At 49.6% G+C, this 280,412-nt stretch overlaps 3 protein-coding genes across 9 annotated transcripts; 1 reads left to right on the forward strand and 2 right to left on the reverse strand.

The window, feature by feature from the left end:
- Positions 1–28,548: 28,548 nt before the first annotated feature.
- On the forward strand, positions 28,549–129,838 carry NEURL1B (neuralized E3 ubiquitin protein ligase 1B). Of its 2 annotated transcripts, none has more exons than XM_052772009.1 (5): positions 28,549–28,700; positions 119,735–120,295; positions 123,219–123,926; positions 124,892–125,017; positions 125,847–129,838. In XM_052772009.1, the coding sequence occupies exons 1-5, from the start codon at positions 28,640–28,642 to the stop codon at positions 126,089–126,091; spliced, it is 1,701 nt and encodes a 566-aa protein (XP_052627969.1). In that variant the 5' UTR covers positions 28,549–28,639; the 3' UTR covers positions 126,092–129,838. The 2 variants fall into 2 exon arrangements, with proteins under 2 accessions (XP_052627969.1, XP_052627970.1); XM_052772010.1 differs by lacking the exon at positions 28,549–28,700 and adding an exon at positions 93,784–93,900.
- A 3,392-nt stretch (positions 129,839–133,230) lies between these two features.
- On the reverse strand, positions 133,231–212,742 carry SH3PXD2B (SH3 and PX domains 2B). 5 transcript variants are annotated; one of them, XM_052816483.1, is made up of 15 exons: positions 212,554–212,742; positions 199,609–199,689; positions 178,686–178,761; positions 166,828–166,904; positions 162,490–162,581; positions 151,891–151,916; positions 151,484–151,519; positions 144,896–145,030; positions 143,276–143,380; positions 142,477–142,560; positions 141,073–141,190; positions 139,556–139,782; positions 138,930–138,979; positions 138,325–138,450; positions 133,231–137,402 (listed from the first exon to the last, which is right to left on the reverse strand). In XM_052816483.1, the coding sequence occupies exons 1-15, from the start codon at positions 212,623–212,625 to the stop codon at positions 135,906–135,908; spliced, it is 2,802 nt and encodes a 933-aa protein (XP_052672443.1). In that variant the 5' UTR covers positions 212,626–212,742; the 3' UTR covers positions 133,231–135,905. The 5 variants fall into 5 exon arrangements, with proteins under 5 accessions (XP_052672443.1, XP_052672444.1, XP_052672445.1 ...); XM_052816484.1 differs by lacking the exon at positions 151,484–151,519; XM_052816485.1 differs by lacking the exon at positions 142,477–142,560.
- Positions 212,743–219,522: 6,780 nt separating this feature from the next.
- On the reverse strand, positions 219,523–272,057 carry STK10 (serine/threonine kinase 10). 2 transcript variants are annotated; one of them, XM_052816647.1, is made up of 19 exons: positions 271,784–272,057; positions 258,789–258,953; positions 241,064–241,112; positions 238,577–238,726; positions 237,106–237,178; positions 236,180–236,374; positions 235,033–235,114; positions 233,798–233,932; positions 232,457–232,993; positions 228,563–228,693; positions 226,734–226,857; positions 225,270–225,449; positions 224,936–225,028; positions 224,647–224,776; positions 224,112–224,236; positions 223,395–223,583; positions 222,953–223,078; positions 222,565–222,678; positions 219,523–222,449 (listed from the first exon to the last, which is right to left on the reverse strand). In XM_052816647.1, exons 1-19 carry the CDS (start codon positions 271,937–271,939, stop codon positions 222,309–222,311), a joined length of 2,895 nt encoding a protein of 964 aa, XP_052672607.1. In that variant the 5' UTR covers positions 271,940–272,057; the 3' UTR covers positions 219,523–222,308. The 2 variants fall into 2 exon arrangements, with proteins under 2 accessions (XP_052672607.1, XP_052672608.1); XM_052816648.1 differs by lacking the exons at positions 241,064–241,112; positions 271,784–272,057 and having other exon boundaries at positions 258,789–258,901.
- Positions 272,058–280,412: the final 8,355 nt, after the last annotated feature.

Here is a 280,412-nt window from a genome sequence, read left to right on the forward strand (position 1 = left end):
GGAATCAAACTGCTGCAGATGCTTTGAACATTTTGGGGGGGGAGCTATATTAGTTTTTTGCTTGTGATTTCACTGGCAATCCAGGAAGTTCGCAGCTGATGGGGAATGTCTTGGCTGCTGAACCTGGAGTGGGATGGGGGGATTCAAGTAGAGCTTTCTTATTTCATCTTTATGGTAGTGACTCACTTGACACTTGACTTTATTCTTTAATAGTGACTTTTTAACATGAAACTTTGCAGATGGAGAAGTGATGCTAACAGAGCAAGGTCATTTTGCTCAGCCCAGGATTTGATAGTCCTTAGTCCTTGCCAGGTTTCTGTGCCAGCCTTTCCCCAACTTCACTTCTGATCCTGTTCCCAGTGAAAGCAATAGAAATACTATCTCATGAGAGGGTGTTTCTGGTTATCGGGTTCTCTCTAGATCAAGGTACAGAGCATGCCTGTTGTTGATCTCCTCTACCTGAAGAGGACATCCTTCTAGCACTGGCTAAAGCTGACATGGCATTTGGCTGCTGGCGTTGTGCTTGGCGTAATGCCTGGCGTGTTTCCTCCAGGTGGAGGAGGTGGTGGCTGAGAGTACCTCATGGCCTCACTGGAGAACATGACCTTGAACAAGGTCGTCTGCATTTCTGTGCCTCCACGTTTTCCAGCTATTAGTGGGGATACTGTTGACATTGCCAGTGTTTTCTAAAGTGTATTGAAAGTGCTCTGAGATCTGCTGAGAAATAATGTATGCAGGTATATTTATGGTATTTTGGTTCAGAGGGACTGCTAGCGCTCAGCCTCGCCTCTAGCTTGATGCAAACCATAGTTTCACAGAGCTTTTCCTATCTGGCTTCCATGTTATGCAGTATTTCTTCTTGACTCGAAGTTTTGGTAGGGAGAGAGGTATCTGTGGGGTGAGAGGGATGCCACAGACATTTTTCCAAGGTCCCGAGCTGTCGGAAAGATAGTGTAGACAAAAAGGTGGTGTTGCAAAACTAGCACTGGGTGTTTTTTGCATTTAAATAGCTTTAAAAATTATCTCTATAGGGCTAGCATCGTCACTGCTGTCACCAAATCCACAGAGTGCAGGACTGGGCCCAACATCTGATTCAATTCCTGATGAATCACTGTTTCCACTACTTGTTTTTCATAATTGCTTTTGCTAATCCTCAGCTGCATTTGCATTTGCTTAGTGCTCACCATCCCCTTCATCCATGGGTACAAGTCATGAGGTGTCAACATCCTGCTTGTGTCCCTTGTGATGCTTGGTGGAGCTGCAAACACAGGAGAAGATGATCTTTGGCTGGTGTAAATTATCTAAGCTGTGCTGATATAAGTGAATCTATAGCAACTTTCACCAGCTGCAGAAATGCCTGCAGGATATTTCATTTTTGCTGGCTGGAACAGCAGAAAGCTGGTGGGGGAAATGGCCTTATTCAAACATACCTGACATAAGTAAGACACACAGCTGAGCAATTCTCTGCTCCTTTGTTTTAGTCTGTTAAGGTTTAGCAAAAAAAAAAAAAAATCATATTTTGGGCTTCTATGCTTATTCCTGTATAGAGTCAGGTGTTTTACAAGCTCTGTACATCACTTGGACATACAGCAGCCTGTTAAACTGGTACCCCAAGACAGATGCTCCCTGGCAGCACATAGGGACATACTTCTGATAAAAAGGATTGCCAGGTTAAATAAAGTTTAGCTACTTAAAAGATGAAAAGTTTCCCTGCATATAACCAGAAACAGAGTTCAGATCTGTAATTCTTACTTATTCTGGCACTGATTCCACTTGAGTTCCTTGCAGTTGGTTAAGGGATGGGAAGACAGAGGGTTTGTTTAGATTCTGCTGCATTAACCCGATGGTGCTGTGTCTGAACAGTAAATGCTGCAGGAAGAAAAAGGCACCCAAGTCAAACTTTGTCATCATAATGAAAGGAAATGATCCCTTTTGAACTTAAGCTGAATTTGCAAAATGTCCTCACCCCAATGTGTGTCACTGAAACCCTTCAAAATGGGGTCAGTTATAAACAACTTCATTTCATTCAACTCTCCACAGAATAGGAGGAGAGTGGGGGCCAGGAAAATTTATTGAATGGAAAAGGATGAGATCTTTTTAAAAAGAAAAAGAAAGAAATTGCTCCTTCCCAGCTTCTCAGAAGGAATTGCAGACAATGGAGGTGAATGTAAAACCCAAGATGCAAAATCATCTCCGGCAATTAACAACCCTGCATAGGCTGCTGAGTTCCCGCAGCCATCCTGCCTTGGGACGTGCTGCCGGCTAGCACCAGGCACATCATTTCTCCTCCGTGCTCTGCAGCTGCATATATGTGTGTGTGTTTCTTCCCCTGCTTTCCTTCATTCAGTAGAAGTGTTGCCAGTGGGCAAACACTAATCCATCCTGACAGCTCTGCCCATCTTCCTGCTTTGGTCTGGCATCCAGCAAACAGCTTGATTAAGGTCCCTGGGGCTTTATTAGTGCAGCTTGTTGCCTGCAAATTAATCAACAGGTTGCATGTGTTTAACTCTTTGCTGGAGCTGGCTGGGAAATGTTCTACATTGCTGTGGGCATTGAATCAAGTCTTTTGAACCGGCTTTTAAATACGGTGCAGCAGAAATAGCCCAAAGCGGTGTTAAAGTCTTGATTTCTTGGGGCAGGAGGTGAAGCGATCCCGTGGGCTCTGCAGGTGCTGCTAATCCAGCTTCCGATCTCTAATAGCAATTTTAGACTTCCACTTTATTTCTCTTGGCCATTCACCCACCCCCTGTAAAATATCCATTATTGATGCAGAGGACAGCCAGATGAAACCTGTACTTTGCTTAATTATCCATAAGAAGTCAGATACTCTCTGGGCCTCTCCAAAGTGGAAGTTTATGCAGGAATGGGACCTCCTTGCTGTTTTGAGGTTTGTTCTGGAGCATGTGCAAAAGTTGCCTGTATGTTGTATTTTGTAGTGTTATCTTTCAGACTTTGGGCTTGTACTGGTCTCACCATACTAGGATTAGGAAAAAATAACTATGTAGTTGCTGTGGTTTACACTTGAGCTTTGATGAGCAGAAGATTCAGGGAGAACACACTGAGTTTTCAGGTGGCTGTACAGATACCAGGGTGGAGATGACTGATGTTGTATGGGTATAATGGGTTGGATATTCCCTTATTTCAAAGTTCACAGGATTTCTAGCTTCTTGCTTGCATGTATATGGGGACAACCAGCTCTTTATCTCCATTCTCCATTTCTATGCATGACCTCTCATCTCCCAGTTGCTGCTGGCCCAGTCAGTGCATCATATCAGTGTGCACGTTCATGCCTGTTAGCACTGCCTGTCTCCGATGGACAGGACGGATACTGACCGTGCTCCTACACGGCGTGAGCCCCGCGGGGGGGGGGGGGAAGCGGCACTCTGCACATGGAATTACATTCGATCTGATCTGGACTTCACCCCACAATGAACAATGGTGAGAACAGCCTGAGCCACGTAGCTCGTATTGATTATTTTTAGCAACAATCAAAGATAAAAGAAGAATGTGCCTATATGGCAGTTGTCTCCCATCTCAGCAGGAGGAGAGCAGCCAGCAGAGGGAGAGCTGCCCAGGCCTGTTGCTCTGTGCACATTCCCCCAGGAAGGATGGATTCTCTGCAGTTTGCTCCAGTTGGAGAAGAGCAGTGTGCGGTGGGGAATTTGCCAACCCTCTGTCTTCAGCAGCTGGCCAACATCTGTCTTCTGGATGATGTAAAAGTTCTTACAACTTGATAATAATTTTCATGCCTGTTTTACCAGAAGGTTTTAAAGCATCTTAGTCCTTGATTTGACTTTGTTGCATCCAGGTGAGAGCAGTTTTGTTGCTCTCTGTGTGCCAGTGAGGGGGTGGGAGGCACAGAGAGCAGATGTGGACTGCCCCAAGAGTCTGCGGATGGTGGCTATCCCTTTACCTTTGCTGTGAGCTCCTTTCTGACCCCTTCATGAGCTGCTGATGCTCCTGGTGCTGTCTCACAGCTGAGAACTCTTGCCTGCCCAGGACACAGCCCTTTGCCTAGGGTCACAGGTGGTCTGTGCACTTCCACTGTAGGGCTTTGCCTCCTGCCACCTTCTCTCTTCTTCTCTGACTGACCTTGGGCTCTCTTGCAGGGAGCTGACTGCTCAATGCAGATGCTGATCCTTCAGCCGTACTTCCATGCTGGCGATGGCAATTCTGTGATAGCCAGAGGTGATAAAGGCAAAGCTGCTTCCTGGGATCGAGCTGGGGAGTTGAAGACTTGTGACTTAGTGCTTTGTGCATTTCTGGCCTCTAGACCCATCCATACCCTGTGACTGCAGCAGGGCTTGTAATAGCAGCAGAAAACCAAAAAGTTAAACACCTCTGTTTTGTTCCTTTGCCCATGGTCTGGCTCTTCACTGCTTGCAATAACCAGTTAAGGTAACCCATGTGGGGTGTGAAGGGCTGTTGATCAAAGAGGCGATGGTTCCTGCCTCAGAGCGATGCAAATGAATTTGCAAAGCCTGGGGACGTGGAGAGTGAGGCTCCAGGTTTGGATCCTCAGCATCTGTGGGTGAAGCAGCTTGTGGGGAGCAAGAGGCAAGCTTGTAGGTACCTGTACCGCCAGTAAGAGCTCCCTGGCAGGAGGCTGAAACACCTGCAGGTGCCATGTGTCTGAGCAGGAGATCTCCCATGCTGCTGCCTAAGGACCTTTCCAGGTATCAGCAAAAAAGCATTTCTCTGAAATTGTTTTCTCTGCCCTTTAAAATGCTGTAACAGTTAACATGCTCTTATGAGGAGGTTCTTTGCAGCAGGCAGATGGAAGAGTGGCATTTCTGAAAGGAGATTTTAAGCCAAATGACTTCTGGCCACTACAGTCTTGAGGATCTAGGGAGTCTTGGGAGAGTATTGAGAGAGCAGGTAGCAGCAGAGCTGAAAAAAGTTGCCTTGTGCAGGAGTCTTGTTGGCACAGTTCAGATGATCTTGCTGAGCCTGGCCTTTGCATCAGAGGCACAGCAGCCGATTCCCCAGTCTCCCATCAGTGAAGACTTTCCCTATAGGACAAAGATGAGATTCCGCCTCTGTCCATCCCCCAGGATATTCACGTTTCTCTGTTGATGAAGGCACACAAGCTCAATCTCTTACCTCCATCCCCCTCTGCCAGCAGGGAACAACAAAAAGAAAACTACAAACCTGTAAGCTGTGGGGTTTGGGAGGGAGAAAGGGAGAAACGCATCAGCTCAGTGTTCTGCATCGTGCCAAAGCCGGTGCAGCCAGCTGGGACACATCCCTGCATCTGAGGTCTGTCACATCCCCAGCCGCTCCTGTTGTAGTAACTGCTGGCCTTTGCACGGCATCGTGACAGCGTGGTGGCAGCTGTGACGCATCGATCAGCCATGCCTGCTGCCGAGCATGCGTTCCCGTTGCCAGGCAAAGAGGGGTGACCTTTTTGGGGAGGAGGAGGAGGAGAAGATGGTGGGGAGAGCGATGGGTGGGTGGGAGGCAGTGGCAGCCCTGGATGGGGCTCCCGGGCTGTGCTGCGCGGGGGTTCGGGTCAGGGCTGGGGGTTTGGATGCACGGAGCGAAGCTGACAGTCCTTCCTCGCTTTGCTTGATTTCGTGGGTGCAGAAAGCCCCATCTCTGCCTGCCTACTTGGATCGAGATGAAGCTTTCCCTGGTGGGGCCTGCCATCTCTGTGGGATGCGATGCCCGAACTACGGGAGGAAGTATCAGGATGGTGCTTGGTAAAATGCTATTTATGGGCTCCTCCAGATCTGACTGTATTGCCGTTGGTGTAGGAACTTTCAGGGCACTACAACCTCCCTCCACCCTGCTCAGCCTGACGTGAGCCCCTGAGCAGTGGTCACCAGCAGTGGGGGTTTGGGTCTTGTGCCCTGCACCGTGACTTGTGCATAAAATTGTCATATTGGCTTTACTGCGTGGGTTTTCTTGTGACTCCGGGACCTGGACAGTGCTCTGCTCTGTGTGTGCCAATTCTGGAGTAAAAACCTCGGGTGGCTTCTCTGGAAAAGAAAATCTTTTCCAGGTGTTCGAGGTCAGCATGACTGGGGAAACAATTATGAGCCTCTAAGTCCGGATTGGTACGAATGGCACCATCAATCCACTGAGACGGAGCCCTGTGTGAAGGGGTGAGGTGGAACAGTACCAGACATAACCTGAAATGACTTAACAAGCTGCTGAAGTTTTTAAATGTATGTGTCTTTTTTTTTTTTTTTTTAAATTTAAATTTCCTCTGACATTTCATAGGCTTCATCACTCAACGTGAAGCCAAGATCCATGTGAGTGTGTGCGGTAGGATTGTTTTTAAATTTTATTTTAAATACAGATGTCTGGAATAACTTTTTTGCACACACTGTAGGAGTGTAAAGGTTTCTAAGCAACATCATTTCATGCTGTTTGCATTAGAGAATGTAAAACAGGGTTCCTTTTTTTAAAAGTCTCTGCAGTGCAGGCATAATTACAGGATCCCATTATGCAGCATTGTGTCTACGGTGAAGCCTGCCCTAATGGAATATTCTGCCCTGTGCTGAAGTCTTACCTGCTTTTTACCAAGACACTTAAGGACTTAATTAGCGTCATTATAGAATACCACCCCCTTCCTCAGCCCTGTGCGTGAAGGGATAATGATCTGTCCAAGCTAGTGCATTCGCTCCCCATGGCTAACAGCACCACATGAAGGGAGTGTTTCATAGCTCGATGCTGCTATCTTGAAGTGAACATGGGGTGTTGGAAATGAAAGCATTTCCCAGGAGCAATAAATATACTCTGTGTTTACTTGGCCTGGTCTTAGCCATTGAGCTGGGGTGGCGTTTGTCACCGGGAGATCCCCGTGGAGATCCTCAGAGTAATGCCTCATCACGTGCTGCCCTGGCTACCTCATCTGCCCGGCTGCGGCACAGAGCAGTGCCAGGCAGCCTTTGCGCTCAGTCCTGCAGGTGTGTGCCACAGGGCACCCACGTGCACTCCATTCTTCAAAAGAGTCCCCAGAAAGAGCAGGAGCCGTGTGGATGCAGCAAGCCCAGGTCTCTCCTTCCCGTGATGTCCATGTGGATGTGCTGCACGTGGGCAGCATCTTCCATTTACCTGCATCATATGTCCATATGTGCACGGATGTGTGTGTATGCAGTTCCTGCCTGCTAACCTTGCTAGATAGGAGGTGTTGGCATTGCAGATGTGTTCGACGGGTTGGAGTGACAGGAGGCGGTGGGCTTGAGGGCACACCGCTTCGGTGCCGAGGGAAGCTGGAGAGGATCATGCTGCTGCTATATGATGCAGCTACAAAGCTTCTGTCAGCTGGATGGTTGTTTTTGATCCCTAATGCTTCTATGGTAAACAACATTTGTGCTGAGCTGCCCAATGGAGTTTTATAAACATCTGGGGGCTTTTTGCATTTTACAAGATGAAGAGTGTTGGCTTTTGTACCTGAGACGGGGCCAAAGAAGTTTTTATTGCTGGTTAGGTAACTTATCTGGCACGTTGTGCTAGGAGCTCTAGACATTATTAATGAGGTGTGTGTGTGCTATGGTGCATATGTTATTTCATGTAACGACTGTTGCTGCTGCGCCCTGTGCAAGGATGTAGCCGTAACGTTTTCCTCCAGGTGTACAACTCTCAGCCCCCTTCATCTCTTGTGTCCATCCCGTGCTGTCCTTTCTACCCTACCTGCTTCAGGTTAGTGCTCCCCCAGCAAGTTTTCTCTGGAGTTTTACTAACATCTTGCAGGGAGGAATATTTACCCGTAACCTCTGCTCTTTGTACTTCTCAGTGTCGGTGGGAAGGAGCACTATGACAGTGGTTAGGGGGTTGGGAGCTGGTCTTGTGCGATGTGGTACTTCTGAGCTTGTAGCTCAGCTGCTTTCAGAGGAGCTCCTTGAAGGCTTGTGACCCCATCTCTTGTGGCATGTAAAGACAAGAAAGAAGGGTCTGTGATGCTGATGGATTTCCTCTGTTTCTCTTGACTCAGAGTCCCGAACATCACCCGCTTGCTCCCTCGCCTCAGCAAATGATGTCTGGCCTGAGCTGATGCAAGGAAGTCACCCATGCTGGTGAGCAACCTTCAAAGCCCAGAGCTGCTCCTGAGTCTTATCATCTCCTTTTCTGCTTTGCTTATCCAGGATGACTCTCCTGCATTGTTCACTCCTAGTGAGGACTGCTGCAGTGATACAGTGCATGTTATTTTTTACAAAAGCCATTTGGCTGCCTCTTCCAGCCTCTGCCCCGAGAAGCCATGTGTCATCCCTGCTCAGATAGCCAGGGACGCATCCTCAGGCCTCCCACCCTGCCGCACGCAGCAGTGCTTGACATAGCATGCCCGGCACTGGAAGGCGCAGGCAGTCCTGGGCCCCCAGCAAAAAGCCCATCCAAGCTACAGCTGTCCTTTGTGCTTTCCAGTGAGATGGCTGGAGGTCTCGGGCAGTGCTCATTCCGTTTTGCTTCATAAACGCTGCAAATGGTGCCAGATGAGGCTTTATAGGATCACATCCTCTGCCCTATGCTCTGTGTATTTTAAACAAACCTGGGAGGGGGTCTGGGCTGGATCCTTGTTTGTTCTTGAAGGAATTGATGCGGGCTTCAGAGTCCTGATCCATCCATCTTCCATATGGAGATAAAAAGTTTTGGCTGAACACTGCTAAATGTGTCGTCATCTATCACAGTGGAGGCGGGATTGTGTCAAGGAAAAATAATCCACCATCAGGCTCAAAAGAAGAAGGGAAAAAAAAAAAAAGAAGAAAGAAATAAGATTTCCAGTGAAATGCATTGCTTTTAAAAATCCAGTTCACTCTTTGCCAAGTCATTGTTTGATTTTAGACTTGTTTCAGATGAAAGCAACCTTTAAAGGTTACTTTTATCCCTCTTTAATGAGCTATAGAAATGAACCTGGTCTGCTACAGGGCAGAGGCCAGGGGATGGGACTGTGTGGGGACCTGATGCATCCCGTTTGGAGCGGCTGTGTGAGCTGTACCACCAGCTCCCTGGCTGCCAATTTCTGTAGCCAGCAGCTTTCAGCAAGAAAAATGAAAGAGGATCATTGATGTGTATCTCTCTCTTTGCTGCGGTGGAAATTATATATGCTGCAGCGTGTGTGGGAGACAGAATATACGTTGCTGTGTGTATTGTTCTGAAGCATTCTGGACCGTAGGGTTTGCACCCTGGGGGCCAGGTTTTCCTAAACCCCTCCTGTGCCGGGCGCTGAGCTCTCTTTGGAGATGTGTCCCAGTGAGAGCTCTTGGGAATCGGACCCCTGCAGTGAGCGTTACCCATCTGTGGCCCTGGCCCCCATCCTGCCCACGTGAGCAAGGGGAGACCTGTGCTCCCTCCCCAGGTGAAGCACCAGATGCTGGAGCCCCGTGCTGCCCCTTCTTTCCTTTGCATTGCCCAGATGCATTTAGGTGACAGTGAGGGTGTCTCCGCACCTCTGCAATGATGGACGGTCCCAGCCCTGACCAGCAGGAGAGTGTCTGACTTGTTACAAGGGCTCAGCTTTAGGGCAACATGAGGGAGAGGTGGGGAGGGTGGGCATGCGGCAAAGCTGCTTTGCAGTCCATGGGTGAGCTGTGAGAGGCATAAGTGGGGGTCCCTCAGCTCCACACAGCAACGTGGCTGTGTGAGCTAATGGGCTAAATGGGGACAGATGAGGATAGCAGCAGAGTCTCTAAACAAGACTCATCACCATGTATCTGTGGATTGAGCTCTTCCTCTTCCCACCTAACCACAGGTAATCCTTTCCACCCAGGCATCATGCCTGAGTGCCTCCAGAGTCCCCCAGCCCAGCTGGGAAACCTCCCAAACTGTGGCACAGCCCTTCCAGTCCGAGGGCTGCTGCATTTTCTCACTCTGCTTCCAATGGCTGTGCTATTAAAACATTTCTCTCATTTTTCTTCTGGTGTGTGTCATGTTGCTTGACGCTTTTAGGGGAGACCTGGCTGATGCAGAAAGAGTAGTGACAGGGGGTAGATGAGTGGTGCCACGTATAGAAAACCCAATGCATTTGTGCTTCGGTGTCTTGGCGTGGATGTGGTATTCTGGGACATGCAGCTTTGGATAAGCCACATCTGCACCAGCGCTGAAGGCAGCTGCAAAGGGCTTGGTGCTGGATGAAGATGCTGTCTGTGCTCTAAGGGGGGTGATTTTCATGTCCCCACTGGTTGGGATGCCAGCAGCAGTTTGCAGTCAGCTTGGAGCTCTGCCTCTGGAGAGGTTGTGCACTACTCCGGCTCCTCATGGAGGTGATGCTCAGGGACTGGGTGGCCTCCCTGAGCCCAGGCAGCAAGTCTGTGCAAGGTGGTGGTTATTTCTAGGTCTCTTGATTTCCAGCCCACGCTCCCTTTGGGATGTTTACAACTGCTTGGTGTGGCTTGGGTAGGTTTTGAACATGAGCAGGTAGCTGACTGTGCTGCTGCTGCTTGTGATCACAGCGTTCCCGGGAGCTGAGGGCCTGCTGGGTATTCGGGGAAGCGGAGAGGAGGTCGCCAGCTGCTCAATTCTTGCTCAACAGACTCCTGTGTCCCAAGAGGCTTGAGGCGATGAGGCAGCTGTATGCACAGACATGGTTTCGCCTCTTCTTTTCTGCATGCACATTGCTGTCCCTCGGCATGATCTGGGCTTCCTCCACTTATACTCAAGTTGTAGGTTTTAAAATGCCTCCCTGTGCGGCTCTTGCAGAAGCTGGAATTGGCTGCGGCTGCACGTGCACCCTCTGCACCTTCTGGTGCCTCCTGTGTTGGGCAGAGGCAGCGGCTGAAGGGTGATTCAGTCCCTATGTTGGTTGCCCTGAGGTGTGGGTTTTTTTGTGGTGGTGGTTGTTTTTTTTGTTTGTTTTGGGTTTTTTCATTTTTCATTTTTGTCCTGCAGCAACTCATGTGTTGTGGCTGTGGGGTCTCTGTGGGTGAGATTTGGGAAAATTAAGCCTTTCTCTCACTCCTGAGTGCCTGGCAGGTTATCTCCATGCTTTGTTAAAGGGACAGCACTTTGGGCAGCATTTGCTTGGCCAGTGGGTTGCCCCAGGCCAGCAGGGGACATGGGACAAGTGGTCTGATAGGCCAAGTGACAAGAGGGTAATTGAGGGAAGCACAAACCGTGGTCGAGTTGCACAAAACTCTATCCTAGAGCAAGGATGGAAATGAGAGAAGAAACAGGCTGGGGCCAATATGGGCAGTTAATGGCAGAGCTGCTGTGGCCTATGGGTGGTCTTGGCATTTCCAGATGTGTGCATTTCCAGACGTAACCTTGCAGAGTCACAGGTCCCCTGGTGCCATAAGCTGGTGCTGGGACAAGGGCCTCCCCATCAGTAGATCTGCCATGTTTTCTGGTGTTATTTATTGTCCTTTCCTCAGGTGGATGAGTCTTGGTGGGACAGGGAAGAGTAAAATGTGGTGCAAGATACTAGAGCCTCTCAGCAGAGGGTTTTTGATGTGGCTGCAGTGCCCAAACTGCTGGCCTCAGTGATGCTCTCCTATAGGCTTTTTTCCTGAATCCCCTTTCCCAGCAGAAATCAACTCCGTCCTCCTTATCAGACCCATTTTTCTGAGAGCGGGTTGAGGGCTGAGTTTGTTGTATTTGCTGCTGTTGTGCAAAGGCTGATGGGTTCTTACCTCCACAGCAGGACCAGTCAGCCAGGGATGCTCCGCACGAGCAGGATGTGGCGGCTTGGAGAGGGGCTGTCTACTGGGGAGCCGCCAGCGTAGAAGGCGCTCTGGGGAAAGTCCCTCTGAACCAGAACTGAGGATGCTGCTGTTTTCTACAGAAGTGTCAGAAGGCCACTGGAGGCAGTGGGCAATGGAGAACAACTTTCCTATGGGAAAGTAAAGACTTGTTCCATTTTTAACCCTTGCTAATTGAGTCCAGGGTGAAATGTGACCCCAGGTTACATAGTTGTAATGCCTTCTCTGTGCGCTGGACTCTGGGCCCTCAGGAGGGGGAAGGAGTAGTGGTTTGCTGGTTTTGGCCCAGCTCCATGAAGAAGCGCATTTTTTACCAGCTGTAAATAAGGAAAATTGAGAGGCAGGAAGCGGACATCTCCTTAACAGACGTTGGAGCTGACAGCCCTGTGCGTTGCCTCAGGGATGCCCACCCGGGACAGGGAGTGTGGCTCAGGCAGAAGAAAGCACAGGAGAGTGGCAGGGGAGTTTGGGGTCCCTGGTGGGGCCACGAGGTGGGAGCATGTCCGCTTGGGAGCCTCTGTCCTGGGAAACATGTGAACTGGCCCTGGACTGCCGTGGCAGGAAGGAAGACAGCCCAGATAGGCAATCGTTTTTGGCAGGGGTCTCCCCTCCCTCCTCAGCACAGGTATAATGAACTTTCCATGCTTTGCTCTCTGCAGATATTCATGGATGGAGTTGTTCCACAGAGGCAGGGAAGTAACACTAATCCTCTGCAATTAGCAGGAGCTGGGCTGCATGCTGGTGCCATTACAAACCATCCTTGTGAATCTGGGAGCCCCGCAGGCATCCCCAGTGTCTGGGGAAGGGCTGGAAGTCACACCCAGCACGGGCACCTCATAGCAGCAGCCTGCATGGGAGACACGTTCTCCTGGGAGACTGGGATCTCCTCCTGCTACCTCTTGCCTCTTATTTCCAGGAGGCTTTGTAATCTGATGGTTTCACTAAGACAACAGTGATAAATAATGTATTTGAGCTTTGTCATTAAAGATAGACGGCTGTAGCCTAAAGGTGACTTGTGGGGTAACTTGTGCCTGCTGTTCTGCTTTGTTATGAAACCTGAAAGTTACTATGGTTTGTTGTGTGGTGTTTTTTTGTTTTGTTTTTTTTTTTTAAGTACTGCTGCTTTTTTCTCCACGTTTACTTTTTTTTCAACCTTGTAAATATTAAATGTGCCATGTCAGGTTGGCTTTGTTGCAGCCTCTTAGGAAGAACTGCCTGTTGGGAACTTTCTCTGCCTTGAGGATGTCAACAGATCATTTCTCCTCCATGAGGAAAAACAATGAACATGAGTGTAAAGTGAAAACTTAGGGGGTGGGGAAAGTGAAGCAGAGAGTTAGCAGCAGTCAGCAGTTGCTCTGGACTTGCTTCTTCAAATATCCTTATACTAAATTCCCTGTTGTCTGCAGAGACTTCAAGGAAAAAGGGCAGGGTAGACAAGACCAGAGTTTTTGGTGATAAATATTCCAGATGTCCTCAGGCCATCAGGAGGGAGCAGGCCAGCTGCTGGTAAGGGTCCAGATGTTGCCTTTGGGAATGGATCTCCCATGGGAGCTGGCTGGCTGTGAGCTCTCTAAGGTGCCTTCCCCTTCTGTCTGTATGGGGCAACTTTTATGAGTCTCATCCCCAAAGATGGCATGAGATTAATCTCTGGGGCTACCCGGGAACATGGGATGAGGAAGAAGAAATGGCAAGAGATCAGTGGAAAGCCCAAAGGATCCTCAGCTCTGTGCACGGGTCTCCCTCCAGACACAGGACACGGCGCAGGTGGGCGAGGACTAGACAAGAAGTGTGTGGGTTTGGCTGCCATCCCCGATGTCTCTGTGGGCAGCTGAGCAGGCTTTTTCTTGGAGGTTTTGTCATCGCTGGAGATCCACACCAGGAAGCTGCAGAGCCTGGATGAGACAGGCTGGCTTTGGTCCCTCCTGGTGGCTCACAGACTTCAGAGCAGCATGGGCTGTGTGGAGGCACATCAGCTGTCTCTCAAACTGCCAAGGCTGCTCCGAGATGCAGCGCTTTTGAGCTACAGATCATCAAAATGATGGTGCTGAGAGGGCTGGAAGGGGACGAGGGAGCGTGTCGCAGCAGGGTGGCTGGAGTGGTGCAGGGGCAGTGCTGGAGATGGAGAAGACAGGCTGGAAGGGAGCGTGGCATGTAGTCCAGGGCACAGCCATGACAAAAGGGGGTGGTGGGGGGGTGCAACGAGTGGCAAAAGCTCCATCACCTGCGGGCAAGTGCCTGGGAAGTGTCACATCACTGTGTGGTAATGCTGCCAGCGTAGGTCATGTTGCAGTGTGCAGAGCTTCCCTGAAAATGGGGAGCCATCCCTTTTGTTCTTGAAGACAAAGGATCTCTCTCTGGATCTCTTCCAGAACGTAATGCTGTGGCGTGGAACAAGAAATTCTGTTAACCCTACTTCCCTCTCGGCCTGGTAAACAGGAGGCGCCGAGCAATCCACTCGCCTCTTCCGCCTCTCGGAAATCCTGGGAAATAAATGTTTTGCTGCTAGTGCAAAACAATTAAAAATGGGGATTTGTGCTTTCTTGCTGGATGTGCTTTTTCCCACCTCCTTGATTAATCTTGGATGCAGATGCTAGTTGTTAGCTGTGCAGCTCAGGATTTGCTGCGCATTGCCAGGACTTGACCGGTGCGTCTTGTAGCAACAAAAGCAGATGAAACATCTGGTTGGAAAAAAAACAAAAAACAAAACGTGGTACTTCCCGCCAGTTTGGCTGGGAGGGAGGAAGGGACAGGCGGGTGGAGAGGGCGCAAACAAGATAGTGTTCAGGGTGGAAAAATGTGATCTGGATTCTCCATAACAAACTTGTCTGTTCTCCCAGAGGCTCTCCAAGCCAGCGTGAATGGGATTTTTGCAATGACTGGAAAGTCCAAGCCTCCCAGTCCCTGAGGATGATGAGGGGCAGTTTGCAGAGAGGCACGGGTGGGTGGGAACGTCCTCCCCAAATTCTCTTGGGAAGTGTTGATGAGGGCCACTGCTGTTATAGCTGATTGACTGCTGCTGAGCAGGGAAAAAATGGTGATGTCAGATGAAGGCCATCAACCAGGCGGGGGGACGGGGGCGTGCGATGCTGTGACACCGTGCCATGTTGGGGATATTAATTCTCAATTAACTGTTACTGCTGAAAAGCTGTATTGTTCCTCAGGGAGGGACACATGCTGATCTACATCATCCTCGTTATTCCAGCTGGCGGTCTCCCGGCAGTCACTGGGAACAGACTCCGTTGGCGCTGTCGCTGGTGGCGATGGCATAACATCTGCTGGGGGGTCCTGGGTGGCCTTGTGGCAGTGGCAGCCCTGTGCTGACCTCGCCTGATGTGTCGGGTGGGCACAGAACAGCCTAGGCATGGCTGAGCAACCTCCACTACCAGCCTGTGTGTGGGTTGAGCGTGTTTGCCTTGTCTCGTTTTGGGCTGAGAAGAGCATGTTCAGGGCAATGCGAGGTGATGTGGTTTTTCAGGCAGCATCTGGGTATGGGGGAATTGAAATGGATGATCCTAGTGCCCCGCTGGGGAAAGGGATGCTCTAGTAAATGAGCGAGTGGGATCCCTGGGGGCTAACAAAGTGCTGTGGACACCAGTGGATGGGTCAGCAGGGACAGATGTACTGGGGGGTGACAGGAGCCAGGGAGCTGGTGGGATAATGGCATGTTCAGGCTTGGGAAAGACTGCTGCAAAAGTGAAGTTCACTTTGTCTAGAAATTCATTTTCAGTCTCTGCCCGATGGAGCCTGTGACCACCCTTAGCTTCACTGGACAGAATGGGGTGGTTTCTGTAGGACCCTTTTCCTCTCTTCCCAACAACAAGCGTGGCTGGTGTTGCAGAGTGGTTGCATTATTACACCGTCTTCAGAGTTTGACAAGTCATCTTGCAAAATGTGAAATAAGTTGCTATTTGCCAAAAGGGGTTGTGGAAAAGGGACTTAACCCAGAAGAAGAGGTCTGGTTTCCAGAGCAGTCAGCTTTGAGTAGACAGCATGCACATCTTCATGTAAAGGGTGGCAAAGTTAAGCTTTTCTCTGTAGACATCAAAGGTAAACGTCATTTTAAGGCAGGAAAAAAACCAAGACAGAACAGGGAGGTAAGGCCCTTACTTATGACCACAAGCAAATTGGTGTGGAGCTATTAAAAGGGCGACTGGTTCCTGGCAGGCACCTTCACGCATGGGTCCCTTGAGTATCCTGCCTGCCCCAGGCTGAGCTGCTGGTGTCTGGGAAGGGGATGAAAGAGCAGCAAAGAGTTGACTGCTGAAAATTTCTTCCTGATGCTGGGAAGGACAATCAGTTCTTCCTCAGGGTGTATCACGCTCCGGTGCTAAGCAGCTAATCCTGCCGACTGTGGCTGTCCCCGATAAGCTATCCAGCCAGCTCTGATTAGTTTCCAGCAACTTCATTAGAAAAATAACGTTAGAAGCAATTGGAAGTCAATTATGTTTTATGTGACTAATGTTGTTAATTATTATTACTTTTGTTAGTTTGCCTAATCCACCAAGATTCTCCCATTAATAGATGTTACTAATTTGTACCTACAGTGCACTGACTTCCACCAGTAGATTTCAGAGCATTTCCCCAAACTGTCCTCTGTTTTGTATTTACTGTGGATTAACATTTTATTTAAAGTTAATTATTGTGAGCTGTAAGTTTCCACAGTGTCCTATAAACATCAAGCAAGCTTTGCAGTCTGGGTTATTTTTACAATGTGTCAGGCAAAGAAACACAGGATAACAGTTTGGGAATGCTGGAAGACATGATTGAAAATCAAACCTGGCAGATAAGTGATTTGGAGTAGCATACCCCTTTCTGTGCAGGAGGTAAGAATTGTGCTGGGTATGGATGGAGAAAAAAGAGGGTCAGAGAGAACCTGAATTACTTGCCCACAGACACAGAGTGGTCTCTGATTCCTCTCCATGCTCTGGTGTAAGATGGAGCCATAGCTTAGGAACCAGTTTTTTAGCACAAGGAGTTTTTGCATAGCTGCAGAACAGTTTAGGGACCATTAAGACTGTAGGCTGGATGTGGAAGAAAATCCTTTGATCTAAGGTTTTTCATGCTTCCTTTTTTGTTCTCCTTTTTTTCCCTTTGGTTTTTCTTTTTCTCCCTTTATGAGCAACAGCACTGGGGCAATCCAAGAGATCCCCTTGTGCTATGCCGGACGCGGATCCCCTTGCGTGTGCCGGCTGGCAGGGCTCGGAGTGGAGCAGCCGGGCTCCCCGGCACTGCTGGCTGGCAAACGGGCCTTTTTGTTGTGTGGTTGCTAGCTGTGCCCCTTGCAACGCTCGGCACTGCTGGGTGGGATGGTTTGAACGCAGCCCGTAAAGAACCTTGTTTAAAAATGGATTGAGGGCTCCAGGCAATCTCTGTAACTTCAACATGTGTTCAGGCAAACTGTGTGCATAATTCAGCACATTTAGTTGTGTTAACAAAGCTCCTTGCCAGCGAGCGGAGTGTTTGTTTGGAGATGGCATTGTGATCCCTGTCTATCTGTGCAAGGATTATTTTCATTCCTAAAAAAATAACAAACCACAAAACTATGGAATTTATATAGAAGCAGCAGTAGGAGGTCAAGGGTTGCCTGAGCACAGCATCAGGGGCTCTGCTTGTTGTGTTTGGCTTTGAGAGAGATTCCCAGTGTGATTTTTGGGGCAGTAGTTGATCCCCATCTGTTTGAGCTTCCTTCTTTGATGGAGTAACAATACGTGTCTGTGCTGCAAGGCAGACCACTCAGTCAGCCTGGTGCAGGATTGTACTGGGGTGGGGATTGCCAGTGGTAGGGATGGCACAAGAAGGGCCCACCTTGTCCAAAATGCTCTGGGGCACTGGATGGTCAGTAATTTTTTTTAAAGCACAGTTCTATCATTGGCTATTTTGTTAGTAAAGATATTGCTTAGTTTTGTGCAGATGAATTAGTTCTGTACAGCTGAGAGCAGACTTACTGCGTCCTTTGCACTGCAACTGATTTACTGTGTGTCTTTGGTCAGGTCACTCAGCTTCCTGCTCTGCTGCAGTCTTCCACCTCAAATTGGCACAATGTTAATTTATTTCTCAGTTTTAATTTTGAGTGCAACTTTAATGGAAATGTTAATTGACAGCGAGTACTTCAGAGTATTATTTGGGAAAATGTTCTCAAGTTTTCCATGTGGTTATCAGATAGTGACTGTAAAAAAACCCTAGTGCTCTACTAGATCTAAACTAACAAAGGTCGTAACAGTGGTTAGTGAGAATAAAAGTGCTTTGCAGTTGGTTAATGTTACATGTGGTTATTTATGGGTAGCTTTCTGACCTGTCTTGTGAGAAATATCATAAACTTTGTGATTAGTTACTGGGAGAAAGCCACTGTTGGGACATGTTAATGTTGCAGTTTCTCTGCCTGAGGGGTTGTGCCCTGCAGCCCTCCCTGGCTCTGCTTGTGGGGCTGGGCATCAGTGCCACAAAAGTTGCACTAGCAAAATAACAAAGAAAAATCCCTTTTTATTTATGTCTTATTTTTCTTAACACCTTCCTGTTGAGGATGGGAAGCTGATGGGAAGCTCTTGCAGCGACCTTTGGGGAGTGTGCCTGGCACTGATGGAACCAGAGTACAACACATAGGCACTGAGCAAACACCCAGGCAGATTTTCAGGCAGGGCTGTTGACACCTGATCAGCACTTCAGACACATCCCTTGTGCTGTCCTTGCAGTTATCTACTGCTTTGGAAAGCTACACCTGATGCATTGCTTAGGGGCCTCCCTTACGTTTACTTGCCAGCTCTTTTGCAGTGGCAGAGGAAGGATACTTGCTCTGTTATGGGATTGCCCCTTTTCTGCCTCCCACTTCCAGTGCAAGCTTAGATGGATCACTTATTTCTGCTCTGCTTTGGTTTCCCATCTCAAAAATGGGAATAAAGCAGTTGCCAGCTTTGTACACTTAAATTCAGGTATCAGCCCCATAGACGTGTCTTAGACAAGGAGGTGTGGATGAAATGAAGTCTCTCCTCTTTTGCCCTGCAACCGACTGGTTCCGCAGGAATGGCCCGTCCAGAGCATGGAGCTGATGTGACAAGGTTTTTGGGAGGTTATGTGGTGACAGCAAGGTGGGATGACTGTTACGAACTGGTCAGAGTGGCTGGTTATTTTGGAGAGGGCAGCCCAAGAGGATGCCTCCTGGCTATGTTCTCACCACAGCCCTGTACACTGGTGACCAGCATGGGAACACAGGGCAACTCAGCCTTGCTTTTTTTCTTAAGAAGAAAACGTTTGCTGGAAAGCATTGTGTTGGGTGCAGATGTTTTGTGTCTCTCATCCATCGAGGTCAGTTGGAGTTCTACCAACATGAGTGACGTGTGTGTAGAAGAGGCCAAAATCTTCCCGTAGACGAGTGCTGTGGGACTTGTCCGTGCATTCTGGAAGACGGTAGCTTGGCTCTGACAGCATCGCAGCACAAATAGGGCCTGAGGCTGAACTGGTGACATTGGTGCAAATTCAGGGTAAGAAGGTCTTGTGTAACATCACTGGTCCCCATGCCAGGCTGGCCCAGTCTCCATGGAAAGTTGGAGATGACTCATTTCCCCTGTGAATTTGTGAGCTCCTGTCTCTCCTCCCTTTGGGCATCTTGCTGCTAGCACTGGTCTTCCAACCCGCCTGCATGATGCTCTTTGCTCGCTAGTTCTATTTATAGGGAATTTAATAAGATATCAATTAAAGAAATGAAAACAAACTGAAGACGTCTGTCAGTGGAAAATCTGGAGTGAGGCAAGGTTATTGGTAGCAGTTGTTTAAAATCTTGTCAGCTCTTTTTATAGACAGTCCCTGTTGCTGTGGGACAGCTGAGCTGGACCCATGTGCCCGAGCAGCTGGTGGCAGCCCCTGCGTGGGACCCTGCCCCCCTCCCGGGACCATCATATTGGGCGGCTCATGCCTCCCGTGCTCATTATAAAGCGGAGAGATGCTGATGAGAGAAGCGGACTTGAGGGAGTCCCTCTTTGTAAAGAACATGCTGGATAGACACTGCTAATTAGCTCTCGTGATTTAATGTTTTCCTGTTTGCATACCGTGTGTTGGGGGGATATGGTATTTATGGTCCTGTGGGGAGGATGTGAGCTGGCATGGAGAGAGGAGATTTCTGTTCCTTCAGAGCTTTATGATCCTCTTTCCTCTTGAAAACTCCAGCTGTGGGGAGACCAGGAAATTGGAGATTTGTTTCTGACTGAGTGAATTAGCGTCTGTCTCTCTCAAATCTGTTTCTCTGTAAGGTTTGCTGCACCCCGAGTATTACATTGGCTTGCTGCCTCGCACCTCTGCAGCATCAGCATTGGGAGAGCCTCCCGCTGCAGTAAGAGGCCATCCCAAAGAGTCGGTGGTCTCGAAGTCCATCTGGGGTCTCTGGTGTGTTCAGCTCTCCCATGGTTTCAAAAGGGTGGGAGTGAACATGCAGAAATCCTCTGGGCAGGGCCCCTCCAGGCTAGGATCTCCTCTCCTGACCCCATGGGCACCAGGGTCGGTGTGCTGAGCACCAAGGGTGTGCCAGCACTGCCTGCATGCTCCCGGCATCCCTGTGCCCTTCTTCCAAAGTTACCTGGAAGCAAATTATTTCTCTTTTAAAGTTTGAGCTGCTTCTGCTCTGTGTTCCCAACCTGGTGATGTTATCCCTTGTCTGGTGTTATCTCTGGGGAGACTGTTATGTACAAAGCGAGGACTTAATTGTCTTTGCCTAGGTGAAGTCTTAGCCCCACTTGTCCCTGCTGTTACTGTCACTTCTTTCTGATCTTTTCTGCTCCTGCTGCTGCATTCATCAGCCCCTGCCGTGGCCACCTCTGCTCCAGCTGCCTCTTATTTGTCAGGTACTTCCTTTCTCCTGCACTTCACCCCCCCAAAAGTTACCACACAGAACAAACCATGTCCTCCAACCTTATTAAAAACATAGGGGATATGTATGTGCATAGCTCCAGGGGTCTGTTTGATACTGTTTGATCAACTGAGAGCAAGAGGAAGGAAAGTGCTGAGTTGAGGGAATTCAAAAGGCGCTGTTAAAAAAAGATGTCCAAAAACACAAGCATGATCTCATGCAACATAGGCATTGTGATCTGGGAACTACAAAGGCCTGAGTCTTTGTGTCTGGGCAAACAAAGGAACAGAAATAGCAACCCAGAAATATTAGTTCATTGTCAAAAATGATCCTCACTCGCTGGCCATATGATTTATATGGAACAGAAACCGGGGCAGCTCTGCTTTGCTGCTTTAGGCAAGTGAAGAAGAGGGAAAGACCAGTGAAAATCTGTGTGCTAGGCTTAGGTCTGGATGCTTCTGTAGCATCAGAGAAAAAGCACTGCTGTGGTCTCTAAGTCACCAGAGTGACTTCTTCATGTCTATGTTAGAAAATCAGCCTTCAACTCATGCTGTGGCTGAAATGCATCTGGTGCCACTGCCACTTCTAATTTAGGAATATCACTTGGAGATTATCAAATAAGCAATACTTTGATCCTGCCTTGGCATTTGCACACCCAGCAGCATCCTGGGGGCTTGCTCTGGGTGTCCTTTTGCCAGCTGTCTTCCATTACCATTTCTGTCAAGGAAAACAAGCCCAAGACCATCCATGGAAAAAGAGCTGTGAAGGAGAACCAGGACCAACTGGATTCACAAAAGGCCCTTGGGTAAAGGGAGCTGGGGGTGGGGGAGAAGGAAGCGTGTTTCAGAGGTTGGTGTCAGTCTGGTTTATTTTCTATTTAGACTGTCCCAGTCTATCCCAATCCCTGTACATCCTCTGGTACACTGCTGTCTGTTAACTACCTTGGACCAGCCCTGTAATGGGCCCTGGCAAGCCGAGGACATCAAGGGTGAGGAGCTGTTAAAAATGTGAGGTTAAAACAAAAAAAGGTAGAACTGGCACTATGCTTGTGGATCAGCATGAGACCCTGCTCCACTGAACCATCTTCCTTTTGTCTTGCTATTTTCTGTGGAATATCTTTTTTTGTTTGTTTTTCCTCAGAATCCCCCCCCCCTTTTTTTTTTTTTTAATTTTTATTTGGATGCCTGTGTCTGCAGATCAAACAACATACTTCCATCATTACAAGTCAGTGAGTCACAAGAGCCATAATGACTCTATCTTAAAAATAACCCCAAAGCCCTAGTGCAATTGCTGTGCAGGCTGGGATGTGTTCTTGCATTCCCCTGGGAAAGTCGGAGGCAGACTGAGGAGGAGACCCAGGGAGAGATGGTTATTCTCATGAATAAGCTTTGATGACTTTTCATATCTGCTTTTTGTCCTCTTTGCAGCTCAGCTTTATGCTCTGATGTGAGCTCTGTGAAATGGATGTTTCCTTTCAACCCTCCTCCACTTCTACTCCTTTTGCCTTTGTCTCCTCTTCCCCTGCCCCCCCATGTCCTTTATTTTTTGGGGGCTTTGGGGAGGTTTAGAAAGATCTCATCTCTTAATAAAACTGTGCCCGCTCAGCTACTTTGGTATCAGTGCGAAACAAATAATGTTTCAAATGCTCAGCTCTTTTCTCTCCTAGGCAATGGGAGGGAGTGGAAGAGGAGAGGCAGGGTTATTTCCTGATGATGCTCTATTGACAAATGGTTTTGCATCAGGCTTGAACCCGGTCCATTGATAAATGTGCAGACTCCCAGCTTTGAGCATTTGGGGCAATGGAGTGCTAACCTGCAGGATGTCGTATTCCCTGGCCCAGCGTGGGGACACCTGAGTCTCTGCCTTAGGGTTCAGCAGAGGAGATGCAGAGCGTGCTGAGCGGCTGGGGTGCTTGCCCCACCTGCAGGGCTGGTGCAATTCAAGGGTGCTCCTGACAGGAGTAGAAACGCAGGCGCTGGTGCAGCTCAGTCTTGGGGTCACTCCCTTAACCTCTTGTGACATTGTTCTCCCTGTTTGCAAAATGGGGAATAATGCCTCTCCCTTCCTAAAAATTGCTTGGTTGTTTAGTTCTTTTGGATGTCTGGACACATGGCACCCTTAGATCTCCTAACAAAAGAGGCTCCAGTGCTGTGGGAGTAGCTTTTCCTTAAGTGCCTTTTCCTAAGGCAGAACAGTAAACCACATTCCTGTTTATCCCCAGTCTGGGAATGGGTAACAGTGGTGCAGGAGAGAACCAGCAGCCCCTGTCCATGGGTAGGGGTGAGCAGTGGTCAGACCTGCACCAAGTGCCTCTGTTGTTGGTGTGCCATGTGCCCTTTCATTCAAAGACTGCTCCTATCATTGCTGACAGGGATTTGTCATCAATTAAATGGGGAACTGGAGCACCTAGCTGAGCACCTGTGCCCCATTTTTCCTACCTGTAAAACAGCTGCAGTACAACCTCTCTTGAGACATAATCCATCAATTATATCCATGACTTGTTTTGAGCTGCTGATCCATCAATGCCCTTTTGCGACCCCAGGAGTGACCCCACTCGGACAAAGACCATGCGGGGTGAAGTGGCACATACCATCACCCGCATATCTCAAGGGACACACATTGGTGGCCTCAGCTTTATCTTCTGTGTCAGTGTCATTGGACGAGGGTGGAGTTGGCAAGTGGCTATCCCAGAATAATCCAGCAATAATAAGCTTAAGCATGAGATGAGGCTCACTTAGAGATGCAGGGAAGTCCAGACACATTTAATGAGTGACACAGACATAACAGGTCACAAGTAAGGTGTTCTTTCATTTTATTTTTTTGTGATATTTAATATACTAAAAATGGGGAATGGAACTGCCCTTACTTAGCCTTTTCTTGGTTTTCCTGTTTGTTTCCACTCTTTTACTGTTCAGGGCAGAAAGCATGACTCTTCCAGTGGCTTAGTTTCAAGTTACCTTCTCTTAATATCTCCCTGTCTTCTGCTGTATTTCCTGCAGCTCTTCATGGCGACTCCCCAAAACCTCACTGCACAGCCACACAACTGGCAGGTAGTTCTTTCCCTCTGGTAAGTGATGGGAAAAACACTTGTTGGAAAGATGTGTTGCAGGTAGTTGGAGGGTGTTCATACCCTTGCATGCAGCTATATCTTTGAAGAAAAAAATCCTGGACCCTCAGTCCAGAGCACCCTCAAAGCCTCTCGAAGATTTGATGTCTTTCCAGAAATATCAATTCTTTTAATTCAAAAGAAAAAGCTGGCTCCCTGAGCTCGGCTGCTCTATCTGCTCCGGCTACGGGCTTTCCACCAGCTCCTCAAGTATGTTGTGATCGTCACCTGCACTCTGTCTGCTCTCGGCTCTGGGCTTTGGCCCAAGAGAGCTATACATCATATTCAATTGTGTCATATTGTACCGGCTGCTTTTGGGAGGAACAAGACTGCTGAACTCATTTTGCCTCTGACCTGAGCAGATACAAATGGAGGTCTCCAAATGGGCAGCCAAAGGGCTGTGCTAAGCACTGGTGCTCCACCTCACTGAGATCTGCCTTTTCTAGGCAAAACCTTAGACCCCTGAGGTGAGAGCTGGACCTTCGCTCCTTCCCCACATGCTGTACAAGGCAGTGAGCTCACCCAGTCTACATCCCAAGTGGAGTTTCTTATCAGCTGCCCACTCCAGACCGAGGGGTTGGTTGATACTGAGCTGGTGCTGGGAATGCATGGTCGGAAGTCGCTAATTGTTTAATGCATGATGTTATCACTGTTCTAGTAATAGCAGTGGTGCAAAACTAAGTGAAAGCTCCAGCTCTCCTTGCTATCGCTTTCCCAGGAACTCCTAATCTCCTCAATGCTGCGTTGTCCTTTCCATTGCTTTTTCTGGGGGAGCTACTGTACTGACTCCAGCTGCTTACCCGCGTACGTGAGGTCTGGACCCTTTCCTTCCTGAGATATTTCTTCCTTAACATTTAGAAAAGCAAATTGCCTCTATAAAATATGCACTGAAAAAGAAGAGCCGCTCACTGCCATCAAGAACCATGCTGCTTCCCCCCTCAACAGAATACTCCTCCTACTTGAAAATAAATAATTGTTGAGAAACTGTGATTCTTGAAGTGGGTCTCTGCAATGGCATATTTTGTCCAGCTGGGTCATCAGCCAGCAAGGGCTTTGTGCAGTTGGGCTTCTCAAAATTAATTCTGCTAAGGATAATAGGAGTTGGGCATCCTTCTCTGTTTCTTGCACACTAGTGTTAGGCATGTGATGTCTCTTAAGATAAGTTTCTCTGAGTAGTTATAAATTATTAGCAGCTGTAGCTAATTAATCTCAAGCATTTACTGGTGAGATTGTCTAGCACACATAAGAAGAATGAATACTTTTATTTTACTTGGCCATTTTTTTACAGTTTACAATCTAGATCTGCTAGTTACTTAGTATGTGAACTTGGGCAAGTCATGTATCCCTTGCAACTGAATGTCTTTCACAGAACGCTAATTCTGGTAGCTCTTACCAGCTTTTGTGGACCACTCTGAAATTGTATGAGATTAAAAACATAAATAAGCTACTAACTCGCCTTGGCGTAATTCCGTAAGTAGTGTATCTATTGATATGGATACTAGCTACAGATAAAAGTATCATTCTGTCTTGGTGGTGATATTATTGGGATGAGGTTTTAATCCAAAACTATGAAGACAGATGAGACTTTTTCAGAGGAGTATCTTCTCTTGGATCATTCACTGGCCTTGGAGCTCTAGATATTGAAAGTCTGTTTGTGACGTGGGTTTTATTTATTTCTTTAACTGCTAGTTAAATATTGAGAGGAACCAGAATACTGCCCTCAGAAGTGTCTCAGGAGCCTATATCTACATTGAAAATAAATAGGGTTCAAATACCTAAATTACTTAAATTATTTTGATTGGGGGGGTGTGCTGGTGGTGGTACCATTTTAAGTTGTATGCTGTGTAGTAGCAGGAGAATGTACTGTGATCAGCCTCAGAGTCAGCCACACTCCCTGTTCTACCTACGTATGCTAAATGTATAGAGATCATGTCTTACCAGTGGGCGGCTGGCATTCTGGATAAGGACCTGCCTCTGAGTCAGCTCTAATGGATTTAATTCTCCTGCTCAAGCAATAGTGGTTTACACTTCTAAAGTGAAAAGCCCTTCTGGGTTGTGTTGCTCTAGATAAAGTATTACATGCTGTACAAACCCATAGTATACTTCATAGACTGATTTAAAAACCATGTTACGCTCTCAGCTTTAATGTGCTAAAGAACAGCCAGGACCTTGACAGCTTGCTAAATAGGAGTAGTGATTTGGAACTGTTATTTGCAGAGTGTATGTGTCTGGCTGAACAGCCCAAATTGTAGCCTCTGTGAGAGTAGTTGCAATTAATTACATATTGCTGCAAGATTCTGGCCTGGATTCCTGCCTCAGTCCCAAATAGGAAGCAAGCACAAAACTGACAGGGTGGTACGAAGCAAAACAGAAAATTAAGAGAGGATGAAAAGCCTTGCTGGTGATTAGTTGGGCAGGGCGGAGGGAGAGAGAAGGGAGGGGAGATGAGTATTTGCTAGCGATGCCTGGCCTGAGAAAAGATGCTGGTACCTATTGTAGGGCATGGCTTAGGACATGACCGTCTGTGCGGTCATGTCCTGAGACCAGGAGCTGTCAAGCAGGAACCCAGCTTTTGCCTTGGCTGCACAGCTGCGCAAAACGGTGGGATTAGAGCAGCAATGCACACGTACTTTCTCTTTTCCTTACTTTGGTAGACTGATCACATTTTAGCTGCGGCATCTCTGTAATTCTCATTACTGGAATAAGCAATATAGAGCTTGACTGTCCCGGACGGTGGTTGGGTTGGTCATTGTGGTTTGCCTAGTGTGGGTTTTATGGAGCTGCTGGAGTGCCACGTGCATACAGAAAAGCAAACTGTGAAGAAATGCTTTCAGTTTGAAGTACTACTCTGAGGACCAAAAGCTCTGAGACTGCAGCCGAAGTAATCTAGTTATTAATTATGATGCTCATTTTTGGGGACATGTAGTCTTTTGCTCACTTGGAGCTGAATAGGCCTGCACAGACTTATTTCTGCAGGACGTTAATTTATAAAAGTACATGACTGGACTAGCAAACAGTTGCCAATCTGTAGGACTTTCTTGACCCACTGAAATTAATAGCAGTAGTCCCACTGCCTCTCTGAGCAGAGGCTGTAAAGAAGCAGTATTGCTGCTGGAGTAGGATACGAGGCAGACACAATGTTTGTGGAACACTGCAGCCACCTCTGGATAAGTTTGGTTTGGGTTTTGGTTTTTTTTTTATGTCTGCCTTATTCACTATTTTGCTTTTCCTTTTGAGTTTCTTTGCATTACTGCTTATCTGCCTGATAAGTATGTCTGTGTAAATTAGAGAAAAATGGGTTATGCTTTTAAGTATCTCAATTAAGATTGTTGTTTTAAAAAAACAAATTTTCTCAAAATATTCTTCACTGACATGATAGTAACACCTAAACTTGTTCTTAAAAGCTGATGTCTAAAGAATCTTGTTGTGCTTAACAGTTGACATGTAGATGTCTTTCTGAACACATATGGCCTCAGCTAATTAACCTTCACAGCACCACTGAGACCTGTAAAGAAGGTCATGCTGTGAGCAGCAGCAAGTTAGGTGAACTGCCTCAGGTCAGAGGGAATTGGTGTTGGAGCTGGGATTGGATCCAGTCCTCCTGAGGCAGTATGAAGTCTGGTTCTTGAGGAATGTCTCTAAGTACATCTGGAAAGTTGGTTTGTATTTAAAAAAAAAAAAAAAAAAAAAAAAAGCTATTCATAGCACAGCCATTGCAGAAACAGCATCTATTTGTTCAGTGTTAAGAATAAGAAGTTTCTTAATGGTCTGATGGAAAGGCTGCCTGGAATTCTCCTTGTAGCTGGAATCCTTTAATCGTTCTTGCAAACCTCTCTTTTGTGGTGGATATGTATTTGTACTGGGAAATTGAATTAGAGCTTCTTACTTCTAGACAGCTCCAGTGAGACTTGGGTAACCTCAACTGAAACGCCACTGGGTAACTGCAGGGTTGCCTATGTGAAATATCTCTGCTCTTCCCTGGTCCTAACGAAAAGAATCTTGCTAGCCTCCTGGCCGATACCCTCAACAAAATAACACAGGACGCAGGGTGAAAGTCTGGCTTGGTTGCTGTCAGTATGAAATTTTGGGGTCCTTATAGCCTCGTGAGGAAAAACACTGTAATGAGGAAACCTTCATTTCCAAGGTTGCTGTGTCAGATGTTCTCTAGCACTGAAAAACACCTGCATCTCCTGTTCCCTATTAATTACTAGAGATGTTCAGCTGACACAGTATGGGGATGAATTCTCTCCTGTGGTGATGGCTTAAAGCTGGTTCACTCCAGAACTGCTGTGTGGTTCATAACTTGCTTCTCTATTCCTGCCTACTGACATGTGCCAAGCCTTGTGTCATCCAGTGAGCAAAGACCATGGTCATGGAGGCTGATGGTGCTTGCCTTAGATCCTGGCTTCTGTGTTTTTTTGTGAATTAGTGGAACTTGCTTGTGGGGAAAAAAAAAAAAAAAGCCTCCATTTCCCCACTTGTAAAATGAAAGTTCTGCTCCTCTAAATTTCATAGTACTTGCCAAATGTTTTTAGACAAACAGATGAAAAGGAGTTTAGAAGAGGGATCTCAAGGGATATGAATTAGCTATCAGTAGACCTTCAAGTGGAGTTAATGAGATGGAGAATTAATAACCCCATGGGTGGGTCAAGCTACACTAACTATGTACCTCTTTGCATAATTGATGATCCCCCCAGTGCAGCGATCCGCTTGCCAGTGTCCTGGCTCGGGTTATGAATACTCAGTCACCTGGCGTAGCTGTAATTAATCCCTTTGTGCCCATACGGTAGGCAGGTGCTGCAGCTTTCCACTGGGGATTTGATCTCATTCTTGCTCCTGGTGTTGGGTTTCCCTGTGGGAGGCTGAGATGCGAAGGCAGGAGTACTGCCTGCTTAGACCCCAGGAAGGTGCTTCAGTGTCCGAGAGCTGAAACCAGAGCCAGGACCTGCTGCCGGGGTCTGCTGCTCCTTGGAGAGTGGGTGTGAGAGCGCTGGGGGCTTTCTCGGCTTCTGTGATGGAAGCAGCCCTCTGGCAATAAGCGACTGAGGAAGGTGTCTGGGCATGTACGGCACGATGTCTCTGAGGAACGAAGCAAACAGAGGGAAGTACAGCAGCTGGCAAGGTAGGAATGCCAAATCTGCCCTAAAACTCTGTAATTAACACATCCAGGTTTTGGCACAGTGGTTATCTGCTGTGTTGGGAGTACGTGCAATCCATGTGAAAGAAGGTACAGAACAGTTAGATAACAATTACAAAAAGGTACTTAAAACCCCTGGCATCTTTTCTCATGGTAACTGTAAGGCCTTCATGTTCTGGACAAATTTTAGTGGCTTTTTTTGAGTCTGGAGAGAAAAACTGCATAGTTTCTCCTGCTTTTACAGCTTTCTCCATTTGCAGTTGGCCTGTGTGCTGCTAAAGCAGCTGATGCCTTCTGCTCCAGTAGCAACTGCCTTGTGCTGGGGGGTAAAAACAATCCTCCCAGAGCATTAAAATCTTCTGTGATGAAAGGGGCTAGACAGACTGTACAAGTCACTCTTTATGTTCCAGATAGGACATGCTGCACCTGAAGCTGAGTAATGAATCTGAATTAAATTCCTCCTGGTAGGCTGATGCACCTCAACTGGCTGCAGTGGAGCTGCCTAGGTTTACCCGAGCTGGCAACGTGGCTCTCTGTTGATTTGGGTCGCTTTATTTCTAGACCCTCCTTTGTAAGTACTATCAGTCCTTGGGGCAAAACCTGCACTTTCTCCCACTGGTTGGGCTGGCGAGGTTGGAGCAGGCAACTTTTGGCTTCTGCAGAAAGCCTGGGCTGCCTCCGCCTGCTCTCGTCCCCCGGTGCTGTTTGGGGCTCTGGCTGCGCTGCAAGTTGTGGAAAGGTCTAGCTCTGAGCGGGATGCTTTCTGGACCAGGGCCAGCTTCTTAAGCTGAGTCTGCTTCCTAGCAAATGAGGTGGTATTTTGTCAGACTGTGGCCTCTGGGCCCAGCTACTTGCTCTTCAACTTCTCCAGCATGCTCTGGGCTCCTGCAAGGAAATTCCTAATACTTAGATTTAGATTTTGTGTTAGTAAGTACAATTTAAAAAAGACAAGCCCAGCTTGTCTTTGCAATGTGTCGATTACTCCATGCTTTATTAGAACCAAGAGAATTTTCCTGTAGTATTTCCTGGTCAGGTCAGATATTTGTATTTCTGAGAGGTTCAGGGCTGTCTGGTTTTGCCATGTATCGCCCAAAATGCATCCAAAGCCTGCAGGCACCTACTCTAACGGTGTGTCTTGTTGTCACTTAGGATGTGTGTACATGCAGTTAAGGGTGCAGCCTCCCCATACCTGGGGATGGAGCAGGGAGGCAAATGCAGGAGGCTACTCGTGTCCCATTTCTTCACACTGTCATCTCCATTTGTGTTTTGTTGAAGGCTCTTTGGAGACACTTGGGAATGAATTGACTGTGATTGATTTCAGCAATTCTCGTATCCCTCCCTCCTGCATCCTGCTGCAGAAGAGCCTTATTGGCTTTCAGGTGATGGACATGGTAAAAAACTTGAAGAGAATGCAGCAGGGCCATGGTTCATTGGTTAGGGCACTTAACCTTCATGGTTTATACTGAGTTTTGTGTTAAGACATAGCAACTATAAAAGAAACAAGCATTGGTCCAGTGCCTTGTCATGTGCTGTGTTAAAGGAGATAGACACGTGTGGTTTCTGAAATTCTCTGCCTTCCAGGCCATTAAAATGTGACTCATAAAGCAGTCAAACTTCCCCCCCCCCACTGTTCCTAGATCAAGAGAAACCATGTGCAATTCTGCTGTGACGGCAAGCGTGTCCTTTCTGGAGCTCTTTTGTAGGCTTCTGTCTGCAAAAGAGCATAAAAGAAATCCCTTTCAAATTTGGGACAGTAAGCTCTGTTAAGAAAGCTCAAATTCTGAAGAAAAAAACATGCTGCTTCCGTCAGCTGAGTGCTTTCATCTGCCCCTGAATCACCAGCAAAAGTGTGTCCTTCAAATTGTTAACAAGGTCTTGCACCTGTCTCCATACGCACAACTGTAATTTGCAGGAATTTCCTTCTGACTCCGACTGGTGACCTTCTCCAAAAGCTCTCTTCACCTTGGTTGCTTTTGAGGAGTAGCCTAGATATGTCCAATCTCTTTGAAAGCAGAAGTCCTTTTAGGAGCACCTGCCCAAGGACATGTTTTCCAGAATTAATTCTTGCAGCTCTTCTGTAGCTGACGGTGGTTTCCACTGTAGCGGCAGGGGGGAGAAGGCACAGAGACGGCAGATGCGTTGGGCATCATGTGCCAAAGCCCAGGCTGAGGGCACAGCTCCGTCTGCTTCAGAAGGGTTCATGGTGTGCACGTACACAGAACCAGTGCTTGGGTTTTAGACCGCGTGCTTACAAAAGCAGCTCTTCTAACAATGCAATGATACACTTGGAGGCAGGCCAGCTGTCTGCATTTTGGAGAGAAGTTCAAGGCACTCTTCTCACTGCGTACCTCCCACAGCACGCCCAAAGCCTGCAGGCACCTGCTCCAACCATACGCCTTGTTGTTGTGGGTATGGGCTTAGGTAACAGCACAGCTTCTGTTCCTTTCAGGAAGAAACAGGGACATGAATACAGGAGGCCACGTGTGTCTAATTTATTCATTCTGTCATCTCCCTGGGTTCTCTTTATTCCCTTCTTGTTTTGTTGAAAGCTGTTTGGAGACACTTGGGAACAAGTCAGTAAGAGCACAGTACATGCCATGCACTTGCTGATTATCTTGGATGCAGGATAAACATAATGTCTCCAACTATATTTATTTCTTTGGTGAATTCGTTATCTGGTTGCAGCCAGCAGGGGCTGAGCCCAATGAAATGCAACATGCAATGATATAGGGTAGGCTGTGAATATAAAACCTTTGGTTGCCCACCCAGGCATCACATTTTTTCTTATTTTCCACTTTTTTTTTGTTGTTGTTCTTTTCTGTCCCCAGAATAGTGATCAGCTGGAGACCAGAGTTTTCTACCCACTGCTTTTCTTGGAGGAGTTGTGTTGGTATAGTGGATGCTGCCTGCGATAACCCCTCCTCCAAAATATGGAGTATTTAAAATAGCCAAATTTGGAGTTTCTCGTTCGTTTCCCCTCCCAGTCTTTATTCAGGAAAAAAGTGACATGTGGGTGAATCTCAAAGGGCACTGTCCGGGAACCTCTGTCTCAAGTCGAAGTGAGCTGGAGGAAAAGTGGCAGGAGTTGTGCAGAGCATGGGCCATTTGGGCCTCAGGTCACACGCTTGCCTCGATCATTTCTTATTTCAGGGGCTTGACCTTTCCACCTCGAAGGCGGAGGTGTTCACGGTGTCTGTGCGCGTCACAGGCATGTGGCATGCTCTGCTCCTTCTGCACAAACTAGACCTGCTGCTGGTACACACGCCATCCCTCAGCCAGACAGCCTGCTGCCGTCAGCCAGCGGGATTGCTCAGCCAGCCACATTTATTGCCCAAGAACTCAGGTGATTTTGCTCAGTGATGCAGGTGGGAATTCCCTCCCCCCTTTTAAGGTTTATACGGTTTTTTGTTTGATTTTTTTTTTTGCCCTTTTTTGATAGTTTTTGACACTTTTGAGAGAAGCCAGTGTTAACACTGTGAAAAGAATTTAACCACCGACCAAAAAGCATGAGAAAAATCTCAAGGAATCAGAGGAGACTTGTTTTCATTTAAGTTAGCAAATTCTGTAAAGAATGAGCAAGAAAATGTCATCTGAGCAGTTGTCATTTCTTTATAAGAAACAGCCTGGGCTCCGTGTGCGGGGCCATACTGTGGGGTGTGCATGAGGGATATGTGTTTTCTGGGGGGGCTCAGCACCAAGGAGCTGAGTTCCCCAGGTCTGAGGCAGAGGTGACCCTGGGAGCAGGCTGAGTCTCACTCTCATGGGATGCTGGTTCATCCCCTGCTCCACCAGCCAACGTGGTCTCCTGTGGTCCATGCACCTCTTAATCTTCTATTCCAGAAATCAGGATGGTTTTAGTTGTTTTCCCCCAATTTTGTTTTAGAAAGAGTGAAATCTCTACTAACCTGCCAACCACAACAAACAGCGGAGTATCCTGTCGCCTGCAAGTCTACCCATCAACCCTTCTCTGGTCAGGGTTTATCTGTGAGGTTGGAGCCCGGCCTGAGGTTTGGTTAATTTTGCATTTACAATTTAGAATACTATAATAAACAAGCAAATAACAGCCTTTTTCCCAGACACACACGTACACATGTACGCATATACATGTGGAGCAATGCTTAATTCTTGCCATCCGCGGGCCTAGGGGCTGTTTATATACAGCATTGCATGTTTATATATGGAGTTCATCTCCTCAAGTGAAGACAGATTAAGCAGCGGGGTGAATACACCAGTTATGTGAACTATGGGATTTCCAACCTCGAAATACTGCCAAGACCAAGCCAGACAAATTGGTAGCACAGCAGTGTTTCTCATTAATGTACATGGAAAGTTGTGCCTTGCTGATAATGCATAACAGTATCCTGTTGGGAGGTTTGGGAACCCATCTGGGAGCAGCTATCAGAGCTGTATTCAAGGCTGGGCTGAGTCTTCTTGCTTTCCTCTGTGTTTTCTCCTCTTAGAACCTTGCAGGGGATAAAAAAAGTGCAACTCCCCTGCATCGACATCCTGAAGTCTGTGGGAATATTACTAAGTGAGTGGTATGGTTTGCTGAATAGAAATAAGATTATTATAGCCTCCCTTCCCTCCCCGCAGCCATTCCATGCTGTATGTGGTGTACTGGGTAAGTGGTTGTGGTTCTCATCCTCCATCCCAGAACTAATTATTTCAAACTTGAAAATAAGATTACCTGCCATAATTGTATGTGGTGTTTTTTGTTGATGCAGATGCACAGATTTGTGGGTTGGCTTCTCTTGTATTCTGCACAGAGCGCTCTCCTATTCTCCCCCAGTCTCTGCACTTCTAACACTTCATCTTCTCCCAGAGACAGCAGAAAAGAGCGACAGGCTTGTGGTGATGCTGGGCTGATCTGGGAGTCAGTTGCTGATTCTGCTGGGAACTTCTGGGGAAGCACTGGACAAAAGAAAAGAACCGTGTTCTCACTCCTAACCAATTTTTTTCCTTTTTTTTTTTTTTCCAAGATAGGGAGGGGGGAAAAAAGTGCATTCTTGGTCCAAATACTTGTTTATGGAAGACTCTGGAGCAGAGGGTGTGTCTCCAATGTCTGGCACAAAAGGTTAGTCACCGGCAACCAAAAAACAAGAGAGCCCACTTGGTCTCATTGTTCAGGGACCAGTGTCAGACGGGTAAAGAAAAATCCCAGCAAACCCCAGCAGTCCCTGGTGGGCTGGACTAGGAGGTGCCCTGGTATTTGCCCTTGGAAAGTGCTTTGTGTCTTCAAATTGGGACTTGGACTTCAGACTTGCTCTCCTTTGCTGCTTGTGATGTGCACCTCCAGGATGCCGTGGGGTTTGCCCTTATTTAAAACACAGCTGCTATTTTTGGCAAGTGCGCACGTGTGTCTCTGTGTATTGGAGTTGTGGGGAAAAGCTCTGATAAGGCACACAATTGTACTGCAGCTGGTACGGTAGAGGGGATTTTGTCTGCTGCTGGCCAGACAGCGTGGCTGGTTCCAGTGGCATTTGCATTGGGACCTTCTTGCCTTTCTTTGTGTTGGAGGAGGAAGCTGGCAAAGGGCTCGCATTGTTCAGAGTTGGAGAACAACAACTCCTGGCTTGGGTGGGTCCTGGCTGGGGCTTTTGATTTGCTCCGTCATGATGGACTGATAGGAATAGTGCATTAGTCTGTCTTGCAGGATGATTAGAAACCAGCAAACCTCTCCTTTCCTGACACAGGCTGTGTTTGAGCTATGGGTTAGGCATCTCTGCTTCAGATGAGCAACCCCTTTCTTTTACCTGGCTGAAAGCACCTGGCCGCTACCTGCAGAAGTGGCACAATCGTATGTCTTACGAAGTGATAACACCAAAAGTTTCTGCATATTTTGAGCCATTTTGCATCCCAGTAACAGCTTTCTTGCTGCCCTTTAGTGACTGATCTATTCACAGATTGTCATTAGGATCAATGTGGGAGCAGTTATGGTTCTTGGGGAGCTAAAAAGCTGTAGCTGGCATTATTTTCTCCTTCCCTGACAGCATTTCCTGAGGGGGGTTATGTTGCTTCAGGATGTGAATAATATGGGTCAGCCTGTCCCAAAATCAGTCTGAATTCCTTCTAGTAACTGTCATATCTACAGCTGCCACGTTGTGCCTGACTGCTGAAATGACAGAGAAGAGATATCTGTGATTCATGGAAGAGAATAAGAAAAGCAATTAAAGTTAAGAGCTTGGACTTGGCATAGAGATACCACAGAAATGTCCAGGAATGAGTAAATATAGCTTTGACCCTGAAAGGAGATTAATCTGCATTGAAAGACTTTGCGCTACAGGGCAGCTTGGATTCAGAACAGTGTCTGGAGATGGATGCCCATTTGCTGCAGATCTTCAGTGGTCCTGTTTCCACTGCACAGCAATGACTGTCCAATGTCTGTCCATCACTGCTTGCGCAGAATGGCCCAGGATGAGTCCAGGAGTGTTGTCCACCTAGTTGGAGTAAATCTGGGGGAATATTTATGTGCCAGCGACTGATTCTCAGTCATTTGGAGAGCTGTGCCTCACTACCATTTCACTATCTGCTCTCTGATTTTTTGGGGGGGGGGGGGGGTGTTCTGTTTTTGTTGGGGGTTTTTTGGTTTTTGTTTTTCTTTTAAACATGCATATCCCTATCTCTCCCAAATCCTGTTGAGTTACCTCTGGTTCTCATCAGCAGCTGCCTATGAGTCTCTGTGCCAGTCTTTATGGGTTCCCTGAGGGTTTGTTAGGTGAAGGTACAGTATACAGTGTTCTGCTGTAGTCTTGCCTGAAAGCTTTGCAAAGCAGGGTCACATGAAGCTGGGAAGCTAGAGGCAGGCTTGGGCAACACAAGCTTCCTGAAAGGGGAAGGCATGATTTATGTTGTATGTAAAAACTTCATGGTGCTCTATGCAGGCAGAAGAATTGCCTTACCACTGGTGGGTATCCTCCTCTACAGGGAAGACAGCAGTTACTTTACTAAGCAAAACTATTAGGGTATAAAAGCATACTATGACCACAATTCTGTTTCTACTGAACTGTGTCTGGGTATTTTATGTTCCTTGATGTTGAAGTCTGGCTGGGCTAGCAGCTTCCACTCGCAAAAAATGACCCAGAGTGCTTTCAGTAACATTGGTGCAACCGGAATGTGTTTTTACGGTTATGGATCCACGAAGGCTGGGCTGCACTGACTGACAGAGTGAGCAGTGCTGACTGCCCTATGCTTGGAGCGGGTGTGTAAAAGTGCTCCAACTTGGCAAGAAAGTCCTCTTGGCCATTTAGTACTTTTTCCTTTAAAAAGGCACAGTTCTTATCTTGTGAAAATATAGAGATTTCTCCATAAAGACAGAATTTCCCTAGTTAAACATCCTGGCTCATCTGCTCTAAGAAACATCCTCCCTTCGTTACTTGGGTTTATTTGCCAGATTTTTATAATTATTAAATAGAACATGAAACAGTGAAAATAACACTTTATGAGATTGGTTCGACTTTATAAAGATCTTAATTCTGTGAAAGCACCCTTCTGACTTGCCATCCTCTGTCAGGAGTTGCATAGCAACTACCTGCCCTTTTAGGTCCTGTCTTGAACCGAATATTTTTTGTGGAGAAGATGAACTTGACTTAAAAATAGATATTTTGCCCCTATTGAGTCATTTTTCACTGGATAAATATGTAGTTGGAGTATGACTAAACTTTTCACAAATTTGATGTGACAATGGACATTTCTTGACATTTCTAAAGTGTTCTGGTTTGGGACAGCTGGACTAAAACTAAGTGTTGGACTGAGTGATGTTCACCTCTCAACCAGAGGTTTGAAGACTTGCCCATGGCATGGAGGACAATGCATTTTTGCGGTTTACTATTTTGCCCAAAGGATGTTCCCTTGCCCCTCAGAGTAAAAGCTGCTTTGACAGGGATCCCATGGGAGGGGATCCTGTGAAGGGTTCCACCTGGTGTGAAACATGTATGTGTTTGTATGGGACCATATCTCAGGTGAGCTCTTTAACCACTGGGTTGGGAGATACAAGAGAAACTTCTCCTGCAGCTGTTCTGGAGGAGTCTGATCCTTTGGAGTCTAATCCTTTGCTTGCTTTTGCCAGAGTTCCCCAAGTGTTTTGCTCAGGGACAAACAAAACATTATATCTGAGCCAGATTAACAGTTCACATTTTTCAGTCCAGTAAGGAGGAGAAAATAAAATACTTTTGGGTCCCTCTGAAATTACACTGCTTAAAAATTGGTTCTCTCCCTGCACAGCCCTATTTTAAAATACATTGACAGAGTAGGAAAGACCAAGGGAAAAAGAGGCCTCATGGTCAAGCTCCTTGTAACCTGAGGATACTTCACAACCCTGTTACATCTCCTTTTGGAGAGTTGCTGTTTCCACTTGGTGTAGGAGAGGTGGGGGGTGGAGGCTATCTTCTGAATTTTCAGGGATGCCAGTGGAAGGAGGCAGCAGGGATGGAAGAATTAAGAGGAGGCTGATGAGAATCACTTGGCTAAATGACAGCTAATGTGGGGGAGCTAAAAACTTCTCACAGATGCTCATGGCAAAGGCTAGCACCTGATGTGAGTTATACTAGAGCAGTTTTTCTCAACTTTTTTTAAAAGTTTGGCTCTTCTGCCTTTGTGTGACCTCCTGAGTTAGCACCTCAGGTCCTCCAGGATGGGAAAGAAATAGCTGCAGTGATGGGCTGTGGGTGTAAATACTCAGTCCCCTGCTCTGAAGGAGCTGAGTTGTGGCTGACAGCGAAGGCAGTTCACACATCCCTAATTGGTGTGATCACTTGTAGCTTTCAAGCACAGCTGCTTCTCCTCCCAAACCCAAAGGAGCTGCGGTGCTACCAGCAGCATGGTCCTACAGTGCTCCCCTTCTGCTGCCCCAGGCCTGCCAGGAGGAGCATGATATGCGTGTGCTTCCATCCTTGCTCTCCTGGATCCATACCCATATTGAGGAGAAGGGAATGGTTGTTGAGAACTGTAGTGGGGTAAAATGGGATGAACTATTCCTGCCACAGGAGATCTAAAGTGCTTGACCTAAGGAAGGTGTTGGGTGTTCCCATGCTTTACACGCTTGTGATGAGAACAGGCAAAGTCCCTAGAGAACAGCCCACTGTTTGTGGAGAAGACATTCCTGTCTCCAAGTTGTGTGAGCAGTGATAGGGAGGGATATCGTCCCTGACTGAGCACTGCATTGCTTCACTTGGCCGTCTCTTCTTGCAAAACATGACGGGTGGTATTCGCTGAGGCTGTGCGAGACCCAGAGTTGTTCATCCCATGGTGGCTCCTCTGTACTGTCTGCGAATAAAGCAGAAAGGTGAAATCTCTGCATGAGTTCCTCTTGTAATGGTGTGGATTTTACACGCTCAAGACAGCTCAGCCATGGCTCTTATTTTTGCCCATAAGCCTCTCTCCATCTCACTTTCTGCAAATTGTATAAATATCCGTTCATCACAGGACCTTCACATTGTTTGTGCAAATATGTTTATATGTAGTTATGTCTGTTTTCTCTCGTGGGATTTCTCTGTGAAATCCATTTGGTAAGTGAGTCTTTCATCCCCTAAGGCCCTGCAAATTTCTTGTGCAACCTCTGTCTTTGTGTTTTGCATTATGCCTTTTTTTTCTTTTTAGGCTAAACAGATAACCTTGAGACCCAGTGTGATTTTCTTTCTCTGTTAGTCCTTTTACAAGATCACGGGACTCTGTGAAATATGTATTCTTCAGTGATTATGAAGAAAAATAAAAATTCCAAGTATCCCTGAGGAGGGGAAATAAAGGCAGCAGCAGGGATTTGTTAACATTTAGGCAGAATCAGCCAAGAGACTGACACTGTCCAGATGGAAAGACCCACTTCCTGGCTGTAAAGATAACTCACTAAAGGAAACATTAGCTGTGGCTGGATTGGCGATGAGAAACACAACCACTGCCAAGAACTCACCCCAAGCCCAGTGGGAGCTGCCTCTTTTTCTTCTCCTTGTGCTAAGGGTTCAAGTTTACTTAGTTGGGAAATATGCCTAGCATTTCCTGAAGAGAAATGGTGGCCCGCTAGGTAAAGCGCTCATGCGGACTTGCAAGAGGTGGGCTAGTTTCTTGCTGTGCAAGAGACTGTGGATGACCATGGGCAAGCGGTGTAGGTCTAGGTTTGCTAAGGTGTAAGTGCCCAGCTCCCTGCTGGAATTGCTGGTACTGGTCCACTAAGTCCTGTATCGCTCACTGGCTGGGAACTGCTGGCGGTGCCCAGGATATTGGAGACAGTAAGAGCATGTCATGGAAACCCCTGTGCCCGGTATCTACACAGGGTGCTGGAGCCTACTCATCCTGAGCAGCTTTTTGGTAGCTCAGCTTGGTGATGCCCAAAAGTGCAGCAACGTAGGTGTCAGATTTTATAATTGTGTCTCTCTGCAGCAGGTATTTCAGAACTTCCTTAGGAGGATGCTGTTTAGCAAAAGGGTGAGGTAGTTGTGAACAAAAGAGCAAAGGTTTTTAGGTTTGGGTGGGGGGTTATATATAACAGAGTGTTTGCTTGGTTAACCCACTCTGAGCCTACTTCACAGTGGGAATAGCTGAACTGGCTGCGCTAATGCTTCAGTTGCAGCCATCAGGCAGAGGATCTGATGAGATTATATTTGTCTGTGTAGTTTTCTTTCTCTAAGGTATTCAATAGCCTTTTAAGCTACAAAATTAACTGAGCAAATTGAATACAAGGCCATAGATCGAGAACTATTGGCTTCTAATTTAATGTGGAGGTGAACACAAGATATATTGCAGTGTGTATTTAACTCTCCAAATTTAGACCACCTGACTATGACATCCATGGCACATTAATTCGCTTACTCAAAATGACTGAATTCATCACAGTCCTGATGCTTGGTTCCAGCTCGTGGGTGTGCCTCAGACTGTAGGTGTTTCACAGCTTTTTCTTTGTTGCCATGGCAGGGATAAATACTTTAATGCACTTGGGTTTGGGTGTTTGAGATTTTCCTGGATGTCAAATTGAACCTAATGCGTAGGACAAATGTAACCTAATGTGTAGGATAAATTTAAGACCTGTTTGGTGGGGGTTTGGTTTTTGGGTTTTTTTGGGTTTGTTTTTGTTTGGGGTTTTTTTTTTGTTGGGTTTTTTTTTTTTTGGTGAAGTTGGGTGCTTTGTTCCACCTGGGAACCTCCCTTTGTTAACTGGGCATGGCAGTTTTCTCTGACTGAGTACTAGAAGTTAAATCTTGAAAATATCCTCTATGTGGGATCTATTTTGGTTTGGATTTTTATAGAAGTTTATGAATTTTATTTTTTCTCTCTAACAGATCTGGATTCAAACGCTTCTTTATCATCTTGGCTTTACAGGCAAAATGATGTAAACAGTGGCACTGAGCATGTAGCTTCTCTGGGAAAACTAAAAGCCTGAGTGAGTGTTTGCAGGGGAATAAGGATATATTCTTTTCTTTAGGATGAGGTTTTTTTGGAGTAGTTTGCCTGTTTCTGAATGTTACAAAAGCAATACAAAGAAACAACCTTCTGAAGCCACCATGTATCTGAAATGGAATTCCCAACCATCCTTCCCACCAAAGTAGTGATTGCTTACCACAAAGCACTTCAGGCAGATGCTCCACACAAGGTTTGGCTTTTCCAGCCTTGGCTGAGGCTGGGGCTGTATCAGAAGAGCAGGGCTATCTGTCAAGTCCTTTCAAAGCTTCTCCTTGAACCAGACCTTCTCTCTTTTTTGGGTCAGGTCACCCAATCTTCTGTCACTTTCTCACAACTTGAAAGAAGTCCAGCAATTCTGCTTTTCTATTTATGAATTTTTCTATTGTCCTGTCAAAGCTGGTTAGGATCTGGCATGTCATGAGTTCACTGTTATCTTCTGGTCCCCTTGTTAAGGACATAATTTGTCATGTTGAGGTCTGGAACGGGTCCATGTTGCACTTGCTAGTGCTTGGTCATCCTTTGTAGCACACAGGGCAGAGCTGGTACAGTCCTGCAGTGGGAAGAGCAGCTTTAGTGTGGGCTGGGGATTTTTTTGCTACTTAAATATTAGATTTTCTCTCTCGTGTGTGTGTTTTTTTTTTTTTTCTTTTTTTTTCTTCCCTCTCTATCTGACATGCCAGAGAGTTTGTGTAAGCAGCTCATAAAGTTGATATCGTCCAGGAAGAACCTGGGCTCCCACCAATTTTGAGATTGCAGGGGAAAATAGCATTCGTTTCTTGAAAAGGATACTTCTGCCTCACAGAAATAACTGTGCAATGTGGGTCAGTGCGACATGACTGGCAGTCCTCCTAGGAAGGAATAAAACAAAAAATGTTACAAGTCAACACTGAGGTATTTTGTCCAAGTGCCAGGAAAAAGGAACAGGGGAAAAGCAATGGCAGAGAATATTGCAGATCAGAACCGAGAGAGAGATGAGAGCTGCTATGGGGATGTGGGTGAGAGGATGGATAGCTGATGTTTCATGTCGGAGGAAACCTAGCAGGGAGGTGGAGGGAGAGGAGTGACTGGTCAAAGTGACAGGCTGAGGACAACACTGCGGTGGTGTTGTGGTTGCACATCAATGGGGCCAGGGCTCGGTTTGCCCAGGGTGGGAAGGGGGAGGCAGTGGGGCTGGACTGCTCCTTAAGCGATAGCACTGCTCTGCTGGGCTTTACTGGAGAGATGGAGACACACATGACTGATTTACAATGCAAAAGCTATACAAACTCAAGTGGCGTGTAAAACTGAGTCTGCGCTGGGAGGAGAAAATGTCAAACTTGCTAACAGAAAGCCAGTCTGAGAGGGTTTTGCAGGGCCTTTGTGGGGAGTCCACAGGGCAGGTGGGTGCTAGGACTGGCTGGTGGATGTGCTGAGTTTTAGTACTGGTTGTGTGTGAGCTGGGAAGGATGCTTGTTAGTAAAAAGCAGAGCTGTATCTATTAGATGGGGCTTCGCTGACAGCAGCAAAACATTTATTAACTCTCTTCAGCGACTTTAATTTGCTGTGTTACATAGCTGACCTTCCACAAACAATCCATAGGCATCAAGCACCCTACAAAGAGCATGCCTGTGTCTTCAGGGGAGTTCATGCTTGGCTGCAGCCACAAGAAAACCTTGCATTCTAGTTTGTTTATTGCTAGATTCCCAGTGGTGCTAGCCCTGGGATTTCAGCATCAGGCTGGGATGCAAAGGTCTCTTTCCTTCCCAGGGCAGAGGCTTCTAGTGCTACCACCTCTGAGATGCCAGGGTTACTGGGATATCTGGGAATCATCTCTGAGGCTGTGGAGGAGTGCACAGGGGCACACACCTCTCTCTGTCAGTGCCCCAGAGCTGTAACTCACAGGTCTGCCCATAAAATGTTTGTGTTTGCAATGGGCTTCCTGGGGTTGTTCTGGGTTTGATATCAGCTGGAGAGGAAAGGAGAGACGGGAGCCGGTCTGCGTGGGGCTGCTCTGTGCCAGTGTGTCCATGTATTTTGCTGTGCCTATGGTGTGTGTGAAGGGTGTGAGAGCATTTGGGGATGTCCTGCAATAGGAAGGGTAGTGGGCTGAAAAGAGGGAGAAAACTGGAGGCTGGGGTGGGGGAGAGAGCAGAGGAAGCTGAGGAGGAGGTTCTGGCTGTGGCCTAGAGCCCCAGGGCTGACTACAGCCTGGCCAGCAAACTTGTGCCCTGGACAGGCTCGTGGCTCTATCTGTAGGCAGATCAATCTGCTATCATATCACTTGTCCCTTGTCCTTAGCTGCTTCAAACCTTGGCTGCTCCCTGCCCACCACGTGCAGTCCATGCCATGTGTCCTCATCTCCCCTTCTTCTGCCCCTTCAGGCCACTGAAGGCATGACACTAGGACTGCTTATGAGTAAGGAAGGACTTGTGAGAGTTGCTTGTGCATATGCCCCTGTGGCATTAAGACGAGCTTCCATGAGACAACTTGAAAGCCTTTCACCTGCCACTTAAACAGGGGACCCTTGGTACTTCACGCTTGCTTTCAAACATCAGCTCAGCAAAAGACAGGAGGTGGTTCCTTGACAGGAGGTGGAATGACAGTGTTTGCTGGAACCTTTCAGCTGAGCAACCTTTGCTGGGGTTTGGAGCAGAGCATGTGGACAGCCCCACTGGCTCCCTGTTGCAGCAGATCCATTTTCCAAGAGCATCCAGCTCAAGCCAAGGGAGTTCCCTCGACTGCCTGGTCTTCACTGAGGGAGCTGTACTCATGGCTTTCGGGCTGGGTCTGAGCTTGTGCCAGTTGGCACTTTTCAGCTCCAAACTGTTATGATTTTCTCCAGATGGTGTGTGTGAGCTGCCATGCCCCCAGTTAGCCAGTTGCTCAGCTCACGATCTTGCTCCTGGCATTTCATATGCAACCATTCACAAAGTTGCCTGTGGAGTATGAGAGAAGGAGATGTTGGGCTTTTGTGTACTTCAAAAAGTCTGTGTTCCTGCCGACTTCAGATTTTAATCACTTCCCAAAGAATGCGTTGAGGGCAGAATAAAAAAAGAGGTTTTTTGCCCCAAAGAGTTTGCAGCTGAAATGGAAGCATTCAGCTGAAAGGGTGGAGCCTGGAAAAACTAATGGTAAAGTGTTGGTGATCTCAAGTTCAGATTTCAATGCCCTGTTTTTTGTTTAGACTTGGTTTCTCTGCTTTCCCTCATGTGTTTTCCTAATGCCTTCTGAAGGGGAAAAGGATGTTTGTGAGGAATGTTTGGAGGAAAGAGCTGGGAGAAGTTGGAGGAGCAACATGCAATGCCAGGGAAGGGACTGACAACCATGGCCTGGGATGCAAGGAGCTGGTGGGTGCCACCAGGGAAAGAAGCAGAAAGGTGAAAAACACTTTGAGGAAGGGAATTTGCTGCCTCTGGTGACTCACTGTCCTGATTCTGCTTCTGCAGCATCCACCTTTTGTGTGCTCTCTGTAATCTCTTCTGTTCATCTGCCACCTCCTCCTCACCATCGCTCCTGGGAAAACCACTGGGTCCCTCTCAACACGAAGCTCCTCTTAGGAGCACTTAATTATCTCTTAAGGTTAGAAGCTCTTGTTGCAGCAGAGAAATAGTCCATTGGAAAATGCTTGGCTTGCAGTGAACTGTGGGATCCTACTAGCTAAACTGGGCCTGAGTAGATGACATGGGTCATATACCATGTACCATGTATGCAGAAAATTAGGATGAGCTGTCAGTGGGGAGGAAGACATGGGTAATCATTTTTTACTCAAGGAGCCAAAAATAGTCTTGCCTTCATGCCTGGATCTGAGGATAGTAAGTGCCTCTAGAAACACTGCGCATGCACGAATGCTCTTGGATATTTAGGCTTGCCAGGCTTCCCATGCTGACAGGGAAAATGGATGCATCAAGTACATAAAATTTCTCAGGAAGTAAAGTTATCCCTTTGGGTCTTACCAGCACTGTCCTTTGCAAAGCTAATCCCATACTAGTGGATATATTAGTGGTTTTGCTGGACCTGGAGAGATTGGCCCTTCCTCACTGGGTCCTACAGCTTGTGGTTTGCATGGCTTGTGGTTTGTGCTGTGCCTCCCTCTGTGGAAGCAGCCGGGCGGTCCAGGTTTCACGCAGGCTCATGCAGGTCCTACAGAAGAGCTCCTTTGGGGTGTGGGTGATGTGTTGCGCTTTCTCTCATTTTGTTTATGTGCTGATAAGCTCAGTGTAAGCAGTAGATCAAGACGCACAATCTATTTATGGTTTCAACTGAGATCTTCCCATGCCTGAAAGGCAATCTGCCTGACTTAGCATTCCCAAGATGCTGCCAAGCACAGCAAAGCACAGAGGAAGTGCCTCTTGCCTGCATAAACAGAAGGCCGGCAGAAAAGAAAGCCAGGCTAATGCTTTACGAGGCATTTCAGTGCTGAGGCTCTAGTTGTGTTTGGCCTAGAAGCAATGCTACAGTCCCATAAATCAGTTGTTTTCCTCTAGTGAATGCAAGAGTTGGGATTGAACCCTACAGCATGCTGCATGCTTTGTGTTTAAGGTGACTGGGGAAAGAGTAGAGGCACTGACCCTTGTACCCTTCTTTGCAGTGTATAAAGGAAGTGTGAAAATGTGCATGTTTTTTAAAGCTTTTCTTCCCTGTTTGTTTTTCCTGACTAGGGAAGAAACTGGTATGGTTGTACTCCTGATTCTCTGCACTCTGATGAGGAGAATGTCAGAAGCGAACCAGAATATTTTCATTGAAAAGGGCAAAGAAAAAGATTGAATATGAAATCTCTTTAGCCTGACTATCTGTCTTGAAGTTAAGCGAGGAAAGCATCCCCTGCTCTCTTCCACCTTCCTTCTGTGCGTGCGTGTTAAAGGTACTTTCTTCTCCTCATTGCGGAGTCTCCTGTTGTTCATCTCATCCCCATTGATTCTTTCTGGATGTCCAAGAAATTTTCTGGCAATACTGAGGAGATGAGACATGACAGCCAAAGGGAAGGTCCCCGACCTCTCCCTTGTGCTGATACACTGCACAGGTAACATGGTGTCAGCAGTGTGATCTGGCCTGCAACATCTCTCCCCTCTGCAGCTTGTGTTTCAAGGATGTGAACTCAGCCTCGCAGAAGATTTGCAGACACACAAGTCTCTAAGGAGAAAATACAGTGGGCGGATTTTTTTAAAAGGGCTAGGATTAATCTGACAACCTCTGCAGCTATCGATAGAGAGATGTCTGATAAAGCTGCTTGTTGTGGGGCGTAGGCAGAGGAGAAGGGATTTTTACCCCCAAGTGTATCATAAAAGTTGCAGTAAAGCCTCTCGTGTTCTGATGGCTTTGTTGAAGGACTCTCTCCCTCCAGTGGGGACCATGTGTTCATTAGTATATGTAAGTAATTGAGTATGTGCTGGGCTATACCAGCACAGCCAGAACCGTGATGAAGATGATTTCTTGTATACTAGGAGGGGATTTCTTGCTCACCTCTCTCTCATCTGTGTTAGAACAAACTGGCTTCCGAACTTCTGTTCATGCTTCATCTTATCTGCATTCAAATAGTACATGCACTCCTTTGGCAGCACATCTGTTAGCTAGCTGACCTCTTGTGAGACTTCCTCTCCTCCTGTCTAATCCTTGATTTAATGTTCTTTTTGGTCACCTTTGCTACCTACCTCTGTCCCCTGTTCTAATTCTTCTCCTTATTGAAACGTTGCAACTCAAGGGCTAAGTTTTTACACACAGTCCTTCATTTCCGTAGGTGCAGCCTGTAGAGGATGTGGGGTTTATGCCCATGATGTGCACCAACAGTTCAGGCATCTTGAGGGTGTGTGTGTGGCCTGCAGTTAGTCAGATTTGAAAAGGAGGACGGGATATTTTAAATAGCTTCATCTAAAATCGATACCCATCTGTCTCTGTGGCAGCAGTCTCAAATAATATTTCCAGGCAGGTGAGGAAAGCTGCCTGATGTGGAATTTGAGCGTGATCGTGACTGACATGGATTTTGGGGCTGTTCCAAGGAGAAGACGTAAGTAAATCCTCTGGCAGCTCAACAGCAGAGTGGCTTAGTGCCTGGGTAAAAGATTGCAAGAGGTGAGATCTCAAGAATAATAAAGCACCAGAAAGACTCCGTAGCAATGAGATGCATCTGTGGAATATGTGCCAGACTTCAAAAATCAGCCTCCCACATGTAACTGAGCCCAGGGCTGACAGTGCTCTGAGCAGTTGGCCCAATAAGTGGAGTATGCCCCAAAACAAGCCATGCAAACCATCCAAGTGGCTTTCTGGTGCTGCCAGTACCCCCCAAGCAGGAGGGACATCATGGCCACGCAGTATGTTTAGAGGTCGCAGCGTCCCTGGGGAAGAGTGGAAGGATGCCCAGGAGGCATTACCCGTTTTGCAAGCGTGCCGTGGAGCCTGTGGTCTTCCCTGCTTTTATACAAAAATTATTCAAAATCTCAGATGGTAAATAGAGAGGCACCTGATTCAAACGGTTGATTGTCTTTTTCTGAACGGTTTTGTTTCCGCGCTGGTAGTTTTTCAGTCAGGCAGAATAAGAATGTAAAGAGGAAATTACTGTCAAACAGACCTTTCTAAATTGCTGTCAGTGGCAGGAGATGAGCCAAAGAGATCCTGTTCTTGTCAGCCTCATTCGAGTAACGTGCTGTCCTCATTCAAGGAGAGCCCTCGTCTTTTTTAGCTGTGTGTAGGTTGAACCAAATAGTAAGTCATGTAAAATGATTGATTTGCTTTACTGCAAATGATTGAAATGTGGCAAAGTGGCAGGAAAAGTAGCATGCACTGCTTGAAATGGATGAATAATGTAAGGGGGAAATAGTTTGCTTGTGAATTGTAGCCCCTGATTTTCAGCTGAAGTTCCAGGTCTCCATCACACACTGGCCTGGCTTTGTAATGAACAGGGAGAGGAGGTGACCACAGCCACGAAGCCTGTGCAGAGGCAGCGTTAGGGATGCATGCGTTGTGCCGGCTGGCTGACTGATCACCTCTCCTCACTGTACCTTTTGCTGCACGTTTGCTATGGATGTGAGCAGCTCTGCAGCTGGGACCACAGCCTGGATTAAACACCATGGCAGGAGGTTGTCGATTAACAAAGTGCGGGTGAATGAGGTTTCAGTCTTTCATCTTCTCTTACACCAAGTTTTTGGTGTCATTTTCCGGGGGCTGATGGGCTCCCTTTCCTTTTTTTTTCTCCCCCACAAAGGTTGCTCTTGCACCTCTCTGTTTCTTGCTGTCAGTCCGGTATTAGAAGCAAAATAATAGCCAGCCTGAATCCTCAGGATGGCGAATGACTGGGCTGCTGGCCTCCTGTCCCAGCAGCCGGGACAGGACCACAACGCAGGATGGGATCTCAGGACTGAAGAGCACTGGCCCAGATTCAGATGCCCTAATTTCCACCTTTGTCTCTGTCTGATGTTTGCTATTGGCAGATGCTGCTGAAAGCTGTGGGTCTTCCCACGGACCACACTAGGCTGGGAAATTAGGCAGAATTTAGGTCAGCTGAACCTGGGCCAAACTCTGTCTAACTATTCATTTGATATGGCTCATCCCTTTGAGGATGCATCTTCCTGCCTGAGAACATGGCATCTGCTTCCTGGTGGGGGTAAGAGAACAGGCGCTTCTTGGTCAGCAGATTTTCTCCAGCTGGATGCATAAACAGTCTCTGTCCTGGCCTAGGGGACACAAAGGCACAAACTGGGAGCAGCGAGCCAAGAGATGTGTATGGGCACAAAGAGAATTGGGTGAGACGATGTATCAGCAATGATCTCTGCTTGTTCCCAAGTGACAGTCTTGGAGTCTTTTCTGTCCTCAACTTTTTCAATGGTAATTATACTTCAGAAAAATAATCCTCAGACGTTTCCTCATGCTCTCATTTGGGGTACATAAGATGCTTTGTGAAGGTGGGGATCATCATCTCCATTTGCAGGTAGCAAAACTGAGGCCTTCAACTCTTACAGTTCAACCAGGCAACATCGATGCTGCCACAGACCCCTGCTCCCACAGAGACAGTTCTTGTACACTTGCCCAGGTCCATGCACAGCTCACTTTTCTGGGCTGGAAACAGTTAAATTGTATAGCTTCTGAGGAGAAAAATACGTGCCTGAGGTCTGCAGACCTCATTGGAAAAAGTTTGGTTTAATTTTAGCACAGTGTGCTGTAGGCAGGTCCTGAGGTTATGGTCCGGGATTTCCAGGGATTAAGTAAAGTAGGGCACAAATTACCTGGGTCATGGAAGGTCACCTACTGCTATAGACTTGTTTCACATCCCTCTCTGCTCCACTCCCATTAGAGCTGGTGTCCTGAAGCTGTGGGAACATAGGACACTCTGTGTCAGCCCACCACCCAAGACAGAAACCCATTTCCCCAAAATAGTTTGGAAAAGTAAAAAAATTGACTTTTTTCATTGAGTTTCACTGAAACAGTGGAGGAAAAGTTTGGGAAGGGCGTCTGTTGTGGTGCTGGCTCTTGGTGTGAGCTTGCTGTATCCAACCATATCTGCTGAGAAGGCCAAGCTGTTTCAAGAATCATAGAATCGTAGAATAGTTTGGGTTGGAACGGGCCTTTAAAGCTCATCTATTCAACCTCCCCTACAACGAGCAGGGACATTTTCAACTAGATCAGTTGCTCAGAGCCCCATCCAGCCTGGCCTTGAATGTTTCCTGGGATGGGGCATCTACCACCTTTCTGGGCAACCTGTTCCAGTGTTTCACCACCCTCATTGTCAAAAATTTCTTCCTTATATCTAGGCTGAATCTACCCTCTTTTATTTTAAAACCATTATCCCTTGTCCTATCACAACTGGCCCTATGAAAAAGTCTGTCCTTACGTTTCTCATCTTTCATACTGTTCTGTTGAATGCAACTTCTTGCTGCTGCAGTGTTCATCACCACTCAGCAGAGAGGAGATGACACCCAGCCCTTCAGGTGCCTGTTCACATGGAATTGGCTTTTTGTCCAACTCCAGCTCTCAGCAACAACCTCCCTTGTCTCAGAGCTCACCCTTCACGGAGGCTTGTTTGTGTCCCTCAGCTCTCACCCAGCCTTCAGCCCCTTTAGGAAGATGCTCTCAAAACACTGTGGCTCAATTGCTTAAATGCATTTTTGTATTCTGCAGAGCCTGGATCTGACACAAGGCCAGAGGCTTACATTGTAGGGTCTTGTCCACATTGCAGTATGTAGCTGTGCTGCTAGCAATATAGCAGCAGCAGGCAACTTGTGGCATGCTGCCTGTATGAATATTTACTTAGTTTCTTGGCTGGGTTTTGGACTGAGGTCCAACCTGCTACAGCTCCACTCTTATCAATACCCTCTCCGATCAGTATAAAGCTAGCTCAGACATGGCTCCATGAGCTGCAGTTGTGCTGCTGGTTGACTGCTCTGCAGCTGTCCCCGTGAGCGAGTTGTGTGCTGGCTTGGAAGGATTTCCCCGAACACTTAAACAAATGGGGATGTCATTAGGACAGAGCAGCAGACAAGGAGGGGATGTTGGACAGGCCAGCTGGAGTGTGTGAAGGCAAATGGAGTAGATGGGAGGGAAGAGAGGCCTGGAAGATGGCTATGTTTGTCTAGACAGTGTCTGTATTTTTTTTTTTTATTATTTCTTTTTTTTTTCCTCCCAAAGCCTAGCCCATATTCGACATTACAAATTAAAGTGCGTTCTCTGGGTTGTCAGTGCAGCCTTGGCTCCCACCCTGATCTCACGGGGCACCCCTGAGGAGAAAGCCTGTCAGGTGGCACTGGGAGAATTCTCCCTGCTCCTCCCTCGCCTTTGGTGAGGCTCAAGAGGAGAGGATTTGGGCTGAGTCCTGCTTGGGAAGAGGCTAAAGGGCTGTCAACCCCTAAACCCAAGATACACAGTCACTTGTAGTTCAGCTGTGGAGACAAAGTGCTTTCACGGCTTTTCTTTCTCTCCTTCTCTTTGGTTTCCATCCTTTCTTTGCAGGCTTTCCCTGCCCTTGTGGCTCTGTCCTGCAGCAACGCATCACCTGAATCCAGCCTGTGTCTTTCAGCTGTGGTTCCCGAGTGCCATCAGGGACCCGGGCGAACAGCCCCCCATGCTCTGGGGCAGGAGGGCAGGGGCGTCTGGAGCAGCCCCTTGCAGCCTGGCCCCAGCCGGGACGGGCAGCCCCTCCTGGGGCTGGACCGAGCACCGCGGCCAGGCAGGGCTGCAGCCACCATAGAGCTGGTACCTGTCAGAGACGGCAGCCCCGGGGGTAGGGGGACTGTTTGTTTTCGAAAATAATTACGCACCTTCCATGGGATGAGGAACGTGTTTCACTTCGGCTGCCTTGCAGAGCTGACACTGGGCTGTGTTGGCTTGACAGCTCTCAGTCATAGTGGTTAGATGTGCCAATTAGCAAATTTCGTCAAGGGTTTTGAGACTGGTTGTGAGGACTGTGTTGGCAAAGGTAATCCTGTTTAGTTGCCCAAAACTCAACCTCCTCCTGTCTGTGCCAGCTTGGAAGGTACTGGGGCAGCACCCCCACTAACACCCCCAGCAGCCTGAAATACTTGGGTGTATGCTTTTACTTGGCTCCTCTTCTGCAGCTTAAGAAGCCAGTCTGTGTGTCTCATTTTTTTGTCTGTATCATTTTCTCTTGTTTTTCCACTGTCTTTTGCACTTGCAGAGAGCACAATTCAGTGCTTTTCAGAAGGGGGAAAAAAAAAAAAATCGCATTTCTGAGATGCGATATTTCTTGATCCACCCCTCAGCAAAACCTCTCCAGAATTGTCCAAAGCCTTGCTGTACTCTTGTCTAGGATAGATTTTCGCTCAACAAGAGAGCATTCCTCATAATTGAATCACTTTAATGCTTAATTAGAAAAATTCTATGTTTCCTTGGGGAAGAGTGAAATGTACTGTAACTGAGGGCAGGCCAGGCACGCTGTGCTTCATCAGCCCTGCATGGCATCCCTGTGGAAATGCAGTGCAGGAGAGCAGAGCTCTCCAGAGATGCAGGCTGTTTTTTGCTTTTTTTGCCCTCTGTTCTCTGGAGCAGGACAGGACACTGGGGAGCTTATGCTGAATTTGGGTATCTATGAGGTAGTGGCTGGATTGTAGTGAGGTGCCTTGCAGCCCACGGGATCTCCCTTCCTTGGTTTTCCTGGTTTGAGCAAGAGGTAGATTTTCATTTTAGAACATCGCTTTTATTCTGTCAGGCTCATGAGAAAGCTCCTTACACTAAGTGTGTGTAAAATAATTGAGCACTGAATAAAGAACAACAAAAACTAATTTCCTTGGTTAACATACTTGCCCTAGAGTAAACAAACTAAATGCTAATCACTATGGTACTTTCAGGTCCTTTCCACAAGTAGTGGCTCAGGCCAGCATGTATAGTGTCCTTTTCCAAAAAACCACACTTCTTACAGGAATAATCATGCTGCAAACTTGTGCTGATTCATTTTCTTTTTCCTGAGTTACCAGCTCTGCTGTAATCTTGCAAGCATCTTCCAAACCCTCTGAAGTGATGTCTTGAGACTGAAAGTTGGTCTCAGTCTATTGCTCCCAGCCCCATTGACTATGTTTGGTACTGCTTTCCTGCATTTCCCCCTGGCCACCTTTGGCCATGAGAAGTCTCTCTTACCATTTCTACAGCTCAGAGCCAGTACCAAAAATCCAGCACTTGATCTTTGTCTGGAGTCAACACCAGGGAAACTCAGCCTCTGCAATATTGCAGTAGCAAGAGCTGGATGTTGGGACAGTTACTACAGGACCTGAACACACTGGTTGCTAAAACAAACTATTGCTTTTCATCAGGTTATGCGGGTAGTGCTCTATAACAGTCCTCAGCCAGGGGATTTCTTCTTACCTGGAAATCCCAGGCAGCTTAGTGACATACCTGTCTCAGCTTCCAGGCTGAAAGTGAGAGCTATCATTTTGACCTTGGTTCAGACTAATTCCTATTAAGCACCAACCACTAGACCATGCCTTTAAAGCTCAAATCTTTGTCCAAGCCTGAAAATGAAATACTTTTCAAATGGCCTCCACCACTTAAAAAGTTCTGAATACTTAAAACAATGAAAAAACCCACCATGACACTAAACCTAAGCATAAACCTGTAGCAAGAGCTGTGGGGTGCTGGTGTAACATCACTGTAGCCCTGTGCATCTGCAGCCTGCCCCAGAAGCCCCTACATGTCCTGGGCTAACAGGGAGAAAATGTACATTTCTTCTTATGCACAGCCCTGCTGACCTGGGGCAATCAAGGAAAGTCAAGGGTAAATACCAGGAGGCCTGGTCTTTCTCCAGTGGTTTCCAACCAGAGAGCTCACAGTGCTTGCCGAACACAGATGAGGTCTGGTCTGCCTCCTGCTATGCCAAGATTGGACACCAGCAGCCAGAGCCATGATGAGGAATGACACCCAAAGGCAGGGGCTCAAAGGTAGTGATCCCTGTCTTCCAGAGCAGGAGCATCCTTAAATTCTCTGGGTCCTGCTGAAGTTTTCTTTATCGTGGGGTTTTACATAACTCAGTGTCAGGTAGATGTCGAAATACAGTCAGAAAAGCAGATATTATCATCCCGGTAGGGAGCCTGGGGGAGGGATGCCAAATCCAGAGGTGGCAGGTGCTAAGGATTTCAAACGGTGACGACAGCAGCTCTGCTGGCTGCCACTCAGCTGGGGCATCACAGGTCTTTCTGCTTTTCATTGTCACAGTCTGAAAATAGCTCCTGGATAACACGCTCCCAACATGAAGCGATGTGCGGGGCTGAGTACTGCGAGCCGGTGTCAAGAACTGTGCGGAAACCAGTGTAGGAGCAGACCAAACCGCCTATTCTGACTCCATTCCCAGAGTCTAATATTAGCTCACCTGCAGGTATGACAGCTTTCCTGGCAGGCAGCCATAAGGCCTTTTTTTTTTTCTTTTTTTTTTTTTTCCCCTCTCCTGGCTCATATAGTTCCCTTATGGCAGTGACAGCCCAATTATCCAAGCTTTTCCCATCTTCTCTGCTCCTGTTGACTTGGCTTGTGCTGAAGCGTTCTTGGGGAAAGATCAGTGTGTTTTAGCAGATGGACGAAGGCTGAAGAGCAAATTGTTTTAATCAACCTCCCCTTTTTTTGGGGACACCGAGTACTTACTGAAGTGGTAAAACAGCATCCATAATTTCACAAGGCAGCAGGCTTGTCTCCAAGGAGCTTCTGTGTTTTTTTGGATGCTGTGGATACGGGCAATTAACTTGCAACACAAACTTGGCCTTTCCCTAAGGGCATTTGTACTTGCCACCTGTTCTAGAATATGTGGGGGATCCACAGATTGCATAAGCCAGTGGGCAAAAAAGGACCGACTTCTCCAGTCCTTCTGGGCATCGTGCTCCTCTGGACGAGATGCCAGGGACAATCAGGTTGTCTAGTGGTGTTGGGGACCATGAGTGGTGGTCCCATCTTGCTAGCTAGCGAAGTGGCCATTTGAATGCAGCAATGTAGATGGTGTGGCAAACATTGTATTCAGCGGGAAAAATAAAGGTGGAAAACTGGCTTCCTGGCCCAGCTGGCTGAAGTGGCTGTTTTCAGGAGTGGTTCCTTACTCTTCCAAGCAGGGCTTAACAGTGACCCTCATTTGGTATGGGCTCAGGAGCGAGCAGAAGTGAGTCTTCTCGAGACGAGAACAAACAGAGATTGCTTTCCATGGATGTGATCAGAATCTGGCTCACTTGATGGGGGTTTAAAACCTGGTTTAGTTTGTGTATTCTTAAACATTGCTAGTGGAGGTATTCCCTTTAGTGGATCCTGCTAAATATGTAAGCTGCTGTATAGTAGGTGATTTTCTCTTTTTTTACTCTGTGGATAGGTGGGGATCAATGGCAATGGAAAAAAAAGCCATTGGCTGGCAGTACAAGGAGGCAGGCAGGCATCTAGGAGGGTGGGAAGCCTGATGCACCACTGTGTCTTTAGCAGCTGTTTCCACAAAGGACGTTATTACACTGCTAAGAGGCAGCCTGGGAACCATCCTATCTGCTCCCAGCCTGAAGGGCAGTCCAGACTCACCTCCTCTTGGAAGTGACAGTGTAATAAAATACTTGTGTGATAAATTAAGGTATGTCAAGACCCATAGAAAGGGAAAGCTTCCATTTCCTTTTTTTTGACCTGACCGCAGGCAAATGTCCAGCCAACACAGCACACCTCCAAGAAGGGCCATGCCAGAGATGTCAGCCAGTGCCTTGTATCCCCGCACTTTCGGCTGCCTGAGGCAGCCCAGGCAGATCCTGCCTGGAGGCCCTGGGACAAGCAGATGTCTTGAAGTGATGAGGATGTTTTGGGGGCATGTGCAGACACCTACTGCTCCTGGTAGTGTTAGCAGAGTCTTAGCAGCATGGTGGGAATTAGCATGTGGGCTAATTCTTGTGGTCCCTGACAGGGATGAAATCATTTTGTCAACCCACTTGCCTTTTCTCCCATCCCTTCTTATTGCCATCCTGCTTGTGGGAAGATTCCTTGGGTCAGGAAACTAAGGCTTGAGGACTCTAACAAGTCATATCCCAGCAGGACTACTCCTACTCCATTCCCATAGCTGGGCACTTGAGCTATTTGCCTTGGCTCCTGTGGTAATGCACATATGGCTAGAAGAGGGACTAAAACCCAGGAAAAGCTGCTTGCAATTCAGTGGCAATATGAATTGTGAAGCACCAATGGCTTTTCTTTGCATGAAAGAAACTGCATGCAAGGGAAATTGTTAATTATCACTGCACACATTTTTATTGCTAATGATTTGGGTTGTTCTGAGTGGCAATAGGAACTGTCTGTGGGTGTGTGGGTGGATAACAGATACTTAGGAGATGTTATAATTTGTATTCCTGCTTTTGCTTGGCCAAGACTGTCATGGATATGCTCTGTTTGTCACTGGCTCCTGTAACAGTTAAGCAAGGCTGTCAGTTGTGCTGCTCTGGGTTTTGTAGAACAAAAAAGAAAATTTCCAAACTTGCCTAAGGAATTGGTCACCTGGTGACAGCTGTAGGGATTGGCATCGTGGAAGATGTTTGCTCATTTATAGAGCCAAAAAGCTGTCTGGCCTTCTGTATATCTGCAGTATCGAAGATATTAGTTGCAGGTTGTACTTGATCCCACTGTTCCGTTTCTCTAAGGCAGCACACCTGGGCACTTCAGTGGTGTGGGCATTTTTCCCCCGTGGCCCCAGTGCTGGGGAAGATGCTCTGCACCTTTTCTTTCACTCTGCACCCTCCTGTGCCTAGGAGCTGCCTTCACCCCCTCCTGCCACAAATGCCTGCAGCCAGTGTGATGGAGAAGCACCCCTCTGAACACAGCCCACCTGTAACAGCCATCGCTCAGCCCTTAGGCTGCTGCTATGGCACACTGTGGCAAAAAAGACACGTGGTTCCTCTCTCCTCCCCTGTATTTTTATAGAATGCACCAAGACTTAAAGGAGCTGCAAGAACACCCTGAAAATGTCTTCTGTGGGCTGGGTGTCTGGCCCCACTGTCATCGGGGGACTACAGCTCACCAGGGATTTGATCCCCCACTGAAGGGACATCAACAAAGGAGCCTCACAGGGGGAAAAAAAAAAAGGGGGACTTTTCTGCCTGACACCCTCCCCTTTCAGCTTTTTATTTGTAGGCTTGGTTGGTTTGTGTATGTGCACTTGAACAGTTGTCAGGGTATGCTTCTGCATCACCAGGAGGAAAGGAAAAAGTGGTGGAGGGGGTGAAATGCAGCCCTCCACCCCAGCTCCATGTTGGGTTGCTACTGTTAAAATATGACTAATGCTAAAAATAATTCTGGTGTTGCTATAGAAACTTGCAGTGTTGCTACGTGCGAACCTGGAGAGAATTGTACCCTCCTCAGTACCTTGTTTTTCTCTTTCCCTCAGCCATGCTCACCCCCAAGCAGGACAAGCACAGGCACACCAGACCTCACCTGCTCCTTTGCACAGCCTTGCTGCATTGCCACAGCTTTTTTTGCTGTGCCAGGGGATGGGACAGAAGGTCACTTTAACCTATCCTCTATCTATCTATCTACTTCTGTTTCTTCCAGCTCCCTCTGATATAGTTTTTGAGTCCATGGCTATCTGGTTTGTTAGCCTTCTCCTGCTCCTTCCTTAGGTCTGGTGTGGCTTTGGGCAGTGCATGCACGAGCGAGAGGAATGGGTCCTCTTCTTGCTCTTCCAGCACCTTGCCTGGCCCTCCTCAATGCACTGCCAGGTTCTCCTTGCTTTCCATCTGTAGTGGAGGAAGAGAATCTGTTGTAAACTTCCTTCGGGTCTAGAGATGAAAAGGGCTTTTGTATTTGTTAACTTTTTAATGGTGCTCCAATCTGCCACCCCCATCTTCCTGTCCCTCCCAGCTTTGGTAGCTGAAGTCTTCCAAGCTTTTTAGAAGAAACCAACCAAGGGATCAGTTTACGTTTTCCAAGCTAGAATGACAAATGCTGGAAACTTCCATTCAATTTCAAAAAGAAGCTGGGATTAACCCAGAGACTGAAAAATCACAGCCCCTGAAGGCCAGTCTGGCTCCTATACAAATTACCCTCCAAGGCAGGGTGAAGTTTTCCCCTCAATCCTGCTGCAGCTTTTTCTTAGCTTCATTGATCACTGCAGCTGGGTATTTAGGAAAGAGCAATGACCTCTTGTCTCTGCTCTGGATTTACAGTGTCCCCCAAACATGAGGTGGAGTAGAGCATGGACTGTGCCAGCTCTTGTAGTCAAATTCACTGTAATGAGAGTCTCTTACAGTGGTGACCTGGGAATGATGCAGAAGAAAGCATAGAGAGAAGAATTTTTGCTTCCTAGAAAAAAAATAATCTTCTTTTAAAATCCCTTTCAAGTCTGTTGCTTTGAAAGCTTCTTTCTTGCAATGGGAATTTTAAATAGGTTTTAGGATTTTTTTTTTTACCTCAGACCTGAGGGTTTGCATCCCTCTAGCACTGATGCAAGTCAGTACCTGGAGGTGATTCACAGCAGCAGCGGATCGCCAAGTTTGGCAGACCTCTGGAGACCTTCAAGTCCTACCTCTGCTCAAAGCCAGGTCAGCAAGAACTGTGCTTGTGGGATAAAAGCTGCCCCAGCCCAGGGGACAGAGGAACAAGCGTGATGAGAAGTGTGGATCCATGCTGCCAGAATGACTTTTAGGACATGGACACATTTAATCAGACCTTTAGATATCTACAGACAGTAGTTGTGACCAGGGATGGATATACCTTCACACACAAGGTTTCTTACGCTGCTGGGCACAGTTTAACATCTTCCATTTAACAATGCTGCACTGGATTAGATGAAGTGCGGAGCCAGTGCACCTTCCTTTGGTTTTGTAAATATTTATCCGAGTCTTTCCATTCTCTGAAACGCTGTATTGGTCTTTGCGATGTATGAGATAGCTCACTGAGCTGGGGACTGGCAACTGGAGCATTAGCTGGGTGATGGAGGGGAGAGAGCTTCCCCCGGCTCTGGCCAAGGCAAGGACCCTGCTCGGAAAGCACTTGTGACTTGTTTACATCCGTAGCCCATTTCTCTATAAACAAGGCTTTGGGGGCCAGTCCACATGGCGTCATACTGGGAAAACCATTTCGGCTATCGCCCTTCCGGTGCTGGAGAGAGAAAGAGGGCCTGCTCGCTGCCAGGCTGGGGAGGACTGGTTTTTCTGAATTGTTCCTCTGCAGAGCAGCTCCTCTACCAATACGCAGACTTGTGAGGGTGCCAGAGAAGGGTTAAGAATAGAAAGAGATGAGGCAAGCTTCTGGGAACTTCCCCTTCCACTGAGACACAGGAACATGTGTTATTCTCTGCCCCTTTGGCAAACAACGGACAACATGACTCTCCCCACCTACGCACGCTTGCCAGCTGGTCGTCTTTCTATCTGTCTTTCAGCATGAAGCTGGTTGAACCTGCCCCACAGCCACTCCACCAGATCCTTCTCCTGGCTTGGTGCCACCTTATTCCCCACCTTTCCGTAGGGGAGAGGGTCGTTCCCTCCGCAGGGAAAGATCCCACGAGCTTGATGCTGCAATGTAAAAGGCTGCACGGTGAGGAACAGGTTGTGTCCTGTCCCATCTCTGCGTTACATGGGTTGTACACAGCGCTCTTGTTTAAAACTTGGCAACTCGGCATTGCTTGCAATGAGAGGAGCTTTGCTGTTGAACCATCAAATAGGTTGGTTAAATATCAAACTATGATTGGTCTTGTCCAAACATTGTTGAAGATGGATGGAGTCTTGTTTAGTATGTGGCTTGATGAACCAGAATCCAAAGATCTAACATGTTTTGTGGTTTTTAATATGACTTATTGGGCTTGATCTTGATCTTCTTTTGAAGTCAGTGAAAGTAGGATCCAGCCCTTTTGCCATGCTTAGGGCAAGAAGATTTGGATAAAGCAGGAACGAGCCCAGACCTATGAATCAGCCTTGACCTGAATCTCTTGAGAAGTCTGAACCAAAAAAAATAAACTAGGTTGGCTTTTCTTTAAGTTGATTTCCATTTTCATAACCATCTGCAATTTCTGATGTCAAGCTCCTGACGGACGCTGTCCTGTGGGAATTCCAGTCTGGCTGGAAGTAGGAGCTAAATCACAAGGAATTTGTTCACAAGATTTACGGCCAGTGGTACGGATGCCAAGGATTTCATCGTGGTAGTATCTAACGCTTACATGCCTAGCATTTTAAGTATGCATAGTAATTAATATACAAACATAAGTAGGGTAGGGACTGAACAGCCAAGCATGAATCTGAACTTTCCTTGCCTGAAGTTACGATACACAGGTTCTGACTTAATCTTTTACGTACATAACTGGGACATTTTCATCTGGATGGAGTATTGGGAACTGTAGTTGTAACTTGAGCTCTCCCTGTTTCTCCTGCTGATTGCTGGAGGAAACCCAAAAGGTACAGAGTTGGATTTCCTTCAAAGGACTTTGGACCATTGAATAGTCTGAACGTCCTAAATGTAGGATGGAAAACTCCATGAGAACCAGCTCTCTCGTGGTATCCCAGTGTTTGGTGTCATCGTCCCATGTAAGTATAAATAAGCCCTCCTAGAAGGCTTGATTCAAGTTCAATTCCAAAAGTGGCCCCAGGCCAGTATTTCTGTTGGGACAATTTCTACTGTATTTCTGGCAAAACTTTCCCAGCTTTAGTACTTACCAGATACCAGTTTCACCAATCAGTAATCCTGGACTCCTCAAATCTGTTGGCCTGCATTACAACACAGGTAATTAGTTTGGCAAGGAGGACATCGCTAATGTGTCATTCTAGTGCAGAGTTTCAAAGAGAGGAAGGAGTGTTTTGATCTGAAGGAATGGGGCTGGTTTTCTGTCCTGTCCTACAGAACTTCATGTGCTCTCTGTATTTCATGTAGGTAATATGTATGTATACTCTCTTTGCCTCAATTTTCCATTTGTAGTTTGCGTGTACTAACACATTGCTTCTATCATACTTCATCAGTCGTCTTTAATCAGCTGGTAAGATCTTCAGGATAAGAACATTTAGCACATAAGGTAGCTCCAGTACATTTAATGAATAATAACAAATGCAGGTTCCCAAATTTTTTTTTTTTTTTTGCATCCTCTTTTACAAAAGAATATGCTATTAGCTTCTTCAGCAACCTACCCTATGCGCTGCCACAGGGACAGGGATCCCAAATGGGCTTAGCCGCCGCAGCCTGCGTTGCAGGCTTCGGATAGACTCTCGAGCAGTATGGCAGTGCTTGTGTGGGCTAACATCACTTCTCTGGACATGAAAAGGGTGTGGTGTTCTCACTGGTGCATGCATTCAAACTTTGACCTGTGGTGTTTCCAGATTTTATGTGCTATTATCCTGTCTGCATCCTACTGTATGGAAACAGAGAGGTGCTCTTACGTACTGTAGGCAGCTCGATGTACTAGTTACAAGTCAAGGCTGGGATATCTCAGCTGGGTCTCTTGTGTCTCCTGGCATTGGGTTGTTTGTTTTGCTTGGGCTGCCCTATTTCATTGTGTATCAATGTCATGGTTTAACCCCAGCTGGCAACTAAGCACCATGCAGCCACTTGCTCACTTCCCCCCTCCCCGCCCCGCACTGGGATGGGGGAGAGATGCGGGAAAAAAAAAAAAGTAAAACTCGTGGGTTGAGATAAAGACAGTTTAATAGGACAGAAAGGAAGAAAATAATAATGATAATAATAATAATAAAATGACAATAATAGTAAAAGAATTGGAATATACAAAACAAGTGACGCACAATGCAATTGCTTACCACTCACTGACTGATGCCCAGTTAGTTCCCAAGCAGCGATCTGCCCTCCCTGGCCAAGTCCCCCCCCCGGTGGGGGGACACTTATATACTGGGCATGATGTCACACAGTATGGACTATCCCTTTGGCCCGTTTGGGTCAGCAGTCCTGGCTGTGTCCCCTCCCAACTCCTTGTGCCCCTCCAGCCTTCTTGCTGGCTGGGCATGAGAAGCTGAAAAATCCTTGACTTGGTATAAACACTACTTAGCAACAACTGAAAACATCAGTGTGTTATCAACATTCTTCTCATACTGAACTCAAAACATAACACTATACTAGCTACTAGAAAGAAAATTAACTCTATCCCAGCTGAAATCAGGACTATCAATTATCACCTAGAGAAAAGGGGCTCAGGGAATGCTTTGAGGTCAGTGGAAGAAAGCTGTCATGTCTTAGGAAGTAGTTGCATTAAAGTGGTAATTCTTGGTGTTTAAACAGGATCTGATGACAGATGGGATTAAATGCAAAGCAGCTTGTTACGAGGTTTTAATAATTGTGACAGACCTGGGGAAAGTGGTGTGGGGTGTGTAAGTGATCCAGTGATGGCAGAAGCACATGATGCTGGATGACAGCTGATGCCATTGCCCAGGAGGGAGATAAAATTATTTTGCAAGAAACTGTGTGAGTGTTTTGGGGAGAAGGGAAGAGGGGAAAAAAAAAAAACCCAACCAAACAGGAGAACTTGACATACCCACTGTTCTGTCATCTAATAGAGCTACTCCTGACAGCACACGTTAGTGCCAGATAACGTGGCCACTAAATATAGGGGGGGAAATTATGTCAGTGTTATTGTCAGGCTGGGAACTAAGCGAACCAGAGACTTTCCTTTCTGTTAGACCTGGGGATCGCAGAATTTGTAGGTTGAAAACCAATGAGGTTGTTGTCTCCTTCACGTGTCTTCCCTCATCCTCGCTTCTTGTGGCACCTCCCTGGGGGTGAGGAGGGGATGTCCCTCAGAGCTGAAAAAAACTGGCTTCGTGCTCTGTGGAGAGCAGTGGCGGCAGGTCTGTGCACTTGCAAAGATGCTGCTGTGCAGTACAGAGGCATGCAGGGATGCGCCTGCCTGGTTTTGCTGAGGAAGAGACTCGTGGGGGTGGAGGTGTTGGCTTGCTTGCTTGGAGAGATCCCCTCTCAGCTCCATGATTTCTGCTGTCAGGGGGACGAATCACAGCAGTTCACACAGGCAATAGGATCTATGTGTGTCTGGAGCAGTCGCACCTGAGTGATAAATGCAGAGAAAAAAGGCCATACGCAAAGCTTAGAGATGGGTGAGGGAGGAAGAGTCTTCTGCTCACAGTGGAATAGAGTTGGGTGGGATAGGGTTGTGCTGGAGAAGAAATGACCAGCATGTCTGAAGGGCAGAGCTGATAAAGAAAAGTTTCAGGTGGTTGCAAGGCTCCTTTCTCTACCCCTCTGCCTACCCTTGCTGCTGTTGACAGTAGCACTCTGATAAGGCTGCAGAAAGGCACCATTGTCTCACTAAATCTTGTGTTGATGAAGTAAATGTCATCAGTAGCCCTTGTTTGGAGCCAGTGCCATTAATAACCGTGGAAGAACTTGATATAGTCTTCCACTGGGCTTGTGAGTAGCACAGTTTTGGCTCCATCACAACAGTTTGGACTTTAAGGAGCTGGGGTTTGCAATGACCAATAAAACAGCAGGCCCATCACTGAAAATGAGTCTGTGACTGGGTGTGTTTTGACCTATTGATGTTTTGGTCTTTTGCAGCTGCCTCAGGATGCAGCCTGGTGGCTGTGCTGCCCTGGTCTTGAAACATGTCCATGATCTGAGCTAGGGACATCCCAAACCCATGTGAGGCAGGGCTGCATCAGCTAGCTTGCAGGGGACTCACAGGTTGCTCCTATGATATAGAGTAGAAGACAGCTGCCTCTGCTTTTAAGGTGAAATTGAGTTTCACCTAAGCAACAGATCCCATTTTGTAGAGTGCATCCTTTATCTAGGAACATCCAAGATGGAGCCCACGGTTCCCATGAGCTACTCTTGTGTACCAAGAAGTGGCTCTTCAGCTGAGGTCCCAGATGTATTCAGCTTCTTCAGAAAATAGGATTTAGTTAAAATGTTGATCTGGAGCTACCCAATTTTAGCAAGTCTGGGGTCCTGAGTGCTGGTGAGCTTCAATGACTGAGCACGGCAGGAACTGAATTGGCTCTAAGCCTTAAAGGCTGCAGGGATCTGTCCTTATATATAGCCTCTCTCTATGTATATGTATGCATATATGTATTTTACATGCATATATGCTTATATATATTTTTAGGTCATTTGAGATACTTCCTAGTCTATGGCAATTCCTAAAAAGAAGTTGTGTAGCTTTCAGCCTACTGTTAAGGAGCAGATGATCTTCTGGTGTCAGGGTCATTCTCTTCCCTAGCCAGCTTGCTTTCATCTTCTGTATTTCTTGCATGGGGAGTTTTTTTACCTCTCATACTATATTCTGCTGAAGACAGCTACATGGAACTGGAGTCTCAGTTGATCTTTTTGCTCATTTCCACCCACAGAAGTCTGTCTTTTAACATCCTAAATACCTTGGTAACAAGATCATGGGTCTTGATTTGAAATTAATCTTTAAAAGAAGATCTTTTTTTCCTCCCTTTCCTTTTCTGTATCTGAATACCATCACAGAGGTAAAGACATGCACCTTCACCCAAAAGACTGAGAGGGTTTCAGAACCTGTGTTTCCTTTGGTCTCTTTCCTAACAGGGAATTTAATCAGGTTTCTTCTTCCCCACAAAGTCTGGTAATTCAAAGCACTGGAGCGAAGGAGAGGATCTGCCTTTTGCTCTCATTCAAAGCACAGTGAAGCCAGTGTAAAGCCTGGTGTTAACTTCAAGGGGTGTTAGCTCAGACCTCTGGTCTGCAGCTGTGCAACTTTTATCCCACTATGAGCCCTGGGGCCTCTGATAGGGCCACCTGAGAGCAACTCCTTCTGCCCAGCCGCGTCAGGGGTAGCTGTCCTTGCTGCTCGGTCCCACGTGCCACCTATCAGCCCAGAACCTCCTTCCCAACAGGCAGGTCTTTACAGCCTGCAGCGGGCATGGCAGCCAGAGCGGTGGCCAGCACAACCTTAGTCCTTTTCTTTGTGCCATGCTGGAGCTCATGACCATTTGCCAGTCTCCACAGCAACGCTTTCTGAAGTCCTGGCAGGGGATTAGGGATAAATATGTGCAGAAGTGGGGTTTCTTTTGATGGATGAAGATCTCTCTTACTAGAAAGCAAGTAAAAATAACAGAGAGAATAGCCTGCAATCTGCAGACTGCTCTCTGAGTTTAGGTCTGGATTTTTAGACCCTTAACAGAGGGTCTAAAAGGTATGTCAGCTTTGTATGGCTGTGTGATTCTGGCAAATGCATGTGTATGTTAAATGCAAGTTAATTGTATTCATGGGCCTCGGTGATTTTATTGCTATTGATTTGCTTTTGAGAGAGTATAGTTTCCTTTCCATGTGATTAGTCCTTTAAGGTGATTTAGTTTCCTGACCATAGCTTCTTGTCTGGTGGTTTCCAACCCAAACCTGGCTTGAACACCTTGAAAGTGGCAGTGCAGAATCAAATATGGAGCAGGCTGGAGTGTAGTGATGTGGGAAAGGTCTCAATAACAGGCTAACACTGCGAAGTGCATACAGCAAGATATGTACAGGGCCAGAAGTTTATGGTGTACCAGGCAGAGAGGGGCATAAAAATACCAGGATCTGGAGAGAGATCTACTGAGATCTAGATCCACTCTCAAATAATAGAAAATATCCCTGTGCAATAACAGACAACCTAGGGTTGCAACTGGATGTACAGGCGTTTGTAGGGCTAAAATCTGAACATCATTAAACCAGGTGCTTGGCGGATCATAATATTGTAGGGCGCATGATGCAATTACATAGTTTCAAGCAAACCTTCCTGACTGCTTTGCACAATTTTGTAGATCCATGAACTGAACCAGGAATTCCTGTGTTACAATAAAGTGACTAAGGCTCATGAAAAGAGAAGGTAGGGTCAGCAGTTCATGGGGCTGCACAGCCATTCAAACATCCTGTATAGGGGCATGAGTCAGGGATATCAGTAACGTTGCAAAAAGATTTGTCTTGGTGTAGAAATCAGGAATGGTCTGAGATCATCTAGGACTAGCTCTCATTGCCTTGTAAAATCCTATGGTTCATAAGCAGTGTCAGATGTGACTAAGGCAGTGAGGTGATGAGTATCTCTGCCTAGAGTCCCCGAGGTAACCCCATGCTTTTGGAAATTGTCAGCAAAATCTGACTTAATGAGCACAAAGTCCTTTTGGGTGGGGGTGTGGGGGGAAGATTTCTTGCTTTTCCAGATTCTGCCTTCTCTGTCACAACAGCTGTGGGCTTTCTTTGCCTTAATACTTCCTCACTGTGCTATCAGACCAAGAAAAGGCCCAGTCTGCTATCCTCTAATGTAGCTAGCAGATATCCAATTAGGAGGTCAGATCCCGGAGGAAGCCAGCTTTGTAAATTAGACCTTCCTTTCCAGTCTCACCCTGCATATTGTATCTGTGATTGATCTGGTATTCTTGAATCCCACATCCATGAATTAACCTCTAACAGCATCCAGGAAAATAGTGGAAATTCACTGACATTGGTCCCACTTTTCATTTTTCCTGCTGTTTAAAAAAAAAAAGGTAATTCCAGTGACCAGAAGATCTCTTGGGGTTAATCCTGATGGAATGGGAGCAGGATGTGGGCTGCAACTGGTTTTAAACTCTGTTCTCAGGAGCTGTGAGACTTTGGCAATTGAAACTTTGGCCTTTCTATCTTTGTTCCATTAGCATCCTCATCTCCCAAAGACTTTATGTAGAGGATGATGAAGTTTTTAACACTTGCCGCCATGAGGCAAACAAACTCTAGTAAAGGAGAAGAGCCATACAAGTTGACAGCTATTATCAATATGCCTTGAAGTCATGTGCCTTTTACCTGTCCATCCATATTTCTAGCTAACAAATAGCAGAGCCAGATGCATAGTGTGTGTAGGCACCCTAGAGTCAATGGGACAATTTATTTCGCTGAATGCAATGGTGAGTTCTTTTTTGAGGAAGAATATTTCAACTGAGTGGTAGCTCATGTTGAGACAAACCCCAACCAGTTCAGGATCATTCAGCATTGCCCATGGGAAAGCTGAAAGGCAATGGCTAATAAAATGTATTTTCAGTTAACGAAACAGAATTGATGGCTATCCTGCAAAACCTGAATTAAATAAAATAAGGGGCACCCTAGAAAAGGGTGACTGATCTCACCTGGAGAAGGTAGTCTGGAGCCCCAGGGACAGGTACGTCTCATATACAGAGAACATGAATGAACCTGAGGAAGCTGAGGTAAAAGTTAGAGAGGGAAAAGGAAAGTGAAAGTGTCTTCTGAAATATATTCTACAAATGACGATTTTATGGTTTGTAAATCTGTGTTGTGCTACCAACTCCAAAGTTGCACAAATGTAGCTGAGGTCAGATTTTGCCCCGAGAGCAGAATCACAGTTGCGGTAGCTAAAATATCTCTCCAAGAACTGATGCTTGAGGTCATCAGCTAATTACACAGTGGGGTGGTGGTAGCTGCTGTCTCCCCTGAGACTGAACAGTTAAGTAGGTGGCAAAGGTGGGTACATTGGCGCTTTCTTCGGAAGTATCTGGGGAAGAAACTGGGTCTCTGCTAAGAAGCTCCTGCTCTCTGTTCCCTTTTCTCAAGCAGTTACATCCCAAACACCATTTGCTGTCTAGTGTGGCTGGCGCGGGGCTGTGCTGCCTCACCTGTACCCACATGCTTTGCTGTAGTAAGGGGTAGGTGGGCTCCACGTGGAAGAGTGAGTGACACCGGACAAACTTGAGTGCCAAATCCACCAGCTGCCCCAGGCACGACTATGGCTGCTGAGAAGCAGGAGCATAAGATAAACATCTCTGATGACTACCCATAAGCAAAGAGTAAGTGAAAAAGAAACTTGTTTTTTGAAGGCATTTATGAAGGAGAGAGATGTCAAGGTAGAAAAGTGTTCTTGTGTGGGTATTTGTGTGAGAGACGGCAGCAACCAGGGAGCAACAATCACATAGAGCAGCGTAGTAAAGAGCCTGGAGGAAACTGTGCATAAAAGATGTGGCAACTGTTAAGAAAATGGCTGTAAAAAAGACTTCTTTGTTACTCAATAGCTCCCCTCCTTTATTCTGGGTTGACACATTGCATGTGCTTTCCAAACTAACAAGAAATTGTCAGCTGGATTTCATATCACCTTATTCCTCCACAACAACTAACTCCCAATCACCGACTCTCTATTTCAGGGGATGATCCAAGATGCAGGAAAAATACAACGGGGAGAGCATCCTGACCTGGTGTGCTCTCTCCTGACCATCACAGCAGTCCAAAAAGGTGTCACTGGGACTCTGTGGAATTCATGCTCTCCTCAGTGAGCATAGCAGAACATGCCTTGCTAATTAAGAAGTCATGTTTCCAGGCTGTTGTTAGTGTTGATGGGAAGTATTGATGCTGCTCTTGGAAAAGGAGATGAACAAGGCAGAGCTGTTCTGGCACGTGGCCCCTAAGAGAGAAAGGAAGTCGCACAAGCTGATATTTTTCAAGTAGAAAGGGATGAAATCAATGGGGAAAAGAGTAAATGTTCCTAGTTCAGAAGAGCATGTTCCAGACGGTGGGGAAGAAAACCCATTTTCCGAGAGGAGGGTGGCTGGGCATTTTTCTGCTGATGGATCCTGAAAGTAGACATAACTTATTATGTCCACTTGGAGGTGAAACCTAAGATAACCATACTAAAAAAATCATGATGATGTAAAGGCTTTTTCTACTCACAATATTTTTTCCTTATCTGATCCCCACCTGCAGCTGGGAGTTGGCTTGTTTTTATTGTGTTGAAAGATCCAGTTTGCCTGAGATTCTTCCAGTTATACTTGCAGCAAGGTTTCCTTCCAGATTGTTGTCGTTAGTTTTCAGATACAGCTGGATCTGTGTGAAAATTCAGCTTTCTACCACAGGCATTCTCAATGACCAAAACATAACATTGCTTGAAATTTCTAGGGACAAAACAAAGTAAACCAGATTTCTACCAGTCAGCATGACAGCTAGCCTTGCCATAATGCAGGCTTTGAAGAGGGCGTGCGTGTCAAAGATCATTTATGCCCCACAGGGAGGACAGAAACTTCCAAATGCTAAGATGAAGTTGAAAGGGGAAGAAGCAGAGAATGTTTTTCAGATTTAATTTGGGACCAGCCCAAAGGATACCAATGAGAGAGGTAGGGGGAAGGAAATGTCAAAACACAGCTTTCCAGCAATGATGATTCTTTTGCATTTTGTAGATAATGGTTAAGAGAACATCTTTATTTTTATAGTACATCAGACATGTGCTTTGTGCCCACAGACATAACTTAAATGCCATGTCCTTGCCCAAAGGAGCCTTGTATTCAACTGAGTCCCTTTATTTTATAGAGACATATGTCTGGTGATAAACAAATTGCACTTAGTTTTTCTTTCCACTCATGCAAGCAATTACTGTACACGATGTGAAACTGGGCCAATTGGTTGCATTGTCAGGCTCTCAGATTCTTCCATCTCTGCAGATGCTGCCCACAGGGATGTTCCCCAGAGCACAGCTGGGCATCTCCTGAGAAGTATTAACATCAAGCTTTAGTAGGGGATTTAATCCATATAACTTCTTAAATGGACCCAGAGTCCCAATTATATGTGGAGTTAGTTAAACTCTGGTTGCAATGCCCTTTAGAGAGGGAAGCAGTAAGACACAGACCAACGGTCTGCAGTGATCTGTGGTGAAGAAGAGGGGAGGGATGCCAGGAGAACTGGGGCAAGGAGGGCTGGGGAAGAGGCTGGAGCAGTGGCAGATGTCTCGGCAGTCTGGCAGGGAGAGACTCTTCCAGGAGTGGGGAGGGTGTGACAGAGGGTAAGGAGCCGAGCCCATGAGCAGCAGGGAGGTGCTGGTTTTTCTCCCAGATGTATATCCACCATTCTGCAGCGTCAGTGAGCTCTGGTGGAAACGGGCTGGTGTCAAAGTGGTCCTCACTCATGAGCAAATGGCGTGGCACTGCAGCTGGTGGAAGGCAGCTCTGTGGGGAGCCTTTGCTCACTCTTCCCTGTTTCAGCCCTTGCGTAAAGCAGTTTGTGCAGGCACCATTTCTGTGGGGTGGTTTCAGACATTGTCAGTTGTGGAAGCACATGAGGTGTGATCTGGTTATTGGTGATATGACTTTATTTCGCATTTAAATTTTAGCCACAAGGAAAACTTAGCACAATACGTGTAGCCAGGCGCGGGCTTCTCCTAAGGACTCCAATATCCTGATGTGAGGGATGTCTAGAGAATACAAAAAGAGATGAGACACCAGGTTCAAAAGCATCTGCAGGGTGCCAGGGACAAGCAGGAGTACCTACCTCTCCAGAAGCTGTGATACAAACTCACATGCTTGCTTTTCTCATAGAGTGGCTATACTTTATCCAACACTGCTCACAACATGATACTCTTAATGTCTGCTTCAGGCAATCCTTTTTTTCCAGCCTCTGAAGCAGTCGTGGAAAACTTGCTGCTCCTGAGCAGATTTGAGAGTCGAGCTGTGATGGAGAAGGTGGGTACACACCTGGCATGGGAGAGTCACTGCTCTCAGTTGCCATTCGTTGTTTTTCTTCCCCAGCCATGAGCATTTGTGACCATTTAAGGCTGAGAAGTTTGGTTTCCTGGTCATTATTTCCCCTAACACTTGCTCTACCATGCATGTCATTTCTGTTGGCTTCCTGCTAGGTAAGTGGTATATTTTCTATATTAAAATGGACAATAGCATACATCTTTCTCAGTCAAATATGTTTCTCAATAGTGGGTGTATGGGAATGTCATCCTCGCTGGGTGTTTGTCTGCCTTAGGGTTCTATGGCTTTCTTATTCCTTTGTCACTTTACTGTGTTGGGAATAGCCCTTGCAGCAGCGTTTGTAGAGAGCAGGACCCCAAGCTCTGACCTCCTCTTGGGAGATTTGGGTGATAGGTGGTTATGTGCAGCTGCAGATCAGTGTTTGCACAAGGAGAGCAATAAATTTCAGACTCTCAAGTCATTAAATCATGCGGTTTGGTCTGGGATTCTGTCCTGATCTCAACAACTGTTTGCTAATATTTAAGAAGGCCTTGACAGATTCTTAACTGGTTAATAAATAACTCAGGGAAGAGAAGGTTTCTTTTCTAAATTACAGGTTAGTTTGCTTTGTTTTTAATGATGTTCCTCATGTGTAACTTTATATAATTTCTGGAGAACTTAAGTCAAACTGCAACAGGCTAGTGGCATTGAAATCACTTGCACTCTTTTTTCTGTGTTAAGCCAAGGCAACTTTGTTTTAGCTGCCTGCCTCCTATGAAATATGTTACAGGATTAAATATGCTATCATAATTAAAGATTGAAAAGGCCTATGGAACTTGGTCACAGAGTCTGTCCTCTTGCAAAATTGGATTATAAATTCCAGGTGATGTCACCTCAGGTATGAAATACTTCCATGCAGAAGAGATCAGCTTATTTTCCTAAGAGCATTCCTGAGAACTACTGCCCATGAATCTGGGATTCTGCAATTGATTTTGTTTCTCCATATGTTGAAACAGCCCTAGCAAAGAGTGTTTAGTCTCCCATCCCCCTGGATTATTTGGTGAATGTTTCTTTCATCTTAGATCACAGACAGACAAGCATCAGCTCACGAGGTGTCATGTACCAGCTACTGAATATAGAGCTGTAAGAAGCAGAAAACACAGGCTCTGCTTCTTTAATTAGTTCATGCATCTGCTTTGTTAGCTGATCAGAAGTCCAAGAGCATAAGGATTATTTGGCCCAGGACACTGATAGCCATGCAGTGAGATCATCAACAATTCTTTCCAAGAGTGAAGGTTAAGGAGTCCTCCTCCTAGGTCCCAAAATAGATTTCATGTTGAAAACCCAGATAGTTACACTATTTCAGTATCATATAGCCACTTCTTGCCATTATGTGAAGAGTTGTGAAACTTGGTGGAGTTTATACTGTGATGCACATGACTGCCAATAGACCCTCACCTATGGCTGAAGTCGAGTGATCTCTGTGCTCCTGCTGTCTCACAGCTGTGCAGATGTGTCCCTCGTAAGCTGCTGCTTCTCGGTTCTGATATATCTCCCAAAGATGGTCCAGGCATCCAGAAGACAGTTTTGTTTGCTGGTCGATGCAAAGGCTTGAATAGTGTATGGAAGGGTTCAGATCAAAGATACTTGTATTAGCTTTTAGTATGGCTTGGAGAAGGTATGTTGGGGTTTGTTAGGAGTGGCAGATAGAAACTTCTCTGTCTGTGAACAGGAAAAGCAACATGAAACAAAGATTGTGCAGTATGGGGTTTTTTGTAGCGAGTTGGTGGCTCTTCTCTAGAGGGAAGACTAAAACTCTGCAGCCAGCATGGATGTTTTTGTAAGCAGGTATGGGCATAGGGAAAACATCTGAGACATTGGGTACACATTCTTGCCAAACGTGAGGTGTCTTGTTTTCAGAAATGAGACCAAGCACTCATTTTTTTCACACATTTTAGCTTATCCATCCATCTTTTGAATGTCTGACTGCCTTAATATTGTACCTTTAGCAAGTCTGAAAAGCAGCTCTGCAAAACGAGAAGCCATATGCATAGAAGCACTGAGTCTCTTCTCCCCACCAAGTTGCTCTTGTCTGGTACCAGCCTTGCTCAGAGCAGCGCTGCCTTTGCTCCCCCAGCACAAACAGGACTGAATGGCCAATATTCACCACTGTCCTGCTCGGTGTTGGACTTTCCAGGCTGGGATGGGTTGAACTGGCTGAGGAGATGGTCTTCTGAATTCCACTAAAAATGGGATGCTTTGGGGGAAAACCCCTTTGTTGCAGGAGTCGTGTCACTGTTGCTTTACATGAATTCGTATTTGCAGCCTGAGAATGTGCAATAAATAGGTATACAAAGTTAACTCTGTTATCCAGCTTAAGTCTCATGCAGATGAGGGCAATGCTGTTTTCTGGAAAATATCTGACCCACTAGAAACACCAACTTCTGCTGCTTGCTAGCCATATTAATCTGTCTTTGAGTTAGGGTTACATCCACGCTTAGTGCTCAGAACGAGAGCATCCAGTCTGCTCAGTTTAGTATTTGGTTAAGAATAGGATAATTACATGTGTTTAGTTCTCAATATGATAAAATCAAGATCTGGCATGGTTGCTGATGTTGTCTTAACCCTAACAGCATGCACAGACTTAAGTTTAATACCAAGGGCCCATTCTAAGCTTACCTGCAAAAGGCAATGGAGCTCTGGAAGCATGTGCCATGAACACAGACCCCTTTAGGGTGAGGCAATACATCCTCCTCTTTTACCTCCAACTCTCCTGAACCCCAGTGGTAGGCACAGACCTTACCCTACGGCAAAGGCCCTTTCTAGGACTAGTTTAAAGGTGACAGCTTGGCCTCGCCCTCAGCTTTCCCACTGTACTTTGTAGGACATAGCAGTAAATCCTCTTCTAAACCCCAGTTTTTCAGTTGGGAGTTGGGCAGAAAAGAAGCACGGAGGAAGTGCGTGCCTGCTCCCAGGTTTGTGAGTGAGAGCTGCATGGATGCCTTGGGTTAAGAAGAACAAGGACTGACGATTGTGGGTTATGTCCACATCCTGCCTACCACAGAAGGATATGTTTAGGTCTCCCTTTTCCAAGTGTGCCCTTTCTATCTTTAGATTTTGGGTTGGAAATGTCTTTTTCTTGAACTTCCCAGGGACTGTAGTGCAGGTACTCTGGTTAGGGATTTTTATTTCAAGGAGTGGTGATGCCAGGCTAGGACAGCCTGGGCACAGTGTCTCTCTGGCACTGGGAGCATTTTCTGCAGCCCCTAGTCAAATCATGCATGGCCACTATGAGCTGCCTTGCAGATTGTATTTAAAGCAATAGATTTATATCATAAACTGCTTGCTGGAAGCACCATATTATTCCTAGTCCTGTGCCAAGGCTTACCTGACTGCACCTGCACTGCAAATTGGAGTAGAGGCATCTTTTCTACAAGCTGGACCAGTTTTCTTTCTCGGGTTCACAGGACTCCTGGGCAGTTTTATTGAAACAAGTGGAGAAGGAGGTGTAGGTATGTTTTGGCAAGGCACAAGGGTGGGAAGAAGCAGCAGGGGCTGCGGGCATCTGAATCTTGCACTGCTGCTGAATGCTTTGTATCCTGTGCCCAGGAGCCCAGATGCCGGGGCAAGAGCAGAGAGCTGGAGAGGGAAGCAGAGGCTGGATGATGCCACATACCAGTGCTGCTGTTTGTCTCCAGTCCTTGCATTCCAGCCGCATCGTTGTCCCGAAAGGGGCAAACTGGAGCACAGTTAACCCAGGCCTGGTATGCAGGCAAAAGCACGTGCACAGACACACCAATGCACACGCCATAATTGTCAGGCATGGAGATGCAGATTTGTACTTTGCGTGTTGTCCATACGCTACTCGGTCACACAAAGTAAGTATGGCTCAGGCAAAATGGGAAACCTGTCCCAGGTGAGATGTTTTAACTCTCTCCAACTTTTCCTTATCCTGGGAGGAGACAAGTGGAACTAAGGGCCCCACCTTGTAATTAAAGGCATCAGAGATGAGGAGCATATAAGAAAATAATTCCTAATTAGTAGCTGCGTGGGTTAAATGCCATCTTAGTTTTTCTTCTTGGTAGCAAGATGAGCAAATGGCAGAAAGCCCTTGACGGGGAGAGAGGGAATAGGTTAGTCTGCAGCTTTTTCCTTCCCCATTAGGAGAGCCCTTTGATGTCTTTGAGTGGTGACTCTCAGCCCATTAATTCCAGGCAGTTTTCAGTCTGAAGTACATGGCGGGCACAAAACAAATAACCAGATGTCAAAATTTCTGCCCTTCCCTGGAGTTATGAACAGAGGCTTGAGCACATCTTTTGGGGCCTTTAAATACATATAAATATTCTGTGTGTTGTTTTGTTTCTCCCCTTCCCCCTCCCATTCTGTGACTTCATCTGATGGTCTTTGGAGAACAAGGGGACTGTTCTTGGAGACTATCCTCATCCTAGAAATCATAAACCTGGCAGCTACCCTAGCCCTCTCTTCTTGGACGCAACCCTATCTGAAATGCTCATGGCACATCAAAGGAGCCAACACGTGCTCCCAGAGGGTCTGCTCTCTATTGAGGACACAAGTGTCCTGTCCTCACGCATCGAGCTACTCGCAGCTTCTGCTCTCGCTGCTCTGTCACTTTTTACTGCATCTCTGCAACCTGGGAGCTGCTGAAAGCCTTTTATCTTTAAAAGGGAATATTTGAAAAATAAAGTCAGGCTAGGATAAATCACAGGGAACACCACTAGCATGTGAATAATACGGATAGGAGAAATTAGGCTGTAGAACTAATAGTTCTATGGGGGGGATTTCAAAGACTCCTGCAGCCCAGAGTTCCATCTATACAAAATGACAGCTGCGCTCTCTCTCTACTTTTTTTTTTTGTTTATAATTTTAAGAAGAGTCTTTTTGGTTCATCTCTATTAGAATTTCCTTAATAGGGATCCTTTCTCCATGCCAGCCCTTTTAAAGATTGAGACAATGGCTGCTAGAGGAGTGACTCACCTTACAGTTTCGTCCCATTTTCTGCACCCAGATGCAAATGGGCAGAGGCAAGAGAGCCCAGGACACCGACCAAAGCTTTGGGTAATGGCTCACACACAGGCAGGCTGGTCTCCAAAGGTTCCTCTTGGGCTTTGGAAGAAACTGAGTTAAATGGGGGGTATTAGTCATTTTAGCTGTGTGTTGAAGGGCGTGTTGAAGCCCTGGCAGGGAGGCAGGCTGGTCCCTGGTGCCCCCGGCGCTGTCAGGAGTGTGGCCATGGAGCTCCCACTGGGAATCCGCATTTGAGCCTCGGCCCCTCACGCCCTTTGCTAGCGACAGCTGCTGCAAGGTGGACAGCTGCTGTCCTGCAAAAGCAGGTTTTGAAGCACTGTGGGCAGGGTGGGCTGGGGTAGCTGCAGGCTATGTCCCACTCTGATTTATGCCACTGGAAACCCGGAGAAAGTGCGTAGCCATGGCCTTGAACCCGGCCACATGCTTCACACACAGGAGCCAGAGGCAAAGGAAAATGTGGTGCAGTCACTTCAGGGGCATCCCTTTGGATCTACCTGAGCACATTCACTGGGAATTTGTCCTGTTTGGAGAAAAAAAAAAATTGGTTAATTAAAAAAATTACTATTTATTTTCACACCATCCAAAACTGTGCAGGGTGTGATCCACACCCAGAAGCAGCAGTGTGATGGAAGTGGTTACTTTTCACTCTTGTACTGCTTGCCCTAGATGCCTTTGCTGGCACAGAAAACACCTAAGGGCAGGGTTTTACCTACGCTTTGAGGGGCAAAAGCCACCACTTCCATGGGAAGATGCAATCTCGATGATCGTCCTGCCCTCGTGCCAGCTCCTCCCATGTGCTTAAGTGCATGAACTGATTAGATAAGTGACCTGGGTTACAGCTAACCTGGAGGGAAAGAAAGGTAAGATTAAATGAACAATGAATTCATTTCACCAGTGTTGCTGGGTTAGACCGACTATGAACATTCACAAGAGCTGCAGCCTGTGAGAGCTTGGGTCAGCGGCAGTGTTCGCAGAAGGGCTCACGGGTGTGTTAGCTGAGCGATGCACGTGCCTGGAGGCTCCATGATCAAAGGGGTTTGTGTTGTTCTCTGTGTTTTTTTTGAAGTTGTCCTAATTAATTAAACAGCTGATGGAATGGCAGGGCAAGCATATAGTGCAAAAACTCAAAGCTGCACAGATTTTCAGCGTGGACCTGATGAAGAGGCTTCTTCATGTACCCTGGTGTCTCATTAGCATAATTAACTCTGCTCTCAGTCAACTGAAATTTCAGCAAGTTGACCGTTTTCAAAGCAGAAGCAATTTTACGACAGCAAAGTTGATATCAGAGCATGTGAAATGCTGAAGAAAAGCCTTTGCTTTCCACAATGGTTCTGAGTTTTTGAACAAAAGCTCAGTTATATTTGTGGGATGGTTTTTTTTCTTGTAGTTGAACATTTTGACAGAGAATTCACCTAATTCTCATTAATTTTTTTGGCAGGGGAGAAGTCAGCATTTTCTCAGTGAGATCTCACTGAAGCAGAGAAACAGGGCTAGGTAAAGGAGTGTGGCTAACTCCAGCATAATTGTTGAGAAAAACCAAAGTCTATAGTGAGCAAGTGCCTCTTTGGTTTAGTGCTTTAACAAATTATCTACATAAGCTTGAGTTATTCCTGAGATTTTATTTCACTTCAGTTAGTTTAATTCCATACTGACCGCAGGCACAAACTCCGCTGAGGACCTTGCCTGAATAAGGAGACAAGCGTAGAACAGATCTGGCAGCCTGCTGTTGCAGGCTTTGCTCAGTGAGTAGCATTGAATCGTGTAAGTAATGTCATTCCAGGGAGACCTTGTTAAGGGTTCAGGGCTGTGGATCCAGAGCCTCTGAGCAGCAGATATTGGGGGTGTGGTAGATTTTTGGGATGATGGAGTTTGAAGCATGGGCACTTTGAACTTGGTACTGGGAAAATCTGCAAAGCAAAGGATGGAAGCTTTGTTCCTTTGCACAACATTTGCTTCTTGCAGCTGGTTTTCAGGGGGATCAGGATCTGTGAGGCTGTTATCGGAGCAGACTGTAGAGATACGGGTGCTGTGTTCGGGTCAATCACCCACGGGAAGTTCAAGTTCCGTACCTCCGGGGCTTTGCCAGTCTTTCCTACCCTCCTGCAGATAACCTGCAACCTGCTGCAGTGTCTTTAACACTGGGAACAGCTTTTGTCTGGAGCTGTCCGGCCTCCTGGAAACCTGGCATTAATGAAGGGGTCACTGTCCCCCATCTATGGGGAAGTCTGTGGGGTGCATCACTCTGATAATGGCCAATCTCCACAGCACAGGAATGACCCTCTAGAAGTTTGACCCTAGCAGTCAACTATCAACACAGGCAGCAAATGGGTCAGGGAAGCTCAGGTGTCTTTGGAAACCATCCCTCGAAGCATGATGCTGGGTAGATGTAAGCTGTTCTTGAATCCTTTCCTCCTGGAGACGTGAAGGGAGGAGGAGGAGGTCCTCCTACATAACTGACGGAGCATGACCCCGACCAGTGCTTTGTCCTCATTCTCCCAATCTGCTCCATGGCTGCAATGAGCATGGTACAGCCGTAAAACCGTAATCTTTTCCTCTGTAAAGAAAAAACATTCTGCAAACATCTCCATGTAAGCTGGAAGGCCCGTGCAAGAGCAGCAGGGAAGGTTTTCTCCTCGGGTGTTTGGCAGGCGTGGTGCCTGCAGCGGCCATGATACAGTAAGCTGATAGTGTGCTCATGAGTCACTTCTCGAACACAGAACTGGCAAAACAGGCTGCAGGAGGCCTCATCAATGGTCAGGATATCATAATTACAATGGCCTAGCTCGCTGAAGGGGGGCAAATGCATGGTTGTTTATAAGGCAACGTTAGCGCAGTCATATTCTCCTAGGGAAACCCATGGCTGTTGTCGAGACATCGACACGGCCTCACTGGGGAAGCAAAGACGAGCCTTTGATGTCCTTGCCTTATCTGCCCTGGTAGCAATTCTCTTTGGCAGGAGCATTTGTGGTTGAGGTGTTCTCTTGATGATTTTCTCATACCTTTTAATGACCTGCTTCCACTTCAGTAAACCAGTTCTCCTCTCTGCTAAATGAACCCTTGAATGAAGACTTCTGGTAACTGGGAAAATACTAGAAGTTCCACGTTGCTATAATCACTTTGATTTTATCTTTTTAAGAGTAAGCAATTGTCCCCTGTCTGAGGCACATGGGTTTTTGCACTGGCCTGGAGCAGTCATTCATATGTGCTGCCAAGAGTCTCCTGCCTGTACAGTGCCGAAGCCATCCGTGCTGCTCAAATTCTGACTCCGGCAAAGGTCTAAGCAGAGTCTTCTGCACAGCCCGTTATTCAGGTTGGTGCACATTCCTGGGAGCAGCAACTAACCCTTTTATAGCTCTTGCTTCAGCTGCAGTCTACTAAGGCATTTTCCGTAGTGAGTTTCAAGAGCAAATCTTTCCTATCGTTAGCTGCCCAATTAGATTAAAAGATGGTAAAACAATGGGGTCTGAGTTGGGACAAGAGGAAGGTAGAGCCACACGCATGGTATGAGCCTGTCAAGAGCTTGCCCCAGCCGTGGTGACCCACTGCACGGCCTGGGAACGGTGACTGTTGAGGGCAGCAGACGAGCTCCGGTGGCAGCAGCCGCGGGTAAAGGCAGTTGCTGCACCTAAGCAAGTCTGGGTGAATGCACGCAGACACCAGCATCACGGGCCATAGTACACGCGCTTCATCAGCTCTTGTGGATGCCCGCCATGTTCTCTAGGGCTAAGCTTGTTTCTGGCAGGTGCTTAGATGCAGCCGGTCGCCTGAGCTGATTCACTACGCAGGGGTGGAGGGCCATGGGGCAGGAAGGGGCCGTGCTGCAGCCCCTGCGTGCTTAGCCAGGGCTGAACGTGCCAGGAGGCATGGTCATCCACGGCAGCCAGTCCACGGCACCAACCTGTCACACGCCTGCGCTCCCCATGGATGTGACTCTATGGTGGCGTCTCGTTCCCTAGGAAAGACGGTTTTGAGATACCTGTTTTGTTCCTAGGTGAGGAAAGATGCGTGGGTAAAATAGGAAGGTTTTCTTTGTTCCCTGCGGGGTTTTGAAAAGCATCCTCCATGAAAAAGAGGCCCTTGAGTGTAGATTTACAGCAGCCCAAGCAATTATACAGCTGTATCTAACATCTGCAGCTCTCAAGGAATCTCTTGGTTCCTTACCCTTGCATATTGTCTTTTCTGACAGTCACAGGTGTGTGTGCAGGTGTGTGGTTTATTTACTCCTCCTAATTTAGGTGATACTGTCTTTTAAACCACCGCATCCTCAGGTTGGACTGAATTCTCATTTGCTCCTGATGGATAAGAAGCATGTCCTGCTCAGCATCACATGTGGTTTTTTGAAAGGAGGGGAGGGTCAGCATGGTGTCTGGGCCAATCCCTCATTGCCAGAATATCCACATTTAGCTCTTTTTGTCTCTGGAGACCTCTCTGAGTCTGTTTTAAATCTGAGGACACTAATGCACGTGAGCTGGGCAAAACTGCAGGGGGAATTAGTGCCAGAGAGGAGCAGGGTTAGGTTGTGTCCAGTTCCCAGAGCTATGCATGGACCACCCCATCCTCTCTGAGCTTGTGCCTGGCTGCAGTATGTGTCTGAGAAAGGCTCTGCCCTCCTTTGAGCACCTGGTACATGATGCCTGGCCTGCATTTACCCTTCCCGGCCTCTGCTGGCAGCTCACCAGCCCTGTGGTGGGCTGCTGCTGTGTGCAGTCATTCTCTGCAACAGCTCTGTGGTATGAGTAACCACTTCCCAGTCCCCTAACATCTTTCCTACTCATAGAAAGGGAGGGAGAGGAAGCCAAGAAGCATGTTTTTGCCCTGTGTGACAGTACAGCACCCACACAACAGGGCTGCGGTGCTTGACCTGAGTCCTCAGTGCTGCCACACTGCAAAGAGTAACCAATTGCTCCCAAGTGACAAGCCCTGTCTTTCCATTTTAAGCCTATTTGTGAAAGGAGGGCTGTTTTTTTTTTTTCTTTCTTCTTTTGATGCCAATCTCTATTGTTTGAGGAAACTTTTGCTAGGAAACCGGGACTGGGGAAAAGGAAACTCAAAGACAGAGCAGCCAAACCCTTTGCAGGAATCTGCTCTCTTCTGAAGGTTAAAGCTTGTCATTTTTTGATTTACTGGAAATGATTGGTGTATCCTTTGTTCTCCTTTGCGGTGGCTGCTCTGATAAGCCCTGAGGGATGCTTTCCTTGGGCAGATCTGGAACAATTACAGCAAAAGAAATAAGAAAAGTAAACCCATGTCCTGTTTTTCCTTATTCCATTTCTCATTAATCAGCGATTTGCCTTGTTTCAGAGACTCAGGACTCTGCCTCTAATTGCTGGGGACATTAAATGGTCGCAGACCCAGAAATACCATCCACTACAGACTGCTGTGATAGTGTTGCTGAACACACTATGTGGTTTGACCTTTTGTTTTTTGGAGAGCTGGCTTCTGGGACTGACACGGCTCAGAGATGAGAGTCATTTTGGAGCCCCATGTGAAGCTTGCTGGCAGCCCAGAGCCCTTTCCATACACAGTACAACCCTGAGTCCTTTCCAGGACCGGGGCAGGGGAGTGCTGCAGCTCCAGGCTGAGCAGGGCTGTGAAATACATGGGGAGATGCTGCTGTAGGTCGAAGTCTGCTGATAAAGCCCCACCGATTCTAGGAATAAATATCTTCTACCAGGCTGGGCGTAGATGGTGAATGGAAAGGGACTGGGCCAGCCCTCTCCTGCCGTGATGCAGAACGCATGTCGTGTGAAGTGGTGCTGCTCTGGGGAGCCAGCTCCAGTCCTGTTCCTTCCTAATGTGGAGTCCTCTCACACCCCGGGAGAGCTGCTCAATGGGGTGCCATTCCCTGGGTTGTGCAACACCAAACTTTACTTTCTGTGCCAGGGTTTTCCCTGCCTGGAGAAGGCTGGAGGCCCCAACCCACATTTCCACTGAAGCAGTAGGAGACTTTCCCAGTGACTTCAGTGGGCTGCGACCAGCTCCGTGACATCTCTGTGCCTTGGTTTCTCAGTGTAGAAATGCAATACAACAGCCACCACCTCCTCGGAGTGCTCTGAGGCTTGTTTGTATTTTATGAAGCACTGAGATGTGTGGGAAAAATGTGTTGTGAAAACCCCTCCTGAGAAGGCAGAGCCTGAGCACTTGTGACTGCTGTTTCTTTGAGCTGTAGGGACAAGCCTTGTGCACGATGTTACTCGCTGTGGGCAGCTTTGCTTGGAAGCAGGTAGAAGGGTGTACCACTGGCTTGCTATTTGCGTAGAGCTTAGACCAATATGAACTTGGGGGGACAGTAGCTGAGTGACCCACTTGTCCACTCTTCCTCCACCCCTCCCTACAGCTTTGTGGCCCAGGCCTGGCCATGATGAATTGCTCTGTGCTGTGCTGCCTGCTGCAGCACAAACACAACCCACTGAGTCTGAGGAAAGATGAGGAACCAGCAGCTGGTCTAGTTACCACCCTCATGCCGCCTTCTTCTACTAGCCTTTAAGGCCAAGCTGCAGGGTCATGGTAGTGCCCACCGAGCTGCTCCAGATGCCCCAGAAACCTTCCCTGTTTTTTTTTTTTGGTTTTTTTTTTCAGCTGGCACACAGCTGATAGCTAGATTGTGGGAGCAGCTGGAAGGAGATACCCAGCAGCACTGTTCATAAAAGTCCAGATGAAGGATTGAAACACCTGCTAGCACCAGGAAAAATGTTTGCTATGGGATGTTAGGAATTACACCCTGTGGTGCACATGGCTGCTCGCATGCATAATTTCCTCATCATTGCCAGTTAAAAAGGCAGGTGATGGATGGACCAGTGTAAGCCAAGAGCATAGTGAAGGCAGCAGGCTCAGTCCTTGCCAGGCAGTGGAGATGATGTCTTGCAAACTGTTCTCTTTAATACCTAGAGGTTTCACAAGTATTGTGAGACATTGCTTCCTTTTCACTGCACAGAGATATACAATAGATGCTGCTTTCTCTTTTCTTTAAATAAAACCCTTCAGTAACAAAGTGCACTGCAAGAATGGGTTCTTCCATTCAGAATAGATGTGGTTTTAAAATACACAGAGCAAATTCATGGCCATAGGAAAATCAGTGATGGATTTTTGTTGATTAATCTCACAACTCAGTGCAGTTTCCTACCCTGAGCAAACCCAGTCCAGGCCAAAGGATCCCACCAGTGAGATGAGCTAGAATAGGTGCATGATGAAGAAAGCTGTCTGCCACAACCAAGGGACTTGGAGCCACATATCTGCTTGCCAGTGTGAAGCTGGTCCAAGGGGAAAAGAGCTGAACTAGCTGGAAGATACAGGGATTGAATGCCTCTCCCATGCTATGCCCATCAACACCGATTTCCTTCAAGAAGCTGCTGAAGTTGGTAGCTGCAGAGCTTCTACCACAACCTCTGAGATCTCTGAGCTGGCCAAGATGCTCCAGACAGCCCCACACAGCCCTGTACCAGCACGTGGTTCAGTTCACTTGCATGCACATCCCTATTCCTTAGCACAGCCAGGGGCAGCAGCAGCTCTCCTGGACCCATCCTGGCTCATGTGCGCACAGCTGAGGTGTCCCAGCATCACCTCACAGGTCAGGCCAGGAAGCCGTGTCCTGAAGCCACGTCCTGAGTCCATGTCCCTGGCCAATGTCACCAGCCTCCTCGGCGAGCTGTGGCTCACCTCACTGCTCTGGATATGAGTGCTGCCTGGGCACTGAAATGGGAAAACCCATAAAAAAACTTACAGAAATATTTTGTAGATATTGCTGCTTGGGGAGGCCTCGATTTTTTCATAAGCCTGTGTGAGATGCTTTGGAAAGAGCTGGTTTCCAGACATTGCTGAACTCTTCTCTTGGGAAAGTCAGCTGCCAGGAGTGCACATCAGCTTGGGCACACGTTGGTGCTGGCTGGTTTGGAAAAGCCAGGCCACTACCTTACCTCTCGCCCTCGTGCTGGCTTTGGTGTGCGCCTCACGAGGTGCGGATGCGCTGTGATGTGCCAGTGTGGTCCTCGTTTGTGAGCGTGCAAAGCCTGGGATGGGGCTCAGCCTTTGCAAAGGGAAGGGTTGAATGTCAAGCCAAAAGGCTAGTTCTCTGGCACCGCAAAAGAAAGGCTTTAATGTCCTATTAAGTTTCATAACATGCTCGTCGTCTGAAATTTCTTTGAGCCCAAACCCCATCTGGGGGCGTAATGAATTCAACGTTCTCCCTCTATTAGACAGCTCTGATTTCTGCAGTTTTGTAAACATCCCCAAATCCACGTGGTGCTGTAGTAGTTCTCTTTCAGCTGCCTATCTCAAAGTGCCTCTCAAAGGAAGTGAGAAATCCCGTATCCCACTCCAGATCACAGAGGAAAAGGCACCAAGATTCAGACCTCAGCCTAGTATATGGGAGAAAAACTGACCAGATGCAGGTGTAAGGTCTTAACTGGTGCAAGCTCACTGTCTTGAGTTCCCGCTGGGACACAGCCCTCTGAGTGATGTGCAGCCTGAGCAGACGGTCCTCCCGACAGCACCCACGGGGAACCTGAACCGGCACGCAGGTCCCTTTCTGCACGCTCCTGCATGGACGTGGATGCGTGCACTGCCATGAGAAACTGGCTCTGGGGAACTTCCCTGCTCTCGCAGTCAGTCTCAGGCTTGGGATTCATTACTAGAAATCATTAAAAGCTAAAGTGTAGGTAAATAGCCATAAATCAGGTCACTGAGATCAGGGATAAAACAATTGCCAGGCTTATCGTACAGCTACCCCAGCGTTATTGCTGATCTTTGGGAGGGCTGGCGCTGCTCTTGACTGATGTCTGTGCTATGAGCTGGGCTGGGACGATGCACTCACTGCCCATGTTGTCAGGTGCCCCGTGCCAGGAGCTGCAGTGACCCGTGTGGAAGCAGAGCAGAAAGTTGGGCGATGTGTGTGTTGGTTAGAAGGATGGATTTCTGCAGCCAGCTGGTGGAAAGAGGCTTCCCCGTGAACCAAAAAGGAAGAGTTTGCCTAGCATATGCAACGCAGAAGCAAGATTTAGTAACTGAAGCTATTTATTGGAGTCTCTTTAAAAACCATGTTTTATGGCTGCAGGGCTGCTATCTTCAGTCCGAGTTGTTGAGTCTCTTGGGGGTGTTTTGGGTTTTTTAATAAAAATATCCTGTCTCTTTATTTAATAGCTGAGATAGCAGGTTTAGGCCGGTATCTCCTGGGAAGTGTCTAAAATTGGCAGCTAAAAAAATATCAGTAGATTCTAAGAGTTACTGATGCTTTATAGAACATGGATGTGCATTTAATTTGGAGATAATTCTGCAGATGTAGCACATCTTGGCAATTGTTTTCTCCCCTTTTTATGTTGCTAATAAGAATGCATGGAAACAAGAACGTCATTCATCAGGAATCTTTCTTTTTTCCTTTTTTCCTTATGTGGTCTCCTAGCCCTCTCCCAGTGGCACATGGAGATCTCCACCTGTCTGTGTTCCTGCAAACCGAGTGTGCAAATGCCTGGTGCGCGGAGTCAGCCAGGTCTTCACACCGGTCATTCTGTAGTGGTTTATGATCACTGGTTACAGTGGAATCACCCTTGGTTTTTATGGTCTCTCCACCCAAGCTCCAACACTTTTTCCCCATAATGGGGATGCAGAGGAAAGGCTTCGCTGGACAGTTGCTGGGGCCATCACTGCCATGGGTGGCATCAGAGGACAGGGAAGGATTGAAACTTGCCCTGTTGCCCATTTGTCCTTTCTGCCAGGTCTGCAAGAACAGTAATGCTGAATGATGCTGTTAGACTCTAAACGTGCATAGAGACTTTAATCCTGCTGTCAACCATGTTACGTCCAAGGGAGCTACATCTGGTTTTAAAGTCCTTGTAAGAGATAAATCAGATGTTTCTCAGAAGGGTTATTATTGTTACTATGGTTATAGGCAAGCACACAATAGCCCCAGCCATGTACTGGGAATCCTGTAGAGAATAAGACAGGCCATGCCCCAGAGAGCTACCTGCCCTTTAGGTTGCTGTCAAGGTATAATTTGCTTTTCATTACGCGCAAGCACTGGGTAAGTTTCTACAAATTTCTGCACTGAGCCTTTTTGACAAAAGGTCTAACCTGAAGCCTCTTGGAGAATTTTTTTGAATTAAAACAACTACTATGATTTTTTTCATGGCAGGGGAAGCAACAACTCTCTAAGCTACCTGCTGTAGAAGAAAAACCAGGCACCATATGCAATGTAACTATTTCTCTCTCTCTATCTCAAAAATGCCGAACTATGGGAGAGAATTCGTCCCACCAAACGCCCACTAAGCACATTTTTTAAATCTGGTTTCTCAGCCTTTCAGGAAAGGAGAAGCAAAATCTAGCTATGTTCTTCTTGCCTGCTGGAACTGGGCCCCGTTTCATGAAATTTAATGGCTAAGGAGGAAAAAAAAATATATCCAAGGCAAAGATGCTATTCTCAACAAAGGGAACAGTATATGCGACAGCTTCTGCAGCATTCCTGCAACATGATGTCTTTCCCTGCAGACTCTCAGTTAGGGATTGATTGTCTAGGCAGAGAATTGCCCAATTCAGAAAGGCTTAAGGCACACTTCATGAACTGTTTGCTAAGAGGATGAATAGATGGGCATGTGTGTATATAAATCTATAAATCATGTCTTGTTCTGCCCCAAAGAGGACAGCTGAGATTGGATTCTTTGTCATTTGATTTCATGTTCTCAGGGCTAGGGATAAAGGCACCAGTGTTTTGCACATGGGGTCAGGATCTGATGCCGCAGCTCCAGAAGGACAATCTGTGGAAAACAGGAGATAACATTTATTGTGAGTGCTAGAGCTAGAGCTCACAAAGGGAATAACAACATTCGCACTGCTCTGATGTGTTCACAGTTAAGAGAAAGTCTGGTGAGTTTCTCTCATTTGGGTTCTTCTCTGTCCCAATGGGCTTTTTTATACAAGTGATGCATGGGTTCTGGTTTGAAACCATGGGGTGTTTGGTGGCAACGCTGCCGTAAGCTGTTGCTGTCCATCCCAGTCCTTGCTCTACCATGCCCATTGCTGCCTCTTCCTGCCTTTCTGCTCAGAGATGCTCTGCTGTGTTTGTGCTGATTCGACAGGCTTCTTGACAGGCTTTGCCTCACTTTGGTCCTTGGAGGAGGGCTGTTGATTGTGGGAGTTGGCACCAACCGTAGAGCTGAGACAGGCGCTGCAGAAGGGCCCTGCAAGCACCTATGCTGTGACCAGGGGTCCTCTGGGAGATGCTCTGAGCAGGGAGGGGAGGGTTTAGTAGCCAGCTGCCCTGAGGACATACCACGTTTGTCCCCCGGAGAGCCCTCCCGCTGCCCAAGCCAGTGGCCTTCGCGCAGCACTGGGGTACCAGCAGAAACGATGCTCTGCGTGGCCCTCTCCTCAGGGCGAGCTAGAGGAGGAGCAAACCTGAATCCCTCAGCCAAAGACGTGTTTTCTGCTAGCTGAGGCTGTGCCTGGGGGTCATCTCGTCTAGTAAAGCTCTCAGAGAAGAGTTGTTAGACCACACGGCGATCCCTACAGTGCCCGTGTGAGCGAATGTGATCCCCAGGCCAAGAGCAGCGCTGTGGCCGTGGGACATCCTGAGCCTACTCCTGTGGGACCTCCTGAGCCTACTCTGGCGCCGGTTTGGGTTCTCTCCATAAATCCCCATGGGCGGCTCTGCGATCCCAGGCAAGCGTCGCGGTGACTCCGTCTCCCCGGCAGCTCCGGGCGAAGCAGGCACGGGAGGTGGGATGCGGGCTCCTTTGCCGAGCACGGCGTGCAGGCAGCGGGGGCGAGCGCGTGGGCGGCACGGCACGGCACGGAGCTGCGGCGGCGAGGCAGGCGCTGATCTCACCGTAACCAGGAGCACCGCGGCTGAGCCCTTGGAGAGGCGCATCCGGCGTGAGAGCTTTGACGCATCTCTCGCCTCACTTGTGCTGGGTGCACGGAATGAAAACGCAGGAGGTGTGCAGAACAAAAGGCTTTGCTCGTTTCTACGTGGATACTCTATCCGCCTCGCTGGCCCCTGCGTGCGTTTTTCCTCCGAGGTGACGTGTTGGTGGATGGTCGCACGCGGTCCCCTGTGCGGCCCTGGCACAGCAGGTCCAGCCGAGCAGAGGTGCAGGGTTTTGGTGGGCTGTGCTCTGCCTCCAGCCCGTGCAGAGCTCTCACGCAGCCCGTTAGGCAACAGCTTTGTGCCTGGATAGCTGGCATGGCAGCATGGGCATCCCATCCCCTGGGCACAGAGCTACCCGCTTATAAATTAGCTGCGAGCCATCAAGGGTCAATTCCCTTTTGCTATGAGATGTGTGAAAAGTCTGGGAAGGTCGAGCAAGAAGGGAAAGATGGTTTTTTCCTTGATAGTTTTCTGCACTATCCGGTATCCCTCTGCCCCCTCTTCCTATTTCATTTCAAGAGAGTAACTCCTAAGTAGAGACTTAAGAAGTTGGTTCCATATTTAGAAGGTGTTAGAGGTAGTATACGTGGGTTTTGTTTTGTTTTGGCTTGTTTTTTTTTCCCATGAGCTCCTAAGATGTAAAATATTATCAGCTACTGCATTTAAAAGTGGCCTTTCAGTCATTTCCCTGTCTGGGGAAATGAGTAACAGGTGAGAAAGCTCAAAACACAGGCAGACGTCCTATGTTTGTGTTTCTCACTTGTCATGCCTTCCCCAAAGAGCTCCCAGAGGCCACCCATTGCTGTCTGCCTGCTTCATCTGTCACAGCGACCTCTCTTCCTTTACTAGGAAAAAAGTTTATCTTTAGTCAGCCCCAGGAAAGGCCAGTTATCTACCCCAGATGCGTCCCAATTCTGACAGATTGGCCTTGGCAGCAGCGTGCTGCTTTTCGAAGAGCTCAGAAGAAACCCTCCTGCCAGCAAATGTAGATCGTGGTTTCTTTCATTTCTTCTGGATGGGTTTCTTTTTCTCTCTGGGGAGGATTCCTCAGTCTCCTAAAATTCTTCATGTGGTATTTGCATCTCATAAAATGCATCCTTCTTGCCTGTAGAAATACTGCTCCCTGCTAATACCAGACCAGGAACTGTGTGAACGGTTCAGACAAAGCCAGACTTCATGGACTCAGAAGGTAGCTAGCCGACGGGAATGGGATAGCTTTGGAAATGGGTGCCTGGTCTCCTCCCTGCCTATTGACCCTTTGCTAAATATGTGCTACTTTATATTTACCAAAGGCAGAGGGAATGGAAAGCTTAGGGGGGTCAGGACTAACAGTTGCAGATGTTAGGCTCTGGGTTTGTTTGTTTGGATCTCCCCAGCACACTCTGATCCCAAACTTTTCCGCTCTGACGAGTGGGACTGGGTAAACGGACTCTGGTACTTTTAGTCCAGCCTGAAGTGGACAAGCGTCCACAGCTCCTGATTCGCACGCACTTCCATTTCCTCCAGGCTGCTCATCACCCTAATTGCTCGTCACCCTACCTGCCAAGCACAGCCTCTGCCCCTGGAGGTGGCAGGTCCGCCTTCAGCTGCCCCTGCCTGGGCTTCCCTGACAGCAAATGATAGCTGATCTCACTCCCAGGGCTGCTGAGCCGACATTGCTTGTCAAGACTACATCACCATGCAGTATTTGGGGGATGGGAGAGGAGTTTCCCCAAGGGTTCTTATTTATCTTCTGCATATCAATATTTGTCAGAAATTATGCTCATTTTCTGAAGAGTCCCAGTCTGCAAATCTCTAGGTTTCCTGTTAGTATTTCCTCTTCCTTATGTTTCTGAAAATCATTCTTTATCTCCAACTAGCTTGTGACTGGTATACAGCACCCAGAGACTGTGTCCTGGTAGTTCTGATAGTACTTCCCAAGATCAGCCTGTTGCATCCGAAACAAAGTCCTTCTGCTTTTCTTCCCTTATTAAAATAGTAATTTGCACTTATGTAATGTTCTTCAGATCTCCTGTGTGAACATTAGCTAACCCTGCCGCAAGACACAGGCGTGTTTCTGCTTTGCAGATGAAGAAAGTAAGGCAGAAGGAGGGTAACTAATTTGTGAAGGTCACACAGCAAAGCAGGAGCAGAGCTAGGACTGAAATTCAGATAACCTGCTCTTTCCCTCCTGCTCCGGTCACCAATGCACAGCACTAACAGTCCAAATTAAGAGATTATAATGCATAATCCATCCTGGTGTGCCAAGAATTCTCTAAATCATATTACACTGTCACATAAAATGATGACTCATTTGATAACACAGCCCACAGCCAGTTCCTTTATGTTAAAATTACATGGACAAGGCTGGATTTAAAAAGAAAAAGGAGAGCTTGTTATGTGTGTAGTGAATGCTGAGTTATAGATGCTTTCATGGATTTTATTTTGGCTGATGCTGAAGGAGCATTTGTGAGCCTGTTTGTTGACAGTGGTGCTTGGGACCAGAGATGCTGACATTCCACTAGCAATAATAGGAACTGCCTCTGTTTGTTTCTAAATTGGAAATTCTTCCTTACATGGGCCCAACCCACCCTCCACCCCCGCCGAAGAAAAGGGCATTCGTCTGGGACTTGCAGATGGAGCATCTCCCAGCCATGCTGGTGCCTCTGGAGCTGCAGGGTTGGACCTGTGTTTGGTCATGGCCAGAAGCCCCTCTTCTCCCCGTGCCCTATGGAAAGCATGGGGAACGACTCAAGGTGGTGCTTTTGGGTTCTCTGGAGAGAAAGCGCTGTTTATCTAAAGCAATTAATACCATGGCAGAACAATCAGCCCAACTATACTCTTCCCAGAAAAAGATGCTTCCACTGAGTCTCCCCATTGATGCCTCCTCTCTGCTGGCTCCACTCTCCTTGCTCCTCCCCGCAGCCTCATCGTCCTCGCTGCAACCCCACCTTCTGCCCTTTGTGACTGCCTCTGTTGCTGTTTGGGGACTGTGTTATTATACTTACCAAAGCCATTTGGGATGTGGCTTGTGCAAGTGACATCGAACCGTGTTTCGCTGCACTGTGGTTTCATTGATTCCTTTTCCTCTTTCTGGCTGGGCTGTAATTGCTGCAGCTCAGGAATCCATCGCGAAGTCCTTTTTGCCAGGAATGCCCACATGTTCTCTGGCTGAGACTTGCTCTGGCATCTCGTCAGAGATTACTTTTCCATGCACTGCATGGCTGGCGCATGTCATAGCCACTTGCTGCACTTTGAATATAGAAGTGCGGTCAGGGCAGATGGTTGCTGCTTCTTTTGAAGCCACGGAGGGCTTGTTTGACCATGGGACCAGTCCATCTCTGCGGGTTGCATTTCCCTGCCTGCGTCAGATCCCATGGGTCACTTCTGGCCCAACACCATTCCGCCCTATCTTCCAGAAAATGTGGTTTAATCTCCCCAGCTTTGGGTAAATAAGCCTCATGCCAGCCAAATCTCCAGCAGGCAGTAAGGACTGGGATCAGGAAACAGCTTCAATTGCTGCATAGTCAAGGCCAGTTCAAGAAGCTCTTTGGAAGATTTTCCTACTGTTGTGCTGGAAGCTCCTGCTTCCCTTGATTTCTTAGAGGAAAAAAAAAGTAAAAACCAGTTTCTGTGCATGACCTGTGGAGACCCTGCGCATCCTGTGCTAGTGCTGAGAGCAGGGGAGGAAAGTAATTGCTTTCAGCAGTTGGAAGGCGTGGGTGGCAGGATGGCTTTGCGCGGTGCCGGAGGACGCTCCGTACACGCATCCCTCCTAAACAAATACCCCTTTAAATGGGTATTATGGGAAATCAGGGAACAGCTTTTTTTTTTTGCTCCTCTCCAAGTAGGAGCGAGGCTTATTAGTACTCTCCATAGGCAAGGTGCGGAGGCTGGGAAGTTGTGAGACAAGTAACATTTGCTTTTCTCAGTCAAATCTGCTCTCTCCTGGACAGTCACTTCAGTCAGTAGGATGAAGAAAGGAAACACAAGGTGTCCGCAGAAGTGTGACTTCTATAGGGGGAAGCACGTAATACCATTCAGCACAGCTACAGAAATGAGCTTTTTGCTGTGCATGTGTCAGTAGGAAGGAATTATTTCTGTGATACTGCTTGGTGCATCCATGCTGGATATGTACTTGTTGAAGAAGATGCATTGTATGTCACTGATGTGCATGTCAGAGTAACTGTACTCTTTTCGACATGGTGGTATTTGCATGCTGGAAGAGCATTGTAGGCTCATGCAGTCGACTCACGTATTTTTCCAGGGTATCTTTGTCTGCAGTCTCTGAGAATTCCCAGGGAGCTCTTGCTAAGTAGGGGAGGGAAAGGGAGGTTTCAAGGTGAGATGTGATGGAAATGGAAGTGGTTTGGACAGTCTCAGAGCTCCAGACAGATGAGGCTGAAAGAGAAATGGATGCTCCAAGCGTCTACTCAGATTTAGAGCCACAGAAGAAAGAAAGAAAGAAGAACTGAAGGTGCAGGGGTGTGAAACCAGAGCGAGAGCTGACAGCCCCCAGGCTGTGGAGCAGGGTTATACCCAGCTCTGGAGGGAAATGCCTGCAAGCAGCAATCTGGTCGTTGGTACAAGAGAGAGATTTAGTGAGGCCCACAGGTTTTCAGTCGATGTCATCTGTGAACAAGACAGAGCTGGCCAGTTTGAGAGTGGAGGAGTAAAACTGGTGCTTGCTGGGAGGCAGCCAGCAGCAGGGGCAACCGCAGCCTTGCTCTGCGGGCCAGGGAAGGTGCGCCCCGCGGCGCAGCTGTAGTTGGGGATCGGGGAGATTGCTCTGCTCGAGTGCAGGAGGGCTTGCTGCCCTGAAGGGGAAAGGCAGACAGATTTTTCAGTGTTTTATCTCACTGTTGCTGAAAGAGATGAGTCTGTCATTATTTACTGCCATCTGTTAGATAGACAAGAATGGCAGCTGCTAACGGTGATACCTTACATCTCATAACATCCTTCATCCCCTAAAACTCGAGCGCCCAAGGGATTTACAAAGACAACGCAACCAATTTGATGCCATAAGAAGAGTTACACCTCAGGCTGGTATCAATCAGTGGAAATTTAGCTGTTCTTTGTAAGCTATTTGCATCTCTGGAAACATTACATTTATAGGAGTGTGTTTATGTGACTGCTAACAGTCAGTAGAGCCCATACCCTCTCGTGAGAGGTCTGGCCTGTGTACGTGGGTATAGGAGGGTTTGCATCATATCCCTGTCTGTGACAAACCTCAGGTGGAACTCATCACATTTTTGATTCGGAAAGAAATTTGTCTCTCTTTTCTTTTTTGTGCCATATTTTAAAGGCCTGGGTACACATCCACGCACAGTAAGATTTAGAGGTGATTAAAGTGAGCTGGGCAACAGATGTCTGACATCAGTGTAATACAGAACGCCTTCCAGAGACTTTTTCCCTTGCATGGTATTACTCTGACCTTACTCCACTGATCCCACTAAGATGAATTTATTGTGGGGGGCAGCAGAAAATGCAGAGGGAGAAGCAGCAGTACTGTGTGTGTGGCTAAAAGTGTCCAGTCCTGTGAGTTGGATCCAACACAGTAAGTGTTTTGTGGCTCCTCTGCTCCTGAGCTCTGCTCCCGAGTCTGCCGATGGCCAACGGGGTGACCTTGTACGTGTCTCCTGGGTTCCTTGTGCCTCGGTTTCATCACTTCTAAAATAAGGATAACATCACTCACCTTGTCTGCAAAATGGTTTAAGATCTAGTAATAAAAAATACTAGGAAGGAGCTTAGGTGATATTACTATTTTATGTCTGTGAGAATGCAGATGCAAAAGCAAATGACATGCGCAAGCAGGTCATCCCGTCCCTTGATCGAAATGAGGGTGAGAGAGGGAAGGCGATTTCTTAAGCCATCTGTCAGGCTTACAGAAGAAATTACTGAAGTGTGTTATCAATAGTTATCAAAACTTGCTGGAGCGGAAAGAATTTTAACATGCTAATGAGCTTTCATTTGTGGTTCCTCAGTCGGGACAGTTGGTTTCCTTTCTGTATTTCTCCAGGCTGAGCAGTGACTTTGCATTGCCTTTCAGTCCCTGCTCAGTGTCGGTTTCTGGTTCTCTTGTACTTTCTCAGTGTGGTTTCTGGGGAGGGTGAAGTCATCCTCGCTCAACTATTTCTCATGCTTATTGTTTTGCATTGTGTGCAGTGGGTTATTTTAACAAACTCTACATTTTTACAATGCCAAGAAGTAGGAGCGTTGATTGCATTCCTGGAGGCTGCCTCCATGTCCTAAGGATGTGCATTTCCATTTTATTGTCTTCTATTTTTACCTCATTTTTGGGGAGGAGGAAGGGCTGGAACACCCTTGGGACAGGCAGCGACCGTCTCTGGGCTGGTGTGGTCGGGGTGTGGAAGGAGGGACGCGGCGCGTCTCCCGGGCAGCCCCCGAGGAGGTGGCACGCAGCCCGCACATGGCATGCACATGAGCTGCCCTGGCAGCCCCCAGGCAGCCGCAGAGACCCAGCTGCGGAGAACCCCCTCTGCCACCTCTGGCTTTTTAAGGCTCATTTAAGCCCTAAAATAACAACTACCACTCCCTGCTGAGGGAAACCAGCCGGGATTAGCCAAAGCCTCCCATTCCCCGCTGTCTAGTGAAACAAGGACTTTCCCCTCTGTGTAAATAGGATGACATTGCTCCCCTCCCCTTCTCCCTGACGGGGAGCGCTGTGCTTCAGCATGCTGGCTCCTGCCCTCTGACAGCTCCTGCGCCGGGTTTTCAGCTCAGGGCACCGAAGACAGTGGGAGACATATGCTAACCTAAGATGACAGCAGATGGGTGCAAGCGCTTTTAAGAACAGCTGCTGGTGTCTCATTCGATACTCCCATTTTTAACAAATCCATATGATGGCAAAACCCCCTGGAAATTAGGTTTTTCTGTCCCCTCTCATCTCCTGAGCCATACTTGACCCGTTCAACATGATCTAGGGATTAAAGGCTTGTTATTTTAGCTTCCTGACAATAGATCAGAGCCTGATCTCTGCCAGGCCATTGAGCTACCGGTGCTTGGCTCTGTCCCTCTTTCCACTTTTTTTGGTGTCCCACAGGACATGTGATAGTCCACAGATGTGACTTCTGCTAAGGGACACGGTGGATTTTCCCAAACACTACACACTGCGGCATCAGCCCAATGGGTTGGTTGCGGCACATTTTGTAGCTCTGATGCTCCCATTTCTCCGTTCTTACAACTATGAAAACCGCCTCAGAGAAGAAAGGCAGCATCACCCCTCAGCAGCACAAGTGTGACCAGGAAGAAAAAGGAATCCCTTGCTCTTCTTTAATGGGGCTATAACATGCTTTTACGTCTGAGATGGGAAGAGAGAGAAATTGTGAGGCTAATCTTGTCGATACTGCACTTCAGGCTGTCAGCTGAGGTATCCTTTGTCACCATGGTATTGGTGCGCTTCAAACTAATAACACATTTGCCAACACAACACTCCTGCTAATACCCTCAATTCCCAGATGAGGAAGCCGTGTCACCGAGATGCAAAGCGGCTTCTCCAAGGTCACCCGGAAAGTAAATGGCACGGAAGGGAAAAGAGCTCGGGTTTATCGACTCCCAGTGTTTCCCAATGCAGCTGGTACCCTCTGGGGGGGTTTTGCCGATAGAAAGGTCTGTCCCGACAGAAAGAGGATAAAGCTGGAACCGCCAGCCGTGCCCTCCTGCTCTCCAACCCCTTTCTTTTCTAGGGGAGAAAGAAGCAATGTTTTTCCTAAGAGAGAGAGAGGCAAAAGGTGGTTTCCTGGGGCCGGCGGACCCTCTCGGGAAGCGCCGGGCCCGTGCTTCCCCAAAGCCCCGGCCGGCAGCTCCGGCAACACACGCCGGCCGGTTTTCGCCGCAGTTTCTCCCCGCCGTTACGGCCCCGCGCGGGGCGGAGCGCGGCCGGGGCCGGGGCCGGGGCCGGTGGGGGCTCGGCAGCGCCGGCCGTCCCGGAAAGGCACCGGGAGGGGAGCGGGGGGTGCGCGGGCAGCGGCGTCCCGGGGCTGCGCCGGGGGCGGGGCGGGGGCGGGGCGGGGGGCGGGGCGCGGCGCGGGGCGGCGGGAGGCGGGCGCTGTCCATGGCCCTCCGGAGCAGCGGGCCGCCCCGGGCTCCGCCGCGCCGCCGAGCGGAGCGATGGGCAACACGGTGCACAAGACCCTGGCAGGTACCGGCGGGGGGAAGCGGGGCGGCGGGGCGCGGGGGGCTGCGCTGCCCCGCGGGGGGGGGGGGGTGCTGCGGGGCGGTGGGCGCGTCCTGTCCCGGGAGATGGTGGGGGCAAACCGGGCGCGGCGGAGGGAGCGAGCCGGGGCGGGCGGGCTGTGCCGCCCCCGGGTCCGAGCCCCGCGCCCCTGCCGAGCGGCCCGAGGTAAGCCGAATATTTCAAAAATTGTGGCATTCCTGTTATTTTTAATGGTCCCCGCCGCGACGGGCACCGGGGCGGTGATGCTTCGGCGGCGGGGTAGGGCTTCGCCCGTGTGAGAGCGGCAGAAGCGGGTGAAGTGGAGCTGTTCTCGCAGCTGAAGCAGGGATCCCCAGCCTTTCGGTCGAATCCTTCGAGGGGCTGTCTTTTGCATTTGTCCTTCCTTTTTTTGAAAAAAAAAAAAAAATGCAACTTTTTAACGTGGAGAGACATCAGTTGTTCAGAGTCACCAGAAGAAAAGTATTTGAAAGCAGGTCTGAAATGTTTGGTAGACCGCCCCGGTTTTAAACTGCCTTTTTAGCGAATTCTGCTCTTACACAAGAGACGTACAGATTCTTTTCCTTTGCGAGTTCATAATTGTGGGGTTTTTTCCTCCTCAGAGAATCGGTGCATAATAAAAGCAGTTGGTCTCTACAGAATCAACAGTATTGAATTGCCGAGCCCTTGCCAGTCTGTATCTTCAGCTAGTTTGCTTTTCTTTTCTTTTCTGCTCTTGCAGAGCTCCTGCATTGCATCCTTTGTACTTTGGGCTCCCATAAATAAAAAGGGTATTATTAAACTTATTTAAAGAAGCAGGAGGACCTATTGAACACACACACATGCCTCCCTGTAATCAGCCAGGGAGCTGAATATAGAAATAAAGAGAGGAATAGATTTGCATTTGGATGTGCCATATATTGTCTTTGCAAAGAGAGGGTGCTTGGGACCTTCAAGGCATAAAAGAAAGCTGCTAGGCTTGTGCTTTAGCTATGAACCTGTGATTAGATTTCTAGTTGCACCTCCTCTCCTTCTCTATTACATTTAAATGGGAAATTAGCTCCTTTCACAATAAGGAAGTTTTCATTTTCTTAAATACCTCACCAACTGGCAAATAAAGGCATTGTAAGGAGTGCATGACCTTGGAGAAAATTCATTTTGTGGGTCGGCTTTTCAGCTAGAGGAAGCATCAAAGGGCACATGCAAAAAATCTGGGAGAGCCAGGGAAATATCCTTGGGTCAGGGGAGGTTACCTTGGTAAGGCTAGAACTTCCCAAAGAAAAAATACCTGTACCTGCTGGGACGTGGGATCTAGCTGTGAGCTCTGTTCCAGAAGGCTGAGAGTTGTATCAGCCGTTCTGCCTACTGCTAGAACAGTCTCTCCTGAGCAGCCTTCATATGCACAGCCTTACACACGTGAATTTAAAAAAAGGGATGACATCAGTTGTACTGCAGTTCTGTGATTAAAGAGTTCCTAGCGGTGCTTTCAAAAGAAGTTGTTAAGAAAGTGGAAAAGTTTGATGGGAAAAACTGAAGACTTGATTTATGTAGACCTCCCAACTTAAACATTGTTCTGGTGGCCTAGAAAATCTCCGTCCTGTCCTGCCAGGTGGAGGCTGTCTGTAAGGATTGCTTTGCTGGGGATAGGCCATTTGCAAACATTTGTCAAATTGCGCAAGGCAAAACCAGGCAGGACGCTTGAACACCGTTCGCTAATGTGCTGGAAGATGCTGAAAATGTGTCTTTTCCCCAAATTCAGCTGTGTGCAGTTTTTACAGAGTAACGATAGTCAAAAGAAGCTGTTAACCTGTGGCTGCAGAAGAGATTTGGGATGTTTGCAGTTTGGAAATTTATAAACCTATTTTGTCAAGTTGGACACAATTCAGCAATTTTTCATATTGATGTGCTCGGATGCATTGTTTGTCTTTCATTATCCAAATGGCATCACAGAGGGAAGCAGGTTTAGAACTGTTCTTAGAAACGTCCTTTTGAAAATTATAAAGTTTTTCCAGAAGACTGAATTTTTGGACAAAATCCTATTTATAAATGCTGTGGCTGTTTAGAATTACTCAAAGATAATCAATCAGAATTAAGTCTTTCCTCTTCTTTGTCCAAAATGCACTTCTTTCTTCACCCTAGCAGACTGAGCAATGCACTTTCATTTTAACTAACAGAGGAATTGCTCTCCCCTGTCCCACGGGCTGAAGTAATTTATTAAAAAAAAAAACAGACAGAACACCCCCAAACTAAAATTTGCCTACCCGTTGTGTTAAATCGGTTAACTGTAGAAGCCTACCGATGCTGTTCCCTTTTTATCGTTTTGTTCACAGTAAATAGCTCAAGGTGGAAAATGTCTTTCCATTGTGATCAAATGTTGAGGAAATGTGGACCTTCGTCATTTGGCTCCTGGAAAAGCCAAACAATCAACAATTCAGGTTTTACATAGAAATGGAAATACTCTTCTCAAGTAGTGGAATTCAATTTTAAATCCTATTGAACACAGCTCAACTCATTTTTATACCTAAATTTGTTCAAATATGTTTTCTGTGCTTGTTGCATCTTTAAATCCTTGCACAGCCTCTCCCTTTCTCTCCACATTTCCATGTAATGGTACAAGAGCACAAGCTATCGGTGCCGCAGAAATTTGTATCTGGAGCTTGGGAAACTTGTGTTTGCCAAGTATCTGATGGTTAACACACAATGGATGAAGGCTTTGTCAAATTAACAGCGAGGTTTCTGACCACAGTGGTATTGAAATGAGTAATAGGCTAGGGCTAATGAAAGGCAGCTTCTATATTTGAACCGGTTGAGGAGGCATTTGAACGGAAAAGAGCTGAGATGTGTCAGATACGCTTAACAACGGTCCTGAGGTGGTGGTGGAAATCTCTCTTACCTAGGTGACAGCTAAATGATACATGACACATTCCTCCAGCAGGACGGTTGCCTCCTGCGGCTGGCCTGGCCCCGGAGGGGTGAGCAGGACCTCCTCGCCTTCGGGCTCCTCCGTGGTGCTGGCCGACACCGCTCCGCGCTAGCCTGTTGCCAACCCTTCCTGCATCTACAGTGGGAGGATCTCCCACTGCATCTCCAGTGCAGTGTGGGAGTTTACACTTGGATGTCAATATTTTCTCGTCTCCCTCCCCTTACCGCTGCCCATTGTTCGAGATGATTTGCGGGCAGGTTGTTAGGCAAGAGTGAATTCTTTATTATTGAGGCATGCCGTTTTTCTGTCTCCTACAGGTGATAAACTAGGTGTGCAGCATTGCAGCCGATGGGCGGAACTTGTCCTGACCTGCAGAGTGGGCTGGGAGGCCACGTGGATGTTGGTGGTGGATGGGTTGCATACCAACATGGGGCTTTGTGGCTGCTCTTACCTGCGGTGCTCCCCAGAGGAGTTGCTCTCTTGAGTTAATTCACTGGTGAGCGACGCAGCAAGCAACGCACGTCCGCACCCCACCTTCACGGACAGTGCTAATTTCTCTGTGCTAATTGCTTTCCTTGGCAGACACTTTCAACAGGGCTCAGAAAATGGTTAGTAGCCAGATGGAGGCATGAAGCCTCCCCTGAAGATGCAGGGAGCCCAGCGGTACTTGAGGACTGGCAGGCTGGGAGAGGTGAAAATTCCCCTGACCTGGCGAAGCCCTTACATGGAGCTGCAAGGTGCAGGAAAAAGCGAGGAACAACATCTAGGAGAGTTGGGCAGGGAGCAAGTGTCCTTGTGGTGCACGGCAGCTCGTCGTGGTGGGGTGAGCATGGACAGCTGCTGCCGCAGGTGGGCAGGGCAGGCAGGAGGCACTCACTGGCTGAAGCATGAGTTAAGGACTTTCCAGTTGGGATCCAGTTGTTGATCCTGGCCCAAATAGGGTCATTGGTATTTAACAAAGAAGCCAAATTCCCTTTTAAGAATCTGGCTGGGATCTGATTGCAGTGCTTCTCCCACAGCCTTCCTCACAACTGCGAGGAATACCAAGTATGAGTGGCATTTGTGTCTGGTAAACACAAGGGAGAATGGGGCTTGTTCTGGCAGAAGTGACTTCAATTTCTTATTTTCAAGAAATTATTTTGTATTCTTAAGAAAAATGTTTTTAATAATTAACACTTTCTCAGCAAGTCAAAAATCCCAGGTTCAGACCTTCACCGGGCTGATGCTCCTCCCATCTGCTAGTCTTTTGCAAAACGGTGATGGTCGTAGGGTCCTGGTTACAGTACAGCAACAGGAATTTATAGCTTGTGGGCAGAAGATTATGTTTCTGTGTATCCTTTTTAAAATACTGATGTGTGTTATCATAATATACACACTTCTTTTGTAAGAAATGAGTAGCAAAGACCATATAGTGGGAAAAGATGTCTCTGCCTTTTCCAGGGGCTAAAATCTCAGCCTCAAGGAGCATTTTTGTTTAGATTTGTTCTCAGGTCCCTCCTCTCCCTTTAGTTGCTAGTGTTACACTGTAGGAGGAGTTCTTGGTATTGTGAGTAGGGAATTAGTTCAGTAAATTGTTTGGTTTGGTTCCAGTCTGACTTCAACAAAACTACAAAATAACACTTCAGGTTGTTCTGGTTTGAGTGAAAAAGGTACCTGTTCAGACTAGTTTTTGGTTTGGGTTTGGTTCAGCTCTGATCAACACTGGTTACAGGTGTTAATCTTGCCTCAATAACAGCCCTATTTTGCCTGTTTTTCTGCCTCTCTTAGTTCGGGAGTTGAGGTTTCTAGAGTCTGTCATTGATTTTGCTGCTGACTCCCTGTGTGACCTTTGAGCAATTGGCTTTATCATGGTCTTGCTTTGTATGTAAGGGAGGTAGGAAACACTGTTTGGCTTATATGGCTATTTGAGAGTTAATTAATTAACATGCAGGCATGAAGCATCTCCAGGAAGAAGGTCATAGAAGTGCAAAAATATAGATTAATTTGCTGCTTCTTTTGTAGCTTTCTGCTTTTCCACTCTTCAGAAGGAAACCTGTGAAACTGCTCAGCCTTCACTGTGATTTAGAGCTGGAACAGGTTGATCGTATACTGAGGACTATCTTTAACCAGCCTCACACAGTACATACCCAAAAATGTGCTGCAGCCAACTGGCATAATTAATTCAGCGCTACCATTGGCATCTTGGCTGTTGAGACTGGAGAAACAACTGTACTTGACTCCAGGAAGGCATCACCTATCAAGATGGTGCTAAGTGGAGCTGTGTGTCATGCCCCATGGCCAGTGTGCTGTCAGACGTGCACAGCACATTGCCAAGTGTGTCATTAAAGCAAGACCTTTTTGTTGCTCTCCACTCTCACGCTGGATAGTGCTGGGCAGATGCCCTCTCTTCTATTTTATTGTTCACACTCTAGAGCGGAATTGCTCTACTAAGAGGTAGGATATCTGGCAAACAGCACTTTTTGCCTTTTATTTCTGTGGATAATTGCCACAGGTCAAAAGGAGCTGTGTGTCACCATCTCACCCTACTGTGGATGCTTAAAATCATACCCCTAAGCCTGTGTGTGTAGGCAAAACTCTTAGAGAGCCCTCACCGCAGGCAAAGGAAATTGCTGCTTCCTGGCACATTATAATTTGACAACCTATGGAGGTGCTTAAGTATGTTTAAGCTGTTTAACTTTAGGCAGTCAAGTTTGAATGTGCGGGCATTAATGTTTACTTGACATGAAAAGGATGAGTCACCTTGAAGCTTATGCCATGCTTCTCTTCCCATTCTAGTAAGGATCCTCCTTGGGTATCACGTTCAGTGGTTTTTTAATTAGGAATGCAAATAAGCACCTTGGTCCTCGTTAGCTCCAGTGGATTTAGCATTCAGGCTCCTCAAGTTTTGGAGTTGCACTTTTGGATAGTCAGTGTCCTGCTGCACAGTTTGCCTTGAAAGGAAACATTTTCTTTCTCATCAGCATCCCACTGTTTACAGAGCCTATCTGTGCGGATTGGTAGCTAAAATAAGAGCAGGCTTTCCTAAGGTGGAGTGTGCGTGTCACTGTGATGGATGTGGTGGGTTCAGGAGGAAGCAGGGAAGCAAATCTGCTGAACCAGCCAGGGGTAGAGCTAGCGAGAACCCAGGAGCAGGGGCTTGCTTGCTGGGGTGGCTTCATGAGCTGCAAGATGGTATGAGGCCAGGTGTGATCCCCTGAAACATGTGTCAGATCCCATCTGAGTTTCCTTACGGGGAAGGTGTGTTCAGTCTCCTCCGTCTCTTCTCTTTGTATTTCCATCTGTCTTAGCTCCTTTGTTTGTCTCCTTTCTTGTGCCCGGAGCAGTTTGGCTTCCCGTGCCTGCTGCTGCTTCTTGCCATGGCAGCCAAACCACACGGCTGACTCACGATGTGCACCTTCCCTGCTCCTGATGAGCTCCTCAGCCACATGCTTATTTGGGGCTTCCTGGCATCAAAATATAGCTTGGCCAGCAAACCATTCTCCAGACTTTACCCAGAGGCCACATGTGCGCTTACTTACCAACAAGCTTGGGAAGAGGTGGGAGCCCGAAGGGCTGTCGGAAGGGACCTGGCTCCATGTCACATCTTGGGGAGGCTTTTCTGTCTGTGACTGCTGGAGGAAGTTTTGCTATAGGAGCATTTCCATACTTTGTTCTGTTTTCTCATTTAGGCAGCTTCTCCACCCTTGCCCTTGGCATCGCTAATCTGCTGTGTCCTGGAGGGGACTGACCCTGCGCCAACGGTCCATATGTCTCTCTGATGGCCCCAGTGCCCTTAGGTTGTGAGGTCCTACCACTTCTCTGAAGACCTCCCTCCCCATCCCACCTCACTGCATGCTGCAAATCCAGCAGGACTGCCCAGAGGCATTAGCTGGAGCAATCCGTTCCCGATGGTCCCTTAGATAAGATGTGTGCCCGTGGGAGGATATGCTTGTTGGGAAGGAGATGCTGTTTACCCTGGGTTGTTCCATATATTGATGACGGCTGTATTTTTTTTCCCTCTATACATTAAAAAGCATGAATCACTGGCACCGACACGTCTGGTTGAAAGCTTTATCTCGGTGTACCTGTGCCAGCTTTTCCCTTCAGACCTGGATGCCCTGTTGTCTCAATTATTGAGTGCTGGAACATTAAATTCTTGGTGTCTGAACAGTTGAAGTGAGGCTTTGGGGAGGAGTGAGGGAGAGGAAAGTGATTTCTTGCTTATTAATTTGTTTTTCCCTCTGTGTCCAGGGAGATATCTTCCTCTGCTTTGTGTAAGCAGGGCTTGCTTCCCACCCAGGAGTTTTTTCTCTCTCAGTTCTTTCAGACCTCTGGCAGTGGAGCAGCTCAGAGATTGCCTACTGAGAGGATCAGATCCCATCCCTTTCCCTGTTCCAGCATGTCTTTTTTCCTTTCTACACCAACAGGACTGGTGTAAAGAAACCAAATCAGAAGATAAGAAATAAATTCTCACTTGCTGCTGGAATTATACAGGAAGATTCTTTAAAGAAAAACCATTTAACTGCATTTCAAAGCTTTTCATTGCAGCGGAGGAATCACATTTAGGATTTTTTTTGAGAGCTACTGATGCTTTGAAGGGAGTCAAATGGATGGAGTTGTGTTTGTAGAGTTGTTGGCTAGATAGTTGCATATAACAGAAGCGTTTTCTCCATTTTATTGTTTCACTGTGGATATTTACATAACAATGAGACTTTTGTACTTTAGGAATTCTCCTATTTTAACCATCTATTTGTCTGTGACTCTAGGTTTCTTGTGATTGCACTCCTGATGGCATAATGTCTTATGGCTACGTGGGAGAAATAAATAGACCACATAAAAGCAAAGCTCTGTTTTCCATTGCCGATGTAGCAACACAGGGAAGACAGTCAGTCAAGAGAGAATTTCCCTGAGTGAAAGTTTTCCATCAGGTTTCCAAATGCTAGGGAAAAAAGTGGTTTGATTTTTGCCCTCCTCCATAACTCAAATGTTAAATCTGCCAAGCCCTGCCTTGACAAGCCAAAGATAAAAGATAGAATATCTCATCTGGCAGCAGAAATGAAATAATTTCATTCAGTATCTCTCTTTCCTCAGTGATAACTAGCACTGTGGCAGCAGCTTTTCTCAGCCTGTTATCTGTTTTGTCTCATCGGGGCACTGGCTTCTCAGCTTAACATGTTTTGTAATTTATGGAGTGGAGTTCAAAAGTTATCTCCTTGGTGTGATGCTGAGGTTGAAAGCATAATTCCTAATGAGCGGAAATTGCTATTTCTTGGGATTTTGAACTTGACATGGTTGGATAGAGCTTTTTTTTTTGGTAACAGAAAACACTTGGCGCTTGAGATCGGTCTGGTCTAGTGTCCTGATGGTGGCCAAAATTGCTGCTAAGAAGAGCAGCTAAGAGGCTGCAGTGAATTACAGTTTTTTGGGGAGGAGACAGGACCAGGACCTCTGAGCACGTGTTCTCCAGAAGCCAGCCAGGCAGGTTAACACCGATGTAAAACCTTGGTGGGGTACAGTAAATTGGAATATCTATATCACTGGAGGTCTTAAAGAACAAGTTTGTTACTCATCAGCTAGGAATGGCATTAGTAGAGCTAATCAGAGGGTAAAGGTGGGCTAGATAATCCCTGCAGGCTCTTGCCAAAGAGGTGTGCCCCCAAGAAACACCTCTTTAAGGGGCTGTTCTTTGGCAGTCTGTTCCACAGGACGCCATCAAAAACTCTTGATTACTTTGTCCTGCAAAGTGAAAGGGTTTCTAAGTATGAAAACTGAAATAATTTGCTAACTGGCTGTTGCTTCACTTTTAGTGATAAAGAGTATTGGCTGATATATTGTGCGGTGGCCGTTGGCCATTGTGCTGGCTTATAAAACAGAGATAACTTTCATAGGATGGTTCATAGGGACAAACTACACAATGGAAAGACTGTTTAAGTGGCTCAACTTTTATCTGATGATCAGTGTTGGATTTGCTCTGGAGCACGGTGCCCCTTGGGACTTGGTGGCTGGCTGGTGAACGTAGTCCTGTGCAGGACGGGCTGGGGACGAGCCTGCAGGGACACGGGGACACGGCACAGGGTCTGCACGAGAGCCTTGTTGGCAGAGAGGGCTGAAAAATAAAAGTTGAACATTGAGACCATGTGTGAGGGGAGGGAAAGCTTGATGCCAGCGGAGCTTCCCTGCACTTGCATGGAAGAAGGCTTGCAGATATTTCAGTATGCCAGGCATTTTGGTTGATCTCTCCTGGAAAGGAGATGTCCTCTGAAGAGTATGAGGCAGATCTTCACACTGGCATCTGATTTGTGAGTCTTAAATAGCAATTACTGGGTGATTTGCCAGCAGCAGAACAGCACTGCTTGTGCTGCTGATGTGATCAAAGGGAGAGGGTGAGAAGGACAGATGCTTCGCAAGTCAGAATTTCAAGGAAATGCATCTTGGTTAAAGTTTATAAAAACTGATCTTAGCCAACAGACCCTATAGCATGTCTTTAAATACCACAGCCTTGAACAGCAGTCTGTACTGAGTCATGCCTGGGGATTGCTGTTATTAGGGGATATCATGAGGGCTAGGAAAAGACAGAGCAAGATACAACCACACACACGCACAAAAAAAAGAAAGACCAAATGCTGTTAAGTATCCAAAATCAATCTGCTGAGTCTGGGTGTTGTTTCCAAAAATGTCTGAGTGGCTTGGGGCAGACTTAGTCTGATTGCAGTTTGTTTTCCCCATCAGTAGCATCAGTTGTGCTGCGCTGTGGATGCTGGCCTCGTATGGACTGGCTTGGCAGCTGCCACCCAATGTAGGAAAACTTATCTCTCGCTTCACCTTGTAGGTTCAGAGATCTGGCAACAAGTGCTTTTATGTAAGACCTTTTGTATACATGGAATTGTGCAGGAAGAGATATTTTTTTCTGAAATAAGAATGCCTTCTTCCAAATTAGCTTACTCTACTGCTTACATTATCCGCTTTGAACAGGCATGTGAGCATGCCAAATACCAGTGTCTGCACATAGATACTGGCAATAATGAATCTGCTATCCGTTTGCACCCTGCCTTGTTCCAAAATAACTTTCATGTCTAGACAAAGGATGCAGCTCACCTGCAAGGCTTGGCTATCCCCTCTGTTTGTTTTGCTATTGCATAGTAATTAAGATATTAATTTATTTTAAAGGGTTCCAGGAAATGCCTCTGCAACCCCAATGTTTATGTAAGAGAGAAAGAGAAATTCATAATTTATTGAATTTGTGTGTGTTCTGCTGGGATTATTCATTGGAGGAACGTACTAAGTGATTTTTTGTATCCTAGTAACCAACTGTGGTTGCTTTTCTATGAATAATCTTTATAGTTTAACTTGACCAGCCATATCTAGAAGGGAAAACTCAAGTAAATTAAATTTATCAAGGCAAATAATTACAAGGCACAGATAGCTTTTTGCAGGTGAGAGAGAACAATTTTTTTTCTCCCTCATTTAACTACATAGTAATCAGATTGACAGATGCTGTCTGGAGAGTCTGATTTTACCGAGCAGAACAATAGCGGAAGTTGGAGTCGTTACGAACTAAACTTCAAAACTTGATTTGTTTAATATTCATAATAATGAATTGGTTAAAACAGTCCTTTCCTCCCTCAAACAAGCAAAGTGATGGTTTCCAGTGCTTCCTAATAGCAGCGCAGATTATTTCTCTTCTGTGGGTGCCAGGGTGGGGGTCCCCCCACAGCTCTGCTGCCAGCTCATCTGCTTCATGAGGGCACTGTGACACTTAGTTACTAAAATGCTTTGCGAAGCCCTTTCTCCCTGAAATGCTGTCCCCATGTGCATTTTTCTCCTTTAAAATTTATTTTGATTAAAAATTAGCCCCCTTTCAAAATTGAGTTTCGAGGGATCGTGTTTCTTCTGAAATGCCTCTTGCTCTTAGAAATATTAAAAGCTAGTTTTAGAAGCAAAACAAAAATAAAAATTTGCTTCCCAGCTCCCTGAACATGTTTACTATTTCTCCCACCCTCTTCAAGCATTCAGCTGACCATCTCTAAGCAGAGGGCAGAGGTACATTCCTCCCAGAGAGGTCAAAACCACTTCTCATTTTAAAACAAACTATTTTCAAACCATCTTTTTGTATGCATTCCTATTTAGTAAATGTTTATACAGCCATGCAAAAAAACTGCACTCCTGTAAATACTGAAATCTATGGGCATGCCAGTAGAATCAATCATCAGACCATGTCAAGCAGCCCTTAGCTAGTCGTTCAGATTTTCCTTTGAGATGAGATTAACGGTACAACCTCATGAGACAGTCCCAGAAGGAGGGAGAAGCTTTCCTTGTGTGCCTCTGGGTCTTGACCATATTTTCTCCCTCCCTGATTTGCTCCCTGCATCTTGTATCTTGAACACAGCCCTGCACCGAGCAGTCCTTGTTTCCTCCTTTCTAATGGACTAAAAGTGATGGGCAGAAATGTTAGGTAGGTCAGTGCCGAGGACATTTCTGTGCTTATATTCCTGTATTATGTCTTTCTGTGCCTATATTCCAGTAGTGAGCCAGGGTATCACTTTGGAGCAGTTGCTGTTGTGCATCTCCAGCTGTCATTCATCACGGCAGGCTCGTCACTTTGGGTCTCTGCCCTACCGAGTCAACGCTCTTCTAAAGCTCTCCCTGTCTTTTTCGTAATCTTTTTCCCCGGGGCTAACAGCAGCGCTGGGAGCACTAGTTGTGACTTGTCTCTCTCTGTGGCAACGAAAGAGTAGCTGAAGGGAGTGATGCTGCCTTATAGCTCGCCACTCTGTTGCCTTGGAGGGTTGTGGGTTTTGGGACCTGAAATGCTCTTTCTCCAGGGAAGTGACCGTTTCCCCCAAGAGGTGTTCAGGCAAGGCATGGTTGGTGGCAGAGGGGGTGTTTGGGGTGTAGACACAGCACTGCCTGGGATCCATGCTGGGGAGCAACCCTGGGGCTGTGGTGGTGGGGAATGATCGAGGCAGACATGCCAGCTGTTCTCCATCCTTCTGGTGGCCCCGTGCAACCCTGGGTGCATATGCTGCACTGGGGCTTTGCCTGATGTGGACATGTAGGTCTGACAAAGAGAAGGAAGAAATGTCCCCATCCAAAATGCTGTGGGCTTGCCCTGCTGTCACAGGGCGGGGAGCTGCAGAAAAAATTCAAATTCAGCAGTTACTGCTGTGAGAAATGAGGCATCGACGCAAAGCAGATGGGAAAGATGGGAGCAAAGGGCAGGGCCTTTAGGCACAGGCTTATGCCTTGTACAGTCCTCGAGGAATACCGTTCCCGTGCCAGGGGAGGCTCCCGGTGCTGCCTTTCTGGCATGGAGAGGTTCACGGCTTGGCTGGGTCTGCTCTGGGGAGGGTCTGCTGGTATATTGCCCCACCAGCAGCTCCTCCTTATTAGGCACCACCTTAAGCTAATAAGACGCGGTTTTGCAGGATCTTGTGTTCTCCAAACAAAGGAAGCATTGCAGTGGGAGAGGTTTTGTGTGCCATTGACACATGGCCGTATGGCAATGCTCGCGTGCAGGTGAGGGCTCCTAGTGGGTTACCAATGGCATGAAACGCTTCTGCTATTGATCCTACTCGACCAGGGCGGCCTAGAAAAACCTAAAAGGGCACGGGAGGACATGCTGCTGTCTCGCCGAGCTCTGCGTGCGTAGGAAGCTGAGCTGGAAAACATCCCTGAATTTGCTGAGGTCAGGCAGGCACCTGCTCCGCCCTGGGGCTGTCGATGGCAGGTTTGCTGGTCCCATGTCCCAGGCTCTGTCTGAAAAAACCCCCGCTGTGGTGCTAATGAAGGGGTTTTCTCATTGGGAACCAGTGGTTTTGAGCATATCTCAGCATGCACAAAAGCACGGGGCATGGAAGGGGTAAGGAGGGCTAGGTTGGCGCAGGCATTTGGGGTATGGTATACATCCCGGGGTGATGCTGAGGACAAGCTGTGCCGCTTCCCGGCCCCTTTCCCTCCTAGTATCTGCCACGAGCAGCTCTTGCAAGCAGCAGGCTGGTTTCACCAGCAAAGGGTGGTGAGTTTGTCTTTGGTGGTGGGTGCTCTGGTCTGCCTGTCCATCAGGAAAAGCTCAGACACGTACCAAAGTGCATGCACACCTTGCTGTGGCACTCACAGCACGTGGGTGCTGGAAGTCCTCCGTGGACCTGAGCCGACAGAGCTGTGCCAGCATGGACATTGGCCACTGCCATTCAGATGATTTTCAGCCTTATTTTTAGACATCTTGAGTGCAGTTGGCTTCATCTGAAGCCAATTCCTCGATGTGCTGGCAGACAAGGGGTTGGGCAGCGGGGAGCGTGCCTGCTCGGGGGGAACGTACCTTTCTGTGGGATGCAGGGAGGTTTTGGGGAAGCCGAGCCTCTCCCCTTCTGCCAGCAGCAGATTGCTGCAATGAATGAGTTGCTTAGGAGAGGGCTTTCCTGCAGCTCTTCAAGTGACTGCTCAGATCTGGTATTTCGAGAAAGCATTCTGTGAACAGTGGTACCCATAACGCCCAGTGTCTGGTGGATTTGGGACCAAGGGAAAGCCCCTGTGTGGATCCGTTTTAATGAGCTCAGGCTTTCCATACATTTGACATCCCTTTTTCAGCATGTTTCCAGCTCAGAAGTCCCTGGGAGATGATGTGAGTGGCACACGCAGCACGGGAGACACTCGGTGCCACCTATTTTGAAGAAGCAGAGGGACAGCATGTAGTCATGCCACTGCCCCATGTTTTGTTGTGGCCAGAACCACCAGAGGCTCTAAGCTGTCAACATGTAATTGTGTATTTTTTGTCTGGTAATGAAATTTGTTCTACCAAAAAAAAAAGAAAAAAGAAAAAACCAGAAGAACCACCCAAAGAGAAACAAATTGTTTCTCTCCACAGTATTTCATACGTGATTTATAGGTGTGTTTTTCCAAGTAAATCCAAACAAGGCCAATGAGTGACTCTGAATTGAAGTTTGATTCGGTTAATTGAAACAAGAGCCATCTGGGTGGAAATGGGAGGTTTTAGACAGCTATTTATATTGTTTCATGTGGGATTTCTAAAATTTCCAATTCCATAGTTATTAAGGAGTGTGCTGTTTGACCGTACAGTGGGGTTTTATAAGTGTAAATGATCTATGAAGAATACAAAAAAAATACAACACAGCTATAAAAATAACAACAGCTTGCAGCTCTGCAGTAAACTGTTTTGAAGGTATTGACCAAGTGTTCTTTGCTGAACAATGGTCCAAGCTCCACCTTAAAAAGGTGGGAAAACATGATGAAAACCAGTACTTTATATTGCCTGGACCTCCCCTGACAGGCAGGCGTCCACGGGTGATCGGTGTTGAGTTTGCAGTGCTGTTTGTTTGCTGTATAATTCACACATTCACCCCATCTCTCGGGAGCAATTCCTTCCTCTGGGGGAGGGAGCAAAAAGAGCTGGCATTTATCTTCAACAATGCAAGGAATTGTCTCTCATCTCCAGATTTCTTCGGTTCACCTACCTTTATTATCTCTTGGCTGTGGTACCACAAAGGGAGAGCAAGGGGAGAAAAATGTTGATGTTGACTTAGGTGTGCTGGCATCAAATCCCACTGGTGTTAAGAAGATTGACACGGAGGCTTAAAAATAAACCTCTTGCTCAAATCCTTTTTGTGTTGAAATAATTGAAGACATTTGAGATGAAGAAAGGGGCTGAGGTCATTGTGTGTCCAGTAGTGGTATGACTGTATTTGCTTTTGTTTGGACAGTTTAATGCCTTGAAGTGGCTCTTGTTTCCTCTTATTAATTCCTGTAGATATCATGGAAAAGGATCTCACAGCTCAGCCACGCAGCAGCCAAGTGTTGCACAACCACCTGCCTCTCGGACTGGCTTCATAGCTTAGCAGAAAACTATGCATTCAAAAAAATTTCAACCAAGGAAAAAAGGATGCATCTTTTTTTAGTTGAATGTTTTCCTCTGTTTCCGGACCAGCAAAGAACTCTCCTTTTTTTTCCTTTCTTTTTTTTTTTTCTTTTAAAGATTTTTGGCTCTATTTCCAAAGATACAGCTTATTTGTCTGAACATTAACTAAAACAGCCAACAAAATATGTGATATTATTGTACAGGTTGGACTGTACATGAGTTGAGTGAAGTAACCAGCCCTTCAGATCACTTGGAAAGAGATTTTGGCCAGTATTAAATTTATGTAAAATCTCCCTGCTGGGAGAGCGTTGGCCTCAGGCACCAGCCCACCCAGTGCAGGCTGGACTCAGCTCCTGTGCAGTTACCTATAACCCATTAGAGTTCCCACCACCACAAATCCCTTTGTGCTTTGCGATGCCTCCAGGGAAGCTTGCCTGGCAGAGTGGAAGAGCCGTGCTCCCCAGCCCCCCCCCCTCCCCCCCCCCCGATTTAATTATAACCAGTTATTCCCATCCATTTTCCCTGTTTTGGATTCTTTACATATTGTTTCGGAAAAGCTTAGTGGAATCGCAGCCTTTGTATATATAAAATATAGGATGATTGAAGACCTGGCACTTCTTTATTTAGCTTCCTCAGCCATGCGTTCCTCCCAAAGCATTTTCCCCTCTCTCTGCCAGATCACTGTTTAAACTGTGTGTAAATATAAAAGGAACTGTGGACAGCATTTAAAAACGCTGCACCATGTTGGGAGCAGGGCTTGCTGGAAAGAACATCTTCCTAGAGGCCTTTTTTTCCCTTTTCCTGTGGTTTTGCGGCTCCCTTAGGACAGATCAAAAGCCCTGTATGGGTGCCACCGTTAAATCTAATGGCTCTCTGGTTATCCATCCCTGTTTGGACTGAAATAGCTCCACTGTTTTTTCTTTTAAACTGAATTCTTTCCTGTCCTTTGAGTATAGAGAAGTTGTAATTAGGAGGGAAAAAAAAGAGACCCTTAGAACCACTACGAAGAGAGGAGATAAAGACGAAAGAGGCTTCTGTAACAAATTTGAGGCAAAGAAAAATAGCAGGTTTGTTCCTTTTATCATAATGTTTTCTTGGAAAAAGTTGAAGGCAGAAATGAATGGCCAGGCTCTTCTTTCTGTGCCTGTAGCTCTGCGCTCACAGTGCTGATCTCGCCCTTCATCTGCAGCTTTTCTTCCTCTGTAGTCCTGGCACTGGACAATTCCCGTGCTTACAGGAAAGTTTTCTTGCATTTTTACTGAACGTGGAAAACACACTCTGCTTGTAACACTTCTTGGCTCGAGCATCACGCACCCCACCTGAGCGGCCCGCGGTCCAGCTCAGCTGTAGCGTGGTTCGGGACGGTGCACACGCAGACCCGGGGAGGGCTCTGACAGCACATCTTATGTACTGGCCTTTCTCCAAACATGCTTTTTGGAGGTGGGAAGGGCGTAAGCATAGATTGTATACAGTCTGAATTCAGAGGGATGAAGACAACGTAAACACTGGCTTTTAGGGTGTTTTCAGAGAACAATGCATCAAAAGTGAAGCTAAATTACCACTATTACTTTTCAAATCTTTTTTTCTCCCTGTTTCACAAGCTGCCCTGGTGCAGTGCTGTGACGCTGCCTGTCTGTAGGGGATGGGTGGGTTTCCTGCATCAGGGAGACAACAAAATTCTTTCCCTCTTTTTGTTCCTGTCTGTGCTGGAAGCGACACATTGATGGGCTGTGGGAAGGATGTGCCGAGCTCCAGCGCTCTTTCCATGAGCCCTGTATTGAAACCATGGGTTGGAATAAAATTGCTGCTCAGAGGATATTAAAAGGGAACGCATTTCATTCTCCAATTTCATTAAAAGCCATTAACATTGGAATGACATGGTCACTATTTATAAATCCCCAGTGCAGATTACTTGGTACAGCTGGTCAAAAGAAACGAGGTTCAATGGAGACAGGGAGTCTATTTGCATTAATGGTCGTTACGTGCTCTTCTGGCGGTGAGGGGAGAGGGTGAAGGCATGGACCGTTTCAATGTCAGTGATTATGCCACTCACATGTTCTTGTAACTCTTCAACAAATCACAGTCATGACTGGAAAAGAAAAACACCGGTTCAGAACAATGCTTTTTAAACATAAAGCATTGCTCTGAAAAGCAGTTCTGAGCTGTTTATACTGTTGGTAGGGGAAAAGTTGTCTTGGAAGTGAATTAATGAATGGAGAGGAATTGGGGGCAAGGAGACAAACCCAGATTCATTTTTTAATCTGTGAAAAATGCTTTAACTAGGATTTTTTCTGTGCAGTGTGATTAATCAGGAACATACGATGGGTCTCCTGCAGACACAACAACGGGGTCCCTCCTCGCCTCAAAGCAAGAGCCACATGGTGGCCTCAAGCCTTGAGGGACCAGCAGCACTCAGTAATACAGCAGGGTTTGGGGGTCTCTTGGATTGCTTTTAGGCTGCGTCTGTGGTCTCTGCTGCAGCAGTGAATGCTGCTGGCCTGGGGCAGGGAGGAAGGGGAAGGGATCTCTGAGACAGACCCCAGTGGCATGATATTCTATAAAATTAAGAATATCTCTTTGTCTGTCTTGATGCCATGAAAATCCATATTTGAGCCGTGCTGAAGAGCACTGAAGCCGCTGAAGACAAAGTTCTTCTCCTCTAACAATTGTAGGAGCAGTCATTAGAGAAAAAGGTGCCCCGACACATGTACTGTGGGACTCTCCTTGAGTCAGGCTGTGGAAAAAGGGGCTGCGACATAACAGCAAAGCCACTGTTGAAACGGGATCCTTGGATGTTGGCCTTCTAAGTTGGGTTTAACTTGCAGTGAGCACAACACACTTGATTTAACAAACTTGATGCATCAGAAGATGGTAGTGGGCTTCAGGGCCACACAAAGTAACAGCCAATGAAAAAAAAAGGTTTAGCATTGTAAATCCATGGAAATTGGACCCCATTTCTATATGAATTTAGTAAATCAAAGCAGAACCCAACCGCCCCAGAGAACATGAGGGTTTTTGCCCATCCACATCTCTGCTCCTCTCTTCCCATCTTTGGGTCTCCAGCTGAGTTCGTTCCTCCAGACCACTCTTTCTCACCTGAAGTGTTACATCTTTTAGTGCTCTCTGCTTTATGGTGCACTTTATTGTCTGTTTCTAGAAAACAATGAAAATAATAAATCACAAATATGCATATTTTAATCACTGACTGACAATCTGAGCGTTTAGATTTGGAAAATACTTAGTCTGCCAGCCTAGCAGTCCTCAGAATCCATTTGTGGAGTTGCTTAAACAGACATCAACTGCTTAGTTCTCATTGCTTTTGATCACCTCCCAAAACTGTGCTATGGACTCTAAGTTTAGGACTGGAAGATAAAGTGAGCTGAGCAGCCCTCTGCTCTCCCCAAGTTAAGCTTAACTTTCTAAAGAAGGTAACAATTTTGCAAAAACATAATACATCAAGTAAGAGGCACAGGTTTGCTCTCCTGGTGTATGAAATCGTATGTGTTGCATATGCAGCATATCAGTGAGAACATAGTCCAAAAATTCCCAAGAAGAGCTATAGTAAGAGTGGCTGACTGATTATTTTTGACTTGTTTTTGTCTTTAGCAAGTAGCCAAAAATTTCATCTCGTTTTGCTTCCCATATTTTGTGACTTTCAGATCCCTGACATCTTTCAAAGCTCTTTGGCTTATGAGCATGGCCTTCTGACTGACACGAGCCAGTGGACTTGGCTGTCGAGGCCATATAATGGATTACAATAAGCTGTGCCATTTCCAAAGTTCCTCATCTATCATGCAGCTGCTTTCATCACTTGCACCAAAAGACTTAAGCAGGGATTATGGCATGAACCCTGCCTTTTCTCCATCCTTCTCCTGCTTGCTCTTGCTCTGTCTCTCATTAACTAAGTCTAAGAATTTGTTACTAGAGTTGCAGACTCATTGACCCAGATTCGCTAATAATACGGGGGAGAGGAGATTTTTTTTTCCATGCTTAATCGCTGGCTTCTGTGGATTGTTAGTGCTATTTATATGCAGGAGAACTGAAAGCCTGTAATAAAGATGGGGCCAACTTTGCAGCAAAATTCATGCGTGCACACAGTGAGAGGCACAACAGGAGAGAGATGGGGGAACAGGGAGACAGAGGTGAGCGTAGATGGACTTACCTATACTTGCAGACCCAGCAGTACATTTTTTGATAGCAGACCCTGCTTCTACAGCCTGATCCACAAGACTCTATCAGTTTAGCTCAGGACTCCTCACTTTGCTCTGAAAATGCCACACCATCAGTGTCATGCACTGGCTTTCTTTGTGTCAAGTTTGATTTCCTTTCTACCAAAAAGCAAAGTCAAGCAGAGGGTCTGGAAGTGGTTTGGAAGAGTATTCCTGCCTGATGTGGGAGAGCGCTGGCTCTCCTCAGTCTTTGGGGCTCTGTGATCGCTTCTAGGTCGTGGAAGATTTGCTATCAGCACTTTCATCCTTGGAGCAGGCCTTCTGTCATGGTTTATTTTCTGCTTCGAGCCAGCTGGTGGATCTTGGAGAGACACATTGGTGTTTCAGCTGCACTTGCCATCTTTTGGCTCCAATACTGGTGTCATGATGTGATGTTCGGTTAACTGGGAGAGCTCAGGCCTGGCGTTGGCTTTCCAGTCAAGGTAACTGTTCTTTTAAATGTTGTGGTTGAACTTTGTGTTCGTATTTGCAAGGAAAGGGCTTAATTTGAAAGGAGCAGCAATGCAGGAGCTTGTTTCCTGAGGACATGGTGGGAGACAGGGGATGGAGCAGCCTGGAAAATACTGCAAGGTCCTGCTGCAATTGCCCGTGTTTGCTGGTTTGAGAAAAAGGATCAGAACAAAAGGATTTAGCCTAATGCTGTTGGCAAATACCTCTCTGCTTTCATGGAGGAATGCCTAGAAGACCAGAATAAATGTGTCATTAGCCTCTGCCTAGAAAAAATGGATTTTAGCATTTTTTTTTTAAATCCCCCATAAAATGTTTGTTTTCAAGCATTAGCCACAGAAGCAAGAGGGTTTTCTTGCTTGAAAATCCTCGTGGAGACAGGCGCAACTTGATTTTGTGAGCTAAAGTCAATCCCTGTTCTCTGCCTGGGATTTTTCTGAACTGTTTTGCAATGAAAAATGTTATATGTCCATTGGATATTTGCATCGAGAGTTACCTCAGTGCCACAACACACCTTCTTTTAATGAAGAAACAACTTCTGTCTTTCCTCCTCTCCTCCTTCCCAAATTAGTCTCTTCAAAAATGTCACATTTCCTGCAATTCACTACAGGCTCTTCAATCTCCCCTTAACGCCTCCATTTCTGTATCACTCTATTGCAAGTGAACCATGTGGGGTTTTTTAACTCCCTGGAAATTTGTCTTAGGTTAGAGGACCAGGCAAGGAGACCTTTACATCAAAGGAGGGCTCTGGTGTGGTCTTGCAAACCACAGGAGTTTAAATGGGGGATATTTATTAATTGTTGAGTTTTCCAGTGTTTGAGCCAGCAGGACGTTTGGAAATGAGGCCAATTTTTTGTAGCAGCCTTATAGTGGATTTGGTAGCCTAACTTTACAAATTCACACTGGTGAGCATGGAATAGGCAACACCAGTGCTTCCTGCAGACCTCCCCAACACATCTTCTGTATTTAAAAAAACCATAGATGTCTAGGCAGTGCACTAAATTTATATGTGAACAGATTTTTATCTCTTGTTCTCAGAAGATAAGATCGTGTTGGAGCAGAATCCTGTTTCGTGTTACTGTTAAGGTTTGTTATCTGCAGTAACAGCCCAGCCTGCTTCTCCCAGCCTCCGGCAAGGCTCCAGCCCGCGCGCCGGCGGGCGGCTGCATCGTCTCCAGCAGTAAAGGTGCAGTGGGACGAGCGTGGCAAGGACCTTCCTTTTACTGGACCGCACTGTGATTTACTTTCAGTCCGTGAGGGTTGTTCCTACAAGCTTGCGATCATGCAGTAAATTTGACCTCATTGTCCCCACCTGTTGGGATTTTCCTGTTTCAAAGCAAAAGCCACCTGCCCCCTCTCCCCAGATGCCTTGTTTAATGTTCAACAGGGTTGTTGCAGCAGCAGCAACCTAACTATCTACTGTAATAGGAAAAAGTTCTAAAGTTACAGATAAAGCAGCGGCCATAAAGATAAGACACAGGCGCGTTAGGTGGATTCCCTTTCGCCTGTGCAGCAAGCGTTAATAGATAGATTTCAGGCTGCCCGCTGCTACCTTTCAGCCTTTTCTCTGAACAACATGGGCAGACCACACTCCAGCTGCATGCTGATGAGCTCTCTCTCCTGTGAGCTGTTCATCCACGGGGTAGTGGTCCCAGTAATTTTTGTTTCCTTGACATCCTTGCTTTATCCGGTATGCATCCCTGTTTGGCACCTGGCTGCCCCGTAGTTTGCTTACCTTGTGATCCTGCATGTCTTTTGTCATGGATTTAGTTGGAGGGGGCCCTCAGGAAAGGGTTGTGGGAACCAGGGAGTGTCTTTTGGTGCAGACTGTGGATTTACCCGTGGCACATCGGGAAGGCAGTGCTCTCCTCCTCCGACTGTCAGGCTGCCCTCGCCATAGCTCTGCTGTAGCTCTGGTCTCCTTGAACGTTATTCTCTCCTCCCTCATTTTAGGGCTTTCTGTGGTGTTATTCCTGCCTGGCTTGTCAGGGCAAGTGAAGGCAGCATTGACCTGGCTTAAGGTCAGCTCCCCAGCTAAGCAGCCTCCTCTGTCCTGCGTCCTAGAGAGCAGCAGGCTTGGAGAGGGCTCTTGTTCCAAATTTTGTCTGCTGCTGTCAGTGGGATTACAGTGCCACAGCAAACCTGATGCTGTGAACAAATGGGTGAAAGAAATGTTTATTTTTAGAACTGGAACCATGATAAATATGTGGAATTTGTCCAGGGTCTGCCTGCTGTACCTTTTTGAAATGCAAAGTGCATGTTTGTTAACATACCTCTCCAAAGGTCATCATAACCTAAGAAATAAATGTCCCGGCCTTTTGGAAGGCAGGTGAGGTTTCAGATGTGCAATAGCTACTTGCAGTTGAGAGCATGGGCCCCCATAACCCAAATCTGTTTCAGTGCCGCTCATGGGACACTGTAAGGGTGTGGATGGACATGCTGCCTTGCCAGAAGGGTTTCTTTTGCAGATTTCAGTAAGGAGCCCTACACCATTCTTAATCCTTCAGTTCAGCTTTTTCTTCCATTTTCCTGGCTTATTTCATATTTGCTGAAGCCCTGCTTGTGCGTTTGATGGACTCATGCTGCAAGCATCATGTTTGCAGTTCGTGAGAGTAGGGATGAAAAATGGAAAACTCTGGAAGGAAAAGAAGCAAAATGCTGGATGGGATCTCAAGACATCACCGAGGGGGACCCAGTGCGTTCATGTCCCTTTTGATGATCTAGCCAGCCTGATGACTTGCTTACAGGGCTCAGGGATTGAAGTATTTGAGAACCTTACATTTTTTTAATCCTTTTAGCTTCCTGCGAGGTGGAGGAGTACTATTACTTTCTCTTAGGCAGGGAAGTGAGGCATAAAGAGAAGAAATTACTTGCTGAAAGAGTTGTAGGAATCTCATAGCTGAAAAAAAGCGTTGGCATAGCTCTTAGCTGCCTGTCACGGCATCAGGCACCCTTGCGTAGGGTGGCATTTCTGCCACGAGCTTGGCTGTCATTATCCCTGACGGCCTTTTGGGTAGGAAACCACAGACAGGAGAGGGGAGGGTTTGGAGAAATAGCAGAGGGACTGAAATGTGATCCAAACTATGGAAGCCGAGCCACAAATTAGGGCAATTCAAAGGCACAAACATCCTGTTGAGCTTGCCTAGTCCCCGTCAGTACATAATGAGTAAAGCACATGCCTGAGCTCAGCTTCAGGCGTGTTTCAGTGGGAAAGCTCTGCCTCCCCTGCCTTGGGTTATGTCAGGCTTTATTCCTGGTGGCAACTGGCAGGTGTTCATGCGAGGGGGGAACGCCATTATAAATAAATTATCCATTCATTTCCTTCTGGAGACTTTTCTATTGTTTAGCCACAATATGCTTTCCTGTTTTTAAAAAAACAAAACAAAAAAAAAGCCAAACCCTGGCCCCAAGTTCCTCTCTGGCAGGGTGGACCCAAAGCTGCATTTGAAGTGGGTGCCCGTGTCATTGCTCTTCTGTCCGTCACACGGCTGTCAGTGTCAATCCTGCCTCGGTCCTCCGCACTTTCCAAAAGTCAGCGTGAGAAGTACCTGCCCGGGAGCCGTGCCGGAGGGCATCGCGTCCCACCGCGCTTGGTCTTTACGCGTGTCTTTTCTCCGGCAGGTCGATGTGGCAGGAAGGCTGGTGCTGCAGAGGGGGTGGAAAGCGGGGGATTCTTGGTGATAGCGGAGAGGAGAACAGAAGCTCTCTTCTCTCCTTCCTCCTGGCCAACACAGAGACACTGAGGCCAGGGCACTCGCTTTCACAGGGCAGTTGTTTTTAACCATTTTAGGAAAAAATGCAGCCCAATGGTTTATAAAATGGGGGCTTCTCTACACAGGGAGGCTGTTGCCCAGCAAGGCGGGGTGAGATGTGAAAGAGCAGCACTGAGCCCGCCGGGTCCCGCAGGAGCCCCTCGGAGGCTGTCCCGGCAGCACCCGTCGGTGGCTTTGCTTGACCCACGTCCCAGCTGGACGGCACAAAGGCTCTGTGAATCCGGGTGAAAAATGGGGAGCCGGTGTGGGAAAGCGTGGCCAGGAGAGGATTCACCCCTCGCTGCTCGGGGTCACTCGCCCAGCACTACGTGCTGGCTGGGTTCATGCCACCATGCCTCTCTCTGCTAAAGAAACCCCAGACTGTATTTCCTCTGCAGCAGCATCGTTTATCGGTAATATTTGCAGGCAGACACACGGAGCAGCACCCACATGAGCTGCGGGTGGGTCTGTGCTGAGAGCAGCCATCTTCTGCGTTTTAGCTCTTCAGGAGGCAAGAAATGAGATTTCTCCTGGGAATTCCCAAGAGAAATACCCATACCTCTTGCAAGTGTGGCCAAGGCTGACCCCACAGACCCAGGGAACCCCCTCCTGCACTGGGAGAGCCCAGAGGGAAGCCTGGTCCGCAGTGCTGCTGTGAGCGGAGGTGCTCTGCCGGGCAGGGAGACCACCCCGAGAGGATTTAACACCCGGGGGGGCTTCTCTTCTCCCCGTCTCCCCCAGAACCTTGCCTTTGTGGCCCTGGCATTGAAATGGCACCCCCCCCCCGGTGTAAGAGCAAGGAGGTATTTATTTACATTAGTGTACAACAGGATTAACCATTACCGTGTGCTGCACAGCGATTGTCACGTGCAGTACGAATGAAGAGATACAAAAGGCCTTTTATTTAGCCAGTGTGTTTGCCTGTCATAATTTAGGATTGCCCTTTTTGTCTTGATGCAAACAGGAGCTTTTTGCCTTGATGCAAACAGGAGCTTTTTGCCTTTGTCGCTGTTTGACTCCTGTTGCAGATGCCTGATTTCAAGGGCTAAGCCCGTGTTCAAATCTTGCCTGCAACCCCTCTTCTCTTGCATTTACAAAGGCAGCGGCTGCTTAGAGCCTCTATTAGTTCAGACATGAATGCAAGTCCCAGCATCTCACTGCCCTACCTGGTATGGTTTTGCTTGCAAAAAAAAGGTGTCACAACTGCAGCTCTCCTGTCAGCTTTCCCAGCTGAGCTCCCAGCATCTTCTGGTGTTTCTTTCCAAGAGACAAAAGTGTCAGAAAATCCTTCCCTTGTCACGAAGCAAACCCAGGGGTTACACACAGGGAGGAAGCAGCTTGAAGGAAGGGCTAGGCAGGGAGCTTCTAAAGCTTCAAACGTGGCAAAATATTTCAAAATAAATGTGTGCATGTGATGCAGTTTTATATTTAACAGGATGACTTTGAGCACCCAGGACGCCTTCCATTTTTGCTTTAAAAATCTACAAAGCCAGGTGCAAAGAGGAGGAGAGGTGGAGTGGGTGGGAAATGGGGAGATCAAAGTGCCTGTAACACCATGGTGGTGCTGGTGGTGGTGGTGGTCGTCATGGGAGCCCTGGTCCTGGAGCAAGACCCCATATGTTCAGGGATATGCAAAAGAGATTGTCTCTGCCTCAGGGAACTTATAGCTACGGCTTAAGATTAAAAGTTGAGCTTTTTTCATTTCTGCTTCACGCTTGTGTGAACTTCACTTTAGGCCTTAAATCTGCTTTTCTTGAAATTGGTCTCAAAATTGCTATTGACTTTAAATGCTGCAAGATCTCACCCATAAATTCTCCTTCTCCCATCTGTAAAACGAGGATGGCAGGATTTCTGTGCCATCTGTGGTGCTGTGAAGCTGAAAACAATCATCGTTTATGAAGTGCTTTGAGCTCAAATGGGAAGTTCTGTGTAAAGGCAAGGCTTTGTGGGATGAAATGTTCCTTAATGTGTCAGTTGCATCTGATATCTGAACCAAGGACTGGGTTGAAAGTTTTGGAAGAACAGTCTGGTGATGCAGAGGTAGTGCTCCAGCTGCTAAATGTCTTGGTTTATTTGTGTTGTTCAAAAGCTCCTGTTCATCCTTACAAAATTAAGGGACAGAGAAGCCAGTGGCTGCATGTCCCACAAAAATCAGTATCCTACATCCGCGTTCATCTTGAGCACCTCTGGTCTTAACAGCCATGCTTCTCAGAGATGGTGTGACTCTGGCCTCCAGCTGGTGATTTAACAGCACATGCATTACAAATAGGAAACTCGGAGCCCCAGTCACAAGTGTTAGGCCTTTCCGAGTGCAATAGGATGCATCTGATGGGAACAAAAGGATGTTCGTTTTCATCCAGCTTTGCAGGGTGTAGAAGGGCAGCTGCCTAACCTTTGCCCCAAGAGCCACATGTGCCTTCTATTTGCATAAAGCTGAGGGCCAAATTGGTGCGACAAAGAGCAGGTTGTGGCCAAGCACAACATTTTAAGATTAAATGGTGCGGTTCCCAGCGAGTAATGCAAAGCACGCGTGGCAAGCCGGTTGCGGTTGCCCGGTCTGAGCTAACACGTGGCTCAGGTCAAGCACTTCTGACAGAGCCGCTGGTTTCTCCTTTTGCAGACACAAGCCACCAGACCCGCTCCGTCTCCAGCCGCCCCTACTACAGTTTGCCCAACAGCAGCCATGAGAGACGCTCAGTCCTCACTATCACGGAGCCGCCGCGTTTCCACTCCCAAGCCAAAGGCAAGAACGTGCGTCTGGACGCTCACTCCCGCAAGGCCACGCGGAGAAACAGTTTCTGCAACGGGGTCACCTTCACCAACCGGCCCATCCACCTCTACGAGAAAGTCAGGCTGAAGCTGGTGGCTGTGCACCACGGCTGGAGCGGGGCCCTACGCTTTGGCTTCACCATTCACGACCCATCGCAGATGAGCTCTGACGAGATACCAAAGTACGCCTGTCCGGACCTAGTGACCCGACCCGGATACTGGGCCAAAGCTTTGCCAGAGAGGTTTGCTGTGAGAGACAATATCTTGGCCTTCTGGGTTGACCGTCATGGGAGAGTCTTCTACAGTATTAATGATGAAGAGCCAATATTGTTTCACTGTGGTATTAAAGTTTCCGGTCCTCTCTGGGCACTCATAGACGTCTATGGAATCACCCATGAAGTGCAAATACTAGGTAAGTGTGTGTTTTGGCCTCTGGCTTGCTCTTCTGGTTGCTCTTTCCACAGAGGCATGATCACGTAGAAAAGACGCATGATCCATCTGGTTGATCATTTCTACGGGACACTTAAGAAAACTAATTTACTGTTGGTTTTGTACCTCAAATTAACCATTTTTCTTTTGCCAGCAGTGGGGATCCAGAGGGCAACATATTTTAGAGATGTCAGTGATGGAAAGGCTTAAGGCTATGTTATAGCAGCCATGTGAAGGGATAAATGGAAATCTTTAATGTAAAGTAAATACATAAGTAAATAAATAAATACATAAGTAAATACGTAAGTAAATACTTTACACAGTAAAGTTTACCCAGCTTTTTCTGAGCTAGCTATGGTGCTGCTATGGTGTGGAAAAACATGGTGCTGCTTTACAGCAAGGTCCCAGGGACAGAGGAGACAAAGGTGACCAGTTCTGGCTTCCCCTGTTCTTTCCCAGCTACCAGTTACTGCCAGTCCACTGGAAAACTACCACCCATTCCCCAAGAGTTTCCTGGTGCCCTTCCCCAGCCCCTCTCCCAACTTTTGGCCGTGGTCCCTGCCTAGACTGGCAGTTTAACAAGCTGTTTTTGCAGACATAACTCGACTTACCCTTTCCTTACACATGAGCATCACTGTATGTCTGCAAAGTACTGGCAGCAGCACAGGATGCAGCCCACCGGCTGAATGAAGAGTGATGAGAAAATGTAGCATAAGCTCCTGTGTGCTTCGGGATCCTTGCCACTGCATGCCACATCTCCCCTCACCCCTAAGCAGATTGCTGCATTCAGGTGGTACCTGGCTGATTTACAAGCATCATCCTTGGGGAGGGCTGCAAGAGGGGATGAATTTGTTCCCATTAGCAAACCGAGCCGATTGCCATGGAATGACTTCCATCTCTTTTACGGCATTGAAATTTCAAATTAATTCGGTGTTAGATGGAGTGTTTTGAACTGGTCTACACCACAGGGAATCCTTTTAAAATACAAGAGTGTTGCCCTTTCCTGGAGGCTCCTAGGAGCTGATTCAGTTTTAACAGCCAAACTAAGCTGCACTTGCTCGAGGGAATGGTGCCTCCATCCTCACACTGAGCAGACACCAGCGATAAGCTGTGAAATGGTTAGTCCAGCGGGCAGGCAGCTTCATCACATATTCTGCCGAATGGTACCAATTATTTTACAGGCGAGAAGGCTACACATAAACAACACTTTGCCCTGCCTGCTCTGCCTCAAATGTGTAATTAAACCTTACCAGTAGCTTATCCTGTAATTGCAATTGCGACGGACTCCAGCCTCTGGTGCTCATCACAGAGGTGAAGGAGCGTTTACTGTATTGGTCAGTGCAGCTGCTTCACCAGAGCAGTCCTTCCTCCTTATTAGATTACAGTTAGAAAAATAAAATTTAGCTTATTTCTGCTCCCCACCCCCCAGTCCTGCCTGCAGCATCCAAGTGTGCTGAGTGAAAGACTTGGCCCGAGGTCACCGGTACTCTGATTTTTTTTTTTTAATCAAAGTACCAAGCCCCACAAACTGCCCCAGGAATCAGGGTGATGCTCAGCCATCTGGGGCACCAGGGTAACCAGCCTCCTTGCTGCAGGTATGGTGGTGTCATAATGGACGTTTGCCTCTCTGTCTCTTCCTCCCAAAATATTTGCAAGTCGAGAAAGCTGTGAAATATAGCTCAAATACAGAGGAACAAAATGCATCTTTCAGCCTCATGGAGCTTGGATGTGTCTTACTCCTCTGTGGGAGCATTTCTTGCCAGATACCCTGTGCTTGCTAGAAGCAGCTGGTCCAGCCATCAGCCTACACCGTGGCCTCTCCTGCGTGAGCTTCTGAGCAAAGGCAGCCTCTGCTTTGCAGCTGCTGGATGGATTTGGGTGTTTTTCCTTCTTTGGTAAAAGCCTGGTGATTTTCTCCTCCAAGGAGCAGGCAGTGTTGGTGCTGGGATGATTCTCCCCTCTCCATCTTTGGGAAGACCAGGAGTCTGCTTCTTTCACGCACACTCTTAACTTCCATGTGCTTCAACTTTGTTCAGCTGGTTAATGCGTTACCTTCAGAGTGAAGTGTCCAAGCTGCCCTGGGCAGTGGTGGAGTTAGAAGGAAGGCACTCCCAAACCTCCCCACACCTTTAAATCCCCCCCCAGCCTGGCATGGCCGAGGTGAAAATCTGGGAAATTAATTAAGAGTCAGCATCCTGACTTTCCCTTTGTGGGAAGGGAAATCCCTGTGCTGTGAAAGGGGAAAATAACTCTCTACTGTAAAAATCTTCTTTGTAACACCTGCAGCAAGTAGCTTTTGGGACAAGCTCTCAATTTAAAATCTCTGCAGTGGTGTGAACACCCCTGAGATATGAGGCTTGAAATCTTCTTGTAAAAAGACCTCTCTTGGACACACCTGTGCCAAGATGCCTCACAGCTGTAAGGCAATGACAAGGAGTGTGAAAAGAATATCTATTCATGCTTGTGCTCCTTCCCCCATCACTGTGTTGTGGATTTGGCTTGCACAAGACCTTTGGACAACAAGATATTGAGATGTTTCCTTCTTTTACAGAGAAAAGCTATTAGACCCATCTGCTGAGAAAGCTGTAGGACCACATTGGTTTACAACTTTTCCCAGTTCAGCAGTGCAAGGAGCTCCCAGATTACATGGATACTTCATAACACTTGTTTTTCCTCAGCTAGTGCCAAGATGCAGCTGTTTCTCTGCCTGCTGCCTGCTCCACATGTGACTCTCCACCACTAGCTGTTCATTAGTGGTTGACCTCTGGCTAATTTTTCCATTGTTTTTCCATTCAGAGGAATAGGATTCAGATAATCTGTAGGCTGAAATAATAACAATTGTAACCATAAAAGTAGGCAATTGTATCTTGACTCTAATGTCCCTTATCACTGGGTTTATCTCACAGATAGCATGTTTGCAGAGACCATGACCACTGCCCGTCTCAGCACTGCCCGTCTCAGCACTTGCCTTCCGCAGAGCAACCATGATTCAGCCAACTTCAATAACAACGAACTGGAGAATAACCAAGTGGTGGCCAAAATTGCAAACCTAAACCTAAGCCGGGTACCAGGACTTGCAACAGACAACCACATCATCCCCTGTTGCCCAAACCGACGGCAGCGTGCCCAGGGGGTTCCAGCCTTCCTGGACACAGACCTGCGATTCCACCCCACCCGTGGACCTGACATCACCTTTTCTCAGGACCGGATGGTTGCATGCACCAACTGGCAAGAAAGCAATAGGACTTTGGTGTTTTCTGACCGGCCTTTGCACATCGGTGAAAGCCTGTTTGTGGAAGTAGGACATCTTGGGTTGCCGTACTACGGGGCCCTTTCGTTTGGCATCACTTCTTGTGATCCGAGTACTTTACGGACAAATGAGCTCCCAGCAGATCCGGACTTCCTCTTGGACCGCAAGGAGTACTGGGTGGTTTACCGAGCATTCCCAGTCCTCAACAGCGGCGACATTCTCAGTTTCATGGTCTTGCCGAATGGAGAGGTGCACCACGGGGTAAATGGAGCAAGCCGAGGAATGCTCATGTGCGTGGACACCTCACAGTCTCTCTGGGTGTTTTTTACAATCCACGGTGTAATCAACCAGCTCAAAATACTGGGTAAGTGCAGCCGAAAGAAATTATAATGGGGAGCACCTGGCTGGTGACGTTTCCAGGGCCAGAACGGGAGCTACAGGTTTGCATTTGCAGCATTGCCTTTAGCAGGTGGTCACCGATGTGAGTAAGCAGCTCCTGATCTCACCTTGTGTTTGCAAACAAGAGTGAGCAAGACATGGTAGCTGTCACATAGATGTATGCAGCCTATATAAGCCCCCAGAAAATTAAGAGACTTGAGAGATAAAATAAGTAGCAGGTAGGGAGGCAGGGATGGCTGTGGGGGGGACAGTTGGTTTTCAGTGGGTTTGTTTTTAAAAGGGATTCCTTATAAACCCACTATTCCAGCCAACAGATATTAAACTCCTGTCTTGGTAAGGGCGATGATTTTTGTGAGCACAGCTCTGGTTTAAGCACGTGTGTTGCTGATGGACTGTAATCGCTCCCCAAGCACTGCCACAGCTCAGGTATCAGATGTCACTTTTGATCTATTGCTGGTGACCAGTTACAGTGCTTCTCCTTTCCTCTTGTTAAGGATTCTGTCAGAAAAGCAGATGTTGATGACTTTGTAAAGCACGTTTTTCTCATTTAAAGCAATGCCCTTTCCCAGCTGCCCCTGACCTGACAGTAAGACAGTGATAGCTTGAGGCCACTGCTGCTGGAGAGATCGGGACTGCAGGGAAGTGACTTTACATCCCAAGTGATGGCTGTCAGATAACCTGGTGCTTGCTTCACTGAAGCACTGAACAGAAATCATGCAAGGGCATAGCAAGGTCCAGGCCCTGGAGGTCACATCCAAAATCGTACACCTGTATTGTTACTGAGGGGCAGCACTTAGCAGCTGGACTTTCTCCTAAAGCACCCTGCACACGTTGGGTGGGAGTGACTCGCCGGGCTGAGGGGCATTTAGCTTTGGGTGGGCTTTGGGTGTCTGTCGGCCCCCGCGGCTCAGCTCTCTCCTGTGTTTGCAGGCACTGTGCAGTCCAGCCCAGTGACCGTCTCTCCCTCAGGATCTCCTGGAGGCTCACAGTATGACAGTGACTCGGACATGGCCTTCAGCGTCAACAGGTCGTCGTCTGCTTCAGAGTCATCGCTTGGTAAGGAGAGCCTAGCCCTCGGCACCTGGCTGTGCCGGCTACGCCGAGACAGGAATCTGGGCTGATAGACGATGCTATGCAAGATGGCAGGGCAAGGTTAGGGTGGAGATGTTACATCTCCTGCGAGGCCAACAGAAATAATTGGAAAAAACCACAAAGTGGTGGGAAGCTTTTCACGGCCTGAAGAAGGGCTGCGTGTTGCTTCCCGCTTTGTCAGTCTCTCTAATGGAAGTGGTCCCTGCGGGGCTGCCCTGGCTGCAGCAGCAGTGCTGCAATAGAGGGGGGTGCAGTATCGTGTCTGGGGGTCTTACAGCACCCAGACTGCTGCATTCTGCACTACCAAGGCTCTGCTGCTGAAGGGATGGCCATGTAAATGCTCACATGCTGGTGTTTAGGTCTCAGGCAGACAGCCCCGGGTGCCCTGCCCAGTACCGTCCCTGGCACATGCCGCCGTTGTGCAGTGCCACAGCCGCCCGGCATGGCTGGTGAGATGCAAGAGCACCCTGCGTGGAGCACAGCTCCTTCGGGGAGAGCAGGGCTCTGCACATCCATACCATGAAATGGGTGTGCAAAATCACAGCCCTGCTTGGGGAAGGTGAGGCAAGCTGTGCTTTGCCCCATCTGTAGAAAAGGGATGGCAGGCTCTGCCTGGAGCTGTACCTGTGCTGCCAATTAGAATATGCTGGGGTTTATTTGGCCAAACAAACCAGGCAATGACTAAGGAAGGAAGAGCCTTAAAAAATTGACTTGAGGGTGTGCGTGTTGTACGTTGTCAGGTGTGCATCGTCCTGGTGACTGAATGACCTTGTTCCTTCCTCCTCCTTTGCAGTGACTGCTCCCAGCTCCCCCCTGAGTCCCCCCATCTCTCCTGTCTTCCCCCCTCCGGAGCCAACAAGCAGCAAGAACGGGGAATGCACCGTCTGCTTTGACAGCGAGGTGGACACGGTGATCTACACCTGCGGACACATGTGCCTCTGCAACACCTGTGGTCTTAAGCTGAAGAAGCAGCTCAACGCCTGCTGCCCAATCTGCCGACGGGTTATCAAAGATGTTATTAAAATATACCGCCCTTAGCGCCCGGCTCGGGCTGTAGGAAGGGGGAACGCCGCTAGCAGTAACCATGCCTTTCCGTCCCTGCTTATGGGTTATCGTGCTGGTCAGTCGTTATCAAGTGGCTCGTTATCTGTGTTTCCTTATTTGACTGGTAGGGCACAATTCAGGGATAAAATTGAGCTGAGGATCACGTGGGGCCCAAAGGCACGGCTGCCGTGTGCCCACGGGCGAATCCGGGGAATCGTGGTCTGGACCCAACCCAGCTGCAAATGAGAAATTTCCCATGCAAAGGCTCTTTTTTTCCTCCTCCTCCTCTGGAGGAGGCTCGCTGTGGTGTGGATCGGGAAGGGGAGGTTGCCACTTGGTCAGTGCCAGGTGCCACTGGGCTTCCCAACCCCAAAACCCCAACAGCTCTGGGCTGCTGCCGGGTGCTTGCGCTGTGGTGGAATAAAATTAGGACAAGGCCCAGTGGGAGGGCAAAGTAGACAAAACTGATCTGGAAATGTCATGTTCATCCACGTAAGGGGAACTAGCTAAGGCCAAAATAGTAGCACAGCTAGGTTCTCACTTGTTTGGGTTTTGCCCCCCTGAACAGGCTTCTGGGGCACGTGGAGAAGCTGGTCTGGACTTAGCTAAAGCAGCTTTTGCTTTTTTGTGGCAGAGCAGGGACTTCTCGCCAGGGAGGCTGAGACCCAGGGAGCAGTCACGGGGTAGCAGTGAGGAGCATGAGCCCGCTGAGAGCCCCAGCCAACCCCAGCTGCTGCGGCAGCAGTGGTGGAGCAGCGGGCAGCCGTGATGGGCTGTTCAGGCACTGCCCGTATGTCTGGCTGCTGAAGCCGTAACTTGCAGCCCATGGATTAGAGGGGCGTTAGGATGGGCACGCTGCAATCCTGGCTTAGAAAAAGCACGGGGCTACCACCATCTGCAATGATGGTGTTTGTCACCTCCAGGGACATGCGCCTGCATTTTGCTCTGCTCCTCTTCGCAGGCGACTTAGCTGCTGTCTCACGCCATCCTGCCCGGCTCGCCTCCCCTAGCCCTTCCCCTGCAGCCAGTGCCGCGGCAGGGCTCAGCCTTCCTCCCGCCCCACCACAGGGACTTCTTGGAGCCTGTGGTGAGAAATTCATTTCTGATCCAGTCCCAGAAGGCTCACTTTTTTTTCTGGGGACTGTGTATGTGCTGATTTTACCTGCTCTTTCTCACACCTTTCTAGGTTTCCCAGCAGAGCTCCCAGCTGCCCGGACGCTGGGTCCCAACAGTAGATGGGAAGTTGTTGAGATGAACAGGGATCTATCTCACTTGGCTTTATTTGGGAGGAGGAAAGAAAAAGGCTCTGGGTCTATTATTAGATGTTGGGACTTAAAAGGTAAATGGGTTTCAGCTGTGATATTAGGCAGCTACAGGCAGCAGCAACCTGGATGAGCTGTGCAGCATCTGAACATGCAGCATTGGGGCTGATATGAGGAGCTTGGTGTCCTCCTCCCTGCTGCTCCAGCAGGAGCTGCCCTCCGTTCTCTGTCCTCTGCCCTCTGCCCACTTACAGGGCTCCTGTGCAGTCCTTCAGCCTGCGCCTGGCCATCTCCAGCTGGTCCAGGTTCATAAAGATGGGAAGAGAGAGAATGCAAATGGGAGGATGAGAGAGGGGCTGGTGTCATTCTAGCTCAGTCACCATGTGCCACCAAGTGCGTAAGAATGGCTTTCTTCAGAAAGGTGCAATTACCACATTTTAGACCGAAAAAGAAAAAAAGGAATAGCAACCCCTGTACATTTCAGGGCTTCTGGGCACAGAGGGGCAGTCTGACGTTGTCGGTGTCTGTCATCTCACCTCGCCATTCACTCTCTCCTCCGAGGTGCCGGTAGCCGTGGGTGCACCGCCGCCTCTTGCAGCACTGCTGCCTGGGTGGTGGTTTGGTGGTGCCGGCGGTGCCGTACTTGGTTACCGATGGGTGCTCAGCCCCGTCCCAGCCCCGCTCTGCCATCAGGGAGAGCACACCCAGGGGAGCAGCTCATCCTCCTCCCACACCAGGCTGTGGCTGCCAGCAAACAGGGCACAGAGAAAAGCTTTTTTTTTTAATCTTGAAGAGCTAATTAACATTTTAATTAAGTGTATAAATGGGAGGCTGCTGTAGAGTGAGATCTCTCACCCATTGCCCTGCTGCATGGGCACGAGAGCCTGCTGGCTTCGCAGAGCCCTTTTTGGAAACTCGGCTCATGCCACTGGCTGTGCCGCCGCCGAGCGTGCTCAGCCCTCAGCAGAGCCACAGGCACTGCGACCGCGGCGTGAGTTCACTTACACCTTTGCAAAAGGAGGCAGCGAAGGCAGCTCTCCCGCAGCTGGAGCCTTGCCCAGACCTCCAGGCTGCCCTGCGCCCGGGGACTGCGGACATTGCCTTTGCAGTGACCCCCCCGGTCCCGCGTTTGCAGATCAGGGTCCGGCTGCAGTCAGTGGGCACAGCTCTAAGAGCACAATGATGGCCAAGTACGTGAGCATGAAATGAAAGGCCAGGTGGGTTGGTGCCTGCCTGGTGAATGGGTTGCGGCGAGAAGCCTTTGCATGATGAGGAATTCAAGGAAGGTTCTCTGAATCCACAGCGAGCAATGCTAGCTTGGATCAGGTCTAGGCTAGCAAACGCCAGCAGCCGTCCTTGGGGCTGCTGTCCCAGTTTCAGGGGTGCCCTGTCCCTTTCAGTGGCTGCACGCAGCTAAGTGCACGAGCAGAGCGGAGCCCGTTTGCTTGGCTGACACCTCAAGTCCTCAATGAGCGGGCCTAACTGCATACCTGGGGTGGGGTGGTTTTTTTGGTGTAGCTCTTTTTCTTTTTTAAGCCAGCAAGGAGAAATACCGAATCCACCCCAGGCTGTGTCTGAGCTGTTCAGGACACGTTGCACAGGTTGAATTTTTGCTGTAGCAGCCGAGACCGGTTTCCAGAAGGGCAGCATCCAGTGGGGCCAGCGAGGGAGCCAGCTCAGTCAGGGTCCGGAGCGTGGCCATGCAGCGACCGGGACGTGAGAGCAGTGGACGTGTCACCCTGCCTATCCGAGAGCAACAGGAATTTTCCAAAATAGGCCTCTTAAAAAAAAAGATTTCCAGGAAAAGGTAGCCTCTTACAGATTTAATTGTTAGTACTTGTATTGCTATTTTTTTTAAACAGTCCGATGATACATGATTTGTACAGAAGATCTGTTTGTGCCTTATAAGGGTGTCTGTGCACTTTTTATCCTTTTTAAAGCAACTTTTAAAAAGAAAAAAAAAGAGGGGGAGAAAACAACACAGATCAATGGTAGTTTTATAGAATTTTGTGTTCACTGAGAATCCTGCTTTTTTTACATATATATATTGGAGTGAAAAAGTGTTTATTTCCATGGATTTTCCCCCCTCTCCTCCTAACCTATTTGTTTAAAAATTTAAAAAAAGGAAGAAAGAAAGATAAAGAAGACATGGGGGAACTCTTTTACCTTCCCCTTTCCGAGACAGTTACTCTCTTATCGTTACCTTTATGATTCAATACTATGATTCAATACTGTGACCTGTACATCATGTTTAAGCTGAATCAGATTTTGGACCTCTGTATTAGGCTTTTCAAGCAAATCATTTGGGGGACTGCGGGGGGGAGGGCATCGCACGAGGGAGGGAACTGCACTTCTACATTCAGTGCTCTATAGCGTTGTGTTCAGTGCTGTGTGTTTTACTTTTGTCCATTTACTTGTTTTACATTAATATAATTTTACTTGTTTATGAAACAAATAAAACTTTGGCTTGTAAAGAGTGCTCCCAGAAGTTTAAAAGTGTTTGACCTGGGGGGTGAGCAAATGCATTATTTCCAAGGCACAGCAATACTAATACACAGAGGCAAGGCACCTCCATCCAGCTCAGGCACCTCTGCTTTGAAAAAAAAGTTAGGCACTTTAAATACCTTGCGTGAGCTCCTGGGAGGTCACTGCACAGTGGCTGCTCAGTCCCTTGGTGGACAGGGCAGAGGGGATTCCTGGCGCATTTAACCTTGCAAACCCTTGAAAGTTTGGCAGGCTGCTGCAGTAAAAGCAGGGTGTATTTTAGGGCTACAGAGGTGGGGAGGTCCTGTGGCAGATGCCCTCACCAAGTGCCCCAAATTCCTCATCCAACCTGCACCGTCTCAAGCAAGGCAGCTGCCAGCCTGGCCCCACTCCTGTGCCCACGTTGGGGCCGTGGCAGCCTGGGGACCGTGCTGGCTGGCCCCGGGAGGGGGTGATGCAGACACGGGCAGGAGGGCTGCTTTTTCTTTTTTTTTTTCGTTTTCCTTTTTTTGTTTTGTTTTGTTTGTTTTGTAGCAATGCCTGGCTCTTTATTTCACAAGCTGAGGCCAACAGAAGGCTGCTCTGTGAACTGTTTATATCCCGAAATGTGGCCCGGTGAAGCCAGACACCAGTCAAGCAGCCTCAGATGTGGTTTGAAGCGGAGTGGAAGAATTCATTCATAACTCTGCCCTGGCAAGAACACAGGCACAGTTATGCATTTGCACAAAAAAAATCCTTGCGAGCCACAGGTGGCAAAGGAGCCTGACAGTGACTTTTTATGCCAAAATGCCTTTTTATAAACTCTGCAGCCCCACTTTATCCCAAGAGCTGATCCTTGTGAGCTGCCAACAGTCTAACGCTGCCCATCTCAGGCCACGGAGCGACTTTGCACCACACTTAGCATTAGTGTGATGACCCGCTCCAGCTGCTGCCGGCCTGAGCCCGGGGAGAGCGTGGAGGACCACTGCCCGCTCCCACCACCTGCACCCGCAGCCCCCTGCCGCTCTCCTTCCGTCTGCCAGCCTGGGTGCTGTGACGCACGTACCAGCCCAAACTGAGCCTCCTGTGGCCGAAGCCCAACTCTCATTAGTGCTCTGCCAGCTCCGCTTGCGGCGTGGCCACACAAGCGCTGGAGATTTGGGCAGCAGCCGGCATCGCTCAGCACCAGGAGCAGCGTGCCCACGGGGACGTGGTGTGGCACCGTGCCAGCTGCAAGGAGCTGCCTGAGGTGGGACGGGCTCTGCGTGGCCATGCTGGTGCAATACTCCAGGTTATGTCACAGGCCCCAGATTTCTCCCCGGCGCGCTCAAACGCGGGTGGGTGGCAAGTGGCAGCATCAGGGTGGGTGCTGGGCTGCTGATGTGCAAGTCCTGCATGGAGCGCGGGCGGGCAGGCGCTCGCTTCTGGCACGGGGCATGTGCTGCAGGCAGGTGAGTGAACACCGGCTGTCAGGTGGAAGCAAGACGGGCCCTGATGGTACATGCAACACAGCTGACACCGGGCTGTTACCTGCTGCCTGCACAGCCCTGCATGTGGTCCTTGCAGCTCTGTGCAGGATCTGTGCAGACTAAGTGGGTTATGGCCGCCTGAAAGCCGGGGGTGAGCATGGACAAGGCTTGAATGTCCCAGGCTGGCAGGTGGTGAGTCGGGCCAGTAGAAGATGATCTTGCATGTCTTTTTTCCCCACTTCTCGCTTACCCCTTACCAAGCACTGCATGTCCGCAATAAATACCACAGCCCTCTGGCAGAGGGCACTTGGGGTCTGGGGTCCAATCTCTACTTTTGCCTGAGCCTTTTCAATTAATGCACCCCATTCCCTGCCCAGCCTCAACCCCCAAGAGCCTCTCAGGATGGGCAGTGTCTCTCTCTCTCTGCACTTCCCCAAAATCACCAGGCTCAACGTGCTGGCTTGAGCTCAAAGTAACACAACTGCTATGCTTGCACTGCCCCATTTGCTGGGACACCCATCCGGGCTATGGCACAAAAAGGCGAGACCCAAGGAGCTGTCAGGGTCCTCGTGACCCTCGTGACACTGGTGTGCCTGGCAGGGAGCACAGCCAAGGCTGCCCGGACGGATGGATGGATGGAACGTCCCACCGATGTAGGGCTGGGAGGATCAGCTGTGCAATGTTCCTCTGTCTGCTGGGTCATAGAGATGGGAAGAAGATGCAAAGCTTTGCTGAGCACTGTTTAACCTAGCAATGGCATTGCTCCTTCTCATGAGCGCCAGGGTACACACAGTGCAAAGTGGGGACGAGGCTAAAACCCACATGGGGAGTGTTGATACAGGAGCAGCTACCTCAGCCACAGCTGCACAGGTAAAACATCCCGCCGTGCCAGCGCAGCGCACAGACACTATACACGTACCCACACCTGAATCCTGCTCCTGCAGCGCCTCCAGCATGGGATGCCCGTGAGGTGAACTGGGGAACAGCAGCGATGGAGGAGCTGGGCTACTCGTGGCCAGCACCCATAAATCAAAAGTCCAAGCATCGTGACCTGCCCCAGCCCCGTCGCAAGGCATGTCGGAGCCAGAAGCCCTTGCCGCAAGCCCCCATGAAGCCAGGCAACACAGCACCACCCCATTCATCTCCCAGCGGACAAAAACACCCAAGGACAGAGAAATGCTTCACCTGGGGATGGCTCCTCCGCTGCACGAGGGAGTGCAGCTCAATGGCTCAGGGCTCCTTGTCGGTACCACTGTTGCAGTGACAAGTGGCACGTGCCAGACCCTGGGCAGAGCTGCTGTCACTCCAGGCAGGAGAGCAGCACACCTCCCAAGACAGCCACCATGCTGCACCCCAGACATATGCCAGCCAGACATGGGTTCACAAGGGTGCTTGAAACCAGTCAAGCAGTTTCTTTTTATTTCTTAAAAAAAGAAAACAAAAAACCCCCACAAAACCCCCACTGAATAAAAAAAAAAAAAAAGAATCCCCTAATGGTGAAAGTATAGATATGGCATTTACACAGCTACATCTATCTTCCGCTGACCCCCCCCACCCGCCCACAGTAATGTAGATTTATACGCGCTTACATAATATAGCGAGACACGGACAAACAAATGGGCTTCAAGAGTCTGCGAGAAGGAGCGGGGTGCAGCGGGGACCTCCAGCCTGCCAGGGATGTGCCGAGCCGCGGGACCGCCCTGACACCTGGCTCTTCCACCCCAAGCCACGGTGATGCCCTCCCTTGCCACAAGCCTCGGGTCTGCGCTGGTGGTGGGCAAGGAGGGAGGTTGGTCTTTGGCTGATGGGGTGAAGAGCCTTGCGGCCAAGCTCAGGGTACCGAGCCTCCTGGCTGCCCTCCTCCTCCTCACGAGGTAGTCGGGGAGCTTGGCCGCATGTGACGTGCGAGGTACAGAGAGGAGACACGGCCTGGCAGAGGGCACATGTCGGATGGGGGGAGGCAAAGCCCTGCCAGCCCGATGGCTCTCGGCATCTTCCTGACAGGAGGCATTGTGCAGCCTGTGGTCGCTTTTGCAGATGAAAGAGTAGTGGGAAGGGGTAAGGCTGCAGGTGTCGGCACCCTACTGAGGGTGACCCTCCACTTGGGCACTCACCCTGCCTTCTTGGAAGCTCTTTGGGAACAAGGGAGCGATCCCGTCACGCGCTCAATGAGCCAAATACAGTACTTGTGTCAGCAAAATGAAGCACTACCAGTTCTGAGGTTCAGTCTGGGAGGAAAGCAGAAATAGCCCTCATTTAGCACAGAGGCCACAGAAATAGCATTGTCCCCTCTGAGGAAAGCTGGGGGCAGTGAGGTCTCTGAGATGGAGAAAGGAGAGACACTTCTGAGATTAAAAGGCCGTTCAGCAAAGAGGGAGCAAGGACACAGTGCCACAGGGAAAGGGCACACAGCCCTTCCACCCTCCTGCGTGAAACTGCCAGAGTGGATGGGGGGACACAGGTCCAGCCTCCTCCCAAGATACGGTGGGGGCTGGATTTGGCCGCTGGGCAGCTCTGGCTTAACTCATCCTGTCCCCATTCCTTTCCAAAGCAAAAGGGATTTACTGGAGCAAGAGATGCGCAGAGACAAGGCAGCATTGTTCCCCCAACCCACCCTGGAACTCTCCCAGGAGCACATCAACACCTCTCAATGTGCCATGCAAGGAATTTTGTTATTGGATTGGGTTGCAAATGTATTGCTTATTGCCAGCTCAGGTGAGTCAGCCTGATCAGAGGCTGACGTGCCACCAGGGAAAACTGTAGGTGGGAGGGAGAGGAATCAGCCAGAGACTGGGGTGCGTGAATACCCATGGCTAAAAATGAACCTTGGGGCTTCTGGATATGAGGTTGGACTGGAATGGTCAGGGCTTCTCTATCAGATCAAACCAGGGCTGGGACAAACCGCCCCGTCACCCTCCCAGAACGACCCTGGCCTGAGGCACAACCATTGTCATTCTGTACACAGACAGAGATATCTCCAACTCTGTTTCCAGGGTAGAAAATATGGAACAGAGAAGGAAGCGAGCATTTTGGGGGAGTGGAGAACACTCCTTCAATTCTCCAAGCCTCAAATTAGAGGGAAAACTATGATTTTTTTTCCAGCAGCAAAACAATGTGGCTGCGGAGCTGCAGCTGCAGTGTTTGCACTTGCAATTAGACTAGAAAGGGCAAAGGGTCTTGGTCAGCAAGAAACCCACAGAAGCACCAGGTTTAAAGCTCTTCCGGAGAGAGAGGTTTAGCCCTGAATCTGCAAGTAGCCAACTACAGAAGGGAAGAAAGCAGCACTGGGGAATGACAGCTCATCCACGCTCATCCTCCTGCTGGGATAAGCAACACTGCGGGCAAGATTAGGCTTGGCAGGCAGGAATGTCAGCACAGAAAAACCCCAGGCTCTGCTTGACCTGAAGCCCCCCCAAACGGCCCACCATGCAGGATGAAATGAAAGTTACCTGGAAGACAGGCAGATGGGGTGACAAACAAGGCAGGGAGCCCCTGAGCACCAGACAAGCCTCGCAACTGGTTGTGATAAGGAGCTGAACTCCCACGTTCTGGATTGCACTTGATAATATCAGCACCTACTGAAGGACCCACCTCCTGGCTGCTGCCCGCCAGCCCAGGGAAGCTCTGTGGGTCACGGGAACGGGTGGTCCCCATTAGTCCAACAGGCAGGGCAGTTTGGGGGGAAAGGAAAGCAAAGCATCCTCTTTCCAGGGCTTTTGGGGTCATTTTGGTCCTCTGTGCCTTGCATAGTATTCTTCAGCTACTGAAGCAAAATACCTCTTGTTGTTTGGTTGCAATACTGCAAGGGAGAATCCTGCATAGCGTCTTGGATCAGCACAGAGAGGACCTGTTATAGATGTGTGTGTGTATTTTTCTGTATTTTTGTTTCCACCAGGAGAATGTTGAAGTTAACACTTGTCGTTGTAGAGCAGGGAAGACCAAGGGATGGTCCCGTGGCATGCACGGGGGGGGGAGCAAGGCACAGCCCTTAACCAGAGCACAATGCCTGTGCCTGCACATGCACGCAGAGCTACAGGGACCCTGTTCTCAGCAATCATTCCTCCTGTTTGCAATGTTCCCTATGGCTCTGCTACACACCTGGACTAAGCAACGTGACCTACAACATTGGACCGTGACCCTGAGCCTCAGGGAAAGGCAAATCCTTTTGTGCAGCCAGATTTCCTTCATTGGTACTGTTCCACGCTCCACTTCTCTCCCTGGCTACTGCCTTATTTCTTTTTAACTTCCCATACAAGTGGCAAAAATGTCAATCAAGGTCCATCTCCCTAGCACGGAGAACCATGGTAGCCATCGTATTCCATGAAGTTTGGCCAGAGCAGCCCCAGCTGCACAGCTGGGCTGCCAGTATGGCCACAGGAGCGCAGTGCTTGGGGGGGATGCAAGGAGGAGGATGGATGGGAGCACACGGGTGGGGAGGGGAGGCAGAGATGCTTCCTCCACGCTGCTGCCAACAGGCACCAACTGGAATGTGTGGGATCTCAATTATTATCTTGTTTTTTAAAGCCAGCCTCACATAAAACTATAAATTAATCTGCTAATTAAATACTCAGGTGAGAGACCAGGGAACCTCCAGCTGTGCAAGCAGAGGAGCGGCTATGGCTTCTTCCGTAGGTAATTGGAAGGGATCCAGCCCTCCCAGCACGGATTCCCAGTCAGGACCTTGCAAAACCACCAGCCACTGCTGTTCTTCTCACGAACTTCAAACAAAGTCCCTTCTTTAAAGCTGTTGGTCTCCTCGTCGCCTTCAAAATCCGCCACTGCCACATAGAGAGCTTCCCTGGAGACATCTGGACCGGAGACAGGGGCTGAGGTCCTCTCCTTGGCTTCCCCTCTCTCCACTGGCTTGGATATGACCTTTGGGCTTACACTGCTTTTCACTTTGGCTTCGTCTTGGATGGAGGCAGAGAGGAACGGCTTGGCTTTCGGAGGAACCAGCATGGGCCTCCCCGGCACCGGGGATGACCTGATTTCGGGTACTTCCCGTGCCGGGGCCCTCAGCTCCACTGTGGGGCCGGAGGCAGGACCCCCCGTTTTCTTGGGGGGGGGTGGTCTGCGAGGTGGCACAATGGGGCGCTGCGGCGGGGGCTCCCTGGCACCCGGGGTGTTTGCTGGCCCCAGGGGAGATTTGGGCAGTGCCTCTTTCGTGGCGTGGCTGTCCAGCTTGGGCAGGGGTTTGCTGTCCATGCTGGGTCGCTCCTGAAACCTTCCAGAAGCCTCTGAAGAAACCATGGCATTACTGAAGGAGTTTTCACCAGCAGCGGGGTCCTGCTCGGAGGGTTTCTCTGGGCACTTTGCAGGTCTAAGCTTGCTCCGCAGGCTGCAAATGTCCAGTTTATCATCAGCTGGAGGTGGGTCAGTCCGGGGGCCTGCGGCGGGTTTTGGCCTGATCTGAGGTCTTGACTTCAAGAACGGATTCTGGGCGATGGGCTCAGGCTTGTCCTCCGCAGGCTCGGCTTTTGGCTTGGTTGGCTTGACAATGGGCCGGAGGTTTGGCTTCTTCACCTCCTTGGCTGACACCTTGTGTCCACATTCCAGTCCCATTTCGTTTTTCAGCTGGAAGAGTTTGCCCTTCTCTGGTTTCAGATCGGGCTTCTTGCTGTCCTTCGGGGCCGCCGACTGCTTGGGTGGGATCATAGGCAAAATCATGCCTGGGGGCTTGGGGGGAGGCCTCTGCCTCTCCAGTAACTCGCCTTCTGATTTAATGATGGACTCCTTCCTGGGCGGCAGGCTGGGCTTCTCCTCTGTGTCACGGTCCGAGATCTCCTCGTAGCCACCGGCAAAGGCTAGGTCCCCGCTCTCGGGAGCCTCCTTCCCCTTCCAGTCTTTGGCCCACTTCCCACCACAGTCCGTACCGTTAGGAGGAGCCTCCGGCAGAGGACGGCACGGGCCCGTCACTTCCTCGCTGGTGCTGCCGTCGGCCGCGGCGTCGCCAAGCCGGAGCTGGGCCATCTCGTTGGGTAGCGGAGCCAGGAAATTCGGCCTGGATGCATTGCTGGTTTTCTTGTACTTATCGATGAATGTGGCGGGGGCCCAGCCTTCCTTCTCGTCAATCTGAATGTACCACCAGCCGCTCAGGTTCTTCTCAATAACCTGCCGAGGGGAAAGGAAACCTCACACACCCATGGAGGAACCCTCTGCACAAGTGGGGATGCTGGGTGTCTCTGAAATGGTGTCAGGGTGGTATACAGCCTCAGTACCTCCCTGTCCTGGTAACCAAAAGCCATGTAATCACAGGACTGGCATCCTAACAGGAGGGGAACTTGCTAAGGACTTCTGCCAGGGAAGGGGACCTGCATGCCATGGGACTGAGGAACGACATAGCCATGTCAAGGCGCTGCGGATGAGCTGTCACCATCCCGCCTGGGAGGCAGGACCGGGATGCTGGCTACTGGCGGTGGCCACTGCGCGGCACTGTTGGAGCGATCAACCGGCAGCGACACTGCACGGACCGGCAACGGTCCGGCCTCTGGGTGCTCCAGGAGCGGTGCTGGGACCTGGGAGGAGCTGACTGGGGCAGCCGTAAAGGAAAAATCCTCTTGAGAGGCACAGCTTACATTCTGAAAAGCAAAATCACATCTGCAAGAGAGATTCTGCCAGCAAAAGCGGGTGTGCCAGGAAAGCAATTCTGGAAGAGCTTTTAACTTTACACCTGGCCTAAGAAAAAAACCCACCACTTCTACCCCCCCTTTGTGGTGTGGTTTTAATTTCCATTAGCTCAGGCAACACAGCACCCACACGCTTGGGGGACAGGAGGCCACCAAGAGCACCACGGACTCCAAAGTCTCGTGAGCTCATACGGGTTTCTCTCCCACTCTAGGAGAGCCCTGGGTTGTTAACAGTCCACAGAGGCAATCACATGCACCACCGTGCCTGGTTTCCACCAAGAATGCCGTGGTGAGCAGATCTTCCCTGCCTGGAAAGGGAGCTCCTGCCTGAAACAGGTCCTAGGGCAATGGGAGTCAGGAGCGCTGCAGTGACGTGAAGGTGTGAGAAGGGAAGATGACAGTCTCACCTCTACTTTCATTCCTGCCTGGAAGCTGATGCCATCAGGGATGGTGGTCTGGAAGTCAGCGATGGTGTAATATTCCTCTTCCACTTGAGGAGGGACAGGAGGTTTAGGCAGGTTCAAACCACGTGGCTATGACAAGAAAAAAGAAAACCCATCAGCATGTTTCTACAGCAGGGTTTACAGCCCACCAGCCTGCAGAGAAACAAGCCAGCAGGGCCAGGCCAGGGAGATCAGCTGTGCCCATGCAGCATCCTCACCAACACAAACCAGCAAACCATCTCCAGGCTGAGCAGAAAATTGCTCAGTGTCAGACCTCTTGCTGACAGCAGTCACCCTCTCCAGAGGGAGGGAGCCAGTTTGCAGCCTCCCACTGGCAACCCAGCCTTGCAGGACAGACTGGCCAAAAGTTCATTTAAAGACCACACGCAAAGGAAAGAGTCTTAAGACAGCAGGGAGGCAGCGTGCGTATTCCAGCCTTGACCGAGAGCAGAGCCCATGGTAGAGGGGCAAGATCCCAGGCAAAGAATAACCAGTGACCAGAGCTCCTTTCAGTGCTCCTCTCCAACTCCGTTTGCCATTCCTGCTCTCCTGCGTCAGCTGGCACTTACTATGGTGAGATCTCGGCGAGGAGGGGGTCTCTGCCTCATCTTTGGTGATTCTGTGGAGGAAGAATTTCAGATGCTGTTGAGTTTCTGGCTTTTGGTCACACATGTGTTCACAAAAGACAAGCGAAAGAGAAAACAGAAAGGCAAGCCTGCCCCGTGGGCAAGGAAGCCAAAGGAGGAACCCGTCTGCCTGGTACCCTGAGTGCATGAGTCACCCGGGTTTTGAGAGCATCCCACTGGAAGAGGAACCAGCTTTGCAGCATCAGGTGCTGCTGGAAAATGCAGCTGAAGTCACCACATGAAATTGCTTTTTCATTGCAGCCCTGACCCAGAAGACCTGGCCTGCAGAGGGGTTAAAATGCTCTAGCTTCTGAGAGGAGAGCATCTCCAGTCTGGGAGGGGGAAGATTTTATCTCCGTCACATTTGCTGATCCTCAGCACGTCCCTGGGCAGCACTGTGCTCGTGCCCCATCAACTTTTGCAATGTCACCTCCAGATATTGCTGCAGAGCTCACAGCGCCTGCAAGCCTTCTGCCTCCCTCACACCCCGTTATGACTCCCAAAAGCCTGCAGGAAAGGCTGCGCTGACACCCCAGCCACCACCGGCCTCCTCCCGACCGGCCACTTACTGCGTCGGATGTCAGCATTGGGCAGGGGACGGCTGTCGAATCTCCCGTCCCTTTGGCCAGCAAGCCCATCCTTCTCTCGGCTCGCCGCGACCTGCTGCCGGGAGATGCCATCCAGATCCAAGGCACACGAATGAGCGGAGGAGCCTGACGCCAGCTTCTGTGAGAACATGTCTCCATTTCCCTTTTTGAGGTAGGAGGCGGGGGCCCAGCCTTCTTGGCCCTGGTACCTGCGGTGGCAACAACAGCAGCGTCACTGCGCAGAGCCCCTGCGCTGCACCGGGGCTGCGAGCCCTTCCCGGAGGAGCGACCCACTCGCTCGAGTGGTGTTGAGCCATCGGACATCCCCGGAGCCAGAGCTCAGGACACGCGTTGACCAAAGATACCGCCTGATCTGGGCAAAATGAGCTTGCCAGCTGTCATGCTCTGTGGCACGTGGGCACCTGGAGAGCTCCAGCCGTGACTAACGCTCCCGTGCAAGCCAGCCGCAGCCAGCGGGCCGAAGGCTGGGAATGACGTGAAGCCCGATTTCCTTTTTGCCTCGGCAATGGCACTGGTTCAGGAATGAAGCGCACTGGCAGGGGAAGCAGAGGGGAAAACCAGAGGGCTGCTGCTAGGACTGATGTACCTGGTCTTTGGAGAAAGCGCAAGCCCTCTGCCTGCGTGCCGGCAGCCTGGATCCCTTCCCCGTTCTAAATCTGCACTGTTTAGGAGAGAAACCAGCCCCGCGATCTGATTGAAAAACCACATCTGCGGAGTCTCCCTGCCATGCCGGAGGGTCCCGCGCCAGCATCAGAGACTCTCCCCACTGGCTGGGCTGCAGCCACTACACTCAGATGGCACCAGCTACTGAGCTTGTAATTGCCTTTAGAGCTCTCGTGGCAGCTCTCCTCTGCTTAAAAAGTCAATGGACGTTTTTCTGGGGCTTTGCTGCTGCCAAGACCACAGGTTCAATGTAAGGTTAAGAAAATTGCAGCATGTGCTCCCACCCTGCTCAAGTCCGGCCATTTGCTAGACCACAGACAAGAGAAAATGAGCTTTCAGGAGAAAACAAGTATCAGCTCGGGACTATCTAGAGTCTTTGGCCTCAGCATACCCTGCACAGAGCAGACCTGGCCCAGACAATGGCCCTTCTCTGCAGGAGCTCCTAACACAGCCAGAGGATCCAGCCTGCCTCCGGGACACTCCCTGGTTTTCCTATCAGCAGCATATGATGTAATACTAATGCTCTCACACCAGTTCCCTTTGTACTGCTGGGGCATGTGATGCCGTGACGCAATCCACCTCCTAGCACAGGAAATTGGGGGATTTTAAAGACGTTTAACCACAGCTATGCTTGGCTAAAGCCCTGAACATCAGCTAGCCTTAGTGAGTAGGGATGGAGAGAAATGAGTTCTGGTACTCTGCCCTTCCCAACACCCTAGACTTGCCTTTGGACTGTACATCCCATGCGCATCAGGTCTCTGCTTTGCACAGCCCCAGCTGCATTGCCAGGGAAGAGGAAGAGGTAGGGATGGTACCTGATTTTCCACCAGCCCTCCAGGTTCTTCTGGATCACCTCCACCACAGCCCCTTTGTCCAGGTTCATTTCATCCTGGTCTCTTGCCGTGTATGGGTAAATAACAGTGTACTTCTCCTCTGTTGGAAAGAAAGTGCAGTTTCACGGAGATACTGTTTTATGGAAACCTGGTCTCAGTCGAACAATGGTTAAGTGCTTTATATAATGATAATTCCTGTTGTAATACAGGTGCAAACACACCATTCAGAAAATAAATGCCAGTGAAATGTATTTCAAAACAAACCCAGCTGCATTTTGAAATGTAAGCTTTGGTGAGCTAGTCTGGCCCAAGGAGTTGTCTAAAACAGTTCTGCCTCTCCTTTAGGATTAAAGACTATCTTTTATACGACAGCTCTCCTTTCACTTGCCCTTCACAGAAGCCTTGCATGCATCCATTTCAGTTCAGATTTCTTTCTCAGAGCCTTTAAAGAAGAACTGTCCTCTATACAGGGAAAGAAATCCCACAGGCATCAGGGAGTAACCCCACACATACAGATGTGCTCTCATGCACAGCTCTCAAACTGCTCTACAACAGCAGGTCTACATGAACTTCCCTGTTCAACAGCTAGGTCCCCCAAGACATTGGTCAAAGCCATGTGCTGAGCCTGGAGAAGAGTCTGATGTCCTGTCCACTAGACCAAATGATGGTAAGCAGGGACATGGATGCTCTTCCCTTCAAGGGGAAGGGGAAAGATCCTAACAGCCATGCGGACAACGTCAGACAAACAGGTCCATCCATCCACTCCTCTCCCTCACCCTCTCCTGTCCTCTCTTGAAAGAAACCCAGGAAAGCAATTGCCTGTGCTTGAGCAGTGCCACAATAGGGTGAAGGCTATTTTGGGAAAAGTCTACCTCCAAACCCGACACCTCTGGACATTCATATATCCGCACCGTGCAGGTTTCCTGGATTTGTCTTCTTGGAGGAGCACAGCACTCAAAAGGTCTGATTTCCCACCGCCTTCATGCAAATGAGTCAAAGCAGAAAATGTCCTGTCACATCCAGCAAAACCAAGCTGGCTCTTCTCCTCCTGACCCCATCTGAGCCACCAACCCCAGGGCCATGGCTCAGAGGAGTTACTCTTACAGGAACTAAGGCAGCAGTTGCAAGAAGTCTGCATACATGTGTTGGGGGAAAGCAGAAACTCCAGCCTCTGTAACCAAAACAAGCCTCAAAAAGTGAGAAGGAACATCTGAGAGAGGAAAGAGGTGGACATGAATGGGCCTAATGGAAAGCTGAGGAGCATATATGGCATGCATTGAGGACTGACACAAGCAGGGTTCATCACATGTAAAGCAAACAAACATGCAGACAACAAGGCTCCAAGCACAAAACAAGGGCAGCCGAACAAGTCTCTATGAAGTCCACCTTGACCCCATCCACAGGTGTACAAGTCCCCAAGAGTCCGACGGCGGCCAACGTGCCTGGGCAGAGACCAGTATCTCCACGGGACTGGTAAGAGCATGTTGGGGAAGCAGGAGAAGGACAAGAAAGGACATAAGGAGGCAGCACTTCAGGTCCAAGAGGAGACAGGGCTGACACCAGAGTGTGGCACAGAGACTCATGTGGAGCCCTCCTGGGGCCCTCCCTGGTCTGAGCCCCCCTCCCACCTTCATCTCCCCAGAAGAGCGGCTGAGCCACCTACAGCACTGCTTTGAGCATACAGTGGTCAATGGGAAGGATGTTTTTCTCCAGGGGCATTTCAGATTTGCTCTAAGCAAAGGCTGCAACCTTGCTATTCTCATAACATGAGGTCATGCATGCTCTTTGTTCTGCATGGGTTTAGAAGGCATGTGAATTGTCCTAGGACCCGAGCTTTGCTCCTCCTCCAGTGCAGGTAAAACAGCTCCCTGGGGCCTAAAGGAGGCATTGGGATGGCAGGACTGAGTGTTCCCTGGAGTTAGCGCCTTCAGCCCCTCTGTGGGACAGCAGAAAGGCCAGCAGTTACACCACCAGTATCCAGCTGCCTCACTCCTGCTGCAGTACTGGAGTAGAGCACTGGGCAGGCAGGACTACTACAGGCAGACATGACTGAACAGCACGTGTGGGTTTGTCCTTTCCCGGGCTCGTGCCCTGCCTAAGTCAGGGAGGGCTATGCAGTCCTGCGAGCAGTTCAGTGCAGTTCAGCAGGAAGAAGCTGGGGCAGATGTCTCCAGCAGCTTCTCACCTTCATCAGGCTGCATTGAGAACTCATCCTGGACACCATCCTGGGCTTCCAGGCAGGTTGCCGGCACCCAGCCTTGCTCCTCTGACGTGCTCACAAACCACCAGCCTGAGAAGAAAACAGCAGGCAGCTCAGCCAAGGGCTCCCACTAGCCAAAACCTCCCTCCCTCCCTCCAAACCATGAGCCTGGGGAGCTTTGCCCCCTCCTTGCTGCCTACATGAGAAGCTGGGGTGACCCCAAAGCAACAGAGCCAAGCACTATCCGAAAGGGAGCACAGACAGCAGCATGGGAGACTCTCAGCTGAGTGATATCTAAATGTACAGTTCCCTCCCCACGAAAAATGGGAGAGGCTCTGAGAACTGAATGGCTCCAGCCACCACATTTGCTTTCCTTTTTTTTCCCCTTCATGGTTCATTTTCCCTCAGTCTGGGTCAGCAAGCCCAGGCTAACGAGCAGAGATGAATACACTGTCTGCAAATCGATAGCTGACTCCTGCTGCGCTCTCGCTTTCCTTATATCTGTGGAAACAGCAAATTTTAAAACCTAAGAGCAAATGCAGGATTAAAACATGAGCTCTCCCAGCAGAAACCTCGCCAGCTCCATAGCGGCCACAAACAATTCTCTGGGCCACCCTGGGTGTCCAATCAAAATAAACGCATGCTCCTCAGTTATTAAAAGCACAAGCTATTTGTGTCTTTAGGGGGAAAAAAATAAAGAGCGAGCATTATCCTCAGAACCTCACCAGTGAGTCATTTAGAAAGACAACTAAATTGTCAGGGAGGGAATCAGCAGCTACCGGCATGGAAGGGAAAACCAGGGCTGACATTTGATAAATAAATTATTTGCCATAGCTTTTGGATTGGCTGTGCTAATAGCCTTGCTTCAGGGTTGCTTTTATTTTCCTCATTCTCAAACATAGCTGCTGGTGCAACTAATCCTCTTGGAGACCACCTTTCCAGAATTTTAAAATCTATTTTCACGATTTATCTTTAAACACCCCCCCCCCCCCAGCAACTTCTGTTAACTTCAGGGAATAAATTCCCCTTTTCAACAAACTCCAGAAGTTGGGCCCATGACATGACTTGATCCCTTTGCAGAGATTAAGAGCAAGTTTAAGTTTTGAAGCAAGCAAATAGCTCAGCTGCCTGCCCCACTCCATGACTGGGTGTTTCATTGTGTTCGGAAGCAGGAATTGCAAATATATAATATGGGCTTTCGTGGGCACCATGAGAATGTCCCCTTCTGTCAATAAAACGAGGGTGCCAACTCCAGGAATGGCTTTTGTCCTCAGGACCTGTTGGCCAAGTTTTTCAGCACGAAAAAGCATAGAGACAGTAAAAGATGGACGGCGCCTGGCGCTCAGCACACGGGTAATCAGACTCTTCCTTTAGAGACAGCCCTGAAGTCTTGTCCACGCTCATACAGACAGCCTGCAGACTGAAGCTGCTTCCTCCACGTCCCACCTCAGCTGACCATCCAAGGACATCCCTGTGAGGTGCCTGGAGGCTGTTTTGCTGAAGGTCCTATTAGGAAAACACTGACAATACAGGATTGCTGTTCCTGCCCCTGCTCTGCAACGCAGAGTAGACACAAAGCCCTCTGCCAAGCCAAACTCTCTGTACCTGATTCGTTCTTCTCAATGATATCCACCAACTGGCCCACGCACAAGCTGATCTCGGAGCTCTCCTGCTTCTGGTAGTCCGCCACCACGACATACTGCTCCAGCACCAAGGGGTCGACCGACGCAGAGTCAGCTCCTGCACAGGGGGATAAGAACCGACCCGTGCGCCAGGGTCAGCACCAGCTCCCGAGAGCATGGGCCACCGCTCCCGAGCACCTGCTGGCCTGCGAGCAGCTCCAGGACACCCTGGGGACCCCAGCGTGAAAGACGTGAGCCAGAGACTTGGGCAGAGTGAGGAGGAGAGAGACCAAACCAGCAGCCAGGTGAGAAGGGTACAGCCAGGTGAGACCTTTCACTTGCTACCCACCTTCCTGCTCACAGACAGAGCCGTCCAAGCAACCCCACCACCGCCACAGATGCACACAGCAGCCTGGGTCCTGCTGTCAGAGACGGACGGGGCTCGGGGCAGTCTCCTGTGCACTGGCATCGGCTGCCCCAACGCGTGGACCAGCTCAATACACACAACCTGCAGGGAGTTTTGTGGGTCCTGGCTAAAGAGTCTGGAGGCCCAGGCAGAAGGGTGTTTGTAGGAGAGAGCAGCATCCCCCTGTCATCATTGCCCTTATGTATTCCAGTCGCCTTCTCACAACTCCCCAGTGCAGGTTGCACTCTGCTATGTGCTCCGCTAACTCTGCTCAGCTCCTCCCGCTGGAGATCCCAATTTCATGTCAGAAAAGAAAAAAAAAACAAACAAACCCCAAGGAGGAGCAAACGGGCAGGATACACCGGGAGCAAAGCTCTCCTTTGGCCAGAAAGAGGCCTGCCACCCGGAGGAGAGACGGCTGCGGCCGGGATCGCTGGGCGCTGCGGCACTGGCTGCGCAGAGCCCGGGCAGGCTGCAGGTGGCACTGCGGGCTAAGGGCAGGGGACCCCGGCAGCACCGCCAGCCCCCTCCTCTGCCAGGGGACCAGCGGCGAGGCACAGCGGGGCAAGGCTGGTTTGTATTTTGCAAGCACATTTTCATTTAGGAGAGTGCTCGGGATAGAGATGCACCCCCTTCGCTTGGCGTTGGGGTAGCACTGCAACAGAGGTGTCGACTCGCATCTGTCGCTGCTTTAGAAACGTGGCCCCGAGTTTGTCCCTATAAACTGAGCAAAGCTACCCTTTTCCCACACATGCACTGGCGCTTGCTGTGTGCAGGGAGACCACGAAATGAGCCAGGGTTTTGCAGGCTCACAGGAGCAGACACTGCATGTGCTCAGTACCGAGTCCAGCCCATTCAGCCCCACTGAGCCGGGCGTTCGCTCGGGCTCAGCCTCCTGCTAAACCAGCTGCAAGGCGTTCAGTTACCCAGAGCACCAGCAGCACTTGCCCCATCTGCCTCCAAAAGCCTCCAAGAAGCAAAAAGGTGTCAGCAACTCTTGCCCACGACTACCCTCTACCCCGAGCCCTGGCTCTGGCCTCCAACCCAACGCTTTGCCTTGCGGCTTTGCAACCTGTCAGATGAGGACACGATTATATTACCCCATTCTCCCCAGGTGTGGTAAGAATTGATTAATATTTGCCAAGTGCTTTGGAAATAGGATAGTGTTAATTATTATAGCATGAGTGATACAAAAGAATCACACACCTGATCATGGGTGTTAAGTCAAATTTACAGGGCTGTGCACGTGCCCTGAGCAGGGAGCCTCAAGTTTTGGGTCAGGGCAGAAATTACATCTGGCCCAGCCCTATAGCTTCTACAGCACAGCAGATATATGGGACAATTATCTCCCAGTCTCTGAAGGGTGTGAAATTACATAGAGAGCGGTGGTCCCTTGGGATAGTTGGGTGAACTGCAGCAAAGAAATTCAGACTACGTTATCAGGAACAAGTTTCTACGGACAAGTGCACCTACACTGCAAGAAGCCCCAACAGCTCCCCCATCACGAGAGGTCTCAGCCTCACAAAAGATCTTTCATATGGGGGAACCTATTGCAGGGCATAGGTTGCCCCAGAGGAAAGAAACCTAGGGTGGCATACTCATCCCAAAAGGGTATGAGTAGAGATGGACAAGATCTAGCAGGTCCTCAGCAATCCTAGGATGGTCTGCTGCCTCACAGAGAAGTTCTCCTGTGCACAAGGTCACAACTTCTCAACCTGGTTCTGAGAAACAAAGACCACAACAAAGATTTAAACAAACAATGTATCTTCAGGACAGTCTTATTTAAAGGAAGAGGAGGCAAAATGTCCGTGTTATTCTGCTATAAACAGCACTCTGCACAGCTCCAGGTGAGCTGGCCAAGTGCAGAGGATCTGTTACCACTAATGAAAGCTTCCTCCATACCAAAACCCAGAGGTGGGGCACAAGACAGAATTAAAAATAGCCCTCTCAAGTGAATGGTGGATGCTAGGACTATCTGTTCTACTAGCTCAATTAAAGGTTTGTGCTTAAAGTGATCAGAAGATCTACCCAGCCCCTGAGAGAAGAATAACAGCTACAGGAAGAAAGAAGTACTCTTCTTTCTGCCTCCCTTGCTATAATTACACCCGTTGCTCTAAGGCTATTTGTAGTTTCAGCAGGCAATTCTGGATCCTCCAATGTACCTATTAAACCAGCAACAGAATGGTAAACTGAGCTTGGAGGAAGAAGTAGGAGTTAATTTCAGGAGCATCTTCACCTGGCATAATCATCCTCAACCACAAAAATACACACTCAAGTTAACAAGAAAACATCCTTTATATGGGCAGACTCGAGTTCTCTTAAAAATAGCAATGGTGTAAACCTTACCATCTAAGATGAGAGACAGTACTAAAGCTCTGCAGCTGGGGAGGGGAGGAAGCATTAGTACAGTCCAGAGCCCACAAGAAAGTGAGTTTTGCAGACAGCTGTAGGCAGGAGCACAGACTGTGTACTCTAAACACCCCTCACTTGTGAGACTGACACAAACATGGCCAAGAGAAGGGAAGTGCATTGAGTCAAGAGACCACTGAGGTCCTTGGACTGGACTTGCAGAACTGATGCTTGCCGTGGATGCAGGAGAGCCACGGGGGAGATGCACTCAGCTCTGCAAGCAGGGCCAAGCAGAAGCTGCCTCCAGGCAGTGCACATCCCAGCTACCAGCCCAAGGACTGCTCAGCACAGTGACCTTGCTCTCAAGATACGTCACATACAAGTCAGCCCAGAAATCTTTGCAGGTTTTTTTTGACCAGGAACTTGGCCATTCACCCAAAGCATTGAGATGTACAAACCCAGTGGGAAATCTCACAGATATGGGGTTGCTCGCGACATTTCCAGCCTTTCCAATTTCTGGCTTTGCAGTATCAGTGCCAAAAGTGAGGACTTTCTTATGGGGCTTGCACACTGGCACCTTCAGAGGGAAACGAGCTCAGGACTGAAATAAGGCTATTTGTTTTTGAAGCCTGCCCTTGCTGTACGCTCTAGCCCTTGCCTAATGCAGCTTTCAAAAATGTCATGCTTTGGATAAAGTTTCTTCCTTCTAGTCCTCTGGCCTGTGCTAATCAGATCCAGTGCTCTCAGGACAGCCCCTCTTCTCCCAGACCTGATGAATTTGTGAAGATCAGTACTGCAAAAGTGACTTTCTTCCTGTTCTCACATGAAATGGGCACTAGATGCTGCGCTGTACTCTTTGGAAGCCCTCTCATCTCTCCACGGATTTTTCCAGAACTGGAAAATAATCACATGGAAATACCATTCACCAGTGGAGTTTTAGAAAGGTCCCTCTATGGATACTGTAGGATACAAGAGCTGTGTTTTCACTGTCTCTCATTAGACTGAATACTGTGGTTTGGGGTCTCTATGCCATTGCAGGCACATTACATAGCACAGCAAAAGGGACACGGCCACACAAGAAAGCATCTAAAATAAAACTGGCAGGGGCATATTGGAGCTCTCTGCCAGCCTCCTTGGGCAGCCTCACCCAAATATAAACTCTAGAGACAGTTTCAGGTTCTCCTGCACTAAGTCAGTGGTGCAACGAACCCGTGACTCTCCATCTGTGCTTTCTGTTGAACTGCGAGAGGAGAGAATAGAAACACTCAAAACAGTCTTTGGGACTGATACGATGACTACTTTTAGATGTACCTAAATCGGTGGCCAAGTCAGTCTTCAGAGTTCCAGAGTCTGGGGAATAATCCACCCCCTGCAAGCTGCAGGCAGTACCGAGCCTGGGTCCATGCCTAAGGCTCACAGACATGTGGGATTACAAATACTGGTAAAAAAACTAAGCAGAGGAAGCAGATTTTATTTCCAATGCTCGCTTACACCGGGCCCTCCTTGCAACAGCAAATGTCACTTGAGCCTCTTGGTCACCACAGGAGGTTGAGGGCAAGCAGTACTTTAACCCACTTCGCATCCCAGTGTTTGCTTAAATCCGATTTCAAAACAGGGCTTGCTGTTGCCAGGATCTCGGGAGCTCTTTCCAACACTCTCCTGAAGAGCAGTTCACCCCCTCTCTGGCAATGCTGGGAGAAATACGCAATTGGGAAATTGCTTATTGGAAAATTTTAATGATTTTTGTTTGTTAGCAGCTATTGGATGCCCCCTCCTCAGTGAGATCCCATATTGAATGAGCCTTTTTTGTGCCTTCCTGCATATTTGCTACCTCAAAGCAGGCCTGGCTTGAGGAACCAATGAACCATCAGGGACTTCCTCAAGGTGTAATAGGAGCCAGGGTGACAGCAGCAGAACCAAACTCTGTTTCTGCTGCCAGAAAATGCAAGACAGTGAGAGGAGTCTCTGAACATGTCTGGCATGAGGCATCAGCCCTTTGTAATGTTACTGCACACAAACGTCGTTCCCTGACGGCTACTGCACATATGCCAGGTGCCATGGGCAAAACATGGCATCCTGCCCTGCCAGAGCAGGCTCTGGTTTGGACGTTACCCAAACTCTCCCTGTTCCCTCCCTCTCAATGGTGCCAAGCAAACAGCACCCCAAAGAGCATTTTTTCTTTGACCTCAGCAACATCCCTGTGTCACTTAGAAACCCACCATGCCAACAGGATGGCAGTGTGAAGCTGCCCATAAACCTGCAGTGGGAAGGCAGGATGAAGCTGTGTACGCAAGCAGGAGAAAAGCTCACACTTCTCTAACAGCCAGCATCCTTAAATTGAATTCTGCCTTCAAAGAACTGAGTTGTGCAGCAGAAATTTTCTTCCTCTTCTTCTCAACCCTAGAGAGGCCTTCTTTTCTCTTGCCTAATGTAAGTTGACAGGATTCAAAGCGGTCTAAACACACACTGATCTCAGGGAAATATAACACCCTTCCCTTACTCACCAAATGTTCCTGCTGAGCCAGCACACAAGAGAAATTTTCAAGATGAGGAAGATTGTATCTTTATTTTACCTCTGTTTTATCAAAAGAGAGAAGGAAAAAAATTGCAGCCTCTTTTTGTCCCCACCCACAGTCAGACGCTTCTCTCCGCCTCCAAAGCTAGTTGAAGACCCACCACTTCAGCACAAGAAAGCTAGTACAAAAACTGCAGTCTGTGCTTGCAAATGGCTCATGAGAGCTATAAAATGACCATCCCAAGGTCCAGCTTTGACAGACACACCTTGCAGCAGTCAAAGTTTGAGGAGAAAACGTTGTCCGAAGGTATTAACCACACCGGTAAACCCCTGCTAGTCAATCAGGAGAGCACCCAGTTATGACCTGCCTGTGAGAACAGACCAAAACCAGGAGCCGCTGTTCAAGCAGACAACATCTGAGCTTTTCATATGCATCCTACAACTAGTCTCAGTTAAGATGCTGGGACACTGGATCAGTTCTTGAGTGAGGGATGACCTGCAGCTCCAGTGGAAAAGAAAGGGGAATCAAGCCTTTGAGTCTCCCCTGTACCTTTTCTCTCTCCTCCGAAAGGAACCCACTCGTCTACAAGTGAATTTGCTTACGCAGCTTATGGCACTGCCAACTCTCTGGCCAAAAACCTTTCCACAACCTATTTCAGCAGAATCTCCATCCAGCCAAGACTCAGACCTTCCTTCCCAAAGACCCTTGTGCTATTTTTTACCTTCTGCGGCTCCAGTAGCTGAAAGATGCCCTTCCTAAACCATGGAGTGAAGGTTCTTCCCCTCCTCTCTCCTTCTCCTCTTTCTGGGAAGCTCAGATAACCACTAAACTATATTAGCTAGGGGGTTTTTCAGAGATATTCCCCCCTCTTGAGGCACAGGGGTAGAGCATCCCAGAACCAACCATCCACCCAAAGGGTCCCAGCTGGTGCAATCATGAAGCAAAACGTACTGCTGCATCGGGAGACTTTCAACCTCACGCTGACCACCATGCAACTCAGACCCTCCTCCAGACTTGGGAAATTTTGCATCCCCATCTTCCTGGCTGCAGACCAAGCTCTGCCCTTCACCCAAGACCTGTGACACAGCCCCTGCATGCGGAGCTGTACTGACAGCCAAGCGCCAGTCCCAGCCCACCATAACTCTTCTCCACTACTGCCCCGTGTCCACTAGCCACCACAAAAAGCTATGGAAGATGTGACAGCTTCTTGCAAGGGGCTTGCCCACTCAGCCCGAGCAGGTGTCCCCCCGGCAAAAGGCAAAGCAAGAGCAAGGGCCAGGTAGCGAGCGGCTGTTACTACCTCTCTGCAGAAAAGAGGCCGTTCTCTGGATAAACCCTGATGGAGGAACAAAACGACGGGAGACAAGGCATGAGGTGGGGAGGGAAATGAACTCGGGGGTGGCAGCAATGGTGGCAACAACTCGATTAATGAGTGAACGGGGAGGTCAGTGCAGCGTGGAGAGCTGCAGGCGTCTGTCCCACCTTTGGGAGCGCCATGGGAGGTGCAGGGGACGTGGGACCGGGACTTGGAGGCTGTGGTGAAATCCCAGGTGGGTGGAGGGGTACACCATGTCGGGGAGCCCCACGGGGGAGCACAGCAGGGGTTTGGCTCGCCATGGAGTCAGACCCTCGCCCCGTTCCAGGAGACCACAGCTGTGGGTGAAAGGAGGAGCTGGTGGAACCAGCGGAGAGGAAAGGAGTCCTTACCAGACCTCTTCTTTCCAATGGGCTCCCTGAAAAAGAGAAGGAAGAGTGTCAGCAGAGGGATGGGGCAGTTGGGTTGTTGGCCAATTGACAAACCCACCCAGGAAAGCACAGCAGTGCTGGCCCTGGCGGGGCCGCTGACCTCCCTCAACCAGCTAATGTCTCCATGGGTGACATGGGGCATCACCCACCTTGCAAACTGCCCGTCTCTCCCCCCCCTTCATTTAGTAATTTAATGCTTTTGTCTTTCCCAGGGTGAGGCTTGGTTGCTGGCCTGGCCTCCTTGGTGGCTTGGTCTGACAGCCACAACTCCCATCATGTCACTTGGTGAAGGCGGGTGGATTGGGATGATCTGGCAGCAGAGGCAGGAGCTGGGGAAGCCCAAACCCCCAAAAATGCTCCCAGCACAGACCACAGCTCCCACAGAAGTGGGCACCAGTTTGAAGACAGAAAAAGAGGGAAATACAGAAGTTCCTCCATGTCCTACGCTTCTCTCAGGGACAAGGATGCAGAGCAGTTGGGGAAGGGGTGAACATTTATACCCCAAAACAGGACAAGTCATTGAAGAGTTGTAGGAAGGATGAACACCAGGGCTGTGCAGCAGAAGAAGCACCTCCAGGACACAGCAAGCAGGAGCTATTGGTGGTTATGAGGAGGCAATGAGGTAGCTTCAGCCAAAGTGCCCTTGCTATGGCCAGCGCTGGCCACACCACTGATGAGATGGGTTAGAAACCACAGATCCTGGGTCCCTTCTTTTATTTGAATGTTGCCAAGAAACATGGTTGCTGAACAGCCTCAAACCCAGGGCACAAGCACAACTCTCACAATGAAATCTGGGGCATTTCATGATTAAAAACCAAACACCAAATCAAGGAAAATATGGGCCCAGAAAAGCCTCAAAAAATCATGGGTAACAAACCAAAACACCCAACCAGCCTGAAACCCAAACAAAGGCACCAGCCCTGTCCCCAGCCCAACCACAGCGGTCCATGTTTCTACAAAAGGGCTCTCAACACTTTCACATAATTCACCACTGTGGCCTTGAAATGCTGCTGTAGTGTGGGGTGGTGGTAACCTGCTCCCTGTTCACTTACGGAGGAGACTGCTTTCCCTGCTCCTCAGACTCACACGTGTGACAGATCAAGACCATCTGGCCAATGAAATATACTGGTACCAGGAGACATGCATCGATCCTTGTTACTTCCAGGAAGAGTAACAAGCACAGAGCAGGCACTGGAGCTTCCAAGGAGGAAAACATTCACCTGGTGGTAAGGGGACCCTCCTGAGGCTTTGAGCTGCCTGATCACTGCTTGGAAAGGCTGGACCAGCCCAGATGGAGCCCAGGAGCCCCTTCATCTGCTTATCAAGTCCACTGGCAAAACAACCTTTTCCCCTCCCTTTGTGTTCAGGCCAAGCAGAGAAATCCCTCCATGCTCAGCAAGAAAGCCAGCCAGAGCTGGGCTATGCTTTGTTCTCTTTCAAGCTTATCTGCATTTTCAGACCATAATTACTGCAGTCATTTTATTCCCCTAGAGTGATGCGGTGATGCGGGGACTTGGCTGCCTTCAAAGACTGCGCACCCATCCTGGCAACGTGTTCTGCTTGCAATGCCTTATCCTCCCGGTCCCCCCTTCCCTTTACACCTTAAACCTCTGGTACTCATCCATGGACCTACCAATAAAATTAAATGAAATGCAACAAAGATGGACTAGAAACAAATGGGACATTGTTATCTAGAAACTGGAGACTATCTGTTAAGTTCAGAGACCACAGACTGTGCAAAGACCTGAATACCACATTCCAGGTGCAGAGACCGATGGAGGAATCTACTGGACAGATCATCCCAAAAACATTTCTAAACAGAGGCAGCATTGCAGACCTCAATCAGAGTTTATCAATAAGCCCCACTAAATTTGCCCCGGCTCAGCGGTACGGTTGGGAAAGGAGGCGAAGCAAGGCCAGATGAGCACGCTGGAGATCAGCAGGTGGGCATGGCACCCTCGTGCTGACAGGAGGGCGCTGATGGAAATAACTGTTGTTTTTCCCCTGCCATCTGCTAAACCTATTACTGTAACTCATCCCCCTGTTTCCTTTCACCGGCTGCTCCATCTCAGTGAGGGGGCAAGGAAGGAGCTGCAATTTCACTTTGCTGCTGGGCTGTTCCTGGCACAGACAAAAAGAGCTGTAGGTCTGAAGACCGGCAGCCCCAGCCCACCACCTCAGAAGGGACAAGAGCTCAGACAAGACAGGAAACAGCAATAAACTCCCGGCAGCATCTCCTCCTCCTCCATTCCCCATGGACCAGCAAAAGGCATGCAGCAGAGCTTACATGCACGGCTTCCTGGAAACTGGTGGCTCCAGAAGAAGAAAAGAAGGAAAGGCCACTCTGCTTTCCACTGTGAAACTCATTTAGCTCTCACACCCACAACAGCCAGGCTGTGCAGATGAACCAGGCAGTGACAGCACAATTTCAAGGCACTGATATGCAGCTGTGACTGTGTGCCACCAACCAGCCCCATAAAGCTTCCCAGGTAGTAAAACCCGGGACTGGTTCTCTAGCCACTTCCCAGGACTTTCCCAGCTCCTTGTTGGGAACACTGAAGGCAAGGGTTCCTGTGTGACCAGAGTCTCACTTAAAGCACTGAGCCAAAAAGAGATTCTCAGGGTGCACTGGGCTCAGTTCAGAACCTAATAATCCCCCAACGCAATCCTGAAAGGGAACTTTTACATGTGGAGAACTCTTAGCACCAATTAATAATCCCCATGCCACTTTTTTTTAGGAAAAGCAAGTCAGGTTTCTCAAGCATCTTCTCTAGTGAATCAGACAGCATCCCTCTGGATCCAGTGATGGGAAGGAGTGAGATGGGGAGCACAAGGCTGCAGCGTGGGCATGAGGCAAAGCTAACAGCTTGGGAGGTAGGTTGAGAACAAATGCAAACAGGCTGTTCTTCAACAATATGTAGGTGAGCTGTTAAACTCCTTATTGCAGGATGCTGTGGACCCTGAAAGTCTTCATGGACTTACACAATCATAATTCAGGCAAGAAATGTTAATTACAAACCCAGGAAAACCCTAAAGGCTAAAACAGTGTCTAAAGAAGAGATGTTACAAACTTGCTTGACTTTAAACTCTTTCCTAAGGCACTCACGTTTGGTGGCTGCTAGGCTAGGCAGACTGCTGTGTGCTGCAGGGAGGTGGCTGTGAGGTTGCCACGCAGAAAAGCCCACCTTGCAGTGGGACTCATGGGAGGAAGGGGCCCCAACATCAGCACCACCCTTGCTGCCCCACAGCCCTGGCCACAGCCAGCTCACGGAGCAGGAGAAGGGCAGTGGAGCACCACCACAAGGAAGACAACTCCAGCTGCTGCAAAACCAACCACACAGGAGCCACAATCAACATGCAAGATGAGACGGATTTGAGGTCACCATTCCAAGAAAACATCTCCTGCAGAAAAAAATCTGTCTCCTGTAGAAAAAATCCTTCTGTAATACAGTAATACCATCAAAATGGCTATCAGGAGGTGGTTCATCTTGTAAGCATTCAGCAAGCTTGGAGATGTTAGCAAAGTTTATGCAGGCGAGAGAGACTGAGGAATGGGGTACAACAGAGCTCTTGTTTGGGAGAACTGATGTTTAGCAAATGCTCCACTGAGCACTGAATGGAGCTCCTGTCCCCCACGCTGCAGTGCCAGTGCTACCCGTGTTTAACCACTGGAGAGTCGTCCAAGCTGAACCTTCGGGCTCAGAAAGCTGCCCTGTTAGCACAGAAAATCAAGTACTCCATCCATGCAAGGGGCTTGCACTGGCACAAAGCATATTTTTGCAGAGTGGATTCAACCCCTTTGATATTTCTGTCTGCTGTCATCTAGGAAAGACAGACACTCTCAGCAGAGAGTGAAGGAGACCACTATTTTGGAGCTGAGATCTAGCCTGAGCTCCTGGTGAATCTGCACGTAGGCATCAGGAGAACTGCAAAACAAACAATTCATTATACAAGCTGTAATTTGTCTGGATAGCACGACACGGCTCAAAAGCCACAAGCCAGCAAGCATCCTTATCCAAACCAACATCCATCAATGCAGGGATCTCTAGGTTACCAGCAAAAGCTCCTGGAATGGCTTCCTAGATGGGGCAGCCACTCCACCTTGGAGCAGGGACCTGAGCCTTCCCTTGTTCATGGCCCAAACACCACACAAGGGTGACAAGGAAAACTCCTCCTGGCACAGCTCAACTACAAGGAAAGGTAAGCACACAAAAAGCTATGGGGAAGCTGGAAGAGAAAAGAGACTTGCTTCTGGAAGACATTGACTACAACTTTGCGCTTCCGATTTAGGGAAGCAAGGGAAAGGAACAGACTTGCTCCCTGTTGCAATAATGGAAACATGCTTCTGTCCAGCATCCTCTTCTGGCACTTTGGACCAAACACAAATCTTTTACCTGCCGATGGCTGCCAGCGCCGCGGCCCTAAGCAGGACCTTTCAGTCAGCCCCTGCGGGAGACAAGCTGGCACAGTCAGATCACATCAGGCCTGAGTCTCATTTTAGCCCAGTTCTCTCTCCTCTGATTTATTGGGGCTGGTGCCTGTCTGGAGTCCCTGTCAGTCTGCATGCGGGAAGCAATCCATTACTGCGACTGCCAGTGCCAACCCCACCTAACCGCACATCGCCAGGGCTTCGGTATTAATAGAATAATGATGGGCTGCTGAAGTTGCTGCAGGCACAACCTTGTTAGCAGCATACGCTTTCCTCATCTGGTCAGGTCCCAGCTCATTATCACGCACCTTCCAGCCCGGACAGCACAGGCAGCCCCCAGCAATAACAGCCCTTTGCTGACTCAGCAGCAGCTAGGATTCAGCCTGGGACCTGGGTCCTGCCCGTTCCCGTTCTCCCTCTGGTGATGCTTCCCCTGGCACGGGGCAGGGAGGAGCGGGGTTACTCCCTCTGCACTTGGTCCTTCACCCCAGCAAAGAAAACATCCATAGCCGAACTGCCCTTGAAACACCCCAAAATCCTCTCCCTTTAGCCAAGGACTGTTGTTTGGGAGAAATAGCAGGAAGCAAGCTGGGGATGTGAGCTCAGAGGGCACCCACATATATATAAAGGAAGGAAGAAAATTATTTTTAAAGCTGTCCCAGGCTTTGGTTGCCATCAGCGGCTCTGCTGCAAGTGGAGTTTGCCCAGAGGAGCTGCAATGCTGCAGCCACACGCAGCGGCCCAAGTGACAGCGACATTTTGCTGGTGCCCTGGGGCAACAGAGCTCTGGCAGGTGAGGTTTGTGGAGCAAGGAGAAGGAGGGGAGGAGAGCAGCCCCTCTGGTGGGGTTATGGAACCTGTAGTGAAACTTTTGCTCAGAGTGCAAACAAATCCCTCCAGCTTCTGCTGTGTGGTGGCAAATGCCAGGTGGGCTCCAGGCCATCACAGAGGGACCCTGGCCCTGAGTGCTGCTCATGATTCCCAGCAGGCAGAAGTGAAGCACAGGTCAGCGCCTTGGATCAAAATCCTCAGGGAGGCTCCGTGCCTGCCTACAGCTCAGTGCCAGAGCTGGAGGATATGAGTGGAATGAAAACGTAGCCTTTCACTGCTTCCTCCCTCCATTTTCAACGTCTTTGTGGTGTATAACCACGAACTGTGGCAGGGGAAGCTGCAGCCACCAAGACCCAGGAGTGCTGGGAAGCTGGGGCAGGGACCTGCTGCTGGGAGTGGGACCTGTGTTAGCAGATCAAGGCCTCGGCTGCCTTCCTGCCAGGAGAGGACCAAGCCCCAGAGGCCACCTTCTAAAGCTGAGCATGGTCCCACAGCAACGCCACTGGCTGAGATGGCGTCAGGGAAAGCCACCCACTCTCACTTCACGCAAAGGGCTTTGAAGATCAGCTAAACTGGGAAGCAGCAGCCCAAGCGACGTGCACAATGCCTTTCCTGGAGGATGTTTGCTTAGCAGTGTCAGGAGGAGGTTTCTCAGCCATCTGCAGACTAGGCAAGTCAGACGTGAGGTTTCTCTGGTTCCCACCACCCCACGGCCCACCCAGCAGGCAGAAAGCACTGCTCCCAGTACACCTATTTGGGTGGTAGCGGCCGGGAAAGCCAAGCAACCTCAGCGAGCAGGGAGGAGCAGCAGCTGAAGTTCACCGGCCAAACCCCCAGCTGGGGTCTCCAAAGACAGGACAGGCACAGATGTAATCCCACGCACCGCAGCCTCTGCTGAGACACGGACTCCACCTCTGCTATCATCTGCTCTTGTAGAGGTCATGAGCCCTTAAAAAGCCTTCAGAGAGTCCTGGTGCTGGGACTGCTGCCCACCCCAATCCTCCGCTAAGCCTCGGCATGCTGTCTGGGCAGCCAGGGAGCCCACGCCAGCCTTTCAGCCCTGCCCTCCCTTTGCAGGAGACCTGCTGGACTCAGACAGACCCAGCACATAAGGATGAAGTTATTTGAAAGAAGAGGAATTTAGGCCTTTTAAAGACATCAGGAACTCCTGAAGCTGGTAGCTTTCAAACTGTGAATCCACAGTCCCCAGAGGAAGCAAGGAGGAGTGCTCAAGGACATCTTTTAAGCACATTAGGAGATAGTAAATTTGCTTTACAGGTGCCTGTGCCCCCATTGGAAAAAAAAAAAAAAAAATCAGGTTCATAAGCTAAAACGTTCAAACCAACAGCTTTAAGTGTCTTATATATGATGGGATGCTCAGCTACCAAAAAGAAAACAAGGAAAGATGCTTTTAATGCAAGAGGCTTCTCATGGCCAGGGGTACCTCCCGTACAGAGGACAGCATCTCCACAGCCTCTGAGGATGACGGCTCCTTCCCCAGCATGCCCCACTTGTACACTGTGGACAATAATTAAAAAAAACACTTGCTTCACTACATAGTTAACCTGGGCTCCCGCATGTCGTAGAGCTGAAATTCAGCTGCCGAGGAGAATTAGCAGCTGAATGCCTTGACTCAGCAGTGGCTTTGTGCCCAGCCGTTCAGACTTCCCCAGCCTTACTCCAGAAACTCTCTGCTGTGGTTAAATATTGCTTTAAATTGAAAAAGAGTGGATGGGAGGTAAAGGAGGGTGCACACAGCAACTTCCCAACCCAACAGCTGAGCATCCTGCTGCTGGTCAGACCTGCTGAGATACACAGGGAGCAGGAATTTGATGATTTCTCTTCTTTAAAACTACGGTTTTCATAAGGCTTCCATCAAACACCAGGGAGAAAAATCCCACATCCCTGCAGATTGCTAACTTTCCAGAGGATTTCTCTTTCCATAACCATTTCTCTTCTCCTTCCACCCCCCCCCACCACTGCTCTACAGAGTCACCTCTTCCCAAACTTAACCAATCCCTCTGGATAACAGCCCCACTCTGACCCATCACCGGGCAGCCGTCCGAGGTGGAAGCAGCTGAGTTATCCCAGTCCAGCGCTTGCTGGACAGGGATCCACGTCACAAAAGCCACCGATCGTCACTGCCAGCAAAAACACCACAACCTCAATCCACTCTCCTGTTTGAAGTGGTCCCTCCGGGCAGGAGGACACTGGAAAGTTGGTGGGTCTGTGCAGAGGGGATGGAGGAAGGGCTTCACCTCCCTCTTCCACCCCCCCATTGCTGGAGACTACTGTCTCAGCTCCGCTTACAGCTGTGATCTACTGCCCAACTGGAAGCCACGGCAGAAGAAGGACACACAAAGTCAGCATCTGACTCTTTCCCTCTCCGCTCAGTCCCCGTCCACTCGATCTCCTTTTGCGCATGCCAGTGGCAGGGCCGGGGCTTGTAGAGCAGGTGAGAGACGGAGAAGGGCTGAGGAACTCGGCTCACAGGGCTGGTAGCCAGCAGTGACCTGTTTTTTTGGTGTTCCCAACACTGGCAAGGGGACACTAAAGGGAGCTGCACTGCAGGAAAGCAGAAGGAGAGCTCTGGCTCAGCCCAGGAAGAGCTCCAGTGCTGGGGAAAGCAGACACCAGAGGGGCCCAGAGATAAATGCATGGGCTGTCCAACCTCCTCTTTCCATTCCCAAACACTGCCAGATCCGAGGACTAAATTCATCCCTTGCAGTTAAACCAGAGCTCCACGGACTGCAGTCAGCTGTGACCCCTGAAAGTGGTTTGACATCCTGGGGTGATGCGAGTTAGGTGGATCCTCGACCTGCACCAGACAAAAGCAAGCAGAGGGTGCATCCAACAGCACTCAAAGGCATGTCCCCTTCACTGCCACCAGCTGCCACTCCCGCGGGCATGCTGCGACCTGAGGTGTCAGCCGGGGAAGCCGAGGCAAGGGCCGGGGAGGGATGGGGAGCAGGAAGGCTCCCAACCACAGTGCCACGAGAGTGGCTGCTTGCCTTGGCACCGAGCATGCTGACCAGTCCTTTTCCCCCCCCCCCATTCCCGTCTTTCAGCCACCCAGCATAAAACGCTGCCTTTTTTTCCCTTCAGTCCGTTCATGGCCTGGCTCCCTTTCAAATTCCCGGAGAAAAGTATTTATCTGCTGGATGAATGATGACATCCGGCCAAACCCCAGACACGCCATCACGTCTGATCCAGCCCAGCCGTCTATCACAGCTCTCATCTCGTTATTGGTAAGCTGGCGGCGTGCCAGCACTCAGGGCTCGGGAAAGGGCTCCCACCAATCTCTCCAGAGGAGAGAGTCAAGGACTTTTATTAATTAGCATTTTGAATTGTAGCTAATAAATACCCCTCTGGCATTCAGGCTGGGATGGGAAACACAACAGAGACGTCCTTGAGATGCTGTAGCATTTTGCTGCTGGAGGCAAATGGACAAGAGTCACCTGCTAAGTCTTTCTGCATGCTGCAAGCTTGCCTCTCCTCCCTGGAGAGCAGCAGGCAGCAGGAGGGAGCATGACCACTGCCGGATTCGGTGGTGCATCACCCGCTTGCCCATCCAGCACTGCAATGGCCAAACACTCACAGACACATGGCAATTTTGCAGAGTGCAATTTTGCATCCAGGAGCTGCTCAGCGGTCCCACAAGACACTGCGGGATGTACCTGAGGATGGACCCTGCAACACAAGCACATCTTTGGGATTGAACTTCGGGCTGGTGCCTCTGCTCCCCTTGTCTGTTGGACCTGAACCAAGGAGACGACGAAGGACATGGCACTGATTGCTGCTTGGCTGGGTGGCCGGGAGCTACAGCTTCAAACACAGCAGAGCACAGAGCTGCACTGCTCTGGGGCTGATGCTCAGCACCCAGAGGTCTCCACATCTGAATGTGCTCCGTGTTCTGGCCACAGCCCCCACCCTGCCCGATTTCTGGCTCAGTCTACAAGACAAAATAAAGGTGAGGGAAGTGGGTGCAAGTCTGAAGCTGCCCTTCAGTCCACCATGTATGAAGGTGCCTCAGCTACAGGCAGGTTCAATAGCTGACTCTTTTTGCAAAGCAGCTCACCGCGCTCTCATGCACGGCTCAAAGACTCATGCACAGGCAGCCCTGCACATCCCAAAACAGCCCCAGGGGCTGTCAAACCCTGTGATAAACCTCCGCGATAAACCCCCGCCCAATGTCCTTGCAAGCTCATCTTTTCCTTGTGTCTCTTGCTTGCCCCTGAGCTGCCGCCTTCACTGAGGGATGACTGACAGGGTGGCAGGTTAAGTGGTGAGCAATAGCTGGGCAGGACGGATGAGAGCACCAGCCGACAGCAAGCAATTAGTTAATGGGCTCCAGGGCCTTCAGACCAATCTCATCAAGTGACTGTGATCACAGGCCAAGCGAATAGAAGCAGGAGCCAAAGGAGGAAAGCACGGATGGGGGGAAGGGAGAATTAAGAGAGGGAATGGAAAAATCAAAAAGCCAGGGAGATGTAGTCCACACAAGCATAATACTTAGCTGGAGACCTGAAAGGCTCAGTGTTGCTGCTCCGAGAAGAAATACAAAATCCCTTTATCTACCTCCACACCCTTCCAATACAGAATGATGTCAAATCAATTTACTGCCTTTCCTCTCACAATTAATCAAGCCGCCTTTATTGCTCAACCTTTGGTAGAGCCGCGCATCGTGTCACATGCAGCATAAAAAGAGAGAGCAACATAGCAGGAGATGGAGGCGGCTGCTCAGATTTATGCTGCTTGTGATTAGTAAGAGATGGGTGGCTCCTGGCCAAAGTAGCTCATAGTCACAAGACCTATAACCACACAGAGTTGCGTAAGGCACGCGAGATTCCTTGCAAACGTTCCTTGTTTTGCATGGAAAGACTCTGGAGCGTTGTTATGGATGGGGCTCACGGACATGGCTGAGGGAAAGAGCCTTTTGAATGAGGCAGAGGTTGTTAGCAACCATGTGAAATGAGGCTTTTCAGACTGACCATGTTTCTGAAACCAGCATTTGCAAGTAGAAAGCGTCTCAGGAGGAGAACAACAAATCATGGGGTCCCAGAGAAGTGTTTCCACTTCCCCACTGGAGAAGGCTCCTCCAGGAGTTGACTGATTGGGCAGAGGTGTCCACCTTGACTTGCACAGCCCCTATTCCCTCTCCAAGAAAGCCTCCAAATCCCAGATCTGTGACTTGTGGGGGGAACCGTTGATGAACGTCAGACTCTTATGGATACCAGCAAGTTCAAGACAGTTTGTGTTTCATTGCCACCCTGGTGGTGGCAGCCGCCCAGCCAGCTTACTCTTTGGGGGGCGTCAAGTCATCAGGTCGTGTCTCAAAGAACTGGAGAACCTCCTCGCACTGGGAGATGTAGGGAGGCAGCTGGATCAGAGCCTGCGGATGAAACAGAGACACCGGTGACGGGAAGCATCAAGACCGTGCAAGGAGACGAGTGAGGACAGGCCCTCAGAGCACAGAGGACTGGGTCATGGCACCAAGCTTGGCACCCACGCGGTCCCCGGCATGCACGAGTGCAGAGCCAGGCGGGGGAGAGCTACAGCAAACACACACCAGAGTGGGGCAAGACCCAAACAGTCCCCAGTTACACCCAGTTACACCACCCTAGCTGCAACTGCAGACTAAAGGAGAATAAACAGACACCTCCCAGGCCCCACTTAGCCCAGCTCCAGCCTTTTGGACAGATGTGCCCTTGCAGGGTAAGAGCCACGGGGATGGCCATCCCAGCAACCAACCTCCCAGCCATAGCAGGGCTCAGTTTCCCAGCTGTGCTGTGGGCATGGAGCCATCGTCCTTGGGAAAGGCTGGGCATTTACACGTGGCAGACTCTCAGTGCCATCAGCCCTGACCGGCACATCCCAAAAATGCTCCGCTGGGCAAGCTCGGGAAGAGCTAGGGAGAGAAGCAGCAGGAGGCAAAAGTGTGGACATCAGCTCGTCAGGGCAAGGGCTGGAAGGCTGCTATGTGCACTGTCAAACGGCACAAGCTATAAGCTGCCCCTGTTTTTCTCCTTTCCATTCGAGGAAGCCTTTTGCAAAAAGACAGGCTTCAATGGTGGGACTTGCAGGTGAGACTGTGCATGTCTGTGGGAGCTGGTGGCAGAGTCTGGGGCTAGCAATATTCGCCTTGCGCCAGAGCTCTTGTCGATGCTTTCCAACACGGGCTGCAGCAATGGCTGGGCAGGGAAGGTGGAATGGGCAGCTGCCTGGCAGAGCGTCCTGCCCTGCTCTCTGCTTGTGGGTGGGAACAGAGCCACGGGCGATGGCAACCGCAAAAAGTCAAAAAGACATGCAATTGAAGAAGGATGATTTGAAATCAGGGAGCAGTGCTGCAGCCCGACCTGGAGCAGATGTTTGACCAATTTTCTATATAATCCCCCCTCCCCTCCATTTGCTGTCACAGCAGTCTCGTGACAGCAGTGTGGGCAGACCAAACCTCCACTCGTTTCTGTATCAGAGACAAAGCCACATCTGCAAAGCCCCAGGGTTACCACACAGATCAGATGTGGCTCCACACTGACCTAATTGCTGGCCCCCAAAAGCCCTTCCAGCCATTCAGCACACAGTCATTCACTGCCAACACAGCAGTCAGACCACTAATCATGGGCCAGCTGTGATGAAGATCATGTGAGAGACGGGAGAGAGAAAACTACTCACTCTATGGCTTTTGGGTCCAGGGAAGGGCTATTGAAAGACCAGCTTTTGCACGGATGCCATTCCCATGTGGGTACCACTCCCCAATTCCAAGCATCCCGTGATCTACGCAATTTCCCCTGTGCCAAAATCACTCTGATTTTGTGGCCTGGAGAAGGCTCCGCATCCTCCGATAGCAGGGGATGATCATGCAAAACACCCTGTGCCGGGAGGACGAAAGGCAAAACCTACAGCTCATTTCTCAGGATGTCTTGAAGGAAGCCCACCTAGAGCTGACTCAGCTGGCACAGTGGTGGCCAAGTCAAGCAGGCCGCCCTGAAGTCTAGCTGGCCATGGTCTACAACAGCTATGTCGCCAAATCAAAAATAGTGGCACAAATAGTGTGACGTCTGTCCCACCTCTGGCTCTGCCGCCCAAAGGAGTGAACTGGGGAGGGCGATCAGCACACAGCTTCAACCCATGGTGTTGGAGCCACAGTAAGTCACCTCACCCACCCCGCTGCCTGCAAGCCTGAGGAGAAAGGTCATTTACCAAAGACAGACAAGTCTTATTGAATTGAAATCCATTTTCCAAGGAGTGAGAAAGGATTATTCTCTAAAAACGCTGCTAGAGGTCCACCCAGTCTCGCTGGGGTAGAGCATCACAGCATCACAACTCTTTCATCAACCCTCTAACACTTTTTCAAAATCCCTTAGACAGGAGGAAGGCAGTTCCCACAGCAGGGGAAAGACCAACAGCTGTAGAACACAAAGAGAAAGAACTGGAGAAATGGGAAGAAATTTCAGGCCTCCGTTCCCCCTCCTTGTCATTCCTAAGGTCGTTTGAAGTCTCATTTGGCAATTGGTTGCTCTTACCAGTTCCTCTGATTCTTTTTCTGCTTTTCTTGCACCTTATCTTAAATTGCAGTGTTTTTCAGTATGGCGGGACCTGGAACAGAGCCCTTCAGCAAGAGCACTGCCTTGTGAAAGCAGTGGTACCCTCCCTTGCTCCTCTCGCCTACTTCCACTCCAAATCTCACCAACCTTCTTTCCAGGGCTCTCCCAGAGAACGAAGACACCCCACTTCTCTCACAGGAGGTGGCAAGAAAGCAAAAAGTTTCTTACAGTTTTCTGTGGGAACTTGTTTACAGCATATTCACCTAACCCTCAATTCTCACTCTGCAGGGCCAAGTTGGAGGAGATATTTTGTGTTTCTGTTCTGCACCACCACCCTCCAAGCACGTACAACATCCACCTCCAACGATAAATACGGCAGTAAAAGCATGCGGGGACCCTGTGCCCGTGATCTGTGGCACAACGTGCCCAGGAGGGACATCTCTGCTCCTGCTGCCTCCTTGCTCATTCCACATCTCTGCAGCCTTCGGTCCCACACCCGCCTTCAGCTCAGCAGCTTTACAGTTAAGTAGCAGCAACTGGAAGGCCAGGGACAGTGTGCATGTTATTAACTTGGTAATGCATTAAGGGGAGGAGGAGAGAGCAGCTAAGTGGGTCATATAACATCAGTCATTATGTTCCAGTTGTTAAGTCAAATGGATTCATTACATTTTATGCCATTAATGGCATCATTCTGAAAGAGACAGCTGCAGCATCTTATCACTTAGGGACTTTTTCTTCCTAAAAATTAAATTTATGGTTGCGTGTGTCTGTATGTAGCTGGCACATTTTAGTGACTCGGAAGACAAGGAGCTGATTGCTCCTGGCTGGAGCCAAGCGGTTACTTGCACCATCAGCTTCCCCCACACTCTTTGGAGCACATAGGTCCAAGCACACCTTGCACTACTTCTCCATCACTCTGCTCTCACCTGCTATCCTGGCCCGCAGTGGTTTTTACCTGCACCCCCAATGCAGAGCTGTCAAGACACAATTACTAATCCACCTTTATCCTTGTACTTGTTATTCCAGCCATGACATCCCTCCCATAGGTCTGGCTGAGTCCCAAAACCCACAGTCTCCCCCACCATGCGAAGTCCTAGGCCACAGTCACTGCTACACCTCCTGCACCTAAGGAATGTGATGGACATTTCACATTTCCCTGTCTTCTCCCTTGGGTTTTGCAGTCTTTGGATATGTTTTCAACAGCATTGAGCCTATTTTGGAAGTACTGGACCTACCTCCAGACCATTTCATGGCTGCTGCAAGTACTAGTGCACTTCTTTGACACGATGAGATGTGGTGTACTTTATTTTTGCAAAAATAATTTTTTGTAGACTTTAGTTATTTTGTTTTTCCCAGAAAAAAATGCCCTAACGCCTTAATTTGCCTTATACTTAAGCACAGTCTTACATTCTTCAAGACTATGGGAAAATCGCCTCAGCCTTATCAAGGAAAGGACACAGACAATCAACCGTGTTTTGGCTCTATGATACGATCTCTGTTGGCTTCCAATAATTTTCTGCAGCTACAAGGCATCTTACCCCTGCATAAGTAACTCTTTTGCATAACCAGTAACAGGAGTTTATGTCCCAGTTTGGGACCATCCCACCAGGAAAATGCTGTCTTCTACATAAAACAGCAGGTCTGTTGCCAATATATAGGAAAGGAAAGGCTCCCCGAGGAACCGAGTCCTTCAAGCCTAGTCCTGCACACAACCATTTTACTCCAAACCGCCTACCAGACAGGACACAGCCAGGCAGCCAGGTCCTTTCCAGACCATCTGGAAAGCTGGTTCTGGTTTGCAGCTTGAGAAAGGAGAAGAGAAGGGGAAAGCATGGCAGCAGGGTGCAAGCTGGTGTGGAGCTGGGCCACCCTGCACCCTGCGAGCCCAGGCCTCCAAGCCCTCAGTATTCATCCTGTGGAGTGAAAAGCGAATCAGTTGGCGGGTTTTCAACATAGGAAGGGTTTGGCGGTGGGGGATAGCCCACACTCCCCATTCTCCCTGCACTGGCACACGGTTATATACTATCAGTCAAACAGGATCAAGCCTGATCAAGGTGGCTTCATCTTTGGTTGACGCTAGAAACCTCCCCTTACCTTGCAGTATTCATCGATAGGTATCAGGCGCTTGACTGCAACATCGCGGATGTGACTCCGGCGGAAGAGGATCTTTCCTGAAACAGGAGAGATGGAGGGAGAAGAGCAGGTCAGTACAATGCCCAGGAACACTCTCTTGAATCACTCTGTCAGAACCTATTCCCTGCACATCCTGTTCTCAACAAAAGCACCCTGCCTATAGAGAAGCATGTTCCCTCCCATGGATTAAATACCTTATTAGAATCAAGTACATTTAAAGTGGCAAGCACGTTCAAGGAGAGAGAAGAGGAAACAATTACCAGCAAACTGCATCCCCATCTTCTCTCACCAATGCGGCAATGATGGAGGAGCAGCCCCTATCAAGGCACGTGCCTGATACCTTACAGACTGCTGGCATGCAAGTCCTGGGTGTACAAGTCCACCGGCAAACGCCAGCGCTCGCCAGAGAAGCGGACATCCCTGCAACCGCTGGTGCAGGTGGGACCCTTCCTGCAGGCTCCAGGCTTGCTGAGGGCATCTGGATCTCGTGTGGGCAGAAGCCAAGCCAGAGGGTTCCTCTCTGTGCAGCTCCCATGTCGACCTGGTCCTCAAAGCCGCAGTGTTGGGACTGCAGCTCCCAGTCAGACCTATAGGATTTTCCTTCCTGTCTGGGGTTTATTTTTATTCTCCATTAATGGGATCCTCTTGCCACTCCACTTCCTCCCCTCTGGCTTGTGGTACAGGCCTCTTTCCTTTGAAGTCTAATGAGTCCTAAATGCTTCAAGCTGCTTCCACAGAGAACAGCTTCTCTGGCATTTAATGAGACAAAAGCCATTAGCAGACAGGGAAACATACCCGTAGAGCCTTGGTGATCAAAAGGACTGGTACGTGGTAGGATTTCAGACCCGCACTTCCCAAAGCACCAGGAACTGGCACTACTTTGCAATACAATCACCTGGAAAATTGTGTTTTCGGAGGGTGGGGTGGGTCATAAGGAAGTTCCCTCGAGTTCATCCTGACATCTCCCATAGCGCAGGAAAGTCTCATCTCTTTTTGTCCCTACTTGGGCTTCCAATCCCACCAGCAAACCCAGGGAGATCAATTGATGTGTCTGTTCATACAATCTCTTCACTTATCAAAGAGGTCACCATGGGACAAACCAGAAGCCAAACTCCTCTCACAACCAAATACCAACACGCCCTCTTTGCAAGCAACATGAGAACAGGGAAAAGCACTCTGGAGAGTCACGCAGCCCTTCGCTGCACCACGGCTAGCTTCAAGCCCTGCAGCAAGCCTTCGCAAGAGCTGCAGCACTGCTGGAACCAGAGGCTGGATGCTACCAAGCTACCCAAAACCAGGACGTGTGTCCTGGTTTTGACTGGGATAGAGTTAATTTTCTTCTTAGTAGCTGGTACAGTGTGTTTTGGATTTAGTGTGAGAATAATGTTGGTAACACACTGATGTTTTAGTTGTTGCTAAGTAGCACTTATTCTAAGTTAAGGATTTTTCAGTTTCCCATGCTCTGCCAGCAAGCAGGTATACAAGAAGCTGGGCGGGAGCAGAGCCAGGATGGCTGACCCAAACTAGCTAAAGGGATGTTCCATACCATAGAAAGTCATGCTCAGTATATAAACTGCTGGGAGTTGGGGGGGGCCGGATCGCTGCTTGGGCATCGGTCAGCAGGTGGTGAGCAATTGCATTGTGTATCACAGGTTTTTTGGGGGTTGGGTTTTGTTTATTATATTCCTTTTCATTACAATTATTATTCTATTCTATTATTATTATTGTTAGTATTACATTTTATTTTACTTTAGTTATTAATTGTTCTTATCTCAACCCACGAGTTTTACTTTTTTTCCAATTCTCCTCCCCATCCCACTGGGGACAGGGTGGGTAGTGAGCAAGCAGCTGCCTGGTGCCTAGTTGCTGGCTGGGCTTAAAGCATGACAACGTGGTAAAATGGCCACATGCTTATCACAATTTTAAAACCAGGGCTGGGTCACCCCCTGCTTCTCCCTGACTTGTCCAGGATGTGGAACATGCATGACTTATGCAGCCTGCCAATGCATTTTTTAGCAGAGATGAACTAAGTCAACACAACTTCAGCTTGCAAGGAGCATGAATCAGAACTTTATGGAGGAGCCAAATCTCCTGCTAGGCTCAGTTAATGCAGAATGCCTTTGAAACGAGACTGTCCAAGTGAGCACACAGCAATCATATTCAGTACTAGCTCTATACTTGCCCTCCAGTGAAATGCATAGGGTCAGACCAGCTCATACCAGGATTGCTTCTCATTTATGTCCTGCTGACAGCAAGGGGCTGAGATATTCATGGTGGGAAATGCTTTGCTCTGAAACGCATTCCTTCTCGCAGCCTGCCAGAGCCAAGTCTGGCAGTCTTTATGATACAGTGAAAAAAAAAATAACCCTCTATTCAATCTGTCTTTTAGATTTTGAGGGTGAATAGCCTGGGAACACAGAATTTGTCTGGAAAGACTGAGCGCGACAACCAGGTCGGACTCCTTTCCTTGCCTATAGCAATTATTTTCCATCAGACAAGCAAATGATCAACAGTTTTCCCTTCTCATCAGCAATCACAGTGTATTTGCTGCATAGGTTTCTATTTGAATGATGATTTTTAAAAGGATGAATGGATCACAATAGTTTTGTTGGCAATTGTAAGGAATAGCTGTTTTGGTTTTATGTCTGCCAAAATGAAATCACTGATGGGTGGGTACATTATAAATGTCTAAAATAATAAGCTCTGGGTGTGGGAATATTTAAATGTTTGACAAACAGATGCTAGTGAATAATAATAAAAAAAATATAGTTTTGGGGAATAAATACATCACAACAACTGAAGTGATCTTAAATTAGCCCAGGCACAGAGCATATGAACCAGCAGGAAATCCAGCTCCTCTCTTGATTTGCTGTATATCTAGTATTTTTCAACATGGAAGTTTATTTTCTAACAAAAAGCTGTTTTTTAATCAAAACGCCTAATTAACATAATTGCAGACCCTTCAGCGCTGCCAAATACAGCTATATAAATCCTTGACTTGAAAAGCAAGAGAGCGCAGGAAACCACTTCCCTCCTGGAAGAGAAAGATGGGCAACTTGCTGGGTCAATGAGATGCAACATTTTCCTGGGCATGTTTTCCTTAGACCGTATCTGCAAAATGAGAAAAACAGTACTGCCCACTAGAGCTTTTCACATGGCCAAAGACCATATAATGCAAAAGAAACGCATGACATCATTATTCATCTTATATCTGCACCCCTCATTGCTGTAGCTCCAGGGGACACAGCGAAGGCAATGGTGCCCATCACCCACACCTCGTTCTAAGCACTGTCTGCTTTACACTGTCTTGGCTGCCTCCAGGAGCTCATAACGACTCTCAGCCTGGTACTGGGTTACTGCCCTGCTAATTGTCCATGTGGACTCTCTTCCTCCTGCCCACAGCAGCTACTCCTTCATTCTGAAGGGGAGGAGACAGCTCAGAATTAGCTCCTCTAGATCCTAAAGGAAACACATGGCAAAAAAATGGGCAGATGGCCAAGGCAAGAGGGAAGTCAAGTCTGATGACTGTTGCATAATTGCTATCCTGGCCTCTTCCAAAAAGCAGCCTGACACACAGCTACTGTGCAGAGAAGGGCTTGGTTGATGGTCCAGCTTTGGCCCAGTGTAACCTAGGTCCAGGCAAAGGCAAGCCATGGAGAACAGTGAGGAGAAACATCTGCACAGAAAGATGCCAGGAGAAAAGAGGGGAAGGTCTCTGGGATTTGATTTTCCATGGTGACATTTCCCAGTTGGCTGAACTGCTCACTCAGTAAATCTGCAGCATGAGAGATGCAGAGCGACAGCGAAGGGGGAGCCATCACAGCTGCCTTCATGGTATCTAGCAAGAGCAAGGACAGCCTTGATGCAGCTTGGATCCTTGACTCCTGGATGCCTGCAAACTCAGCGAAATTTGCTCCAATAAGAGAAAAATAACTACCAGCTCTACTTTACTCCTAACAGTCTCATAGCAGTGCTCCTGCCCTCAGCCTCAACATCAGCATGAGGAATATACCAAGGGAAAGACATGTGAAGGAAGGCAATTCTGCACATCTCGCTGATTAGTGGGGTTTTCCATCAGCTGGTAAAGTCCGTGCTGCTGCAGGCTCTGTTTCACCAGCTTCTCACTCTTGCCACAACTCAAGCACTCAGAAATGATTAGATTTTCTTATTTACATACATCATGTTATGCATGAGCAATCAGAGCAATGAGTCTCCCTCCCTGCTAGCACAAGAAAGTCGCTGCACAAGGAAGTGCGGTAAAATACACTGTCCTTTACACACACAAAGCTGTGAGTAGACTGAACATTTATCACCTGGGAATGTGTCAAGTAAGTTAATTTTGGAAAAAGAAGACAGAGATAAGGCACTACTACAGAACAGCTGCCCTGGCACGTCCTCCTATGCAAGAAGTACCCGGACTCCAGGACATGCTGCCTGCTTTTCCTGGATCTTGAAAACCTGGTAATACCTACAGGGAAAAAGTGGTGCCTCTGAGGAGGACAATGGCTCTGAAGACACACTGTGTACAAGTTACAATTTAGAAAGTGTTCCTTCTTCAGTAGAATATATAACACTTTACTCCAGTGAATATATTTATTATACATTACATTAATATAACTGTAGATGCACCAAAGCATTGCATGTGCTTTGCTTGCTATACATTTGTTACCCCCCTTTCCCAGCAGAAGTTAGGCATTTTGCACACATCTGCTTAATAAGGGTAACCTGGCAGTATTATTATTCTCCATCAGCATCTTGACTGGAGAAATCTGACCAATAGAACCCGTCCTTTAGAGACAGAGGGAATAAAACCAAAAGGGAGAGAGCTGAAATATGTGCAACTCCTTAAACGTCAACGTAAATGAAGTCTCTCTGCACTGATCTTCATTGCAAAAGTGGGTGGATGTTCCCTGGCTACATCTCTCTGACTATACCCGATATCATGTTTCATACACTCATTGGCTGGTTGCAGCTGTTGGGGGGAATTAAGCAATGCAGAACAGATTATTATTGTAAGGTTGCCTTGGAGTAGCAAGGATTAGTTTAATTTAAAAAAAAGTAAGCTGCCACAAATATCTACATCAACAGGACATCAGAGTCAAAACTGAATTTCACCACCCAAAAATAATACAAGTATCCAGCTTTTTATGCAGTGCTTTCCAGAAATCACTGGCTGCTTCATACACAACAGGAAAGCAGCTGGGGCAGGTGGAGGACCTTTGTTGCAGCGCTGTCCAGGAGAAGACCCCAGCCATCCCCTGTCACCACGAACACCCCGGGAAAGGGGCAGGGCACAAGCTGCAGCCCTCAGCAGAGGATTCACCACAGGGAAGAAATCCCAAGGGCAAGCGATGCTAATTCTCACCCTGCTGCTCTTCCCCAGGCCCCCCCAGCCCTGCGAAGAAGCAGCACCGTGCCCTTCCCGTGCCGTACACAGCGCTGAGCTGACGCCTGGGCTGCGGCCAAAGCCAGCTGTGCTCTTCAGAGACTGCTTCCAGGCAACTGAGGCTTTTACCTACCCAAAGAAAAGATGAATTCAAGAGTAACAAAGCAGCAGAAGCCACGTCTCCAGCTCCCCTTGCTGACTAGAGCATTTGTTTACTCATTTTATCCCCGTGTTAACCCTGGTTTGTTTTTACAGCCAAGCAAATACCAGTACAGACACTTCAGCACTGGTTCTCAGAGGGGGACTGGGAAGGGGGGAAACCTAACAAAAAGATCTCAGCCTACAACAAAGCCAACGTCTGACCACATCCAAAGGACTTCTGAGTTGGCAGCAAGCGTTCTGTCTCCCCACCTGGGCAGAAGAGGGGCAGAGTGGGGGAGACCTTGCAAGCAGCCTGGAAAGACAGCTATGGGCACTCATGCCTGCTTTTCCCTTCCCCTGTCCAACCCCTTCCCTCCCTCCCTTTTTGACCTTTTTTGTCAGCTGGGGCTCTCAAATTGTCCCAGTGCTTCTGTTTCCTCTCTTTCATTGCCCTGAGCTCTGGGCTGATGGCAGGGAGCCAGCGGTGTTCTTCACCCTGCTGGGAGGGAAACCTGGAAAACCACAGCAGAGCACCTTGATGCTGTTTTGAGACTCCATCAGTCAGTGGACAGACCTCACAACCTGCTGGGATATGAAGCTCCCCAGTTACAAAGCTCTATGTCCCACCAGTGCAGCTGCACTCCTCCTTTCTTCCCACCACGCATCAGCAGGAGTTCATCCAACATGATGAATAGGCAGCAAATCCATCCAGTGTGTCCCTGTTAACCTCAGGCCAGCCAGCACTGTCCCACAAGAGCTGTTGTCCCAACTGTCCCATGCTGTGCCTCACCCTAAGGAGAGTTTTCCTGTAATCACTGCCATGCCATGGCATGGTTTCCTTCAAATCCCTCCTTAAAAACTTCCTTTGCCACAATTCCCATACTCCTTTCCCCCACAAAATCCCACTGTCCTCTCACTGATACAGGAACATGGGGACAATCTGCTGGCTTTTACTCCCTATCCAACTGCTAGAGCAGAGGTTGCCCTTCTGCATTTAAGCTGCACATCACTGGGCTCAGGGCTTCAACAGCAGAAGTAACATCGGTGTGCTGCCTCGTACCCAACTGGGCAGGAGAAGGAGGCTGGTGCCCATCACCCACTGCAGGTCATCCCTGGGGGGGCATGAGCTCCGTCCCCCATGAAGTGGAGCTGGCACCAGCCAGAGAAGCTCCACTGAAGATACTTTGTCTGCCCATGAAAACTCCTCTGGTGCCAGAAAGCTTCTGCTCTCCCAGGACTGGAAGAATCCCCCTTTGTGGCTAATTAAAGCTGCTTCGCTTTATCTGATCAACAAAGGGTGCGGCAGCAGCTCAGGATGGGGCGGCTGCAAAGTGATGGATGCAGCGTGGCCCCTGCTGCCTCAGCCGTTCATGAAGGACTGCGAAGTGTCAGAGGAGAGCCTGGGGAAAGGGCTGATAAGGAATTCGGGTCTCCAGCAGCTTGAGATAGAGCAGGCAGGCCACAAGAGGGGTTAATCTCTCTAAACAAACACGTAGGGCAACAGGGCTCTGCAAATTATTTCCTCCTGTGGGAATTCTCCAGGCAAAGCTGAAGTTACACTGGGGAGTAAGGTGGTGTAAAAAACAAGGCAGAGGCATTTCAACCAGCAAAATGGTTGAGACTCCTCTTGAGCCAGAGGCTGTTACTGGATCTCCAGCAAGCTGGAGGGGTAGAGAACCAGAAACACATCACCCTGCCGATCACAGCTGCGAACCAAGCCAGATATTCCAAGAGTGGAAAACAGTCTGTGCCTCTTGCTTTACCCTGAAGACCTCCCCCCACTCTCCCCCCCCACCCCACTGCCTCGGAAAGAATTCACTTCTCTGCACCTTTCAAATCACATCCAGATTTTCCCTGGCATGGGTTCCAAACTCACTTCAAAAAAAGGCAGCCCCAAACGCACACGTAATTAGTCCCAGCCCATGGAGCAGCCAGCTACGTGGGATATTCCTAGGATGGGGAAGCAGGCATGGGAGATGGCGTTTCCAGGAGCCCGGCACTTAGCATCTGTTTGGCGAAGTCCTGCACTGTGCGCATATCTTGGCAAAAAGGAGGGGGACAAGCAATGTGCCCTTGGGGCTGCCCTGGGTATAGCATAAGCATGGAGTCCCAGACATCTGTGAAATGAAGCTGAATTAAACAGTACCCCTATCAAGACAGCCCCTTACCCTGTCATGGTTTGGGATCCTGCTGGAGTAGGAGCAAAATGTGCCCAAGGCCATTGCTTCTATGGCCTACAGTGCCATATAATGGAGAAAAACATAAGGTAGTTTGTTTAAAGATAGCTCAAAGGTCAGAAGCAGAGCAACTGCTCCAGCACAGCGCTCTGCCTGGGGTAAAACTGTCTGCACATTAGCAAGGTTAGCTGAAACCCTGCAGAAAACACAACTGTGCTGATTACGGGTTGCAAGCTAGCCTGGGACCATCCGCTCAACAGTGCTACAGCAGAGATGCCCATCTTGCTAGAGCAGAAAATAGTAATTAGGGCCCTTGCCCCACCTCCAGCTCTGATGAAGATGCAATGGGACTGGGGCAAGTCAGGTACTGTAGCTGGGAAATGGATGACTTGTCCTCCACCTGCTTCATGGGGCCTTTGTGGGGAGCTATTAGCATCCCCACAGTTGTTCTGGGAGAAAAGCCCCAAAGTTTGTGGGTAGCACTGATGCCCATACCAAGCAGGTTAGCAGGCTGGGAAGGGAGTAGAAAGGAGGCATAATTCTGCTTTTTAAAATGATCTCACCGAACTCCCTTTCTCCTCCTCCCTTCTTGGGAGTTTGCTATTGTCTGTAGCTAAAGCTTCCTAAAAAGCAATTTTACAGCCAAAGTTAGCTCAGCCTCAGGCAACCCCTCCTTGCTGAGGCTCACGTTTCCAGTGAAGCAGACTGGCCAGGATCTGCTCCAGGCCACTCGGGCTGTACGAAGTTTGGAAGGCTCCACTCTCCTTATAAAAGCTGTTTCCTGAAAGATCTGGCACAGCCCTTACACAGAGGGCCCAACTGAGCTCATTTGTTTTCTTAGTTCATTCTTTCCTGGGGTCTCCATACCACCATCTCCCAGCCAACACGCGTGTAACCCTTAGTGTGGACTCCTGCAGTCGAGGACGGAGCTGCCCAGCACGACGTCCCCCAGGCAGGGCAGTGACAGGTCTCTTCTCTCTCGCCAACTGCTCCTGACTCCGCTCCAGGGACCACAGTCGATGCCATGCACGGGCTGGGTGCCACCCGAGCTGTTTCGAGGGGCCATCCTCAGCACCACGTGAAGCTAAGCAGGCCGTGCCGGTGGCTCGAAGCCAGCAAAAGTAGCCAAGAGTCCACTTCAAATTCCCCTATATGGCGGCAGAGGCTTTTCAGGCACGGTGCAGGAGCACTGCAATATCCTGCCAGGGCAAACCAGACCCCACCAAGCTGTGCTACGGGATGAGCGTGGTGCCAACACCCGGGAAGGGACAACCCCTGGCCCCAAACCTCAAGTGCAATTGCTGTGCTCTGCTTCAGAGGACCCAGCTTTATGACTCCACCTCAGAAGAGCTGAGTGGGCTGAAGGACTTGCACTTAGGAGAGCATTTTCTGATACCATCAGAGACCTACTTTAAAAGACCCAAAGTCTCTAGAAATTTCCAATAAGTCAAATCCTCGAAGCAAACATTAACAAAATGAAGCAGCACAAAGCAAACAGAATTCCCGTGGGCTGGCTATTATAACTACAGAGTAATCATGGAACTCTCTTCCCATTCCAGGAAACCACCCTGACAGACAAACCCAGATGGCACCTTCTCAGGTCATGGTGGTGACTCTGAGTTTGGGACACTTAGGGGTTTGCTAAGAAAGCCAGAGCTGCAGGAGGCACAGGGTCACAGGAGACATTTTTGAGAACTGCAGTGGCCGCAATGTCTAATGTTACTCTACAACGGACTTCCCAGAAAGCAGCGTACTGTCAGTAAACCACTGGAGCCAAATCTCCACCGGTAATGAAATTCAGATGCTAAAAATGTTGCTCTAAACGGGATTGGGAGCAAACTACAGTACTCACAGAAACTGAACATAATCAAAACCCTAGCAAGTCTAAGCATTTTGAGAGCGCCACATTTTGCAGAGAAAGAGACCCAGGCTGTTTGCACCGAGCTCACCTGGATGGCACCCCTAGGCAGAGAGAGACGAAGTTTGGGTTCAGCTGTAAGTAATAAACCCCATTGCCATTCCCAAACTGGGAAGACCAAGAACTGCTCCATACTGCTTTGCACATCCTCTAGCACAGCCAGCCACTACTAAAAGAGCCTTCCCTTACCCCAGTGAAGTCCTCTTTCAGAAGCAGACACAGCTTGCAAGCCATGTCCCTAGGGAGGTACAGCTCACCGTCCTGCTCCGGAGAAAGCCACCAGCTCCTGACCACTCCATGATGCGCAGCAAAGGCAGGAGGGCAAAGGCAACATGATTCCCACTTCTTAATAACACAACTTCCCTGAAGCAAGAGGGCTTCTGAAGCTGCCCCATGAGGACAGGTAGATGCAAGATTATCTCTTTCCAGTGGCTACCTCCTGCTTGGAGGGAGAACGCCATCCTGTGCTGGGATCTTCTCACCAGACCACCCCTTGCCCCGTGCTGGCATCTGAAAGTACAAGCGGTAAAGCTGCAGATACCAGCTGTTAGGCAATAGGCTCTCTCTTCTTAGCTGTCGCAAGCCACTGCAGAAACGAAACGTAAAGAAAAATTTCTGGGAGAAGCACGGACTAGCGGTTTTCCAAGTCAATGTGTGATTACTTCTGAAAACGGTATTATTTAATCCTGTTGCAAAAAGGGGACCAGAGCAAAAGGGAAAATATCTGTGCAGAGGACACAGACAAATGCACAAGCCCCTCTAGAGGACGGTCATCCTAACTCCCCAAAACTGCTTTCTTACACAACAGCCAGGCTTTATTTTCCAGCAACTTCAACCCCCTTTTTCCTCCAACGGAAATCCCAGTGACATGCCTGTTAGTGAAGGGAAACTATTTCAACACCAAGAAGAAGAAACAAATATTGATGAGTGTGCTGTGAGAAGCAGTGCTCCAACCACGCTTCCCAAGCCTGATCGCTGCCTTCCAAAAATAGCAGCATTTTGGTGGGAATTTTCTGCGGGTGCAGCACGGCCAAACTGTACATCCAATTTTTCCAAGTTATGCCCTTGGCCAATTTGGCTTCCATTTTTCCTCCCCACTCCTTGCTGGCAGGAATATATGTACAGCAAGGGCTGTTCTGCTGTATTAATGTCAGGTGTGCTTTGCTTTGCTGATGTTACAATGCAAGGACAAGCCAGAATCAGAAATCCCGCTATGGGAAACCCAGACAAGATTCTCTTGATCAGAAAGGGGCGTAAATTATTTTCTTCACGCCAGTCAGAGAAAAATGAAGCCCACTAAATGCCTTTATGTTTCTAGAAAAGCCAGGCGGCAAAGCACAGCACAAAGGGCTGCACTAAATGGACCTGACAGTCACTAGAAGTGATTATGGTACCATGACATTTCTAAATATGCCCATTAGCTACTTGGGGGTGGGGGTAAAGACAACTCTGTGGTCAAAGCCATTAGCTATGGGTGTATGAAAGCCTCCCAGGGCCCCTTCAGGCTGGTTATTTTTGCAAGGCATATTAGGGTTCTTTTTTGCCCTGTAGCAGCAGCACCAAAGGGCAGCCACAAGCAATCCCCCGCACCACAAAGTCTGCAATGGACCATTGCATCTGTTCCTCAGGCACACAAACGCTCAGCTGCACGGTGGGCTGGCAGGGCACACGTCATGCCACAGAAATCCTGTCTTTGAGCAACCAGTCCCAAACACCATGGGAGGAAGCCAAGGCTGTCAATCAGCTTGATTTAATGTGTGGAATTCAACTGTTATTTCCTTCTCTCTGGATGGCCCTTTGAGTTACACAGGACAGGAAAAACAGCGTATGAGCAGTTCCTGGGGAGCCTCACACCATCCTCAGCCTTGTGCCACGTTGGCCAGGCCCCTTCTGAAAACAAGCAGGCTGCGGTGGGGGTTGCTCCAGGCAGAAGCTGTGCAAGCGGGGTTGCTTAGCTGAAGTCCTCCACTAACGACTTCTGGAGGGAGACAGAATGACTGAGGGGTTTAACACTCGCTGGGCACGTTGCTAACAAATACAGATGTTTTAATGGACACGGTGCAGGCCAAGAACTTGCTATTGCTCAGATGACTCAGTAGATAAGAGCTAAAGCACATGTATGCTCACACACAGACTGGGAAAAAGCTCCTGCCATGCCAAAACCAGCATGGTTTTTTGCTGGAGCCCGCTCGCCTACCTGGCAGAAAGGGGATGATCCTTTGCTTGGGGTCCTTCTGCCCTCCTTCCATCGGAAACTTGTCCAGCATTTGCATCTAGAAAAGGACATGCAAGAGAGGTGATTAAAGCCAGTGATTAACTTGCACGACACAAGGCCACTCTCCCCAGGAGGAGGCGAAGCCCTTTCTCCTAACCAGCAGCGTCCTGAGACATCGTACACAGCACCATCAGCCAGGGTACAGCAACCCACAGCACCAAAGGAAGCACATCCAGAGCAGTGCCAGAAGCACAAGACCTTAGCGTCATCTCCACTATTATTTTCAAGACATTTCTCACCGCCGATATTGCTCATCACTATCATTCTGCTCAGCACGGGTGATTTATGTAACCTGCATTTCTGCAACTAGTAAGTTTCATCCTGATGGACCTCAGTCACTAGATCTCAGAAGCTCCTCAAAAAAGGCATATTTTAAGCTTATTAGCTTAAGCATAGCACAGCACTGACACAGTTCCTGGACTACAGCTGACTTGGACTCACAGCACCAACTCATGTTTGCCTGCAAAGGGCCATAAAGTTATACGTCAAGTTTGGGGAATGCTTTGTGCTACACAAGCTTTGAGGGATGATGTTTTATGGGATCTTCAGCATTAAACAAATAATTTCCTAACTGATGCAACTGCACTTAGTACCTTTAGTCAGCAAAGAGAGGTGATAACCAGTTCCTGCTCTCGCTGCGTGGCTGCACTGGTGCTTCGGCACATGCACACAACTTCCTTGCGGCTGCTATGGTGCTTAATACCGATGCCCTGGCAGGATCCACGTCCTCCGCATTTGCTTTACTTGGTCTTGCTGGAAAACACCATTTGGATTGGGCTTTGCACTTTACGCAGAGCAGAGGAGGAGAAAGAGCATGCCCAGCCATCTATCCAACCACTCAGATAATCCCTCCTTTGGAAGGAAGGGGAGGGAGATGCAAACCTTCCCTTGTTTTTTCTGGGGCAGGGATCTGAGCTCTGTCATTGAAGAGCTCGTTGGTCCGCAGGGTATTTGAAATGGGTCTTGCCCTCTCCTATCGGAGCTCTGCATAAATAATTAAGCAAGCGCTGGAGACAACCTGCCCAGGAAGTGTCCTGAGCACCTACAAAGTCTAAACAGCCACTCTCTTCTGGCCTAATGAATATTTAAAGTATTTCCTGCAAAGAGGAAACTAAGCAACCGGAGAGCCTGAGCCATTCATCCCACGAGAGGCATCTGCTGACAGCCCTTGCCCAGCCTGGCAGGAGGATGGGCACCACCGAGCAGCCAGACGCACATGCCATGCCCCCTGGTCTGCTGCTCTGCCACGTAACTTCGGGAGCCCCTTCACCACGGGGAGTCCGTGCAGGGCCAAACGCCAGGGTCCAGACACCCCCCGGGCGTGTGTCCCACCCGGCTCCCTGGTTTTCATGGCTCTTGTTCTTTGGCACCTATTGTTCCACATGCTTTTTACAGGAGGTCTCTTCTAGCTAAGGGCTGTGGACTCCTCTACTGCACACACTCGTTTAAAGTGCTGTAATGCCAAAGCGAAGCGCTTTTTGTCAATATAGCCCTGCGAACCCCTGCTCATGCAACACTTGCTTTTTTTTTTTCTTGGATCTCCAATGCACCGGGATAAAATTCTTGAGGTTTGGTGGAGAGGGGGCAGAAGGAAGGAGGCATTTTTCCTACATTTTGAGAAGAAATAAAAAACTCCCCCAGCACTCCCAAAGACAACAGGAAAACCAAAAGAAGCTCTCAAATAGTCTCTTCAGAATGAAAACAAGACAACTCAAAACAAGGATGACACTAAACACAAAGGGACCGTGTTTACAGCTCCTTCTCAAAACAAATTTGAAAGAGTTTGTAACAAAGAAAATTACTCCAGAGTCAGCAATAACCAGGGACTGCGGTGACGTTACCAGCAGCCACAAAGCGAGCCTGAGCGTGGCCGAGGGAGGACTCGCCTCCCCAAGGCACTGCAGGCTCCCAGGGCAGCACCGCTTCCCCAGCCTCCCTGGGCACACAACAGCCTCCTGCTCTTCCCTCAGTCCACGAAAATAAAGGATGACACCACATGCCTGTTACCCTGTAAAACACCCGTATTGCACTACGGCGGAGAGGTGCCTCTGGCCCTGCTCTTCCTGTGGGGAAGAGCTCGGGAAAGCTTGTGACTGGCGAAGGGTGAGCAAAACAAGTTGCAAACGCCACACATCTGATTGCTGTTAAGCAAAGCAATACTTGAATCACTGGAAGCTTTCCCCTCCTCTCAGTTTTGAATGCGAGCTGAGGATCTCTCGCTCCCGGGAGCACTATGAGCCTCCAAGGCACAAACGGTGCAAGCTGTGTTTTCTCCCATATGCACGTGCCTGGGCTGTGACTCCGGCCAAATCTGCTCCCAACCATGTGATCCCACCAAACCCAGCCAGAACTTCAGCCCAGAAGTTCTCCATTTCCTTTTGCTTGACCGAAAGTGCCTCTTGCAGCGGCTGCTCAGTGAGCAGGAGACGGTGCGGGGACCCTCTCGCTGCAGCCACCCTGCTCCGCTCCAGCCCAGCCCAGAGCCACCAGCAACACCCCAGCCAAACCAGACCCTGCACCGCCTGCCGTGGGTTGGTACCATTATGCCTGTGCACACACAAGCTGCTATCTCTCCTCTTGCTGGAGGAAGGAAAAGAGGTTGCAAGGTGCCTGGAGCACCCTCCGGCAGGCACAGAAAGAAGAGAAGGTGGGGAAGGAGCAAGGCAGAGGGGTTGGTCTCATGGATCCCACCCAGCCTGGCTGCCACATCACGCAGCTCCGGAGAAGGCAGCAGCAAATACTAGTTCATCAGTTTTACTAGGCAAAAGCCTGTGGTTGAAGAACAGCTAAAAAACCGACTCCAAAGAAAACAACCCCAGCGCCGGCTGTAACCACGGCAGGCAGTTTGCATTAGCAAGATACGAGAGCACACATCTGCAGAAATCCAGTCTGTGGGTCATGGGCTGACGGCTCTTCCGTAGCACCACACACACAAAAAAAGCATGAAACAGCGATGGGAAAAGGTCAGCTCCAGACCTGAGGGATGCCACCAGAGACCTGGAGGAAGCCAGCTGGCAGGTCTCTAGGTTTTGAGGCTCCCTGTATCCTTTCTGGCTCATCTTGCTCCTGCTGATTTTGCAGGACAGGGACTACAACACAGGTTGTTACACTGCTCTTGCCCAGGAAAGCCAAGGAGATCAGGCACAGCTCTGGAAAAGGGATGGGGAAAAAAGGTAAAAGTGCAGCAATCCCACAAGCCCTGGGGGAGGGACACACAGGCAGGCATCAGAAGACGGTCTGCAGAAACCGAGGCACACCAGCGACAAGGCAGGGCAGGGCAGGTATCCTGGGAGAGCACTTTTCTCCCTGGCCATGGCAGGGAAACGCGCTCCCCAGCAGGCAAGGAATTGTGGAAGGGAGGCGGTTGGCACGGGGAGACTCCCACAAATCATCTCAGCGGCAAGGGTTTCCATCCAAGCTCCAAACAAAACTGCTCACATCACATTCCCAGAAGGGAGGACTTGCCTGGCCATCCAAGATCCTGGGGAGAGGGGAAGACGGGGCAGGCAAGAGGCAGAAAGACACGCAGCCCTTTGGAGCACAGCTTTCCCTGCCGAGCACGGGAGAGTGCAGAGAAGCCAAGTCTCGCTCTCAGCAATGCACTCAGCCAGGTCAGAAAGAAAAATGAAGAAAAAAAGAAACAATAAGTCTATTGTTTCTCCCCTTCCAAGGTTATTTTTAAGTATTTGTGACAGAATCCTAAAAAAAAAAAAAAAAAATATTGGAGTGGATGCAGTTTAGAGCACTTTGGTGTGCTTTTATTATGCAGGAAACTGTTGTATCACACTTTTCACCGATTCCTTTGCAGCAGGGAGGGCGATCACATGGCTGCCGGCCCTGGCTCCCTAAGCCAGCACTGGGGCAGGGATGCCCCAGCAGCGTATCCGACCCGCAGCCAGGCTCCCCACAACAGCACGTCAGGATACGGCACATTTATCTCCACCACCAATTTATCTTATCAATTAGCTGTTTTTCTTATTAACCCAGAAATGTCTGGGCAGCGAGTCTTTCATGGCTGAAGGCCTATACACGCCGTGGGAACACACTATCCCCATGGCCGAGCTGAGCTGCCCATTAACAGGGCAGGCGATAACGCCGGCAGGGCCACCCGCAGAGAGGGAGCGTTTCAAAAGCAGCTTTGTATCAACAGCTAACACATTGGCAGACAGCTTCTTCATTAACAGGAAACTCAGAAGATAATATCCTAATTGAATCAGAGTGCTGCGGGCTGCAGGGGATCCTAGGGAGAGGGAGTATGTGCTCAGGAGTATTTGCGGGAAGCAGAGCATTCAGGAAGGGCTTTGCCCAAATAAGAGCTCATGGTGTAATGCCAGAGGGATAGACCATGCAGACAGTGTAGCCCCAAAGGGATACGTCTGCTGGAGGAGCAGGGCCCCGGGCTGGGCCTAACAGCCTGCAAGCGGGCCGTATTGCTTCCCAGCCGGAATCAAACTCTGAGAAGTCTCTGCAAAAAAAAAAAACAAACCCAAACCCTCAAGCCAAATGCCAGTAGGTAATAAGGTGTGTCATCACTTTGCTGCTTCTCCTCTGCTCTCCACAATAAAGTAGAAAAGTTTTCCCCCCTAAAATATAAAGGTGAGAAAAAAAAAAAATTCTTTTTCATTTAAGTCTGATCTGGCAGAAAGAAAAATGTCAGGGTGAAATGGTAAACACAGAGGTCCTGCATTCCCCCGATAATGATGACCCAGAGGGCACAGGATTACTCTTGCAGCAAGTCCTCTGCAGCCGGAGTACTGTGGGATTTGCTTTTGTCAAGCTGCTCTAAAGCCCAGGCTCTCCATTACTGAGTGTTAGGGTTTGTGTGGCACGTACCAGGGCTGCAGAAGAGAAAGCAAGTCTTTGCCAACTTATGGAGGGGATGGTAGTTCACATCACTGAACAGCAACATATACCAGCACGGGCGGGGGGGGGTGATGAAATACCCAGGCGAGGAGAGCAAACTCTTCCACTCTTGCACAACACCAGGAGCCGATGTCGGAGCCAGGCCGTGAGCTGTAATCGCAGGCACTGGGCGAGGGAAGTTCCCCCCTTCTCCTATTGAGAGGATTTGTTTTGCCTGCGTGACAGAGGTTCGGCGTAAAAACCACATTCCTCCTTCTTGGTCTAGCAAGTGAGAGCTGACCTAATCCATGCCTCCACCAGACATGTCCGTTATCCGGAGCAGAGAAGTCAGCTTCTGACACCACCCGAGGGGGGGGGGGGGGGGGGGGGGGGGGAAGAAAGTTCAACAAAAGGCTTCAGAGTCCGGCTGAGTGCACGGTGGCAGAATCACAGGAGACTCTTTGTGAGAGCAAGAGCCTTCCCGCTGAGAGAAGGCAGCAGCTTGCCATGGGGGAAAGATGGGTCTGAGCCAAGCCTGCTCTCATCCCACATTCTCAAACTCCCGGTCGGCCCCATCCCTCACGAGAGGGGGAATGCCACGGGCAGCCAGGCACACCGTGTGCCCCACTGTCCCCGTGGAGTCGAACTCCAGACGGGGACATTCACATGCACCGCTCGCCCTGACCTCCATGCGCTCAGCAGGGCATTGCATTAGTCAGGTATTTTACGGGACGAAGAGCCCTCCTCCAAATTTGATCCACCAGGGAACAGCATCCCACTGATCCCCAAATGCAGTGGGAAAGGGACGCAGGTCCAGCAATCACCTGCCGTTACGGCAGCACCCTGGCCCCATGGGGACGTGATGAGGGACACGGCTGCGTGCTGAGAACCAGAGACTTTGCAAATGTGCTCCTGCAGATCAAATCACCCTTGTGCCCTGCAGCCAGCTGGTTTGGGGAACATCTGCCAAGCAGATAGTCTGGGAAAGAGAACGGCATCTGGCAGCGGCTCACAGGCTACTGATGTTTAGTCTCTTTGCAATCCCACAAGAGGCACCTTCCCTGCATCCCCCTGGACTATCTGTGAAGACACAGGGGGTGAAAACACAACAGTCCAGAAGACAGAAGGACCAACGCAGAGCAAGCTCAGATCCCAAGCGCGGTGATGCCGAGCTCAGGAGGTCAAGCGTGGGGAAGGACTCCACTGGTGCGGCACCACATAATGCCCATTCAGTGGCCAAAGTAAATTGGGTGTTCAAAAACATAAAGGGAGCTGAAGGGCAGCACCACTGAGTGGTTTCTTGATGACCACAGTTTCTCCCCAGTCCCGGCTCCTCTGGTGCAGGGGATCAGTTCAAGTGCATTTTACACATTACAAGGCAGAGGCAATCCTAACCTCCTCAGCCCTAGGAAATGGCATCACTGAGGCTGGATTGTGAAAACCTGATGGAAAACTTTAAGCATCACTCAGCAATAGACAAAAAAGAACTAACTGAGTTTAGAGAAAAAAGGGCTACACAAATTGGCAGCAACTGCCACCGCAAGAGAAATTTCCTGTGAAATCACAGGAAGCATTAGACAGAGGGAGACGTTGGTGCCTGTGAATAGCTCACTGGCACGGAGAGGGCAGCGGGCGCGGGGCTGGGCAGGACACATCCTTCCGCCCAGGCTGCACCCCCCCGCCCCGGGCAGCCCCACGACCGAGGCACTGCCGGGTCTGTGCTACCCCGGGTGCTTCCCCGTAAACCACAGGGACCAAACCCTTGGAGCTGGCAGGCTCTGCTTGCACGCGGGGGCTTGGAGGACACGGCAGCTTCGCATCCCTAGGTTTGGTCCGAGTGCAATGGTCCTCCAAAACCAACCGGGTGAAAAGCTTCCACTCCCCAGGACAGGAGGCATTTCCAGCCCGCGGACCCACTGATTCTCTGAGCGGAAACCTCAGTGGTGCTCAGCTCCAGCTTAAGCAATCAAGACCACGATGGGCGCTGCAGGCTCACCGGGGCTGCTGGGATTCCCAGCAAAGGAGGCACTTGGCCCCAAGCGCCTAACCCCTAAAAGCCTGTAGTAACCTCAGTGTAAGGAGCCTTCTGTTTTATCATCCAGCCTCGAAACTTAAATCCCCAGAAATCACTAAAAGGTTATCATGTTTGTTCATTAGTGATGAGAGAATGGGAGTTTCTTGCCGCCGATATCACCATCACAACAAACACCATGTGCTAATTGCAGCAGACAGGCAAAAGAGTCATGGAAGAACAAAGATAAATACCCTCGTCTCCAGATAGATTCCTCTCTGGTCAAGCCAGACCCGGCTCCTGCAGCATTTTCTGTGTCTGTTCTGTGCTCATCTACAAAGGGCATTTCCAAGAGCATTAAAAAAAATCATGTTTTAAGACACTCGAAACCTGTATGTTTTCAAAAGCAACAAGTAGCTCTGGGTACCCACTCTGAGGCACCCAGAAGGAAACAAGAGGGCAGACAAAGCTGCACCTTCCCAAAACCCAGGTGAGACACCCTGAGATAGTGGGATCCAAAATCACCATCCATTTTTGGATGGCCCAAACAACTCCTGAAAAACACTGCTTGCTTTCCCTCCTTTTGTAAGCCTGTCAAGGATATCTCTGGGAGAGACTAAGGAGAGAGTTTAGTGTTTAAAAAGAGAAAAAGAAAACCTCAAATTTGGAGAAGAGCACCAAGCAATCTCCGTTTACACAGCCTCCTCACAGAGCTGCTGATCCCTCTGTCTGCTTCTTGGGTGATTAAAATATATTACTTTTTATGTTTGATTCATTGGTGCTGAATCCTGGAAGTCATCATTCTCTTTACAGTACTTCACTAATCCATTTTCCACTTAATTTCTGATAATTGCAGCCTCTAGACGGCATCAGGCCAGGTAGGCAGGTCCCAGATTGCACAGATAAGCACTGAAAGCTGCAGCACTCCATGCAGGCACCAGTAGCAGAGCATTAACACTACCAAACAACCAGTACGGCATCCATAATTCACCATGGCGACCCAGCCATGGGAAGTGACTCTTGCCGGTAGACGTGCTTGGGAACAAAGCAGCAATACCCAGGGGTGATGCTGGTCTGTGCCGCTTCCTCTTCCCCATCCCGTCCATGGGAATGTCCCTCCAGCACAGCCGGGGCTGTGTCACACAGGGAAGTATCCCTGGAAGGAGCCTCGGCATGGGAGCAGGGAAGAGTTGTGCCACCTGCCCCAGCCTGGTGCCAAAGACCACAGAACCACCACCACAACCATCGCCGGAGCTGTCACAGCAGCAGCAGCCATAGGGAAGGCTACAAGGACGGTTCATGTTCACCCACGTCCTCCTCTCTAGCATCCCAATGTAGACGTGCTCAGAAGACTGGGAAGTCATGAGATTTAGCTTTTGTTGTGGAAATGGAAACAACGGTGGAGAAATACCAACATATTTGCCCTATTTCATGTGTTGAGCAGCCAAGGCGCAGCAAGTGGGAGGGCTGTGCTCAAGCACTCCTACCAGATCACACCAAGAGGCAACCCCCAGTCAAGCGCTTCAGTGACCGGTCATGAAGAGACTTTACGCACATGTCACCCCACTCGGAGCTGCATGCTTGCCAAAAACTCAGGATGACTTGTCCCTAGCTTCTCCTCCAAACAGCTCATGATCTGATTTCTCTTCAACCCCTCCCTTCCCAGAAACCTTCCCCACTCCAGCAGATGAGGAGAAGCAGACCAGAGTACATTCCTTCCCTGAAATTAATGCAAAGTTTTAAACCTGTGGCAGGCCCAAACGTGATGAGACAAAGGAGGAGGCATTTGAGCTACAGGCAGGGCTGCAAAAGCTGCAGTGCTACCACTTAGGAGAGCGCTGCTGGTCAGAAACACCAGCCTCATGAGCCTCCTCTTGCATCAGACTTCTTGCTAACCGTCTATTTTCCCTGCTGTTCCTTCCGTAAACAAAAAAAAAACATTTTCCAAGCAAGCACAGTCAGCAGAAAGGCCAATGTGGAGAGACTTTTATTTCCATGTGAGGGAGGATTTCATTCTGCTTGGGTTCATGGTGGTGTCCATCAAGACCAGCTCCATGGCAGCCAGTGCAATTACACAGGTGGAAAATGAGACACCGCAACCCCCTGAGGTTTAACTGCCAAAACCAGGGTCTCCATATGAAACAGATACACTTTAGTCCTTAGCATGACCATGCTCCTTTCCACCCTCTCCCACCTGACAATAAAACTCCATCTAGCAGAGCATGAACCAGCCCAGCTCCTGCGTGAACCCACCAGCGTCCCCACCGTCATCCCCACCCCATCTCCTCCTGCTCCAGCAGCGCATCTCCCTCATGGAACACGCTGCCCTGGTATTCCTCCATTTATAGAAAGGGTGGGATTTGAAGATGCCAAGTTCAGTGGTGCCCAAAACCCAAAACTGGGCAGGAAGCCTCTGCAGACAGCGTGCACCCACAGCCGCTGCGGGGAAGCACCAGGGTGGGCGCGGGAGCCTGGCACTGCCACCACCCGCACGACGGCAGGAGAAGGACTCGGAGCACTTCTGATTCAGACAGTCCTTGCCAGAGGGCCGGAGTTCGCCAAGAAACTCCGCTTATTGCAAAACCAGAATGCTGCCGTTAAGTGATGTCTGATGGAGGAGATAGGCCCTTGCAGCTTATGGAGGACTTAATGCACTTAACAGGGAAGGGTTGAGCGAGCACTGAGCAGTGGAGTGGGGTATGGGGAGCCCCACGGGGAGCCTTTGGGACCGCATAAAGCAAGATGCAATGCAACTCCAAGGGGAACGCCATCCTAATCCGGGATATTTGTCCTTTGCTAGGGCCTGGAGCCAGAGAACACAGAGGCACCGGTGGAGGAGCCCCAGCAGCAGGCAAAGTGCAGCAACTCTGCTGCTTTCTGTGCATTTAAACACGAGAATGCAGATTTCACACAAAATTCAGCCCAAACGACATACCTTGAACTGCACCTGCTTTCTTCGGATCCAGCCAAGACAGACAGAGATTGAGCAATGCAAGGTTTTCCAGCATAACTAAACCTCTAAGGAGTACGATACCTTGACAGCACCCTAATCTTAGAGCTCCTCTCTAAGTGTAATCTCACCACAGAGATACAAAGAGAGAAAACCTGACAAGCCTCTGGCAAAATTCACTGACTGATAAAAAACCACCACGGTTTTGGGGCTTAAAGCAGCCACCTGTTGGCAGGTGGAAAGCAGTCACCCCCCAGACAGAAAGCTCAGAGCTCCCTGGGAACTTTCCAACGGGACTTTTTTATTTCCTGGAGGTGGGCAGAGGGGTGGGAGGGTGAGAAGAGGGGAACTGGAAAATGCTGATTTGCCAAGAAGAAAGATCAGCACACAAGTATCCATTTCAATTAATGTTGCAATCTGAACGGTAAAACCTAATCGCTAAAATTAAAATTATTTTCTTTATGTTTTAAGTGACTCATCAAGGGGAAAGCTTTTTTTTAAAAAAATTAATACTGAAAAACCAAGAGAACGTTTTACACATACTGAACTGAGATTCTTACCTTGCTAAAATTTAAACACTAACTTTCCTCCCAACGTAGTAGGAAGAAACCTCACCATTTTGCAGAGCTGCATAGCTTCCCAGCTGGCTTGGCACTCTGCATGTCCGACACAAAGCCTTCTTCAGTGGCCATTTCCTCAGCCATTTTCAGCATGTATGCATGCAGTTAAAAAATACGGGATTGCAACTTTCTGTTCACTGAGATTGGGCGAGAACTCCAAGATTTTGGGCTCCTACCAGAAGTGCTGGCAGTTTCCACACTCCAGTGCTCCCCGGGGGCAGGAGAGGGGGCAATGCCTGCTGCCAGCTGCAGCTCTACAGGCAGAAATTCTCAGATATGGAGGAAGACCCACAACTTAATTTTCAAAAAAACAAAATTTCCTCCATTTCTCAGCAATATTTTTTCCTAAAAGAAAAAAAAACACAAAAAAAGCCCAAAATGGGAGTTGCACTCTGCGAGGCTGAACACTTCAGCCAGCCCCCACCAACAGTCATCAGGACAGCTCTGCAGTGCCTGGGGCAAGCTGTCCACCTACTCAAGAGTGAAGTTGCACAATATAGTTGAACCAACTGAACTTTTGCCTGCAGCACAAGACAGGGAGAGGTCTCACCTCCACCCTCCTCCTCCTCATTCCTGGCCCTCCCAGAGCCACTCCAAGCTCACAGGTACATGGGCTGCTTTGCTGCCAGCTTGGGGAGGGGGGGATCAGTCTCAGAGGGGTCCCATACCACTCGCCGAGGGAGGCATTTCTCAAAGTCTGCTACAACAAAATATCTTCTTCCTCTCTGAAAAGGTCAAGACCACAGTTGATGGTAAATGATCAGTAAGCTGAGCTTGCAGAGGAAAACCGGAGCACAAGGAATTGTCCATAAGGTGCACAACAGCACCTTGCATATTAAAAAATACCTGGTTTGGTTAATTTAATATGGTATCAGCACTGAAAGATGAGATTCAAACGAAAGCTTTTTCTTGCCCAAACCCTAATATTCTATCAAAGGCAGTATTAAAACAATAAATTCACCAACCTTAATTACAACTCCCAAACCTAATCTCCAAGATCTAATTTCCATGCTGCCATGTAAAGACAGTCATAAACATCATTTATAATTCACTACTCAGTGACTCACCCCTACTGCAAAGGCCTCAAGATATGCTACCAGTAAGGCAGAAAAGCTCAGGGAGGTGAAATTAAGACAGGGAAAAAGCTGGCTCTCCTCATGCTGCCGGATCATAAAGGAGACCATTTTTCACGTAGGTTATGGCTCACGTTGCAATCCTAGCTAATACCAGAATATAAAAGTTACCATAAAACAGGGTGTAGAGCAGCACCTCACCGCCCAAGGGTGTATGGGAGCCACGAGGCAATGGGAAGATGAGCAGAAGGGATGCCATGCATCCAGCTGCACTGCAACACCCCCGCAGCGGTGGAGAAGCAAAGCCTCAGCTGCTGGCAGGAAAACCACAGTCACCATGGCACCACGCAGGGGACGGGATGGCTGCCAGAGCCCTACAGCATTCACCCGCTGGCACCACGTCACGTTTTCCCCTCTCTATTTTCTGGTTAACGAGGTCCCCCTCCCCGCTGCCGGCCGGCTGGAAGGCATGAATCATGGAGGAAGGGCAGATCCTGCACACCCATCCTTCTCTCCCCGCAAGGTCTCCCCTAGTCCAGCCAACGGAGCAGTCTTGCTGCAGCTGGCACAGACCTGCCTTCCTCGTCCCTCTCACAGGATGCCTGCAACATACCCAGGAAAAGTCTGTGCTGGATCCCGGGGATGGGAATGAGGAGCCAGGCAAGCTACAGGGCAGACAGCATACAGGAGAAGAGAAATAAAAAAACCATGCAAGGAAAGTAAGAGGAAAGGAGCATCACTTCCCGGATGGAGCAGAGCACTGGGAAGGGAGAACAAGCGGTTAAATTCTTCACTTGTCCCCAGGCCCACCGGGACCCCAGGGGGATCACTGCAGAAGCCCACACCTCACTTTGCAAGTGGACTCCAAGACTGCAAGACATCCTTCACCGAAAGTGCTTTCAACAGCCAGCGCGGGAGTGGTGATTTACAGCACTGTGGTAGACCTGTGACAGCCTGATGTAATCGAATGAAAGGCACAGAAAAGAAGTGAGAAATTAAGCCTGAGGAAAAACACGTTGTCCCTTCAGCTTTATCACCTCCCTCTGCACGGGCAGGACAAGCCCAGATCCACCATCTCCCTCTGTCTCTCCCAGCTCTTATTTCCATCTCCCATTCACCATAAAACTGCACAGATGCTTCCACTTCTTAGATGCCCATGGTATGTGTGTGGTGCATGCTATGGTCTGTACTACATCATCCGGATTTAGCAATATAAACGGGTCCTAGCCATTTTACTAAAAATTCAGCACTCTTGAGATACAGACTCCTTTACACTGATTTACCGCTATCCATGCTCAGCTCCGCCCCAGGCAGCATCAGTCAGCTTGAAACTGGTTCGTTTCGGATCCAAGGCTGCTACCACATGGTATAAATTGCAGGTCTTTCCACCAGAAAGCTGAGCTGCGTTAGATTGATTAAGAGCACGGCAGAGTCACTGGGGCTTGCTTCAGCCCAGACCCATGAAACCCCCATCAAAACCCCCAGCCACGACCGGGTCCGGGTGGGCACCTGCAGCGGAGCCCTGGGCACCCCCCCAGGGACCAGCCCCCCATGGGCAGCGGGCAGGAGAGGGGCCACCAGTGAGCTCCTGCCCTCCTGGAGATCCTGCTCAGCCCTCCCAGGAACGGGGCAGCTGAATTTCCAGGGCTTTTTCATTAAGTAGCAGAGGAGTGGAAGGGCATTAGCTCACCCCTGAGACATGGAGAGGGGTGTAACCCCTCGCCTTGTGTTACAGGACAACTTTTAAGCAGCACATTGCTGAAAGCCTCACCAAATAAAACCACACCAGATTGTCAGCAAGAGATCTTTGCTCCGTCCCCAAGGAGCTGAAACTTTTAACCTCCCCATCTTTCTGTCTCCTCCACAGGTTACACTCAGCACAGCCTCCCCTCTGGATCGCACCCACCAAGCGATGCTTCGCGTGGGACGTACTTCCCCCAGGGCTGAGAAGCAAAGGCTGCGAATGCGGTCTCTGCCAGCTGCTCTGCCAAGTTTCCAGAGAGAAGGAGACCAAGGGGTGCCAACAGGGATGAATGAACAGAGCATGGGCTCAGGAGCCAGCCCTCCTTCACCACAGGGCCACCACAGCAGTGCCAGGTGATGAGCCTGGGAAGAAGAAGGGACCATCTGATGGGAGCAGACGGAGATGAGAGCCAGGAGGTGAGCAGGAGCCCTCGGGGCTCACAGCAAACCAGCAAGAAACAAAACTGCACCGGAGCCAAGAGGGGGAATTGCAGAAACCTGGTGAGGGTGCAGACACAGCCTGCGGAGCTGCACGCTCGGAGCGCAGGGAAAGGGCAAACACTGGCCATCAGCTTGCAACAAACCAAAAAACATCGAGCACTACTCCCAGCAGCTGCTCAAGAAAGGCTTTAGCTACGAGAACTGAAAATTATTTCCGCTGCAGACACACACTGCCTGGTGCTGCCGCGCTCGCCCCAGGTGTATGCTGGCCCTGAGATCTTTCATCCAACACCGACTCTCGGGGAGGATGGGCTGCCGTTTCCCAGAGGCAGGCACGACGTTCAGCAGCTCGCAGCCCCGCTCGGCTGCCAGGCACAGAATGCAGCAGCTAGTCAGGGTGCCAGCTAGAGCCAATTATAACTCTACTGACCTGCCTTGGCGCTAACACGCACGGGAATGGGCTGGCTCCCAGCTGCCAAATGCTGGAAAGCTATAAATGGGAGAGATTTGGAGAGAGAAAAAATTAAGGAGCCAACTTTTAACTAGGCTGAAGTGCATTGGACTGTACGTGTTCTTTGTGGAGGGAGAGAGGAGAATGATGAAGATCTTTGCTGCACTGCTGGAAAAATACTGGCTGTTTCTTCTACAGGCAGAAGTACTCCTTATTTAATGGAAAGTGTTTCTTCTCTCAAGTTTGATTATGGCAATTCACTATTTCTATACTTCTGCATATGGTGCTTAAGCTCACAGCTCTCAGTGCAGTCTGGGCACAGAGGAAAAAGTAGTCACTGGTGCTTTGTAGTAGGAACCTCACCGTAGGAAGCTGTGGGTTTTTTCTTGTCCTTGGTCACGCAAGGGCCTGTCTTTCATGATCCAGCTGTCTAAAAGCGAGATCCTGGTGATTTATTTTTGTGGCAGGGTGAAACCACGAAGTACATTGCACACACAACTGCGCAGAATTTTGCTGAACTCCATAAACCCTGGAGAAAAAAGAAACCCCCAAAGTGTTGAAACAAGATTCCTGTTACAAAATAGCTATCGAAAGAGCCCTGTTTACAATCCCTGGACACAAAAAGACATCCATCTCCTGCAGCCACGGCACAGCCGAGCTGCCTTGGGGCTTTTTCATGAAAGGGGCCGCCGGGATCAGACGTGACCCAGAAGAGGGGTGAAATCCAAAAGATGCCTCGGCTTGCGTTCCCACCTGAAGGAGCCTTGTGCTGTTCGGGACACATTACTCGGCATGCCTGCCCCTTGCTTTCCACATCTGGAGAATTAAGATAACACTTACTTCACCTTTGTGAACCATGTGCCCTGCCAGGATCCCCGCTTAAAGAGCAGAGGAGGAGGAGGAGGAGTGCAGGCAGAGGAAGGCAAGCACGGGGCTCACAGTGCTGGAAGCAACGCACGAGGCTCATTTTAATTTTTCAAGAGTCCAACTGCCTGAAACAGGCTGATGAGAACAATTCTTCTCTGTGTGCCAGCTAGTGTCTTCTGAGCCCATTTTAATGTAGTGCTTCATTTAAAAACAGTCTGAATTACTAAGATACTGACTTTTCCCCCCTCCCCATCTTTGCCTGGCGGCTGCGTGTACACAACAGGTGAAGAACCCCCTCCAGAAGGGCTAATCTGTCTTCCACGTTGAGACAACATGCACAGACCATTGCCTTTTGCCAATTTTCTCATAAAAGTAGGCACCACTTCAACAGCCTATTTTTTTTTGTGTTACACACAAAGCTGTTGGCCTGAGGGCTGCAGGACTCTCTCCAAGATGACATTGCTCCAGGTGGGTCAAAGCTGAAAGTTTCCAGCTAAGAACCTGAAAGATTTGTTAAACATATGGACAAACGAGAGGACTGGGAAACACACTCGATGCGCATGCAGAAAGGAGTGGGGGAGAGAGCCAGAGCCATTTTTAAGGTTGCTTAACATTCTCAATTTTTCTGTCTCTGAATCGTATGGCAAGCACACTTACTCCAGGCTACGTCACGTCTCCATCCCTTGGCTCAAAATTAAACCTCTGTGCAGAGGAGCAGCCATGCAGCATCACCCTCTCCCACAGCCTTCAGCTGGGACAAGGACTGAAGAAAAGGTTTCTGACTGCAAGGGGAAAAACCCTGGGGTAACCTGTCCCCAAGGAGGGCACCCCTGAATGGTAGTTTGATTTTTAAGGGCTTGCAGCTGCCTGCCAGAGGAGAAGCTACTGCTTCGGTGGTGAGAAGGCAGGACACAGCGTGAACAGCAAAGCCTGCTCCAAGGGCAAGGTTTGAGGCTCAGCTCCATCACGGCCTGCAAGCAGCTCACTTTGTGACCGATCGGATCTGCTCCCAGCCGTGGAGACACAAGCCTTGCTGTTCAGGATGCAGAATAAGACAAGACTGAAAAGAGCCAAGCAAAGACTCCTAGTCAAGTAGAGGATGGCTGCAGCCAAAAGGCAGAGGAGGACACGGAGCGGGGCTCCTCCCTGGGGAAACCACGGGGGTCTGGTAATAGCGGGAAAGGTGTAAAAGGGTCGAGTTTGGGTGTAAGGACATTTTAGGAACATAGTGAGACAACAATGGCTCTTGGTCACATGAAGACTTGAAACGACTACCGTCGTGGCTGATGAGCTCATAATTACAGAGTGGGGAAAATATGTTTCTTTTTGGGGGTTTCCATAAAAAACACAAAATACAAGCCAGTATCTGTTCTCTAACCAACAGTGTCACGCCTTACAGCCAATCGTTTCAAGAGGATCCTTCCAAGAGACTTGTTAACCTCTGCCCGAGTGATGCATCCAACGCGATCCAATGGAGCCCTGCAGTCACCGCACAGCTCTTCCCCCATCGGCGCGGCTGGAAACATCTCTCAGGCATGCAAGACCCCGATGCTCTATCTCTGTCCACCAGAGACAGCCACTCACATATCTGATTACCAACTTCCATGCCAGCTAACATTTCCAGCGTACCTGCCAGCCCCAATTAGTGTCCAGAATACAACTGGCATCCTTGCAAGCATCAGTTTTATTGCCTTTATTTCTTAGGAACAGCATCCATCTGCTCCCAATAGCTCACATCTGGCATACTGAGTGTTACGAAAGAGCCCCAATCCTATTCAAAGGGAATTATTCCTCCAGCCAAGAGATTCATGCAAAACTGAGTTTAGTATTTGTAGTTAGAAATTTACTACAAATCATACAGTTACCCGAGGTTTCAAACTTTAGAATTACAATTTCATCTAAGGCTTGTTTTTTAATCTCTAAAAAATTGCTCTTATGTAAATCACCGTGTGACGAAAAACATTTATGGAGAAAGCTAGGGGATGTGGTAGGAACTTGAGCACAGAGGATCTACACAGCAAAAACGCTCCTGAGCACTGCCCAGGTCCCTGAAGGTTTCCTCCTGCAATGAGGAGTGTATAGGAGGTGAAGATATTCCTCGGCTTAAGCACTCCCTTCCCAATTTCACCACCTGGCATGGTATACGCCGAGCCTTCCTGCGATGACCCCAGACCAGGAGAGGGTACGACCTGCGCACAGGGATGAGGGCCACCACTTCATCTGCTCAAAATGCTGGTCTGGGACCAGGAGGAAGCAGCCTGCGCCTCATGGTGGGACACATGAGCTGAATTGGGGAACGAGTGTCGGTCACCAGCCCTTAGAGAGGAGGCGACAATCTCCTGCCTGACAGCAGATGGCCCACAGTGTGGTCAACAGAATGAAAAAAGGTAATTAGGCAGAGAGAGGAGGTCTTGCCACCCTTGGAAGAGAAAAGCAGGGTGGTGCTTGGAAAGGCTGCTACAGCAATGAGCTGTAAACCAGGCCTTCTGCAGAAGAGGGCCAGCCTCGGGTATCAATGACAGCCAAAGGGAAGAGCTGTGGAAGTTCACAGTATTCAGACAAAACCTTGAACGCTCCCAGCTGATAACAGCACAGCCTGCGGCATTACTGGGACCAGCGAGGTGGCTTTTGACATTCCCCATTCCAGTATGGGAACGTGGCTGGTCTGATGTCTCTGCATCCAGACGGAGGCAGAGACCAGCACTGGGAGAACTCCAGGCTTCACTCCTGTTTCGGCTGAGTTGGCAGTTTGTGTTTTGAGTGTCATTCCTGCCTGGCTGGGGAGGGCAGGACACTTTGCCCTCCGGTTGCAGTGGGAGCAGGCTAGCCGGTGAGGCTGCCAGTAGTAAATGCGCATGTGTTTTACTTGGCTCTACTCCTAAAATAATTGTTTGGCCACAATGGAAGGTGACAAGCGATTCCGCTGTGGCCCCTCAGGGAACATCAGGAGAAAATCCCCAACCACTCATGTGACTGTGCCTGGGCTGCTCTGAACTGCAGCATCACATCAGCCTGGGGGTCAGCCCCTACCAGCCCTCGCTCCTGCCCCAAGAAGTTCTCTCTCCTACTTGGATCAAATGTCTTCCTCGTCCTCCTGCCTGGGCTTAGCAGGAGGGTCACTGACAGCAAAAGAAGGTGCACCAACCTTCACCCGAGTATGGCCAGAGCTGCTATTGAAAAAACAAAACCCTGCTCGGCTTCTGGCAGGAGCGTGGAAAGTGCAGCCTGAACCACTGGGAACATAGATATTAAATTAACAAATATCTCTACCCAAACATGCATGTACTGTGATTGCTCAAGGTCCTAAGTATGAATAAATTTGGATGGATTTTCAATGGATAACATGAAAGACAGATTCTTGACACAGGGATCACCTGCGACTCAAGTTTCCAATTCTTCCTCCAACACATCAAAAAGATCATCAGAACTGGACCCGGGAAAATATTTTTCCTTCTTACTTTGTTTTCAGAAGCAGCTGAACCATTGTGGCCAATCAATTATTGTGTGGGGTTTTTTGGTGCTGGTTTTTGGTTTTGTTTGGTTTTTTTTTTTTTTTTTTTTAAATAACCAGAGGCATGAATAATTTCCAGCACGGAAAATTTCTGCCTAAAGAGCTAAAATTGGCATAGAATCATCCAACAGTCATATAATAAAGGCCTCCAGCAACGGCAACAGTTAGTGCTACCAAGCCTACCTAGAGCATTTTTTTCCACTGTGCTAAGAGGATCTGTTTCACTCCTCGCCTTTCAATCCAATTTCCACTGTACTGCACCACAAGTTTAAAATAAGGACACCAGGAAGCATGTGCGATAAGGGGGAAGGAAGGGAAAAACCACAATTTCATTCATTCTTTCAACAGAGCCAAAAAGGAGTGGTTACTTTTTTTCTTTTTTTTTTTTTTTAAAGAAAAAGCTGCAGGGAGCAGGGAAGGGGGGAGATGTTTGCTTTAGACTTTCCCATCTGCACCATGATATATATAAAAAACACCTCTGTCTCTAAAGGTGCCCCAGCATGTTTTGCAGAGCCAGTTTGAGTCTCTGGCTCCAGCCAGCCTCCAGTGATGACGCTTTCTACCTAGGAGCATGCATAGCTCCAGCCAAGATGAAAGGGGAGAAAGAGAGGAAGGATGACCACTATTTCCCTACATGTCCTTCCTCTCGAGGAGCAAGGCAGCCCAGGGAAACAGCACAGCTGGAGGCACCGGTTTATCACTGGTAAACCCCAAAAGACTGTGCCCCCCTTGCAGCAAACGATGGCGTGAGCTTGGCTGCCACCTTGGAGTACCAGTGAAGACGAGATGCTATGGAGAAGGAAGCGCTGAGCTCCATTTCCTTCCAGCCCTGGCTGCTGCCCAACAGCTGTTCCCTGTTTATTTACTTTAATATTTCCTTGGTTACACAAGCAGCTGCACACAGCTTAACCCCTGCCTGCACCAGCAGCTGCCCGTGCCACCCTACCTTACCTAGCCCAGCATGATGCCGCAGGACAGCAGCATGGGACAGGGTAGGGACACCCAGGGTCTTGCCAAAGCCAGGCTCTCGCTGGCTGGCCAGGGCTTACTCAACAGGGTCACCCTCCTGGCCACGTCCACCGTTCTGCAGAAGGTCCCTTGTTGGGCAGGGGACAGGGCACCATCGATGTGAGAAGCCGTCTCGCACAATCCCAGGCTTCACAGGCTGACCTGAAGCCAGCTGACCAGCTGAACCTGGGAAAGCCATCTGGATTCCCATGGGCTTGCTTCGCTGGGCAGGCCCAGATGCGCTGTAATTTTAGCAGCGGATTTGTGTCTGGATGCAGCGATTTCAAGAAAGGCATCCTCGTTCCCGGGCAACCACAGCACCCTTTCAAATAAAGCGTATAGCCAGGATCAACTTCACGTGAGCAGGTCGCTGGAGGCAGAGGGTGCCCAGCTCCTCTCCGAGTCCTGCGCACAGGCCAGGAGGGACATGCCAGTGATTTTTCTGGCAGCTGCTGCTGGTCCACAGATCACTTCATGCATTTTCCTTTCTCATCTGCACAGAGCCTGTTCCAGCAGCTCAGTTTGTGTTTTGGCTCATAAAGCTCAGCCAGACCCCTTGGCTCATCTCCACCAAGGAGGGGGTGGAAAACACCCTTTGCCTGCTTGCCCAGAACACCGGCTTCAGTTTTCTGCAACTCAGCCTGTCCCAATTGCATTTCCAGCCTCTTTCCTCCCTCCTGGCTCCATTTTCTTCCTGGCTCCCCCCTGCACCAGGAAGGCAATTGCTAAAGCAGCTGCTGTCAGCTGCCCTCCAGGCTGGCGTGCTCTGCACCGGGCAGTGGGCATATCCCCAGCGCCTGCTCCCTGAAATGCCAGCCAGCAAGACATGGACACAGGGAATCAGCACTTTTCAGCAGCAACCCTGTTTTGCTGTGATAGCAGCTGGGAAAGGCATGGTATTAGCTCCGCAGGAATGGAATTTGGGCCCAACTTTAACAAAATTCCCCCCCCAAAGCAAACAAAAAACCCGAACGAAAACCCCACCACTTGCACAGATTTCTGTTGCAGGAATTCAAACACACCTATGCAGCCCTACATGCATTTAGTCTAGGGAGTGACAGCAGAACTTTAACACTGGGACAAGCAAAAGACCCAGGGTGTTCCCACCGATATGCAAGAGGCACTGGAGTAAAGAGTCCAGCTTTTGAGGTTGTTTGTTCTTGCTTTCTCAAGGATGTCCAAAATTGTGTTTAAACTTCCTCAAATCAAAACATTTTCTGGTACATTACAAAAGGCATGCTTAGCGTAAGGCAGAAACCACACTTCTCAACTGACCACAGCTTTCGACCCTCTGAAGTCAAAACCCCCAAAACTGGCAAAATGCTTACCTGCAGGTCAAAGAACTTGCTGTACCGTCGGTATATGACTTCTGTGGACCCATTGGACCAGGTGACTTTGATAATGTACACCTGTAGGGAACAGAGGAAGAAATCAGAGATGAATGACCCAACAACCTGCACCACAACCCAAATGCTGCTAAAGCTGCCAATGCAGCCGCCACAGCTGAGCATCGATCAGGGAAGTTCATGGGACCACTTAAAGTCATTTCAGCAATACTAGAAAATATGTAAGATTAAATTATTAAGCTCCACTGCTGCAACTTAACTGTGCACTACATGCTTATTGATAGTTGTGAACTAAGACAGCTCCCTATCCCTAAATAGGGGCATACATCAAATGTGAAAGGGCAATTCTGTGTAAAAAGACAGTTAAAGTCTCTCCAAACACAGACACAGTATTATGAGTTAATAACTGTGCCTTGGCTACCCCATCTATGGCTGCAGCATCAAGTTTGATGTCAAGATCCCAAAACTGCAACCCGCAGTGTGCCGCACCGTGCACCACCACCAGCCTGGGTCCCAGGGCTGGGGCTTCCAAGAACTCAAACCCACAAGGTTCAAAACTCCATCTGTTCTTCCACAAGCAGCTCTGAGGTTCTGTTTACTTAAATTTGCTGGGGTGCAAATTACCCTCCTGTTCCTTAAAATGCCACACAATCAGTCCTAGTAATTGCAGGTTATTCACAGACCATATGACCAAGCTTTTACTGGTGATGAATGCAAAAAACAACCAACCCACCCCTTTTTTTATTCTTCTATGAAAAACAACAAGCAAATAACAGAATTGGGCAATTACTTATCTGATGTCCTCGCTTGTTGCTCACAGAAACCAAAGATAACCCTTGATGAGATGCCAGCGTAACACTCAAGTGATGCAAACCTCAGCCTTCACTAATTGATAACAGATTGACTAAGCAGAACGAGGGCATATTCATTTTTTCTTCTAACTCTCATGTCCTGCTTATTTCCACCACAAATTCCAGTATCGTTTCACTGAAGCAGGAACAAAACTTTCAGAAGCTCATGTGAACAGACCTGCTAGAACTCCATTTAACATAATGAAGCATGAAGGCTCTTAGGATGCTGATGTTTTGGTATTTAAAACAGAATCTCTCGAGAGTTCCACAAGGTTTCCCACAGAGACGCACTTTTTTCCAGATGCTGGAATGTGACCAACATCCCAGCCCAATATTGAAACTCAAACACCAGGAGACTCAAATGGACAGCACAACACTAAATTATTTGAGCTCATCAAACCTGAATGCTGTACTAAAAATCTAATTGAAATCTCACTCTGCTGCTCAGACAGCTGATGCAGCATGACCTACCAAGGTGAGGAGACTCCTGAGGAACCACAAACTCTTCGCAGCAGAATCACTTCCAAATGAAGACAGAAAAAGAGGCAGCGAGATGAAGCAAATTCTTACTGCTAAAATAACGAACTTCAGTACTTTCAACACAGCAGTTCAATGACCACTTTTCTTAAACCAGATGATCAGCCCAAACACAGCTGCGACTGGTTTGCTGACTTGCAGTGAGCTGGCCAGGTGTCACAGGCACCACCACCCTCTCCCAGACAAAATCTGAATTGCTCAGCATCGCCTCACAGGCCTTATTCAGCTAACCACAATCCTCTCCTTTCATTCACAAATTCTTTTTCTGAGCCGAAGGACCTGCGCTTTCTGCATATTAACACAAGGAAACAGCTGTGGAGACCTGGATGGACCATGATTTGCTACAAGGGAGGCCCAGACACTGTGCTTACTTACCAACAAACGTGGCTTGACAAGTGCTCTGCATTGGGTTAGGCGCAATACTCATTCAAGAACATGCTTCTAGACTTCAGCAGGTCAGGGACAGTTTGGCTGACCACAGTTTGCAATGAAAACTGGTAAAGTTGCATGATGTGACCTCTGAAGTATCTGACAGCATCTCTACAGTTGCCACCATACCATCAGCAAACTAAGCGTTAACTTGACGCTAAGTAAGCATCCAAGCTGCCTTTACCCTCACCCCAGGACTTGCTGGCAGGCCAGCATGAGCTCATTTTGGTTGGAAGCTCAGCTGATATCCTAGCTTTCTTACCAGTCTACAACACTTTACGGGGTTATATCACTGCTGGCTGCCTGCCTGGAGAAAGCCTTCCACTGGGGCAGGAGGAAAAGCCAACTTTTCTTCATTGTTTATTCCTATCCTGCCTTTATTTGGAGTCAACAGCTTATTAGACTGGGATTTTAATCAGGATGTGGATTTGCTCAAGCAAAAATGAATTCAGAGCTCCTAAGGGTAATAAAGCCATGAGATTTGAGGGCACACCACACTTTATTATACCCTTTGCAATTGAGAGAAGGAGCATTTCTCCCAACCGATGAGCTCACTCCCATTTTGCTGAAAAGCAGATCTCCCAGGAGTCTGGAAAACTGTTTCTTGCACATCCCATTTGAACAGCAGAAAGGTCTCCAGGGGTATCTCCTCACCTACTTGTGGAAAGCAGAAAAGATGGGGAAGCCCACAGGAACGGGAGCTCCTCAGCATCTGTAAAAACACTGTCTCAGTAAAGCCGGCTTCCTCTCTCCTTGTGAATATTCCTTGTCCTTCACTCTGACAGCCCCATACCACTGAGGTATTCTGTTGGCCAAAACCATCACAGATCTTGGTCTCTGACAATAACTAATCCAGTCCCTGCTGTCCTAGGGATAAAAAAGACACCAGAAAACATAACTCAGGTGCTCTCCTCAACTAACAACAAAAGTGCGGATTTTGAAAGGTATGAACAGTGCAGTCAGCCACCCAGAGATGGTTTTCACAGGGACTGGAGATGATGAGGCACCGAGCTCCTACAGCCACCCACACATCCCTTTCTCAGGTGCTTTTGGAAGACACTTTCAATGATTAAGACAGTTTTGAAAACATTGCACTTGGTCTGAAGTTTGCCCTCCTGGCCTGGCACTGCACCATGTCCTGCCAGGAGCAGCCACCATGAAGTAGCAGCCCAAACAAACCCAATTTTGTCCCGGTAGGAGCCATCCCATTACCCGCTCCAACAACCCTCGGTCCTGCAGAGGCTGCTCCAAGGACAGGCTTTTTCCCAGCCCGGCTGTGTGGGTGAGGGCATGTGGAAACAGTTATTTCATGGGTCTTCTCCAGCTCCGATTTCTACGGTCCTTCAAAGAAATAACACAGAGAAACCACCAGCAGGCCTTTTCCATGGAAAGAGCGAGGAGATCTCCTGGGGCTGCAGCTGGCGCTGCCTCGGGGACGTGTACCCACGGGGAGCACCGTTGGGAACGGAGGGGATGCTGCCGCTCGGATCCCGCTCCACCGTTTCCTCAAGGGGTGGGGAGAGCTGAGCAGATGGCAGGGAGGCGGCGGGCAGCCAGATCCAGGAGGGGGGCTTTGCAACCCCATCACGTGGGCTGGGCCCCTGGCCAAAACCAACAGGCAGAGCTATCGAAATATGTAAAGCCCTTCCCGGGCCAGTGGCGGGGTCTGCACCATGGAGGGGAACTAGCTGACTCGGTGAAACCCAGGAACCGGCGGCTCCCCTCCCTCCCTCCAGAAAGGACACCTTACCCTGCCCCACTCCCAACCCCAAGAGCCTCCATCGCTTGCCCCGCTCCAGCCTACGCTGCTGCACGTGTGTCACGTCAAACCCCGCGGCTAGGTCCGATGCCTGAAGGCAATGGGCCAAGCTGAGCTTTGGAAGAGGCAGAAAACACCGGGACTGAACCCTCCTTAGCTTCGTTTCAGCCACGGGTCAGGGGAGCATAGCTGAAATTCATGCCCACGCTTCTGAAATCCTTGAGACACAGCTCATGGCATTTGTCCTACAAGAGCAAGGCGAGAGGAGAGGTACAGAGCTTTCAGGGTCACTCGAATACCCTCAAACCCCTGCTTTCAGGATTAAAAGAGCCCCATGCATGCACCCTCAGCCCCCCATCACTCCTCTCCCAGCCGCCAGCTCCCCTGCCCTCGTGCCATGAAACCATGGTCCCATGCTGCAGCAAGCCCATGTTATGGAGCAGGAGGAGTTTCTGGTTGGACAACCTTGTCAGAGCCTCAGCAAAGACCAAAGCAAGAAGACAAGACCTGCCCTCCACTCCTGGGGAGGTAGAGAGGCCACAGGGACAGTTTTGGAGGTGCAGGTAGATCTTGTTTAATGCCGGAGGAGAGGAGCACTTCACATTAATGCCAAACGCTCTCCACACTCCTGTCCCTCGGAGGGCAGAAATGGATCAGATCCTTCACAGAAAATGGAAACCTGCAAAAGGCTGAACGCTGACAGACACCGTGAGGACTGGGCTCCAAAACTCCCTGGGCTCCTGAAACTCCCTACATTACAAGTAATTGGTCACATACCAACTACTTAAATATTACCAGTTGAGAAGTTTACTATCAGGACCACCGCTGCCCAAGATTCTCCTTGGTTGCGTTAGAAACCAAGTGCCCCAAACGGAAATATACAGATGGAAAATGGCACAGGGGATCTTGCAGCCTGCCTGGCCTGGCATCACGAGCTCGGTCCCCGTGGTGTCCCTCCGGCATGACCCCGTGCCTGCCACCGCATCTCTGGAGAGGCAGCTCGGAGGGAGAATGGGCCAGTGGAAAGTGGGACCTAAAACCTTCGTAAGGAAACTGTCAAAAAATGACAGGTTGCTAAAAGAAATGCAAATGGCACCTGGCCAACCGTAACAGAGCTGTCAACGAGAGCTGCCAGTCAGCTCACGTGGCAGTGAGGGCTCTGCAGCCCTGGGGGAAACACGCTGGCAACTAGCAGCGGGCAAATGCCAGAGGGAGATCTGGGACATTCCTCCTGGGCAGGATAGCAACCCAGGCGGGGAGCGAGCTCCAGCATCGGGCATCACCAGAAGAGCAGGGAGGCCAAAGGAGCCAGCTCAGACACACATCCAGAGTGGTCGAAGTTGCACGGACTAGAACACGAGAACAGAGGGGACGAGAAGCCAGCGCAAATTATCTCTATCTGAAAGGGCAGCCAGAGATTTAATTTTTTTTTTTTTTTTTTTTTTTCCTCTTGAAGAAACAAAGTAGCAAGCATGAGCCCTGGGAGCTGTCAGACCTCAGAAGTATTTTTCCAGGGACTGATAAAGAGCCACGGTGCTGCAGATAGCAATGGCTCCTGGTGACTTCCACCACTCAAAGGGACCGAGGACTCTGGAGTCCTTCAAAAGCCCTCAGTCTTGTACCTTCCCCAAGAGGCACATTGTCCCATGCAACAACATGGCTAGAGAGAGGAGATGATTCAAGCAGCTGACTTGAGGCAATGGAATTAAGAACAGATACTAAAAAAAAAAAAAAAAAACCAAACCAGAAACAGTTTCCCGTTCTTGAAACATGAGGCTATGTGACCTCCTAGAAGAATCGCTTCTGGACTCCTTGCATAAACACACTCCGGACATGCACAAAACACAACCTGGGAAGCAGCCTGGGCTGCTTAAGTTTGAGTAGGAAGAAGGCAGACTGAAGTTGCAGGAAAACCTAGAGCTACAGTTTTGGCCTCTTTCCTCCCACAGGAGGAATTTTCCCAAGTTTTCCAAGGAGACTTGCAAGGCATCCTGGTGGGGGGGTGGAGGGCACACATAAAGCGCACAAGTAAGGCTTTGGGGAGAGGGCAGCTCCTGGCTGGCCTGTGAGCTCTCTGCCTGGCACCCAGCACACGGCTGAACGAGGCAGCAAGTCCACCCCGAGCTCAGCACTATCCACCTACCCCAGCCCCCCGCAGCCCTCCCAGGCACAGCGCAGCCCTCCCTGGGTCGCTCTGCAGCAATCCCGGCGCTTCCTCGGCCCGAAGCGTCCCCGTGCCCAGAGCTCCCACGCACCGAGACGCTCCCATTTCCATGCAGAGGCAGGTGAACAACGGCAGGGCGGAAAGCAATGCCACGGTCGCTTGGAAAGACACCTCCACGGGGCTGCAGGGACACGCAGCTCTGCCCACCCGCCACCGCTGGGCATCAGCGTAGGTCCCCAGCCACTCAGCAGAGCTCCTACAGCAAAGCCAGACATAACAGCCTCCAGCAGAGGCAGAGCTGTCTGCAGAGCTGTTTCCAATGGGTTTGAGCCTGTGTGGTCTCGGGTCCAGGGAGACTACGCACAATAAACCTCTCTGTGGAAAACTCCAGATATTTAAAGCATCTTTCGCCAGTAGAGGGGAAAAAGCATCAGCCTCTCTATTCCACACGCACTTCCCCACACCCCAAAACATGGGGAAGCAATGTGAGAGCCTTGTACCCTGGCTTCGGCAGCTGCCGCGAGAAAGGAGCGCCGAGAAATTCAAAGGGGCAGAGAAACCGAAGCAGCTGAGGGATCAAGCCAAACCAGAGTGGGGTTTAATATAGAGAAGGGAGTGGGAAATTGTAAGAGGAAAAGAAAAAAAAGGAGGGAGGTGGCTGGAAACAAAGAAAGTTCTTGGCGGCGAGCTGCTGTGCTTGGCCCCTCTCCACCAGCCTTCGCCACCGCAGGCGTGCAGGGCTGGGGAGGGGAGTGCGGGGCTCTTGCGCTGTGGGACACCAAAGCTTGGAGTGGGAGAGGGACAGCCAGCCCCCTGCTCCATCCCTGGACACCTTGCCACCCCCTTGCTCCTGCTCTGTGGACAGGGGTTGTGCCAGTTCAGACGACACTGGGAAAGTCACGGAGAAGCGATCCCAGTGGTAACCGCAGGGCGTCAGGGATGCTGCTGCGGTCCCTCTGGTCTAGCAGAAGAGAAAGGCAGAAGCAACAAGTCATTGCTGCAGGGAGGAGCTGGGTAACGGGGTTGCAGGCAGCAAAGGACAGGCACAGCAAATAACCCAAACTAAACTGCCCATGCACCCAGGACTACAAAGCAGCCACCTCCCCTCGCTCCAATTCATCCCTTCGACTGTACCCTCCCTAAAATCCCAGCGAGTGACAGCTCTTCCCACTCTGCTCGCCTGAGCACTCAGCCAAAGCTGCCAAGATGAAAAGTGCACGTGCATGGGGTTACGCAAAGCACGGGAAGCCCAAGGACAACCCATGGAGCCCCACTCAGGCACAGTGCAGACCCCTCAGTCGTACAACACGCATACCCGCTTGTTTGCTCTGAGTCACACTGAAGATCAAACGTATGGATTCATTTGTTTCCTATTTCCCACTGCTACGTGAAACAGCCAGAAGATAGAGATGCCCTCCAAAGCAAAGCTGAGAGGGATCAAGGGCACCAGACCTCCGAGCAGGCAGAGGCGGTGGATGGCCTGGGTGCTGAAGTTCACTGCTGGAATGGAGTATGAGCACCAGCCTACCACACAGAGCTGCATCCACCTCAGTGGCCGTGTGCCAGGCAGGATTTGGCCCTTCCACTGAAGTGCGACATTCGAGGTTTTCAACAGCCTGAAGTAACGTGACTGGGGAAGAAAAACAAAGGAGAGTTTGCGTTCGAGTGTCGGTTTTCATCCACAAAGCCAACAGCGCTCCCTTAAGCTCCAACTCTCGAGAGGCGAGGGGGAAGGAAGGATCGGTCAGCTCTGTAATGCTGTGCAGCCGAGCAGGGCCAGGCACAAGGACGGGTCCAAATTTTGACCGGCTACAGGCCCCAAACGCCCTGCCTGTGGCCCGCCTCGAGCAGGAGAGCGTCAGCCAGCTGACAGGAAGCGGGATGAGATACAGCAGAACCACAGGGTACAGCAGCAAAACATCACTAAGGATGCTGAGAAAGCCCCCAAACCTCTTGAGGCCACCGATACTCAGAAACTCCTCGCTGCGGCAGAGACTCCAGCTTCCTGGGTTCGGCCTTGCTTCATACATTCTGGTTTTGCTTTTGCTCTGTTTCATTCCTAGTTTAGTTAACGGCCCCTGCATAGATTTCACACTATTCATTTTAACCTCCTGCTCCCTCAGTCTAAACGCACCCAGCTCCTTCAGTTCCCCACAGGACATTCCCACCATACCAAGAGCACGGTCACCCTCCCCAGAGAGCATAGCACAGGGGGAGTCATCCCCTAATGCCCTTTTTAAGCCAAGCAACCGGTATGATTCACAACGGCAGAAATAACGCAGCTGTACGAGGTGATCCTGTGCCAGGTCCCCACAGAGCTCTGCTCCAGCTGGGCAAGTCAGGACCAGGGGACCATGACACACAGGTCCACGGGGGACACATTCTTCAGAAGACATCTTCTCCTCTATACGTATAGGGCACTGAAGAACCACTGAATCTGCAGATCAGCAGCTCTCATCCTCTTGCCATTCGAGCACTCTTCTCTGAATGTTCCGTAATGAATTCCAGATAAGCAATGGGATTGGGTTGGACAACAAAGGAAACCACGAACGGCCTCACCACTACAAGGAACAGGAGCAGAAAAGACACCTACCATCACGTCACAAATTCCACATCAAAAATGTAACACACTTACTTTTTGAAGGTGGTTTTCATCAAACTTGTTTTAAAATATCTATAGATGCTATCAACTAGGCACCAGATTCCAACATGCGTTGTTAATTACTTTTGCAATGCAGCTGCCACAAATGAGGTGGTTCAAACGCATGGGTATTCACCTTGTTTAAAGTTTGCAATCTTGTTAACTGAGCTTGCAGAATAAATATATGCTGCACACTTTGTTTAAATTTCCCTTTTTCAAAGTGATACATGTGTGCATGGAGGCTGGGAAAGGAAGTCCTGCAAGAGCATAGTCCAAGTTTCCCAATAAACTAACACAACCAAAGAGCACGCTGCTCTCTCTTTCCTGTCGGACATATATATACAATTTTGTTTTGTGCTCTAGAGCAACCATTTAAAACTATATGAACTATGGAAATGTTCTTGGTGGACAGGTTGTAGAAATGAAGGTGCGATTCAATGGCATCGTTATTAACACATAGAACAACACACACAAATTGCAGCTGTATTAAAATGAAAGGTCCTGAAGCTTGCCTAGGGGCAAAAAACCAACCAAAATCTGGATTTAGTAGGGAAAACCTTTATTTTTAGGGCTTCTACTAGAGAATAACAAACACAAAACTATAAAAAGATCCTGTGTAAAGTCCTTTAAAGGAAAATTTAGTCCGTTTCAACTATGGCTTTGTTTTGGGTCTTTTCTGAATAAACATTCATTTATCAGAACTTGAGACTTGGCCAGACCATAGAAATGACAGTCTGCTACTCTGTCGCCCAGAATGATTATTTTTAAACTTTGCTCTTGGACTTTGCCTTTTCAGATTTGCAGTATGGCCCTGAAGCCCTCGCCAGCAGCATCCCTGAGGGGCATGAGCTGTAATCACTTAACGTAGGATTGTATGGGAAATGTCACTGCAGGGTGACCCTTCAGCCACTGCCTGAAGGATGGGAGTCCCCTTCTTCACTTGGACAAGAGGCTGCTGAGATCCTGAGCTGGGTTGTTCTCTCTCGACAGGATCAGAGCAGTGCATCCTGCAACAAACACCTGCAAAAAGATCATTTCTCACTGCCCCTTCCAGGTACTGCCCATGAAAAAACTTGAAGACACAAGCAGCACAAGTGCAGTTGAAGCAGCTGGGGTTAGCAGCCCAGGAGAGGTGCCACCGCAACACAGCATGATACGGTTTCACAGCCGGCAGAGCAAATTCAAGGCTCCTATCGCTCAGGGCAAGCAGTTCAGTTATCCTTCCCCTCTTGGCCCTTCCACATGTGTGAGTGGAGTTGGTTTGACAAGAACGGGAGCAGATATGTTGGCCTTGCACCATGCCAACACCATGGCAGCAAGAGCCTTCCAGAAGCACGAGGCTGACCGCAAGGAGAAAAGCACGCAAGGGGAGAAGAGCCCTGCTAATTGCAATTTAGCCTAACCCCTGTAGTGGTGCTCACTGCAGTACCCACCAAAGGGTTTAACGTCTCACTAAGGAGGAGAGCAGTCAAGAGGCCATTGCCATTTCTCCTGTCCCCCAAATGCCCCTGAACACACCTGAGCTTCCTTTGAATAACCCATCCAGCTCCTCCCACCCTCAGGTCAGGTACCAGGCTGTCACCAGGGTAAGGAAGACAGACAGGAGTTCGGACAAGCACACTGTTGTCCTGGCGTATCCTTCCAGGGGAGTGCAGCCATCAGTCATACGGTGAGAATCAAGGAGACAGCAGCACACCGGACTGATGCTCCCTTGCACTGGGATTTGAGGCAGGGCCATTCACAGGCACACATTCGAGGGCATAAGGCTGCGTTTGGGTCCCCAGTTAAATCCCAACACTCAGCTCAGCACACATTCAAGCTGGCACCTGGCTACCCAAACCCTTCCCGGCACCTTGCTGGGTCCTTGCCCAGCCCAAGCCCCACAGTTTGGGGGAATATTGTGTCTCCTGCTTCAAATCAGAGATCCAAAAAAGCACAAGTTTTTGTCTTGGGCAACACAACTCTTTTTGTATTGATTACCAGGGTGATGAGCAAACCATGCTGGCCTGAATAGAGCTGGCCTTTCCTACAGCCCCTCCCCATCACAGTCATCAATAAGGACTTTGAAACAGTGGTTTGATCTCACTTTTCTGGGAAACTGGAATTCACGATTTTCTGCTGCAGCCTCACTGCAGCCAACACAACTGCACCTTTGTCCGGCAAAGAAAAGCCTCTCGCCGATGCAGAGGGTAGGCCGAGCCCGAGCAGTACGGGTCACTCGCCGGTCAGGCCAGTGCAGAGGCAATGGGAAGAAAAGCCGGCGTGCTCCTCCAGCCTCCCCGGGGACAGCGAGTGGCTGCCTCAGGGGATGGAGAAGAGCACATTTATGCTCAGCAATGAGAAACCAGAGAGCAAAGGTTTAACACATACACTTTGTGGTTGCCTCAGATTTGCAGCGTGCCAGTAGATAGTCTAAAGTAAGATGACTCAGCCGCGATTTGCTGCCCCTCCTCTCCCTCTCTTTGCAGGAGAAGGAAGAAAAAAAAAAGAAAAAAAGGTTTTGATTCCATATAATTAACTGGCTTTGAGAATCTGCCTAGTTCCTATCGATTCCCTCAAATAAGGTGAGCACTCCCATTTGCTCCAGCGCTGCCCTGGGGAGGCTGCTGCCTGCAAGTTGCCTGCCCCTCCCTGGGCTCAGCCCCACCGCGAGCCGCTCTGGCTTGTGCTGCCAGGTTTCGGTCCAAGACAAGTACAGGGAAAGGTTAGAGGCAAAGGACTCGAGCCACCGGTTGAGGAGGGAGCGGGCGGCCGAGCGGCTGGGCTGCACAGCTGACTGTCATGAGCTGCATGCAGCCACCTTCTCCTACCGCCCTGGGAGCTTCTGTTCCAGTGCCCCCACCCAGCTACCCCACCATACATCTCCTCTTTTCAGAAAATACCTCTGTCCTGGTTTTCTAGCCTCACAGGGATTATTTGTGCTATGCCCAACTCCACCCACCTCATCCCTGTGGGTGGAGGGTGAGCAGGGACAGTGCCCAAAACAGATGGCATCCAGCACTTCGGATGCACGTCCCAGCCATGGGGACACAGGTCCTGTGGGGTGTGCGGAGCCCCAAGCCCCAGCAAGGGAACAAGAATGCCTGAAGGGAGAGCGGAGGAGCAGCCACAGGCGACCCCGTCCCAGCCGTGTTACAGGACCTGACGGCGGTGCAACAGATCCGCCAAGACAAACAGAAGCGTGTGCAGCTCAGCAAACCTCCTCACGTACACGCTCCTCCAGATTGGATGCATAACCAAGCTACGATGAGTAAGTCTGGGATGGACACGGCAGGAAGGGGGGCACATCTGGAGCTGGGGCCAGGCTCAGCCAGGACCGATAAAGCCACAATCAGGGCAGGAGAGGAAGAAGGGGCGATAACAGGTTGGGCAGCAGCAGCCACATCACATCCCTGGATGTGAGGAGGGGGTAACAGACCCCCTTTACCCTCCCCTCCATCCTGGCTAGAGCTGGCCTGCCCTCTGCTTTCCTCTGACTGTTGCTCACAGCCACAAGCCAGCCAGGGTGACCTGGAGAAGCCCCTGATCTCCCGAGAGCTCAGGGAGCCTGGCTCTGCTGACACGACACGCTCCAGCCAGAGCGAACACCACATCCTCACAACTCAAATGTGCCATGAACAGCATGTCACTGGGTCACCCTTATCTGAGGCGAATGGGGCGGGGAGAACGTTTTGGTCTTTGTTTTAAGGTCGTTGCCAGGATTCACCCCCAAGGTCTCCACGGATGCCTGGAAGCACACCAAAGTTTAAATAATAATAATAATAAAAAAGAAGAAACCCAACCCCTTCAAAAAACAGACAAACCCACAACAGTTTGGAAGATGCCCTGGAGCATGCAGGAACACGCTCCCTGGGCGGCTCACCCAGAAGGGGTGCAGGGGACAGGAGGGAACACCTCACAGGGACGGCGGCACTGTCCCAGGCGCAGAAGGAAGGAGCCGGGTGGTCCCTTGACCCCGGACTCTGCAGCCAACAGGTTTCAGAGCCCCTCTGCCAAACGCTGCTCCCTCACTAAAGCAGAGGCACTTCTCGGTGGTGCCCCGGAGACGCCTCCTCCTCCCGGGTGCCTGCTGCCCTGGGAGCCCCTCCAGCAAAATCCCGCCCGCGGCTATTCACGGGCACCTCCCGGCGGGTCCCGCACGGGGCCACCACCGGCGCTGCCCCCCCCCCCCCGCCCCAGCGCAGCGATGTCCCTGCCCGCCTCCCCCGGTAGCGGGGGTCTGGGGGGGGGAAGAGGCAGCGCATCCCCCCCCGCCAGCGGGATGGGGCACCGGGTGACCCCCACGAGAGTCGCCGGGGGTGGGAGCGGCAGACCGGCAGCGCTGCCCCGCTCCTCCTCCTCCTCCTCCTCCCTCCCGCCCGCCCCAGGGCCGGGTCTCCGCGGCCGCTGCCCGCCGCCGGGGCAGCCGCGGGGGAGCGGGGCCGCGGGGGTGGGGTGGGGGGGGTGGGCCGGCAGCGCCCGGCCTTTGTTTGCCCAGGGCCCGGCGCGACAGAGCGGAGCGAAGCGGGTCGTCCCGAGCCGAGCCGAGCCGAGCCGGGCCACTCACATAGTGCTTGTTGGGGATGCGTCGCTTCTGCACGTCCAGCACCTTCACCTCCGCGATGCTCCGCCTGGGCATGCCTCTGCCTCTGCCCCTCGCAGCCCGGCGCCAGCGGCGAAGCGGGGAGCGGCGGCGCTGGGGGAGGCACTGGCGCACGCAGCCGGGACCGGAGCCTGCAGCGCCGCGCCGAGCCCAGCCGAGCCGCCCGCCCGCCCGCTGCCGAGGGCGGGAGGCGGCCCCCGCCCGCCCCGGCCTATCCCGGCCGGCGGGGCGGCCCCACCGCCGCCTGCTTAAAGGGGCGATCGGCGCCGCCCGCCCCACGCGCGGCCGCTGGCTGGGGGGTGCACAGCCCCGCGGTCCCCCCCAGCCCGAGATGGAGAGGGGAGGACGACTCGGCTGTGTCTGAGGGCAGAGTTTTTCAGAGGGTGCGGCTGGCCGTTTGCCCTTCGCGGGGAAGTGGCTGTGGGGGCTGTGAGGGGGTCCGGGCTTGCCCATCTTGCCCGGCACGGTGGGTGGGCTCCATCACCAGGTTTGATTCTTCGCCCTGCTCTTGTCCCGTAACACCGGCCCCCAAGGCGGTGCTGACTTGGCCCCGAGCAACCTCGTCCCTAAAGGATCCAGGAAGTGAATTGAGCAGAAAAAGGTGGCTTGCTTGGCTGTTGGTGTGGTTAGATCAGCAGAACTGCCCTAGCCAGGACAACCCACGTACTCCTGGAAGCTGGCAGCTGAGCCACCAGCACTCCACCTCTCCCCCCCAGCAGCCCGCCGCCTCCTGCCCCGCTCCATGCCCAGCTCTGCCCTTGGGGCAGTGGAGGAGACAAGGCAGTGACCAGGCGCTTCCCTACATCAGCACCACCCACGGCCTCCGTCTTCCCAGCAGCTCCTCAGCACGTGGCATAACCACAGCTCTCTTCCCCCATTGGGCTTTTAATTACATTATAAAGTTACTCAAAGCTTGCACTGGCAGGTCATTAGCTTTCATATGAATTTAATTTAATCATAAACAACTCATCTCACTCCTTAGCAGCTCCTTAAATGTGGCTCCTTTTTATACTGTTAATTTTGCTACAACCACCCCAGAGAATTAATGGAGGTGCAGGCAGGTTGCCAGGGCTTTACGCCCCCCCCCCCTTGCCTTCCCAAAGGGCTCATCTTCATCCTCCTCCCACTCAGCTAAGCCCAAGACCACGGTGCCCCTGCAGAGATGGCTGCAGGAATGATGCTAGGTTGTCTGAAGGGGACATCGTGCCACCGGTGACCTCCCCAATGCCTGCTGGCATGCTGCCGCAGGGCTGGTTTACTTGTGGACCAGCTGCACATCTCTCCCTTCCCTGCCCCAGCCCCTTTGTCACTCCTCAGTCAGACACATGTTGAAGGTAGGTGGGCAGGAAGGAGGCCATGGAGAGGCCCCGAAGAGCCCTCCGTTCCTTCTCCTATCAGGAAAGCTCTGACATTGGTGAGGGATACTGGGGCTGGACCTTGAAGTGCTAATCAAGAGTCGAAGCTTGGGAAAGCACAAACAGGCAGCAGGACTGCAGCTTTTGATGTTGTGTGGAGTTCCCAGGCTTGAGCAGGTGGAGTTTTACTAGTTTTAAAAGCCCTCAAGGATGCACAAATCCTCCAAAGGATGGCAAGGAAAACATCCAAAGCAGCTGTGCAACATGTTGGTAAGAGAAGTGTACATTGAGGAGATGCAGAACACTGGAGAAAGCGGATTAAGAGAGGAATGAAACAATTACTGGTCTTCAAATGCTGAAAGGAGAAACTAAGGTAGAGAGCAGCTGAGGGCACTGCAGCTGAGCAACACAGAGAAGGATGTAACCTGAAGAGCTGAGGATTGAAAGGCCAGGCAAGGGGATCGCAGGGATAACAGAAGCAAGTAATTGGATATGTGAACCACAGAAAGAAGCACAGAAATGCGCTAACCAAAATGCAATAGGTGGTAAATTGCAAGGTGAAGGGAATTAAATGAGGCAACTGTGTTACTAATGCTATGAGTGTAGCCATCCCTCTTGCTTCAGGTGCTGGTTTGTTCCGGTTAGCAGCGACTGTGGGACTGCCAGGCATCCGGGGAGAGGGTGACTGTGCTCAGGACACTGGTCGCATGTATGCAGAGCTGGTCTGATGCCGTCTGGTAATTTGGTTTTACAGGAGTGCATAGGACCCTACAGCCCTCAAGCTCATCCACTGAAAACACATAGCCAGATAGATCATCTTACTGCCCAGTCCATCTGTACATTAACACGAAGTCCACCATCAAGACACCTTGGACTTACTATCCATGAACTCTAGAATCAGTCTGTGGGGGGAAAAAAATTAATTAAAAAAACCTGTCTGGGAAGAGCAAATTGAGAACATGCAATTCAGAGAGCATTTTGACCTATAGGTGCAGCATCCACAAAGAGGCTAAACTGTTTTCTTGCCAGCTTTAGAAGCAGTGATAGCTGCAGCACAGAGCCATGGTGTAGGACAGTGGGGGTCCTGGGCAAGCAGCCGATGAACAGCCGGAGTCCCAGGTGCCACCAGCTGCAACACCCCCCGCACGTAGGCCCCCACACAGCACACCAGCAGGGTGGAAGAGCCGTCCTGATGGCCAGCACAGTAAGGACCAGCAGCAGAAGCAAAGTGCGAGAACAAGCAGGGAAGTCTATGAGATGGCTCCGAAAGGACCCTCATCCCTACTCATGTTTCTGTCACCTCATACTGGCCACAGACTCGAGGGAACAGAAATCCTTACTCCAGACCGTCACTTTAGCATGGAGGCAGATGGTGGATTTGGTGGGGGGACACAAGTTCTGCCCATTTTTACAGCCGCAATGCCACAATGCACCGCAATGCACTCCTGCTCCACAAGGCCATCCCCAGCCACTGTGGAGCGCTGTACTGCTGCGTACCTTCATCAGCGACCTTCATGCTGGCCTCCCCCTTTCCTTTAATCCTGGGTCTACCATCACAGTTGGGAACCCACAAGAGACAGAATGAACACACACCATGACACTGTGAAGGACACCTCACTCCTGAGCTTGAAGCATCCCAGAGGGACACACACGGTGCTTTGCTTGGGGAAACTTTCTGCCCACCCTCCCTTCTCAGGGGTGCACGAAACCTTTGGGCATTCCCTTGCTGATAAATCCATTTCCCTGTGCCACAAGGTCCCCACATGGAGATGTGTGACATGGAAAGCAAAAGGAGAACATATGAATGAGCTCTTACAGCATCTTGGACCTACCTGCTCTAGGGACCAGACCCTGGTCTCCTGCCTTCACCCTTCCAGCTCCTTTCTGTGCACTGCCCTGGATGTGGCCCCATGACTGCCACACGATGCTGGGCTGTCCGGCCATTCCTTTATAACTGGTATAAATCATGTGTATCAGACAGACAGCCTGTTACACACGGGGGGTTATTTTATCCATGTCTTCCAGCATAAACCCACTCCAGGCCTACGAACACTGGCGGAGAGCCAAGCAACTGCACAAAATCAACTGGAAACGCTTAAGCATCGACATCGCTTCCCCTGCACCGTAACCTGCTCAAGTGACTCCATTGCTCCTGGACCCCAACAGCACCGGGCCCTGGCTGCAGCCTCACAGCTTATGAGCACCCAGGAACACGCAGAGGTTGGAAAGAAATGCAGCTAACGCAGCAAAATGGCTCCTGTGTTTAATTAACGAGTCTGATGAGAGCTGTTGAGATGAGCGGAGCGTGGCTTTGCACGCTGACCTGATTGCCTCCCGAGGGAGGCACGCTGGGAAGCCAGCTGTGGAGATGTACAGCCTGGCTTGGGCTCTACTGCACCTCAGTAATTTATCAAGCAAACCGCCAAGCATTTGCTAAGGGAGCCCACATGAGGGGTTTGTGATTGACCTGGGAGTTCTGTGCTTGGCCCGCACCTCTGGCGGTGTGGCTGCAGGAGCAGCAGAGATCTGGCAGCAGCACTTCCTACAATGAGGTTAGATGGTACAAGGGTACAGGTGCAACTGAGGAGAGTTTTGGGATAAACAAGTCATCTCCTGCTGCCCTAACCAAAGGTTGAAATATTGTTAAGCCAAAGAAAATAACTACACGGGAGAGCTCACCACCTGCTCAAGAGTCAAGATCTCCTCAACCCATGTGCACTCTCCCTTCTCTCTGTCAGGGTCAGTCGAGCAATTTAAAGCAAGAGGGCAAATGAATTCTGAAAAGCCAGCCGTCAGCTTGGACATGCAAATGGGTTTCCACTTGGCTGTAAGCAGGCTCCAGCTGTTTGGGCACAGCTGGGCTGTCCCTGAGGTCTGTCAGGTGTCACAGATGGAAAGGAATGAGAAAGCAGTGCCCCACCGTCAGCCCTGAACTGCAAAGGAAATACTATCTGCAGTCATTCTGGCATAGAGAGTCCAAGCAGTAGCTTACTTTTTAATTTAAGAATTAGGAGTGTGTGCCAGGTGGCTAAATGTTCCCAGTCCTCCCCTGTGTACAGAAAAAAAAGCAACCGTCTTCCCCAAGCTCCCTCACAAGTATTAGCCAAAAATGATGCTCCTACCATACAGAGGGCAAATCTTTCCAGCTGAAGCCCAGCAGAGCAGTGGTTACCCACTGTATCACTAGGGCTGGATTGCACTTATTCTTAGCCATCACCAGGAATGATTCTCCACCGATTTAACCCCAGTATTGCAGGTTTTAGCTGTGTGGTATGGATGCCACCCATCACAGTCAGCCTGGCAGCAGATTGCACCCATCCTGCACAGAGATATGGCAGCACGGAGAAGCAGACCCCACGGAGGGGATGCTCAGCCCTCAAATAGTGGAGGCTGACCTGGCACACACATGCCAGTGGGCAGGGGAACCCTGGAAAACTCCCAAGGACAATGCTGGAGCAGGAGACAAAGTACTGAAGCACTGATGAGAAGCAGAGATGTGGTAAAACGTGTGCTATAGCTCTAGTGAATGACGAATCCGAGAAAAAGAGCGAGCAAACATTTCTGTGCAACGGGACTGCTCAGCTCCTGCTCTGCGCTTGTGCAGGCAGCTGCTGGGCTCCGGAGCCCAGGGCCACTGCTTCAGTGTGCGTGCCATCTAGTGAACAAGAGAAAGAAGAGCAAACATCACCCCTGCATCCCTTGCAAGCCTGGAAACCGGGCCCAGGGGAGTCCCAGTGGGTGCTTGTGAGGGCAGGTGGGGTGCCAGGGCAGTATGTCCCTGTCACCCAGCCCCATCCCACCCAGGAGAGGGGCAACAACAAACCCCATCAGCAAGGCAGAGCCACCAGCCTCTGGAGAGGCTTGGCTTGCTCGAGCCCTGGGTAGTTTGGCATTTGGAGAATTAAACCAGAGGCCAGTGCAGCAGAACACATAAGAACCAAATGGCTTAACAGGGTGCAGATGACTTCTGAAGGACAGCAGTGCTCACCTCCAGCTGTCCTCCTGCAGCAAGGGAGGGAGGGAGAGCCGATGCAGCCATAGGAGGAAAGCAGTTAGGCACAAGCCCCAGCTCCATGACTCTCCTGCCTGCCCTGCTTTTTCTTCCCCCAGAGAGTTTCATCAGCCCCGTCACAGCAGGAACACTGCAAAAGCCTTTGGGCAGCTCAGAGGAGCTCGGAGCCTAGACGTGACAGGACACACAGCTCAGAGAAGGTAATGAGGAGAGCTGAGAATTAAGAAAGATTTTTACTTTTGCTCTGTTTTCAGCATTGCACCAGGGTGGAATGGTAGATAATTATTTCTGGAATACACAGTATTTTCAACATACATTTACAAATATAAGTATCCTCACAGCTGAAGCTCCCCTCAGGCACTGCCAAGGACATGGAGATGAAGTTAAATACTCCCATGAGATCCTCTGCTTCACTGGGATACATTGAGTGAGGCCATTTTTGACCAGTGTGACCCAGGAGACAGTGCAGGCCTGGTAAATGAAAATGAAGGAGATGGCTGAGTACGTGCCCTCAGCTACTTCATTTCTTACTATCTCACAGAGTGAGGAGACAGGCACCCTCGTGCCTTGTTCTTGTCCTTCTCTCACCACAGTACTGTCCGTTTAAAACCCTACCAGCAACAACCTACGGTACCAACTGCCTCTGCCTTTCAGCACCTCATGTCTGAACTCACAGACTGCAATATTACCTAACCAGGGTGGACACTAGTAGCAAGGTCATTTCCAGCATGAAACCTAAGGCAGAAGTTGGCAGGCTCCAGAGCAACCTTCCAAAAAACGAGGGGAAAACCACACCAGCTCCATGGGATCACGTCAAAGCTGCCCTTGCACACTGCGTGTCCTTCCTTGGAGTAGGGCATCTGGACGAAAGAAATCATAACTAAACCAGCAGGTAAAAATCCCTGAGCAGAAAACAAAGACCACACAGGCCCTGCGGTTGGTTACAGAGATGGTGGGAGCTTTTCTGAGCAATCCGAGGGAGCAAGCAGAGGTCTCCCCCTACACTGACAGCAGAAAAGGTGATTTGTATCTTGGCCCCATAATGCATCCCCAGGATCCAAGTGCTCCTCAGCCAAGGACAGCGTGGGAGGAGGCAGGGAGGCATCCCTAGGACCTCCTTGTCCCACCAAAGCAAGGGAGCTGAGGCATTTGTCTGAGATCTTCTGTTAAAGCCAGGCAAGCTAATTAAAAAGGAAGAAAAAGCCATGCATAACTGGCTTGCACTCCTCAGGCGACAGGATGCAATACTCCTCTTCACCAAGCAGGGTCAGCCGAGCACTATTTTAACACACAACGAAGTCATCGAGGGAACTGCTGCTTCACTTAAAATCTACCAGAGTTTCAGCTTCATAGCAAAGATGCTACTGCCACTGAGCTGCAGCATGCAGCAGAAGTGTTTCTGAAGCAACTACCTCTATTTTAAAGAGCTGGAAGTTCAGCCTTGTAAGGTTCACATGCCAGAACTGGCTCTGGAGGTTTCTCTAAGTCAGCAAAACCCTGACAAGAAGCAAAACTGGTATGAGGCCACAGCCAGTGATCAGGCAGGAAATCAGACACATACCCAGGTTTCTCAGTCTGTTACTTTATTAGAAGGGTCTTTACATCATAGTGGTGGCCCCACTGAAAACACTTTACAAAATATTAAAAAACCCTTTTAATTCAAAGCCACATTTAAAAAAATGGCATCCCATCCCCCCCTCAAAACCAATCTGGGTTTATTCATGGCTCCTTCTGAACAGGAAACAACAAAAACATCCTCTTTTGAGAGTGGGGAAAAAAAAAAATATATAACCACTCTGTAAACACGACATTCAGAACATGTGCCCCCCTGCCCTCTTGCAGGAGAGGGACACGGTACTAGAGACCTGGCACACCCAGAGAGGGAACAGAGAATAGGGACAGGGCAGGGGACAAAACCATTCCCACCCTCTGTTAGCAAAAGCAAAACTATGTTGCTAGCTCCAGGCTGCAAATAAGCTGGACTGGAGAAAGAGACAACTGATTTACCATGGGGGCATCCCATCAGCTCTTTAAAAGCCCCCAGAAGTAGTCTCCTTCCTCATGGCTGCACAATATCGAGAGAGAGCTGACACTCCCTGGGCTGGTGAAGAGGGCAGTCAGAGGTATGTTACAAACAGCATGCTGCAGGACATCCTTCTGCAAGTCATACGTAACCCATGAAGGACAGGCACCGGGTACAGATTTCTGTGACAACAACCATTTCATAGAATAGCTCCAGCCTGACCCCAATGGGACCAGGAACAAAACCACTGGGGCTGCTATAACACAGTTCTAATGCAATTAAAATGCTCAAACCAGCACATTGTCCTGATTCAGGAACAACCCTCTGCATTCATTAATTTTACATCAGCTCCCAAGCTGGCACTATCATATCTGACAGGCACAGTCAATGCTTTTGGAGATGGGACAGGCAGCCTTCCTAGGAGGACAGGCTAGTTACTGAAAAGCTGCTATGCAGTCTGCTTGCAAAGGGTCCCAGCCCTTAGATGTCCATCTAGGCTATGTTTATTAATAGAGACATTAATGGTATGGATTCAGAAGAAACTTGGAATGGCCCAAATGGATATAGTCTTGCTAGTTTGCAGAAAGCTTATAAATATGTATTACGAACTCTAAATGGGTAGTAAATGCACTCCTCAGATAAAGAGGTGTTAAAGACCTGGGGGCCGACTCCTTCAGCTAGATACCTAGAAGTGTAGCATACCACTACCACCTTTTCCTGAAATGCCAGTATGTCTCTAAATCAACATATGAGAGTTTAAAAATAACAACTTTTTTTTTTTTTTTTTAAGCAGAGGCACTTTTTCTTGCTAGGGAAGCAGGCCCAAAACAAACAACGTTGTCCACAGATCAACAGAGAAAAAAAACTTAAGTGCTACCTTACACCTTTTGGTTGTATAAAGAAGAAGGTGCTGCCCGGTGAGGTCCCTGTCCCCCTATCCAGGTCTGTGCTCTGGGTCCTACCCAGCAGCTCAGCCAAGCACTGCCTTGTGCAGGGGGAGGCAGGCAGAAGGCAGCCCAACTGAGACACATCATCATGGAGCAGAAAGGACAGAGGGCTGGACCTGCCACTGCTCTGCTGCTCTGCAGCATGACTCCAACCTGAAAGCCAGGAGAATCATCCGAGAAACTGTGGCACATCATAAGAAGATGAGACAGTGGGGAAAGCGATGCTGGGAGTAACAAGCCACCGGGACCTGTCTTTGCATCTCCTCTTCCCTTGCATCCCATGTTTCAAGACTCCTTTATTGCTTCCAAATGATGCTTTGCAGCCCATAACCCTGACTGCAGTGGCCAGGCTGGCTGACCCACATGGCCCACATGTATATAGCACTTAAAAAAAAAAAAAAACAGAAAATCTCAAGCACATGTGTGATCATGAGAGCTCTGGCAATAACACCCTTCGGCCCCTGACTTGTCCTTACCAGAAGGCACATGACTGTGACCGATACCTCACTGTGTCACCGCAGGACTGAGCACTGTTACAAATCTCGCCCTCTGCACATACACATACACTTTTTTAAGACACAAAAGCCTGCAGCCAGCTGAACAGTTTAATTATGCCATAGTCCAGTCTCTGCTAAGATAGTATTAGCTAGGCACCAGAGGGACTGTGGTGCCAGCAATCTCGGCAAACGAAGAAGCAGAAGCGTCTTTGGAAGGGCATCCAGCTGGTCCCCTTTCTGCATAGTCTGTATGGGGAGGAAGAGAAAATAAAAAACCCAATCCTCCCTCCTCAAAGGAGAAAAAAAAAAAAAAAATCACTGTCTCTCCCTTGAGCAAAAAAGGGCCACAGCAGATAGAAATAAATCTAAGGCAAGTGTTGGGGGGCCACAAGGCCAAGGTTAGCCTAAGACAATGCCAAAGCTGCTCTGCCGCAGACTAGTCCCTACAGAGGACTGGGAGGAGGAGCAGCCACTGTGGAGAGGGAGGCTGATAACCCCTGTGCAGAGGGCAGGAGCCATCGCCTGTTTCTCCTGTTCAGTGCGGTTATTGCTTCAGTCTGAGCTGACAAGCCTGGTGAGCACCAGGCTCACGTGAGAGGCAATGCGTCCAGCTAACAGCGCAAGTATGATCGCAGAAAAGGTCCTGCCCGGCTTCCCAGCCTGGAGCTGTGCTGAGCAGGCTAGCTCCTGGAAAAGCCACTAAAACTTCCAGTCAGCGTACCCCAGTGCAGGACAGAGGCCACATTTATCCCAGACAGAGTGAGGGGACAGGAGGGTGCTGTTGTAAGAAGAGGCTGCCAAGAGGATCTTCCAAGTCCAAGTTGCCCACCTGCAGCCCAGGAGGACACAGCAAATACCAGCTGGTGGCCTGCCAGCTGCGGGGTGTTATGAGCTCTCTGCAGAGCTGAACAGGACGAACTTGGCGTGTTTGGTTGGAGATGCTGGCGTCTGTCCACCTGTCTCTTCGCTCAGCTTGAAGAACATCTCCTGCTCACGCTTCTTCTGGTTCAGCTCATCCTCCAGGGCCTTAAGCAGAAGGGAACACAGACAAGAGCTGTATTTGAGATTGCACTGGAGCTACGGACACTGTCCCCTCCAACCAGCCAAGCAGGAGACCCTGCCGATGCTGAGGAGGCACTACCTTCTTCCGTGGCCTCAGCTTGTCTCGCCACTCCTTCATGTGCTGGTTGTGGTTCTCATCCAGGGACTTAAGCTTCTGGGTTTCATGCTCAATCAAGAGGTGACACTTTTCATTCTAAACACAGATCACAAAACAGAACACCCATTAAGCAGCTGGGACTGTAAATCCAGTGATCAAACAGGACTTGCATCACCCAGAGGCATTCAGAGCTCTGAGCTCCAGGGCACATTTAGACACAGCCACAAAAACCTCTCAAGGCAGGGCAATGGGACATCAGGTCTAGATCTCTGACAGTCCTCTGCAGCCACTTCTTATGACATGCTCCCTGCAATGGAGCAGTAACAGCACAGAGGGAGCTCCAAGAGACCGAGCCACAAGGGATGGGTACCTGCAGCTGCTGGAGCTCATTTGTATTGCTCTCGCACTGGGCCTGCATGTCCTTCATCTGCGTCTCGTGCTTCTGCTGCTGGTGCAGCCGCTCTGCTTTTTGCCTCTTCTCTTCCTGCTGAGCAAACTGGAAGAGAGAAAAGCAGGTGCCCGTGTAGGCAGTGTTGCTCTGATCTCTGAAGCTGGTTAAGAGACTGGCCAGTTTGCACTATTGTATAGGTAAGAAAGAAAAGCCCTGAGGATGCTTCCCAGCACTAGTCACAATGGAAGCAGTGCTGAAAACCACACTTGATGCCACAAAAAGCAATAACCTCTGACTCCCTGCAGTGGGTTAGAAATTTGGCAATAGTTGTCTTTTTCCGACTTCCCTTCTGCCTGTAGGCCAGCGAAGTACTTCACCCCCAAGCCAAGCCTCAACCCTTGTGCCCTTTGCAAGACCTGACCTGTTTTATCTTCTCCCGCTGCTCGGATGCGCTCCCGCTGGAGTGGATGTGAAGGCTCTTCTTGTACATGGCCATGCGCGTCTTCCCTTCGCTTCGCTGGATTTTGGGGAGCCGGGCTTTCTCCTGCTGCTGCCGAATTTTCAGCTGCTCTAACATGCGCTGATTGTATCGCTGCATTTGCTCCCTTTCCTGCAATGGTAGAGGGACAGGTATAAGAGGAGTAGGGACACCTCAGGCCTATAAGAAAGTGCTGAGGAGATCAAAAGAGAGCTGGAGAGCAGATTTGGCAGTTGCACAGAGGTGGCTGGTGACAGACAGCTCCAAAGGGACAAGAGGTGAGGGCAGCTACTGAACATGCTGTGAAAGCAGAGGAGAAGGGGGCTGGAAGGAAGCAGAAATGACTGCGAGACATGCCAGTCTTCAGTCACTGCTCTGGGAATCCACCATCCCACACACTGGACAGTGACAGATTTCCAGAAAAGCCGCCAAAATTCACAGCTGCTTCTTGTCTGTTAAATGCGTGTGGCACAGAATACGTGTCCCAAGCAAGTAGGCTGACCCGAGCATTATTCTGGTCCCTTTCCACTAATAATGACCAAGTCCCTTAACTCCTAACCCACCCTTACCCACTTACAGCCTGGAAGGGAAACACCCTTTCTGGGGACACCCAGGGACCCTGGCGACCAGCACTGGCGTAGGAAGGTTCTAACTCTTCACCTTTTCATGCTTCCGGAGCAACTCATGCCTCTGGAGGAAATACTGGTCCTTTAGCTGCTGCTTGACAAGCTGGTGTTTCTCCTGTTGCTGATGCTCTTCGAGATCCCAGATGCACGCCTCCCGGTCTGAGGAAGGGAGAAGGGTCAGGAGACAACCCACCCTGGCCCCCCAGCTTGGTCACACGAAGCGTCCCAACCATGAGCGATCCCTATATGCAGGAGCAGTGCAGCAGATGTGGGGGGTGATCGTTCACCTCCTGTTTTCCAAGAGAAATTGGTTGCAAACCATATTGGAGAATCATTTCTTGCAATTATGAAGCCTAATTGGTTTGTATTTGTAAAGAGCTTTGAAGATTAAAGCACTAAGTATTATTATTGTTAAACATTTAGACAGGATCTGGCAAGGCTGTTTTTTCCAAATCCTATTCTGCCAGCTTGCAACTCTGTCACAGCATCTGTTGCGTGGGAAGAGCCAGCGTTGGATAAACCCATCGTTACAGCATTTGCTTTCCTCCTTTACAGCCTTTGCCACCCACCTCTCATGAGCTGCTGCTTTTTGTTCAGGCACTCGCGTTCCTTGTCACAGATCTCTTTTTTGTTCTGGGCGGTTATATTCTTCATGGCTAGCTCCAGGTCCTCCTTCTGCCTGGCCAAAAACTCTTGTTCCTGGAAGAAAACAGCAGTACCACCATGAGCACTCCTTCTGCTGCAACTTGAAAAGCATCTGGTGGTGTTTTAGAAACTGCCAGTCCCTCAGGGAGGAAGGATGCTTCTGTCTACTATGCACTTCCCTGTCTTGGAGTTGTAATCTTCTCTCAGCCTTACCATAGTTTGTTTTTTCTGGGCAAAGTCATCCATCTTCACCTTCATGTTCCCTTTGCGCTGTTGCCGTGGCAGCTTCTCAACCTCATTTTTGACCTTTGGGGAGGGAAATGAGATTTATCAGCAGGTAACTTTAGGCCAAGAACAACCCCACCTAATGTTGCTAAACAGCTGGACCTCAGGAAACACCCAAATATACCACAGAAAAGCAAGAGCTTCCTGCTAAAACACCAACAACTGCTTCCCTCTCAAATTCTGCTATGGAGAAATGCTGAAGCTTTCCTGGAAGAAACAGATGCAGGAAGCCAGCTTTCCTCCATCTTATCCCCATTTTTACCTCCTTCTTCATCTGCTTCAGCTGCTCCAGGAATTTTACATGGTCCCGCTCCTGCTCCAGGCGAATGCGCTTGGCCTCCTCCCGCCGGCGCAGCGAGTGATCTTGTTCCATCTTCTCAATCTGCTGCTTCTGCTGCCGTTCAAGGTTTTCCAGTTCAGTGTCGTAGAACTTCTTCTTTGCCTATAGGGGAAGGGAACAGAGGTCAACCTCAGTGTCCTCTCCGCTTCATTTCCTTCCAAAAGTTGTTTGGTTTTTTTAAAGAAAAAAAAAAAAGAAAAAGAAAAAAAGGGGCAGGAGGCTGTCCTTGCATGGATTGAGCCTCTTTACTAAACATAGGGGAGAGAAATTTCAAAATAACACCCCACAAAGCACACAGGGCAGAGCCAGCTCTAGAGTGAGTACAAAGCATTTTTTAACTTGTTCTAGTGTTGATGCCCTTCAAGCCTTTCTCCTGCTTACATCCTGATCTGCAACATCCCACTGGGACCCAGGGCCCTGGGCAAATATTAGCAGGCAGTGAAGCTCAAGCATAACAGTTCTTTCTCTGCAGACAAGGATTTCCAAGTTTGAGGGCACTAGTGTTGCGCTCCAACAGCACCCTTGTGTCCAATCTCTTCCTCCCCGCAAGCTGCAGGGATGGAGCACCCGGGTGTCAATGAGAGCAGGTTGCAAACTGCCCCAGAAAAAAGGGTAAAGGAAGTAGGTTTGGGGCTCTTCCACATAGCACTGTATGGTGAATAAATCTCACAAATGAGAAGTGACTTGCTAAGATGGGAATTCACAGACGTGGCACGTCAAGACTGTAGAAATACAACAGAGCACATGAATGAGTGATGGCTCCCAGCCTGCCACGAGGGGATGGGGTTGCCAGGCGTAGATGCTAGGGGAATTAATAAAGGGGTATTTAAAAGATGGCTCATGAAAGCTTTGAAGTGACTTATCTACAAAATTATTTTACTTCAACAGAAGCCGCCCATGGAGGGACTAAGTATGTAAGCCCAGTTTATCTTTATTCAATTTACACTCAAAGACTTGCCAGATTTCCTGCTGTCACACGTTAGCCACATTGCTTTCTTATTTAAAGGGGTTTTTTTTCTGTGAAATACAACAGCACTATAAACTGTTTCTCACAGTAGCTGTGAACAGACATACAAGAAAAGATCATTAAAGAGAGAAAGTCCACAACAACCCTTCCCCTGCTACACCCTGGCGGGCAATGGCAGTCAGTGCTTCCCAAGCTGCAGGCTGCACATGCTTAATGCCCACAAAAGCCTCTGTCCTCCACAAACACATCCCATGCCTCAAATCCCAAAGGGGTTCCCTGGCGGTCCTGCTCCCTCCAGCCACGATGCCCCAGGACTGCTGCAACCCAGAGAGCATCGCCCTGCACAAGGGTTTGCAGGGCATCTGTAGAGAAGTCAAATGAGCCGATACCCAGGAGCTTCCCCTTCCCTGCCCACGTACCGTCATTTCTTGCTCGAAGCGCCTGAGCATCTGCTCCAGCTGCAGCTGGTGTTTGCTGTTGAGCTGGGCCTGGTTGCGATGCTCCTCCTTCTGAAGGAGACGCAGCTCCCGCAGCTCCTGGCGCCTGCAGAGGGTTAAAATGGGGGGGGAGAGAGAAATACAGTCAGACAAGTTCAGAGGCATGTGCCTAAGCAGAGATAGCAGAATCAATAACCAGAGCACTTCAGGAGGGAATGAAAGCTGCACAGCCATCCCGTAGCACCCTGCCACTTGCTTTGAGCACAGGCAGGAGGTAAATACCAACCGACTGATGCGCTCTCGTGCTCTGTGACACCAGAGCACTGCGAGGAAGCAGGATGCTAATTATGGTAACTGTTGGAAAACTTGTCAGTTTTCACAGGTAAGGCCTGTTAGCATTCACAGCTTCTTAAACAAGCCCTGTCAAAGATCCTAAGGTGATTCTGCAGGCACCGCTCCCCCAGCCAGCACCCAAAATACCTATTCTGTCAGCTGGGTTAGTGCACACTGGTCTTCAGAACACAGCTCAGGCCAAGCTGGTGCTGCTCTGGCCTGGCCCTTGTGCTCCACGTCCGTTCTTGCTCATGCCTGGGTGACAGAAAGGGCAGTTTTCCCAAATTCTGACCTATCTACCACAACATTGCATCACTCTTCTCATGCAGCTTCATATCCAATAAAAGGGAGCCTCTGCTCAGACGGTTGCATTTGAGCCCATTTGCCATGTTTGTGCCCAATGGAGCTGGAAATCACTGATGTACCATGCAAAAGGAACAGCAGCAGCAGTTTCCCCATGCCAGATCCCCACCATGACCTTTGCTGCTGTACACTAGCCTTACACATTAAGTACAACCCTCTCTTCCCCCACCTCGCAGATGGAGCAGGTACTATTTAAAAATTTAGAAGGAGCCTCTTCTCAGGGATGCCACCACAGCTAAGAGTGGACCAGGAGAAAGCAGCTGTGCCTGGAAATTCCCTGCATGCTAGTATGCGCGCTCCTTGTGTTTTATTGGGGTTATATGCACTTCTCACACAAAAATGAGCAGCTAATGAGCTTTTGCATAGATCTCATATTAGGGCCTAGGAATAAGGCTGCTGCAGGGACACATAGTACTTGGGACAGATTGTGTTCTCAGGGAGTCCCTCAGAGCAGCACGAGGGAGCCTAGAATAGGGCATCAAGCAAAACAATTTGTATTTTAAGGGTCTTTTCATTTCAGTGCTGCTACTGATAGTAACCGAGCTAGAAACAGCAGTTTCTCTTCCTGAGAATAGGTCATGGAGGTTTGAGAGCCATAAGATCTGCAAAGGAGTCACAAAGGCTTAAGCAGGGAGGATACACCCATGAATATTAAGTGACGCTCAAGGAGTTTACAACTCCCTTGACCTTTCTGTTAATGAAGTCTGAGGAGGTATAAGAACAAAAGGAAGAGGAGCATCTTGAGAAGATTTCTGTACTTATTTCCATTGAGCCAGCACATCTACAGCCCTGGAGACACATTCAGTCATCCCCAGAGGACACAGCTAGCCACAGCACAAGCATCCCTTGTCACAGCCTTGCTGCATCTTATTCCTGAGCTGCATCCCTCGTTCCCCTGCATACAAACAGACCTCAGCTTATGCAGTACAGCAAGCCCTCTGCCAGCCAAGGAAAGGCTAAAAGTAGTGATGTCCACGCTGGACAATTGTCCTGTCCAAGTGGTACCAAGACAGAAAATGAGAGGACTTTAGATTGCTCCTGGATTTGCTTGCAGAGAAGAAAACCCTGCCCTGGTTCAGCACCCTGCCCTCCCTCCAGCCCAGTGACCCACTTGCCTGAGAAATCTCATCTCTTCATCCTTCTTCTCATCCTCGCTGATGATCTTCGAGGTGGTGACACTCACCTCTACTCCATCCACCACAAACTTGCGGGTGCGTTTCAGTGTCTTCTTGTGCATCCGGGAATCCTGAGTTCAGCAGGAAAGGAAAGAGGTGGCAATGAAGCAGCTCCCCGGCTTGTTGCACGGGGTGCTCCAGCTGGAAGCCTCAGAGCAATTTTGATGCCGTCGTTAATGAAGAACATAAGCAAGGAAACCACATCGAGCAAAAATCATCAACAGATTTGGAGCTGACATTCGAGCCACGCAGCCTTGCTATCACGCCATGGCACAGTGTGATTTCCGCCCTGCAGAAACCTGACCTGGAGGAGAGGCAACCCACCACCTGAAAACCCTTCCTCGCCATGTCCAACTACAGCGAAGCCTGATGGGGAAATGCCAGGACCCTCCTGAATTGCAGTGCTGAGGAATCCACACAACAGGAAGCTTGCAATGGTTCCTTTTAAGGCTCCTGGGCCATCTGACCCCCAGGTACCCCCCCCCACACTCTTGCAGGTGCAAGGCAGGAAAGTCCCCTGCATCAGGCTGTGACTGCAGATGGAGCTACAGGGAAACAAGCCAGCCCTGCCCAAAGGCTCAGCGCTGGTGTCCCTCTGGCCCTCATTACAATACCTCACTAATCACAACCAGCTCCAAGCCTCTTACAGTGACCTCCACAAAGCACAGCCCAGGCTCATTTCATTAGCATAGGTAGGCACAAGTGTCAGGAGCACCGTGTCCTCTCCCAGCAGTGCCACAGCAGGTCAGCATCCCCCTGCAAAGTCAGCAGCCCAAGCCTGACTGAAGGATGCATCCAGCGACTCAGTTTCTTTGGTGGTGGGGGGAGATATGAATAACTTGAATCATGCAGCCCTATGGGGAAAGCACAGTGGTAGAGTGAGCAAAGGCTCCCTGAAGTCCTCTTGCTCTTACAGTGATGACCATTACAGATATAGAAGATGGCAGAAGAGCTTCACGTGAGCCTGCAAGGCCCAAAGCAAGCCCTTGGAGAGCTTGCTGCAAGGGAGGAGCCAGAGAAACTCTGAGGGCATGCAACTTGCCCACTGTGTAACAACATACCACTAAAGTAGTGGTTCAACCAACACAGAGAAATTGGTGCAAAAAGGTTTGCATGAGATCAGCTTAGGTCACAAAGGCTCTTACTGCCCCAAACTGAATTAAAAAAGCTGGCGAAAACTCCTGCATTTTCCAAAGGAAAAAAATGCCAACATTCAACTGTCTGTGCCAGCCCCAGTGCCCATTAACACTGTGACTCACTGCCTGAGCACAGTGACCCAGGGCTGCTGCAGCTGGGCTGGTGCCTGGTCCCCAAGCGGTCTCCAGGCTCTTCCCCACTGTTGAACGAGCAGCTCCCTGCCTTATTCATGGAGCTACTCAAATGTAGATCTAAAACCAGAATTATTTATTTTCTCCTGGTCTTTTCTGTTATCCCTCATTAGCAGGCCAGCATCCTCTCTGGAACACGACTAAATGCATTTTCAAGCATTCCTGTAAAGTAAATTATTCTCCAGAGAACAGTCTGAGAAACTGTGGTCATACGGGATGCTGACTTTGAGTCCCCACTCTGACCACACTTCACAGCGCACATCCCAGTGCGCCTCTTCCAGCTCCCAAGGGCTTCAGCCAAAGCTGTGAACTCCCAGTATCCATGCAAGTCAGACTTCAGAAATTCAAGCTAGATACTCAAAAGAAGGAGTTCCCTCCAGAAAGTTGTATCTGAGAAAGTTTGGTTTACCTTTTCAAAACCCTATCCATCTCCTGCTGCCTATTTCTGACTGTTTTCTCTGCCAGCTACAGCCTCTAAAACTCATCTTTAGATTTCTTATCCCTAATCTTTCTAAAAAAAAGAAAAAACAGACCTGGATACTTTTTGCCAAAACTGGTTTTTTTTTTTTTTAGACTAAACTATAAGCAACTAGAAAGAGAGTCTGGTAATAAAAGAGTCACCTTAACTTTGCAGTTTAGTCTGTGATAAAAAGCATGTAATAGTTAATGTTTACAACTAGAAATGGTTTAACTCTTTGCTGACCCTTCTCTTGCTGCAAGCTGCCTGGCACCCTGTGCCTGAAACCCAGTGGCACCAGGAACATGAGCAAGGGCAGAGCAGGGGAGTTTAACCCCACAAAGCTAAGCCTGGGCAAGGAGCCAGGGTGAGGAGGGAGCAGTACAGCCTGGTACTCCCCCGTGCACTCACAGCTCACTGTGCAAAGCAGAGGCTTCAGCAGAGTGTCTTTCCCAGGGCCCTCCAGCAGCATCACTCCTGGAGAACAGCTCTGCTTGAATGGCTTGCTTGGAGAGATGCCATTTAGTTTGTTCTGAGCATTACCTCTGGCTGGGGCCATTCAAACCATGATCTAACACGACCATCTATCTCTTTGAGACTTACTGCCTGTAAAACAAAAAAACTCCTTTCCCCTTCTAGGGGACCAGCTGGGGAAGAGCAATTACACACATGGCATCATATTCATCTTTGGCTGGCCTCAAACAGACCAGGTGTTGTGGAAAAGGCAGTGAGGAGGGGTAAATTGCCATGCAAGAGCATCACACTTCCCTCATTAGGGATCCACATTGATTGAGGGCTCCTGCAGGGGATGCTGGCTCTCATGCTCGCAGCAGGAGACAGGAGGGGAGGAAAGTTTTGCAGAGAATGGTTTTTGGGCACGTTTCTGTGCTGGGAAGCTATCACTCATGCAGGCAATTAGATGAAGATCTTGTGCACACATCACTCTGCCCCCTCAAGTCACACACATTTCTTCTTCTGAAGCTCAGCAAGTATCATTCCAGTTATTTTGCCTCTTCCTCTAAGCCATGCTGACCTGGCCAGCTCTGGCTCACAACCATTCCCAGCCTCCAGAAAGCTTTAGCAAAAGCCAAGAAGCCTGGGAGGTCTTCATGCAAGTCACTGCTGACACAAACCAGGCCAGATGTATGGCAGGTTGGAAAAACTGAGAGAGGCACCAGCCCAAACAAGCCTTCTCCTGGGGCTAGGTGTTCTAGGAAAGAGCAGCAGAGTGATGGGCAATGGATAAAGTTTAGGAAATCACATTTTGGGTTTCATACTTGTCCTTGCTCTGACTGTGTACGTCTGTACAAGTTGGCCGAGTGGCACAGTTACTTCACACTTCTCAGGGACCCAAAATAGCTACAAAACATCAGACTTCCCTTAGATTTCAGTGGCCTGGGACAGCAGAGGACACATGTACCTGCACCAGCACCACCGAGAGCTTCTCCTTCACTTGAGAACGTGCCATGTGCCCATGGCAAAGCTTAACCCAGCAGTACGCGCTGGGCTGCCCTGAGCCCAGCTGGGACAGGCGTCCCATAAACAGGGAAAACAAGCCATCAAAGGCTTTGCCTAGAGATGGGCTTCCTCCCTCCTTGCTGGCCCTGTGTTTACTTGCAGAGCTCCAAGCCTGGATGCTCACATAGCAAGTGCTGCGGCCAGCCTTTCCAGCTATCTCACCAAATAGCACTGGGGAGGCACCTGGGTGGTCTTTGGCATTGTGCTCAAGCAAAATTCCTGGACCCTCTGTCTTCATCCAGCCTCTGTCCGCTCCTGCTTTACCTGCTCCCCACCTTCAGGCACAGGGAAGACTAGGGGCAACTCAATTTCTCCTCAAGTCAAAGATCAACCTCATCTAGAGTACAGCATGCTGCTTTCTCAGGAAGGCGTTTAAGGGGCTGTGGCCAAGTGTGTACGTGTACAGCCTCTCAAGGAAAGGATCTGAATTTCAGGGACTTGGCTAAAAAGGGGGAAAAAAACCAACTTCAGCACTTTTTAACAGGGGTTTGCTGCCCTTCCTTCTCCACACCTTCTGCCCACCACTCTTACCTTCAGGGAGATGGAGCCACTCTCTCTGTTGAGGGACAGGTCAGCAGACAGGGAGATGGTGAGGTCCATGCTTTCAGAGGCTGAAGTGCTGCCAGAATCCGAATCCCCTTTGGAACGGTTGCCAGGGAAGGGAGCTGGGGGATCCAAACTCCCGTTGGCAAGCTTCTCCTCTGTGAAGTTCTCCAGGTGACTGCTCTCCGGATGCTCCCCGATGCTCTTCCGCTCCTTTCTGCCTGGCCCGGGCTGCTTGTCCCCCTCTGTTGAGTTACCCAGCCGTCCAGGCTGCGAGATGATGTCTGGCTTGCCCTGGATGGCCGGGGTGGCAGAGCTGGTTTTTGTGGAGCGGTTGCTCTCCAGTTTGTCATTGTCACTGTTTATTCCTTCATCTGAGACTTTATCGCTCTGTCCATCTGTGGTCTCCTTGCCAGTCTCCACAGGCCCGTTCACTGCCTTGGGCAAGGAAGAGTCCGGAGGCTTTTCCCCATCAAAACTCAGCTGACTCGCCTCAGAAGGGTCCCGCTTGTGCTTACCAGGGGGCTGGAAAGACAGCGAGGGGAAGGTGTTGGGTTTTGCACCACCGCTTTAACGCAACTGCAAGAGCTGCAATTCCCCACGCATCAGAGCAAAGTCACCCACAGCTAAAGAGTTATTGGGAGGAAATCTTCCCTTTTAGGACATCTGCCCTGGGATACTTTTATTTTTCTCCAGGTTTGTGGTCCCAAGGACTATGGACACTGGCTGGAAGGAAACAGCACAGCGGGGAAGTTCCAGAACCTGCAAGTTCTTAAGATGCAGCCTAGGAGTTTGCATATCAAACACCTTTTCCTGTGGCTAACTCCACCATGGATTAACCACTGTCCTTTGCCACAGATGAGGGAGGTCGAGGCATGTTGCCCAGAAAAGCTGCCCAGGCAGCCTTGAGATGTCCCCTTCAAAGAGCCCAGCTCAGGGGTAGATTTGCCGAGCTCCCTCCTAGGGCTGGTGGTGCCTCACTGCTGCACCATGTGCTGCTGGCAGTGCTTCCACTCCAGCCTGTACCAGGGCCTACTTTTCTTTTTTTTTGTTTGTTTTTCTTATTTTTTTCTTTTTTTTTCTTTTTTTTTTTTTTTTTTAAAACACTTCTTGTAAGCCCCTCCTGCGAGCCAGCATCATTGTTTCTCATTGCCCTTGGCAGCCACTGAAAAACAGCCCCTCCCTGGCCAAGCAACTGCTTCCCCCTCCACCTGATGGGGCCTAGAATAGCTGTAAACCAGCTTTTTGGAGCCTAGAAAAGTTGCTGGGCTCTTTCCCCCACCACAGCCACAGTGGCAAACTTGCCAGCACGGGGCCAGGAGTGCTCACCGAGGCAGACTCCGACGAGTCATCTTCTTCCGCTTCATCCCGACTGTCCTCAATCTCTTCCATCACCTCAGCCTTGGCCTCAGCCACCAGCTCGCGTAGGGCCCGGTTGCTGGTCACCTTGCTGACGAAGGGATGCTGAAAAGCCAAGCACAACGCACATGCGTGAGGTGGCCAAAAAACAGACTTCGTGAGCTCACGGCCGAGTGACCGCACGGGGATGGCGACGGCAAGGACCACTTCTTGCTTTAAAACAACTGCAAAGACCTAAGGACACGGTTCTTGCCAGTGTCACCAGGCTTAACCCCCCCAGATGAATTTACAGATAGGTGCTGCACATATGAGGGAGAACAAGAGAGAACACGATGCCGAGGTTAAGCGCCAGCTCTGTACACAGATGCTCAAAGCGTGGTGTTCTGCAAAGCTGCTTTACGTTAACATCCCCCAAACAAACGCACCGGTTCCACTTAAACAAGGGGCTCTTGCTGCAGAGGAGACGTCCCCCCTCACTGCAGGCGGGCTGAGCTCCGGAGTGCAGGTCCGAGCCCGCAGAGTGCCACCAGCAGCGGGGCGAGAGCCAGCCTGCAGGATCCCTGGGTGCAAACAGAGCATGGGGGAAGGCTGAGTTGAAATGGGGCTCGAATCGCTCAGTGCACACAGTGGGGTGCTCGTGTTGAGCTTCAGCAAAAGGCTGGGGAGTCCCTTGGGTTTGCAGAAACCGTTGCACACTTTTTCCCCGCTGACTTGGGTGCGGGACTGGAAGCGTGCAGCCAGACTGCCGGTGCTGCAGAGCGAAAGCATTTGCAGTCAGTGGGGAAAAGCATCTTCCAGGTTTTTGCTATTATTTTGAAAGGGGACGGGAGTAAAGGAAAGGAGTTGAATTTAAATCTGGGATAACCAGGTATCATCTAAGCTGGCTGCCACGTGGGCATTTTTAGGCAACGGGAGCCATTTCTATTCCAGCTGGTGTCCATAGGGGCTCTGCAGTTTGCTCCAAAGGCAAAAACATTGCTGTTCATTTTTGGAGCATTTTAGTGGCTCAAAAGTACTATGAACTTTCTAAACTAGACAAAAATTATCTGAAACCAGTCTAGGGCCCATAAGCACTATTGGTTTTTTTTTAACCCTCCTTAAGGAGAAGCAGGCTGTACAGACACAGGTGGTTCAGACACTCGCAGACCCAGGGAGACACAGACGCCAGCCGCAGACCCAGCCCAGGGGCTGGTGCTGGTCCCTACCTCCAGCAGCTGGGCGGCACTGGGCCGGGTCTCCGGGTTCTTGTCCAGCGCTGTCTTCAGGAAGTCTCTGAACTCCAGCGACCTTAAACCACAGCCATTCATGAGAAGCTCAGAGAAGGGAAAGGCCTCACACACCACAGGGGCTGCTCGACCCCTTTGCAGGTTGTGTCCCAGTTTGCAACTAGCCACAATCACCAATTCACTCCTAGCACGGGAAATCCTGTGCTCAGTTGTTCTGATTATTTGTAAGAGAATCAGCAACGTGGTCAAGTGAGGGACTAGATTTTGCCTTAGCTGGGATGGCAACAGACAGTGGGACTGAGCACCAGCCACTGTACCCCAGGGCCAAGGTGAAGAGATCGGAGAAGACACCAGCAGTTATCCTCCAAAGGGAGCCCATGGGTGCAGCTGCTTGTGCATAAGGATGCTCCAGGACCCATCCCCACAGCCGCAACGTGAAAGGATGGCTGTGAAGGACCAGGAACCCCACAGAAGGGCACCCTCAACCTGCAAAGCGCAGCTCTGAGATACAGAGCACGTACTGATCCAGTTCTGGCTTCTGAGCTGCTCCAGAGGAAGCGCTCCCACCCTGCCTGCTGGGTTTTAGTGCCAGGCTCCTGCCTGCTACCTGAACCGCTGTAACAACACTTGTGACTCCAGTGCTCTCCCAGTAATTTGCTGCTGGCTATCATGCAGCAGGTTTTATCATGATTAAAAAAAAAAATTTAAAAAAATTAACTGATTGGATTTTTTTTAAATGCATAAGAGGCTTTCCAGACTCCAGGAAAGAAATTCTGGAGCTCTTGGCCATCTCCAGGTTTAGAGGAAAATCTGCCTTTCATACAAAACCAGGATGTTTTGAAAACAGCCAAGGATCACCCTCGCTTCAGCAAGGCTGTGGGTGGGCAGCAGCTCCCCCCGTGCTGCCTGCACACCGTCAGCACGGTCACGGCACAGGCAGTGCCGAGCAGCCTGCCTTCAGCCAGCAGTGCTCTCGAGGTTCTAGCACACAGCTGGACCTAGAATACAGCGAGAATCCTACAATGGGTTCTCAAATTAAATAATACTGCTAGAAATGACTATTTTTCCTCTCTTGAAATACTGTGTAAGTTGGGAAACGTGTACTCTGCTGCCCAAAACCCCTCACCATTTGGAAGGGCAGCTGAGCGTGGGGGGGTCAGACTTGGCAATCTTCAGCAGCACTCTCATGGGGTTGAGCTCATGATGGGGTGGCTCGATCTGGGCCATTTCAATCAGCGTGATTCCCAGGGACCAGATGTCCGCCTTGTAGTCGTACGGAGTGTCCTTCATGGTCTCGCACATCACCACCTCCGGGGCCATCCTGCAAGGGGCAGACAAAGGAGCAGAGATGGGGAGGGATGACACCACTACCACACAGTGTGAGCCTTGCAGCAGCAATTAAATGCTTTAAATAATCCACAGCATTGCATAAAAACATCCTTTCCTCCTAGCTCTGGGTTTCAGAAGAAGCAGCATCTTTTCTAAGGGGTGCAACCCCCTCCCTCTTCTGCAGGCCAGCCAAGACAGCCCAGGCAGCCCATGGAAACCCCCAGGCCATTGACATCTGGCGCGGATGTTGCTTCAGACAATAAATTAATCCTCGCCGATTCCATTCCTTCAGCAAGTCGGGTGATTTAGAGATTGCGTTTCTGGAGCGAGGAGTCGTTCCCATGTGCTTGGAGTCGCTTCAAAGCCCACTCCACCCCCCGGGGTGGGGGGAAGCGGGGAGCGCACACACGCGAGCACACGCGTGTCCCTCGCTCCTCCAAGCCTGAAGCATGGTGGCCCCTTGGCCGGCTCAGGGTACCGTGACACCGGGCAATGCTACTGCATCACCGAGGCTGCTCACAGCTCCCTTCAGGCAAGCAAAACCCTTGCACGTGTGGACACTGGCCAAGACTCCTTGTTAAAATCCTCCCACCCATGCTCGGTAAGGCACTATGGTCCAACGCACCCCAAAGGCCATCGGCTCCCCGTTTCTGAGCAAGCCTGATTTTCAGAAGAGTGAAGCTCCTCATAAACACGGGATTTCTTAGCAAGCAGGTCACTCACCAGTAAGGGGTCCCAATGAAGGAGTCCCGCTTCTGCAAGGTTTTAATGTTTTTGGCAGACACTCCAAAGTCAGCTGCAAAGAGCAGTAACATTAGATGCCGTAGGAAAACTGAAAGACCCTTCTGAATTAGCACACTTGGCTGAAACGCAGATTTAAAAGCAAACACACATTTAAGGCAAGAACATGATACAACGTGCTGTTTCCTCTAAACTGAGCATCAGAAATTAAATTTGCTTTTGGGTACATAACCACCAGGGACCTTCCCCTCCCATGTACTATAAGACAGGGGCATAAAAAGCCACCTGTACTGTAACTCAAACCTTACACATCTAGAGGGAAGTCAAGATCTTTTCCACAAACAAACAAAAACAGCTCAGTGGCAGATTACTTTCAGGACTGCTATTTCATAGCAAAAAGTCTCATTTTACACCAGAAAAACCAAAGTCTTGTTACATTCTTTCTCTTCCCTTCAGTCCTATGCACATCAGCCACTGCATGATGCCTTTCCCTGATTTTGTCCCTTCTATAGAGAGCTGCTAAAGCCAACCCAACCCAAATCAAATTGGTAAGACCTGCACAGGGTACCAAGCCCACTTCAGGTCAGTTTGCTCTCCGAGATGGCCCTGATGACCTCTGGAGGAGCTGTTATCCATCTGCACCCTAGGCTCAGGGTGCCTGTGACTGTGGGTCATCCTTGGCCCAAGCCAGCAGCATGTTTTCACACTGGAGCACAACCCATGGCCACAAGAAGGTTTCCATCTTCCCAGGCTGGCTGTTCTCTGTTGGCACCCACAGACACATGTCAAGAACACCCCACAGCTGCTGGCACCCCTCTGCACCTTTCTGACCAGTTCCTACAGACAAAGCTACCTTCTCACCCCCCAGCAGGTAGCTGGATGCCAATTTAACTCAAGCCCATAGCGAGTTGGCAAAGCAACCCTTGGCAAAACTCACCCTGTCACCACCAGACCTGCTCTGGCGATAAGACAAATTCTTCCAGCTCCCAGCCCTGCCAACTGGCACCCTGCATGGGATGCTCAGCAGGCCAAAGAGCATAAAAATCGAGTCCAAAGAGGGATTAAGCAAATTCACAAAAGTAAAGTCCATCAAGGGCCTGAGCACGGCTGTGGCTCGGCGAGTCTTGGTGCCCGTCTGGGGGCTAAGCACAGCACACAGCTCGATGATAGATTTGGCCTCCCACAAAACAATACAAAGTTTTCCCCCACCTTCTCCTGCCTGAGCTCGTCAGCCAGCAGACAAGCAGCTGATGTCCCGTAGGCAGGGCAGAGAGCATCCTTCAATCCCCCCCATGCTTGGGCATAGCCAAACACTACAATCCAGCTCCCAGCAGCACGTGGCTGTCGTTAGCGTAGCATGAAATGGTCCCAAGCAGCACCATCGCCCACGGCAGCTCTCCCAACGAGCTCAGCCCAGCAAGCGCCTGCTGTGCTCCTGTGCCGCGCAGCTCACCGAGCTTGATGTCCCCATCCTGGGTGAGGAGCACATTGCCTGCCTTCAGGTCACGATGGATGATCTTTTTGCTGTGGAGGTAATGGAGGGCTTCCAACATCTGGCGGCAAATCACTTGAATCTGAGGTTCGGTCAGGCCCCGGTCCAGCTCTGTGGGGAGGGAAAGAACCATTAAACAGGACAGGGATTTGAGCGATGCTCCACCTGAGCAGCAGGAAGGCATGGGCTACCCAGCAGACCATTTAAAAACCACTGTCCATGTGTCAAAGCAGCGGGAGACCAATGCAAATCAGCTTGTTAAGATAATTTATTCCCTAAGCCAGCACTCAGCGCAATGCCTGCCTGCTTGGAGCTGCTGGTTTATAGCTCCCTCCCAGGGATGCACGGCTGAAGCATCTGGCCCAGCGGGTGAGGGGGACAAGGAGGGGGAGCCAGGCATGCCTGCGACGGGGGTCTGAACTGCGAGCTCCCCGCCGATTTGGGAAATGGGTCCCTGCAGGCAAGCTGGGCCTTGCCCAGCATGAGGACGATGCTGCAGACAGGAGGGAGCTGAACTTGGCTGCAGGCAGCAGCAGGGTCAGACACAGGCATGAACACTCAGCAGCTCCATATGCAGCCATGCTCTCATCCCCCAGGGAGCTACCCCTGCTGCAGAGATGCAGCGTAACCCCCTGTACGTCAGGAGGGACATGCCACTTCCCAAAGCAACAAGCAATAAAATGCTAACCAGTGTCATCCCTACTGCTCTGAGCTGGTATTTTCAGGTAGCACCAGGTACCAGCACGCCAGTTCGTACCCCACTGTCTGTCCCTATTTCTGAAGCTTGCGGGAACACGCAACCACTGGGACAACCTCCCTGCTAAGCTCTGCCCAGCCACCTTTACCATCCGAGACCGCTTTCCAAGGCGATGGCTCTGCAAACCATCAAACTTCCAGACGGTTAGCATCGTCCAAGCTTCCCTCCCTCCCTCTGCAAGCCCTTTGCAGTGCAGATCCCTCCTTCAGCACAGCTGAGTGTGCAGCAGATCAGATCAAGCCTTAGACAACTCCAACTGCCCAAACCGCACGGCCTGGATAGGGGCTGATGGATGGACCCCAGCAACTGGGACAGATGCTCGTTCAGAGCGAGGATCTTAACCACAGGCTGGGGGATGCTGAGTCAGCCACTTTGTTCCTCTTCCTGACCAAGATCTCCCTCGCTCTGGGGAAAGCTGATGATTTTCACTCTCCCTGGAGCATCTGACAAGAGGGAGGTGCAGTGGGCCACAGGTTTTGTACAAAAGATTTCAAAGGCAAACGCCAGTTGTTGGTGGGGATGGGGAGGTAGAACAGGCAGCATTCGGCAACTCTGAATTTACTAATGCCGGGAGCATTCCTGAGCTCTGAATTGCAGCTCCTCCTGCCCCTCATTCAGGGGTGACAGCACTACAGCCAGACCACTTGCTCATGGTTTTCTCTGCTTCCCCTTCCCAGGTCCTCCAGAGACCGACTGCCATGGACAAGGCCCCATGAATGCTCAGGCGGATTTTTGTGTCCCAAGAGACAGGGAACCCCTGTTGAGGTTTTCCAGGGGGAAGGCATCATCTCCTCCAGCACTTCAGAAAAGGTACTTTTTCATGCAGTGGTTTGGACCTGCTTTAAAGGTGCCTCCTTTAGGAAACTTAAGTTTTAGGGGCTGAATCGAAGATGACAAATTTGGGTCCATACTTCTCCTGGAAATAAAAAGAAAGCAAGGCCTTTGGAAATACCAGACCTGAAAGGGAGTAACCCCCAGGGAGATGCGGCTCTGTCCTAGGGCTCCAGGCAAGAGGATGTCAGAGCACCCTGCAGCAGGGATGTCACCCTGCCCCAGCATCCGTACAGCCCTGGCACAGAGGGGCTGTGGCACCAGCCAGGGCTGTTTTGGGGAACACCCACATACTCCCAGTCCCAGCGGCTCTATGTGGAAGGGAGGAGCTAAGAATGGGAAGATTCCAGGAATTACTGCAAACTGCAGTTTATTCCGACGCTCTGCTGCTTCACCAGATGACTGATATCACATGGAGAAGTCAGCAAGAAGATCCTGGGAGATTCATCGCAACAGGCACCCAGATTAAACATCTCAGCCCCGCTGCCCTTCCCAGGAAGCTGTGGGAATGGGATCCCAAGCACCCCGAGCCTCCAGCAGATAAATATTTAAAGCCATCTTTCCCCTCCAGCCAGACTCTCCCTTCTCCCCATGCCTTGTGATCTGCTGATCCCAGCAGCATTTAAATCACAAAAGGACATCAAAGTAGCTCAAGAAACATCCCAGGGTTGCCACACCTTCTGCTCCAGGTATGAAAATAGGCAAACTCATGGGAGACAAACGGTAGCTGGAGAAGCTGGGGCACCCCCGTCTGCTGTCTGTCCGAAGGTTGCCCCTGAAAGTGTGCCAGAAGGCTGGAAACGCCTTGTGGGCATCGCCCTGAGCATGGAGCAGAGCCCGGCACCACGCGCTGCACTCACCCAGCATGGTGGCATCCACCGCCCCGCCTGGGCAGAACTCAATCATGATCTGGGGAAACAAGGAGAGAGGAATTAAAGTCCCGTCCACGTCACACTAAGCAAAGCCCACTGGGAAGAAGGAGACAAAAGCATTGGGTTCTGCTTCCTCGCATGGCAAAGCCACCCCTTTGCCCCACACGGTGACGCAGAGGCTTCGGTGCTCCCCAGGACACACGCCCCAGGCAGCCCCAGCACAAACCATCACCCAAGCCCTGGGGCCAGATCCTGCACGCCGCCTACAGCAGCCATCTCAGAGGGACCGTCCCCATCGCTGCAACACCCCCAGAGCAGTCGTGCCTGGCCCTGTACCTGGACGCCTACCCCGAGCAGCTAGCTTCAGCTCCATCTTCCTCTCTGTTTACATCTCTTCCCATTGCATTTTGAAGCACGGGCTGCTAGAGAGAGAAGCCTTGCCAACAGGATGAGATAGCTGTCATAGCTGGGAGCTGACGTGGCTGGGAGAAATCAGGCAGGATTTTCTTTGGCAAATTGGCAAATGAGAGATGGAGAGGGCTGTCGGGTCTTTAATTTTTTTTTCACTTTTTTTTCCTCCCCCATTGCTCAGTAGTTCATTGCTCTCTTGATTTTGAGCAATTTGAAGGGAAACTATGTCAATAAAGAGGTCGAGTACATTCACCAGATTGATGCTGTTTCTCTCCCAGGGACGTGCACAGAGTCCTGCCAGTCGCCCACACCTGCCTGCCTGGCCCCTGCTGTCCCCCCACAGGGTGGGCAGCACCCACTGGGTGGGCCCTTCCCCGGCACCTCCGGGATGTGGGTCCTCTTCCCCCTCACCTCTGCACAAACTCAGCCAGAGCCCTTGCCGGGGTAAGGCTCAGTGCCAGCCCCTGCTCCCCTTTGGGCCAGATGAGGCTGCTCAGATAAACAGATTAAAATTTCAAGCAGCCAGAGGTTACAAGGGACAAGAGATGCTTCACCTCCCCGACAAGCTCCTCTCCTTGTCGAGGCGACACGGGGCAACATACCGGAGAGGTGAAATGCTAGAGTTATTTTGAGGAGAACGACTGAACAAACCAAAGGCAGTGTTTACCAGCACAGCTCTCTAAGCCCTTCAAGTGGATGTCATGCTATTCAACACAGCTCTAAGCACTGCACCAGGAGCCGAGGGGAGAGAGGGGAGAAGGTTCAAGGTCCCTCTTTCCCATGGTCTAATCCTGCAGCTCCAGGCAAGCTACATCCCACCCTTTCATCCTGCAGTTCCTACCCGTGGACAAGGCAAATGCTATTATTGACCTGGATCGTGGTGGAAGACACAACTGCTTTGTTTTGAAGGAGAAGAGGGAGCGGGATCAGGGGCTGGGATGCAGCAAACCTTGAATTGCTCTGCGAGGATTGGCCCAGGTCCAAGAGTCGGAGGGGAGACAATGCTGAGAGAAGAAACCCAGGCAGGCTGGGCAGTGCGACGCAGGCACCGTCAGAGGAAGCGGAGAAGAATAACCAGAGGCCAGGGCTGGGGAAGCGTTTGGAGCAGGCAGACGGAGAGAAGCAACTGGGAAGACATTCGAACCATTTGCAAACCAGGAGAATAAATATGCACAATTTGGAGCTGAGCAGGAGCCTGGCAGGGAGGAAACCAGCAGGACAGCAGAGCCCTCACACAAATGGGCCATGTCAACACATTTTTTCCTGCTTGAGTTTATACTTTAAACCAGAGCATCAGCAGCTTCACTAGCAAAGGGAAAGGAAAGAATTGCCTCCTGCCATGGTCTCCCCAGGCACGGAGATCCCCACTGGACCCCTGTGCCCCACCATGACCCCAACACAGCTCTAGGAGGCTCATTTCAACAAAGTATTTTTATAGTGTTCCTCATCACATTCATCAGAGCAGACTACCACCACCAGTGGACACCAGCCCTTCCTGGGCTCCTCGGAGCCCAAAGTGCCAGAAGCAAACCCCAAACAAGCCCCCGCACCAGTGCCAACCTGCCAACTGGGAGGGCAAGGGCTTGCCCTCGCTCTGGGAGGCTGAGGGGACGTGCGGGGCTCTGCTGGCACAGCCAGCCTGGTGACAGTACCCCCGCACAGCAACACCACGATCCTGCCCGTGGGACCTGTCCTCTGCCAGACCATCCAACCTACCACTAGCCCTGCTCCTGCCGATCCAGGCACCTCGGGAACTCACCTGCCCAAAGAGGGTGGTCTCTGGGTTCAAGCGACAGCCTCCCTTACATTCAGTCAGTAGAGAAGGCCTGATGAGAAGCTTGTCTGTGCTACCAGGCTCACTCGGCTCTTGAATTTAAACAGTCCCAAAACTTCAAACAGCTGAGCCCGAATCAGCCGCTAACATGGCCTTGGCCATCCAGGTGACTTGTGTGCTTTCCGTGTTAATGCTCAGCAAGTAGCTTTACAGCTTCTTCCTCTTTGTGTGTCCCAACTAAATGAAGTCCACTGGCATCAGATGCAGCTCCTCTTACACAGCCTCCAGATTAAGAAATGTAATTTTAATTTTGAGGGGTAAGACACACAGAGGGCACCCAGCTGGGTAACAGCCACAGCTGCCCTGGTCAGCAGAGTCCCTGGGAGCCCAATGCTATCCCCCCCAGCCCTGGGCAGATGCTGTGCTGAAGTTTCCTACCAGGCACACGGCTCGCACAGCTGAAATGTGCTCTGGGCAGACGTGCTGAGGTTTTAAACGAGGAAGGGCCAAGCACAACGCACCCTACTCTGGATCTGTGTGGGATACATTTCATCTCACAAAGTTTCATTCGGGTTCGCGGTCTAGCAATGAGAAAATTAGGGAAATCAGTCCATCTGAACCAGCATGACCACGTATGTTTATGCAGGCACAGCAGACTGCAAGCCAGGCACTGGGAATATGGGAAATATGGAAAACTTAAAAATATGCATTTTCAACAAGGGCAGAGATGCCAAAGAATAATTTATGGGTGTGGCCAGATTGTCTGAACATCCAAAAACTTAATGGGCTCGTTTCAGCCCAGAAAACCTGATTTAAACAAATGCAACTGGCAATCCCATCGCGCACACATCACACACACTTCCTTCCAGGAGCAGGGCCAGCCTGAAAAAACGTTTTACCATTGCAGCAGGTAGGAAGGCCCGGTGGCAGCAGCACAGGGCTGTCTCTGTGTACGAGCCGGGGGCTGCAGGAAGCTTGCGGAGAGCGGAGGCCGTGCAGGCACCCTCCCCAGAGCCGCAGTGGGGATCGGGGCGGGCAGGTGGTAGCTGACACCCTGGGCGGGCAGCCTGCTGCTCCGGAAAGAGTTGGGAGGATCTTAGAAGAGAACTGTCGACAAGAGCCTGTGCATCTGTGCAGCCAGGAGGCTGGTGATCTACCCAAGGGCTGCAAAGAGTTTAACTCTTTGCTTAGGACTGTTTCCATGTGCTTTGATATATGGGCTGACTACTCCTTTACTGAGGTGTCCCCAAGCCACAGCTGGAGCAGTAACTGCTCTAGTGACAATCTCACGTCACCTCTCAAAGCCACACTGGGCGGCTGCCTGCGCTGTGCTCGGCCGTCCCCAGCAAACCCCCTGCGACCTGCAAGACCAGGGACCCAGCACAGGGTTCACTGCAGAGGCACAGCAGCACCGCAAAACAGAGGTTTCGTACACCCAGTGCCAAAAAAGCTCCCGCGGTCTTGTGAACCAGAGATACGAGACCCATGGGGGTCTCTGCCCCAATGCTGACATCCTGAAAGCAGCTCCTTCACACCAATTAGAGCTGGCGGGAGCACCCACACCTCCCCCTCCATCTGCGTAGGGTCCAGGCGAGGGGGGTCTGAGCGCCCGCTGCAGGGTCTGCAGCGAGCAGCCTGGAATGGGGCTGGAGCAAACATCCTGTTCATAATGATTTCCTCCGCACAAGAAATCCAGGGACTTCCTCGCCGAAGGCTGCCCAGCCCCTCTGCTGCGCTGGGCTGCCAGCGGGCACACGCGGCAGCAACAGGAGTTCTCCCTCCTGCTGCCACCTCAAAGCCGTTATCAATCCCGGGGATTACGCGCTATCAGCATTTTAGTTTTTCAGTCCATAGGCAGTTGCAACTACACCTCGCAGGCACGTGCAAAATTTGCCGCTAGCTCCCATTCCTGAGCCATAGGAGCAACACGACCGACTGACGGCTGCCTTCCAGCACAGCCAGAGCCCCGTGGTGTCAGCTCCGACACCACCGCCAAGAAACCCAGCCACCGCGCTGGGCTCATTTGCAGCTCGACAGGGACGCACGAGCTGCACGCACAGGAACAGATTTGGGCAGCTAGTTTAAAGACAGAGAAAGGAACCCACTCTCACTACCTCTCAAAACCTTTGTACCACAGTTTGAGCACTGCTATCAAAAAAAAAAAAAAAAGGGCCCTTTTCTCCTATACCTTTAGTGAAACAGCTTGAATAAAGCTGTCAGCATACAGAAGCTACATAATCTTTCCCTTTCAAGAAACTTTTGCATGGGCAAAATTAAATTTAAACTTAAATTCGAAAGCAAAAGTCCATTCAAGTTAAAGGGCTTTGCTGGTGACCTTGATTTCTCCCATGGCTCATCCTAATCCTGCCTTTAGGCACAGCAGGACCTGGAAGCATTTTGTAGCCCAAGTGGGAGCGGAGCATGCAGAGGGGGCTGGGGCACTTTTCTCAGCTGCTCAAGTAATAAGTGACTGCCTGGGAGGAGAGGAAGCAGGGTCCAGCAAGCCTGGGGTTGCCCAGGAGAATAAATATACATACATATGTATGAAACAGCTATGGCTTAAATTAAGTGCTCTTAAAGACACAGGTCTTCAAACTGTACCCAAGTAAGGGGGCACCACACATTATGAAAAAGCATTATATGACTTTGCAGCTCAAGACAGCAGATCAGACACTGTGCCAGGAGAATCCCTCCAGCACCTTACACCAGGAGAGGCCCAGAGGGACACTAACTCAGAAACCAAACCTAGGATGGATTAGAGCCCAGCGCAGTTTCTGGGTCTGACAAACCAGGAGGGACATCTCCTGCCCAGGTACCGAAGTCCTCCTGGGTAGGACGGAGAACCTGCTCGTTCCTCCCACCCTGGGCAAGACTGGTCCTGCCTCTTGGGTGTGTTTGAACTCCTAGAGCTTTCTACATTAAAAAAAAAAAAAGGAATAAAAAAAGCTTATCTTGAAAGGTATTTTTACCAAACACTGCACAGTCGCCAAGGGTGGAACAGCTGATGTCCCTGAACTGAGGTTTGCAATTGAAGCCCAATTAAGAGGAGAGGACACACCCTCAGGCCAGCTCTTACTCATCCGATTGGCATGTCAGAGGGCAGAGGCCCATGAACTGTTCCCTCGGCAGCAGTACTGGAGAAATGCCTCTTCCAGTCAGAAAAGGAGGGGGGGAGAGAGCCATCAGCTGGGAAAGTTGGGGGCAGCTCATCTTGGCGGTGGCGGCCCTGGGCAGCCAGGCATTTCCCACGAGCGCAGCGGGCTGTGCAGGGAGGCCACCGGGTCCCCTTAGGATGGAGGAGCCCTTGGCTGGCAGCCCAGTCACTCCCAAGTCACTGGAGGTGGTGGGCGCCTGCAGGCTTTTCCTGTGATTTTTGCTGCTTTTGCAGTTGCATGCTGAATAGCCCAATTGCTCTGGAGTCATAGTGGTGCTCCAGAGCACCCAGGCCATTACTACATGGGTGCACGCCATGCTAAGCACCGCAACCACCCACCTCCCGTGGAGCCCTGAGCATCAGCTCCGGCAGGCACGGGAGGTTGTCTGTGTCCCCGGGATCTGTCTGCCCCCAGATCCACTCTGCCTGGCCCAGAAACTGCTTCAAAACTGAAGTACTTCAGCAATTTCCTCTCCTAATCTGCAGCAGAGGGTTTCATTTTGTTTGTTTAAGCAGCTGCCTGCCGCCAGGGAGAAGGTAACCCGCAGCATCCTGCTGCGGCGAGAGCCTCCATCGCCCACGCACAGCCTCGTGGCTCTGCCACCTTCATGGGGTAACTTAGAGGTGTCCTTGCCACCCACAGCAGAAAGCACCCTCTGGCACAGCTGCTAGCTCTCCTGCCTTGTATTGGCACAGAGGGACTGGGGAGAGAAGAAATGTAAATGCGGTAAAGTAAATTGTGCTCCATTTATAGACCGAGCTGGTGAAGGGGAATGCTTTCCAGGGTGCCTCCTTGCCACCCACCGCACCCGTTCCACCTCCCCTCTCTCCAGGATGCTGAGTGGGCAGAAAGGTTCTGGGGGGATGCTGCTTTTAGCAGTGGTCGATTCCATCACTGTGCTCTCCGAGTTCGAGCAGGACAAGGAGGAGCAGGGCACGCCACAGCCGGCCTCAGCCACGCTTGCCATCAGCGGTTTCGGTCCTTCCCCATGCAGAGCTGCCATTGCGGGGAGAGCGCACCAGGAGGAGGGTGGCAGGTCCCCAGGCTGCCACCATGCACAGACCCGGGAGGGAGAGGCAGGAGGAAGGTGCCAGGGGCAGACGTGCCTGACCGGGTACGGCAGCAGGGAACGCAGGGCTTTCCTGGCATCGCCCACCCGCTTACCGGAAAAGCGGAAGAAATGCGGCAAACAACAACCGCTCCTGTGATTCAGGGGCAGCGTGGCAGGGCAGGGGGCAGAAATCCTTTGCATTCAGCAAAAATGCAACAAAGGGAAGAGGAAAAAAGAAAAAAAAAAAAAAAAAAAGAGAGAGCAAGCCTGAGCGAGTTGGGGGCCCCAGCTGCCTCCAGGCTATCCTGGTGCTGCAGAGAGAGGAGACGACCTGCCTGACATGAAGGGTAGGTGGGAGTACGGTACAGAACAGTTAACAGGGTCTCCCGCCTGCAACAGCCCGACACCCCCAGGCACTGCAGCAGCATCCCCCCGCTGCCACTGCAGTCACCCTGCCTGCTGGGCTGATCTGCTGAGTCAGTGATGCTGCGAGCCGAAGCCCACCCTTCCTCCCATGCACCCAGGCGATGGACACCACTGCCAAAGCCACCTCACACAGGAGGCACTGGCTTGCTCAGCCCCACGACAAGCCCCAGCACAGGGGAGCGAGAGGACCCCGCCTGTGTTACTGTGCGGGAGGGAACGGGGAAAGAAAACCCCTTACGGTGAATTTTACAAAGCTGCTTTTCAGCAAGAGAGCAGGCCCCGCTTTACTGTAAGGGGATTGCCCAAAGGGGGAAGTCTGGATCCTCCTCCCACCGCAGCGAAACTGGTGGCTGGGAGGCGAGAAGGCAGCTGAGGCAGCGCTCCGAGGCAGCATCACCACGGGCAAAAACCGCGAGGCACGTACCACTGCCTGAATTTCAACAGACGGCCGCGTTGAGTAACAGCCGCTGCCTTTGCAGCTGCGGAGCCCTTCCCTTCTCCCCGCCAGCCCCCACTGCAGCCCCTCCAGCGGGGCACGGGCCCGTCGGTCCCTCCCGCAGAGCCCCCAGCCCCACGGGGACGGCCCGCCGAGCTCCCTGCACCGTGGCTGCCGAGGGCGAAGGCTTCGGCCACAAAACCCGGTGCCGCCCTTCCGCCGTCGGAAAGGGACTCGCAGCCTGCAGTGCCTTCTTCACCCTTCTCTACCCCTGCAAACACACAGGCGGGCATCCCAGGGCACCCCCCTCCCCGGCAGCACGGGAGAAGCCCACCTTAGGAACAGCACCCCTGTGTGCACCGCTCCAACCCACCCAAAATGTTTCCTGGCTTCGGCGGCGGACAGCCTCCCTGCAGCGCACTGAGCCCAGGGCAGGAACCGGGGTTCCCAGAGGCCCCTCACACAGCCCACACCGGCACCATGGCACCCGTAGCAGAGGATGACTCCCCTGGCACCGCAGGCAGGAGGGCTGGGAGGAAACAGTCTAGACCTCCCCGTCTGCGACAGGGTACGGAGGAGTCACAGCGAGGCGGGTCTCTCCTCCCGGCATTTGGATCACGCACCGTGGGCAAGACAGGCTCCTTCCCGAGCCCTGCAGGAGCGGTGGGAAGTCGAGAGCCCAGACAGTCTCTAGGGCTTTTGGTATCGACTCAGAGGCAGAGGAGACAGAGCAAGTCCAGGAAAGCATCCTCCTACAGCCCTCAGTCCTGGTACTAGAAGAGCAGAAAGTTTCCTGCCCCACTACCTGCAACGGTTGTTCACTAGCTACTGAACGCTGGCTTTCCCATCCACTTCTTCAGTATCAAAGTCACCCAGCAGCTTGCTGGTGGCCATCCCACACTACTGCTCAGCCCCATAATCCACGTGCCGTGGAAAATAAAGGACAGAGGCAACAGCTAGCTCTGTTCTCAAACTCTGCGTGTTACTGCAGCAGTCTGAGAAGATTCGGACAAGGTCAGGAGCATCTGGAGCGGGGGCCAAGATCTGCACAAAACCCCTGGAGGGGATGCCCCTGGTTCAGCAACACTGGCTGTAGCAAATACGAAGTGTAGCACAAAGAACATAGATGTCCATTTGCCCCAAAGCCACCCAGATAAATGATGGATCCAGACCTCAAGCTCCACCCTGAGACCACTCCGTGCCAGAGGCACACAGGCAAAGCCTAGTCCCGCACACAGAGCGGCCATCTGGGACACGGACGGTAACCTCCACGAGTACCCTGAGATGCCAGCACCGCCTCTGCAGCCCGACTATGGCCTGGACACATAGGGAGGCCAGGCACTCTCCCCGTGAACAGCTTCTATCCAGCCCTGCTTATCTCTCGGGGCTTCTGCCTGCACCCAACATCTCCAAACACCCGAGCACAGGGTGAAGAGCCACCCCACTTGGCTCCATCCCCTGTCCCTCCAAGCCCATTACATCCCCTGGGCTGACAGGCTTGAGCCCATCCTCGTGGCTCCAGCAAAAACCGTGGACACATTTCTACTTGCCAGGACTAAGAAAGGGGATTCAGCTTCTGAGCGACACAAACCCCAGAGGACAGAGCCGTTCCTCGCTGGTGGAAAGAACACAGTGATATATTTAGGCACGGTCAAGGAGCACGTCCTTTACTCCATCTGTTTGACATCTGAACCCAAGTTCTGGTGGTTAACGGCAAAGCTATGCTGTCCTGCCGGCTGCCAGAAGAGGCAAGACGAGCAACGCCGGATCAGCCCTCCCAGGAGCAGCTCCCCTCTTCCCCCCATAGCACAGGACCACAGGGGCTGGATTTGGGGAGCACCACCTTGGTTTTTAAATATGATTTGGTCAGATCTACTCTCTCCTTTAAAATCAAGGGCCATGCTGGCCAGTGAAGTTCTGCTTGCAAGCATGTCGAGTCTCCCCCCATTATCTCAGCCAGCCTTGCCCTGCTCTGACTGAAGTCCAAGGATTAAGTTTACATTACGGAGCAGAGGGAGGAGGTGGATCTCATTCCTACACCCACTTAACTTGGCACTTTCCCCACCACCCTCCGGCCCAACACTTTTCACCCAACACATGCCAAAGGGCTGGAAGAAAATGGGGAACAGATTACGCCAGCATTGCTTGTAAGCCAGACGGGCTGATTCAAAGCAAGGCTGAGCTGCTCCAGCTATTTGCTGGGGGCTGAAGACAGGGCAAGATGCTACAGCAGCCTACTACGCACTGAGGACACACACCATCCTTCCCAACCTCATTTCTAGAGCCCCAGCGTGCCACAAACACAAGAGGGGACGAGCACCCAAGAACCACTGGCACCTGCAAAAGCCACCAGCAACGCACTCCCCTCCGGCTGCAGCCAGCCCTCAGCACACACTGGAGAGGCCATAAAACAATACAGAAGCCACCAGAAGCCTCTTTGCTGCCACAGCGGAGCACAAACGTCAACAGCTTGTCTGACATAGCAAGTATGCTGTAGGTGGAAGCGAAATAATTAGCTCTCTGTAAGAGAGTGCTCCAAGCTTGCCAATTTTCCCATACAGACAAGGACACTATTCAGAGACTTTAAATATAATAAACCTTTTCTCCCCCCCACTTTTCTGAACAAAATAACCTACAGAGAAAAATATTTGAAATTAAAAAAAGTCTGTCCCCATAACGAGTGGGGGGAAAGAAGATGCAGGGCAGCAAGTGAGGAAACCCAAGGCTTACAGAGTGTCAGAGTAGGAAAGCTTTATTGAGAACAAAGTCAGATAACGCTGCATACTCCTCCTGAAATGTGGAGCTCCCTGCTGATCACAGAGAAACTGAGGATAAGTTCTTCACATCTAAGTCATTCTGAGATTACAAAATATTTCCTTGAACTACCCCCCCACAGGTTGGCAGAAATATTCCCATTCCTACTGAAATTTTGGCAGAACAAATCAAAACTCCTTTTAGTTTAACCAAATGGTTTTGACGTTACAAAAAGCATCCTTCCCCTTGCTAGAATCACACAGGGCATTTAGTTTCTTTGGACAAGGGCTGATATCCGACCCCTTTGAATTCACCATTCCGACCTACTAACCAGCATCCCAGATGGACGAGAATTGAAGAACGCCCGTGGCCAGTGAATGCAAACAGCTACGAGATGCAGAGCAGAGAGGGTCAGCACAGCCACAACGAGGCAGTGGTACCTGGGATGCTGAGTGCTGTGGGAAGGGTTAATTGAAACACGCACAGGCTCAAACATGAGCTCTCTCTTCAGGGACCAGACCACAACTGGCTCCAAGTGCTCAGGGCTCTCAGCGTCGTACTCAAGGGATGGCAAGAGGAAGGCCAGCGCTCTTGTTTACTATAGAAACCAGGAAAACACCCAGGCGATGGCTCTCTGCCCGGGCATGGGGCAAAGCCTTTGCTCCTTGGAGGGCTGTGACTGGGATCCCCCTTCTGTCACCAGGTTAATCAGTATTTAGAGGCCACCCAGTTAATCAAAAGCATTTGTTACTGGATGGGCAGCAAAATGCAGAAAATCCTTTCAAATATAAATAGCTAAAAGCAACAAGTTGCTTCTTCATCAGTGGGAATATTCGCCAACATCAAGCACCCCAAGTTTGTGCCAGCATCTAAAATAGATGATGCATTTCAGAAGGGCAGAGCTCACCGTCAGAGCTGGAGTTTGACCCAGGACAAGTTTCCTGATGGCTTTTATTAACAGCCAGCAGTTCCAACACAGCCTCAAAGCCTCACCTGGTTGGGAGGACGACTCATTGAAGGGGTGGCAAAGGACTTTACAAGTTTTCAACTCCTGCCTGGCATCTCCTAGAAATGATTATTTGTTCTGATCATCCCCAAATTCACAACACAAGGTGTCTGGATTCATCACACAAGACAAGAATATTGCTATTTAACTGTTTCAGTGAGGGCTTTGAAGTCAATAGAAACCACCCCAAGCCCTAAGGTCTGCGAAAGGCCATCCCTCCCTCCCAAATGACAACTTTCAGGCTCTATCTGAAATAAAGAAGTCTAAACCTGTAATCTATCGCTCATTCCAGGGCATAGGCTGAAGCTAGGTTTCAAGGTACTGTCTCCTATACACAGGTAGTTCATAAATATTCATTTATATGCAAACATTGTTCCTTAGCATTTCCCTTGGTAAGAGAGCCAAGTGGGAACGTGGCTTATTGCAATTCACTTCTAAACAAAGTTTTAAAGTGCTTTGAAAACTGATTTGCCTATAGGCTTCTCGTCTGCTGCTTTCTTTTCATAAAACTATGGCCTTATGGTTATAACCCTGGACTGGGATCCAGCACATAAAACTTATTCCCAAGTACTATTTACCTGCTGAGTAAACTTCAGGCAAATTCTTGTCTGTGCCTCCGCTCTCCCTTCTAATAACTGGGATAATGACACCAGGTCTCTTTTATAAAAGCATTCCATGGTGTATAGATGACAAGGGTATGTAATCACAAGGCACTATTATTGCTTCAATAACCTTTCTTGCAACGTTATCCTGTATAAAGGATGGTAGACAAAGGCTTCTATTCTAGTTTGCATTGTCATGTTGCTACCTGTAGAAGCGCTCTTGAACTTGGCTGGGCTATGGTAATTTGCCTGCTGCATAAGTCTTTCTTGGTGGTTGATCGAAATCACTCCATTTCCATCCCTGCTTTAAGGGAAAGCCCCAGTTTTACCCAGACTAGGATTTCCAGTGACTTGCCAGGAGCCTGAATGCTAAAGCTCACGTTCACAAGACGGAGCAGATACGTTGATCCCATGCAACCCGCTGCCCAGCTTTACAGCGGAGGGGAGGGCAGAAGACGACTTAGACCTCCATGTCTTGGGGAAAGGCAGTAAACAACCTGCGTAAGGGTGAGGCAGGGAGAAGCCTTACTGCTTCGCAGGCAGGCAGCGGGTGGCAGGGAGGGGAGGGAGGATGCCACCCAGATGGCCGCTCCGCAGCATCCCAGGTGGCGAAGACACAGTCCCAAGGTTGGAGCAGAAGTCATTACCCACTCAGGTCAATTATGCTACTCTGAACAGCAAATTGCTTGATGCTGGAAGCCCAGGGAAGTGTCAGAAAAACCACCGGGCTACATCGCTTTTTCCCGTCCTGGCCAAGATGATGTGCATCCAGCTGACTCCAAGGACAGGGAGGGGAGACAGTGATAACCCTGCCACGCTCCCAGCCTCCTGGGGCACAGCAATGCCGTGTCCTGATGTGTGCAGACGTCTGCCCACATCTGTTCCGCGCCTACCTACCCTGCAGAAGTTACTGGGGTTGTTTTGCAGTTCTGCCCAAATTCTGGACTGGTAGGAATTTAGAAACCGGTCCAGCAAACACCACCCCCACGCTGGTTTGCCCAGCGGGGCTTATCCCGCAGCAGCTCACGGGTACCAGAGCACAGCCCTGCCAGCAGCACAGCGCTGCGTGCTCTCGGGGGCTCTCAGGGTGCAGCCAAATCTGGCATGGCTTTAAGTTTCTGCAGTTGGGGGAAAGGAGGGGAAAGAAAGGAAAGGGTTGTTTCGCTAGGACACTGGCTAGCTGTTTAACAAAGTTTGCAGGTTTGGGATCACTTTGTTTTTCTGGGTCTCTCCTCTGCTACGCTCAAGCAATATGCATAGTTCGACACTCGCGAGCTGCAAAGAACTGTTCAAGCACTTTGGGGGGAAGTTTGGTACAAAGCTTTAGGAACACGAGGCCAAGCAGGAAGGGCCAGTTTAGACCGCAACTCTCCTGCCAAGTGAAATTTTAAAGGGACACGAATAGCCCTCGGATTCCTCAGGGACAGATGACTGAGAAGCCTGGAGAGCCCTGCTCTGGTACAGCATTCATGCAAAAGGGTCCGCCGTGGGCATCCAGCCAGAGCCCAGGCTGCTCACCCTGCGAGACATCCCTGCAAGATAGCAAAGGGAGGTTATTGTAAGGGAAACCTTAGGGAATCTGATACTGTTATCAGCTTTCTTTTTTGTTTGTTTTAAAGAAAAGGTATTTCCAACTTAAGAGAATTAAAAGCTGCGGATGCTTTACATAGCCCAGCAGTCTACTGCATGGGATAATGAACATTTCTTTATGATACAGGATTTTCAAGAATGCCCAAATCTCCAGTCAACATCCATATCAAAGGGGTAGCAATCCAAAAAGTCCCTGGCTAAACAGGTCAGGGCTTGCCCACAGAAAATGCAAAACGCTTTTTTAAGGGAAGTACAAAGACTAGCTACAAAGCTGGTGTCTATCTGCAAGCTATACGAGTTACATACCCACACAGCGGGCCAGTGAGAAGAAACTCTAAGCTGATTAAATTAACCATCACCAAAATGCTCTGGCAAGGCAGGGTTACCTGCACGGTACAGTGATTTTTGCTTTGATCTCCAGGAAGCGTCTGTTTATTCAAAAGCCCGTTTGCTATAGCAACCACGGTTTATAGAAAAGGAAGGAGGGGGAAGAGAATTCCCCGGTGCTTCACTAGAAAAGTTGTGCCACCACCGGCAGAGTCTTGCGGTTAAATACTTGGGGCCCAATCACATTTCAACTAATTTCCAGAGAACCCTGCAGGCTCCATGCTGGAGCATCTCGACAGGCTCCTGCAGGAGGGATCCCAGGTTTTCTGCCCCACTCTGCGGATCAGCCCCCACAGTGTGTTGGGTTGTCTGGTGGAGATGACCACTGTCCTCTGGGAGCAGAGATCTCCCACAGGAAAGTTGGAATTCATCACTCCAAACGACACTCCCCTCCCCGGTCATCTTATCGCTCCTCTGTCTGCGAGAGGAGACACTCAGAAGCAGCAGAAAGATTCAGAAGCAAGAGATCAAAAGTTCCTCCCTTCCTTTGAGGTTTCAGTCTTTTTGTGTTGTTTTGGAAGGTGGAAAAAAACACCCAACCAAACAAACAAAAAACCAACTACATAGCCCTCAAGAGGGACAAAACACACAAGGTCTGTTGTTTTTCTCTCCCTTGCACTAATAATTATCAGTGCAGATTCCAAGCATTCAAAAGCCATACCTTAGTCCCATTCCTCAGTCACACAATAGCTTTAAAAGGTCTGTTTTTAAAGTTGCATGTATGTTGGGTGAGGAGGATTTGCCTTTGTGTTTCCAAGTCCTACATCGCGCTTCAGGAAAAAAGACTTTAAAATGTGGCCCAGCCACAAGGACTCAAACCAGACTTTTTTTTAATAGCATGAGATTCTCAGCTTTCATTTGGTGCCCCCATTTCCAGCAGCTGGGATTTATGCAAAAGAACATCAAATGCCACAGGGCTTATAATAAAAATAAAATAAAATCATGAAAGCTACCACCACTGCAGTTTTGCAAGCCTCCCTGGGCTGTTTTCAACCAGCACAAGACTGCTTGGCCTCTGCCACCAGCAAAGAAAAGAAGGTTGAGGGGAAATGGAACGAGATAGCAACTGCTGGTGAGGGCACAGCATCTCTGCAGTGTATTTATATGCCGAGGAAGTTCATGCTGGTTGCTGTCATCTCACCAGTTATATTCCTGGGGACTCACTGGGGTCTTCCATGCCCTTGCCTGCACAGCAGGCTTCTGCTCTGTCCCTTGTGAGAACTGGGTTCTCCTCCTCCTTCAGCTTGATGCCAATCAGGTATAAAAGCAAGAGGAATTTTCTGGCTTATGCTTTCATTTCAGTGCTATGGATTTCAAAGCAGCTGCTGTAGGATAAGCCACTTCCCTTTGCACAGAAAGGTTTTTTGCTCCATAAATATTGCATGTCACCTTCTGGTTACTGAAGCACAAAGCCAAACCCTGGCAGAGAGGAGCCACGGGGACCTAACGCAGCTTGCAGGGACAAGGAAGCTTCTGCAGCAGCAGCCACCACTGAAGGCCAGGTTTTCTCGCATATTTTCCTTGTTAGTTCAAGAGTCAGAGAACAGTCAACAGACTGATTTAGCAAGAGCCCTTCTCACCACTGAGCCCCTCTCAGCGCTGCCAGCTGAGACTGCTTGTGGCACAGACCGAGCCATAAATTAGAATAGAGCGCAAGAGCTCCTGCCATCCAGGAGGTCGGGCACGTCTGGACCCCTTGCCAGCTTGTCTTAGTGCTCCCACTGCTGCCCCTTTCTCACTTTGAACATTGTCTTCCACGCTGGGCTGTGAAGACAAGGAAACCACAGCGGATCACCGACCAGACACGCACCCACAGCAGTTTTACCCGAAGCCTGAGCCACTTGAAGCCAAAAGCGCAGCAGAGTCCATGCACCCATCACACAAATGGACCCTTTGCAAATGGTCCAGCAAAATGCTGGCTAAAACAAGCACACAGACAGAAGTGGGGATGGGATAAGGGACAAGACAATGAAAGCTGGTGTTTATATTTGGATGCAAATTTTCCCCAGCAGCGCTGGTGACCGAGAAGCGGAAGCCTTTGACTTTAGGGAAAACCTGGTAGCGACTAGAACCCTTCCAGAAGTATAACAGCCTGGCTTATTTACTTCCCTCAAAGCCAGTAAAACACTAGAGCATTAATAAGAACAGCCTGAGCAATGAAATGCAAATGCCACTCATAATTAAGTAAAGAGAACGATCCTCCTCCCAAAACAATGGACTGGGCCGTAACGTCTACCCTCACGGGACAGCCTCATACAGGACGCTCTTGTTCCAGTAGCTTCAAAGAGGCTGTTTAATTTTAGTAGGTCGGCAAGCATATGACATTACAAAGCACTTCTTAGACAAAAGCAGAGCCAAGGAGCTCTGCAATCCATTTTCCCTACAGGAAGGAAGGCAAAGCTTCCTATTGCGGGGAGGAGGTGGAAGGGGAAAGGGGAGGGGGCTGACATTTTAGAGAGAATGAACAAGGCCAACATAAAATTCAGGCAGACCAGGCACAGAGCAGGGAGGTAAAAACAGCACAACAGGGTGGAATATAAACCAGCCCCATCTCTTGCCCAAGCTCGGTGTATGTTTGCCTTTTTAATTTTGCCGAGATTAGCCTTGCTGCAGTTGCAATATGTCCAAATCTCAAGTCCTCTCCTAGGAGAGATGTTTGCCTTTCACTTCCTTAGAAGGGCACATATTTACTTTGTTCTTTAACGTACCCAGGGCTCTGCATCACGATTAGCAGCCATCCAAATACCAAGTCTCTGGACAACTCGCAGCCCAGCTCCCTCGAAGCAAGAAGGTGGACAGAAGGAAGTGCTTGGCACTGGGTACCGCAGCCCTCTGAGCAGGGTGTCACAGAGAAGTCATGGGCTTTATCAATGGGTTTTTAAATAAGGACACCAATGCATGCTGACATTGCAAAAGGTGCTTGCTGAATAAGCACACATTGCCCAATGAAACAGTACCTCTCCCGCATTGCTTAACTGAGGAATGAACTAGACATGGATTGCGTTATTCCAGCGACAGCCCTGCAGCTCAGCCCGCGCTCAGGCCTCGGCTCCCTTGGCAAAACAAGCAGGGACCAACAGATCTGACAGCTCAGCTCACACAAGTGCAAATCTCAAAAGCTGAGATGTCTTTTTTTAACTCTAGTAAGTACCCTGGGAGGTCACGAAGGTATCTGAAGCATTAAAAAGAGGAAGAAAAAAGTAACAGAGCTGCTGAACGCACCCTTGACACTCTCCTGACTTGTCAGTAGTTATAAGAAGGAGCAGATGAACTTGCCAAGAGATGGGTTTCATGAGTTTCACCAGATTTCCACTATCCTGACACAGGCACACCTGCACGCACACAGGCACACAGTTATCGGAGTCTAGCACAGGGCAAATACACAAGGGTGCGCGCCCTCACCCTCTCCAGCCGCTTGCACTTTTGCCGTGGCAGCACACAGGAAGGTGCCTTTCATGCTCACCTTCTTCTGCCTCCAGGGACTCAAAGAAAGCAGCAGGCAGGGGAAAAAAAAACCAGAACAAAAAAAAAAAAAAAAAAAGCCTGCCAGGCTAGGGGAAAGAGATGCAGGAACCTGCTGTTCCAGCCGCAGCACAACTAGCTGTTGCACTAACCCGCTGGATTGCATTTTATGTCTCTGTGCCTCCACAGCCACGGGAAATGGAGCTCTTGCTATCAGTTGCCTCTGCATTACAGATGCTGAGCCAGAAATAAGGCACAAATCAAAAAGCCAGGCTTAGCCTTCCATCTGATCTTTCAAAAGAGGGACTAAGTGGGGAAGAGATGCCCTTATCCGGTGCTGCATTTTCTACATTTACAAACTCCAAATGGTGAAAAAACCCCAACAACTCCAGTTTTCACTTTACAGTGAAGTTCTCTTGACCTTCTATGGGCTATTTATAAGCAGCTTTAGTTAGAAGATAGTTTGCTCATCGAAGAAAGTGGGGAAAATCCATGCACTGTTCGTGCAGTGAGTAGAGCACAGCTTGTGAGTCATTTTTAACTCACACTGATTCTTCAAGCTGCTCCAGAGGTTTTGCTTCACCGTAACTTAGCCATTTCCTCTCTGCAGAGAGAGACACACACAGCTATACAGGTCACACACAGCAACAGCCTCTTACCCAGAGCTTGCCATCCCAATAAAACGCTCCCAGCAGCTTGACAATGTGCCGGTGATTGCAGGTCGCCAGTATTTCAATCTCCACCATGTAATCTTCCAGTTCATCTTCGCTCTTTGTTTCAATGACTTTGGCAGCCGCTAAAGCACCAGTTTCCTTATTCTTAGCCTGGAAGACAAAACCAGCATGAGTACAAAGGCAAGGAGAGCCAGGAGCACACAGTACTTGCACAATTCCTGCTCCTCCGATTCACACTCAGCTTCACTGGTACTAGCTACAACACAAGCATGGAAACTTGCAGATGCATTTCTGCATCCTAAACCTGCCCGTAGCGTCACAGAGAGGACGAATGCTGTGTAAGGGCCAAAGCATCCTCCTTCCTCCCTCCAGTCTCTACCGCCCACACCGCTTCCCATCGTGGGGAGAAAGAGGCTTTTAGAAAAGGAGATGTGTCCTATTGTTTGTAGCATGAAAAAGATGGAAGCAAGAAAACCTCAGAGTATGGAGGCTCTCTGCTAATAGTATAGGTGATAACTCCATTTAATAGAAGTCCTGAGTACACAGACAATCCAACCAAATTCACGGTACAGCTGTGAACCATCTCCACCCTGAACATCCCTACACTCCCCTTCCTCATCAGGACCCTCACCAGGGCACTTTTCTGTAACACACAATGGAAATGTAGGGATCACCTCCTTGGCAGGTAAACCAAGAAGAAGGGTGCATTTTGATTTCCCAGGACTGGCCGGTATTCCTGGTGTTGCATGTCAGTGAGCTCTTCAGATCACAGTAAGAAAAATACCACACATGCTCTCCCGGCTGCCCCCTCCATTTTATATAGTCCCTTTAACCAGCTTATTCACCAAGTAACCAGAAAACCATCAAAACCTCCTTGCCCTAGTGGTTGGAAAACTTTTGCTGACTTTCCCTCCCCATTCCTCACAACAACACAGGAGCGTACCCTTGGGTTAGCAGCTTGCTGACCTCCTTCCCACCAAACACCCTTCCCCAAGCAGCACTCACTGCCTAGGAAGGGGTCACCGATAGCTGCACGGGGGCTGCTCTGCTTGTAGGTGCCACACACCAGCAAAAGACTTAATGGTGGACTGGAAGCATTTGCAGACATGGTTCTTCTCACCCCACTCCTCTTGTGCCCCCATCCTGCAGGGGGAAAAAGGCAGCTGACGAAAGGCTTGGCTAAAAGCAAACATCTGTAAGCAGGCAGTGCCAGGCGAGCCCCAGAGCTGCTCCCACGCAGGACCGTTTCAGCATCATCCACCCAGCACTGTCCATTAGCTTCGCTCAAAACTGCCAGGACAAGTCTGCATTTTGCAATTGGAAATTTGCACAAATTGTTGCAAGAATTACAAGTTTGCAGCAAAATGCCAAAAGGGCATTTGCGCGACAGTCTGCACACACAGGGCTTCACTGTGAGACGTGTCACACGCGAGACGGGAGCTGTTGACTCAGGAGCTCCCCACCATTCCCAGAAGCGCATTGAATCAGCAGATCAAGGGACAGAAGAAATCCCTATAGCTCACCCGCTCTGCTCCCCGCTGATGGAGGAGAGCCCCCCCAGTGTGATTCCAGTTCATTACCCACTTTCCTTCCATCACACCCACTCCGGGCTGCCCCTACCCCGGGGGAGAAAGTCCCACTGTGGATATTATCACCAGAGGAGCTGGGCAAACTCCAGTTGTGACCTTTCTTATTGCTTTGCAGTTTACATATCTGTGTTTGGAAAACCTACGCAGGAGCTTACAGGAGGATTAGTTCCCAGTATAAACACCACAAGCCCTGCTGAACAGTTTTATATAGCTTAGGTGATAGTATAACTGTGTACCAAGGAACAGGCTGGGGAGGGGGGGGTAAGGAATAAGGGGAAAAGCATACAATGGAGGAAGGAAAATAAGGGACCCCTGAGTCTCTGCTGGGTTTTGAAGACTTGCTGCATTCGCATGAGTTGGCATGGACAGCTGTGTCTTTACCACAGGGGACAAATCCATTTCTATCTGGGCTCACTGCCCAAATGCAAGACAGCAGCTCATGCTGGTTTCAGAAGAAATTAGGGGTTTTCCTTTGCTCAGGTTGGCTTGTTTCTTACCGAATTGCCACCAGATGCCCAGAGAAGGGCACGCAGAGCGGGGCAGGGGGAGATGCGGAGCAGAGCAAGCCTGGGGAAAAGCACAGTGCTTCCGAAACGGAGCAAGAAGTGCCCCACTGTGTTTGCTCTGCACTTACGGTGTTGGGAGAGGTCCAAGGAGGGGAAGTAAATATTGTGAGAGGAGGTGGGGCTTCCCTTGGAGGTCAGCCATCGCACGCTTCCACCGGCAGGGTCCCGGCCAGCTCAGCCCTTCTGGGATGCTGAAAAAACCCAGGAGCAGAGCGTGCCCCAGTCCCCCACAGCATCATCTCCCACCGAGAGGTCTGAACCAACCTGCCCTCACCCCCAAGCCTCGGGGGAGCCACCCCAGCAGCCACGCTGTCACCTCTCATCCCCTCCTGGGCTTGCTAAGGCATGCAGGGGTGCTGGATGCTGAGCTGGAGGCCACGGTTTTGCAAACAGGGCTGCAAGCTGTGGGTGGGGGAGCGACTGCAGCCCACGTGTTCACTGTGGCAGCCTGAACTCATTCCTCATTACTCCTACAACTAGCAGGTGAGCAACCCAGCACCCCCCAGCCATTGCTTCCTTTCTAGGTAGGAGCCCACGTACACCCTGTCTGACGTTCAGTCTTTAAAGATGTCCAGAACAGAATTAGCTGCTGCCTTTCTCCACCACTTTGGACTGTCCTGATGAGCGTATTTCCCCAGCTATCTCCATCTCCTCATCCATTCTAGTGGGGGACGCAGCTCAGGGAGGGAGGGAGGGGATCCCATGAGCTGTGTGAGGTGGGCTTCCACCCCAAAGGGAGAGGAGCACTGCTGTCCCACGTCCCCCCAGGCCAGGGGTCCCTGGGAGGTCACACTGCTCGGTCACACCAGCGGAAGCGAGACCACCATCTCCAAGGAGAAGTCAGTTCAGGACATCACGAACTCACGATGCAAGAACATGAGCTTTTGCAACAGCAAGCTCTCGCGGGTAGGGATGCCGAGGGGATGGCGCGGGCACGAACCCTGTACTTTCCGTGGCCCTGCCGTAACGTCACCGCTACAACCGAGTGCGCTCACGGCACTTCCCAGAAGGGACCAAAACGCCCCACAGCCCCATGGGACGGCAGAAGCATCTGAAGCAGGAAGGGGACCTGAGACCATGAGGTCAGTAGATTTTGGAAAACTGATCTCCTCCAGCATGGCCCACTGTAGTGTGGAGAGGAGGCTGGTTGCCCTGCACAGCTGCCTTTGAGAGGACCAACGCTCGTACAGGCTGGACAGCCGATCCCCTCCTGAGCTGTCCATGGCCCCACGGAGCCCAAACCCAGTCTGTAGTGTTTCAACCATACCAGATGGAGGGAGACCCATACCAGCTGGCGTGGGCACTCCTGAACTGAGCTCAGCAAGTCACGTTTGTCGTTGCAAGAGCTCTGGAAATCCAAGGAGCTTCTGCTCATTTCTCCACCTTTGCTTTCTCTCCATCTGCTTGTCCTCCAGTCCTGACGCCACACAGCCACGTTCCCGGCAGCCTCCTTGGGAATGGCAGCTGCCTGCCATCAGGCAGCCGGCTGCATCGCAGCCCCTTGCAGCAGCCAGCCAGCTCCGAAAGCTGTTCACAGCAAGCCAGATTCATACAGGCAGCGTCAGATTTTGGCCAACTACACCGGGCGGTCTCTCTGTAACTCATGTCTGGCAATTTCCTTCAGCTTCTCTGCTGGTATTTTCCTGCACACAATGTATTACAACAGAGATATTCTTCCAGGAAGGTTTGTTTGGATCCTAAATAGGCCAAATTCATACGTTGCCAGCCCTGGGAGCTGGTTTCAGACATCCCAGGCATGAGATGATGCTTTAGGGTTTAAAGCCCTTTCCTGATTTCTGCTTTGTGCCATAGATCAGAATCTGCTCAGAGACATTAGCACAAAGCAAAACACAGCCCACTCTGACCTCAAAAAGCCAAGGTACCAATTAGGCAGAAGGAACTGGCATCTCCAAGTCTGTAACCTGCACGCCTGGACGATACTCCTCACGGCAAGGGGACACACAGCACCAGGCTGAGAAGAGCATCTGCTGCTCGCTCTCCAAGAGCTGCGGGATGGAAGAAAAGGGTTCCCACCAGCCTCTCTGCAGCTTCACCTCTACCTTGAGCTTCACTGGGGGTCATGCCCTCACCTTACAGCAAGGGAAATGAAAACTTCTCTCATGGTAGGTGTTTTGTTTGTCTTTAAATCCCAAAGAAAGGAAGAGACAATGATATGGAGGAAAAAAGAAAACCAAGAACTATCAAGAAAGCACCCTAGGATGACTCACCAATAGTGAGTTTGTTAGACAGCCACATCATTTGACATGAAATCCTCCAAAATACACAGTTTGAACTACAAATCCAAAGTCTTCTGCAAACCCCAGCCTAATTACAGGATCTCCAACGCCGCAAAAGTCCACATAGAGAATGCAGAGATGGGGAGAGAGCTTCTGTTTCCAGGTAAAACACCCCTAAATGTGCAGCCTTTGAGGGATTCATGGTATTTCCCATTTTTCCCAGTGAAATCTGTGGACAAAAGTGAAAGAACCACCCAGATGGTAATATCCCAAGAACAGAAGCTGTTTGATGCCAGTCTATGGCATATGGCTGGTCAGTCAAAAGCACACATCCAGTTCCATCTTTTGACTCCTCCACTCCTGGGCATTTTAATGCCATGGATGATTTGTCCCTGGAGTGCTAATTAGTACCAAAAAAGTAGAGCAGACAGCTGCCAGCATAGCGCCCAGGATGTGCTGCTGAACTGTAGTTAGATTAATTTACAGTCTTGGCATTTAAAACCTGAAAAGCCCTTATGGCCACTACCAGCCTTTGTGCAAATCAACACACCGCACAGACCATGGCTGACAGGTCTATGCAGAAACAGGAATGGAACATGCATTCCACAAAAGAAAACATATCAAGTAAAAGTTATCCAGTAAACCACTTCCAGAAAGCCATACCAGGAGCCAAGCAGGAGCCAAAGGAAAGGATCTCACTAGAGTTCTCTGGAGCAAGATGGGTGCTGGACACGCTACTGCCAAATACACTGGGAATATTGGGGAATAGGGGATAAGTAGGATTACTCCTAGTATGCAGAGGCATAGAGAAACTACTGTTCAGTTTATGGATTTAAGGGGCAAGAGGTGCCTGTTCAGGTGACAGAGGGGGCTGTTTGGCCTTTGCCTGTGACACACCCTCCGAGCTATTGTGGAATCCAGATTGTGACAAACGCAGGAACTATTTTAAGCCTTTAAAGAACACATTACCGGAAGACTGGATTGTTCGGTCCTTCCTCAGGCAGGACTGCCACCGAAGGCACGGCCAGTTTCTAGGTGAGGCAGAGGAGAACCCTGCTTGAACTCTCACTCGCTAGTAGAAAGAAGAGAGCACCAAGAGCACCCCGATTGCTTTGTCTAGGCTTGCTTGCCCACAGTATCTTCCCAAGCCAAGGGACAATGCTTTTTAAGCTCATCTGCCATATTGTGCCACCGTATTTTTGGTGTGAGCTACTCTTCCCATCCTTGTAAGCCTTCTCTCCACGCCAGGAGAGCTGATGCTTCAGATATTGCTGACTTAGTGAGCCAGGAGTAAAAAGCCTGGTGCTTTTGGTGGATGCTGTATTTGGGGGTTGACAGTTCTGACTTCCTCCCTGCCCCCCCCCCCCCCCGCACCATATTCCTGATGTGTGTCTTTGTATGCAAGCAACTGGTCACTTACATATTTCTCAGGGATTACACAATGATTAATTGCCTCCCGATGAACTTTTCCTGAACTGTCTGCATCAATAAACAAACACAGAATAGACAGGCTTGAGTCAGTGCTCATAGTATTGTCAAATAATCAATGGGAGCCGAAATGAGTTCCCTGCCCAGCAAGGCCCCTAGAGCCATTTCAGTTTGTCACCATAAATCAAGCCTGCTTTGTTTTTTTTTCGGAAATGCTGAATTTAGCCCTCGGTACCACCCAGCAGAGCGGCTGGTGACAAACCGGCACGGGCACAGCAGTGAGACTGGCACAGCGCTGGCGTAGCAGCCCCCGGCGCACACAGCAGCCTGCGCGGAGGGTCGTCCCACAGGCATCGGGTCAGGCAGGGCTCCGGCCGCGCCGGGACGGTGCTGCTGCTCTGGCAGCTGCGGCAACAGTTCTGCAAGGGCTAGGGGGAAGTGGAAGTGGCTTGCGAAACAAGTCGAAAAGCGTTAGTTAAAACCAAAAAAACAAAAAACCAAAAAAAACGCAGAAGCGCCTTCCTCTGGTTTTACAAGCTAGAAGCAAGAGAAAGTAACACAAGCAGAGAGCTCAAGCTATGGCCAAGGACTTGTTCTCTATGCAGACATGCCAAAAAAAGGTGTGACCGAAGCATGGTACATACACCTTTTCTTGCCTTAAAAGCTCAGCAACGGCCCAGCAGAAGGGAGTGAGAGATAACAAGCCCAAGCAGCAGTACGTTAGTCAAGGAGCAGAAAAGCTCCACGCAATGCTTCAGACCTTGCACCCAAACACAGCAGCAGAGGCCAGAAGAACAACAAGAGGCTTCTTTGCCAGTACGCCCCACTATAACCCACCTACAGAAACCGAGTGGACCTCACGGCCCTGGTGCGAGCGAGAAGTGACCAAATAGCCATGCAAGGTTTGAAGAGAGGAATGATCCACATGGATTCAATATCTTCAGCCTACGTAGGCCTAGAACTTGGAAGCACAAAACATCCCTCTAATCACTGGTCCCCTGGAAGAGCGGGGTGCTCCAGGTGAAGCATTCCTGCCCTGGTCTTCATTCAGTCAATACCACAACATTGAAAAAAAAAAATTTAAAGGTGGGGGGGAAGACATGCAACCACTTCTGAGTTTCCTAGCAACTTTCTGCAACAAATTTGGTACATAGAGAGACAAGGCCTGAGCAGTGGGCTGAACGGCTACTATGCCCGAGAGCCAGGGAACAGAGCTTAGACAGGCAGGGGTAGTATGTACGTCTGTCTGTCTGTCAGCCCTTTCACGCTGTGCTAGAAAAGCATCAGATAAATGAGGCCCTGGTAGAAGAATAAAAAAAGACACCTGATCAGACCTTTGCTATCTCCATAGCACAAGCCTGCCCAGGGAGGACACCCCAGTAGCACGCCTGCGATTGTCGAGAGAGAAATGGGGGACGTGCAGCAACAAAATGACGCCAACAGACGCAAGCACTGAGGTTCACCAACACTGGCAGGCTTTGCTGGGGCGCAACTTCCTTCGCCATCTCTCCTGCCTACTGAAATACCACACAAACATTTCGTTCGTTAAATCGGGACACAAGCCATAAGGACGCAAGCACAGGTAGGTGCCAGGGAATTGCACAAGAAGGGAAACTGTCAGGAAGGTTTTCATGTGTTGGATGGGAAGAGCATTCTGTTTTGAAGAGCAGACATTCAGGGAGGTGGAAGGGAGATGCTTTTCTATAGCCAGGAGACAGAAGTCGGTTAATCCAACTCCAGCAGCACTAGTGCCGTCGCTCTGCCCTTTACAAGGGGCACGCTGCCCCTTCCAACCCCGCATCCCAGAGGCGGCACGTACAGACACCGCTCCTGAATGCCACTGCATCCTCCCCTCTTCAATGGGACCAAAGCAGCCCCAGCAACCGGGTGATGCTCAGGCCCAGCCACTGAAGCAGACAGGCTATGCCGAGCAAGGCAGCAGTTCACCATGCCTGCGTTTTGCCGTGCCTAACCCTGGCACACCCGCCCACGTGCCACCGCTCCCCACCGCCTTCAAGAGGCAAGTTTGTTAAAATGTACCCGTTACTTCATTATTTATAGAATATTTTAAGTGACTTTGCTCTTCAGAGCTGAATTCCTCTTCGCTCAGGCTGACCAAGGCTGGCAGCGCTGGCGGATGGAGGGCAGCACAGCCATCCGCCGCAGGCGGGCAGAGCCCCCCGGGGACCCGCGACCGTGTGGTGGGGCAGCGAGGGTGGGTTTGACCTGAGACTCACGAGGAGGACCCCAGATTTACGGACAGCAGCACGCCAAGGATGAGAAAAAGAACCTTTTTTTCCACGGAACTGCACGCTGAAGAAAAAAAATTTCAAAAAATCATGAGACATGCTGGGCAGGGATTTTTCTAAGGAGCAACGATTGCCACGTGCTTGAGGGTGAAAGGCTCAAAGCCTTCATCTAAGCTTTCTCTTCCACATAGCTGCCCTCAGCTCCCACTGTCAGCAGCATTGCCAAGCTCTGGGCCATGACACTGAAGTCATTATCAAAATATTTAGGCCATGGAGAGCTATCCCCCTCCCCTGCCACACAGATACAGCCGTGGCTCGGCAGAGTGCAGGACAAGCTTCATTTGGACTTCAGCAGAGTTGGAGCATCACACGTTTCAGTGAGTTTAAAATGAACATCAAGTTTAAAGTTCAACCAGGTTTAATATTGCTGGGCCACTGCACCATAAGTAAAGGAGTGGTGTCATCCCGTTCCTCTTCTCTCCTCAGCTGAAACTTTAAGAAAATCCTTCAGCTATTCTAAGGGACAAGGCCATGATTAGATCTTACCATTGGTTTTCAATTATTTTTTTGTGGCCATAGTTACAATCAACTTAAGCCCCCCCCCCCCCTTTTTTTTTCCTTCCTCTCTCTCTTTTTTTTTTTTTTTAAGCTAACCCAGCAGATTAGCATCTCTCTGTGACACCCTTTCCAGGAATTACATGTTAAATCCCTCACGAATCAAACCAACAAGAGCTGAGCCCGAGCCACTTGGGCCAACTCACACAAAACCAGAGCAGCGTAGGTTTGGCTGGCAAGCAGAGAGAGGTCTGCAAGTGACAGGGACGGTCTCGTGCCTTCAAACGGGCCCATCGCTGTGAAAGCCAGGCTTAAGGCATCTGCACAACATTTAACAATCAGTCTTTTATTACCCAAATTTCAAAACAGAGCATTTACAGTCCATAGCGTGTACAGCACTAATACCACCATAATAGATCAGATAACCCAAATTCAGCTTTTTAAGCCGTATCTTAAGAAGAAAGGAGAACAACAACATAAAAGGCATGCTTATGACTCGCTGTGGCAGGGGGCTCTCGTTCTCTCTCCGGGAGCCAGCACGGAGAGCCATCTGAAGGCGAGTTCAAGCGAACAAACCCCTTTTCGGCCGCGCTGGGGGCTGCGGGCAGCACAGCCACCCACGCTCCCACAGGGGACAGCCTGGCCCCACCCCGCGAGAAGAAAGCCTTATCAGGGAGCCAGTGTCCCCATCAGGGCGCGCTGGGAAGGGGAGATAGCGTTTCACAAGAGGCGTGAGCGCAGCAAAACAATCCCACCATGAGAAAGGCAGCGAGTCCCAGGGCTTCTTCCAGCAGAGCCCACGCTTTTGTAAGATCCAGTCCACCCCCTGCTAGCTCGTGATTTCTCAATGCCCAGAAGAGCCCTCGCATATCTGTTCGCGCTGACATTAATGCAACTACCTGCAACAGTAAATACTGCACCAACTAATGGGTTTTGCAGGACCGAGACGCGATTCAGCAGCTCCAAGCGTTCAGCCCACGGCAGCCCGCGCTGCTGGCTTCGCTCTGAGCTTCGGCACGGCCCCGACATCAGCACGGCTTCACCGGGGTGCCGCTACCACTTCTCCCTCCCCGCACGTGCAAACAGATGTTGACTTTGAACCAATAAAGCCACAGCCATATACTTTATGAATTGTATCTTAGGTGGTTTTGATGAAAAATAACTCCGCGTTTTTAAGGCTGTTTGAAAAGGGTCTGAGTTAGGAACTTGTATTTTTATAGGCCCACACACCCTAAAGAGGCTGCAGACTTCCCAGGCTAGCACACACTGGTCACAGCTCCTAACTGCTGGCCTAACGACTGATTTAAGATCATCGATTTAATGAGCTTTGGATGAGGTGGGTAACAAAGCGTACTTGGCATGCAGTTGCTATCTATGGGCTGTTATCGCTTCCTTATCACACCCGCTGGACTTACCAAAAACATTTAATAGAATGAGAGCTAGAAAGAAACAGTTTCTCCCCACCCCCTTCCTACTTTTCAGCTTCATTACCCTCTGCAATGAGTTTCACTGTTTCCTCATACAATCAGGTCCCCTTTTGCTGAAAAAAGTCTTTGTATAAAAATAGGGAAATCCCAGTAGTTTCCACTGGCTGCAGGTTTCTTAAGGTCTGCTATATACGTTTCAGATTCCACTATAGATTTGATTATTTTTAATTAATATATATTTAAATTAAGCCTGTCCTACTTTTGTAAACGCTGTGTCAAACCAGTTCAAGTTTGCTCAGCTGAGTGCGTGGGGAGTCCAAGACACAGCTCCCTGACAGTCTTCTGCAGGGCAGTAATGCTCCCCAGTAAAACCATTACCCAGCCGAGCCCCCCTTCCTCCTGCACAAACCTAGTCTCATAAAAACAAAACCTACTAAAATGAGCACATTTTTTCTTCTATCCACACCTAAATTTCTCCCAGGTCAGACTCTTCAGTGTACAAATCCCGTCCTTTTGCACTGCTCAGGGACGACAGGCTCTTTGGAGCAAGTACAACATATGGTACGTAGGGCAGGGTGCAGGCACAGGCGGATTATATCACCTCCCTGTGCTTCCGTGTGTGGAGAAGGGGCGGAAGACAGGCAGGAACTTCATTCAAACATCCTGAAACTCTCACGGCCATACAAACACTTGGACTTGCTCTAAACAATCACTTTTGTGTAAAGAGCAAATTGACTTTAAAGTGACTTCAAGAGAATGATTAAAATTGTTCATTGCATCTTGGCCATCTACGTTCTCCTTGCGCACAAGCAGGTTAGTTTGTTTGGGGCTTTTTTGGCAGCTGAGCAGAACAAGAGGGCAAGCCTCTTCTTTCACATCTCCATCCTATATGCATTGCCACCTAGGGTAGCACTCCAGGTTTAGAAACACCAAGGAAGACAATATGCAAGTTAAATCTTAGCATGGCAGGATACTGTCTCTGCAATAACGCTACTGGCTATTATCCAAAATAAGGCTTTATAGTACCTGGCACCCAAATAATTTGGGATTCTTAAACAAACACACACAATCTTGCATGAGAACTCTTCAAAAACCATCCAGGTCCATTTGCCAACCAGGATGGAGAACAGCTGGAGAAGAGATCAAAGAAGATGGAGAATTAAAACTTTACTAAGAAGAATAAAATACACCTTTGATTTCTGTCACAACATTAACCCCCACCCCATGATCAACCATGTTAAAACATCACAAAAGCAGACAGTTGCCTGAATGTACTAGTTATAGATGGAGTGAACTTCTGGTTATAAACACGTGGTCTTCACTGTGTCATTTACCATAATCCACATTCTCATTTGGGTAAAAATAGGGATCAAAGGAAATGGAAGTAGTGGGAGATGAGGAGATGTTATTACCTGACAGGCTGACATCTTTATCCTACAGTACATAAAGTTACTCTGATAAAATTATTATTGGAGTGAGGCTGGAGTTAAGCAGAGGCATTCAGATATGACAACGGACTTAAAAACCAAACCAGCTGCTTATAAAGTAGCCTTATTCTGAAAGTTATCTACTTTGGATATGTTATACAAAACCAGAAAGGCTTTATATCAATTATTCTTCTGAGTTTTCATTTGTCTCAGAAGCCTATTAACTTATTTTACAGTGTTTACCTCATTCCTGTCATTGCATGAGAAACCTGAGCAAATATGAGCAAGTACGAGTGAACATCGCTATATACAAGTGGGATTCCAATGCACACCACCAAGTAAACCGGTAACAGAACTACTCATTACTACTGGTGCTACTTTCGGAAGGATAAATAGATTAGGGATTTAAATATGATTTTTAGGAATTGCATTTTATTAGAAGATAGGATCCTTCACCAAAGACTTCCACTCAGTGGATACTTAGCGCCCCATTTTTCAGAGAGTATCTATCGAATAACACGATAGAGAAAACAAATAAATACAAATCATCCCAGGACACTGTAGTAAAACACCTCTGTCCTGACCCGCAACCAACCAGCTCCCTTCCTGGCCTTCTCTTTAGTTACTACTCATTACTCCATTCTGAGAAGGCAATACCTTCTTAAATGATCTAACGAGACCATCAAAACCCAGCTGCCCAACAGCAAGCTAATTCACAACACCAGTTCCAGCTGGGGGTAACGCAGGTCTCCCAAGGAGCCTGGATCCCCAACCTGCTCCTCCAGCCAGCCCCAACCAAAGGCCTCCCCTCTCAGCTGTTGCACAGGAGACCAGAGTATTTCAGCGCCGGTAACAGCAAGAACGCTGTTGCTTTGGAGTGCAAAGTACAGGGAGCATTTGGCCTTTAAAACCCCCATCCTTTAACAGAAAGGTTAAACATTCATAGCACTGGACATGTCCCCACTCTCACGGAGCCGGGCTCCTCTTCTCGCTCTAAGTTTCCTGCCGGCGAGGACCACAGGAATACAAATAATGCCACCCCCGCAGGCTCGCAAAACTTGGAGGCGGCCCCGAGAGTGCTGACTTCCAAGAAATCTTCCTCCATTCATTGAGCCGACAGGCTTGGCACGGAACACCTCGTCGCCTTACAAAGGCATCGCTCTGAAAACCGGCGATTTAAGTGGAAAAGGGAAAAAAAAAAAAAAAAAAAAAAAAGGCAGCTTCTCTCCCTCCTTTCCCCTGCCCCAAGCAAAGCGTTGCCCTCCGCCCCCCCCCCCCCCCCGCCGCTGACTCGCCGTCCTCGCCCCCCGTCCCGCACTGCTAACGGGATGCGCGGAGCCGGCCCCAGGTCCCGCAAGGGTTTCCCCCCCCCTCCCCGGCACCGCAGACGGCTTCCAGGCTTGTTCAGCCAGCGGGCAGCCTGCGAAGGAGCCCCCGCCTGCGGGCGGAGGCACCGCCACCCCTGCGGCCCCGCAGGTGCTTCGCCCCCGGCGCGGACCCACCTTGTAGACCTTGCCGAAGGCGCCGTCGCCCAGCTCCCCCACCACCTCCCACACCTCGCCGGGGTCCAGGTCGCGGCGGACGTGCTCGTACTCCTTGGACCGCCGCTTCTCGAAAGTGGAGAGGCGCAGGATGCGGCGGAAATTAGCGAAAGCCATGCCGGAGCGGCGGGGCTGCCGAGGAGCCGCGGCCCGGCGGCGGCTGGGGAAAGCTGCGGGCAGCTGCCGGCGGCCGCCTCCCGCGCCCTGCCCCGGGGGAGGACGGAGCCGCTGCGCGCCCGGGGGGAGCGGCGAGGCGGGCGGCGGAGCCGCCTCCAGCCGCGCACATGGAGCCGGCGCCGCTCCACCTGCTGGCCTGCCTGCCGCCGCCCCGCGCCATTGGACGGCGCCCGCCCCGCCCCGCCCCGCCCCGCCCCGGCTCGGCTCGGCCCGGCCCGGCCCGGCTCGGCTCCGCTTCGCCTCAAGGGCCACGCTGCTGGGGGCCCGGCAGAGACACGCTTCTCCGCGTGTAAAAACAGAATCCTAAACCGCCTCGGCTAACGGAGGGACGTTTCCTTCTCCCCCCCTGTTCATCTCGTGGGAAAACAGCCAAACGCAAATATTTTGAAAACTCCCGGTAGCAGAAATTCGAGTGTGTCGGCACCACGGGCACCCGCCAGGAATTTGTTTTAGAGATGTGGCCCGACGGGTGTCGAGCGCGAAGGTTTGCATCCTCTCCCTGGCAAAACTTCAAACCCTCTGAAAAACCGACTTGAAATCAAGTATTAAATGGGGACATCTAGGGGAAACACCCGACGGTGCAGCCACGCATCCTAATACCTCTGTTTTTAAGGGAAGACTCAGCGGTGAATGGTTGTCCATGCAAACCTCTGGGATGCCAACACCGCTCGCACCAGCGGGGGTGTTTTGCCCCCCATACGTGTCCCATTAACGAGCCGAGGGCGGAGGGACGGGGGGCCCGGGGGGTGCGTTTGCACACTCCCATCCTGATGTGTCATGCAGGCAAAATGCAGCATCTCGGGTTGAGAACATCTGGGCTTGGTGATTTCTCATTAATAATCTCCCTGATACATTATACCCTAGAGCGTGGAGGCTGATTGTCGCCTCTCGTTGTCTTTGCTGATAGGAAAAAAATGGGTTTATCCTGGTATGATCAACCCTCACATCTTTATTGGGAATTTCCCGATATTGATGCTTGAAATACTGTTTAAAACTCCAGTTCCTGGAAATCTGTGGCGGTACGAGAATTTCAGCTGCCTTTTTTGAAGAAAGTTTCATGTTCCCCTACTTCCTCCCTTCTCCCCACTTAGTTGTAGGAAAAACAAGCTGAAAATGCAACCCAAGTATATCCCTGAAACAGAAAGAAGCTGAAAATAATTGAGCACTTGTTTTCACCTAACTTCATGGGTTTTGGATCTCACAGGTGTCAAACCAAGTCAGCAAACACGTTAATTATCTATCTATGAATTACTTCTTACTGTTTCTCAAGTGATAAATAAGAGAAAGAGAATATAAACTCCAGAAATGCAAACAACTTTGCAAATCTGCCCCAAGCTCCGGGGTCCATCTCTGATCCTATGGACAGATGGTCATAAGCATCACCATTGCATTAAGCACGACCGCTGAGTCAGCACAGTCCTCAGCAGTACACGTTAGCAGAGCTGAGCTCTCGCTCAGCATTACAACCCAAGGAGAAGAAACTGCTGACCTGACTGCAAGACTACATACAGCTCTGTGTTTTAAATGTGGGGTTACAGAGGGTCTGTCAACCAAAGTAAGCCAGTGGACTTAGATTTTATTAGTATTATTCCTGGTGTAGGTTAGGGGTAAGGAATAAAGAGCACTTTCAATGGTTATTGCTGTGCTGGATTGGACTCGTTCTGGGTTGGAAAAGAAACGGGTGATAAACACTTTAAATAAATACAAGAGCAGTTCAGCTTCCTAACAGCTAACATGAACAAGAAACTGGGCGTTCAAAAGCAGCCATCTCTGAGCTATAGCTCCCAGACACGTTGCACAGGACACTGTCAGGTACTGGAAACCACAAACATCAAAGCCCTGGCTAAGAGGAAGAGCGAAGCCCTGCAGTGGCTGCTACGTAGGACCTCCTCAGCATGGACCAACAGGCTTTGGAGTACCGCTTGTCTGGGGTTGAGACTTTCATTACAGTCTAAAATAAATCCTTAAGTCTGTGCTATCATCTGGCACGTTTTAATCAAATTTAATGCTCTCAAGCATTGTAAGGATAGTTTCTGTCACTTGATTTTAGTACATATTATCCTTCAGTGCTGAATGGAAGAGGACCCTTTGCCTCCACATCTGAGGGGAATTCTTGAAAATGTGGGAAAAGCATTGAAGTTGTGGGACAGAGGTTGCATCTGGTTCTAGGGCAGAATTTGCCTTCTGTGAGTGGTCATTGCCATGACACTAATTCTGTTTCACTGATCTTCCATGGCCAGCTGAGATGAAGTTGAAATCTGGGTGTTTTCTGCAGCATCTGCATTTACTACTGAAGTATACTGCTTGTATGTCAGTAAGAAATGCTGCGGGACTGATGGAGCATTTCCAGCTCCTGGATGTTCATCGAAAGAATTATCTGAACGGAAAGTACTTCTAAAAACGAGATTGGCATTAATGCTCTAAAATTACAGGCCCTGTGTAATGTTTTGAAAAGAGACACACAGAATGCTAAACCGCTTAGGACTTAAAACCAGAGATCAGAGACATTACAAATATTGCACTTCAGATGTTACAAAAAATGCAGCACTTTGTAATACTAAACTAGCAACTTGGTTAATACAAGTGCTTGGCAATACCCCAGAAAGCTTTCAGATACAGCATGTATCGCCGTGTCCTCCGTGTGCTATCATGCCCCAGCTGCTCTGGGAGCTTACATGGCCTGGCTACTCTTGCATTGGCTTCTGAAATATGTATGGCTCAGGGGACCACGCAGAGCCACTGAGATGCATTTTCAGCTCTCATTGAAGATACTCCTTTCCCTTTCCCCCTTCCATTGCATCCTTCCCTGTTTATGAGACAGAAAAAGGTCCAAGAGCCTATGAAACCTATTTGATTTTATGGTATTATTGTCCTCTGCATCCCAGCAGCATGTGAAGCCCCAGGCCTGCTAGTACTGTACAAACATGATAACCAGGTCCTGGCACAACGAGCTGATAATTGACACAGGAAAAACCCAGGCCAGCCATAAAGGAGATCTTTACAGCTGTGCAAGCGAGATGCCAGGAACACAGGGCAAGAGGGGATTTCTGGCTCACTGAAGCTAATTCCTTAGTACTATAGCAACCTCATCATGTAATCCTTTCCATAAACTGATCATGCTCCGTGTTAGAAAGCAGGTGGGTTTCTTGCCAATAGTGTCCTCCAAGTGAGACTGTTTGCAACCCCCTGTCCACTGGTTCACAGCTTCGCCACCTCCCGCCTGCAGTTCTTGAGTCTATTGCCATGTTTTTGCAAACCCCCACGGTGCTCCAGCTCGAATGGCACCTCCTCCCATGGATTTACCCCACTGGCAGGGATTTAAGGGTAGCAGAATCAGACCAGGCTGCAGATTTTTTTTAGTGGGGGCTGTTTCACACTTGGGGAGGTTTGAGGGAAATGCTGGATCTGGAGGTTTGGCTCTTCCTCTGCACTAGAGAAGATTAAATAGGATTAAAAATAACGGCTAGTGGACCATGAGTTAGAAGTCACACCTCCAAAAGAAAAATGAGTTCTTTTTCCGATGTTTCTGGTTTGTTGGAAAAGTCCTTTTTTCCTGCAGGGGTGGGGTGGAACAGAAGACAGACAGAAAATTATGAGCACTTTAACATTGCCTTCAGCGCAGAAATTACATATGCCTCTTTCATAAATCAGGCCATCTTATTAATACTGTCCATTAATTCTGAACAGTATCTTGTCTGCTACTATGTTTTAATTGCCTGTGCAACCTGTCTGGGAGCAGTGGGCATTTAAAACAAAATAAATCCTGCTAATTATTGCTCTCAGCTTTGTGCAGATGATGCCTGAGAGCTCACTGTTTTCCAGATCTGCAGTTTTATTGCTTCCTCTGTTATGTGACCAACCTGAATAAGGACGAGATCACACTGCTGTTTGACTTGCTGGACCGAAACGCGAGGGGAAGGATTTGCTTTAATGAGTTCTACACGGTGGTGTGCACCCTCCTGTCCCATGAGGTGTGTACCCTGTGGGTCCTGGAGTTGGTGCAGGGACATCTGCACCCCTGTAAAGGGAATCAGCTCACTGGAGCTGATCTTTACTCATGGCATACAAGGGATGGAGAGGGTACCTGGGTCTATGCTGCTACACAGAAAAGGATAGCAGGGAAGTGAGCAGTCCCCCTGTTAATACAAACCTTGCTCCTCTGGGATAAATCTACCTCCGAACCTTTTGCAAGGTAGGAACCATCTAAACGCTCCTCCCAGCTCAGGCTGTCCGTCTTAGTTCTCCAAAAAACAAGCCCTCAGCTGTGTCTACCTATGGGGAAGAGAGCAGAGCATCTGTTTTCACCCGTCCGTTCTTGCTAGCTTGTAGGTGCAGGACGTGCTGATGCCCTTCTTCAGCCTGCCTGGCATCACCTACAGCCCAGGCTGGGGAGGCACCCGTGCCCTTTCAGGGAAAAGCAGCGAGGACAGCAGGCTGCGGTGAGGGAGAGAGGTGGTAAAGCCAGGGTTACCCCCAGAGCTCAACCTTGCTGTTGGATACGTCCTGCAGCTTCGCTCTGGACCAGGCACGTGGCTGAAGGCCGGTGCTCGGGACTGCTGCCTGCAGGACTCGGGGAGGAAGGAGACGAGTCAACGGCAGGACATAGCCCTACAAGTCGTTCGGCACATGGGAGGGATGGGAAAGGACCTCACAAAGCAGGCTTGGAGCTTGGCTGGCTGGCGGTAGCTCTCCCCGGCACAGCCTGAACGCAGCTGGCAGTGGCCACGTGCTCCCGCATGGCTCCGCGGCAGGAAGCACCAGGATTTTGGTATTTCCTGCGGGCACGACTAGCGGGAGGTCACCTTTATTCTCTGGACGTGAGCACTGGTTGGTATTCCACATATTCTATCCAAGCAGGAAATCAGTGCTTATCATCTGTTTCTAAACTTTTCTGCCCTGTAACAGAATGATCTTGAAAAGCAGTTCATCCACTGGCACGCGGAACCTGCTTTTCAACTGCTGGACGTAGACAGGGATAATATGATTGATTTTAATGAGTTTGAAGCCAAAAGGTTTCTCTTCAACATCCAGAAAGAAGTTAAGAAGATATTCAAGGACATTGGTATTTCTGGAGATGAAGTAAAATTGGAGAAATTACAGTCAAAAGAGAGGCCATGAAAATGCCCCTAAACTCAAAATTAATCCTTGGGATTAATTTTGCACTGCAGCCCGCAGCCAATTCTCACTCAAGCCTGAGTTTTCTTCCCGTTGACTTCAGGAGTGGGCCTTTGATGACTTACCACACAGTCTGAATTGAAAATGTTTTAACAGTAAGACAGCAACAGGAAGAAATAATTTTGGGGGGTAAACCGGGCATATTCCTCTGTCTGAGGAGACTGATGGGAGGAGGTGGGCAGGACTGGCAGAAGTGTCTTTTTTTAAGCCATTTTCTTCCAAGTTCACTTGTGACTTCTCATCATTTTCCAAGCTCTCTGCAGTCCATTCTCAGAGCTGCTAGCCAGGGGGTACCTCGGTGGGGTACACTCAGACTTGAAACTCCTTCTAGAAACACTACAAGTGCCGTACCTCGGCTTATACCCGTGCCATGGAGATGCTGATGCCAGAGAAGAGCCCCAGGGGAAGCTCTTTCTCTTCTCTGATGGATCCCTCGTTTTGACCTTAAACAAGCTCCAGGTTCCAAGGAGAGGCCATAGGGATCTCACCCATCCCTGTCCCATGGCAGAAAGGGAACAAAGCTGGTAACAGCACCTCCCCTCCAGCTCTGCGTTGACACAGACCTCCTTACGGAGGTGCATGCACACATCCCTTGCCAATTTGATTTTGCCACCAGCTCACCTTTGTCCCCCATCTGGTCACCAGTGCTCTTTCAAATCCCTCTCTGCTCTGAAGTACTCCCTGATTAATGACCACCCGCTGCTACACTGGTAGGGAATCAGTCATTAATAGACTGTAGATGTCTCTTATCTCTGTCACAGCTTCACACTGTCCTCATGACTTCAGCATCTTGGCATGCTCAGGGAGCACATTTAGCAAGACAGCCATTAGTAACCGAGGCAGATCCCTTCTCTTTCTCCTCCCTTCTGCTGCCAGGTTTCTGGGTTATTGTTTTCATCAGTAATTCTCCTCCTCTATGTTCCACCATCAGTATCCTCTTCAATTATTTGTTACGGGCAGTTGTTGCATCTCTCCTGTAAGCCCTGCAGGGCTTGCAGTCTGGTTCCTGTGTGGTTTAGTAGTGCAGCGAGGTATCAAAGCCTCCGTCCTGCTCGGGGCCTGCGGATAGTTCTCTGATGCCCTCGGAGTAGTTTCCTGGAATAAGCTGTTCCAGCCCCAAGTTGCATTGATCCTGTCCTTTCATCTTGAGGCTGCCTGATTAAGAGGCCACTTTAAGCAGGAGCACCATGGCTGTGACACAGCCGTGAAAGCACCCCGCTCCCCCCATCCACCCAGCCACACCATAACCCCAGCTGTTATGAATCACTCCAACATCTGCAAGTCATTACAAACAGTAGAGAAACAGCCATGTGCCAGGGAGGTGCCCTGTGCGCCTGTAACATGTTCAGGATGAGCTGGAGGCAATCGGTTGAAACCAATTTGTCCTGAGTCAGTCGGGAAAGTAGAGCAAGTTGGAGAAGGGGATGAGAGCCTGGACTCGGGGTCTTTCCCTGAAATAAATGTTTACATTGGGCAAGGCTGCCTTGCTAAGCTAGGGATCTATCTCCTCTCCAGAACTAGCAACTGAACTACAGGGAATTCAAGATATTTGCAGTCTTCTGCATTGACAAACAACAAAAAGAGGAAGGGGATCATGAATAGCTTCCCAGCAGAACCAGCAAGCTCTTAACAGACTAACAAGAACCCTCTACCCAGCTGGGAACAACACAGCCTCAGTTCTCTGTCCCCCTGGGCTCAGCTTACAACCACCAGATAGAGGTACCAAACTCGTAGAAAGTGAATAAATCAAAGTGCTGCAGTAAAGCAATTGCCTGTTCTGTTTTCGCCATTGCACATCACCACTGGTGAGCACCAACGACTGGTGTCCGAGGAGGAGGAAGGACTGATGCAACTTGGACTTCAGCCTCGTGCCTCACAACTCTCCCCTGGACTAAGCCTGACGTTATCGTTATCTTCCCCCATGTACTGCAATAGGTGTGTCGTCTTGGGATTTGAGAGACGACCTCTGCTCGTCGCCTACATTAGACACTGGTTTAGCGAGAGCCTTCCTCCCCAGCGCTGCCGTTTTGCCATGTCAAGATGCACACAAAGCAAGGCTGGTTTGAAATGGGGCAGACTGGTCTCTGAGGCTGGAGCCACTCACGCTGGCAGCTTTCTGCTCCCATGCTTTCTGCTCTGCATTCCCCGCCTGCGCGCTCCAGGCTGGGGCAGCTCCCTGCATCCCTGCTGCCGCCCTTGTCAGGAACAGCCCAACGACAGGAAACGCCGTTTGCTTTGTTAACGAAACCACCTAATTAAGCCCATGTGGAGAGAACGCAAGAGAGGCAGTTTAGTTTCTCTTGCTAATATTGACTGTTTACCCTCTGGGCACAGCAACCCGGTGAATTTATTTCCCCCTCTCACCTTACACACAGGGCATCACACCATTGAGCCTCCTCCAAACTCACTGCCATTAGAGAGCTTCCCTAATGAAGCAGCATGGCTGCAGGCATAAGGGACCAATTAGAACAGAAAATTCCAGTCTCCAAGCTCCGCCACTGAACTCCCATGAAACAAGGTTTCGGCACGCCTGTAAGGCAGCATCCCACCTCTCAGACCTTTGCAACTGCTCCGAGTCCAGAGAAAATGAACTATGCAGCTGAAATCCCAATTTTCCGGGATTATTCAGAGGAAGAGAGAACACAACAAACCACTCTGCAGAGCAGAGATGAGAGCTCAGTGCCTTTTCCATAAGTTACCTTGATATTTTTAGCCCAGATGTGGAGGGACCAGCCACCCCAAGCTTTCAGCCAGATGCTTCCTACAGCATCCCGAGTGACTCTGGAGTTCTGCCCTGACCAGTTCCCCCAGCATAAACAGCAGCAAAATCAGGTCCACAGTTAAAGACCATTTCCCTTAGCACTGTCTCTGGAGCCCAGCACCAGGTATTAACGCAGCACCGCTCCGCAGGAGCGCAGACCGAGCACTGGTCAAACTGGGATGCAGCTTTAGCCAGCAGAAAGCAATCAAGAGTTTGGCACGGGGCCAGGAGCAAGGGTGCAACATCCACCATGGAGCAGAAACCCGGGGCTAGTTGTAGCATGTTATGCAATGTCAGATAGCGAGATACAGGTCAATGAAATACGAGATAGGCACAATACAAACATTAATTATATGTTAATTAGGAATAGAAACACTGTAATCTATATAACATAGCTCTATAACTCATACATAGTCTTCTCCCCTAAGCTCATATGCTGCAGGGTGCAAAGCCGCACTCGATTTCACCGCTTGCAGC

Source organism: Harpia harpyja, chromosome 20, assembly GCF_026419915.1.
Source record: "Harpia harpyja isolate bHarHar1 chromosome 20, bHarHar1 primary haplotype, whole genome shotgun sequence".
Taxonomy (NCBI): domain Eukaryota; kingdom Metazoa; phylum Chordata; class Aves; order Accipitriformes; family Accipitridae; genus Harpia; species Harpia harpyja.

Coding starts and splice junctions, on each gene's coding strand:
- NEURL1B (XM_052772009.1), top strand. CDS start 28,640: ATGTACGGCACGATGTCTCTGAGGAACGAAGCAAACAGAGGGAAGTAC. Junction 28,701..119,734: donor GAAGTACAGCAGCTGGCAAG/GTAGGAATGCCA, acceptor CTCCTTTTGCAG/ACACAAGCCACCAGACCCGC. Junction 123,927..124,891: donor CAACCAGCTCAAAATACTGG/GTAAGTGCAGCC, acceptor CTGTGTTTGCAG/GCACTGTGCAGTCCAGCCCA.
- SH3PXD2B (XM_052816483.1), bottom strand. CDS start 212,625: ATGCCCAGGCGGAGCATCGCGGAGGTGAAGGTGCTGGACGTGCAGAAG. Junction 166,905..178,685: donor GATCATCCCCTTTCTGCCAG/GTAGGCGAGCGG, acceptor CTCCTGTTTCAG/GAAAGATCCTCTTCCGCCGG. Junction 138,451..138,929: donor CTCGCCGAGATCTCACCATA/GTAAGTGCCAGC, acceptor TTCTTGTCATAG/CCACGTGGTTTGAACCTGCC.
- STK10 (XM_052816647.1), bottom strand. CDS start 271,939: ATGGCTTTCGCTAATTTCCGCCGCATCCTGCGCCTCTCCACTTTCGAG. Junction 258,954..271,783: donor CCTTCGGCAAGGTCTACAAG/GTGGGTCCGCGC, acceptor TTTGTCTTCCAG/GCTAAGAATAAGGAAACTGG. Junction 237,179..238,576: donor GGATGGGGACATCAAGCTCG/GTGAGCTGCGCG, acceptor TGCTCTTTGCAG/CTGACTTTGGAGTGTCTGCC.